General features: G+C 36.3%; 28 protein-coding genes and 2 long non-coding RNA genes across 52 annotated transcripts; 18 read left to right on the forward strand and 12 right to left on the reverse strand.

The window, feature by feature from the left end:
* The first annotated feature begins 5,789 nt into the window (after positions 1–5,789).
* At3g50400 (uncharacterized) lies at positions 5,790–9,562 on the forward strand. 2 transcript variants are annotated; one of them, XM_011197968.3, is made up of 5 exons: positions 5,790–6,134; positions 8,204–8,459; positions 8,529–8,872; positions 8,930–9,141; positions 9,223–9,562. In XM_011197968.3, exons 1-5 carry the CDS (start codon positions 5,874–5,876, stop codon positions 9,485–9,487), a joined length of 1,338 nt encoding a protein of 445 aa, XP_011196270.2. In that variant the 5' UTR covers positions 5,790–5,873; the 3' UTR covers positions 9,488–9,562. The 2 variants fall into 2 exon arrangements, with proteins under 2 accessions (XP_011196270.2, XP_028902221.2); XM_029046388.2 differs by having other exon boundaries at positions 5,799–6,134; positions 8,529–8,866.
* Positions 9,563–13,768: 4,206 nt separating this feature from the next.
* LOC105221202 (MIEF1 upstream open reading frame protein) lies at positions 13,769–14,152 on the forward strand. Its single transcript, XM_011197971.3, has 2 exons — positions 13,769–14,035; positions 14,097–14,152. Exons 1-2 carry the CDS (start codon positions 13,868–13,870, stop codon positions 14,133–14,135), a joined length of 207 nt encoding a protein of 68 aa, XP_011196273.1. The 5' UTR covers positions 13,769–13,867; the 3' UTR covers positions 14,136–14,152.
* A 13-nt stretch (positions 14,153–14,165) lies between these two features.
* On the forward strand, positions 14,166–14,757 carry LOC105221201 (mitochondrial translation release factor in rescue). Its single transcript, XM_011197970.3, has one exon. The coding sequence runs from the start codon at positions 14,166–14,168 to the stop codon at positions 14,640–14,642; it is 477 nt and encodes a 158-aa protein (XP_011196272.1). The 3' UTR covers positions 14,643–14,757.
* On the reverse strand, positions 14,685–16,606 carry LOC105221200 (RING-type E3 ubiquitin-protein ligase PPIL2). The gene is made up of 4 exons (XM_011197969.3): positions 16,449–16,606; positions 15,437–16,388; positions 15,225–15,376; positions 14,685–15,165 (listed from the first exon to the last, which is right to left on the reverse strand). The coding sequence occupies exons 1-4, from the start codon at positions 16,478–16,480 to the stop codon at positions 14,742–14,744; spliced, it is 1,560 nt and encodes a 519-aa protein (XP_011196271.1). The 5' UTR covers positions 16,481–16,606; the 3' UTR covers positions 14,685–14,741.
* Positions 16,607–25,905: 9,299 nt separating this feature from the next.
* On the reverse strand, positions 25,906–50,504 carry LOC114805374 (uncharacterized). 2 transcript variants are annotated; one of them, XR_008472004.1, is made up of 4 exons: positions 50,381–50,504; positions 27,614–27,710; positions 27,444–27,544; positions 25,907–27,245 (listed from the first exon to the last, which is right to left on the reverse strand). It is a non-coding gene; the product is annotated as an uncharacterized LOC114805374 (long non-coding RNA). The 2 variants fall into 2 exon arrangements; XR_003753377.2 differs by having other exon boundaries at positions 25,906–27,245; positions 27,444–27,710.
* LOC105221477 (trypsin alpha) lies at positions 28,125–29,159 on the forward strand. The gene has a single exon (XM_011198508.3). The coding sequence runs from the start codon at positions 28,222–28,224 to the stop codon at positions 29,140–29,142; it is 921 nt and encodes a 306-aa protein (XP_011196810.1). The 5' UTR covers positions 28,125–28,221; the 3' UTR covers positions 29,143–29,159.
* LOC105221203 (uncharacterized) lies at positions 50,165–63,927 on the forward strand. 5 transcript variants are annotated; one of them, XM_029046297.2, is made up of 19 exons: positions 50,165–50,301; positions 52,895–54,017; positions 56,479–56,573; positions 56,675–56,704; positions 57,976–58,090; positions 58,260–58,357; positions 59,027–59,147; positions 59,283–59,433; positions 60,113–60,198; positions 60,256–60,380; positions 60,447–60,676; positions 60,737–62,060; positions 62,130–62,344; positions 62,407–62,445; positions 62,523–62,593; positions 62,879–63,037; positions 63,137–63,453; positions 63,517–63,613; positions 63,669–63,927. In XM_029046297.2, the coding sequence occupies exons 2-19, from the start codon at positions 53,028–53,030 to the stop codon at positions 63,864–63,866; spliced, it is 4,461 nt and encodes a 1,486-aa protein (XP_028902130.2). In that variant the 5' UTR covers positions 50,165–50,301; positions 52,895–53,027; the 3' UTR covers positions 63,867–63,927. The 5 variants fall into 5 exon arrangements, with proteins under 5 accessions (XP_028902130.2, XP_054090793.1, XP_054090792.1 ...); XM_029046295.2 differs by lacking the exon at positions 50,165–50,301 and adding an exon at positions 50,669–50,805; XM_054234816.1 differs by lacking the exon at positions 50,165–50,301 and adding an exon at positions 50,872–51,010.
* A 39-nt stretch (positions 63,928–63,966) lies between these two features.
* LOC105221204 (inhibitor of Bruton tyrosine kinase) lies at positions 63,967–69,120 on the reverse strand. Its single transcript, XM_011197976.3, has 11 exons — positions 68,593–69,120; positions 68,455–68,523; positions 68,196–68,386; positions 67,895–68,109; positions 67,461–67,828; positions 67,278–67,405; positions 67,067–67,210; positions 66,387–66,994; positions 66,169–66,292; positions 65,402–66,104; positions 63,967–65,278 (listed from the first exon to the last, which is right to left on the reverse strand). The coding sequence occupies exons 1-11, from the start codon at positions 68,779–68,781 to the stop codon at positions 64,343–64,345; spliced, it is 3,675 nt and encodes a 1,224-aa protein (XP_011196278.2). The 5' UTR covers positions 68,782–69,120; the 3' UTR covers positions 63,967–64,342.
* A 154-nt stretch (positions 69,121–69,274) lies between these two features.
* On the forward strand, positions 69,275–70,452 carry LOC128922814 (uncharacterized). The gene is made up of 2 exons (XR_008472005.1): positions 69,275–69,774; positions 70,274–70,452. It is a non-coding gene; the product is annotated as an uncharacterized LOC128922814 (long non-coding RNA).
* On the reverse strand, positions 70,152–80,301 carry LOC105221205 (epidermal growth factor receptor substrate 15-like 1). 9 transcript variants are annotated; one of them, XM_029046260.2, is made up of 14 exons: positions 80,141–80,301; positions 79,493–79,622; positions 79,104–79,340; positions 78,130–78,911; positions 77,769–77,940; positions 77,557–77,706; positions 77,405–77,494; positions 77,027–77,089; positions 76,472–76,669; positions 75,950–76,411; positions 75,685–75,876; positions 75,423–75,521; positions 71,506–71,740; positions 70,152–71,391 (listed from the first exon to the last, which is right to left on the reverse strand). In XM_029046260.2, the coding sequence occupies exons 2-14, from the start codon at positions 79,556–79,558 to the stop codon at positions 70,262–70,264; spliced, it is 3,876 nt and encodes a 1,291-aa protein (XP_028902093.2). In that variant the 5' UTR covers positions 79,559–79,622; positions 80,141–80,301; the 3' UTR covers positions 70,152–70,261. The 9 variants fall into 9 exon arrangements, with proteins under 9 accessions (XP_028902093.2, XP_011196284.2, XP_011196282.2 ...); XM_011197982.3 differs by having other exon boundaries at positions 71,506–72,022; positions 80,141–80,300; XM_011197980.3 differs by having other exon boundaries at positions 71,506–72,022; positions 79,493–79,644; positions 80,141–80,260.
* Positions 80,302–80,547: 246 nt separating this feature from the next.
* On the forward strand, positions 80,548–85,996 carry LOC105221207 (histone-lysine N-methyltransferase eggless). The gene is made up of 14 exons (XM_011197988.3): positions 80,548–82,022; positions 82,080–82,215; positions 82,309–82,610; positions 82,672–82,930; positions 82,987–83,110; positions 83,172–83,553; positions 83,622–83,882; positions 83,939–84,445; positions 84,513–84,655; positions 84,727–84,904; positions 84,967–85,083; positions 85,150–85,343; positions 85,417–85,501; positions 85,563–85,996. The coding sequence occupies exons 1-14, from the start codon at positions 80,664–80,666 to the stop codon at positions 85,767–85,769; spliced, it is 4,254 nt and encodes a 1,417-aa protein (XP_011196290.2). The 5' UTR covers positions 80,548–80,663; the 3' UTR covers positions 85,770–85,996.
* Positions 85,748–86,761, reverse strand: LOC105221206 (E3 SUMO-protein ligase NSE2). The gene is made up of 3 exons (XM_011197987.3): positions 86,548–86,761; positions 86,071–86,488; positions 85,748–86,008 (listed from the first exon to the last, which is right to left on the reverse strand). Exons 1-3 carry the CDS (start codon positions 86,633–86,635, stop codon positions 85,882–85,884), a joined length of 633 nt encoding a protein of 210 aa, XP_011196289.2. The 5' UTR covers positions 86,636–86,761; the 3' UTR covers positions 85,748–85,881.
* Positions 86,762–87,040: 279 nt separating this feature from the next.
* LOC105221208 (mediator of RNA polymerase II transcription subunit 29) lies at positions 87,041–88,488 on the forward strand. The gene has a single exon (XM_011197990.3). The coding sequence runs from the start codon at positions 87,176–87,178 to the stop codon at positions 87,806–87,808; it is 633 nt and encodes a 210-aa protein (XP_011196292.1). The 5' UTR covers positions 87,041–87,175; the 3' UTR covers positions 87,809–88,488.
* Positions 88,348–90,106, forward strand: LOC105221210 (glutathione S-transferase 1). 2 transcript variants are annotated; one of them, XM_011197991.3, is made up of 3 exons: positions 88,348–88,488; positions 89,206–89,310; positions 89,385–90,106. In XM_011197991.3, exons 2-3 carry the CDS (start codon positions 89,216–89,218, stop codon positions 89,962–89,964), a joined length of 675 nt encoding a protein of 224 aa, XP_011196293.2. In that variant the 5' UTR covers positions 88,348–88,488; positions 89,206–89,215; the 3' UTR covers positions 89,965–90,106. The 2 variants fall into 2 exon arrangements, with proteins under 2 accessions (XP_011196293.2, XP_011196294.2); XM_011197992.3 differs by lacking the exon at positions 88,348–88,488 and adding an exon at positions 88,942–89,068.
* A 920-nt stretch (positions 90,107–91,026) lies between these two features.
* Positions 91,027–92,481, reverse strand: LOC105221211 (neuralized-like protein 2). Its single transcript, XM_011197993.3, has 3 exons — positions 91,724–92,481; positions 91,349–91,657; positions 91,027–91,269 (listed from the first exon to the last, which is right to left on the reverse strand). The coding sequence occupies exons 1-3, from the start codon at positions 92,313–92,315 to the stop codon at positions 91,154–91,156; spliced, it is 1,017 nt and encodes a 338-aa protein (XP_011196295.1). The 5' UTR covers positions 92,316–92,481; the 3' UTR covers positions 91,027–91,153.
* A 398-nt stretch (positions 92,482–92,879) lies between these two features.
* LOC105221212 (coiled-coil-helix-coiled-coil-helix domain-containing protein 1) lies at positions 92,880–93,588 on the forward strand. Its single transcript, XM_011197995.3, has 2 exons — positions 92,880–93,026; positions 93,128–93,588. Exon 2 carries the CDS (start codon positions 93,137–93,139, stop codon positions 93,506–93,508), a length of 372 nt encoding a protein of 123 aa, XP_011196297.1. The 5' UTR covers positions 92,880–93,026; positions 93,128–93,136; the 3' UTR covers positions 93,509–93,588.
* On the reverse strand, positions 93,420–96,899 carry LOC105221213 (suppressor APC domain-containing protein 2). Of its 3 annotated transcripts, none has more exons than XM_011197997.3 (3): positions 96,220–96,899; positions 94,183–95,259; positions 93,420–94,114 (listed from the first exon to the last, which is right to left on the reverse strand). In XM_011197997.3, exons 2-3 carry the CDS (start codon positions 95,242–95,244, stop codon positions 93,695–93,697), a joined length of 1,482 nt encoding a protein of 493 aa, XP_011196299.2. In that variant the 5' UTR covers positions 95,245–95,259; positions 96,220–96,899; the 3' UTR covers positions 93,420–93,694. The 3 variants fall into 3 exon arrangements, with proteins under 3 accessions (XP_011196299.2, XP_011196298.2, XP_054090136.1); XM_011197996.3 differs by having other exon boundaries at positions 96,178–96,896; XM_054234161.1 differs by lacking the exon at positions 96,220–96,899 and adding an exon at positions 95,940–96,082.
* Positions 96,900–99,118: 2,219 nt separating this feature from the next.
* Positions 99,119–104,845, reverse strand: LOC105221216 (uncharacterized). Its single transcript, XM_011198001.2, has 4 exons — positions 104,705–104,845; positions 100,458–100,741; positions 100,087–100,395; positions 99,119–100,032 (listed from the first exon to the last, which is right to left on the reverse strand). Exons 1-4 carry the CDS (start codon positions 104,723–104,725, stop codon positions 99,411–99,413), a joined length of 1,236 nt encoding a protein of 411 aa, XP_011196303.2. The 5' UTR covers positions 104,726–104,845; the 3' UTR covers positions 99,119–99,410.
* Positions 104,782–132,736, reverse strand: LOC105221214 (ubiquitin carboxyl-terminal hydrolase 31). Of its 3 annotated transcripts, none has more exons than XM_011197999.3 (8): positions 131,575–132,736; positions 116,826–116,894; positions 115,354–115,554; positions 115,145–115,279; positions 114,955–115,083; positions 111,421–113,455; positions 110,264–111,366; positions 104,782–110,196 (listed from the first exon to the last, which is right to left on the reverse strand). In XM_011197999.3, the coding sequence occupies exons 1-8, from the start codon at positions 132,214–132,216 to the stop codon at positions 110,146–110,148; spliced, it is 4,365 nt and encodes a 1,454-aa protein (XP_011196301.2). In that variant the 5' UTR covers positions 132,217–132,736; the 3' UTR covers positions 104,782–110,145. The 3 variants fall into 3 exon arrangements, with proteins under 3 accessions (XP_011196301.2, XP_011196300.2, XP_028893519.2); XM_011197998.3 differs by having other exon boundaries at positions 114,949–115,083; XM_029037686.2 differs by lacking the exon at positions 116,826–116,894 and having other exon boundaries at positions 114,949–115,083.
* LOC105221215 (odorant receptor 49b) lies at positions 106,402–108,354 on the forward strand. The gene is made up of 7 exons (XM_029037687.2): positions 106,402–106,915; positions 107,215–107,353; positions 107,442–107,712; positions 107,771–107,870; positions 107,918–108,019; positions 108,083–108,190; positions 108,253–108,354. Exons 1-7 carry the CDS (start codon positions 106,622–106,624, stop codon positions 108,352–108,354), a joined length of 1,116 nt encoding a protein of 371 aa, XP_028893520.1. The 5' UTR covers positions 106,402–106,621.
* A 738-nt stretch (positions 132,737–133,474) lies between the features above and the next one.
* Positions 133,475–138,415, forward strand: LOC105221217 (monocarboxylate transporter 12). Of its 2 annotated transcripts, none has more exons than XM_011198002.3 (7): positions 133,475–133,630; positions 136,224–136,410; positions 136,474–136,740; positions 136,802–137,008; positions 137,065–137,409; positions 137,466–137,631; positions 137,695–138,415. In XM_011198002.3, the coding sequence occupies exons 2-7, from the start codon at positions 136,330–136,332 to the stop codon at positions 138,063–138,065; spliced, it is 1,437 nt and encodes a 478-aa protein (XP_011196304.2). In that variant the 5' UTR covers positions 133,475–133,630; positions 136,224–136,329; the 3' UTR covers positions 138,066–138,415. The 2 variants fall into 2 exon arrangements, with proteins under 2 accessions (XP_011196304.2, XP_011196306.2); XM_011198004.3 differs by lacking the exon at positions 133,475–133,630 and adding an exon at positions 135,622–135,750.
* Positions 138,416–138,554: 139 nt separating this feature from the next.
* Positions 138,555–139,490, forward strand: LOC105221220 (uncharacterized). Its single transcript, XM_011198009.3, has 2 exons — positions 138,555–138,893; positions 138,963–139,490. The coding sequence occupies exons 1-2, from the start codon at positions 138,852–138,854 to the stop codon at positions 139,374–139,376; spliced, it is 456 nt and encodes a 151-aa protein (XP_011196311.2). The 5' UTR covers positions 138,555–138,851; the 3' UTR covers positions 139,377–139,490.
* On the reverse strand, positions 139,404–139,920 carry LOC105221219 (U6 snRNA-associated Sm-like protein LSm6). The gene is made up of 2 exons (XM_011198008.3): positions 139,729–139,920; positions 139,404–139,659 (listed from the first exon to the last, which is right to left on the reverse strand). Exons 1-2 carry the CDS (start codon positions 139,817–139,819, stop codon positions 139,511–139,513), a joined length of 240 nt encoding a protein of 79 aa, XP_011196310.1. The 5' UTR covers positions 139,820–139,920; the 3' UTR covers positions 139,404–139,510.
* A 510-nt stretch (positions 139,921–140,430) lies between these two features.
* On the reverse strand, positions 140,431–226,819 carry LOC105221225 (uncharacterized). 3 transcript variants are annotated; one of them, XM_054232963.1, is made up of 3 exons: positions 226,524–226,819; positions 140,775–140,857; positions 140,431–140,709 (listed from the first exon to the last, which is right to left on the reverse strand). In XM_054232963.1, exons 2-3 carry the CDS (start codon positions 140,849–140,851, stop codon positions 140,592–140,594), a joined length of 195 nt encoding a protein of 64 aa, XP_054088938.1. In that variant the 5' UTR covers positions 140,852–140,857; positions 226,524–226,819; the 3' UTR covers positions 140,431–140,591. The 3 variants fall into 3 exon arrangements, with proteins under 3 accessions (XP_054088938.1, XP_011196318.1, XP_011196316.1); XM_011198016.3 differs by having other exon boundaries at positions 226,390–226,818; XM_011198014.3 differs by lacking the exon at positions 226,524–226,819 and adding an exon at positions 142,541–142,777 and having other exon boundaries at positions 140,434–140,709.
* LOC105221224 (uncharacterized) lies at positions 145,338–146,736 on the forward strand. Its single transcript, XM_011198013.3, has 3 exons — positions 145,338–145,467; positions 146,137–146,307; positions 146,374–146,736. The coding sequence occupies exons 1-3, from the start codon at positions 145,438–145,440 to the stop codon at positions 146,524–146,526; spliced, it is 354 nt and encodes a 117-aa protein (XP_011196315.1). The 5' UTR covers positions 145,338–145,437; the 3' UTR covers positions 146,527–146,736.
* LOC105221223 (ficolin-1) lies at positions 163,641–164,711 on the forward strand. Its single transcript, XM_011198012.3, has 2 exons — positions 163,641–164,323; positions 164,388–164,711. Exons 1-2 carry the CDS (start codon positions 163,680–163,682, stop codon positions 164,551–164,553), a joined length of 810 nt encoding a protein of 269 aa, XP_011196314.2. The 5' UTR covers positions 163,641–163,679; the 3' UTR covers positions 164,554–164,711.
* LOC128922462 (ficolin-2-like) lies at positions 172,665–173,753 on the forward strand. The gene is made up of 2 exons (XM_054232962.1): positions 172,665–173,367; positions 173,432–173,753. Exons 1-2 carry the CDS (start codon positions 172,724–172,726, stop codon positions 173,580–173,582), a joined length of 795 nt encoding a protein of 264 aa, XP_054088937.1. The 5' UTR covers positions 172,665–172,723; the 3' UTR covers positions 173,583–173,753.
* LOC105221222 (microfibril-associated glycoprotein 4-like) lies at positions 178,307–179,405 on the forward strand. The gene is made up of 2 exons (XM_011198011.3): positions 178,307–178,989; positions 179,053–179,405. Exons 1-2 carry the CDS (start codon positions 178,349–178,351, stop codon positions 179,204–179,206), a joined length of 795 nt encoding a protein of 264 aa, XP_011196313.1. The 5' UTR covers positions 178,307–178,348; the 3' UTR covers positions 179,207–179,405.
* On the forward strand, positions 190,924–205,012 carry LOC105221221 (homeobox protein orthopedia). The gene is made up of 5 exons (XM_011198010.3): positions 190,924–191,441; positions 196,221–196,497; positions 196,937–197,066; positions 203,536–203,623; positions 203,917–205,012. The coding sequence occupies exons 1-5, from the start codon at positions 191,312–191,314 to the stop codon at positions 204,381–204,383; spliced, it is 1,092 nt and encodes a 363-aa protein (XP_011196312.1). The 5' UTR covers positions 190,924–191,311; the 3' UTR covers positions 204,384–205,012.
* Positions 226,820–227,151: 332 nt separating the features above from the next.
* LOC105221226 (actin-2, muscle-specific) lies at positions 227,152–229,903 on the reverse strand. Its single transcript, XM_011198017.3, has 2 exons — positions 229,741–229,903; positions 227,152–228,755 (listed from the first exon to the last, which is right to left on the reverse strand). The coding sequence occupies exons 1-2, from the start codon at positions 229,778–229,780 to the stop codon at positions 227,665–227,667; spliced, it is 1,131 nt and encodes a 376-aa protein (XP_011196319.1). The 5' UTR covers positions 229,781–229,903; the 3' UTR covers positions 227,152–227,664.
* Between the last annotated feature and the right edge of the window lie 17,183 nt (positions 229,904–247,086).

The raw sequence follows: 247,086 nt of genomic DNA on the forward strand, positions 1-247,086 counted from the left end.
GCCTTTTTGTATCGTTAACTAGCTAGCAAGCGATAAGTGGCAAGCGTATGCCGTATTAGCTGAGCTCACATGCATATTCAGTGGTTAGTATATATACATATATATATTTTCATGATTAAATTTCATATTTTTTTATTAAATAGCACAAGCATATTTATAGCGTTATCGCGAGCGCCAAAGCGTGGGCGAGAAGTCACTACGCGCGTCACACTACGTCAATCACAATTGCACGGAAGACGGTCTCCCGCTACGCGCCGCTACTGAGCGATAATTCCACATACAGTAGTGCCACACGCCGCTGTCTCACCACTTGATCAAACAATTTGCATAAAACGGAACGCATGCACTTTGGCTGGCGCCAAAATTTCACTTCACTTTTCACAAAAATCGATATTCTTAAAGTTGGTCGGGTTAGTTGGTCACAAGTTGGTCGTGTCGCCGCCGCCGGCCAATGACCCAGACAGCTGTTGCACAATGGGGGAGCGTGCGAATTTCGCCTTGCTAACTATCACCAACACCATCTACCGTTATGACACGATTACTACGCACACATACATGGCATCTGTATATGTATGGATTCCAACACCGTTAGATGCCAAGCGGATTTTATTTCACGAAGCGCAAACACAACCGACCACTTTGGCGAGCATTCGCCAACTGACTACCAGCGCCGTTGGAATAGGCCGCATAAGTTCGCCAGCCGTCTGGCCGTGGCCTCTGCTGCTCCACATTTTCGCCGCAATCTTTGCAAGTTGTGGCGCTTTGTTTTGATTTTTGATTTTGCCAACTTGTTTGTTTTCGCCACTTTGTTAAGTTGTCATGCCGGAGACCGGCATTTCTGCGGAAATTTAAGAGCGAAGGCGCGACGTTGCGCTATTTTGCATTTGAATAAATTTCCGCCAAGGAAATTTAATTTCCGGCTGCCAGCAGTGTTGAAGCGGCAAGCGTGACGACGTCTACTGACCTCTTGCTGTATGATAGATTGGCATTCCCTGTGTCTGGCTGGCTTTTGTTTGGCGAAATTGAATGGATTGAACATTTCAGTGTGGGAATTCAATTTTACTTTGTTGCTAATTTATTGTATTCAATTCAAAGTCTGATCCATTTTTAGACTACATTATTTCCTGTAGACGCATGTAATATAATGGAATAGGAATAATGGGATTTGCTTGAATTTTCAGTCTTTAAAGGAACTAGGAATGCTCCTAGATTTAGTCACTTTCATGCAGGAAAATTTAAAAACTACAAATTTTGAAAAGGAAATTTTTTGTAAAATAGCTGTTAATGTAACTGTAATTAAATATGTTTTCTTTCTAAAAATAAATTATATATGTATATTAAAAAACAAAAACAAAGATACTCTCAAACAAATTCGTAACTTTTTCGCTTCATTCATGTAAAGAGCAAAGAAGAGCAGCGAAGAGTATTCAAGGTCGTACAGCGCATGTAGCTCACAAATGCAACGCTCTCTCGCATACTCAACTCTCTTTCGCCAATAACTTAAGAGATTGGGAACGATTTGTTTGTTTACTTCGCCGTTTATATCAACAGAAAGACAATAATCAAAATAAAAACCAATTGGAGACACTGATAAAGCAGCGGGTTAATAGACACAGAAGCAAAGACCTTGACACAGAGCACGTGCATCAATAGGCAGTCGAAGGAGGAGGAGGTGGACAAAGTTGATTAAGTGGATGGATGCTTGGTGTCACTTAAGTTAATGCGCTTTCTACTAAATGTATGCTTAATGAGCAATAGTGTATGTATATATGTATGATTACATATGTATCAGTGATTAGCTCATATGTATGGAATATTCATCTTTTATTTAATAAAGCCTGTGGCGGATGCCTACACATGGTAGACTATAAAGGAAATTTCTAATCCAATTAGCTTAAACATAATTCTACAGAGAGATAAAGTATAAAAAGATAAGAAAGTTTTTTCTTCTTATTTTAGAAAGGTAAAAACTTTGTCTTGTCTCTCCTTTTTGATTTAATAACAACAATAATAATTAAATTAATTTCATTATGTAGACTATCATGTTAGAAATTGTTAAAACTATATTATTATGATAGTATATATGCAAATAAAAACACTTCAATGAGTCATAACAACCACAACCCACTCGAATCCACCTCCAAACACATACATACATATGTATCTCATCGATAAGAATATTATTGTCAGTGTCAAACTGAATTGCTGATAAGATTAAACGCGCACGTTTGCCTGTTTAGCGAGCAAAGTTTGAAATTAAATTCCGGACCCACGCGAAGACCCGAATAATAACAACGAACGATGTGAGTGCCATGTAGGAAATACTGAAAATAGTTTTAATTTAAGTTTTTAATACCTTAATAACTTAAACCAAGCTTTTGTTATTAAACTTCAAATTTGGACTTTTAATTTGGACAAAAAAAAACATATAAGGTTTCCACCTGTTAAAAAAAAGACAAATAATTGATAAAATTAAGAAACCTTACAAACCGAGGAGTGTTAAGAAAGTCTGAAATTTCCTCCTGGGTATGCGAATTTACTTAGTAACACTTAGTCAATATCTGCTGAGTCATTTCACTGTCAAGTCTAATGTCACGTCCACATAACCACAAACACAAGCCATCAGTATTATTTCGTATAGTCAGCCATTGTACGTATGTGAATGTGTAGAGTTGTAGCCCAACATATCGATTTAATTCAATAATGACCGATTACAATAATGCACATATGCTTACAAAATATGCGTGACCCTTTTGACAACGTATGCATCTCAAATGAGATTGGTCCTGTCGAGCCTAAACATGTATGTATGTATGTAGGCCGCTTGATTGCCAGCTCAATGCACTTTGTTGTTGCAGATGGTTTTCACTACAAATTAATACATTTTGATGGATATCTTACTATATGGACAAAGAATTTATATGAAATCGTTAATCAAATTCAATTATTTGTCATCTCATTTAAGTTTCTAAAGACAGTTTATTATAAGCAGCATCATAACAAGATAAACTGGAATATAGTTCACGTTATTCAATACCTCTTTTGTTTCATCTCAAGATGCTTACCACAATATGAAGGAAAATATCTGTAAAATGTATGTCCTTTGGACCAAGAATTCATAATCAAGCATTGTTTCTAAATCTTCTGAGATTTCACCAAGACGATGAGTTTTGAGAGATAATAGCAGATAATAAAATGATATCATAAGCGGCTACCATGTAACCCAATCAGGCTGTGAGCTTTTAGTCTACAGCTTTTAAGCAGCAAACAGTTAGCACATGCAGCAACCTACAACTGGGTGACTGAACTGCCGAGAAATATTAAATGAATAAGAACACATAACATATGACATACATACTCTTCAATACAACAACATTCACACAAAATAAAAAAAAAAATAAAAATAATAATCGCAAACAAGTGTTTCGCTTGTTTATAGACTGCGTTATACCCAAGCACCCGCGCTGCCAGCTCAGCAACCATGCAATCACCGGCGTGTTGACCGTCAACAACTGCATCAGCACACTTTGTAACCTCCGCAACCCTATGCCGCCAACACACTATGCACTTAGAAAGAGCCAGCAGCCTAATAGCCCAGCGCTTTCTACTCTCAATTGCCGCAAGTCGTCGCATTCGCAATATCTGTTTATTAGACAATAAGTGAAAAATAAATCAGAGATTTGATTTATTTCACGCTGATTGTTGCGCCCATAAATCCCCGGTCAAATGCAATAAGCCGTGAATAGTTATCCTTTTATGTAGAAAATAGCAACGCATGAGTCAGAGCGCTGAAGAGCTGGAGTGCTGGTGAGCGCAGCAGAAAAATGATTTATCATTGATTTATGTGTTGTGGGCCTTGTGCAGATTTAGTTTTTTTAATCAATTGAAGGATCATAAATTATTATGAAAATGTATGGCATTATAACGGTTATTGCGGCTAATATTACTGTTATATAGCGAAATAATTGAATAATGACGGCAATAAATAATGTAAAATTATGACTATTTTTTTATTGAGAATTTGGAGATTTATTCGATTGTGGCACATTAGGCGAGTGTTTACGCAAAGTATGCCGCCACGAGGTACTTCGTCGCTTGCTTCAGGGTACATTATCTGAGGGTTTTTGGATTGAAATTATATGTTAATTATGAGTAGAAATCATGAGTAGAAAATTTGATATAACCTCTTAATGAATTAATTCGCCTAATTATATATATGTCATATATGTCACATACTTCATATGTGTTACATAAAGTGTTGATTTAACAACACTCGCCGAAGAGCGAATGAGAACGAAATTATTTATAAACTTGGATTTCAACTCAGAACCCGCAAACAGCGAGCAACCGAGTCAGTGTTTTAAAACTACAACTAAGAAATATGGAATGTTTCAACACAGATTTGTTCTAAAAATATTCTGTTTCTTTTTATATAATAAACAAAAGACTTAAAGTCTTTTTATTATTATTTCATATAGTCTTAATATATATTTCCACAAATACAAGTATATGCAGTCATAATGGAGGTATATTGTGCGATTTTTGGGGCAATGCTAAAAATAAAGCACTGTTTTTCTCTGAATACTGAGTTTTCAAAAGACAGCTACGCAAACTGCCATAAATTCTACTAAAATCGAAGCTCTATAAAATTTCTCCATGTAATTAAGTAAAATGCTTTCTGATCTCGAAATCAGTAATATCTGATCAATTTTAGACTTCATTGTTACTCACACTTGTTTGTGCGACTATCTTAACTATTACGTGTATTACGTATCTTAAATACGTACGTATTGCTAAACATATATTATACAAATATAAGTGTTTCTAATTGCTATCAAATTATTAACGCGGAACATATTTTGATACTTTGGCGAAAATATAAGGCAATCCAGTTTAATGATAAGGTATATTAAAAAAGATGAATGAATTTAGTACAAAGTTTATGACTGCATTCGGGAGATTGTAACAACCGATTGGTTCTACTGGAGAATAATACTTGATAATATAATAAATTAATATTTAATAATAACAGATTACGCCCTGAAACTGGCGATATCGGTATATAATGATATTCATATCTAATGATGTAAAAAATGGATCCAAGAATCCCTTGCTCGAATAGTTTTACCAAATGTAAGTCGAATCAGTGTTATCCAACATATCAGTATCTGAATTTTCGGGTGATTAACAAAGGTGATAAGACGGCAATCCCAAGTTCCGTTATTTCCAATGATTTGTGGTCCGCGTTAACTGTTACCACCCACCTAGTACTTTTGTTTGCATCATAAACCTGTCTAAAAATGAAAATTAACAACTACAATAATTCGTCATACCCAACCATCACTTTTATATTGTTGTTTCAAATACTCCTGAGATGACTTTTTATTATTTACTTTGAGAATGATTAAAATTCAATTGACTGCACGAAAGTTTTTATTCAAACTGTAATTAAACGTATAATTTTGGCTCTCAATTTACAACTCTCGCACATGTAACGTAAACATTTTGAGTCTCAATCAAATGTAGCACTCTAGTAAATACAATTATCTCTCACAATGATTAAAAGAGACCAAAGAACATTTCACTACATTATCATACATGCATTTAATCAGTATTCTACACGAAGCACTCGTACATTCAACAAAGGAATGGATCTCCCGAATAAACTGCAAACAATCATTTATATACGCGCTCATTCGTTGCAATCAAGTACCAGCCGAGTTGTGAGGTAAATTATTTCGACATTGAATGTAAAATATTTTAATAAATATCTCACTATATTCGCCGAGCTGGCTCAGTTGTAGTGTGATATTAACTAGGAGCGCGCGTAAAGTTTTAGCGGTGAATTTAGAATTGTGAAATTGTGCGGAAAAATGACGACGACACTCGACGACAGAACTAAAGTGGAGATTGAGTGGCTCAAGTGTACGCTATTTTCGCGACTTTTGGAGAATAAAAATTTCAAGACCGACAATAGAATTGACGGTGACAACGCCGGCAATGTGAAATTGCTTGATGTACAGCTGAAATATATTGGCGTCGAAGAGGCTTTCATGTTGACCACCTGTTATCGGGCCATCATAAAGCTGCAGCAAGGCGATAAAAGTCCCAGCACCACCACACTCATTGTAAAGGTAGGACACGTTGGATGCATGTACCGATTTGTGGATGCAATAAACACCTAAGAGTTTTTGTAGTACAACAACAAATAAATACAGGAAATTGCGACAGGCAAATATTGCGAAAATAACAAAGTTGCATTCAATCTGCTGTTGACATTTGTATGTAAGGCAGTATTTACATGAATTTATCGAATTTTATTGCAAGCTAAATATGAACAAGCGTGTCGGCAATCACATATATTTTTAGAGCTGTTTACATAAGCAATTACATGTAGATATGTATGTATATGTATACTTTGTAATCTTGGGCGTCAGTCTGAAGAGTTCTCATGAGTAAATTGAAAACTTTGCTTATTCATGATTTGACTTAAGTGCCTTTTCAGGCAATCATTATAAATGAAGATGTTTATTAGGTATGGCCTTAAAATAATGGGACACTATTAGACGAAATAAAATCTTATTACATTGTTATTCAAAGATAAAATTAGTGAAAAAATACAGAATAATAAATTGTTTTCTATATTTTTTAAAGAATTCACTCTTTTAATTCCTGGATCAAATATCTATAAAAATCAAGTACGTGGTGTGTTCAAAAAATAACGGGAATTTTCGATTTCTTCTTCTTTTAAAGATTCATTAATGTTGTCGTCTTCAAAATAGTCTCCATTCGATATCATGTACTTATGTCAGTGCTTTTTCCAATCGTTGATGCACTTTTCAAACCCTACTTCAGGGATAGTCTTTAGCTCTCTCTTCTACTCTTGTATAACAACGGCCCTTTAAGTTTCTCCCGTATATCATCGATCGAACCTTAAATGCTATAAACTGTGGTTGTTGAAAATAGTATATGCGATCCAGCTTATAGGCTTATGAATATTAATTGATAAAACTGCGACCAATACTAATAGAAACTTAAAAAAACGATTGAAAAATTATAGTTAGCTTCAAGTGCTTATGAATTGTATAAAGTATGTGGTTTATAGTATGGCACTTATATCTGTGAACAACGTTGATCTTTATGATAAGGTAAATGCACAAGTACCAAAACACTACGGATTTGTACATAACGCCATGTTCACACAGGTTAATTCGCTTGAATTGAAATATTGTCTTGTTGACTTATTTTGAAAGACGCTATCGTTTCGCCTAATGAGTTTATAAAATATAAAAAATTTCAAAATATCTTTTACAGAAATTTTTGCAAAATCGTTTTTGGAAAAGGAGTATCAAACTTGATAACGGTACCGATAAAAGTAAAAGTCTACTTACTTTCACTTTTGGCCATATTTCCGTAAAGGCCTATGTTTGCCTTAGAAAATAGAAAAGCAAATATATTTGTTAGACAATATCAAAATCAACGAGTTGTCTGACTTAAATCTTTCCACACACATGTTTGCGATTATAATGACACTGTTATCTAGAATAGCACACTTTCCATATGTATGAGCTATATACTCTTACACTCTATGAATATGTTTGTCAGAGGCAGCTGTTTTGATACTTTGTTGTTAGGAGAAACTAATCCGTGTTATAAACATTGAAAGAGATAAAGAAATTAGTCAAAACCTTCTATCATAATGAGTTTTAATACAAAGTAGTACGAAGATACACATTTGCTTAGTCGTACATGTATGTCTGTCCTTTGACATGCTTATCTCCTGCTGATAGTATTAATACATAATCTATCACGGAAACAATGTGAGAGTCTAAACTCTCGATTAACTAATGATAAATGGAAGTTTAAATACGAATGGTGGCGCTAATTTGGGTAAAACCCACTAACACGTAGCGCCAACTTTACTGAGCTTTACATTTCAAGTACTGTTTGGATAGTTTTAGATCAATTTCAACCCTTTATATTTAAAACCTCTCTATATCCATCGGTACCGTTTATGGACACAGAGGTGTAATCAGAGTTCATCGATTAGTATGCGATGTCAGGTCTAATGAGAATTTCAAAGGAAGAGGAAAATGTAGAGCATCTGTTAGCGAACCACTTGAACTCTTTGCACGAAATAATATAGTTCATTAAGCTCTGTACGATAGAATTATTTTCCATTAATTGCAAAATCCCATTACAGAAAACGCCAAAGCTGCCGCAAGTGACATTCGACGCCATACAATTCGGTGCACTTTTCAGTAACGAAATCTTAGCATACAACAATATTCTACCCGCATTAGAAGAATTTACCGGACATAGTTTCAATGTGCCACGATTCTACTACGGCGATCTGCAGAGCTGTTCAGCCACAATGGTACTAAAAGATTTTGGCGCCGACAATTTCAGAGTGACCAAGCAGAAAGTCAATCTCTCATTGGAACATGCGCTTGTTGCTTGTAAGAGAAGAAATCGGTTATCACTCTGGAAACAAAATCTGTATACATAAAAAAAATTTATTTTTTTAGTAAAAACGTTGGCCACCTTTCATGGCACCGGTTTCGCTTTGAAACACAAAAACCCCGCTGAGTTCAAACGCTTATCACAGTCGCTGAGGGAACCACGTTACAATGTGGAGGACGTGCATCCGGAATGGAAAATGATAAATATATTTAGCGCTGAACGACTAGAGATTTCCACACGAAAGTATCAGCCACAAATTGAGTCGAGTTTCGTACAGCGTTACCATAAAATGATCCATGAGTTCATATTGTTTGGGCGAAAAATGGTGGCGCCGGTAGAACCGGTAGCAACACTATGTCACGGCGATTATCTGCGCAACAACATAGCCTTCAAATATGCCGACGTAAATGTGAGTAACCCGTAGTGATAAACAACGATATCATCTATATTTTAATATTCCTAACAGGGCGCTGAAGTGCCAATTGATGCGCTCATGTTCGATATGCAAACGGTGCGAGTCTCCTCGCCAATGTTAGATTTCGCCACCTTCTTATCCTTATCCACGTATGAGGCTGTGCGTTACCGGCATTTCGACGAAATATTCAATGAGTACTACACAAATTTGGTCAAAGCATTCAAGGAGAATACTAAAGAGGAACGGATACCTGATTATTTGAGGTATGACATAATATACACTATAGCTACAATGCATAAACCGACAAAAGACCTACAAAATCTTATTCATCATTTCTTTTGCAGCCGTGAATCGCTTCTGCGCGAATATAGGCGTCTCTTGCCTTACAGCATCAGTATCGCGTCGCATTTCCTCATGCAATTGGTGGAGCCGAATGTTGCGGCGGAAGAAATGCTGTTGCGAGAGTTGACTAAGGAGGAAATAAGAGAGGACACTCTGCGACGAGGCGGAGAGGAGGTCGACCGTGAAATAGCTCACCAAATGAAGGAACTCTATGATCTGGTGACGAAACATAATATCGATATATTTAAGGACTTTGATTATGTGTAAACTAAATAACTGTTACTGATTGCCGAAACGCTATAAAAGAAAACTGTGAAATATGACAACTTTGATACAAAATTTTCACTCATTGGAGACATTGTAATTGTAGATCGTTATTTTTATGTTTTGCTAAATACTAAACACTAAATTAACCAAGAAATTCTATTGTGGCAATATGAACGTTTTGTGAGTATAGAAGAGGTGTGTTCAAAAAATAACGGGAATATTCATTTTTTGAAAAAAGTATTTATACATTAATGGTAATTGAATCGTACTTCAACATCATAAAAATAATAATATTATGACAATTGAACTTTTGGACAATTGAAAATTTAAAAATTGCCGTTATTTTTTGAACATTCGTATAAGAGTAGCTTAGCAATGCAATCTGAGATATTTAATGTCGTGTTTGTGTCAGTATATGTCGCGTGATTGATTTTCCAATTTCATACGAAATTTCCACTCTACGACTTGGCAAATGGCTAAAAATTGTAATTGGTCGGACAGTTGACAGTCGCCAGAAGCTATCCGTTAGCGCAGACACGCAAGTGGTTACTAACTATCTGCACAGAGAACAGTGTAGCAAGAGGGTCTAGACCGGAAGCCAGAATAAGATATTACAGTGTTGAGAATATAAAGTAGTCGTTACAACAGTTATTCAATTTAGATATAGGTCGACAGGTGCTGTTTTAAATAAATAAACACACTGTGGACTGAGAGATCAAACAAATGAAAGAATACCAAAATATAAGCTAATTAAAAGAGATACCTTGACAGAAACCATTATTGGAAGGATTAACTTATTAATATTGTACTCGAAAAAGATATTTATAATTTTTTATGTAAGAGTTTGGGAACTCTACTCTTGTAGGGCATCAGAAAAATCTATGGGCCCAGTTCAGAGACTTCTCAGCTGAGAGATATAGGCAATTTATTTTGGTTCGGATTGGAAACAAATAAATGTTTGTACCGAAATTCATATATAAGTAGAAGTATACTCCATTATAACTTAACTGAAAGTATCAAATCGTGACAAAACTTGGTGCATCTTTTTCTGACAGTTTCTTCTATCTTCCTGACACTGACACACTGTGATTAAGTTCAAAGACTTGCTGGAGCAGCACGCAACACGCATGGTGCGAACGATGCAAATGAATATACGCAGTTGCTGACAGCGATACACCATCAACCATCGCGTGACTTTTCGTCACCAAAAAGCGAAAATGATGAAAAATATGTTTTGATTCCAACGAACCTGTCCAACCGGGAAGGAGTGTCTACTATCTTTGGCTGATTAGAATGAAAGCAAGTATGCGATAACTGTTCACTTGCTCGCGTTTCGTCTGCCTTGACACAAACAAATAACACTTGTCATCGCGAACTGTGCGCATGCGCGGCATTCATTACGTAAGAAACACCATCATGACAACCGATATAAGCAAATCAAACGTGAAGTTCGATAAAATGCAACTACAACTTGTTGCACACGCGTTGCAGGTGCCGCACAGTTGCAATAAAACATGTTTGAGCTAAAAGACGAGGTTTTGTGGAATGCAAGTGAGGGGAAATTCAGCAATGCAAAGCTTTGTAATTCTTTTAAGCTCAAGATGTGACTCAGAAATTTTGTGTGCTCTGTTTTGAGATGTTGTTTGAATCAAACAGTTTGCATGCATTCTATATAAAATTTAAAAATAAATTTAAAGAAAAAATTAAGCCAAAAATTAGTAAAAATAAATTTAAAATTACCATATTTTTTCAGTTAGTAAACTAACTTTTTATTTAATGAACTCGCTATTCACTTGAATATCACATTAGGCCTTGGTATCCATTAAAAACAATATACATTTAATTTATATTTATTAGCGATTTTAGCTCATTTATCCGCTTCTTTTCACACGTGACCACTAAGCAAAAATTCCATAAAAAATTAACACTTAAAATATATGTAATACTGAGGCCTCAACGCATAATCGCTGCTCAGCAGGTTTTCGGACTGGTTTCACTTAAATTTGGTTTCCAATTTTATTTAGTAAAAATAAAAAATCTCTCCAATGCACCTGATTGGTTGCTTGCTGTCATTTATTTCAAATTTTTTGTTGTTGCGTGCGTTTTGAATAGCAAACTCTGTCGCACTTTTATTTATTACGCACTAACACATACATACATAGTCACAAGTGGTCAAAAGTTATTAAACGGCTTAAGTGCAACTATTGCTGGCTTGCAATTCGAACATGGCGTTAGTTAGTTAGTAGGCTTGACAATTTGCGCCATTTTGGCGATTTTACGCATTAGCATTCGCTTAAATACATATGTACATTTATGAATGCATGAATTTAACGAGCTTTTGATGTTACGTTAATCGTTTTTTTGTATAAAATGGCTTAAGTCTACTTAAGCTGATGCAATATTTTCAGTTATTTGGAGGAACTTTTTCGGATATGGATGTTGAATTTTACCAAGGTGAAAAATTTGGTATCACATGCTTTAAATTACGTTAAAGTAACTATAATTCCGTACATAACTTTTAGCTAGAAATAAAAAAAATGTACTTTAGCTTAACTCGACTTAAGTTTTTTAACATATTTGGACAAAATGCAGACGAAATTCATATAATTTGTTGCCAGATGAATTTTAAATGTTTTAAGCACTAAAAGCTATAATAGTTTTTTCTGAACCCTTTCAACTGCTAAAATAAGTAAACAGAGAGCTGATCGCAATCAATCAATACTATAATCCGAAGATTTTCTATAAAACATTGACCGATGCATTTTCTTCTAAGCTTTGTCTATTTGCCATATCGTAAATGGAAATGTATGTGGGCGTTGAAAGGCATCCACAGCGCATCCACCCATTAGCCCGTCAACTTAACGCCGCCGACATGTAAATTTACAACTTGTAACCGTCGAAAACTTTCAAGAAACATTTTAATCTCTCGCAAGTACAAACAATTGCCGTAAGCCATTGATCGAATGCCCACAGCATGTATATACATATATGTAGACGCAACATGCCGACTCATGTCGACCAATTAAGCGAAAATGTCCGCAACGGTCATTTGCCACACCAGAAGATGAATTGGCGATAATTGAAGGCATTTATCGATTGCAGCTGCCAGCGCTCAGCAGCGCTCCACCGCGATGGTTGGCAAGTGGCAAAACCTGCAACGCTCAGCGAGCCATTCATTCAGACTTCAGCGAACGCCATCAAAGTGCGCGATTATCGGGTAAACCTCCAGCAGCCGCAGTCAGCCCAGTGGCAATTACCTCAGTGGTAATCTCCGCTGAGCGACTACCGCGGCAGCATTAGCATTACGAAAATACTTGAGGCAACCAATGGTCGTCGCAGTCAACATTCATTGAGGCTGAATGCTGTGACGAGCATTTGTCTCATTAACAAGCGCTGTATCGCCGATCGCTGCTAGAGATTGGCTTTGCGTGCATTTCTATCGCTATGTACTGGCACTTCCTTTCGCGCATTCTGTGGTAGATTACTTTCCAGCGATTATAATCACAACTAATACAAATGGACATATTTCATGCACTTAGCTTCCCATTATCGGTAGGCAAACGCATGTTGGTAGTACGAAGTCACCTGCTTTTGTGAATAGTCCATTTGCAATGCTGTCCAGAATGTCCAATTAAATTGACAAGCAGTGATCTTGTGGCCAACGGAAAGTGATGGCTCTGAGGTCTCCGCTGACCTAATGACTGCGCCGAGTTAAAGACTGTGTAAGTAAAAGATGGTGTGGAGTGCTTAAGCCCATTGAAATGCGGAATTTAAATTTGAATTCCTTTGAGTTTGTAAAGTTTATGAAGTCTCGGCACTGCCAAGTTGTGGTATGTCTTATTGGGGGCATTGTTATGGGTTATTACTTACGTTATAGACAGAACACTTATGACTACATATAGACAATAAAGACGAAGCGATTTCAATGATGACTTTAGAAAAATTCAGGTTGTAAACACACGAGTACATAAAATATAGAGAAGAAAAAAGTTTACGATATCTGCAAAGACTATAGATATCAGAATAGGTTGCCGGAAATTATGGTAAAAAACAGTAATGAGTAATGTATTACAGCAACAACGCAGTGATGAAGGAAGCGGCAAAAACTACTAGTTGGTTAAACCCAGGAAACGTTCTGTAATATCGCGAAGAATTTCAAATGTATAGCCAACATATTAATAAGCACATGCTTTCAAAACTGCATTTGTAGTTTGAGAGCAAATGATATTTTCAGTTATCAGTGCACAGTTTTGGAGACATGTGAAACAGCTGATAGTTCGAAACAGCTGTTTTATTATTCAAGCGAGCATGCAACGCACAGACGTGAATAATTCTTTACGTCTACAAAAACATTAAATAAAACAGGAAAATAACAACGAAATGTTTCAGCCTTCTAAGCAGCAGATACTACGCCTGTACAAGCATCTAATACGTTACGGTAATCAATTGCAACTGACAGACAAAAACTACTTCTTGGGTCGCATACGACGCGAATTCAAGGAGGGTCGTGGCATAAGCGACCCAGTGCAGATCGAGTTCAATTTCAAGGTAAATGAATGTATTACCCACAATTATGACACGGCTAACATGTTTACAAAATTATTTTTAGCGCGGCGAAACGCTTTTGCGTAAGGGACGCATTCTGTAGATTAGGTAGATTAGAGTCTCAACAGTAGCAATGTTGCGAAGACTAATAGGAGTAGTTGCAGCTCGTAACAATGTGCTGCCCACCAATGTTGTCGAAACTGGCACTTGCTATCGCCTTAAAACCACTAACAGCAAGATAGACTATTCAAAGTATCCTAAATTAAATGAGGCCGATTTAGAGGAAGACTTTATGCGTGGCAGTGGACCAGGTGGACAATCGGTGAATAAAACTTCCAACTGTGTTTTCTTGCGACACATACCAACAAACATAACTATTAAATGTCACACGCATCGACTGGCCTCTAAGAACCGCACTGAAGCACGTAAACTTTTACTAGAAAAGTTGGATGCCCATTACAATGGAGAAAATGCTGTGGCGGCACAATTGAAAATTCTTGAATCTAAAAAATCAACGGAACGCAAGCGTAGACAACAGAAATTAAATGAAATGAAAAAGAATTGGAAAGAACGAGAGCAAGCAGTTAGTGACACCGATGAGAAGGCGTGAAACAGTGTTGTTGCTACTTTAGTTAAGGTATAAAAAATTGAGTTAATTTGTTAACTTGTCGTTTATATAGCAATTCTAATCTTATGAATAAAACTAAGTCTACCATGTAGAAAAATCTCCGAATGCTCCTTTACCCACAGATTTGTGCTTCTTTTTTGTGGCATCATGTTTCGCAGTGTTATCTGCACCACTGGCTTTCACCTCCGTTAAGTTCAAATATTTACCAACACCCTGTCGATAGACTTTCAGCGGTTCATTCAAACGTTTCTGTTTCTTGACTTCAGCAGCGGCTTGCTTTTGTTTTTCTATTTCTGCGGCACGCTCCTTTTCCAATTCTTCTAAAGCTTCTTTGAATGGGTCAATAAATACTTGTACAGACTCTATGATTATGTCTTCAATTGGACGATCCTTATTATCCACTTCAATTTTTTCCATTTGTGTTAAAGTATCCATGCCACCAACTAGTTTCCCAAAAACTGTATGTTTCCCATCTAGATGCTTGCAGGAACGATATGTTATAAAGCTGTGAAGGAAGCAATATTTATGGAATATTTCTCTCAAACTAATGTAATCAATACCCACAACTGCGATCCATTTGTATTTGGACCAGAGTTCGCCATTGAGAGCATTCCGCGACCCGAATGAGAGAGGTTGGGTTTGAATTCATCATCGAACTTTTTACCCCAAATCGATGTACCGCCAGTACCAGTTCCAGTTGGATCACCTCCTTGTATCTACAATGTATTCAATAATAGTTAAAATATATTTACTCTAAGTAAGTCATTACAACCAACCATAAAATTTCGTATTGAACGATGAAATTTGGTGTCATTATAATAACCATCATTGCAATGACGTATAAAGTTATCACAAGCACGAGGCACAGCATCACAATACAATTCAAAATTTAAAGGTCCACAATTGGTTTGCAGGCGTACATAACCCTTCTTCTTTACACGTTCATATTTCACTAAATCATCTTCAATTATAGCCGCTTCATGATTATAAACAGGCGCCATGGCAGTGGAAGTGAAACTTGCCGCCACTGCGCCTGTAGAATAATGTGCTGCATTGAATTTATCGGCGGTGCGCTTGGAAGTACTTGGCGCCTCTTCCGGTGGTTGATAGTCTTTCTCCAGTTGTGCTAATGTTTCTCTGGTTTCCAAATTCATTGTTTTTATGCGTTTGGTGGGATCTTTACGTTCCAATTGCTCCTCCTCGGAGAGCACACGCATATTTTTGCGTATATGGAAAAACCGTGAGATGTCAAACTTTTCCAAGTGATGCGGATCTTGTATGGTTATAATATCTTTGCGTTGAAATGGTGAATCATCAATGAGATCTTTCCAATTTTTCGTTTTAATATTCAACTGTTCAATCGCCTCCCATGAGTACACATTGCCGGTTGTGGCAAGTGCAACAATGTGTGAATTTTTTGTAAAAGGTTTGAATAGTGCTGGACAATGATATTCACCATCAGCGTTTTTGTGGAAATTTAACTTTATCAAAACTTTCGCATCTTGTGATTTGCCGGTAATGGGATTTACCTTGAATGTTTTGATAAATGCATGGATCGCCTCCAAACTGAAAACATTGCCATCAACATCACAGTAGGGAGTGTCGAATGGTACCATCGTAATGCAACAATGATCAAAGGGAAGGCGCTTGAATTTGATGTGCTCATTTTCCGCAGACTCCACTTTCTTGCCGCCATAAAGTTCGGACCACTCCGTGTACGTCAGGTACCTATCGTCATATACGACAAATAATTAACTACATTCAAATGATGATAAATGATTAACTTACATTTTATCCTTTTGATGTTGTCTTTTACCCATTTTAGATGTATTTTGTTAAATCGACTTGAAAAATATTTATTTATTTTAATCCAAACAAATCCTGCACTTCTTGTTGTGTTATTGTTTTTACTTTATTTGCTTTTGACATCTGACTTTTAGTCAGGGTTGCCAAAACAAAGCGATTAAAGCAAAGGTTACAGATACAGTGGCTGTAAAACTTTAAGTAGTTTTAAAACGCTTATTTAAAAATTAAATTTAAAAAATCTACTGCTGAGATATAAAAATATTGAAATAAATCTTAGATCTTACTCAATCGTAAATATAAAAAATTAAAATCCAAATTTTGAATATTTTTATAAATTAATGTTATTTATATATTAACAATATTAGTTCAATTTTTATATAAAAATATGTTATTAATATATATACAATGTATTGCAATGTATTTGGCAAAAAAATATTAAACAAAATTACTTTCTGTAGCAAAGAAAAATTCTTCGTTCCCATAAGAGAGATGCAGATTGGCTGCAATGCAACGCATGTCCATTAACTAACGCAACTTGCCACAACGACTCGATCTCAATTACACCGCGGGAATGGTAAAATGAGCACATGAGAATCTGTTGTCCAAAAGAAGGCTAATTTTCAATTACCTTTTGAATGCCCGGAGTGCTCGACGGTGGGCTATGCAACACCGTGCACCTGCGTGCATTCTGTCCACCTGTGAATTCGATTTATATGAATCCTGTTTCCATACAAGCCTCGTTTGTTGTTGTGTTATTTAATGGTGTGGCAAAGCAAATAAGCCAAAGATATAGATATATGTATAAAAGCAATATCAACGCAAAAGCTATAGTCAACAAGAAGCTGATCAGTCGAGAAGAGCAGCAAAACACAAAACCTAAGCTGTTAAGTCACATACCTGCATACAAAGGGAGTGCAAGAAAGTGGTCAGGTCAATAAACACAATATTTTATGAATAATGACCGTATTGCATGCATAGTTATCTTGATCATTTTTAACAAAGTAAACATAATTTTGCAATTGACAGGTGCACAAATGAACCAACGGGTTGAACACACATATATTGAGTTTAGACATATGACAGTAAGTCACAGATACTTAGAAATTCTATGGAGTTATGGACAGCTTAAAGAATAGCTCTAGGTCTGAGAGTTTTGTATTTACAATTAATTACCTTTCTATCTCTATCTCTACCTCCATATCTACTTTCAAAATACTCTTGACCATCAGTCGATAATTTCATCAAACTTCCTAGGAATCTAATCATCATTTCCCCTTTTTTTCCACCTTGAAAGAAGTGTTTGCCATCATGTAGACAACCTAACCACACAACTCTTCACAGCTAATAAACATACGATCGACATCACAAAATTGTAACCAGCTAAGCCGTCACTTTTGTCACATTACAAGTGTGTATTCATATTTTACAAAAAGCGCAGCCTAAGTCAACCCACGTGCCTCACTACTCCTAACCACCAACATCCCTAACAACCACGTGAGTGCTATCTGGCATTGTGAGGTAATTAATTTTTAATTAGTTGCCGCATTTCAAGTGTCGCTGTCGCCTTAATGCATGTTCCATGTCATCTCCGCGGTTCAGTCGCAAAAAGAAAGCTGGGAATCCATCTGGGTAAGCAAAACTTCAGCACTCACTCAGATACTTACATATTCACACCTTTGCTGCGGCTGTAATATGGTTGTTATAAAGATTTGTACATGTTTTCTTAGTCTGGAATCGGACAAGTTATTAGCGGCGCAATAATCAGATTCCATTTCGTGAGTGTTAATCCTTAAAAGATGGTGAAGTGATTGGAAATGTAACAGTGTTCAGCGTTGTTAGTAGCTTTTTGTATGAATTTATTTGTTTATACTTATGCATTTTAATTGTTTTTGGTTTTTAATATGACCAAGTTCCTCAATATGATCATGAAGATCTTCATCGAAGTGAAGAATAGCAATTTTTCGTGCCAACCTATTGACCCGATAATTCCAAAAATTATGTCTATTACTGATCGAGATGAAGTTATTGCTAAGCTGTAATTTGTTATTTTGTTTTGACCTTGTAATACCGACGGGTGGACAATACTTGAACGTATATACATTTGGATCCGATCTAGCCACGTAGACCCGACTGCCGAGGGAACGTATTCATCCATATCCGAACTTTCGCATAGATTTTTCAAAAATCTGCTTGTTTTCCTTATCGATATCAAACCCGCTAATAAAAACCTTAAGCGTTAAAGAGTTATACGAGTAAATACTGGTATTTTATATTAAAAAATTTAATCTGCAGAACAGCATAAAATATCTGAAATACTCTTAATTTAAGACCCCAAAAGTACAACAACACTGCCATCTGTTCGTAAAAAAGAAACGCTTGCACTTTTTTACGCCGCGTCTGACTGGAAATATATTAACTACATGCATTACAACATTCTCTACCTCCGACAAAGCGCCACAAGCATTCGAACAATACCCAAAATCCTCAAGGAACAAGCGATCGGCATGAAGTGTTGTCTGTTGCCTTTAAATAAAGCGCGAGTCACATACGGTATACTTAGGCGCAAATGTGTTGGTTGTAATAGAATATGTCCACTGCCTACGCGCCGCTGTGTCGTTGCGCGCACAGGCTTATGTGGAATTGCGTAGCATGTCATTTCGTTTAATAGGCGCGTTGCAATGCAGAAAATGCCGACGACACTAACGTCGCGACACCCGCGGACGCGCACTTCCACGTCGCAGTGTCGTTGCAACGTGGAGACATCTTCATAAATGCAGCGCGCATGCGCACAATACGTACAACCGCGAACGAGAGAATTAGGTGCGGCTGGCAGCAAAAGTGTCACATGTGCGGAATATTTGAAAGCGCCCGACGACGGCGTGAGTGGCGAATGCGTGGGCGCGCGATTCTTGCGGTCACAACGAATACCGGCCGGAGAATATCCCCGGTGTGCGAACGACATAAATTAATGTCAGTTTAGGTGGTAAGCGGCAAGCGATGTGTGCAAGCGGCTAGCATTGGACGGCCGTTGGTCAAACCGCGCCGGAACAAAGGAGTGCCCGCCAGCTAAGGATACTCAGCGCTCGCGCCTTTAGTTTAGTGAAAACTGGTCAGTAAAGTGAGTTGTTTGCTGAGAACTCGAACTCGTTCACTTTTTCTTAAATGATATTGCCTATACGCGAACGGCTGACATTTGCGTATTAAAAAGCAATTTTTATATTACCATCAAATTGGTATCGATTGCTTTCAGATGTTGCCATTTCTTATTACTCGCTGCCGCGGCATTTCCGCATTCGATCGAGGCAATTAATTGCTCATTAAACTTTGAAGGCTGTGCCACAGCCGCGACCGCAGCAAGCCACGCTGCATTTGAGAGCTGTCAGACAGCACTTAAGAACAACAAGAACGCACGGACGCAGTGAAATGAAATAAATGACAGCGAATATGGTGGCTCGGCAGCTGTGGCAGGTGAGTTCCCCGCCGCATGATTTGCATAACAATTAAGAACTGTTTACAGGTTGCACGCGCAAAAGTGAATGGTTGTTGTTGCCACTACGCGCGCGCCAGCATCCCTAACCGCAACGGCAATCGGCGCACTTTGGCCGCACAAGACAAGTGGCGTTGGCGCACGCGCTGCCATCCCAAACGCCGCGAAGATTAATGATGATCAGACATTGATTAGCATTTTAAGCGGCACTGATTAAATTCGAAACGGCAGATGTGCGCCTATTCAAATGCCTTGCCGCTAATAAATACGCTTACTGTCGCCTTTGCCACAAATGCCGCTAAAAAGCCAAGCCAAGTGCGACGCGTTACGCGCGTTATGCATGGCGCGTATTATACACGCTCGTTGCAGATGCTACCTGCGTGTTCCTATTTTCGACCAGACAGCCCGAGTCCAAATGTAGCTGCAACGAATTTCCGTTCGCTTAATTGGCAAGCGACTGGTTGGCTGCGTAGTGCGCTTATCGTCAACAAGACTGCGTTTGTGGTCCGTGCAACTGTGCAACGTTTCCTGCATTTTATGTGTGTGCTTCTTTCATATTCTCTCTTTATTACCCGTTTCGCTTGTTGTTCAATTAAAGTGCGCGCCTCGAGCTGTAGCGTGGTTTGTAGTGGCGGTTGCGGTGGCGGCAGCACGCGGTTTCGTCTATTCGCCGTTAATTTGCATAAAAGCCGTTTAGTGTTTAAACTTTATTTGAATTGGCAATTGAAGCGTCGCAATCACAATTTGCAATTCTAATTTCCTCTGGTGTCGAATACAACTCTATCTTTGGGCGTGTTTGTGTACGAGTATCTCCGTACATAATACCTGCCAACTGTTGCACAAATTCATGGCAACAATTTATTTTCCATTGCTCGTTGCAAGTTTTTGGCTCGAAGGGAACTAAAGTAATGTGTTACGAATATTTGAAAGCTTGCAAAGCGATTAAATGTAATTTATGATGGAGATACAATTGAAATATTGAATCGAGTTCATTAAGCGGATGAAAAGCAAACACTTGGAAATGGTTTTCGGCAAATGGAATACGAATAATATGTATTTGTACTATGTCAGATGGCATTACTAGACTAGAGTCTAGAATAATGCCAATATATAATTACATTATCCCGCTTCCGGGATGTGAAGTCACCATCCCACGATCCACATTTTCAGGTATATAGTGAGAGCTCCAAATTCTGTAATCTATCCAGATGGCTTCGCTCTCCAAGACATAATGTTGTTCAACTATCCGTAATTCTAAAGTAATACGACTACCATCTCCCGTTCTGACTTCACAGAGACCGAACCTACGAAACCGAAAGAACTGGAGTGAAAAGAAATATACGCATACCGTGGGATAATCCGATATCACCAAAGAGAGTCTGCTCTGACTTGAAATTGTATAAAGAAAGTAAATAACTCTGTGAATGAACAAGGTCAAGGCCTATATCTCCGGTCTCGGCGCACATATCATTCCATCTAAGACGTATGAAGTTGGTAACAGTAAAATATCATTGGCGTGGCGACGCAATTGAGAATCTCTGAATTATCTTTATATAGAGTTAATTGCATATAATTTTAACGAATTCAGCAAAACTGGCTAAATGCCCAAAAACTCATTAGGGTAATCCTGCAACGTTCTGTCTTTTGTGCTATCAATTGACAGCGATCGGGAATGTCAATCAAATACACTGATTAAGCTTCACACTTTAAAAACCCGAATGCAGACCGCAGACGGCAGAGATCATCATTAATAGCGAAAACTAAATAGACAAACAGGCAATCAATGATTGTGAAAATGAATTCAAAATGGAAATACGGTGAATGGTTGATTGTGCGGAGACAAATATGTCGCAATGCCACTTATGCCATGGTCTCGATCCGGACTACGTTGCCCCCAGAGGTTCGAATTGCACGCCGCAAGCCGCAGTGTTGCTTTCTGTCGCATTCTGCCGCATCCATAATCGTAGCAGTCAAGTAAATTAAATTGATCGCGATACGGTAGAAAGCAGAGATGCATAGGCAGAAGCAGAAGCAGCTGCCACCGTCTTGGTTCCGCGGAATTTCAATTGCATGGAAAATGGGCGGCAGCCGAAGACAAGCGATTGCGTAAAGTATTGCCATTTCAATTTGACGGTCATTTGCAAGCAACAGATGCTGCGTTGGCAGGCAGCACCAGCAGCCGCATGAAAGTCAGCTTAATTGGTTGGCTACATTCTGGCTAATGCAAATCTCTGATAGAATATGAACTGGTTCTGGTGGACGTGATTCTCCATCAGTCGGCAGCAGGGTGGTCCACAGACTGAAATGCAAATGCAACGCTGACGACAGGCCAACAACACATATGCACACACGCACATGAGTGGCAGTGTGGCTGTGTGCGCGGTAACAAGGGCATTGACTGGCGGCACACTTTCGGCAGCCACACAGATGTTGACCGCATACGCGTACACGCAGCAACAGGTCAGAAGCCCCGCCGTTCCATGTGGCAAACGGTCATGTTGCGTGCGAGCGTCGCCTGCAACGTCGTAAATGTCGACTTTTATGCATTCACAATTTGTTGTTGTGCTGCACACCACCATTTATTTATTTGTTTTATTCGGCAATTGAATTAAATTAACAACGCCCGCAATGTGGCAACGTTATGCAAATCTCTCCTGGCATGAGTTCATACGGCAGAGGAAAGCCAACCAAAAACAAATGTGTTCCCTTTTTATGTGTGGCACTGCAAGCCTTCAATGGCCCAGGGCCCCAGCATTCACTGCCTATCTGCGTTTGTCCTCAGCACAGCTTCAGACAGCTTTGGCGTTTCTCGCATGTCATTTGTGCTTTAATTTTTTATTGTTCGGGGTTTTCAACTTTGTTGCATATTCAACTGTCCGCTGTCACAGTGCCACAAATCGTCGTGGCAGACCAGTTTCGAACGCCCAAGGAAATCATAAATTAGAATCGATCGTTTGACAAGTGGCTTGAAATATGCATAGCCATGTGTATGTAAATCCTATGTATGTAATGTAAATGTCTTTGTATATAACTAGTTGCTGCAACAGACCCACCGCGTAAACCGCTATCTGTGGTGTGCTGAGACAGCCCAGTATTCGATGGCGTATTTAACAATTGTTGCAAATAGTAATTTTGTCATATTTTCCTTTCGCCTGGAGGTTAGCAAGCGCCAACACATACATTTACATACCGTTATTTTCGGAATTTGGTAAAAGTACAGACAATATTCATAGCTCTGTCAGCCATTTCAGTCGCCTGCGAGTGCGTAAAATGACTGTGGGTTTATGGTTATTCGTTAAATATCCCCTTGCAGGCAATACTTTAATTGGTTGTCAGCAAACAAGAGTTGTCAACGTGAATTTCCGAGTGCTCGATAAATGTTGGAAATGTCAAAATACGAGGATGGAGTATACAGTCATCAGTTCGAGTCAAATCTGATAAAATTCCGTCGAATATGTATATACCACATCCTTAGGTTAGTTAGGTTTCAGGAGATAATCTTCACGGGAAGTGATGTTAAGGATTCTACTATGACAACTAAAGGCGCCAAATCAATGTGATGCCAAGCAGACTCCTAGCCATAGATCCTAAAAAGATCCTTATATATCGCCGATCGTTTCGTCATTCGGAAATTTTCTGTGACTTATCTCTTGCTGCCATTTCTCTGTCTTCGCCATTTCATATTATTCAACCCCTGTCTTGTGAAGGCTCGACTTACTAAATGTTTTCACCTCGCTTTCCTCCACCCAGTACGCGTCCGACAGAATTTTTTAAGAGCCATTCTTTCAGCGGACCTCTGGCGTTCCATAAGTAACCTATCTGTGCCATAAGTAACCTAGCAGGTACTTGTTGTTAACCAACGCTTACCGTACTCCCGTGAGGTCCATTGACTCAGCGCTAGAACGCTAGAGCACTACAAAGCACCGGCTCATTCTTAACCAGATGAAATAGGCCCACGGCCCACGGCATAGGCCCTTTCTTGCGAACTCATCATCGCGACTGCAGTCATAATATCATTGTTTTTCGAAAATGTTAAACAATTATTCTTGCTACTGCTAAATGAGTCACTGACGCATCAAACTTACCTCATATCAACTAATTAGCTCGGCGCATTGTTCGGGAATGAAATTCGAAGAAACCTCTTCCAACTGCATTTAATAACATGAATTCGTTACCTGTTTGACCAGCAAAATAACCCAATCAGATTTTGTTTTTGTAACAAATATGACTCAACCAACGCGACGGGCAACGACTCTGATGGGCATCGTCATTAATTTTGAGGTCAACACTCATAAAATGTCAATATTTAATAACAGAACACAACTCGCAATGAAGTCGAATTCCCAAAAGATTGTCAAGTTGTGCGTACCTGATGTTGAATGTGTTGAACCAGCGTTGTCAGAGCGACGATGTGTCGTTATGAAAGTGACCACGCCATGTTGCCACATCAGAGCACACATTATTTTACTAACTAACTAACTAACCGGCGGCCGCCCGTCAAATCCCATTGGACACCAAACTTATGGTTGGTCGGTTGGTGCACCAACTGGCAACCTGCACGCAAGTAAGTGTCATGCAGCATATGTTGCAACAAGTAGGCATGCATGCAACAAGGCAATAGAAACGCAGCTGCAACTGCTAACCGCTGATGTAACTGATGCTTAACTATCTTAGCTGACGCTGTCTGTGCTGGCTGCCGGTGCGTCTGCTGCTGGTGGTGCTGATGTGCATCTTATTACGATAAGCATCTGCGAAAAAAATATCTCTTCATAAGCAACAACATTTTCGCTTGTTCTACAGATTAAAATATGACCATGTATGCATAAATGCACACATACACTTGTGTATGGTCCAAAGCTTTCGGCCGCACGCCTGCAACGGAACGTGTTATGAAATCTGCAGGCGTCCGGTGTATGTTGAGCTTGCGGTTGCTTTTGCGGCAGCGCGTGTGTCACAGCGTGTAATGTCTAGAATTACTGCAGCCAGCCACATGCGCGCAAAAACAAATTAACATTTGAAGAGCAACTGCAGCATCTAGCGATCGCAGCGTTGCGCATTACAAATTCCATCGAGGCTACCGCTGTTGAAATAATTTTTCACCAATAATTACAGGCTTTACGTGCTACATAGTAATCGCTGTGGTGGTAAATTCCACAGCGTTTCATATTAATTTCTTGCGCTCTTCTTGAATTCTAAGTTGTTAATATTCTTGTAGAATTTGCGGCCATAACGAGACTAATGCAATCTGATTTGTAACTGGCATGCAATGCAGTAAAGTAATCTGTAGTGGATGTCCATTACCTTGTTGCTCCACATTTGGGCGTTTTCATAGTTAACAAGCTTTATGGCAGGTAGGTGGAAGTGTTCTGTTATGGACTTATGGAGGATCTGATTATTATTATTTCCTGCTGACGGGAAACCGATTTAAGAAAAATAGTAATTTTTCGTTGAAAGAAACCAAGACCGAATCACCAATTCATATAAAGGCTTATTGATGTTATCAAGCACCTCTTAAAATAATGAGAACCCTCTTGGGAAACCTCTTCACCTGTTAGATTAATTGAATTGCATATGTATTTCTGTCCGTTCGTATGTCTGACTAAACTTAGAACTGGAAATTTCTTTGTACTACAAATAGGCGAAATCGAAATATTGCCACGCTCAAAAAATTACGTCAATCGAAAAATACAATGATACAAATTGCTAATTAAGCTACAATACATAAGCTTGGTAGGGAGAAACATAGCAAGAAGGGCGTTTAAATTTTTTAAAGTGAGCGTGGTCCCGTGCCCCAAAAGATTTAATGTACATGTCTAACAAACTACTAAAGCTACATCGACTAAACTTAATGCAGTTTGAACTAAATATCGAGTATTTATCCGTGATATCTACAAATCGAATAAACTATTAACCATTAAATGAAAAGAAACTTTCTGCGATTCATTAAATATAGGTAAAGATTTATTAACAAAATCTAAAACACAGTGAATTCTTTAGCTTTAACATCTTTTCTTAAATATTTATCATTACTTCTGACATGCCATGTCTCTCAAGAGTCCCTTACTGGCGCCCATCTGATCCGTATCAAAGTTTATCGCATTTAAATCGCAACAACACGAGTGCACAGCGCTATGCTTACGTGTTATCTTCCAAATCGGCTCTGTCATCAACTGATATTTGACATTTGTGGCGCTCACGTTGTGGCCGCTACTACCATTCCCCGTTCAGTTGAATTGCAGCTCGCATCGCGTATCTTGCCATCTTGTCAATTCGCGCAATGCATGTAAAGTGCATGTTGCAACTGCCACTCTGCCACTCGCTGTGTCACATCAGCACTAATGTCGCGTCGCGTCGCGCCTGCAACGAACGGTGGCAACTTGTAAATGCCAGAAGCACTATGTCCGCCTTACAAAGAAGTGCAAATAATCACACATATACTCGTACACTCTCTCTCTCACATAAGGTGGCGTAAAAGTAGTTAGTTACCCGATGCCAATTTCTAATTGCCAATTGAAAAGTCGAAACTTGTCGACGCTGTGCCCTCTTCGTGAAACACTGATCTCGGCCAGTGGCCAGCGGACATTTCGACTGTCAAATGTCATGTCGCGTTGCACGCTCGTTGCCACGAAATGTCAAGTCACAGGCACACATTCCTAGCGTAGCGCGCATCCGGCAACGATAGCACTCCAATGGATTAACATGTTTCCAGTGATCCACAAAGAATCGTGCGACGGCCGGTGAGTTGCTAAATTAAACGGAATTCTGCGGGTTTATCAATAGGTGGAGCAAACTAATAGAACTGTTGTTGCAACTGTGACTGGCATGTTTGCTGCAAACTTGCGGCTACTGTGCGCGCTGTCGGCAAGCAAATGAAATGCTTATTCTTCTTCCAACTGCAATGCTGTTTTGGCCCGTTTTTGTGTGTTTGGGCAACAACATATTTTCGTTTCTTTTTCGCCATGTATTACAAGTCGAATCGCCAACTGGAAACCGAACTTAATTACAAGCTCATTCGAGCAACTGCCACTGCTGCCGTTGAATGCCGATGTCGTTCGCCCGTTTTCGATTGCTGTCCGACATTTACAGCTAGCACAAGTGCTGTGTTCCAGTGGTTGTTCTTTCCGTTCACTGTAAGCACAGCAGGACACCCGTTTTTTCGCTTTTCAACATCGCTTCTAAGTTGCTGCTTGGTGTCTGTAGTCCCAACGGAGCGCAGCTGGAGCTTTCCATTCGAACGAGTGGTATGTTCGCCTCCAGCATTTTCACTTAATTACGTTTCCTAATTAATTGTTCTGTAAAAGTTGAGCAATAAAATAATTTAATGTTGTTGTTGTAGTATACATACAAATATTATTAATGATTTTTGTGTTATTGTTATTAGTTTTAAAAGTGTGATACCTATGGTGAAATTCGAAAAGAAATGTATGCTCAAAAAAATTATCGATAAAAAGTTATCTTTTCACTGAGTGAAACATCATCTAGAAAATTACCTAATTCAAAGTTCCTAGAGAGTTATGAGAGAGATCCAACAAATACCGAAATATGGCGGTTCCGAATTATTTTCTCCAGCTGGAAGTTTTTGTGAAGACAGCTGGAATAAAATTTTCATAAAATATATCCATCAAGATGGGGGCCTTCTTTTGATAAACTCCACTTCTACCTCTATATCTCTCATAATCCACAATTTCTCTCGTTCTCTCTTCCAAAAAATCGCCGACTTCAGTTTTGAGCTCTTCTTAAGATACGGAATCAGAAGTCTAAAATTATAAAATTGGATAGATAAGGAGATAACATAACATAAACTTTGGAAGTTCTACATCGTAACTAAAGCTTCATGTGCTCACTGAATAAGTTTGGCGAAAACCTGTTTTCCTTGTCTTTATACATCGAGTAGTGTTCGTCGAATATCATATAACATTTATAACAAAACATTGACAAATTGGTTTGTTTAACTCTACTAACGAACATTTCATTAGATTTATGCTCTTGCTAAAACAAACTTATGAATTTATTGAACTCTTGAATTCTTAATAGCAAGCTATTAACCTAATTAAACGCTTTCTCCTCTTTCTTTGCTTAGATTTGCATACGATTGAATACAATCCAAACAGTCCATAAATACAAAAACAAAATCCATAACATATTAATGAGGTGTAACCGAACCGAACTTACAAAGCATATGAAGACAAACCCGTCTAGGTATCTCAGCAAAAGGTCAACAAAACGCGTGTAGCGAAAACTAAGAAACAGTTCTATTTTACAACGAAGATGAAACGGACGTTAGCGCTTCTCGCTCTGCTCGCTTGCTGTGCCTTCGTTCGCTGTGCGACGGATGCTAATAGCGAAGAAGAGGATGCTGGTTTGGAATTTATAGAAGTGGGAAGTGATACAGCCCCACCAGTCGTAACGCTTATTAATCTCACCAATTCTACTATAATCAGCCAGTTGCCCACCAATGGTAACATCTCTAGTTCCAACCTTTTATTGCCCACCGATCATCGTATTGTTGGCGGTCGCCAGATCTCGATCAGCGAAGCACCCTGGCAGGCGGCTGTAATACAGGCAAATACTTTCGTTTGTGGTGGTTCTGTTATCAGCGCATCATGGGTACTAACCGCCGCGCATTGCGTCTACGGGAATGTCAGTAAAAGGCATGCGGTACGCGTAGGCTCTGACAATTTCAAACAAGGCGGTCAGTTGCGCATTATCGATCGCGTCACATATCATGGTAGTTACAATCCTAAATCTTCGGTTAATGATATCGCCTTGTTGCGTACAGGTCGACCATTTAATTTAAATGGAAATGTGCAAGCCGCCCGTCTGCCGACATACGATCACGAGCCAAATTCGTATTTTATCAGTGGCTGGGGTACACTAGCCGAGGGTAGCGCACGTCCCACGAAATATTTGCGTGGAGTTAATGTTTTCCCGGTGACTAAAAGGACGTGTACAACTTCATACCGTGGTGTAAGTCAAGTTACCGATAGACAGTTATGTGCTTATGCGCCAAAACAGGATAGCTGTCAGGGCGATTCGGGTGGCGCTCTGACAAGTCAAGGCACACAGTATGGTATTGTATCCTTTGGTTATGGCTGCGCTCGCTCCAATTTTCCTGGTGTTTACACCAGGGTGTTCAGTTATCGCACCTGGATTATGGCAGTAACGAAATCATTGAAGCCAAATAATTAATGTATTAATGTGCAAGAGTTATACGAGTAATTAGCAAATCAATTGAAATATTTTATAAATAATAAAAAATAAATTATTTAATGTGAAGACTACTTTTTTATTTACTGCAAAGGTAAAAGACAAACTATTTGAGAAATTATTTTTTCCTTGCTTCTGCGATCTAGGTATATTAGTTTACAAATACCAGAAAAGAAACGACCCCTTACAATTTTTGAATGAAGTCGGCGTATTCGTTGAAATACACCAGGAAATAATTGATATTTGATTCCGATTCATGTCATATTGAACCCTTTAAAACTGATCCTGTAACATAGTCCTGTGAAGAGAAGATATGTTCAGCCTTCTAAGAGGAGAAATGAGATCAATTACTAACCGGTGCCTTTTCAATCTAATAATTATAAATCTCCAAATTTATCCTTACAACCAAGGTCTGCAGTCACACAACCACATCGTAATGGTGATAGCCTGAGGCAAGATAGGCGTTAAAAATAAAAATTCTTGTGAAGATCATCATCATTTGAAAGAATAAAAGTTGTTTTTTATTAACCGGCAGTCACAGCCACATAAGCTGTCAACACATTAAGTGCTGCGCCAGAGACAAAATCGCATCTATAACCGTACGCACGTAAAAAGTTATGCGAGAATATGTTTGCGCATTAAATCGCACTCGTCGCACATTTGTGGTGGATAGTGCTCGTTAGCGGACACGACATTGATTTGCAGTAATGAGCTAGAAAATCCCACAATTCCACGCTTCACTTGGCATGCCACAAAAAGCCGCATTGACGATTGGAGGAACGTGGATCACACAGCTGATCGCAGTGGATCGGATCAGGTTGACTCGCTATTAGCTGCTACAGCCATTTTAGCATTGTGGCGCATATTTTTGGCGCGTCTGACCAAATCCATGCATTTATGACGAGTCGACGGGATCGTTACGCTGCATTTGGTTGCGATTTATGCGGCTGTTAAAACTCATTTTGGTTAGGCCGTTGGACAAAGTGGTCGGCGTGAAGTTGTTGCCACGAAAATCACCAAGGCGGGGCGAAACCAGACAATTAGCGGCCGGCTTATAAATTAAATTCATGGCTGTATGCATGCGACAGTTTGTCGAAGGTGTTTGGCGAAAATGAAGCATACGCCTTGTAAACGCAATCCACCGTTCGCATGGCGCTAAAAAGTCGTTAATCGTAGCTGTCAGCCGGCACGATTTGATGGCTGTGGCATTTGCCAGAGTTCTCAATTAACCGAACGAAAACTCTGGTCAATTGCAAATTCTTTTCCATGAGAAATTTAATTAACTGAACGCATTCATTGCCATTGCTGTCTGCCAAACTGTCTGAAAATGTTGCCATTGCATTAAGTGGAAATTCAAAGCGATTGCAAATTGTACTTTCAAGTGCATCAGTAGGTGATTAATACAACAAACATTTCCATTCCTAAGTTAGCAGTGGTTCAATGAATGCTTACAAATTCCCTACTTATTTATGTATGCGAAATAATTTGTTGCAAAAATTCCTTACTCATCCTAATGGGACTATGTTGCCCGAGCTTTGCTTGAAACTTGTTTCTTTCATTTGAATATTTCTGCATTATATTACTCCTTGATCGTTTCGTTAAACTCGTGTGTACCGCTCAACGCCAGCTGTCAAGTGCCTCTTAATGCCAACTTCTACATAAAGACCTCGTCTTCTTACTTCTGCACTTTGTGGAATGAAAGAAAGAAGATAATTCAACAGTTTCAACCGCCACAACTGGATATGTACTTGAAAAGTTTATGCTGATTACATGACTTAAAGGCCCTTAAGTATGAAAACAAATGAATTTAAAGCTTTAATTCCTTTAGTTGGACTAAAAAGTTGTTAAAGCAAAGAAGAGCTAGAATTCAGAGGACCAAGAGAATGATTTTCAATGAAAAGTCTTAAGCGTAAACCTTTTTCGGTTCATTGAAAGATGTTGGGTAGTTAGAGACCTATATATGTGTACATTGATTCTTGATACTCCTTGTCAAAATAATATATTTAAATCAGCATATCAGCTGACAGAAAACTAGAAGTTTTTTATCGATTTCGCTATCTTCCGATAGATAACATTTACAGTGAGTTCTAGATTATGTAATTGTGACAAGCGTTTTGCAACTGTCATTTCTGACAGTTTGTCAGGTTTCAACAACGACTTGCAACGGTATCCAATGTCGATATTCCAATATTCTCCACCCTTCACATTCTCATATTACAACACACACATTAATAAATCAGGCCACCCAAAATGTCAAAGAGCTCCGTCGCCTGCGCCAATTTTCAAAAGGAAATGACATTCTAGCCAAGACAGGCGAACGGACGGGCGAACCGTTTCGCACTAACTGACTGAATAGTTGGTTGAGTGACTGACAAATTGCTGAAATTTCAAATGTTTGTGTTTTTACCGGCCGCCGGGCGCGTGTTGAGCAGATCCCAGCCGGACGGCGGTTGTGGCATGTACTCGTGCACAGTGAGTTCACCAAAATTGCGCTGCCGCCGTTGCATTCACTGTCAGGAGCGATTACTTTTGACAAACTGTGTTGTCAAGCGTGGTTGAGAGCTAGCTCAAAGGCAAAATTACTGCAAGCAAATAAACTATAAGGCAATAAAACAACAAATACACAGTTTCGTAAAAAAAACTATTTTGAATAATGACAACAACGCCGTCGAAGCACAAAATCTGTATATTACAACAAAAACATACATAGTGGCATAACAATAATCCCGTAACCCGAAAAAAGGAATTACAAAAATGCAAAGCTAGAAGCGTGCAACTGCGGACAAGTTGTTATTATGCAGCTACCGGCTGCGTCTGCGATTACGTTTCAACCGAGTTGTATCATGTACGCCTCAAGTACTGCGCGTACATTGCCTGGTGGCAGTGCCTTTGAAAAATGTTGCAAATTAACACGACAACAGACAATGTTTTATGGCTTGAGTGGGAAGCCGCTTGCGCAGACAAATCTTCTGCTGCAATTTGTCATTTGGGTATGTAAATATGTAGAGAAGATGAAGAAAATGCTAGAGATTTTATAGAGAAGAACAACCGACCGACTCCAAGTCCTAGATGGGCACAATTAATTGGTTCTCTAAATCCAACTTTCGACAGCAAGAAACAATCCTTTTTTAGTAAACTAGAGCTTGAGGTACTCCAATCTGTGGGTAATGAATGGATTTCTTGTATTTAGGGTTCTAGATGCAGTCACGCATTGGCTGATGACTGAAAAAACCTAGCGAAGTAACCCTCCAAAAGTTGTCAAAATTCCATACAAGCACGGAACTCCGTGAACGCCCAGAAATTGATTAAAATTGAAGATCGTATTGAACGAAGCGCTTATGGACATTGCAATACATCGTCTCTCAGTTCATTAGAACGTACTCTCCGAATTCGACACCAGCAATTTTTTAACTATTTTGAAGCAAAAGATCAATCGTTCTGCAAAAATGGTATCGAAAAGTTGCATAACCGTTATAATCGGCAGTTGACTCACGATGGCATCTACATATGTTTACCGTTTTACTATTCCCACGAAAACCTATTAAATAATATTAAATATCACTTCTCTAACTGCTCTAACCTTAGCAGCCCAGTTGCCACGCATTATTGTTGATATCCACACATTAACAAACACTACCAGTATCTACACATCCTGTAAGCATACACAGTTTTCTTTAATTCCTTTCAGTTCGCAACAGAATAAACGTGGTCAATCACGTGTTGTAATGTCGGAAATGATTTACAGATCAAGATCAAACATTGAGTAAATTTATGCGATAAGTACTTGCAACAATTGTGTACACGTACGACAACAACATGGAAACTATACAACATTTTGCAAGACCAACAAAAACACATGCAACGGGATACAACAAAAACGACATTAAAACAGAAAAAAATAATAATAATAAATGGGTCACGAACTGGGTATCGATCCGTGGATCGATCGAAACGCCGATATCGGTCCATCGGGCCGGGCAGCGATCGCACGAAACACAATCGTTGGCGTTGATATGTGATCGCAGCAACGGCGATCAGCATTGGTACAAATTAAATGGCACCTCACGCTTGGCATGCCACAAAAAATATGGACACCATACACAAGCAGCGATGTTTATCGCGCTGCACAAAAAATGCTTACACAAAATATTGTACACCCATGTCCAACTGTCCATGCATCTGTCGGGCTGTCTGCTAAGCCGTTGCTGCGGGTATATATTTCGGACGATATCTATTCACAATCTATGTCGTACTTTTGTACTTGTTCGTATGTGCCTTAATCATGCTCATGTTAGCTAAGCGGCGTTAGTATAAGCTGGCCACTTTCTATGGTGATTGCGTGCACTACGATCATTAGGGAAGAGACAGTAAATCTTTGCAAGATACATATGTGTGTTGAAAGTGTGCTGGAAAGACACATTACATCCTTCCACTTGCATGTGGGTCGCAGCAGACGAAGATACGCATTAGAGGATTACCAACTTTTTCCAAGAGTGCTTGAATCAGAACCTTCAAACCTTCTAGATATCTTGAAAAATTAAATATTATATAAATAATATACAAGAGAAGACAGTAGTAATGGGAACATCAAAGTGCTTTGTGGTTTCTTCTAAAGGAACTGGTTTTAATTGTGTCCGTTTGATACTCACAGCAGGCCTACAGTTTTCTCAGCGGACTCTTGTACGACGCCATATAGATGCCTAGCGATCATCTCTGAGCGATCCAACTTTGAGCTGAATTCCAGCGATTCTAAAAGCTTTTCACCTGATTTCCACATAAACTCTTCTGAATGCTTTGAGTGGTCAGTCTACCACTTTCTCAACGAATGATTCCTTGGCTTGAAACAAGACTGATACGCTGAAGCAAAATAAAGACCAACGTTCAAAGCAGCATATTTCAACTCTAATGAACCATTAGTGAAGAATTCTTATTTATTTTGCAGAATCACACATTACAAAATATGTCACATGACCTTACATACTCACATGCATACATCAAACAATCCATTGACATGCAATCCATCAATGAGCTTGCCAATCTTGCTGATTGGTAGACGCACTGTTGTTGTTCAAACCGCTTGACAGTGCAGCTGCATCAAAGTACATAAATACACGTAGTGAGACGCTTATGGAGCCAACATTAAGTTACGTAACTGTTGGAAGTGTGGGCGTGAATGACAGCACATCTACAGACTGGCAAGCATTTCAAAAGTGAAACGTCATCGCTCATAATCGCTGCTCTACATTCCTGCTTAATTAGTCACAAAGCCGACTAAGACTGTTCAGCAGCAACAATAAGCCGTCAAAGCATGAAATGACACGTCACCGCTGAGCTATTGACTGTTGTCTTCGCTTACATGTACCTAACTTTGTTGTCATATAATAGCTGAAGTTGTCAAATTGTCGCACTGCAACTGAAAGCCAGCAACAGCGCACTTCTATGTGATAGCACGCACATTGGCCCCCACTGCGATCTCTCGCCTCGCTGTTCTTCTGGGCAGCGCAACGTGCCTTCACTCAGCTACTTTGTTGACAAACACGACGAGTATGCCTTGTTACAGCGGCTATGCACTCGTATTCTCTGGAGATGCATGTCAAATGCTTCAGCAGTGCATGTCAACCAACCCATTATGGTGAAAATATTTTAACAAATTCTCTTCTTGGAAATCACAAGTGACGTTCACTAACACTCGAACTAATGTTGTACGTTGTCTAATAGTACTAAAGCTTAGCCGATTCTTGTTAGTTGCATGGTCGATTTAATTACACAACGAAATCATGTCTACAACTTTGTCAAAGTATACTCTTGATAAAGCAGACTTTCGTTTGGGTTTAGCAATTGTTTTCCGTTGATGATAACTAAAGGTCTTTCTGGAAGGTTAAAAATATTAACATTATATTTTTAATTGGTTAGCATAGTAAATTTTGATGGTTGTTAGAAAAACAAAAGAATCTGACCTCCTTTGGTATTTCGAAATCATTTTAGATGCACATAGCTTTTGGTATGAAGTTGTTTAGGCACTAGCACACCAAATAGAGGTTATCCCGTTTAAAACTAGGTTAGGTTGGGTCAAGGGGTAGATCTTCGCAACTGTAGAGAGTCTTACTTAGGCGACTGTCCCTTCTAACACCCAAATACTCTTGACAGATCACCAAGATCCCTATGGTTCGACAAAGCGCTTGGACAATATTGTAAAGTTCTTAAGTCGCCTAAACCCAGTCACTTTGCTGGGTTCGCCGAAAATGTGCCTACCGAGGTGTTTTAGCCTAAGCTGGAGAATATTGGACATTGAAGGAGAAAGTGCTTGGATGATTCAACTTCGCCTTCCTTCAAGCATCTTTGGTAGCTAGCGTCTGGTTTGATCCCTAACCTCACCGCATGTGTACATTGGACAATGACCAGTAAGCATACCATGATTGCGGCGAAATGAGTCTTCCTAAGCGACATCAGTCAGAAAGACATCGCTACTGCACAGGTTCTGATTGTTTTCCAGCGTTGAAAACTCAATATGTATGAACCCTGGTTTATACCAATAGTTGTTGAGTTTATATATGAATTCAGCTTTTGACAGTGAGGAAATCGGAAACTTCAAGGTCAAGATTTTTGAAGATATTAGTTCTTATTTGAGAATATTAAAGTTTGCTTTGAGCATGGTATAATCTAAGCTTTGGTTATAAGCTAAGCCACATGCTAACTGGGACAACAAAGTGTTTGCGAAAGTAAATCAGATCTCTCAACAAATCGTCCGTTTAATCTCATCCGCTATTTCTAATATCAAATTCCATTTTAAAGTGTCCGTACTTATAGTATTATCAAATTTATCGGTTATACTTCTAATAAAAATGTGTTACATCGCACATCTGCAGAGACATTGATCCCATGGCATTTGAAGTGGCACTCGAAGTATTCATCGTGGCTGACAATTAACGCGCCATATTCAAGCGGCAAACTTGAAAACAAAAAAAAACAATCCCAAAATCAAATCATGCGCCATAATTAAAACCATTTTTTCCGCTGAATTAAGAAATTCCAACCTTAAGTGGACCGTGCGAGCGTATACAATTTTCACAGCCCCGGTATCGCCCGGCATTCAAACAACCGTTTGATCGATAGATCATCGGAGCAGCGATGGAGTATCGATTTGTACGTCAAGTGTTTGTGGTTTGGTAATTTTCGCGTGTGAACGTACATACATATTGACGCAAAGCGATTTTTGGCGCAACTAATTGTCACATAATCGCATTAATTAAAAGCGAAAAAGTGTCTCTGCTGCCACTTTTCTGCAAAATATGAAACGCACTAGCGTTACTTGTGGCTTTTTGCCGGCAACTTGCCTTTGCGGTTGCACTCAACAAATATAGAAACAACAAACACACTCAATCGGAAACACGCACAAGCGCACAGGCGCACTTTGCTGATCAGTCGGTTGACCATAAATTCACTGGTGGCTGGCTGTGTGCTATTGTATGTCTGTTGTGTTAGCGATTGATATCGTTATTTGTTGCTAATTAGTACTAATCACACAGACAGACACACAGCCAGATCGACAGCCCGTTTGTTCTGCTCACCGCCGATCGGTCGGTGATTGGTAAGTGCGGCTTGTGGTATGCTTTGCAGTAAGCGCGCATGCGCATAATCCTTCCTATTTGCTCTCACGCACCCGCTCACGCATGCCGGCACGCACACACCTCTGCCCATTTATGGCCACCGCCGAAGAGTTGTGTGCATCCGCGGCGCGCAACATGACCATAATAAATTTTGCAGCAGCTGTGCCGATCAGATCCGCAGCCAGTGCAGTGAAGCGCAGCGCTGCAATGTTGCAATGAATGACTTCATAAACGGCATTTCTTCGACGATGCTGCACGCCACCTCTTCATTTAACGCTTCCCCTGGCCTTTAGCCTCAAGCGTTCATATTTCTTTCCAGTATTTCATATATATATTGAATGCACCTATCGCGTCTGCAGACATACATATGTACACATCAGCAACAAATTTATCGGCCGACTGCCGCTCAGGCAAGACTTCACTTCACATTCTTATTCACGATTAGTTTTTTGACTGCGACGACTTTAGTTCAGACTCTGTCATGGCTCTATGCAACAATTTGTTTGCGCCCAAGTTTGGAAGTGCGAAAATCGACTACACTCAAAAAACTTAACGAATCGAAAATGGCAAATGCGTTTTTATCGAATCACTTTTATCCAATCATTTATTACGTTTATCTTTTGATTTGTGTGGAATTTCGCATTTTTTGCGCCACTGCAATCTTTAATTACGCGTCGGTGTTTCTTTCTATAGCGATTTGTGGGTTAAATTTGACGCATTATTTGTAACACCATCAAGCGAAGCGGGGATTTGAAAACGCGCCAATGAGCAAAACCTAGTCTACCAAAGCGTGATTGATAACTCTCGGTAATGAGTTATGATAAAATTTATATTGGAATGCAGTTCAGAGTCTCGGAAAGGAATATAAAGTTGAAAATTAATTAAACGGATTACAATAATTAGGATTAAAGAAGCTTATGACCAGGTAAGTCTAATGTAGCTTAGATCAAAAGGCTGTTATTTTAAACGCTTTTTAATTGGATCTCAAAGGTATTTTCGATAGAATTTCATTTGTTAAACAGTAAAGACCAGTATCTTATTTGCTAGGAAGAGGAGGTTATCTCGGATTGCAAAGCGTCCAGGAAAGCGACCCCGAAATGGTGGCTAAACTCTCAAAATGCAATCAAAATATAAGCTGGTATAGTCTTTTGACCCATGACATGCACTTTTGCAGTAGCTAACTGAGACCTTCAAATGTCCTGAGACAAGACAATATGCACAGAGCGACGAATTCCCCACTTTTTTTCGTCGCTTATGGGGAACCTAAACTAAATCCTGTCCACAGCCTGGTCAAGATCTGAAGTGGTTCATATAAAGAGTTAAAGTAAAAATTGGAACAGACACTCATCCAAATATAACAAGAAAATAGGTCGTTTTATATAAGACTTATTGGCTTTTGGTGCACCCTATACAATCAGTGACAATTTATGTGCATTTATATGCTCCGTCAAACCACTCCCTCAGCTCCAATGAATGCGCTTAGTGTCACCAGCAGCTGAGTGTATGCGTGCAGCGGCTTATCGCGCTGCATTTTAAAACAGAAATATACTAAAGTAGAGCAAATCAACGACTCAAACGAGGAAAATGCCTTTAATTGGCGCATACAAACGCACCATTTCATACACTCATATACAGACAGACGCACAGACAGCCGCAACAACAATAATATTACATTAACGCAGTAGGAGTAAACTAGTGACTTCATTTGCTGCATGAGCCAACACTCTTCAAGTAACGTTATCGATTAGCGACTTGGTGTATACTATACATACGTTTAAGGTGAAATATTATTGCTGATTACCGCACCAAACATAAATTTTACAATGATTGCACCCTACCGAGTCTGCGTCTGACAGTTGCCGGTAAAAGTATTTTTCCAACTAAAAAAACCTAAGCCTGGCGCGCTGCGTCGTCCAATCTCCCACTTGTGCATCGATTGATTGATGTTTTTTCCTGCTTCTTGTTGTTTTTATTGTTGGTATTCCATTTCGGTGTACGCATTCAATTTGCGCACGCCCACACGTTACACTAGCGCCACAAAAGAAGTAGACAACGGCCGTCACTGTGGCAGCTGGCAAGAGCATGCAGCATTTGTCGGTACCGTAGCCGCCAGTGAGTGCCACAAAAGCGCCCGCTGTGGCACTTTGTGTCGATTGTCGTGGACGCACACACACCCCCAACGCCGAGTCCACTGTATGCAGTGGGGCGTGCGTTAGCGTGCCACCCGTCGTCGGCGCACTCTCGCAGCCACACGCATTCCCCAGTACGCTCGGCGTGGAGTTGTTGTGTGTCTACCAGACAGCTGACCGCCTGGCAGGCGTGCAATAATTGCCAATTACGTGGTGCAATGCCCAAAACAGTTGCCAAACGCATACGGTGCATATTTTCTTTAGATACATTCGTTAAGCGACTCTCCGTCACAAGTAACAGCTCTGTAGTTTCGACTTCGTCGTGGCTTTGTCGTAGTTGCGGCGTTCGGTCTCCCGCTACAGTCCAGCCCTACCATATTTGTTCGCATATTCGCATTTAATATTTTCGCTGCGTTTGCGGATTTTTACGCATGCGCGCTGGTTGCGCCAAGTGCCCATGTAGCGCAGCTTATAAATTTCTATCGCGGCAACTGTCTAGATTGGGGCACACAGTACGAGTATGTGCTGTGATGATGGCTGGTGTTGGTGCACGGTTGCAGTTCGCTACACTTGTCTGCCAAAAGCCTCCACTAGATGTCTTCGTTGGCGCTTTGATGAAGTCATTATAAATTATTTGCTAAATAAATAACCAGTTGCACGAAATGTTTATTGAACGCGCTGTTTAATTAAAAAATATTTTTCTAGATCTGAGAGTTTGTAGTACATAATAAAACTTTTCTGCGCCGAAAAATCGAATTGAATCATATTTTGCGCTCCAAATCACACTTTCCATTCCAATTAAATCAGTAGCTCACAACCACGTCAATAATAAATCCGCCCACAACCGTAAGATATGTACATATATATATTTGCCCACAGAACTAGCTGACGATCCTATGCACGGTCTAACTCCCAGCACCGATCCAATGCTTGGCTATCTACCTTTGCAATATGCGTAAAAATAAAAGAAATAATTTAGCGGTGCGATACGCACTCAAACACATTCAGGCATTATCATATGTACCATGCGAGTATGTGCATTTACCGTTAGATATCTGCCGATTTGACTGATCGTGACATTTGGTAGCACTCGCCGCTGTTTGCCCTGCTAATGCTTTTTGGCAGTTTGGCTCATATTTTACTCAAACTGACACATTTCGTTCGCTCACTCATTCGTTAGTGCAATCGTTCGTGCCTTCGTGCGTTCGTTTGCTATGCCGCCATTCAAACATTTTGACTTTTGTTATTCGACCACAGAATTTATGATCGTCATTTATGGTATGAAATGAACGACTTTCGGTGAGTTAAAAAAATATATCTATAATAATAAAGAAATCCAACTAGACAATTAAGATGAAGCTTAACGGATTTTGAGTCATTAAACAATGAAAGGAATATTTAAAAAATGGAATAAACTATGGTGATTAATGTACAAATATTTTTATTTTGCAACGAATGCGTGCGTTAAATGATTTAATGTGGTGTTATTTGCAAACAATTTATTGTTGATTGGAGTATAAAGCCGTTATACTTCTGCTGAGAGGCTAATAAATATGTAGCTTGAAGAACAACGAATGTAACAGTAACATGCGAGGTTGTGTGAACATTAGTGAGAACTTTATTATAGTTCCTCGAGCAGCCGATATATGGAGAGTGGCCCAACCACTCCTCAGGACATGAATCTGAGACCTGATAAAGCCCTGAACTGATAAAGCCCTTCAGATAATTTTAAACCGCTGAAAACTGATAGTACCCTGCCATTGCCGGTTTTCAGTCCTTTTGTTATTGAAACACATAAATTGTTTGATAATTTCGTTCGTATAATTAATTAGTTACAAAAATTATTTGGATAAAGATTTGGAGAACAATATTTTTACTTATTTTCTTTACAATTATTTTCAAGTCATTTGATGAAAAGATATTGGTCAACTTATGGCCTCTCCTACTAACCGAAAATATTTACACCTATAATGTCTAATAGTTCTCAAAACGTTTTATAGATTTTACGAGAACATTTCCTTTAAGAACTAAATATTTGACCTTATTAATCTACATTTTTCAAATCATATGAGGGGGAATCTCGTACTAAACCTACTACAATCAAATTGCGATGCCAGCAATAACAAAACTGTTAATGCACCAACAAGATTAAAATTGTTTTTACGATTTCATTGACTTTCATTGTCATATTATCTCTAAGTATGTACATACTAATATACATATACGTGTGTATAATAAATAAATGTATAAATAATTGAAATGGTTCTACTTATATTTGTATATACTCATATATACTCATGTACATATTCATATATAGTCATAAACTGCAGAAAATAATATGACGAAAATGCCGCGCATGAACACTGAATTGCGTATATGCCATAAGTATATAAATATAACATATAAACCGCTCTACAGTGGATTTGGCTATTAATGAGTGAATGGAAATGCACCTTGTTCTCTATGGAAAAGTATCCACATTTGTGCGTATTTACACTTGCGTGATATACATATGTATTTATATTAGTTTTAATATGTATGTACGAATGAAATTACTAAAAACATATGACACATCTCATTTATTGGAAAAGTCGCTAAGGTGAACCAGTAAACCTGATCAAATGCTCAAATGAACTACTGATTATTAGACCGTCTAAATATGAATAATATTTGTAATAAATATTAATAATTCAAAATTTAATTTCAATATATTTGTATAATAATATCCGTAAGTTTATGTAATCATAAATCCATAGCAAGCTGTCCATCATTCGAACTGAAGAAAATATGTTTATTACAATAATGATGAACAAGTACAAAAGACCCAAGTTCGACTGCAACAGAACATTAATAACTCTCTCTCAATTTTTAGGATACCAGCGGACCCGACAGACGTTGTCCTGCATGATATTTCAAGCTATTAGGATATTAAGCAAAGTATGAAATGAAACACACATAATAAAATAATTGGAATTAATATGTAATTGGATTGAAGATTTGGTACAACGACTGTAGCGGCATTCAATTATAAAACATTTCAAAAAAATTGTTTCCCAAAACAATTTTTATATACCGTTAGGCGGTTTCAATACAGTAATAACAGCGTCATTTAGTTTTGGCCAATATAAAACATCAAAAAAATTTATAAATATAAAATGAATTCAATGCACTATTTAAATTGAACCAAACGCACAATAGCATTCAACTCGGTCCAGCCGGAGGAAGAGTTCACAAGTACTGAAGAATTTTATACATAAAGATAAATGTGTTTAAAATAGACACTTGATCATATCTTGAAGGGCTAGTAGATTGTTAGATTATTTGGATCAACGTCAAATATTTTTGGTACGAAAAATCATAAATCCCGCATATTGTCTTAATAATCCCACTCGTTTATGGCTCTTAACATGAAGTGATTTCCATATCAAGTTAAAGGTCTATCCCACCAATATGCAATATCTACTCATATTTTCAAGGTACAGACCTAGTTCCGCCATAATAGATGGATGAATAAGAGATATGGAAATCACTTCGCCTAGTAATAAATTTGATATACGTATCTATTTAACCTCGTTTTGCCAAGAGTAAAAAGCATAAAAAGTACTGCGAGCGCTTTCCAAAACAATTCAGACTATATTTCATACATTAAAGAAATAAAAATAGCAATCTACTATAAATTTAAAATAAACATCATTTTTCCTGCCGGGCACCTATGTACCGTATATAAATATATAACGTATATAATCCGAGTGTCAGGTGTGCGTGTTGACAAAGTGAATGTTGTGGATTAAGTTTTTTTTCTGTGTTTGTTTCAGTTTTTTTTTATTTGAGCAAAATGCGTTTAGCCTTGCGCGTCGCACTCATTCGTTGCAACTACAGGCTGTGGAACCGGTGCGAAGCACTAGTCGCCGCCACCACCACTCGGCGGCCATTTAAATGAGCCAATCAGCCAACCAGCGTTTGAACACAATTGAACGACACATAATTGCATTTTCATGCGTGGAGCTCACGCGCCGCGTTACACTTACTGCCACAGCGCGTTGATAAAATGCTGTTTTGAATGTTGCCAGCTTCACTGATTGCTAGTACGGGTATGTACGTTCTTGGGCAGTCGTAAATGCGGCATTAAATTCAAATTAACGTAATCCATTTTTTTTGCATGCATGCACTCCACGGCGTATACGTGGCCCCAACAACAGCATATATTGCAATGCGCTTGTGTGTGTGTGCATCACCTACATATATGTGCCAATGCAATTGTTATTTGTTGTATTTTTCTACTTTTTATAGTTTTCGTTTCGCATAAACATCAGCATACGCACACACTCGGCATCTTAAATTGTTAAGGCTTGACTTTTTAATCACTTTCCATAACACAAACACGTGTTCATTGACATGAATTGAGTTGTACGCATGTGCTAAGTTACTGTTAGGCTTTGGTGCTGTGTTGGATCCGCCTTTTCTATGTTCAGCAATTATGGGTAAGGCTACAAGGCCGCGAGTTCTGAGATATCTGCTTGCATTTCAAAATATTTTTGAAGATTTTTTTGTTTGAGTAATTAAACCGTCATATTAAAATTAGTGTCAATTACATATGTATATGTAATGCAAATTATTAAACTTCGAATTCATCTATGAACCTTCATCAGTTTCTCCTTCAATAACATGATGCCGTTATTTTTACAGTGATTTGGCAAACATTTTTACCGAAAACAATAACCAAATTTTATATAAATTCGTGCATCAAAGTATCAAGTGTTTATGCGTTTTTTATTTAAACCCTGAAAACGCAACGGGTAATCCTTTCGAGTGGCACGAATTAACGTATGAGGGCAAAAACCACATTATGACATATCATATCTGCTTAAGGTCGCTACGATATGCTATTGTATTATGTGATATTGCACGATACATAATTAAAACCGCACTCACTTAACTTATGTGAAGCTGTTTGTGAACTCACCTTTTCTTGTGATTTCTGTACAGGCACGCAAATGTTGTAGCAAATCATAATTCAACGCTTACTTGGGTAAAATTACAGACTTGCCATTTGTGCTCTTATTTTTTTAACGTCTCTAGCACAAGTTGCTACACTCTAAATGCCAATCAACTGCTAACATTTCTGTGTATGTATTCTGCTGTATCTAAGGGTACTTAAAAAAGTTTTTTGTTTTTGGAAAAAATTAATTACACCAGACAACATTTTTTTTTTTTATTTTATGCTACGTTGTAGTTAATCAAAGATTTGCTCGAGTGTTCTCTAAAATAAATTTTAATGCAAGGTGAAGTATGCGAAAGATGCAGATCTTGAAACAGAGGTGTGTCTCTATAGTATAGTTCCGTTACAATATTATAAATAAAGATGCCAAATTGCATGTTTGATTAAAATAGACTGTGTTCAGATTGCTCCACTGATCTTAATCTTATTGAGAATCGTTGGACATATATCAGGAAACCAAAAAACAGCATACAAGGTGTGTTCAAAAAATAACGGGAATTTTTCTGAAAAAATATTTATCCGTTGGGCTACATTAAAAATGGCGTCTACAAAATTGTTCCTATTCGATATTATCTACTTATGCAGGTGCTTCTCCCAATCGTCGAAACTCTTCACGAACTAATTTGTAATATCCTAATTTTGTAATATCCTTTAGCTCTTTCAGTGATTTCTTGTATGCTTGTAAAACGGCGGCGCTTTAAGGTTCTCTTTATTTTTGGAAATATGAAAAAGTCACTCGGAATCATGTCTGGCGAATATGGAGGCTGGCGCATCGTTACAGCATTGTTTTTGGCCAAGAATTCAAGAAATAAACAAGGAAGTGTGTGCTTTTAACAGATGAAATCGTCTATTATCAATAAAGCGTGCGAAGAATCGCCAATGTTCATTCCCCTTTAGATATGCCGATTGGGTTATTCAAACACGTGTTCTTTTAGCATTAGAGAGAAATCGTTTCTTTCGGTGTGCTTTAAAAAAAATGAAAATGATAAATAGCGATCTTTTTTCATAACAGCTGGAATGCTTGCTTTCACACACTTTGATTTATCAAAAGAAATAAATTATATTATTTTCAAAGTTAACCATTTTCTTTATGATCTTGGCGGTAATCAAATCACAAATATAAAAACATAAATTAATAAAAGATTTAAAATAAATTAGATTTAATATTTTTTCTAGAATTATGTTGTCCAGTTTAATTACTGATTAACATAGCGCTATCTTATGTAGCTCATTACTTAGCTTTATCTGCCGATACATTGCCATAAATAAAGTACGTACATACAAACATACATATGTACTTATGCCATAATTAACAACTCTAAAACACATAGCCGTTCGATTGTTTTGAAAATCGCTGTTTGTTTGTTATTCTTTCTGCAAATAGACACACACACACAATAAAATCCATCACCCAACCTGCCATTTAGCCGCCAAGCCATTTGAGTTAATGTCCGCATTTGCCACTTGAAATTTAAATTCGAACACTTCAAATAAGTGGCGGAATTCGGTGCGTCAAAAATACAAAAACTCAATAGAACGGCGAGGCGAAACGAATCACACGAATGAGTTGCTGAAATCGACGAAACGCCATAAATGGCATAAACGATGCTAAGATGCGGTGAAACGCGATCAGTTGGGATTAGCAGAATACCAACTGTATTGGCAACAATATCTATTTTTTTTGTATCAATATCTGTATTGGCAACAGTAACTGCATACATACAAACATACAAACATTCGAGCTGACAACATGCGGGTAATAATCATGACCAAAACTATACAAAAGCTATGACTGCACGGATTTCATCTAACAATATCTACTTAAAAGTACGGCTGAAATGTTTTTGTTGCTATTATACCTTTTTTTTGATAGTGCACAAAGTAAATTTGCGTCTTTTGCGTCAAATCAATAAAAAAAAGTTCAACGACATTTGATTTCGCGCGGTTAGCAGCGACGGCAGCGACGGCAACGACCCAAACGTACCAAACACCGTCAGATGCTGTCTGTCTGTCTGTAACAACGCGCATGTGTGTTGGTGTGTGCTTCAAGCCGCCGCTGCGTTGCATTGGGTGAGTGTTGACGCCAAGAGCAGGGCTGAGGCATGCTGACCTTCATTCGACAACTCAACACAGGCATTTCTGGTTTCCTCTTTTGTACTTTGTTTGTTTATCTTTTTTGTTGCTGCTGCTGCTTATTAATTAAGCCTTTTTACATTGTATTCTGAATGTTTTGATATCATGATTATTTTGTGATTTTTATTTTACATATCGCTTTGCTCGCGCAGGTATGTACTTAAGTAAATGCGGAGCACCGAAATTGTTGGCGATTTAGCTCATGGTGCTGCGTGCTTCGAGATCCAGCAGTTAAATAAATATTTTTGTAGGTGTTTTTTCAGCAGCATAAAAACCAAAAGCGAAAGTGTAAATGTGCTGCCTTTCGTTAGCACTGCCCACCAGACCATACCGGAAATCCACACGCAAACACATTAGCGTATGGCGAAACGAACACACACTCTCGCGTAAAAGTGTTGGTGAGCACATATAGGGTGTGTAGACTGCATAGTCGAGTGCTTATCACGATTTTTTTGATTCTTGAAAAGTTATTGGATTCAATTGTTTGCGATCGTACTTGAATTTTTGATCTCATTCGACGGTTATTTCTAGTTTTTTTCAATTAATTAGATCAATTTCCCATAAAATAAATTATATTCATTCACATTCCATACTAAACAAAATTAGTGTGGAAAATTTTCAAATTTACAATTAACTATGGTGAGAAGGCTTCCATTTCCAATACGAAAGCTTTGCCAAATTTACCATTAGTTGACTCCGAGTAAATTATTACACCTTCGGCCTTTATTGTATGTGATTTATATTTTAATTTATAATTGTTTTGGCATACGATTTATGTGTGTCGATGCTGCTGCGCATAGACTGTCTGCATTTTTAAGCACTGATTTATAAATTTGTACTTTTCGGCTGCTAAAAATGTTTACTCTATACGGTAGACATTTCGTTATTCCATAAGAAAAACTGTTCAGTTAATTTAATGGTATTTTTGTTTATTCCAGCAGCCAGTTCATACTAAAATACATAACAACTTTTATGGGACCTTTTTATGAGTTCGAACCATTTTTTTTTGTTTGGCTTGCAAAAAACAAAGGAATGTTTTACGAAGCTTGTGCACTGGTGCAATCAACATTAATTTTGACTCATAAGTAGCGAATACAACAATTAAAAAAGTAAATTGAACCCACACGTGTATGACCTACTGGTAGCTACTTAAAAACTTTTAAAATGGCAGACTATATCATAAAAAATCAAAATTATTCCTCGAAGATCATCGATTTAAGAAAACAAAGCTTATAGAAATTATAAAACTAAATCATGCAATATTTTTTGAAAATTTTGGTATCATTTGGACATGATAAACAAGTAGAGAAACCAATAGATTAATGCCTTTTATGAATTAAATTATATTTTTTTAAGTATTCACTTTAATCCATATTAAATTACATCCCACATAAAAACAAAATTCAAAGCGATTTGCACATGCATATTTTCGAATTCTCGCAACACGTTGCACAGAATAAAATAGTTTTTTTTTTATACTCTCGCAACAAAAGTTGCTAAGTATTATAGTTTTGTCCACATAACCGTTGTTTGTAAGTCCTAAAACTAAACGAGTTAGATATAGGGTTATATATACCAAAGTGATCAGGGTGACGAGTAAAGTTCAAATCCGGATGTCTGTCTGTCCGTCCGTGCAAGCTGTAACTTGAGTAAAAATTGAGATATCTTAATGAAACTTGGAACACGTGTTCCTTGGCACCATAAGAAGGCTAAGTTCGAAGATGGGCGGAATCAGACCACTGCCACGCCCACAAAATGGCGACAACCAAAAACACATAAAGAGCTATAACTAAGCCATAAATAAAGTTATGAAAATAAAATTTTGAACATAGGATCGCATTAGGGAGGGGCACATTTGAATGTAATTTTTTTGGAAAAGTGGGCCTGACCCCGCCCCCAAATAGGTTTTTTTGTATATATCTTGCAAACCAATAAAGCTATATAAACCAAACTTTCTGCAGTCGTTTCTTTTAGCCATTTCCTTATACAGGTAATAAATGAAATATCTCGGATAATAACCACGCCCACCTCCCATACAAAGGTTAGAAACACCAGAAACACCAAATTTTACATAAGAAATGGCAGAAGGAAGCTGCACTGAGATTTTTTTACAAAATGGAAAATGGGCGTGGCGTCGCCCACTTATGGGTCAAAAACCATATCCCAAGAACTACTCGACATATTTCAATGAAATTCGGTATATAATATTTTCTTGAGACCCTGATTACACTGGTGGAATATGGGCGAAATCGGTTCACAACTACGCCTACTTCCCATATAACTCAATTTTGAATCCTTCTGATTCGTTTACTTTATAATGTATACATAAGGAACTGATAAAGAAAGCGAAATAAAACTTTACACAAATATTGTATTTGAGCTGTGACATCACTTGTGGAAAAATTGTCAAAATCGAACCATGACTTTTCAAGGCCCCTGATATCAAACATGAAAAACTTAGTGCCTAAGGGTAATTTTTCACCGGAAATATAGGTAAATCTCTAAATAAATTGCGAGAGTATAAAATGTTCGGTTGCACCCGAACTTAGCCTTTCCTTACTTGTTCAATATTTAGTCATGTGTGCATACCTGTCAATAAATTTATGAGTTAGAAATACGTAGCAGAAACAGCCAACCGCCAGTGGCAGAGCAAACGAGCGTGTCGAGATATAAACAAATTCTAAATTACACAACGTCAAAACCGACAAATTACCAAATGTTAATTTAAGCGCCGCCAAAAACATAAAAAAACGCCTTATCAAAGCAACTCAGTGAACAAGTAAGCAGCGATATAGAAAAGCAAAATTTATAGTTTTAACAATAATTCAACTCAACTGAATTTCAAAAATAGTTACCACAAGAATTTGTGGGAAAAATGCAATGCGTAACTGATACAAATATCTTCGAAGCAACTAAATTATTGGACAACAGATGTTTAATTAGCTGTACACGGCTATTTATAAATTGTTTATTAATTTAGCAAGAAAAAAATCCGGCAATAAGAATTATTACAAGCGACTACAAACTGTTCGTACAATATGCGTCTGTATGTATGTCTGTATGTGTCGATTTTTAAACATTTTTAACAATTTCATAAACAAGCATTGGCACGTAATAGCATTCATTACTCGGAAGTGAACAACCAGATATTCATACATACATACACACATATGTATAGCAAAATATTAATAATACTCACGATGAATGTGTGTAGGTTAAACTTTCGATTTATGAATCAATCTTGTCTAGTGATATTACTTCATTGTATACAAACAAACATACATATGTATGTATGTATGTATATTCGTATGAATGGAATACTTCTGACTTCATTTTTAATCACCATTTGGAGATACAGAAATGCAAAACTTCAAAATATTTCTAATCAAATCGATTTTGCACCAAACAATTTCTTTATATTTTTCGAAATTATTTTCAATTATTTCTAAAACTCGATTTTTGATTTTATTAAGAAAAAAAAACAAAACTATTGATTTAAGAGTTTATGTGCAAATCGAAAAAAAGCTTACATTCTTTGAAAATTATTTTAACTATTCACGGATAATAATTACTAAAAATTCTTCTTCTTCTTCTAACCCGAATATAACTGCTGTTAATATTATAAATTATCCATTTGTTTATACAAACTAATTTCATTCAATTTCATTCAAGAATTCATATTTTATTCAAAGGAAACCCCGAAATGCAGCCGTGAGAAACCCTTAAATTTATAATTGAGTCGCAATAAACGAGTTAGAATTTATTACACGACATTAGTTTTCTTTGTTCCATTTTAAGTATTTACTGTTTTTTAAATTATATGTTTATTTTTTTCTTAATTTCACCTTTATTGAATCGCAAATAGCTAGCACACACACTTGTTCATTCTCGACCCTTCAATACAAATACTAAAATTTATTGAGAAACAAAAATCTTCAAAGCACCCATACGCAGCAAATTTAGAAAACAAAAACAATATATTAAAACCGCCATCAATACGAGAACTTCGCTATGTTTATGTACGTGTATAATGTGAAACAGTTAAAAGCGTTTAACGAAACAATCCAATTTCGCACAGCTCGTATTTTGTTGCTCTAACCGTGTTGACTGCCAGGCAAGTGGTAGTTCACCGACAACCGGACGTTCAGTACGTTTTAATTGCCAGTACGCGCCGGATCCAGCGCAGCAATTCGTTTCGCTACGAATATTTGCTTTAATAATATTATTATCAAAACAACCGTAAACAGCTAAGAACATAGCGCAACAACAACAAGTAATTTTTATTTTCGTTGTGTGTTTTTTAAATCCCCGCGCCAACGCATTTTATACAATTTTGTTTAATTGTTATTCACCTTGCACTCTACATCGCGTGTTAATACGAATAGCGCACAGGCGAAGGCGCATGCGTCCCAATGTTATGCGATTGCTAACGAACGAACGCGACAACGACGTGCACCAATCGTGCATCAACAAACGATTGGCTCCTTGAAGTCTCCGGTCGAGTCGTGTTGGTGTCCAATCGGCTGGCAGCCAGCATCCATCCATTGAGTTCGGCAGTCAGCGTTGCATGCGTGTGGAACGCAAGAAGTTGCAACTTGCATGCGAAGTGCATTTCCACTCGAACGCCAGTGCTGAGCTCACTCGAACTGAGCGTGAAGTATTGCGTGGCGTCTGCATTAGTGAGCGCGTGTGTGCGATTTTATTGAGGGGCCGGAATCACCGTTGCCACCCCAGCCACCGCCGTCATATGCGTTGCTGCTCGGTGGAATTGTGAATTGTGAGTTCGTTTTCACTTTCAGTACGAGTCCGCAAGTTGCGCTGAATACGTGCGCGATTGTGTTTGTTCGGTTTTCGCTTTTTAACTTTTTGGCTTCGTTTTAGGCCTGTGTATACATAAGCAATTAGATGATGTGCGTGCGTTCAATATTGGCGAAAACCTGTTCCTAGACATCCTGCCCAAGGACGGCAGCCGTTACAAACAAGTGCGTACAAAAATTTCGAAAAGCGCGAAGTGAAAATGAAATGTGAAAATGTTATAAAATTATTAAAGAAATGCAATTAACCTTGAAAATTTTCAAATCATACGTTGAAAAGTGATTTTTCTAAAATGAGAAAAGCTGAAAGTTAATTCAAAAAAATTATTGTAATTTTGGTGCTTATTGTTTTAAAAGTCTAAAGATGTTATGTAAATCAAAATTAAACACGTTTTGAACCACAATAAAACCTTTACAAAAATAATTTTTTATTTGCTTTGCCTTCTAAGAATTGTGTATATTTGCGTGGCATAAAATATGAATATTAAAAAAAATCAAAAACGTTGTGAAATATTTTTAACTTGAAAATCAGCTTTAATATTTTGCACAATTGGATTATAAAATAACTGTAATGTCAAGTTGATATCAATTGAGTGGTTCTCTGCTGAGTTGATCTCATTGCAGACGATCAATTTTTTTGAAAATTACAAGTTTTATACGATATTCATTGCGACTTGAACTTTGTACTTCTTAATCTAGAATCCTTAATCTAAAACCCTTTGCTTGTTATTTTCCAGTAGAAAAAGCATATATATAATTGATTTAAGGTTTCTGAGACTACTAGTTAAATTCGGTTAAAATAAAAAAAGCTTTGAAAATAAAATTTTAAATTTAAATTCACTTTTTGAAAAAAGATCTTCAAAACAAAACTAATATACTGTTTTAAGTGATTTTTTAAAATATTTCAAGTTTCACTAAATGAAGGAACTGCCTATAATGCTATAAGACAATTTTTCAACTTGTACGAGTTCAACAAGATTCATGAAAAACAAAATAAAAATAATAAGGGCCTAGGAATTTTGAAACAACATTCTCCGTACGAAATTTATCCGATGCCTTTTGGCAATTTTTGCTGTGCTGAGTATTTCTCGTTTTGAAAAAGTTTACGCCGTTATTTTAGAACTGACGATATTTGTGTTATGGAAAAAGTATTAAAAAAAATTAATAAACAACAACATATACAAAGGTTTTCTGAAAATCCGACTCAGTTGTCATCTCAAAAAACTAATTAGCAAAAAAATCTGTTTCGGCTCCCACATTCAATTTACGATCGCTGTATGTTGACAACTATTCATAAAAACAAATATGTTTGGATTTCTTGAAGATTAAGCAAAGTGACGTAGAAAGTTTAAACTACAAAAAATAACAAATTACATGAGGCGTATCGGTATACGATCTTAAAAAGAAATAATTAATGACGCGCAGTGAATTGTCAATTTTTGGCAGTTCGCATATGACGAAATAGAAATTAAATCTTCAAATGTAACTAGTTGTGCAATAATATTTTCGAAACCGAATATTTTCCAAGCATAGAAGCGTAGCAAAGTTTAATAATACCGTAAACATTTCAAACGAAATACCCTGATCGAGGCACAAATGTACGGTATTCACAAAAAGTCACGTTCGATACGGCTTAATCTTTACTAGTGCCACTTGTAGTGAATTTGTATGAATATTAATTATGTAATGAATTTGGTAACGAATACAATTTTATGCAATGTGAGCGAAGTTTTATTCGAAAAGTCTTTACGCGCTTATTGTGAGCCAGTAACGCCCCTAAAAATTAAATTCAGTGCTATGATGTTCTAAAAAACTTAAATTTCCCAGAAAAAAATAATAACATATTTTAAACGAAAGGAAAACAAAAAAATTAATTAAAAATGATTTTAAAAAGTAATAAATGTACAGACAAAGATTAATCTAGTTTACTACTGATCAATCAATTTATAGTAAAAAAAATAATTGAAATTAAAAAAAATGTTTTATGATAATTTAAAAAAAATGTGTATTTAATTAGATAAAAATAAAAAATGAAATAAATTGTATTCACAGTTCTCAGCATTACACCGATGAGGCCTACTTGATACTAAAAACATATATTCAAAACGATTATTCTAGTGCAAATGTGTTAATAAAATAATAGAGAATACCTTCCTACACTGAGATAAACATTGAAATCTCCAAAATGGACTCTAATCTCAAGAATCAAACCTCTAATGAGAACCCCCGCGGCTCTGTGTCCTCCATTAAATCGCTGGAGGTGCCGCCCACACCAACGCGATCACCCAAGAAGGTTTCATTCTCGGATGACCTGCCTTTCAGTGAAACACCCGCCGCGACGCAAACCAGCACCACCACCACAACCGGTGCAGGTAATGACAGTAGCGAGGCCCACAATCACAACAACAGTGAATTAACAGCGCCCAGCTCTGTTACCGAGGAGGAGCTAACCGCCGTAAATCACGTGCTGCTGCAGGCGGCACAATATCTGGAGCAATTGCACGGCGCTCGAGATCGCCATCCAGAGTCATATAGCCCACCTCCAACGAGCCACAATGAGATCAGCACAAGCAGCAAGCAAATAAATCTTCGGCAGCCACCACAGAAAGTGAAGCGCCTCGACAGAGCTGCTGGCGGCGTTGGTGCAGTGCCAAATGTGAGAGCGCAAGAAATAGATATCAGCGATGAATTTGATAAGGTGCAAGTGCATAAATTACCTAATATCAACGCAACTGCTACAACAACAGTAGCAGCTAACATTGTTAGCGTATCACCTGCTGTGCTTGAATTGGACAACAACATTGAACAAGCGACAACAACGATAGCACAGCAACAACAACTGCACAACCCACTAAGCAAAACACAATCAATAGTGTCTGCAAATGCAGACCCGTCCTCCGCGTCAGCGACAAGGAAAACATTTACCACCTCCCTCAGCAACGTGCAGCTGGCGGAACCAACTACCTCGGCACAATTGGAAGAGATAAGCGAAGAGCAATCTCACGTGGCCCGATACATTGACCGCTACAACCTCAATTTAGATAAGAACTCCAGCGCGATGGAAGTGGAGGCGAGACGTGAAAAACTACGCTGGCTACTCATATCCGAGTGCAGCGCACTGCTCGCCGAGGGCAAGCACACTCGCGAGGCATTCCGGAAATTGGTGCTGGAAAAGGTGAGTTCCACGACTGATAATAGTTGAACTTTATGCAACTCGAACGCCTTGTAGATCTGCTCTACACCTTAATTTGATATCGATTTTTATTGTTTTGCTAAATTAGGTCACATAGATGTTCGTTTTTCGAGGTTTTCTTCAATACAGCGACATGCATGTATGTGTTTTATGAATGTAATCGGCCCAAATTAGCATATAGATATGTATGTACATTTCTACGCATTAATAATGTAAATTTTTGGTTGATATGTGTCACAAAACAACAAAAATGAATGAAATCGAAGAGCAGCCAGTATTGCAGGGATTCAAAACAGTAGAGCCGGTTAATAAATATTTTGGGTTACGCTAAGCGGTGGCTAAATATTTTAAAACAGGTTTCTCATTTTGGCCCTCATTTCAATTTTTGTTTACTTATTTTTAATCACCATAAATTTGATGACAACAAGTATGGCAATCATTAAGCAGTAATAGCGGATTGAGATGAAGATATTTACACCTCAATTTTTATTGATATGTTCAGAATAACAGGAATTTTCGATTCAGCTACAGCTTCAGCTTCGTCTAACGGTCTAGAAAGAAAGTAAAAAGAAAGTAAAAAAAAAATATTTTAACGAAACTCTGACGGCCGATTTATAAAAATTTAGACAAACATTGTATATTAGAGGGTGGGATTGACGTGTATTACTTATTAAATGAAACAAAAGTTCTCCAGCAGACTTTAAAACACAAAAGCTATTTTCACTAATGAAAAGCCTGTCAATACAATCATGCAATTAATCAGCTAGCTTCTTCACGATATTATCTCTAGTATGTAAATTATTTAAAATATTTGCATTAATCGTTGTTTATATTCACCTGTAATCATTTTATTAACAAATATGTAAAATCATTAAACAGTTAAGCATATGCTAAAAGTTCCGTAAAGCTGCTGATTACGTACATTTAAGGGGTATGCCATTTGAGGATAAGTAATGATATATTATGATGCGATGATTATATTCGATGAAATTTTCACTGTGAAAAAAATAAAAGTTATACACGTCAGGTCAGTAGTGCCGCTTCTTTGAGATCTGTTTTCAAATAACAGGCAGGCAGTGTAATTAATGTAAATTATTTAAAATATTTGCATTAATCGTTGTTTATATTCACCTGTAATCATTTTATTAACAAATATGTAAAATCATTAAACAGTTAAGCATATGCTAAAAGTTCCGTAAAGCTGCTGATTACGTACATTTAAGGGGTATGCCATTTGAGGATAAGTAATGATATATTATGATGCGATGATTATATTCGATGAAATTTTCACTGTGAAAAAAATAAAAGTTATACACGTCAGGTCAGTAGTGCCGCTTCTTTGAGATCTGTTTTCAAATAACAGGCAGGCAGTGAAGATTTTATTATTCCACGCAGTTATTCAGCTGTAGAACTCAATCTCAATTACACATTTCCAACAGTCATTCTTTTGATAACTGAGATAAGGAAAAATCGCCCAACAGTCTAATATCGTACTATCTATAGACCTCTAATTCTAAGTAAAAATACTAGTTGCTGGAATGAGAAAAAGACGATCCAAAAAGACCAGTTGGGCATGGGACTCATACTAATTATATACAATAGATTTATAGATTAATTTCACTGGAATGTAGTTTTTCATTTGTTTATAATCATATATCACATGGAGTGAATTAGCAGGAAAACGCATTAACAACCGGCCTTTTGCTGCTTCTAGCATATTTTAGTAACTTGTAACTAGTAATGTGTTTGTCTCATGTGCATAATGAGGAGCTTACATGTAACTTGAATTTGCATTATTCTAACTTTCAATCACTTTTCAGTTAATTGTTGTTTTTATAATGAACTCTTATAAAATACAAATTTATTCGTTTATAAATAGTACTCACATGAATTTCAAATAAAGTTATAAAACGTTAAAAGAAAATTGCAAAATTCTTTAGTACATAGTTAAATGAAAAGTATTTAAACACATTTTTTGTATATATTATAGTATTATAGTATATAGTATTTTGCGTATTATGGTATAATAAATTTAAGATATGATCAAACGAACGTACTTCAGTAGATTTGTTTATGGAAATATTTTTCGGCAGACCCTATGTTCGATTCGCGAAATAGTAGGCGGTATAAAGGTGCACGGACACTTCTATCTGTGCATATTAAGGCGGTTCTAAAATAATCCAAGAACATTTGTACGAGACTCGCATATTACTTTCTATATAGAATTTAGGTATTTTCAATCAGTATTCGGAGAAAATGTAGTTTTTCTTCGCAAATAGTCAACATTGTATTAGTGGAAGTCTGTTGCAAAGGTGTTCGAAATATATTTAGTTCACTGCAACTAATTCTGGAAATAGGTTTAGCGTTATCTAGATCTATTACACTACTATATAAAACAACTTATAAGTAATTTATTTTATTGCATTTTCATTTTTCCCAACAGGAATTCCAACAAAAGTTTTTCCATCTCTTCGATCTCGAAGGCAACGGTTATTTGGTGCAGGATCGTTGGATTGAACATTTGAAAGGTCGTCTAACGTGAGTATAAGAATTTGATAATTTCATACAAATTTTTAAGACTAAACACGTACATATATTGTTATGAGTTAAATTAACTTCAAAACCTTTTTTTCATGCAGTCCTTTGGACTCAACATACGCAGATTCTTGGTAATTATAAACAATTGTGTGCAAGTCGTTGTCATATGTTGTTGTACAAGTGCTGCTTTTGATTTACATATGTTTGGTGTCAAGTATTAACGCGCCTGTAAAAGTTGTGATAAAATAACAACATGAGCGCTACCCTGTGGACAATATATATACATGTGTATTTGTGTCTTTGTGCGCTCTTTCTAGCTTCGGGCACATATTCGTGGCGCAACAATGCTGCGTGCCACACGGCTTCCTCCTACTGCTTACAACAAAAACATAAGTTTCCGTGACCTGTGCATGCGCTCCAGACACCTTTATTCGCTTTGTTGTTGTTTTCAACTTTTAGTTGCTTTATTAATCAACATATGTGTACATGTTCACAAACACTTCCAGTTAGTCGCCTTGATTGAAAGTAAAAAATATTTCAAAATCCGAAAAGCAAGAAGCCTTTGGGTAAAAATGTGAATCCTCAATAGACACTTTTAATATAAGTAAAAAAAATATTGTTCAAACTAACTTCTCATGTCATTATTTTTCAGGATCTCTAATCAAAAATTAATAAACTCAAGCATATCGTTCCAGAATTTATTATTGAATTCTCTCAGTCAGTTTTATTATGGCCTCGATCGACTGATGGCTCGTTTCCTTAGAGTAGATATTTCAGTTTCGATATTGAAAGAAATTCATTAAGAGGGTTTTTTACAGTTATCCACATTGTGATCTTGTGGTTACAAGCAACTGAAATAGTTTTACGAATCTAACGTCGAACCATAATATATTGAGTAGATCTATAGGAGCTTTTACTAGTTTTCGCTATCTCTCTAAACCTGAAACAAGCATCTATACTACTTTATTTTGATTGATGCCTGCATCTTACAAGTTTTCTAAGATGTCGTAGGATCTCAAAACATCATTGTAAAAGGAATAATTCACACAAATCTCAGCACTGGTTGAATCAACTTAAGAAAGACATCTTTAAAAACAATCAAGGCATTGTTCAAAATACAATACTTACTCCTATACATATACATATATTTACGTATAATTAAAAAAAATAAAATAAAAATATGTGTAAGCAATTTCCTCAGAAGAGGATACCCACATGTGCTTTATATAAAAATATTTTTTAAAAGCTAACGTTGCAAATACTGTAGAACATGTAGGACGTCTGCTGCTTACTCATTTGCTAAATTTTGTGTTAAAAGTAAATTGTTTGCTTAAATGGAATACATTATTTACAAACAACCACCTACTCTACTCTAAATACAATGTTTTGCTTCAATTCACAGTGATGATAGACAAATGGATTTCGCCGAACAACTCGAGTCTGTGGCATATGTGATTTGTGGCGAAAATAGTAAGATCACACCGAAAAACTTTACAGAAATTTGGCAAGCGCGTGGTGTAAGTAAATTGATTGCTTGTTATTTTATTATCCACCTGAAGTATCCCACGTGTGCTGTATATGCTCACATTTTTATAGCCCATAATTTACACATTTTTATAACCCATAATTACAAAGCTCAAGGACACCAAAAAAACTATACGACTTACTTCTTTCTTCCGCATACAGATTCTGGATAAATTATACCGTCTGATCGATGTCGATGGCACGAATCTGATATCCACAAATCAAATAATGGAATTCATTTCACACCTGACCAATTCACGGTAAGTATCCCACGGCCACACTTCAGCGAAAGCGTTGGCGCAGACAGAACGCCAGATCCCCATTGCAAGCGAAACAAATATTTAGCGCAACATTTGGCAATGTGCAACACATTTTGACGCTATTACAGCTATTCGCACGAGTGTGCGAATGTGGTGCGTGCTGAACACTTACAAATTGCAAACAAATCGATTAGCACGCCACGCCAAGAGCAAATGCAAATGGAAATGCAAAATCTAATGCAGAAACATTCACTCGCTCGCTTTCGGCTTTCATTTCCATAATGTCAAATAAAAAAAGAGTTGTTCGCTTACATGATCGTGGTAGATGCATTGCGCACTGTGTACTCGTACGAGTGTATGCAAAGGTGTAACTGTAGCATCTGAGGCCGTGAGCGCAATAAGCACACGATTCGCCGCTCCATTAATCAGTCAGCGTCCAATAGCCGCAATCTTTAATTAATCTATAATTTATTACACAAGCTCAACTAACCGAAAATGTTTTCTTCACCTTTACTGACCGCCACTCATGTCTGTCTGCCCAACCATACGCAAATATTTACCTCTAGCACTTGCATACAATTATGTATGTACCTCTGTGAGTGCATCAACTTAACACATCAACAACTTCACTTGCCGCCTCGCATTTTATTTTTCCCATTACGTTCTTAGGCCACGCACCGGTTTTGATAAGAGCTCCCTGGTGCGTCTGGAGCAACTATTTCGCAGCACTGTAGGCAATGAACGGGAGATTCGACGCGAAGAATTCCAGAAGATAGTCACATCGAAAAACGTGAGAAATTAGCAACAACTACCTTGCATTTTTAGACTATACATCTTGAATTTATTTCTTTTTCATTGCCTTTCTTCTTGCTGATGTGAATGGTGTGTTGATTCGTTGGTTGTATGTGAATGTCACTCAACTCAGCCATTCTTTACCGATCGTGTCTTTCAAATTTTCGACAAGGATAACTCCGGTTCGATATCATTGCAAGAGTTCATTGATGCTATACATCAATTCTCCGGCCAGTCAGCGGATGATAAAATACGTTTCCTATTCAAAGTATACGATATCGATGGTAAGTGTGTTTCTCAAATCAAATCTTATTTGGTAGGCGGCCAGAAACAAGTCTGGTGAATCATAGAGCGAAAACGATGAACTTTATTTGAAAATTTACGACCGTAATCAGTTTAGAGTTCAGTAAGTTCTTGTCTGCCATATGTCCGGATTGAGGGTTCTAACCTCAGCAGAGGAATTCTAATATAAAATATTAAACCTCTGACCAAATTTCTGTTAAGAAAAAACTTCTCATAAAATCCATTGGCCCTTCAAAACTTGTTAGATCCTCCATAGGTTAATAATATGAAGTTGAACTCATTAACAGTGTTATTGGAGTTTTCGGGATTTCACTTGGAAACGGCAGTTCAGAATTCTCCACCTTTAATAAGATAATGCCCCACCAATAAAAATACTGGTTTTGTAAGTTAGACCATATTCTATAAATCTAAAAGTCCTAAATCTACTCCTTGAAGACATGTCCTAAATATAAATTTCAATTATGGTTTGGCAATTATAGACTTGAGCTGATATTTTTAACAAAATAAATAATAAATAATATACCGAAGTTTTATCCTTACCTGGAACATCTATTTTAGAGAAAGTATTTCTGAATGAGAGTGCTCAAATCAATGAGTACACGATGAGTTCTATAATATATATTTACATATATTCCTTAAATACATTTATATTGTCCTAAGGTGACGGGCTGATACAGCATAAAGAATTGCATGATGTGATACGCGCCTGCATGGATGAAAATGGTATGGAATTCTCCGAAGAACAAGTAAGGGTTCTAAGTGGTCGTAAATGAATATTTTTTATCAAACGTTTACCTATTTAGATTGAAGATCTGACAACGGCTATGTTTGAAGATGCGGATCCATATAATCGTGGTGAAATCACTTATGAAGCTTTAAAAAATCAAATATGCAAACATGGTGGATTATTAGAGAATCTCAGTATAACGTAAGCCTAAGCTTCACACCTAATAATTATTGACACAATAATTGAAGTAATTCCATTGATATGCAGCATAGATCGTTGGCTTGTGCCCATGACGCAGGAGAATCCGAAACCAAAGTCGAAATGCCCGCGCTTGCGCTGTGGCAAGCCACATCAACTCACTTTGGCCTACATGAAAAACAATCAAGCTTTCGTTTCGTATCTCTACATCTACATTGCCATAAATGTATGCCTCTTCATCTCACGAGCCATTCAATATCGAGCGAGCAATGGTTTTGTGATAATTGCGCGTGCTTGTGGTTAGTCGCAATAGATTCTTAGGTATAAAAATACATTAATTGTCGTTTTTACCTCTGCAGGACAATGTTTGAATTTCAATTGCGCCTGGATATTAGTGCTCATGTTGCGACATTCACTCACATATCTGCGTTCACAGGGTCTTTCGTCGTACTTACCACTGGATAACCACATCTATCTCCACAAACTTACGGGCATTGTCGTGTCAATCCTCAGTCTGCTTCACACCATCGCACATCTTTTTAATTTCTCTATAATTGTGGTGAACGATCCGAAAATCAATGCTGGTCACTACACTATTGGCGAATGGCTGCTAACCGATCGTCCAGGGCTGTTCGGTCTCATTCCGGGCTGTGCCAACCCCACCGGTTTAGCTCTGCTAATCATTCTATTTATAATGTTCATTTGCTCGCAGCCATTCGTACGCCGCAAGGGTTCCTTCGAAGTCTTCTATTGGACTCATCTGCTTTATATACCATTTTGGATTCTGCTACTGTTTCATGGTCCAAATTTCTGGAAATGGTTCTTGGTGCCAGGGCTGGTGTACTTTGTGGAGCGTATATTGCGATTTGTCTGGATGAAAAGTGAACATGGTAAAACCTACATCAGTTCCGGTTTACTTTTACCATCCAAAGTCATACATTTGGTAATCAAACGTCCATTCAACTTCAATTTCCGTCCTGGTGATTATGTCTTTGTTAATATACCGGCTATTGCCAACTATGAATGGCATCCCTTCACAATTAGTTCAGCACCGGAACAAGAGGATTACATGTGGCTGCACATACGCACTGTAGGCGAGTGGACCAATCGTTTGTACCAGTATTTCGAGAAGGAGCAGCAGAAACTGCAAAATGGCGAAATAATACAGCATCGACATGCGATACCCACCGACCTTGTGCGTATTACCAACAAAACCGAAACAAAAACATCCGCAACGCCGCAAATCGATTTCCTTGCACAAAATCTAGCACGTTTACATGGTAAACCCGGTGCGAATGATTCTGTATTAGTACCTAGTAAAGACAAAAGTCCAATGCAAAATGTTCCACTCAAACCCGCGCGACACACACAGCAACCTTCGAAATTGGCCATTGAAAACACCAATGCACGTATGGAGAACGACGGTGGGCCAACAAAACACGCAGATCGTATACGCAGTATTAAGAAAACACTACAACGTACCTTCTCACGCAAAGATGTGCCTGCGAAGAATGAGACGGATGGCCACTGGAATGAAGGTTTTGTAGGCGATCAAGTGGACTCAGCACAAAAGCCACTGGACAAACGTTTACAGAAGTTACACTCACGTAAACCACAGCTCGAAAAGAGTCTCTCGCTACCAGATATAGCCGTCAAGTCTAAAAAGAAGGAACGGCTCAAAGCGTAAGTGTCAAAATATATTATTAAATGTGTCAAGTTTCGACGAGATCTGTATTTTCCACAATTTTCAAGTTTACGAGCGCTCGGTCGTTCGGAATCGGAAAGGTCTTTCGACGAATCACGTGTCCGACGTGCGCGACTCCAGAGCGGAGGTTTAGCCTATTTGAGTCCACAAAATAAGTCGCTTGCACAGAGTTTTCGTTACATGCGCAATAAGCCGACAATAATTGCCTTTAGAACACCGAGTCTAGAAGAATCCGAGCCAGATTTTACAACAACACAAAGAGGTAATGCATTAACCACAAGATTACATTGCACATTTAATAAATGTTCATATTTTACATTACAGGCAGCCAGGATACATACAGAGAACTCGAAGAAGGAAAAGGTAAGGATCAGTCGGAAAAAAATGTCCAAAAATCATTAAAAATATATCTACTTTCGAAATTCTTTATTTTCACCAAGGAAATGGAGTAGACAAGACCACCGGCACGGTAATTGAGGTCTCCGAAGCCACCGTTTCCAAGCCGTTGGAAGTAAGTAGTAGAATCCTTATACATAGACCACCTTGTTAGTAGTTCACTAAAATTTACTAAAGACTAATGAATTCTATATCATTCTTCAAAATATACCAAGCTTAGCTTATTTTCGATATTAAGATTTTTTTACTAATTTTAAATAAGTGACAAAGGTATTAAATCTACAAGTCAATCATATATATGTTCATATGGATATTTAAACAATCACTCTAAATTTCCAATTGGCCATGAATTGTTACACTAACTAAAGTACAAAATCATGTTTCGAATTCCCACCCCAAGGATCCAACATCGCGAACTAAAGTTGGTCGTTTCCGCAGACCGACCTTCTTGCGTTCCCTCTCGACATCCATCAAAAATCACGGTAGCAATGGCAGCCTACCACCACAGGGCCACCATAACTCTGGTAGCAAGGTTACATTAGACGCTGGCGTATTAGAGGTTTGGGATTTGAACACTATTTTACACATATGCTTAACGCATATATGTATGTGAATCGAAGATATTAACAACGGCTTGTTTTTTCCTACTTGTGTAAAGATCTTCATCGATGGACCGTATGGTGCGCCGTCGAGTCATATATTTGGTGCTCAACATGCTGTGCTCATCGGCACTGGTATCGGTGTCACGCCGTTCGCATCTATTTTGCAATCCATAATGCATCGTTACTGGAAGGCTCGACACACCTGTCCACGTTGTCACTATGAGTGGGCTAGTGACATACCGAAAACGGTGATGAATCTGCGTAAAGTGGACTTCTTTTGGATCAACCGCGATCAGCGCTCATTCGAGTGGTTTGTTAATCTATTATCACAGCTGGAAATCGAACAGGCAGAGTTGGGCGGGCCAATGGAGAGGTAATTTTATATTTTGAAAGTGAATTTACTTGAAGATAATAATGTTTTTCATTCTTTATTCAGATTCCTCGATATGCACATGTATATAACTAGTGCACTTCAGCGCACCGATATGAAGGCAGTTGGACTCCAGCTGGCTTTAGATTTACTACATGAAAAGGTTAGCGTTTTACTTTCACTTTGTTTCATCTATAATTGTATTCTCTTGGTTTCAGGGCAAGCGGGATCTCATTACTGGTCTGAAGACACGCACAAATGCCGGTCGTCCGAACTGGGATAAAGTCTTTAAACAGCTGCAGGCGCAGAAGAAGGGCAAGGTGACGGTATTCTACTGTGGTCCACCGCAACTTGGCAAAACACTACGCTATAAATGCGATCAGTATGGCTTTGCATTCCGCAAAGAATGTTTTTAATTTATATGGAAAATATTTTATTTTTTTATATTGTATTATTGTTTTTGTTTTTTTATTATTATTTAAGCTTTTCAGTTATTTCATTAACAACTAAGGGGGTTTTGGTTTCAAAATGTACTTTATTGTAAAGTTAAGTAGCCTTAAATGCCTCATAACGGTACTTTGTTGTGTGTTTAAGAATTTGTTGTAAACTGAAAAGTATATTTAACCTAAAAATGTTTGATTGAAATATTTATTAACTATGTAGTCCTTACATATGTAAATATAAAACGCTGTTTGTCTATAATATAATTGATTAAAATAAAATAAACCTAAAGCTAGGAATAATAGCTTTAATGGTAAAGCTAATAAAAAAACAAAAATAACTATTATATCTAATTATTATGCAAATATAAATGTGCCGGTCTGTACACTGGCTTTTCATTTGCAGTTACCTTTAATCTCACTTTTCCAAACTTCTACGATCCGTTATCGGCTTAATGACGTTGCCAGACGGCAAAATTCATGGTTGTTGGCAGTGACTTTCGTTCGATTGTAATTTGCTCATCCGTTACATTATCAACATTGTAGAATTCACGTAACTCAGCTATTGCCTGTTCTTCTATTTGCGTCAGCGCGAGCGATTTGTTACGCAAGCGCTCGTAGTTATCGCGTTGCTTCCGTTCATCGGCTAAAATGCGTGAAAAACTATTGTCCGGGCTACTGCTACTCACAGTGCTTGCGCCGCCTCGCATCATATTCGCAAACGAACTTGGGTCGGCAATACTGCCTGTGGGCGGGGAAACGGAGTAGGCGCTTGGAGAAGCCTGTGTGACAACACCCCAAGCATTCGGCGGCAAAGCCGGCACGTTAACCGGTTTGCTGTTCGGTGTTGCCGATGCTCGCCATGAAGTAGTCGATTCCGAAGAGAGTCGCTTGCGTTGTTTCTGGGAGAGCTTTTCACGCGAGGGTGGTGTTGTGAAGTCAGCTAAATTCAAGCTGTATCCCTTGTTGGGAGTGACTGCAGTGTGCTCCTCAGCTAAAGACTTTTCAGGCGTTTTTAAAATGTTGTTAGTTGCCACTGAAGCTGTACTCTCTCCATTCGTCTTAGTTAGAGAAACGTATTCAACTTTTGGTGTATCGTCTGCTTTCAACAACTCATTGACTTTGGGCGCAAGATCGACTGGTTGACGTTTCTTTTGTTCTTTTTTATCAGCCACCTTCATCCAAGTTCGTGCCTCGGCTTGGAGTTTTTCCGCAGCCTCTGAAGCTTCTTTTGTCGCCTTTGATTCCTGGGCTACTTTCAGATTTTTTTCATTCACATTTATTGTTTCTAGCATGGAAGATATTGCTTCAAGCTCATATTGACGTTTGGCATTCATGTTATATTTGCCGTCTTTAGACTTTTGCTTGGTCGATTTATTCATAGCATCCTAGGAAAAATAATTAATAAAATAGAGTTAGTAGATATTATTTGTACTTTGGTGTGTTATACAAAAATAATTTGTAGCTTAATATCTTAAGAAACTCCACAGGTTTGATAAAACATTACTCACTTCGTCTTCATCCATACGGTAATTCAGATCGATTCGGAAATCATCCACAAAACTTAATAACAATTCATCATCCACCGCATCTGAATCAGGTGTTATCATACGATAGTCAAATACATCCTTAAATGTTTTTCTATAATGTTCATTTATATACTTCAGCGCTTCGGGTTCGCACACATCCAAACTTTTGTAGTTCAATACTCGTGCTAAATTCTGGCAAATGAACTCCAAGCATCCCAACTTCAATATTTCACAATTATACACGCAAGCAAAATCCAAGAATTCTCCACATTTCCGTATAGTTATCTTGTCCAATATCAACATTTCGCACACCTTACGCAAACTTTCTATAAAGAATTGATCACAGTACACAATCATATTAAATAAGAATGTTTCGGAGAAGTTCTGCTTGCGAAAGTGCTCCACATCAGAGCTGTATAAGAACTCCACAATAGGGCGCATATACTCCGGTGGTATTGTGCTCAAATTGATTGTGCTCTGTTCAGCCCAGGTGTGTGTGAACATCATGTTGAAGTATTCAAGCCGAGCAACTAGTATGCATTTATGCGCGGGTATGACTACGTCGTCACCGCAAATAATGCGCACATCATAAAGTTCGGGAAATTCACTGTGGTAAAGGCGACTGAAACGGTATTTAGATTTATCCGCTAATTGTGGTAGATAGAACGGAGACTTCTGTATAAAACTGTAAAATAAATATTTAGACGTTAATTATAGCCACAATTAGAGATATATGATTAACAACGAACCTTTGCAGAAAATTTGCTAAATTTTGAATTTTGAATTTTTCAACGAATTGTAAAAACAGTTTGCAAATATCGACACGCTCTGTTGGACAATCTGGACCTAAGCTGTGTTGAATGTTATCTAAATCTACAGTAGAAAAGAAAAAATATATAAAATTATGTTAGGAAATGAAAAGATTCATTATAAAATAAAAGTAATATTCAAATTTGTTTGTTCTCACCATCTTCATTTGGAAATTGATTTGTGTATATATATTTTAACATCAATTCGAACATCTTGCCAGTCATTAATTTGAAATTCAGATAGATATGTTCATCTTCATAAGATTGGAGAATATCACGCAAACCAGGCGCTCGAGCGAACACAAAGAATTTGTGCGCGGCATACGTTTCACTGTCAACATGAAACACTACATCATGCACCGTATCGAATTCGTCCATTTCATTGTACAGTTTTTTGAAACTGTATTCTTCATGCGTTAAATTGGGTAATTTGAAATATTTCAAATGTGATTCCTGTAAAACAGCAAACGATGTGAAATCGTCATCACAGAATATATCGACGGCCCGATCAACACTTGCATAGCGTTGCAGCTCAATGCGTATCATGTGTTCTTTAGAGATTTCTGTTCGATTCTGATCACAACTACTCCATATATTAGCCGTTGATGAGGGATGCTTTTGAGTATCGCTTTTTGTCATATAAGTCGGTACTGGAACCTGTTGACATTTGCCTTTATAGACATCGCCTTGCGAAAGTATGAACACTTGATTGGCTTTGTAAAAGATTTTATCGATTTGTGAGATGCGTATATGCGAAAAATTACATCTAAAAGGAGTTTAGAATGCAGACGTTAGTGCGTTGTAATGAATGTACTGTAAAATAGAAATTTGTACAAACCTGTAAAATTGCTGAGTCATTTCATACCAAAGAAATATGACATTTGTTTGCGTAAGCATAAGCAATTTCAAAGCGGTAGCCGTACCTTTACCAGACTTTACGATGTCACCTCCAACAACAGAAATGCTTTTCAAAGCTTCAAAACTACAAATAAGTATTAAATACAGGTTGTTTCAATCAGATGCTCATATGAAATTAAAAATAGTCTTACTTCGGCGGTTTGATTGTACGCATTTTGCCATTGAAGTATAATAAAATATTTGTTTCCTTGGTGTAAACCACAGTCGCGGAGTTATTGCCTTCAACAAAATCAATATTCGTTTTCAATGGTAATTTCAACTGAAAATAATTTAAGTATTATTGCAAGCATTATTTTTAAATTATTTATATTTACTTGTTTTGGTAAGGGTACAGTTTTCACATCAACGTCTATACCCATTTGACCGTGGTTAGTGCCCCATATATAAATGCTTTGTTCTGAGTAGGCGATTGAGTGGAAATCTCTGGCAATTACACGCACCAGCCCAGAAACATTTAAGTCACGCAATGTTATTACTTCTCGAAAAACTGATAATTTGTCACCCGCGTCTCGCACTCCCAATTGTTTATCCTCGTTCAAGCCACAGGCAAATACTGCAGAATTATCTGTTAGCAAAAGCGAATGTTTTCGAGATGCGCTTATGCATATTATACGTTCTCCATAGCTTTTTTTGGGAATCTTCACCTTTTTAGGTGTAGCAAGGCTATGCTCAACACCATTTCCTATTTTGGTATAAGGCAATTTTTAATTAAAATATAATTTCCACAAATTTCAGCATATACATGCACCTAAACGGCCACCCTCTCCATGCCCCACCGCGTAAAGTATTCCTTTTTTATCCAAAAATAAACTGTGGTAAGCGCCGAGAGCAACATTTTCAATTGATATGTGTTCCTTGCGAAAGAAGTCAACCGACTGTGGCGTATTTGTCGGTTCCGAATTTCCCGTTCCCAAATTATAATTTTTATTTGTTCCCCAAACTAATATTTCGTTGCTGCTGGGTCTGCAATTAGAAAAAAAATATGATAATAATGGTCTAAGGCTTTGATGGCATAAGCAACTCCGATACAGGTATATGTTATTACTTACACAGACGCAAAAATAGGAAAATCACGCGCTCGACAAACATTCTGTAAAGCACAACGAGTGTCATCATCCAAAAGTTCTGGACTAGCGCCGTAACGCAAAAGAAGAACGGCACAATCAATACATCCATAATAGATTGCACGATGGAGAGCACTACTTCCAGATTCATAATCACGACTGTTTATGATGGCTCCCTTAATATTCAAAATATAGTTTCGTTACTATACATATGTATGTTTATAAACAAAAAAATCAAGCATACCTGATTAAGCAACCACTCGAGTATGGCATAACGATTAACAGATGCGGCCAAATGCACTGCGGATCGACCCTGGAAGTAAATAAAAAAATCATCGTAAAAACGTAAATAAAAAGTACATATTTCAAACGTTGACTTTACCAGATCATCTACTATATCAGTATAGTTAGCGCAGGTCTTTGCAATATATGCCCCAAGGTATTCGTCTTCAATTGAACGTTTGGTTAACGCTGCAGTAATTCGATTTGCATGCTCAACGTAACGACATTTACGAGTACAATCATATTCATAGTTTTTAGGTGTAAATGTGGATATTTTGGCTGTCGCCATGTCCAATTCCTTTTTATAGCGCTCCAATAAGTTAAATAAAACACGATCTTCCTCAACGCTCCTCAAAAACGTACTGTCTAATTTCGCCACGAGACAAGTTGTTAGTATCTTCGTCTTTTCGTGTATTTTTGCAATATTTTCTAGATAATTTCACAATTTGGCTAAAATTAAAATCTAAACTATATTTGCAAATTTCAGCTGGCTATCGGCGAAATAGTTCTCAACATTTTAGTGGTTGCGCTGGCAGCAGGGTGACTGCAATTACCAAAAATCACGAAATTTGACACAACAATTTAAACGTTGAAAACATTTGATTGTCTAAAATAGCAAACGTTTTTTTAGTCTTTTTTAAATAAATTTCAGAATATTTTATTCTAATAAATTGTGGCTCTTAAGATTTAAGAATAGAATGTTTAAAAATATTTGTGCCACCCTTTATTGCTTATCAAAATTCATTACGGTAACAAAATCAGCTGATGTAGTATAAAAACAACTTCAAACTAGTGGTGTGAACTTTTTTGTCTCTAGAACCGGTTTCTAGTTCAGGTTTTGTTTAAAAATTTGTGACAACATATTTTGAAATGACAGAAGAACAACAAAATTGTTGAACAATGACATGGACTATTTGAACTAAATCGTTAGTCGATTTCATGCCTGTTGTGGTTCCTACCAGTCCTATTTAAATCCTTTCCTTACTTTTGTTGTTCTCCAATTTTGCTTACTATCTCAGTCGTTTCGTTTTTCTCATTATATATTTTCCTCATAAGTTTTAAACATATTGTTTTAGTATGTTTATGTGTGTATAAGCATGCTTTGCATTTTATTATAAATATTAATGTAAATGATAAGTTTTTCGTATAGCTAATCAAAAATAATTTATAAGGTAAATAATACAAATTTAAGTTATGGAATTCTGATATAATTCTTTGTTGAAAATCAAAATATGCGTATTAAAGACTGTACTGTACGAAATGGATTACGTTAGGATTGTATGTGAGTTCCTTATTTTGAAAACAAACATTGACATATTCGTCGCCATCCAATAATCCAAATTCAAAATCCGAAATACAATTTTTAAACGCATGAATAATGATTTCCAGAGACAAATTTTACAAAACTAGTTATATAATATGATACTCAACACAAATACAATTCTATGCAAAAAAAAAGGTGTTTAACAGGTATTTTTAAAGTGTAAAATAATTATTTATGATGTAAATAAAATTATGAGTACAAAATCTGAGCAAAAGCGATCATAAGTGATATATAAATAAGATTTTTATCACCATTAAGTGAATCGTTTAACGGGCCACGCCCATATTCCTAATTATATATGTCTAATTTCCATTTAGTTATGGCGGACTATAGTATTACTATTTCTTTTACAATATATTTATAACAGCGGAATATATAAAGTTATAAATACATTGAAATTAATAATAATTATACAAAGTGGTATGTCGAGTTTTAATATCAATTCTTAATTTTCCAGCATACTGCGTTTAAGCGCCTCCTGCAAGTCCAAATCGAACGTATCGGCTTTGGAGTAGTCGGCAGCGAATTTCTCTGCAACTTTATCGCCATTTTCACCACCCGCACCACCTGCGCCACCCACAGCAAGAGCTACATCCGGATTTGAGACTTTGCTTAGAGTTGTGACATTTTGTACTTTCGTTAACGCCGTTGCTCCTAGTGCATCTGTAGCAAATGCCGAAAAATATTTTGTCTCCTCATTATGAGTTAAATTCTTTGAATTGTTTAAAGCAGTATCAAAATCGTTTGTGAAATTATGACTACTGCTGAACGCATCGAATTTCGCGAAGTTATCATCTTTAGTCTGAGCATTATTTGCCGGTGTTGTTGTCAACTTTGCATCAAAGCTAGCATTTGCGTTGCTGTCTTTTATCTTAAAGAAATCATCTTCGAATGTATTGTCATTAAAGTCGTCAAACACTTTCGATGATTTGGTAATTGCCGAATTTCCTTTAGGATCCACAACTGTTGACTCACTACTTTTTGAAGTGCCAAAGGCATCAAATGCATCCAAATTTGTCTTACTGTCACCAAAGGGATCGAAAATGGTTGTCTTGGACTTGCCAGTGATCGTATTTGTTTTCGTATCACGATTAGAATTGTTATCAAAATTATCATTAAATGCTTCGAAGAAGGAATCATTTTCCTTGGCTGTGGGCTCGTGAGAGCTGCTGCTTTTGAAAGCGTCCTCCAGATCACCCAACGAAGACAGCGGAACTGTTGGTTTTGATTTCGTAGCTCCAAATGCATCGAAATTGTCAAAGTCATCAAATAAACTACCGCCGTCACCACTAGCGACACCTGCTGTTGCATGTGGAATGGGTGTAACGCTATTCGATTTCTTACTTGAGCTACTAATACTACTCCGACCCCCACTACCAAAACCTATGCCCGTCAACCCGCCCGATGTTGAAGACTGTTGGGAAGGTACAGGACTAGGATTCAAATTGAACGCATCGAACTGATCAAGAAAGTCAGCACTCAATGGAGTTGCAGATTTATTGCCAACTGCAAAGGCTTGTGTATTGGTGCTGCTTACTGTAAAACCTGTGGATGAGGCCTTGCCCTTATCATCGTCTAAAACAAAAATGTTTTATATCGTAAAATCATTATCGTATAATTCATAATTGCATTGAATAAAATAAACAGAAAAGAAAAATAATTAATAACTAAAAATCAATAATATATCACCTGAAAAATCGTCCTTAAAAATCTTCTCGGGATCCGTATCTATATCTTCATCATCCGCGAATGGGTCTTTAATACTGAATGGATCCTCATAGCGATAGTCCTTGAAGGGATCATCTGAAAAATCTGTCGGCCCACTAATAATAGATGCTCGGCTTTGACGCACATTTTCTACGGGTGTATCAGCTCCTACCGTTTCGCTCGGTTTACTCACGAACAGAGACGTAACAGCGGACGTCTGTTGCAGCGGTGTGATGGAACGCGTTAAGTTATCAGTGATAGACGAGGACGTTGTAGATGAGTTGTTGGAATTGTTTGCAATTGCCGTTAATGTAGACACTGATGTTGGTGGTGATGAACTTGAAACCGATGCGAATGCAGTGGTGGAGACTGCTGTGACAGTCTTTGTAATTATGGGCATATCGAATGAGCTACTGCTGTTGCTATTTGTACTGTTATGTGACACGAGTGCAGATGTTAATTGTGAAGGGAATGTTATAGGCGGTGGAATGCTCGAGACCTGAAGCCATATTCAAATTCGAAAAACAAATTGATGTTCAATTGCCATTGGATGTGCATGTGGACGAGCGCGTGTGCATTTGAGTAGATGAAATGAAACAAAAGAAACAAAACCAATTCAAAACAAAGAAAAAATTAAATTAAATAAATGAAATTAAATAAAATTAGACATTTTATATAAATGTGTGTACACGTTATACATTACAAAATTAAAAGTTAGCAAATAATCCAAGGTGCAATCAAAATAAACTATAACATAAATACATACAAATTAAATTGAATAAGATGAACTAAAATGAAAATAAATAGTTTATTTAAAACTCCAAAACCATAACATACACAGGAAATTGTTTTTGTATTTACTTACTTTTGTACAGACCTACTTAGCCATTTCTATAACTATGCAGATTTTCAAATGACTACTAAAATATTCAATATGTGAAACAACGCTGTAACATACATCAAAATTCAACTGTATTGATCAAATTTATGATTTAATAAGAAGACCAAGGTGAATCAGAACTTTGCATTAATTACTTTTATTTCTCTCAATATTTGGTGAAATGAAATCATCAATTTTAGTTTTATGCCATTGTAATAGTCATAAGCTATTTCTTTTAATAATTCCATTTTCCTTTTTTTTTTGTTTGTTTTTTATATATTTATGTAGGCATTTTATTATTATTTTCTATGTTTTTAATATGCGGCTATAGTTCGTTTTGTAACATACAATACAATACAATAATAAGTAATGAACGTCTTCAACGCTTAGATAAATCCTTGCTTACACAATCAAGGTATTGTGCAGATGCAATGAAAAATACGGTGTGCTCCTCCATGTATGACCAATGGGATTTAAGGATATACATACATATAGACTTATTTGAATATTTAACATTTACGAATATGCGAAATGATTACTGGTCTTCGTTTTTGTTTTATATACGCATGAGTATTAATTTGTACAGTTTTATTGAAAACACGAGTATATACAAATACATTTTGATGAATATGCAGAGTTCATGCTGCGCTATGAACATCTACATTACTCTTGCAAAAATAAAAAAAAAACATTTCGAAATTTGAAAATCCTTCAAAGACATACGGATTTATACTTTATTTTTTATGTATATACCACTCGTAAAAGAATGCAAAGAAAAAGCTATTGAAAATTATGCAAAACAAACGCAAAAGTGGTGAGTAGTAAGGGTAACAAAGTCTGTAATGAAATAGTACCGTTTAACTATTGACACCCCTCATTGAGCGTAAATTTTCATATTTGAAATTGAGGGATACTTTTATGTATTAAGAAAATTAAATTGAATTTGTTAAATAGAAATACAAAACACAGGGGGATTGGGCCATCAGCTCTATTCAATTTACAAAATTTGCGTATGATTTCGGTAATATGTTTCGAAATTCGAGTTGACAGTCCTATGTCGGTTATACATTTAATCTCGGAATAATGTTTTATGTGTAAACTGATCTCAAAAGACTCAACTGTGACCCAAAGAATATATTAAAATAACATAATGGTGATAATAATTAGCCTTAAAAGTGTGTAGACGAGAGTGTTGGCTCTTATGTTATGTACTATGTACAAGATTTTGTTAAAACATAGCTCTAACATAATATCTCGCTTTCATCTCTCATACCATTATCATGCATGAAAATTTCAAATACAAAAAATTCGCCGAAATTTTGCTTAAAAAGCATAGTTAATACAATTTCGATTGCACATATACTATTAATAATTGAAATATGTTCCATTTCACACTGTATGCTACATATTTTAAAATCTAAATGATATCGGTATAATACTTTGTTTTTAACAGTATTTGTGTATGCTTTCAATGATATAGTGTGAGAGAGGACCTAAAATTTTTTATAGTTATTGTTTCGTTTCAACATTGTAGCATAATAATTTTCACAATACTAGTATTTAACGATTAAAGTTAAGTAGTTTAAAAATCATACTAATTGGTTAGCTGTTAATTTTCAATTAATTAATGAACAATAACGTGATAAATCCTCATTTAACCATGTAATGAAGCATCTTGCCAAAATACAACACAGTTTAATATAAGTAAATATTAGAGTAGTTACTGTTAATGTTATGGTGTTATGCAATGTAATGCTGTTAAGGCAAATAAATGTAACAATTTAAACAAATTTAAACTTTTTGAAGACTCATATGCTCGTTTATTGATTTGCATATAAGCCTGGAATGTTTGATTTTCGTGTTTTTGACAAATCCTTTTCTCTTCAGTACATGGTTAAGGAAAGCGATTCTATCGCATTTGGATAAACACATACTCAATTCTTTATTAACTAGTCGGCATAAGATTGCTAAAAAATATGTAGAGGCCCTTACAACACGTAAACGAAGCATTGAAGCTTTCTCTTTTACCCATTGGATAGCAGTAGTATATTTGGTTAGGTACGTGAACGAGTGTAATATGTTAAGTATTAGTGGGAATATGATAATATTGAATACTATTTTCATTATTCATTTCATAATACAATTTACCTATAGTTGCTTTGGAATTGTTCGATTTTATGCTTTTTTATCATAATTTATATTTAAATTAACTAAGAATATTAACGACTCTTTATCTTATGTTTCTCATTCATTTCCTTCATTTTCTAAGTATAATAGATATATGGATTAATGGGTATGCATTCGTATGTTATGGTTTATCTTTTGTCTTCTTTGTTTTGATAAGAAAAAACACTTATAGTTAAATAACTTTTACTTAATATTTATATAAACGTGATTGATAATATGATGTTCACTGCAAATAGAGTTTCAGAAAATGGAAGCGCACTGTTAGTTTTATCGGTAAGTTGAACACAATGGTGGAAGAATTTACTACAAAAATGAATTAGGAACGCTGGCTTGAAAACAACTTTGCATTGTTTAAATTAACACAACAACTAAGACATTTGCAAGCGAACAATCAAATTAAAAACGATGAAAACAACTTTTTAAGGGGTATATATTCTATCACTGGTGCAGAAGTGTGTAATTAACGACTGCCTCATCACAATTAAATAAAGATAATAAATAGTTTTGCCGTGTGAATTTCGTAATGAGTTGTTCATGCTATAAATCAAAATAAATTGGTAAATTACCTTTTTGTTTCTTTAACTTAAAATTGTACTTCAAATTTTATTGGTTAGCAAATGGTGTTATAAACAAAAAACAAAACTTAACAACAAAATCAGCTACTTAAAATAAACCAAAATTGAATTTTGATAACTATAAAACATGGTGTTATTTATGTTAGGTCTAAGGACAAAAAATGATTTCGGGATTATGTCTAAGGAATATGTTAGTGCCAGTGTGTGGCATGCATGCATTACCAACGATCCCAACGTACTGTAAAATTGTTACCAACCTTATTGTCGAAATCTGCAAAGTCAGCAAAACCACCACCTCCGCTAGATGTATTAGAACCGAATGCGTCCGCAGCTGGTTGAGCAGGTCGTGCCGGTCCCTGCAATATTACATACACATTTATTAATAAGAAAGAGTTCAGTGCAGAAAATTTAAAATCTATTTCAAAAATTATTATTCTATCAAATGAAGACGACGAAGATAACGCTCTAGATTTATTACTAACATAACTTTTATCATTCACAATTTTTCGTCTAACTAACCTGCATTGGGCGAGGTGGTGCTGGACGCGGTGGTGGCACCTTCGATTTCTTTGGTGGCAATGCTGGACTTGGCGACTCAGGCCTCGGTGGTGGTCCAGATTTTTGGGCATTTGGGCTCAACACTTGACCTTGGCCGGTAGGCGCATGTAACGCAGCAAATGGATCACTACCGAAGTCATCTTTACCCGGTTGCTATAATGTTAATAGTTAAATTATAAATATTAAATAACAACAAATTCTACGTTTATTCGAATATTATACTCACCTCAGGCGTTATTGCATTACTAGGTTTATTTGCGCCGAAAGCATCGCCGCCGAACGGATCCTTCGTGGGCTGACCGAAGCCGCTATTGCTCCCGAATCCATCGAATCCGCTATCTCCGAATCCACTTGTAGCCGTAAAGCTGTCATCAAATCCACTGCGACCAATTGTTGCACTGCCGCTATTAGCTGTGAACGGGTCATTGCCAAAGCCATTACTGGCGAATCCGTTTGTAGCTTTCGTTGTTGATTCTACAGTGCTATTTTCGCCAAATGGATCGTCCCCTTTCGGTTCCTCAATTTTCTTTTCGAGTGTTTGGCGCGCCTCATTGAAATCGGGTTCGATTTTCAATTGATACTCGGATACTAACTCAGCGTCTTGATTTGAGATGGCCGCACGACACATCAACAATGCATCAGTCATTTGACGTTGAGTTTCCATCAATTGTGTTACCATCGAGCGTACCTGCGGTGTGTGAAAAATTAATTTATTTTTGAAAATAACAGTATAATTAGTTGGTCATACCGAACTAATTTGTAATTGTGTATTTTGTAAATGTTGTGTTAACTTCTGCAGTTCGCGGTTATTCTGATCGTATTCCTTTTGTAACGCTGACTCCTCGTCCTTTAATTTTTGCAACTCAGATCGTTTTGCATTTAGTTCACCTTCTTGTTCGTTTATAGTTTCCTCTTGTTTTTGACATTGATCACGTATTTTGGTCACCTATAATGAAGTAATGAAGCCTTACATTTTTGGTTTAGGCATAAAAAACTTAAGCAAACTACAAATATACTTTTTCCATACAGTCGTGCCGTAAACAAATACATTTAATTTACTCCAATGTACAAATACATGTTAGATAATGTGGAATGCGTACAAACACTAGTGTCTGTTATAATATTGGGCAATATTTTTTGTGCTAAACAAACATACAATCAAAGTCATAAAAGCAAATTAAATCAATAAAACGGTGACAAGAACAACAGATCATTTAAAGTGTGAGCAACGTGGTAAACAATACCAAATGAACGAAACAATAACAAAAAACAAATCATAGGGAAAATCATAAATCAAACAAACCTGAAATCTTAACTGAGCTATATCTAAAGTCATGTTTTGTAGTACCGTCTGGTAGTCAATGCTCTAATGAGTATGTTTTTGTTAATTTTCAACCAATTTCGAGCAATGATGCGAATGTTTTGGTAGTAAAAGTGGTTGGAGGGTGCAAAGAAATGAGGAGCATAATGCAAGGCACACACGTACGGCGAAGAAAAATAAGATAAATGTGTGCAGCAATTTTTATGTTTTTTTCACATATGAAAGAAATAAAAATTAATAAATTCCAATTTAAATAAAATGTATGTAATTATTAAACTATATGTAATCTTTTTTGAGCAAGCGAGCTTAAAACTTTCAATATAGTAAATGATACATTAAAACTATGCATTCAGCAGTTACCTGTGCTTTCAAGTCATCCAAACGTTTCTGTGCTTCACCACGTTGATTTTCCAACTGTTTTAGAGTTGCTGACAATGTATCTAATTCGCTCTGCAAACAAAAGTATTCTTCAATAGTATTTTTAGTTTTAAATGCATGCACGTATTACTAACCTGTAGGCTACGAACTTCTCCTGATTTAATGCGAATATCTGCTTCTTTCTGTGCGATTTCTGTTTCCAAAGCACGTCGCTCCTTTGCGAGCTCCTCGATTTCCTTAGAAATCATCTCTAGCTCAGGATTAGAATAAGTCGGTTTAGGTTCCTGTTCATGAATTATATACGATAGAAGTAATTAATAAGAAAAAATGTTTGAATTCGGTTTACTTGTGGTTGCAAATCTACACCAGATACGATGCTGCGCATAGACGGTGGTACCATGTTGGCTGTCAGTACTTGAGGTGGCTCGATGCCCTTCTGTTTACGTTCCACCATCCACATAGCCAAAGCGAATTGCTCAAGAGTTAATTTTCCTGACTGGTTTGTGTCACAAAGAGCCCTGTGAAAACACAATAATTGCATGATAAAACATTTGACCTGCTAACTATATATTAATGTTAAATAAGATCGTTTTCACGAGTATTAAATCGAACATTTAAACCGAACCCTTAAAACTTTTTTAAACAAAATGTTAATAATTGCTCAGCTTCTTTAGTTTTACTTAATTCGATTTTCTTTTCATACTCACCAAATGTGTGCTAAACAGTTTTGAGGTACTCCCGATTGTATGAACACATTCTTCACTTCAAGCCCCGATACAAGCCCATCTTTATCTCGATCTGAATCTCTAAATGTTATTTCGAAACGTTTCAGCTCAGCTGGACTAACAACCCAATCAGCACTAGCTGTTACGGAGGGTGGCGCGCCGATGGGTATAAGCGGATCGGTTGATATAAGTGGTTGTGACTGCACACCACTTGCACCGACAGGTGGAACACGTGTCATTGTTGGTATCGCGACAGGCAGCGGTGGTATAGCTGGAGGAGGTGCTATATCTTTGGGAAAGTTAGCCACAAAACCACCATCCCCAAATCCTTCACCACTTGGGGCACGAGGCATCGTTGCAGAATTGCTTGACACAATTGGCGGAGCCGGCTTTGGAGGTGGTCCACCTCCGGAATTTGGCTTGCGCAATTCTGGTGGTAGCACATCCGGCACAGTTCGTTTTTCCAATGTTTGATAAACTAGATGCATAGCAACGATAAATTCATGCTTATCTAGGTTACCGTCTTTGTCCTGATCGGCTAAATCCCAAATTTTTCCTAAAGTATCCATAGGCAGTTTCGAGTCCATAAGCACACCCTTGACTTTGTTACCCGCCAACATTCCGTTCATGGGTTTTAAGGTCTCGAAAAGTTGCTCATATTTCAAACGATCTATAACACTAATAGACCAATCGCCACTTACAATCCCTCCGCTCGCCACTGGAACTGGCTGTATGCGAGGTGGTAAAATTTTTGGGATATCACCCTATAAGAAGAAATAGATGACAATTTAAATATTTTTTGTTAATTTTTCAAAATATATTTGGTAAAATTATAATTAGAAATAAATTAAATTCAAAGTATTTAGTGCTATGATAAACATGCATTTAGTTGTGTAATCCATTAAATAATAATAAATTGTCCTTTTTTGTATAGTATTTAGAAATGTTTTACTTACAACTTTTGGTGGATTCGCTGTTTCTGTATATATATTACTCATATTTATCACTTGACCTGCCTGAGCCAGTGACACGAGTTTTAATGCAACAAAGAAACCAGGTTTATCCAGAAACCCCTTTCCATTAGGATCGGACAAATCCCAAACACGGCTAAGCACAACATCACTAAGTCCAGATTTTTTTAAAAATTTCGCAGCCGTCATCGCTTCTATAGCACCAGAACCCTTTGGGTCAATCTACACATTTACGAAGATTGAAAACAACAATACAAACACAAATTAAACCATTAACACGACAAAAGTATAAGTAAAAATCAATAGGCGTATCCGCTGCACACAGCGGTTGTACGCAACAGAACAAATTATTCCATGTCAACCCTCCTCCGTACCTGTTTGTAATATGCTTCATAAATGGCACCGTGTTTGCCACACAATTTCGCAAAGTCTAAATTCATTATTTAAATCCAGTGTACTCTTTCGCAATCCAACACAACTTCAACGGCAAATTAATCAGGACGACTATGAAGATACGATGATACTTCTGTTCATTCAAGAAGAAAACTTTTCCAAAATTCTCTTATCACAAAATCGATAAACAGAAAAATTCTGACAGTTGTAAATCGATTTTGTCCTAACACACATAACGCACTTATATACCTATATACTTCTATAGAGTTGCTGAAATGGTCCAATTTGAATTGGAATGCGAACAAATTCTAATTGGAATCTAAATGTATAAAATATAATTCGAATTACAATGAAATTAAAATAATATCTGCATTCAAGTCGCTAATATTGCCAATTTAAGCACAATTGTCAATAAAAATTAAGGAAAGTTTATTCATCAAATATATCGAGCTATTTATTTTCAGAAAATTGTTACACATTAATCACAAATTATAATCAGCATTGCAACTCTGACATACACCTCTATTCTACCCTCCGCTATTTTTTGTAATATGTATCAAGTTTTTAAGTTATTTCTATTCTTTTGACCTGTAATTATTCAGTTCATTCAAAGAATTATAAATTCTCACTTCAACTGAACCTCGCATTTAACTTCACTGATGATAGTATTCACTTTTTATTTCAAATTTGACTATTACACTTGGATCATTACTTCACGACAGCATTTTCCAATACATTTTCATAGAGATGAGAGCTGTTGGTCGAGAGTTGGAGTATTCGTTGGAGAATTTTCTGTGACGTTATCGAAATTATTGAGATGAGATTCCTAAATAACTTCAGTACATCTCATCGTTCTTTTATATATTTTTATACTAGTATTATATTTATATAAAAACCTTATATAAAGTATATTTCATATGTAATAAAGGCACTAAAATCAATTTAATTCTGGACTCTTGCAAAACTGCTTTCCATTTTTGACGGTGTATATAACACTTTAGCTACCTTTACTACGGAGTTATGTGGCAACGCTTTGATAACATTTGTTTACACCGCTTTTATTTTTCCCTGAACTTGGTTTTGCTAATAATACAATTTAAAAATATTTCAAAAGTGAAATACTCAAATTAAAAACACAAAAAGACGCTAAAAATGTCTGAATATAGAGAACCAGAACTTGGAAAATCTGGAATAAATGATGCCCTATTAGAAGATGTGACTGAAAATAAAATAGCCATTGAAAAAAATGTTGAAAATCTACATGTGGAAATGGACGAAATCATTCATAAAAATGAGTGTAATTCAATTGAAAATATAAACGATCTTAGTAAAGGAGTAAGTGATAAAGCTATAGAATATAATACACAAGACCAAAACATACAAAAATTGGAAATAGAAGGATCAAGCGAACATGCTGCTACTTGTTCTGAGAAGGGTGGAGATATGGATGTAACAGAAATAACGGAAGAAACAGATGGAGCATCAAAAAATAATGAAATTGTTCGTGTGGAAAAAGAAAATAGGCTAGCTGATCATTTAATTGGCATTTCACCTTCTATGGAAACAAACGATAAACAGTTAGATTCAGAAAAAGTATTAGAAGCTTCATTAAGTGAATCGCTTAAAGTAAAGTGTGATGATCGAATGGAACCTATGGAAGTAGACACTCATAGTTTACCAATATCTGGTAGTCCCAATGCTGTGCTTGAAGATAACGAGGATAGTCAAGAATCACCACTTGTAATTGACGAAAAACCTCCTTCGCCAAATGAAACAAACGTAGAAGTCCCTTTAACTTCTTACGAAGTTAATAACTCCGAACATGAAAAGAGAGTCGAAAATGAATTTAAAGAGGGAGACGTTCAGCCAGCAGCCGCAATTGGATCTAATGAGGCAACTATAGAAAAGAGCAGCAGCAACTCAAACCAAAATGAAAATTTGTCAATTGATCACAACCAGTGTGCACCTGGAAATATCATTGAAATAGATGATGACAATGAAGAAGCAAAAATTGATGACGATCCAGATGTGGAAATAACGGAAACAAGGAGTGCTTCTTATATTCCTGTAATCGAAATAGACGATGATGATGAAGATGAAAATCCGCAAGAAGAGGCACAGAAAGAAAAAGTAATTGATCAGAAATCCACTCCGCCTACCCTTAAAAAAGATGTTGATGCATTACCTCACGAAAATAGTGATAACAGGGTCCTTAAAGATAACGTTGAAGAGAGCACAAGTGTAGAGAACACATTAAATAAAGAATCAGTTGCAGAACCAGATTTATTAAAGGAAACTGAATTACCACCAGAGGCACGCCAATCAGCCGATATAGAACAGATTGAAGTATTTTACAATCAGGAGTGTATCAATCACGATTGTCCTAGAAACCACAAACAGTTTTTCATAGTACCCCAATTCGCTTTGAGCCACTTTAAAGTAAAGAAGAGACGAAGCCAAAAGCAATATGTGTGCGCAGAATGTTATGACTGTGCGCTTGACACATACGAGGTAAGTAAATTGTTTGTTTGTGGGAAAAATATTAAATTGCGTTAAAACATTTTCTAGGAGTACTGTGGTTTATTAAAAGCTAAACAGCCTTTACTTTTGAAAAATATTAATATTCAAGGCCCTGAGTTTGTGGAAATTACAGATAGCAGTGACGATGATGAAGAAACGTCTACAACGCAAGAAATTCAAACAGGTGTGTAAATAGTTAAATAAAAATATAATAAATTTAATTGCAATAAACAAATAACTCGCTGCATTTACTGCTGATTACTATCTTTTTGTTTAGCAAAAGGATCATTTTCCCAAGCGAATTTAGATCTAATAGAAGCCGAACTTGAAAGCTCCATTAAAAAAGTGCTTGAAAATTTGGAAATACAAAATCAGTTAACTTGGTCGAAGACAATTTTGGAGACACGTGCCCGTAGACTGGAAGAGGAGTCTAACCTAAATGATGAATTACTCCGGTCATTACAGAAAAAGGCCGATCAGATGTACAGCACACTTTACCAATGTCCGAAAATAAGATTGCGTCAATTCCAACCATTAGATTTGAATACTAACTTACCATATACGTTCCCTGAGGTCACAGTAAGTTGTAATTTATTCTATTTAGTTCTGACTAATTTTAATAATTATGCTTGTTTCTTAGGCTTGCCCGCCAATGGGGGAAGTATTACGTCTGCCTATCGAAATTAACCAGGTTTATTATGCGGTAAAGAATAAGGCAATAGCCAGTTGGGTGCCTTGTAAAGTGATTGAGCAAGTGGAATCAAATTCACTTTTGGGATCGCTTTCAAAGGTGCCGAATTATAAAGTTAAATTTTTAAAACTGCACTATCAGATGGTGAAAACTGTCTCGGCGAAGCATTTAGCCTACTACGATCCCCCCAAAGTCCGTCTTCCAATAGGTAAATATTACACAATATACTCGTAAACCCTTGCGAATGAACTTTTTGCTCTGAAGGATCTCGTGTAATTGCTTACTTCGATGCCACTTCCTTGTCGCGTGGCAAAGAAAAGATGATGATACAGAGTGCTTTTTATCCAGGAATTATTGCCGAACCTTTAAAGCCGAACAACAAATATCGGTATTTTCTGCAAATATTTATGTTTATTATTTATGGATTTAAAATTTATTTTTTTTTTCAGATATTTAATATTCTACGATGATGGTTACACCCAATATGTTTCGCACAAAGATGTTCGTTTGGTGTGTAATGTTTCTGAATATGTGTGGGAGGACGTACATCCGGCATCTCGAGAATTTATTCAAAAATATCTTACACAATACTCAATCAACCGGCCGATGGTGCAGACACAGAAAGGACAAAGCATGACCACAGAGTCAAATGGCAAGTGGATTTATGCACGAGTTGTAGACATTGATTGCAGCTTAATACAAATGCAATTTGAGGGACCAAAAAGTCATACGGAGTGGATCTATAGAGGATCACTACGTTTGGGACCAGTTTTTAAGGAGTACCAGAAAACTTTACAAAAGGATACGCTTCCTTTACCACGACTGGCCAGGGTAAATATATTACTGTGATTTAGCAACGCTTCGCAGACTGTTTAATGCTTAATGTGTTTTTGTATTAGCGCACTGAACCATTTATACGTTACACTGCTGATGAGGAGGCAACTACAGCGCAACAGGAGCAAGTAAAGGAGCGCGAACGTGAACATGAACGTGTGTCTAGCACCGAGCCACGTGCTGTTGCTAAAAAGAGTGTAAGCCGCTTATCAACAGAATCAACAACATCAAGTAATACGCCATCTCATACGTCGTCATTACCCACAGTGCGCCATTTGAACAACTCCACGATCTATCTTGAAGATGAAAACAAGCCGAAAGGAAAAGTAAGCTGCACTGTTGTATATGTGACACAATCATATTCTATGATTTCTGTTTTTAGGTTGTCTACTATACGGCTAAACGAGATTTGCCACCATTAACATATCGCCCACATAAATGTTCCTCATCGTGTTTATTCAAAATTCCGCATAATCTTAGCGCATACAGCCCATTGTCTAAGCCATTGCTCTCTGGTTGGGAGCGACCTATAATGCGTTTAAAGAACAAAAAAATAGTGTCCTACCGTGGACCGTGTGGTAAAATCATGCGTAACATGGAGGAGGTGCGTCGTTACCTCCGTGCAACAGATAACGCACTTAATGTTGATAATTTCGACTTCCACCATGAGACCAGCTGTTTGGCCGAATATGTAATCGAATCGGCTATTGTACAAAAGCGCGATATATCTTTGGGCCAAGAAAAAATGGCAATACCCTTAGTGAATTATTACGATAATACATTGCCGCCGGAGTGTAAATACGCCGCCCAACGTATACCGACGGATGGTGTCAATCTCAATCTTGATCCTGAATTTTTAGTTGGTTGTGATTGCGACGGAGACTGCTCGGTGGGTAGCTAAATTAAATTAGGCTGTAATTCATAAGAAATTAATCGTTAAACGATTCTCTTTGCAGGATAAAGAAAAATGTTCGTGTTGGCAACTCACTTATGCGGGCGCCAAGTATGGCAACCCAAATACGCCAGTGGCAGAAATCGGTTATCAATATAAGCGCTTATATGAGCACGTTCCAACAGGAATCTACGAATGTAACTCAAGGTCAGTACTCTCTTATTTCTTCACACATGAAGAGTCACAAAGTCATATTTATGTATTCTAATTCTATTTAGGTGTAAATGCAAAGCAAATTGCTTAAACCGTGTAGCACAACAATCTTTAGCAATGAAACTGCAGGTATTCAAAACATCAAACCGTGGTTGGGGCTTACGTTGCATAAACGATGTACCCAGAGGCAGCTTTGTGTGCATATATGCTGGTCACTTGCTAACGGAAGCAAAAGCAAATGAAGTAAGATAACCTGCTTAAACAACTAGAATATAGAAAAATTGTATCAATGTTAATTTCGACAGGGCGGTCTAGATGCTGGTGACGAATACTTCGCAGAATTAGATTATATAGAGGTAGCAGAACAAATAAAAGAAGGGTACGAATCGGATGTTGAACCGCCAGAGATCGAGGAAGAGGAGGTTTGTATATAAACATAATAATGTTTACTCATCAAACGTCACTATTTTATATTCATATATAATTAGGATACATATGCACCAGATCCAGAAGACGATGACGAGTTCACACCAAGTAAATCGTTTTTAACACGTGCTAAAAATAAGGCACAAAAACTCACACGTAGCAGTTCGACTCAAAACACGGACGAAGATTCACAGGAACGTCAAGTAATTAACTTTAATCCCAACGCGGACATGAATGAAGACTCCACACGAGAATCGTAAGATTTTAGCTTTAATATATTTTATTAGGCCAATTATATGCGATAATATTAATATATGCAATTACTTTAGATCTATACGAGCCCTATTTGGAAAGGATGAGGCCTGCTATGTTATGGACGCAAAAACCATAGGAAATCTGGGACGCTATTTTAATGTAACTACAATTTCATCAAACTTATTGCAAACACTTGATGTGACCTATGCTCTATTTACAGCACTCATGTTCTCCCAATCTTTTCGTACAAAACGTTTTTGTCGATACCCATGATTTGAGATTCCCTTGGGTAGCATTCTTCTCCTCCACTAATATTCGGGCTGGTACGGAACTAACTTGGAATTATAATTATGAAGTTGGCGTTGTGCCCGGAAAAGTATTATACTGTCAATGTGGTGCGCCAAATTGTCGTCTCCGTCTTCTTTAAGTATAGAAGTGTAATTTTTATTTTATTTATGTGGAAAAATACAACAAACACGAACGAATTTCTGAAGATGTTTTCTTATTCTATTTGGCAATAACAAGTGAATTAAAGTGAATCAGTCGTCGCTATCGTTGTTGTTTTCACCCTCAGCTATACGTTGTAGATGTAATTTTAGTCCATTGTCCGGTTTTAAATGCGACATGTTGATATACTGATTATTTCCACAGCCAGCAACAGGGCAGCTGAAATATAAAAATAAATTTGGTTCGTATATATCATATCGTAAACGGATTATATTTTATACCGAAGTCTTGGTTTAATTTGTATTGCGTCTTGTATACTCTTCATCTCATATATATGTCCACAGATTGTATTTTTCACAGGATCTACCATTCGTTTTTTTGTTATGGGATCGTATATGTTCACTTGCATGTCCATTTCTACTAAAGCGCCGTCTTTAGTTTTGTTTGATGGTATAGTATCACTACTGGCACTTCTGGATGCTTCCTCCAAACGATTAGCAAATTTTTTATATTCTCGAGTTTTTTTAGCTTGAAATTTTTTCTCAGCTCGATTTACTGCCCCCCGAAAAGCCGACTCAAAAGCTGCGACGCTGCGTTCTTCCATGGCCACTTTCAAAGCGTCTTCGTTACGAATTGCGACTTCTCTAATTTGGCATATTTCCTCCATCAACTGCAAATATTTGCTTGTATCCTTTTCCTCTATAAAGTACTACATTATTATATACAATTTACATTTTTTCGACAACTAAACAGATTACCATTATCCCCATAAGATGCAGCCAATTCATAAGTTTCTAAGAGGCATTGCTGAGCCTTTTCTAGTTCAGACTGAAGAAAGTCACCCATTTAAGTTTAGTACTTTCAAATTTATTAATTATAATATAATTGTACCAAATTATTAAATATATTTCAACCACACACAAATTCAAATCGCGCTACAAAACCAAAACAATCAATCGAGGACATACTAACATGTCTGCACAGCCAATTATATTAAAAGGTAAGCAATAAACAGCGAAACATTTTGGAACTTCTGTATTGCATGATGTGTTTGAAGAAATTGACATGAACACAATTGTTTAATTGAAAAATGAGAATGAATACAAAATTCCCAGCAAAAAATATATAATTTAACTATAAAATTCGTTCATTTAACTTTGAACTCCTTTTTATACGCAGTATGTACAACGGAGGGTACAAAATCGATAACCGATAAGAAATCGGTTACATTTTTATTACACTACTCCATTTATTCTTCCATCCTTAGTATAACAAATTCACAAAACAGATGATAATCAATTGTATACAATTAATAAAGTTTGTGGACAAGTCGTAACAAAAAAATATAATATTTTATTTGAAGGGAGACAATTTGGAAAGTAAACTATGAATCCCAACATGAATATGCACAACATGCAGCAGATGAACATTTCACAAGTCGGTGGGCCAAATCAAATGATGCAGCCTGGGGTTTCGCCAGTTTCCATGATGCAAGCTTCTCCCCAGCAACAGATGCAGGGTCAAATGCAAGCGCAAGTATCGAATGCTGCACAACAACAGCAACAGCAGCAGCAGCAACAACAACAGCAAGCTGAAAAAATGGATAATATCCTAAAGGTCAAGAGTTTACTCTCACCTTTACGCGAGTCGCTTTTTCTTACTTTACGTACTGGAGCCTTTTCATTGCAAGAACACAATTTAGCAGATAATCTTAAACGCGACACAGCATCACATGCTGGGCGATTTGAAAAACATCTCGAAGACTTTTATGCTTATTGCGATCAAATCGAGTTACATTTAAAAACAGCTATTCAATGTATGCAACAGTTATCATCTGCACAACACTATTTGCCGAGTGCAGTGACGCCAGCTCGTATGGAACCATACATGCAAGACAATTCCGGTGGCCCTATGACATACTCTACTTATCTCAACATTGTGCGCGTACATGTGCAATCAGCTAAAGATATCCACGATACTTTAATTAGTGCGGCACAAAACATATCTCAGGCCGATTGATGAATACTCTAAACAAAATATAGTATTGTGCAAGTAAACAAATGACATTGTAAGCTCTGAAAAATTGCATTAGAGTCCATGAAAGAGCCTAACGGAAAGTGTTTGTATGTCCGAAACCCTATACACGTAATTATTAAGTAAAATAAGAATATTATATAAGACGAATATTATTTTTCATTCTGTTCAAAAATTTTGCATACTTTTTTTTGTTGTACAACATAACTATACAAATAAACAAATTAAAATTTCATATAACAAAAAAATGTGTATTTTATATTTATAAGTTCAGTGATAACAATTGGGAGTAGGTAATAAATACTATTGCAATTATTATATATTTCTATACATGACACTTTAATAATATAAATCTAATATTAATGGTACAAAGCTTTTATTATTATTATTGTTTTTTTGTTTTCGATGACATAACGTTAACGTTCTACGCCGGTTGAGTTTCTATCAGCACCTTATTCGCATATATGCATCTGTATGTTATTTGAATGAATGTATATCAGTAATAATATTTTGATCACTCTCAGCGATATTACTTTATATGTCTGGGTTTAGCCGTAACAGAAAAACAGACAACTGAGTTTATGGAAGTTCAGTCTCTTCAGTGCGCTCATTTAGTGAAGATCATCGCAAAACGTAGTTAGCTCAGTGATTTGTTCAAGCAGAGAGTAAGTACTTAAACTATTAATTAATCAAAATTTTCCACAGTTTTTTGTTTTTCTTTCACTCTTTGAATTCGGTTGATTATTGTAGAACAAAGTGAAATGAATAGGTGACTAAAATGAACTTAGAAAACAAAAGGAAATGTGCATTGCTATAATTTGATGGGAGATTAGTTATGCATTTGATTGCTCCAACTTGTTATATACAATATTTTTATCTGTAGTTCATGTGAATGTTTGAATGTTTAGGAAGAACAATATGTCAGCCAAAGTAAATGCTTTGTGCGAAATTATAGTATTTATTCCATTGTAAAATGAATACACTCGTGCACACCTACCTCACTGTTTATCATAGGTGTAATATGACTACATATACATATGTATATATGTATTTATATGATTGTATTCTAATATGTTTACATTCGTGGTTACATATAAAAAGTTTGCATGCACGAGAGCTTTCAAATGTTCAATTTGTTTTAAATTGACTGTTTCACATTGTTTTAAATGTAGTTAAATAATGAGTTAGTGTGCGGTTGATCTTATATAAGTACACCTTAATAACGGTCATCCGTTACAAATTTAAGTAAGTCGTCAAATTCGTAAATTTACTTATTTTTTATTACTAAATATGTATCTATTATTCGTAAATAGCGTAATATTGATGTATTCATATCATTAGTATTGTTATTTAATTTAATACAATTATTTATTTTTTTTTAGAAAATTAACGATGGCAAAACCAGTTTTGTACTATGCTACACTTAGCCCGCCATCGCGTGCTGTTTTATTGACAGCAAATTTACTGGGCCTTGATTTGGAGTTACGGTAAGCATTAAGAGGAATAAATTTAATAAAATATGTTCGTTTATTAATTAAAACAATAACTTTTGTTTCAATAGCCCAGTAAACCTACTAAAAGGCGAACATCTAACGGACGATTTCATTAAAATGAACCCACAACATACCATTCCCACTCTGATTGACGAAGAAAACGTGGTATATGATTCGCATGCCATTTGTGGTTACTTGGTGGATAAGTATGGAGAAGATGACAAATTGTATCCAAAGGATCTGGTAAAACGTGCACAAGTGAATGCACGCCTTCACTTCGATTCTGGACATTTATTTGCACGTTTGCGTTTTCTCTACGAACCGATTTTATATTACGGTTCAACCGATTGCTCTATGGATAAAATCGCCTATATTCAAAAAACATACGAAATCATGGAGGAAATGTTAAAAGAACACCCCTATGTATGTGGCGAGGATTTGACAATTGCCGACCTTTGTTGTGTTGCAACAATAACTTCCGTTGACGATGTCGCCCCAATTGATGAGTTCAAATTTCCAAAATTGTTGGCTTGGTTGAAACGTTTGTCAGAACTACCAAATTACCAGAAAACCAATCAAGACGGTGCTGATGAATTGAAGAAAATATTTAAAGAAATTTTAGCTAACAATCGTACAAAACAAAAGTAGTTAATATTTTTGCTATTATATCACTTTAATTATTATTCATTAGATGTTTCAAAACTCAAAAGCGTTTCTTAACCTAACAAAAGATTAGATTTAAAATAACGAATTACTATTTGTACAATAAATTGTAAAATGTTAATGCTGATGACCGTTGTTTATTATTCACCTCAGTGTCGTTGCTTACCAAATACATACAACTTATTTGAGGAATGTATTATGCTGCTGAAAGAACATACAACGATTTGACAAATATATTTTAATGCACTGAACAATGAATTATTTTTTATTCAAAGGGGTAATTAATATTGAGAAAAATAATATGAAACTTTTTCCTCTTCCGGTTGGACTTTTGATTCGTCAAATGCTCTTTATTTGAACGAAATAATAGAAATTAAATTAATTAAAAAATATAAATACAGGGTGATGTCTTATAAATATATATGATTTTACTCAAAAATTAAAAAGTTACCTTTTAATTAGTACATTGTGATTGATTTTTTGCCATATTTTGATATATAAAATAAATTCATATATATGTGAGTACGATTGTTTGTGTAATGGAAAACAAATATTATATATTTATATATATATATATATATTCATATATGTAACGTGCTGTCCTACAAATCAGCAAAATATAATTGTAATAAACGTTCGCGATAATTTGTATTCGTTTGCGAGAGAATGCGATATTTTTATGTATGCAAAGTTGCCTTTCAAAAGTTCGCAAATAACAATATGTTATGTAAAGAAAAGAAATAGTTTAATATTATTTATTTACTTTAAACAAATACTTAGAATTGCGTAAACTACTACACTGATAATTAATAATTGTGTATAAATATTCTTGTAGGTTAATATTTTTTCTTAAAACTAAGCCCATTTTATATATGGGCGGATTTTATAGGTTTAGGTCACATCATTGGTAACAACAAACAAAACTTTCAATATGTTCAACATCCTTCCTATCTTCACACCTCAATCTCGCAACACACCAAAAAATACATGAATTTGAGAGCGATCCCAGTAAAATATACCAATCTTCTACATTTCTAATTTGTGAGAATAATTCTTACATAACACTTAAAGACTGGCGTAACAAAAAGCTTTTAACAACACTTCACACTGTCCTCATCCTATTTTCATTTGTCGTTTTAGATAATATTTTAAAACGAAATATGCTATTTAGGATCTAGTCATTGCGGCGAAGAAAGCTTTTGAGTCGTTCCGGCAGCGGCAACTTTTCTATATTTTGTCGTTTTGTGTGCAATAGAATTGCATCTCGACAAGCGTTTTGAAGGGACACAACTGAAAAGTAAAATGAGATTAATAGAAAAAAATTATTAGTTTTTTATACTAAATCTCTTTGAAAAATATATATGCTTACTTCCGTAAAGTTGTATAATTCGAATTTGTTTCGTTGTGCCATAAACATCAATGACTACGTGAAGTGGCGATTTGTCCATAGGTATTTCCTTTGTGCATGGACCCTGATCAACTCCATTTATAATAAAGTGCATCTCTCCTTTATCTTTATCAGCTTCAGTAGGCACATATACAACGCCTATACGTGACCCCTTGTCAGTCAGCAAAATACCTGTATTACCATCGCCATTATCAACAGTTGGGCGCAGTAATCGTTTTGGAACCATGCCACGCGAAGTGCGCACATAAATAGAATCTCCCAATATATTACCTAATAGAGATGTAAATATTTAACATTTTACCATTTTCTACATACTTATTTAATAGCAATTCTTACTCCGATATTTTGACTCCGTTTCAATGACAGACACAGGCTCCGTAGCATTCTGAAACACCGAATTTGTTTCGATGACACCACCGCCTGCACCATTTCGATGAGATAAGTAATGAGATTCAAATTTTGAAACGGGATAAATCCAACTGGTTCCTAAGTTAGCCAAATCAGGTAAAGCAAACTGTGGCAAGCCTTCCGACATTGATCCTATCACATCGGGGAGCAATTGTGTCAAACCTAATCTTATGTGACCAGACCAGCCACGTTCATTTTTCTCAATTTCCACAAGAAAAATTTCGCCCGGTTGTAGTGGTTTCTCTGAAAACGTAACTGCATCGGCAAAACTTGTTTTGCGATAAGCAACCGTATTGTCTTCACATAAAATAATGTTGGCGCCATGATATGGATGGAATCGCGCTAATTGTCGTTTGTTATTGGTATTACCGGTAGTTACACTTTCCGTTGAAGCTGCGGTGCTACATTCCGGTGAAGCACACGACGCTGCTGCCTCGGCAGAAGCTGAACCGACTTCCATCTGGGAAGCATCTGGTATAGGTGAAATTTGTCGTGGTATTGTAGTTTCGCTACTCATCATATTAAATTGATATCCGCTTTTAATTATATTAATTATTTTCTCAATATTTACACTATTTTTCCGAATTTTTCATAACTGTAGAATGAAAACAAATATGTTTAAAGCTACGCTTTCGTAGTAATGTCAAACCATTCAAGTCTGTTTTATTGAATGAATGCAGTTCTGCCATATCTTAAATAGTGTATGGTTTTGGCAGCACCTAAAACACAGTGGAGGTAGTAAATGTTATTACGCATTTTCTTTCTGTCTGTTCTGTATTTCGAAGAAAAATAAAATCATTTATATAAATTCTAACATAAGCACTTGAGAGCAATTTGATTTGCACAAAAATCGAGCAGAAGAAATGGAAAAAAATATTATAAAAAAAAATTAACCCGAAAAATTAAATTTGTTTAAAAAATTGTTTACGTTTATATTACTTTGAAAATACATATATATGTATTTACATGTATAACTATGCTGCTTGTTTCTTTATCCATAACACAATCACAATAAATGCTTTACAATATTAGAAAATTATGTTATTAACCGTAATTGTGAAGTAACTCAGCAGAACTCACAACTTTTTTATTTTACTTCACTGTATTTAGCAAATGTCAGCTGTTTTCAACATCGCCTCGGCAGCATTGCTGTGTTCATGTAACCAAAAAATATAAATTGAAACTCAATCAGCTACAAAACACTACATGCTGATATAATAAATACAAAAAGGTATATATTTGATAAGTCTAAACATAAAAATACACTTTTCTGAATGTAGTTTGGGTACTTATCTTCTTAACCAACATAATTTTTATTGTTTGTTGTTTTAGGTTTTCGAAATGCGTGTGCCGACCGCTGTTTTCGCTTATAAAAATCGTGACGCTCGTGCGCCGCAGAAAGAACACACAGTACCATTTCAGGAAATTCTGCCTTTGCGGTTAAAAAATAGAGTGAGCGGCAAGGCAGATTCTTCATCTGATGTAGCATGTTTACAGGAGATGGGTGTCCTCTTCGCGTGCCTCAAAGATAATGAGTTCGTGGAGAAGTACTGCAATAAGGAAATCCAACAATTCCAAAAATGCTATAAATTCTATGCGGATTCCAAGTTCGAAGCAAAGAAAACCGTAAACCAGGGAATAATAACACCTGGCAAAAACCTGAATTACAAACAACTCAACAAGTATATGAGACGGTTCCCCAACCCTCAATAACCATAGTTCTGTAATATGTAATAAATAATGAAGTGATTTAATACAACTTATGCTGCAAGTAATAATCAAGTTTAAAATGAGCGAACTTTTTATGTTATGTGTATATGTACATTATATGCATCTGACCAATTCTTTATTAATATGATCAATATAATTTAGATCAAAATAAGTTAAATTATTTTTAAGTTAAAAAACCACATCCGCCTCTCCCAGCCCTCCAGACGATGAAGGTGACGACTGACCTAGGACAGAAACAAATCCGGAACCTCTGCCTACTAAACCAACCCTTTGCCTTAATTCGTACAACTCCCTCATAAGCGATTGTTTTTCACGCTCTAGCAATGCTATTCGGTCACTCTTTAAGTTAACATCATTAGTAAGGCTATGATTTTGTTGACGCAGGCGATCTACTGGTTGAAATAGTCCTCCACTATTAACATTTCGTTGACTCGTTGTTTTACCTGGAGGCCTAATAGCAAGGTTAAAATGCAAGGGGAATCCTCCACGTTCCCAGCAATCGGCAAGAGCTGTTAAACTTCGATTCACTTCATATACACGAGCACGTTGGAATTCTAGACGTTCCTGCTGTACTTCCGACCATTGTTCCTGCGAAAGTATATATATAAACATTAATCGAATAAAATAATGTGAGTTTTGACTATGCAGTTACTCACAACGTGTCCCATTCGTCCCAAATATTTAATCTTTTCCTGGACGTTGTTTACTTGTTGGAGGTACCAGTCACGAGCCTTCTCCACCGCATCCAAACCCGTTAACAATACTTCGCGTTCCTCTTCGAATTGTTTTAAGCGTTTCAGCATATTATAGTCAATGCCATTCTGCAGTGTATGGCGGCGGGGTTCTCTTCGTTTTGAATTGCCCTTCTTCGGATGTAGGGTTCCGACATTTCCCGTAACGCTATCCGTTGTAGATGAGGACCCACCATCGGCACAACCTCGATATGGAAATTGATTGTACATATATCCCGCATTACGTTTCTCATTTGTCCCCATTTCGTTCAGGAGTATTCCCATTTGCCAATTTTGTAAAGCATGTCGTATCTCCGCCTTGTCCAGCGGTGTAACTGTCGAGCTTGAGACACCAATCTGTGTATTAGCGGATGCGCGTGGCGGTTTCGGTGGCGGTGGTGGTGAATTGTAAACACCAACATCGGTGCTTCGCAATTCCGCTTCCAATTCACAGTCTGGACTTAGCTGTGGCAAACTGAGTGCCCGATGTGCAGTGACAATTTTATGTGGACGCACAGTATGAGTTGTGGTGTTCCCAACCCATGTTGTAGTGCCACGCCCACTACTATCAAGATCTAAAAGTGGCGCAGAGGGTGGTCTGGGCGGTTTTATTGGAGAGACGACATTATGAACCGGTACATCATTACCGCCTGTAGATCCATTGCTCATCGCTGTACTTTGATTGCGTAACAGACATAATTTTAGACCAGCGCAGAAGCGATCAAACGACAAAAGTCCACTTGTGGGAGTAACCTTACGAAGCGACTCAATGACACCATGTGGTAAGCCCTTGCAGCCGTCGTCTTGCCAACCTTTCTCAATGTCTAAAAATCGCACAAATCCTGTGCGCTGGTCGTCCAATATGTCGAAGAGTGTTTTCATTGAGGCAACAAACTGTTTGGGCAATGCGTCCATTGGGCTGCCCGATGTAGAGACACAGCTGTTCGTGTTCATTACATTGAGTTTGCTATTATTCGGTGTGTTCATTATAGCTGGATCATTCTGTTACGACAAAGGAGGAACACAAATGAAATTTATAAATTTGCAAACCGACAAAGATAAATATACAGTTGAACTTCCATAATTCGAACTTCTATAACTCGAAGTTCTCCCTAACTCAAACTCTTGAATTGGCAATAGAAGTAAAATTTCATACACATTATTTTCCGTAACTCGGAAGTCTCTCTAATTCGAAGTTTTTTTTTTGGATTATAGGGATTCAAGTTAGGGAAGTTCAACTGTATTATATAGATATATTTATATATTAATAAAAAAATAAGATTATGCCAGGATTATTTTGAGGTTTAAGTATGTAACGGTCGTTAATATTTGCAGATTTTCCTTTACGAAGTAAACAAGTCCTGTTTTTAATTCGGAAATCTCAGAGTATAGTCAAATTTGTACCAGTTTCAGTTATTCCAAGAATTGGTGTTTTACAATTTTTCAGTTTAGTCGTCCTTTGAACTTGTTTATGATTCTACTCGACCGATGAATGTTCGGAATAACCTTATTCTTAACCTCAAAACCTAAGTTTGATCAACAGAATATAGTTTTTCACTAACAGTGGTATCTCTCGACAAGCGTATTTCTATTATTCACTATATATATATAAATCCTTCAGCATTGCATTATTTCTATAGACAGAGTATAGTATATACATAGTTTTAACCTCTGACACATACATAGATTAACTCTGTTAACCGTAAAAAATAAAACTGTTATCCAATTGCTGGGAAAACGTTCTTTTTTCACGACAGAACATAATTCCGATTTTCAATTCATACAATAATTAAATACTGTAACAATTAATTTAATAGCGTGCGAGTTGCCTTGGTTATCATCGCCACATAAACAATCTAGCCGAGAAGAAGTGTGTACATATTTGAAATGAAAACAAAACAAAAGATTAAAGATACGAACTTGTCTTGTCAAACCGCTTTTTTGTGTTTTGTCGCCACTTACGAGCTATGTAACAAGTTGCGCGCACAATACGAGTACCACATAAAGTGTCCCACAGATCCACGTGCACAATTTTTTATAATATTTCACAGATGTGCATGCGATGTATTTTCAAAATTCAAAACTAAAAACTGTTTGCGATTTTTGTTTACAATTAGAATTCACGAACACCGCAGCATTTGCAATGGATTGCAATCCGTACGCGCCGAGCAGTCAAAATTCACTATGCGCTATGAACTCGCCCAGACTTGTTAATGTTGATGTTCGCGCCGCCGCCGCCGACGACGCTGCTGCTGCTCAGTCTATGCTGTCTGCCGCCGCCATCGTCGTCATAAACAACCAACTCAGAGCATCGGCTGGTGCGATTTACTTTTATTGGCTATGCCACTTTGCCCGCGAAGACTGGTTGCTGGCTCTGGCTGGCTCCGTGCCATTGGCACTCGCAGTGAGCGCGCCTTTAAGGTTCTTAGCTTCCTAATCTATTTTTAAACCGTTCTTGGCTGGATGGCTGTCTGACTGGCTGGCTGGCTGTGTAGAAGAGCGGAAGGAGTCCATAAAGCAAATCACGTCAAAAATGTGCAAAAAATGGCAGACAGTAAAGGCCGACTACGACGGATAGACGACGGTGCGTCACCACAACACAGTTGGCATGCAATAAATGTGCGCGCACGCGTCCAATAAAAGCGACGCGCTTCAAGCTGGTTTGGTATATGTCTGCACGGCTCACCGCACAGTTTGCTCGCGCATCTCAGCTGCACTGATGGAATTTGTTACTGAGTAGTTCTGCATACAATTTGCGGGGTATTGTGTGGCTGTCGCTGGCGCTGCGGCTACCTGTGAGCGCAACCGTATCTAGTTTTTTCCCTCTTCCTAGTTGTTATCATGGCTATGATTTTTTTTTTGTTTTTTTCCTTCCTCACACATACTCCTGCATTGCCTTTACATCACAATTCGTGTGTCGTGCAACGCGCAGCGCATATTTACATATTTTTTGTCTCTTGCGCATCGTGTGCAAGCTGTTGCAGCAGCGCTCTGGGAACTATGCGCGTTGTGCGAAAATGTGATATTGCAGTGCAACTGTAGACATAATGGGAACCGAAGCGCATTGTGCATGGGCTCTACTCTGCGCGGCTCATCTATGCCTCACAGTTATTTGAACAATCTTAATACAAGTATTTACCTTAATGCTGCTTGTCATGCACATATTGAGTGCTCTTGCACAGTTTGTTGCCTACTTGTTGCTTTATTTATAACAGTAATTACAACATTACATTTATTTATGCACGAAGATGTATGAAATTAGTTTCCACAAGCCCGTTTTACATATTCGCTTGTGATCAGAAAGGGCGCGTATTTATATGAAGGCAGTAACTCAATTTATTAGTCAACTTCAACTATATTGTCTTTAGGCTATTTTTCGGAAATGAAATACCAAAATTCAAATTCGGTATAATAAAGTCTTGTGACTGTTTAGTTCTTCTACAGCTAGCTCACATCTAGCGATTTCAAGATCTTTTCCTGCCGATAAGACAGTCTCCACATTTTTTGAAGAAGGTTTTTTGGGTAAAGTCCACTGTATCTCTTGTTTCATGTGTGTACCGGTTTAACCATGCTACCTCGACAGAAACGAAACAAACCAGAAACATCTTCGGATTGCGCTCAAACTGTATTCAATTCTGCTGTGATCTCACGATTGAGCTTGTTGTCCAGAGTAAGTAAACGTGGCACCCGACTCCGTACGGCCTCTTGCACCTTTAATTGGCAGTCTGTCAAGACTAAATCATGAAATTTTGATATTTTACTCTTCGTGGAAGTCTTTTTCGTTACACCTGGCGTGCTCATCCAAAGCCGACCTGTGACAAAGTTGTCGTTAAACTAAACTTTGACGGTTGGAGGAAAAGGAGAAGAGTCACCGTATACGGCATCTAAAAGCGCTTTGATTTCACTGCGCAAATTTCCTTCCAAAAGCAATCGAGTCACCGACCGGGGATATGTCGAATGCGGTGGCTGAAGTATAATTGAAGCCATGTCCAAATATGTAACAAACCAAATGAGATACTGATACAGCGAACTTCTCTGAAGGTAATAAGAAACTTACAAAGAGCTCTATGTAGTCGCACTATGAAGATGTATGTATGTGATTGGCGATGAACCGTTTAGCCGGTTATAGCCGAATCGATGAGAGCGTGCCACTCGTCTCTTTCCTTCACAGTTCGGCGCCAGTTGGAGATCCCAAGTGTAGCCAGGTCGCTCTCTACCTGGTCCCTCCAACGGAGTGGAGGCCTTCCCCTTCCTCGGCTTCCTCCGGCGGGTACTGCATCGAACACTTTCAGGGCTGGAGTGTTTTCGTCCATTCAGACAACATGACCTAGCCAGCGTATCCGCTGTCTTTTTATTCGCTGAAATATGTCAATGTCGTCGTATAGCTCGTACAGCTCATCGTTCCATCGTCTGCGGTTCTCGCCGTTGCCAATGTTCTGAGGACCATAAATCTATGAAGATGTACGAGTGCAAAGTCTATGGACCCACCATTATTTGGGACCTTTAGTTTACCTCGATTGTTCACGATTTAAAATGAAAAACAGTTTTGGTTTACATATACTAGTCGTGTTTATATTTCTATAGTTAATAAGAATATCAGATAAAGATACAGTTATTTAATAATTAATATTTATATTTTAGTATTTAATTACTGCTTAGAATAATGTCCAACTAAAATGGTGTACTTTTTCAAATACTCAAGTTTAGATCAGAATATCCCGAATTCTGTTCATTTAACGGTTGTGAATTGTGGCCACCGTTGTGAACTTTGTGTGATCCATAGCACTAGCTTATAAAGTTTAGAGTAAGAGCTTAAATTAATTAGTCAGTGTTTATGTACTGAATACGTGTTATTTAGTAGCTGCGAAGATAAAATTCTGAAAATTCCTAGTATCTGGAAAATATAAACTTTGTAGTTTGTAAACTAGATAGTTATGGAAAGGAATTTTAGAATGAAAGCTTCACCAATCGCTTTAAATATTAAACTAAGTGTTAAATGCAACGGTCCGCATTTTTGCTTACAAATTAAATTAGAAGGCAGGAAGCACAAGTAAGTCTAATTGGAGATATTTTGAGAATTTCTTTTTTCCAAACAGATAACGTATACGTGTAAGTATTTTGCCACTATAAGTATAGCGTCTCTGCTGAGAGATTTACAAATCTGCTACAGACTTTCTGCGCACATACTTGGCAAAGTAGTCGGGACGCCAGCACTTACAGGAACCGGGAATCAGGAACCAATCGTAGTACAGACGCACTTGGAAGCAACCGATTTCATCGTGACCGTCACAATGTTGATTGTATTCGGGCACATTGGCGCTGCTAGGACTGGTGCCATCGGAGGCGGTGGCTACACCAGCTCGTTTCTGCAGATATTGCTGGTAAGCCTGGAAGTCTTGTACGGATGGTGCTTGCGTGGTCGTTGAAGTCGTCGGCACAGCCTCCTCTGCATTCGGGTAGAAAATTTCAGCGACCAGTAGGCTCACCCAACGCGGTGAGGACAGACAACCGCCGTCCAAGTAATGGCAGCGTGCTTGTATGCAGCGTGTTACTTCGACGGTTTGCGTGAAATAGCCCTCGTACGGTATTTGCACCACGTAACGCCAGAAGCCCTGATAGTTTTTCGCAAACACCGGTGTAGCGTACTCAACCTTGGCCGGACAGGGTGTGGGTGGACCCTCATAACGTATGGGACCAATTTCTTCACGACGTTCTGCTGTTGCTTGTGGTGCGGCCGAGGTATCGCCTTGGATGGCGCGGTATAAAGTACAAAATCTGCAAGTGAATACCATTATTAAGGTTATTCAACTAATTTCGGGATTTACTTACACTCCACCGCCATCGCAAAACTTGCGTGGTTTTCGTTCCTCGGCTGCACGACTGTTTGCACGCTGTTCTTCGTCCAAAGCTGGATCGAAATAACTGAATTCGTGACCCTCATTTCGTGGTTGGCTTTGTGGCTGCGGGGGCGTGGCGCGTTTCGCACGGGCATTATAATGACGATCGATATTGTTGTTCTCCACCGGATCGACTGGTTCGTCGCGTATAATTTGCGTCACCTTGGGCAAAGTGTCGTCGGCCTTAAGCACCGGCAGCGTTTTTGATAAAAACTTCAGCGTCTGATTACGTATCAATTCACTGCAATTACAATGATATTTTATTTTCAATATTACAGCCTATATAAAGCAATAAAAACTTACAATGGATACGGTTCGCCGAGTACATTCTGTCTCATTGGATTTTGTGGAATTTGTCCTTTGTTGAGATCACCGCAAATGTTGTTAACCGAAACAGCTGCCTTTTTATTGCCACCTACATTCTTGCAGTCCACACTGACGTGCGTGTAGGGCGGTGGACGCACTTTTGGCGGTACAGAATTCGGCGATTCAACAAAGGCATAGTATCCCTCGGGCGGTTCCTCGCCATAGTCGTTTGGTGTTTGCGCTGAAGTGTCAACGGCGATTAGCGAGATGCAGAAAATTTTCTGCAAAGTAAAAGAATATAAGCGATCTTATTATTCAGTGTAGTGTTTGTATTAGAGTTAAACTCGAGTTTAAGTGTATTATTTGAGAACTATTAAGTATAAGCATGATTTTAACAGTTATCGAACGATAATTCTAATAGCTATAGTGAGAAGATTTCCAACAAATCCAAATATTCTTCTACAAAAATAAATAAATTTGCTTTTATTAATTGGACTTAAGCTATTTTTGATATAAACACACATGTATTTACTATATTTTTTTTTTAATGTAATTTAAAAGTTCGAGCGATTATAATATTGAGATAGAAAGACCAAATTCGACTATTCGGTACATTGCTCACGGTCTTGAGTGGAATAAAATTACTTTTGAACTACAAGTGAAATGTTTGTGAATACAGTGGACACTTCTCTAACTCGAATCACCATAATCCACAAAAAAACTTCGAGTTAGAGAGACTTCGAGTTGTAGAATTGTTCATTAAAAAATAAAATTTTCCAAAAAGCTTTAAAATATAGATTTATACACAGTTCTAGTTATTTACTTCACAAAAAGTTTTATGGACACGGAAATTTCTATGAAATTTGACTTCTATTGCCAATTCAAGAGTTCGAGTTAAGGATAACTTCGAGTTAAAGATATGGAAGGAAATTTGTATGAAATTTGATTTCTAAAGGCTATTGCCAATTCAAAAGTTCGAGTTATGGAAGTTCCACTCTATATATATATATATCAGTATAATTGCTTGTAGGAGTATGTATGAATGGTTTCATTAATGAAGGTATGCGCTTTTACTTCCAACTCCACTTACACTTAAGACCACTCTCTTTCGAGCAGAACAAAAACAGTAGTCAGGTTGAAAGTAACAAAAAATAAACAAAAAAATTAAAATGAAAAAAAAATAAAATAAAAAGGAAAAACACAGCAACAATGACAATGAAAGTGTTTGAAGTCATCTAAAGAGTTCAGTTTCGTGAAGACTGGAATACTCGCTACTGCTTTGCAATGGAACTTTTTTGGTTTTTTTTTTCTCATGATATTGTCGTCGCGTCTGTCGAACGAAAATAAACACAAACACTAACTTTCGCCAAAAATTAATTGTTGGCGGTTTATTTTATGAGATAAATGACATTTATGGCTGATTACATACATACATATGTATGTGTGTGTGTTTGTTTGTATATAATTTCATTTCACATTAACTGTTGTTTAGTTGCTGAAGTTCACAGCACTACTGTTATGTTGTATGTTATTGCCAATTATGTTGGTGACTTTTGATCAAAGTGAAAAAGTTAAAATGTGACTAATAATGCATAGAAATTACATTTTTGTTGCAACAAGAAATTTATATTATTTTTACTTGCACTTTTTTGCTTCACTTTGAAGAAGGAACTACGTACGTCTTTCCTTATTTATTTATTTATATATTCATTTTGTTATTTTTATTATTGTTGTACAGTTTTGTGATCTCACTGTATTCGTAGTAAACAGAAATAAATGCAACAAAAATGTATATTTTTATTTTTTATTTATTTTAGAAATTTTTACTTTCACATCCCGCCCGCCTTTTTGATATTTACAGTTTTCAGCAGATTCATTAACTCAAATGAACTTTTTCTTTCATTGACAGCCGATTTGTTTACATCTAATTAAAGCTGTGAACCGTACATGATTAATGGAAAATGCTGATAATTAATTATTTACAAAATCGCATAAACGAAGTGATATAATAATTAATTATTATAAAAAATAATAAAATTATAGACAAACATAGTTTGGATGAAATTTGAGATGGTCATGAGATTTAAATAATTTTCACAGAAAACAAATTTCACAGAAATTCAATTCAATCTTAATAATAACTACAAGTTATTCAATTATTAACAAAAACTATTTTTTCATAATACAAATACTTTTCAGCTGAACTGCTTTTTTAAGGAATGCACTTTTGACTACAAACATACAAACATACAAAAAGAAAACTTTCATTTCACTTTAGCTTATTACCGAGAATCCATTAGAGATTTTCTCACATTTTTCAATGGGTAAGTGAAATCAAAAGTGACCCTCGAGTGTTTCAACGACTACCACTTGTACGCCAACTCTCTTCCCCTTTACAACTCTACTTTACTGTGTAGAAACAGTAGCCGCTTTGACCTTTCAAGTGCATGGGCCAGCAAGTGATTACAAGTTGATTTGTTTTACTTTCTTCACGCTACACATAATTACATAGACACTGTAGCTGATTTCTTCCCTTTCATTTCCTAACAACACAGTTAGTTTTACTGTTATTGTTGTTGTTGCGTTGAAGATGACGGGATTTTTGGAAATCAAAATTAAATTTCTTTTAATTCTTTGAATGCGTGCGCCACAACCACCATTTGTGTCATTGGAGTGCACAGGGAGCCGCATGGAGTGGAGCGGCAGGGCGATTCAACGGCATTAAGCGAACTATGCTGCTCTCGGTTTGCATACCAAAACAGCGGAATTGGGTCAGACGTCAACACGCTGATTCTACGGTGCGGCATGCTGAAGCAAAGCACGGTGACTAGCACCTTGATACATCAACGTTTTGTTATTGTTGCTTGTTTCTCAACATTCATCCGCATGCTGGCGCTGAACTAACATGGAAATGTAAATGCTACAAGAGCGTCGAACACACACACGGGTTGAAGAATAGATGGTATTCGAATAAATTTCATTAAAAAAAAAATATAAAAAAATTAATGAAAGTTTTGAAAATAAATCACCCGAGTGCACGAGTTACAGCGGGAGCTGGTGAGAAGCGCTGTTATGAATTTCATGGTTTAGTTAGTGAACTGTTCTTAGCTAAATACAAGCTTTTAGTTATGTATATATGTTTGTGTGCTTACGGTTAACCGCTTGCCAAAATGTCCATAATGAATGAATGACAGCCACTGTTTATTTCGTAATTAATTTGTTTACTTTTCAATGCCGTTGAAGCGCTGTGCGCGGCTGCCAAGGTGTCGGAGATACGCAAAAAGAAAGCAACGGCATGTCGTGACCGACTTTTTAGCAACGACAAAAAAGACGTGGCGCTCATACAAAATCTTACGAATATTTCTGTTTCATACATACATACATATGTACATATCTCGGGCATGTATGAGTATGTGTAGCAGTGCCACTAAACGACACAAACAAACATACACAGGCATGCTGAGTGCCTTAAATATGTATATTAGCGTATCGGTAAAGCAGAGTCAAACATAACTAAGATGAGCGGTGCGTACGCAACAATGTGTGAAGAATCGTTCTAAATACGTACGAGTACATTTCTAAATAACGGGAATCTGACTCGCTTTTTACTATTTGCATTTTGAATTTTCAAGCGCGTTTAAGCTCGCTTCTTTCTCAGTTGTGCCAAGAGTTCTAAGCTATTTATCATTTTAATACCTTAGTAATTATTGAATATGCAAAATTTAACGCTTGGCAAAGACTAGCGGAACTTGCCATTCATACCGCTATGGAAATATGGTAAAGAAAACACGCGAAGAAGAAGAACTCACAGCAAAATGCACGTCTGCAGCAAGTGTCGAAGCTGAACATATGAGCCTCATAAGCAATTTTCTTGTCTCTAGTACTCGAGGTTGCTTAGATTTGGTAGAGTCTTAGAACAAAAGAGTTGAGCAACGAACTTCAGCCAAGAAATTCTGCTCGCATGAAAGTAGAAAAGGCAGAAAGAGTGCAAAGTTAATTATCTTGCACATTTATTGCATTGTTGTTGCTATGCTAAATTACGGGAAAACGGGACAAACAACCAGAACATGTTAGGGAAATCTCAATTACACACACACACACACATACAAACACCTGCAAGCAAATCTGCATGACAAGTGGAAGCTCCAATTCAAGTTACTGCACTTCTAAGCGCCCAAAAACAACAAAAAATATAAAAAAATACTTTTCACCTGTCATAAATGTGTATTAATTTAGTAACCTACCAGCAGTAAACGATAATCCATCACACGAAATTTCCGTATTCTCCGTTATGTGCACTTCAAAAACTTTTCCAATTCTGTTTTTTTTTTAATGTATTTACTTATTTATTTTACTTGAACTCAGTTGCACCTCTCTTGTAGTTGTTTGTTCAACACTTTTCCTTGAATTTCTGAAATCACTTGAGCGTTTACAATTCCGTTTTTATTGCAGAAAGTAGAACAAGTTCCGTCAAAAGCTGCCACTCAACTGAATTATTCATATGAGCGACCTAAACATTGAACCTCTGGATGTGGCGCACAGCACAACACAATAAGAAACCGTTTGTCGAGGCCATGGAATTCCATCTCATCAGCCACTGTTGTGTTGTGCTGGCTTCCAATGTCTCTTCGGCAATGCCAATGCCATGGCGTGTTTCAGGCCGCTTCAAGTTGATCTGCTGGAGTTTTCTTCGCTTGCGCTCACTTCTTTTGGCTTTGAAGAGAAATTCTTGCATTTCTTTGCACTTTCTTCGTTGGTGCTGCGTACGAGTACACATTAACTAAATGCCTACAAACGCTATTGGAATATTTATGTATGTATGTAAATATGTCTCAATGCGGAGCCACTAAGTTTTCGTTCTACAGACAGTGTTGTTTAAAAGTTTGTCGCCAAATTATAATTTTAAACGGAACCTTATGTTTTTTCTACTTTTTAACTAAAATAAAGGAAGCCTACATTTCTTCTCCTATCACCAGCTGATCACTATCAGATTTGGGTAGTCTATAGCCTTTTGGAACATATGTCCCAAAACCCGTCTTATATATATACTTTCGAACGCCTTATATTCTTATATTAATCATTGCCTATGCGTCGTACGAAAACATAACGGAAATTTTCGTTTTTTGAAAAAATATTTACTTACTCGTCTACCTTAATGTTGTCCCCTACAAAATAGTCCTCATTCGATATTATGCACTTATGCCAACGCTTCTTCCACTCCTCGAAAAACTACTCAAACTGGATTTTGGGGATATTCTTGAGCTCTTTGAACGATTTCATCTATGCTTGTAAAACGACGGCCCTTTAAGGTTCTCTTTATTTTGGGAAATAGGAACAAGCAACGAAGTGTGAGCTTTTAATCTCAGAAAAATACATCTAACCTTAGCGGCTGCTACAGGCAATGAATCCAGCTGAAAATTTTACATAATAAAAAAATATTACAAATGGTCTCTCCAAATGTGAATTTTGTAATTCCCGTTATAGGTTACTATAAAGAAGCACCTGTTGAGTATTCTATGTTTGACTTCAAGGTCATGGGTGCTTTGAAACAATGACTGTCACGGGGGTATTGACGCGTGAGTCCTGTTTGAATTGGGTACTATTGGTATTTGCTGAATTAAATTGCATGACTTTGAATTTTTCACTATTACGTATTCTGTTCTTGCAAATGCACATACCTAAAAATATTCTCTTACCTAAGGCACAATTTTGCTTTGCCAATTCAAAACAATGAGAAAAATCGTTGGCTTTCAAGGGATACTTGGTATTCCATATATAAAATATATATTTTATAGTAACTATTAGATCGCTAAAAAAAGTAAGAGTGAAAGTAAGATGAATAGGTCAAATTACAGTACGAGTATTCTTAGTGCGATTATGAGATCAACGAACATGGGGTTATGCAGCCCGTAAATTAAAAAAAAAACTTAAGAACATTTCTCGCAGTGTTGCATGAAAATCGCCATATCATTTAATTGAAGTACGCCCATCTTATTAATGATAATTTCCACCAATTTGTTTGAAGTCAAATTATACCTTGAAGGTCAAACAACCGTTACATATTTTCGTATAAAAACAAATAGCCGATTAGAATAAAGCTAGTTCCTAGTAAGTCTACTTTAAGCACTTACCTAAACTAAGAAGAGAGCAAAGTGAGCAACATGTTCGATGATCTTCAACTGATCCATATGAGTGTGCGAATCTTACGTTTCTGGTCACTGATCTATGAGCACACCTGGCGACGTTATGTTTGTCTGTCGATGACGACGTTTTTGGTTTTCACACAGCTCTACTATATGTTCCGCACCAGTGAAGGCATCGTCTCCATAATAAGGAATTCTTACATGTTGGTTTTATGGTTCAACACCATACTTCGGGCTTACCTTTTGCTGTACGATCGCGAAAAGTACGAAAAGTTGCTGAGCGATTTGGAGAAGTTTAACTTTGACTTGAAGGTGAGTGTGGGTAATTGGTTTGAATTCGTTATTTTTTATTGATATAACGGAATTGCTAAACACGATTATTATGATTAAAAAGGTATGGATGAAAATGAAAGTATCTGTTTTGATCTCTGAAGAAGTTGGGACCGCTAATCGGATTTTAACCCATTCGGTCCCATTGTACTCGCTTGGGTACAGAAAAAATATTTTATTTTTTTACTCAAGCGAATGGGTTCATGTCTGTTATTAAAATTTTTTAAAAACCTGTATTGCTCGGGTATTTATTTTTTACTGTTTTCTCACAATTTCATTAGCAATCAAAGGATTTTTATATACAAGACCTGCTGGCAGAAGTCAACAAGACCGGAAAATACATGGCACAAGGCAATCTCTTTCTGGGGCTGCTCACTTGCTTTGGTTTTGGTTTCTATCCGTTCTTTGTCAACGAAAGAGGTAAGATCCCCCCTTTTTAGGAATGTGAGAGTATTATATAAACATGCAATTAACTCACAAATTCTCTTTTTGTTGTGTTTGTGTAAAGTTTTGCCCTTCGGCAGCATGATTCCGGGCGTGGACGAATACAAAAGTCCATTCTACGAGTTCTGGTATTTCTATCAAATGATAATTACGCCCATGGGCTGTTGCATGTACATTCCCTACACAAGTTTGATCGTCGGTTGTATCATGTTCGGCATTGTGATGTGCAAGGCCTTACAGTTTCGGCTGAAGACGTTGCACCGCGTGAGGCACGATGAACCGCTCATTCGCAAGCATGTTAGAGAGTGCATACGCTATCAACTGTGCATTATAGAGTAATTCAGTGTATTTTCTAAACAAGTGCTTTAAATATATGTATGTATTCTCCTGCAGTTACATCGCACGCGTAAACTCATTGACGACTTATATCTTCCTCTTGGAATTCCTCGCCTTCGGCACACTGTTGTGTGCTCTCCTATTCCTGCTAATCATTGTAAGTGGCTTATGTGGTCGGAAATATTTTATCAATTTGCTTTCTAGGTCGACTCCTCAGCGCAGGCGATTATAGTTTGCGCCTACATTGCCATGATATTTGCACAGATACTGTCACTGTATTGGTATGCGAACGAACTGCGCGAGCAGGTATTTGCTCTATGGCATTTGTTGACATTTTTATTTTATATTGTTAACTTTTTATATGCGCAGAATCTTGCAATCGCTGCTGCGGCCTACGACACAGAATGGTTCACCTTTCCGATACCAGTGCAAAAGTATATTCTCTTGATGATCTTGCGCGCTCAAAAGCCACCAGCGGTAGAATTGCACTTTCTTTCACTACACACATGAGCGTATTATGGAATTGTTTGCATTTTCAGATAATGGTTGGCAATACTCAGCCTATTACTTTGGAGCTTTTCCAGTCCCTACTCAACGCCTCCTATACTTACTTCACTTTGCTGAAACGTGTTTATACTTAAAATTGGAAAAGGTGTGATAAGTAGGTAATTGTCATCTATTAACGGTATACGAAAAACAGTTTTCAAAATTTGGCTTGTATTTTCACTTTTATTTCCAATTCATCTCACCTTAAATAGATTTCATCATTTTTAACAACGTTTACTTTAATTGCATTTCTGATAAATAAAGTTATATGAATACATTAATGTTTAATTATTACTTTTCTCATTTTATAAACAAAGTTTAGTCAAAGTCTTTAATATTCTTTTATGTTAATATATACTTATATGCTTCATTTATATATATATATATGTATATATATTTGATTTTAATTTAAAATCTACGCTGAAGTGTTTACATTTGGTTTTTAGCTTATTGCAAGGTGCTAAGTTACGTATACATAGATATATATATATATATGTATTGGTATATATAATGCTATGTAATAGCTACATATTACTTCGTTTCGTTCGTACATACAGTTGTATTGCATTTATTGCGTCATTTTGTGTAAAATCCATAACAAAAATAAATGAGGCTACTTGAAATTGTAGACTTATTAAACAAATAAAAGTTAAAAATATTTGGTAATTATGATAGCAGAGTTTGACTGCCAAATAATATATACTTGTTACATAAAGGTATACGATTGTTTTTTTTTTTACTTATCTTCAGTTTAAAACGAAATAGTTCAATTGTAGGTATATGAAGAGTTGACGAAATATCAGAAATCACACGTGTGACTTTGAGTTTAAGATGTTCAAAATATAATCAGTTATAATTGAGCTTATCTATAAGTATAGTTGGGAGGTTGTAATCGCAAATATACACACATGTATATATGTATAGCAGCATTTCAAATGCTTTGGTTATGACGCTGTGAGTCACTGCGATAACACTGAAAATCGTCGGAGAGAAAAGGCATTTCATTTTCTAATAGCGGTCGTTCCGTTCGCTAAATCAGAAGACTAAGCAACCATTTCTATATCTATGAATCTATGAACTGTATCGTAATGCTATTGTTTCAATAGTCTTGTACCCGGCTTTACATAATTATTATAATTAATATAAACATATTTTATAAAATTTTGCTTACAGCACTAAATAATATATTGTTACACTCTTCTAATAATTAACATGTTCACGCGTTATTATACACACATATCATGTTTCATTTGCATTTTCATTTTCAAATTCAATCTAACACGCTTCGGCAAAGCCATATGTCAGCTACTTGTTCACCACTTAAGTTTAATTTATACGAGTATACAGCGAACTGGCATTACTGCTGCACAGCTCCTTGCATTTATCGTTTAATTTGTGTAAACTGTAACAACAATCAATAAGCCAACTGCTTGCAATTGCAACGCTTCTCAGCTCGGAATCAACGTCGTATACGAGTATTTATTATATTAATTTCATAACTCTGCACTTTCTTTCAACCTACTCACTACACTGGTACGCAACAATAATGTTTTATAAATTTTCTATTGCTAATTCATTTTTTGCATTTCGCATTTGTTTGCCTCTAAGCGCGCTTTTCAGGCGTCGATACATACGCGACATTCGTTTGTACATAACTAAATGTCAGCTAAAGCCCACATGCATACGTATTGTACATATCAAATGCATATATACAATGTAAATAATTTATATAAATTTGGTCACTATATGCTTAACTGTAAAGTAATTGTAAACTCGCTTAAATCTTACACTTGCGATTTAAGTGCATTCAATGGCATATACCCTTTTGGCATACACCGTCAAATATCCCACTCAAAGTAGGTTACTTGCAGCGAACGAGCGACAGCTTAGTTTTTGGGCGATACCGTTATTAGTTTGTGTGGCGTTACCGGTGAAATCTATAAGTAAAGCAAATGAATATTTTCAATTCAAATTCATTTCGACAACGAATAAAAGCGTACATACCCAAAGCGATCGACTGCCCATGAACGTATCGTCGTCATCTTCGATTAAACTGTGGTGGTGATGATGATGATTCTGCTGATCGATAAATATCAGCGTATCTTTGCTGCAAGTATTGCTCGAATTGCGCAACATCGACGAAAGCGTCTCACTGCATTCGCGCAATTTGCAATTAGAGCTCGTTGAGAACGAGTGCCGTAAATTGAGCCCGTGCATGTGTTGATGATTGTTTGTTTGTGTTCCGCTCTCCAGCGCGGAGACACTCGAACGACTGCCGTTCCATGGCTGATGGCGTGTTAAGTGGAATTCGTGGGCTGTGTGCGCTGCCACTGCAGCGCTAATAATACTGCTACTGTTACTCTTCAGACTGCTCGAGAGCAATACCTCTTTGTAGTTGCTGCTCGCAGTGGCTGATGTTGTGGTGAAGCCGTTGAACTTATTTTGTAGCGTCGATGCGCCATGTATGGACACGGCCAACGAGTGTGGCGATGAATGAGACGACAAGGAAGAACTGGAGGAAGATGTTGAGGAATTCCTAACGCGATTGCCATTAATAGCGGCAGCAATTGGTTTTGTCGCTATGACAGTTGTTGCCGGACTCTTTGGTTTACCATTTACAACCGGTGGCGTAATATTCAACTTTTGTTTGGGCGATTTAGAGTCCTCTTTAGTGTAGCCATTAGTTAATACTTTTGTAGTTGTGATTTCAATTGGCGAATTTGACGCTATGGAAGAAACTACTGGCTCCGCCTTTACATCTGCCACAGTCGTTGTTTTCGGTAGCGTTAACGGCGATTTTTGTGACTTGATCTGCGTAGTTGTATTATTCGTTGAGGGTTCTACTGTTGCCTGTGACGAACTTTCTTCAATTTGGCAGTCTTCGTCCATGGCAAAGATCTGATTTTCGCCAACACTGTTGTTCACCGTTTCTACTGTTTTATTTGGTGTTAGTATACTAGATGTCTTCAAAACGCTGACTTCATTTGTGCCTATAACAGGTATATCTTCGTCAAGCGCAACTGATTCTGAATCAGCAAATTCGAGAGTTTCGATATCGACAGAAATATTTTCATTGTTCACAACCATTGGGCATGTCTCTATTTTCACTGTAAATAAAGTGTATTAGAAAAGAAGCGTAAATTTTATACAAATTGTATTACCTTCAGCAACGATTTCGTTTTCATTTCCAGCTTTCTTTAATTTAGGTATATCAATTGGTTTTTCTTCGGGTTTTTCTGGTAATGGCTCTATTATGGCTGTGGTCGCGATTTCTTCGATGTTCTTTTTATCTTCAGATATATCTTCTTCGATAACTTTTTCCTCCGCAGCACTTATCTTTTCCACAACTGTCATATTGGGTGGTGGTGCAATTCGGGAAACCCAATGATCACCCGAATTCGAACTAGAGCCGGAGCATTCAGCTGCATCTCCGACACGACGCTGATAAAATAACATATAAGCCTCATTATTAATAATCTCCTCCTCGATTGACGTGTCGGGTACTTTAGAGACTCGCTGATCATCAAATTTATACCACTGCCTGTCATATGGATTTTTGCACGCGGCTGTATAGTGACCCGTTTCAAGAGTGTCGCCCTGATGATAGCATACTGCGTACAAATCATAACGGGTTTCTCTGTTATCGCGCGAACTAAGTGTTGAGGAACGCGAATCTCCTGGTCGAGACTTTTTCCATGGATTTGATCGAGAGAGTGGTCCATTATCCATGGCAGCTGCAGCACTAAGACTTGTACGCGGGCCATTCTCTTCTTCCACACCACGCACCAAATGCGGAGACATATCGAATGCATTCAAGGGGAATTTCACCATAGTGGTGAGTTTGGCTGCATTGGCACCCTTTTCGTGATGTTGTCGGAATCGCTTGAAATGCACGACCAAAATGTCGGGTAGTGACCACAGACCAAGTGTCTTCACCACCGGTAAATATTGCTGACAGTGTGGGCAGCGCCAAGCATCTTCGGCGCTTAAGGTTTCCGCTTTGGTATAGTGCTCCAGGCATTGCTCTAAAGTAAGTACGGGCGTGTCATTAGTCGCTTTCAGCTTTCCAACATCGACCAAACGAGCCACACTCTCATCTTCGACCACTGTATCACTCAGATCCACAAAGTATTCGTCTGGCTCAGTCCACTCTAATAAAAGTTTTATATGCGGTGGTCCAGCTTCAGCTGAAAGCACGGATAATGCCAAGTCGATCATCTCCGTTAGCAATGGATGTTCCACATTATGTAAATATGTGTCTGGATCTGCGGACGGATCTTGTAGACGCATCTGAAACATATCACTGATCGGTTTTGCACTCGAGAAAACCTCCGGTTTCAGTAATGGCGTCATTTCGCGTAATAGTCGCTTTTGTAAATCAACATAAGAACAATCTCGGGTTGTTAGCAAGCTGAATGGCATACCGAAACGTTCCACGGAATGTGTCTGTGAGCTATCGCCGTTAGGTGTCTTTTTATTTTCAATATCCGTTTTGCGCTTATGCACATTCGCCACTAACAAGAGTAGTTCATTAGTGGTGTTGGCAGTAGACGAAGAGTTCGTGGTGTTCTTAGCACCATTCGTGGTTGCATTGGCAGTGCTGCCTGTCGAATTATTTTTAATGACCTCCGTTGTTGCAGCATTTTTCTCTGTACTTTGATTGGAATTGGGATTGCTGCTCCGACTCGTGTCACACTTTTCGGTGTCCACTTTAGCCGGTGTTGTTGTACCTGTTAATGACGCAATCTTTGCTTCGGGAACTTCAATGCAGTAGATTGTTTCGATGCCACTTAGCGTTGCCACCGGTTGTGAGTCGTAGAAAACGCGCGTAAAACCCTCTTTGCTGATGTCAACTAATACCATATGTTTGCCCTGTATGCCAGTGTCAGCCTGCAATTGTTCGCGTAAAGCGACAATTGGTGAACCTGTAGGCACACTAATACCGATCTTCACTTGACGCGGGTCCCGTTTCAAATACACGACGGTTACAAAGATCGTCTGCTGCATCAATTGCGGCAGCTGCACCGAAATGCAATGGAACGGATCGAATGTGTTTGACTGCTTTTTACAGCGTGGGCATGTGAGAGACGAACGGAATTGTGCTTGGAATACTGCCTGCACAAACGAATTGTTGCAGCGAATGTGGTTGGCTAAAGTTTCAGCGGCGATAACCTCATCCGGGCGGCCGTATGAGTTCTGGTAAAAAAGAATATACCGAAATGGTTATTATTATAATAATAAATTTGGTAAAGTTAGATGATTTTAAAGAATTGGAATATGTTAATTGCATGTGCAGAATTTAGTGTTACTGTTGGGAACTTTTCTTTTGTGCAGTATATTTTAATATAGAAAGTAAATATTCCTCCATAATCATAACCGGACTTATGTATACGAATACGTTCCCTAAGATCTGTCTTTTCTGTCTCTACATTAATTACTAATTGATATTGATATTTCCCCTTGGGTCTCAGTGCGCATATCTAAATTATTATATAATGTTAAACATGAAGTGAGCTTGTTTTAAAACAGGCAAAATGCCGCTGAAAGATGTTTCTTAATTAATCATTTTCCATAAGTTATGCCACAATGACTGTCCGACGGCAATAGTACCAGCGCTATCAGCGCCGCTGTCGCCTTTTTCAGTTTATCTTATCTAAACAGCCTAAGTAAATTGTATCTTTCCACTTTGCGAAAATAATAATAATTCAAGAGCACGCGTAGAAATACTTACAATTACAGCGCAATCGACTTATGTGTGTATGTATGAATGAACTTGCAAATATAAATGTTTGTATATAAGGTACTTATGCACAAATATATGGACACTCACAAATATTTTTAATAAACATACTTCAGCAATTTGCTTTTGTTTACATAAGCAGCCCCGGGAGTATTGCAACAGAATCTTTTGCTCTTCGCTTCTCTCTCTTCTGCCCATTGCATTTCCACTTGTCGGCTGTTTTTTTTTTGTTTTTTGTTTTTTATAAATGCCCAATTTACGATGAATGTAAATAAGAATTGTAAAATTAACTGCCACATTCTGCTTGGTTGCCATCTATTCGTCGGTCAACCGTCGGTGCATTTGACGAACAACAATAACGTCGCAATTTCTCCGATAATAAAATGCCTTATAAATTTCATGTAAGTATGTATGTAAGTACACGTATATGTTTGTCTATCAACTCACAGGTTCTGTGAAGGTAGCGAAAATCATTGAAGGCACATTTTTTGTGTGTTTTGCAACTACATACACACATAAGTATAATGCAGAAGATAAGGAGCAGTGTCTAGGAAATGCTTGCGTAATGCTTATAAACTTAGCGGTTTGGAAAAACGGGAAATAGTTCACATCTTTCGATACTCTAATAATGAAATTTAAATTAATTTTAATGGAAACCCCTACATGCATAGTTGTTGACAAAAGATATCACGTTCAATAATAAAGAACAATAGAGCTGAGTAATTGTTGTACGCTTGTAGAAAGTTATAAGGCTATAAGTTTTATGCTTTCACAGGAATACTGTATAAAGGTGGTGTATATGCCTTTTAAGACGGAAGCGATTGGCATACAACACTATTCTATCAATATTAGTCTATTTTAAAAACAATTCTAATCTCAATTAAAAACCTATTTTTTATACAGCTTACGTAAAATAAGCTAATAAACTAAATATAGGTAATATAAGCACCTTTACACTTTTATAACGCCGTTTCGTAGCCGTATTGAGGTCCTCGTGCACCTTATCCAGCAGCCAGAATAAAAACTCTTGAGCATCATGTTGTGTTGAGCTACGAAATTGTGAACCATAGCGATCGACAACAGCCTGCAAGTAAAACATTTGCATAAGAAAACGTCTATTTAATTCACACGAGATATAGACTCACCTTAAAGCTCGTGCTGTGATCGCTCTCATTCTTGCATGTCCACAACGCCTTTAGCACATTGGCCAGCTGTTCGGTTAACTCTCCTTTGGTACCAAATTTGCGTGAATTGATTTTGTTGCGTCGCTTTAAATCGGCCTTAAAAACAAATTATTACAGTTTAGATTAGAACACACACACACATAAACACGGCATAATAGGTGACCACTCACCTTGTACTGATCCAAAACGAAATACTCCGCCAGTATGTCGGTGTGACTGAGACATTGCAGCACTGCATTCATGAAACATGTGTTGCCGTGATTTTTGAGCCCCATGACGCCAGGTGTCTGGTCAGCCGGCCACTGGTAGTTGCCGATGGGTGGCACGCGATCGGCTGTTGTGGATATGGACACAGTGGCGTTTTTGTTCGCCTATTCGTCGAATTCGAAGTGGAATGTAGGAAGGAAGTAAGCAAATGAGAAAAGACAATTAGTTAGATTATTTAATAATTTTTATGCTTTTAGCATAAGCTAAACTCAAGAATGAATTGTGCACATGGTGAGCCCATACACTGGATACTTAGTAACTTTGAAACTGGTTTTTGCAATGTTTGTGTATGAAAAACTGGTTGACTTTTACGGGTCAATACTAAGCAATTATGCAAGAATGAATTAACATTTATAGATTTCGAAATGATAAAAATTCGATTTTTTCAATAGCGATTAATGATTCGTAACGAGTTTCGTATGATGTATTGGCTAATACATACTTATATATTATATATGTATATATAGCGTTGGCATAAAAAAAATTCAGCAAAAATGTTTCATGGCAAATGGCGAGGAAAATTTATAGCAAAGCAAGCGAAATGGGGAAATGGAATATTATTCGAAATTGCCGCCAATGAGTTTTTGTTTTTTATTTTTATTTTTTCAATAAAAGCAAGTAAATAAAGCAAGCAACGAATGAACTTATGAACACAAAGTCGAAGCCGAAGACGACGACCTAATCAATAGAACAACGTTTCATCGTCATCGCCATCGCGCAGCGTCAATGTTTGTGGAAATCAATAAAAATGAATTGTAATGCGCATTTGCCGCTGTGCGAGATGAGCTTAGAAAGAAAAATGAATTAAAATGACAATGACAATTTCTATTGAATGCACGCCGAAAAGCGCCAATTATGTTTGCAATTGTGCGACCCGGCATTATTGACGCAGCTGCAGCAGAAACTTTAAGCGGTCCGAGTTAAACTAAAACTAAATGCATTAAGCGTGTATAATTTACGCCAAAGAGCGAAATTGCTGGAAGGCTGCAGTCGAAATTAAACTGAAGCATACATATAAAAAAAGAGCTGAAGTTGAAGCTGAAGCTGAAGCTGAAGAAGAAGAAAAGATGCACATGTTTGTGTATGTGGGCGTTCTAGGCAAAAGGTGAATGTGGTTAAGCTAAGCTGGTGGGCGATGTGCAACTAAGCGATCTTTAGTGGGCGTCAAGTTGAATATGCCAATTGCCAATTTTTGATTGTTTGCGGATGCGCTGAATGCGACCTATGGCTGCTTGATGTTGGCGAAATGTTATTAACGTTTTTGCGTTATTTCTTTACTGTTTTTTTTATATATTTTTTGTTTTTGTATTGTGGCGAAGCGAACAAATGCCATCAAGAGTTTGGGAACGATGAGAAAGCAGATGATGATGTCTACCTTTTTTCTGCGCCAGCAAGCGGTGTAAAAAGGCACTATTCCCGTTGTTTTATGCGCTGAACTTTCTTTCTGCACGTCGTAATTGAAAGGAGCAAAAGAACGAAATAAATTAGGGATATTAAGATGAGCATATTAAATGGGGAAATTAGATTTTTTATTCAATTTTAAATTTGTTCTATGAAAATTTGGCTTTAGTAAGACTCAGCCGCTTGTGAAACACTCACAAAAATAAATGTTCATGAATTAAATAGACATTTATATAAATTTAATATTTTTTATTAATTTTTAAGTGACACATGCTTTATAATAGCTAATACTCAATACTCAGAAACTGTGTATTTATTAGGGATATAGTAAATAAGTTGAAACATACACTATTTATAGTCAAACTGAAATCGGTTATGACGAAGTTTCAGCATGTTTATCAAAGAAATTGTCAAGTTATGACGAATGAGAACATAATAATTCTTCGAGAAAAAAATTGCGTTGGCAAAGTAAAAGTATAATTAACCATAATGAATTTTACCACCGGAATTGAAAAAAAGTATTCATCCATACTACACTAGACTTTCGCTTACGTTGAAGAATCAGCAGTTATATAATACATTTAATGTATTTAATTGAGTCTGTGAAGTTGTGTAAAGTAACTAATAGAACTTTTTAAAACATAAAACACATTATTTGAACCTCCAAAGTAACCTTTGTACTGTCTGTACACGTGTACAAGTGATTCCATTATCAGAATTTAGTTTGGTTTACTTGAAGCGACAAACAATTACCATTTATTGCTTAATAAACTCAATTAGATATAAGGTTTTGTTACACTTAACTGACCATTAAATTATTAAAATGAAAATAATTTGTAAAGGAAGAACATTCAGACGTTTCCTATAAAGAATGTTATCGCTTAGATAACTTGGTTGCACAGTGTACAACAGCACAAATGAGTTTTCGCAATTCATGCTTAGACGTCTGACACACGCAATTCAAATAATTAAAATAGCTGAAGTTCAACTATTGTGACCTCAGTGCTCATTTACACTTAAGGAAATAGAATAAGTCACGTCATATAATAGCCCGACACACACACACAACCGTAGATTATTATGACACAAAATAGCTAACAAGCACAATCACATAACTGTATATATGGAAGCACGATGCACCGGCCAATGCATTTAACTGCCCATTGAACAACCCTCTCCTCCACCCGGAACGCTTTTCTTTTCCCAATTCTGCACTATACCACAATAAAAGCGCCAGCTGCAGCTTCCCCGTTTATTACGCTTTTATTTTACTCTTACCGCTAGTCAGGCGGTGGCTGGCGGGCGGTTAGTGGGTAGTGGCAGTGTTGTTTATTCATAGAGCGGAAAGCTCACCTGTGTAGCGTGTGTATTGATATGTGCTTAGAGGCGCTTATTTATTTATCAATAGATTGGCAACAAGTTGCTATTTCCTCCAGCATATACATACATACCTACATACACATGCACATATTATAGTTAGTGATGAGGGCATGGCGAGTGCAGTTTATGAAAATTCACGCCCATCACCCAACAATCATTCGAGCCAATATTGAGTTTTACTATTATCTACGTTGTTGTTACACACAGCTGAGAGGTTGAGGGCGCTATTGTCACTGGTCGTTATATTCAAGCAAGCAAATGTATGCAAATATATGTACATCCAGTGCATATGCCGGTATGTATGTGTGCTTGTGTGTGTGTTGAATGAACTATTTACAACACGTGGAACACAGTTGATTTTATTATTTTAATGCAACGACTGTTTGTTGGATAATACCTTATTAATAACCACTGCCACTATAATTATAGCACTTGACGAGTCAATTCAAATTTAGACACTATGAATGCCTTCATTAATGCGGTGCTAAATGAAAATTCAATTGTCAGGAAAGAATTGTGATTGGCTTTATATTTATCGGATTACATATGCGGCGTACTTGTAATTGTTAAATTTATAATTAATAACTATTTTAAATGGGAGTAAACAGCACAGAGAGCAGTGCTCAATGCGCAGTGTGTTTGACAATAGCATACTGACGTCACATTAGCGAATATTCAGCTAAATAAGTGTTTATTTATTACTTTACATTCGTAGCATGCCATAAAATCTCCTTCTGATAATAAATGTATAATGATATTTTTCAGGATATGACTTTTGTCACTGTTATAGTGAACTGGTATGATCTTTGTATTTTCTTGAATGGACCAACATAAACATTAATTCTGGTCTTTCTTATTTCTCTCAAATTTTCCCCAACTACTTATCACATCACGTGACTTTAGTTGACTGCGTAGTTTACCTACGTATTAATATGTAGTTTAGTAAATCAATACATTTATAAAATTAGTTATGACCACAGCGAACAACTCTCACCCACGAACGCACAAAATGGAATTTATTCAAATATTTGACAAAAGTATTAAGTGCATTTACATACAAAAGAGCAAAGGAAAACAAGTTAAGAACCACAATGAAAGTGAACCGCTCCTCACCGGAAAGAAGCCAAATCACTGTATTAGCCACAGTAACGATTCGAGTGGGGGCGGTGGGGTGAAAAGCAGGAAGGAAAGCAAACAACGCTGACCCAACAACGGTAGACTCCGCAAAATTGGCAAATGTATTGATATTAGCTGCGCAAACAAATGTAGCGCTCGCTTAGTACATGTGAGTACGTATATATGTACGTGGGGATGTCGAGACTATGGATTTAGTGCAAAAAACATCAAGAATGGGATGTTTGCGAAAGCATGTGGAATTCAAGCGAATTGAGCTTAAACGTTTTAACATACTTAATAACATAATGACGGTGTGATAATTAACATTGGCAATTAGCATACCATAGAAATCGCGTCTAGAAATTGGCTGACAAACAAGTTTGCAAACAAAATCTGCTTTTCGGTGACTATCGTCGATGCTTGGACGACGAATTTATGCCAAAATATTAATATATGCATTCGCACATACATATACATATACACACAGAAGAGGGGTGTTTCAAATAAAGGAAGTGAAAGCAGAACTACACGAAAGGGGAAACGAAACATTTGCTTCATGCAAATTGAGTTAATCTCGTGCGAAAAGAGACGCAAATTCAGACAAGATAGAAGAAGCTTTAAATCTAAACGACCACAAAATGTGTCTGCTTGTACCAACACTTTAAAATATAAAACCGCAAATTTGATAATTACACCTCATGCCCACCTTCAAAACCAAAGAAATTAAATACCAAATATATTAACTTTCGTGATTATTAAAATGCGGATTAACAGCGCAGACATCGTTAATTTAATAATCGACTCCGACGACTACAATTCCCTTATTAGATTTGCGTATAGACGAATTAGTTAGCGCCCAAATTGGCGGCGAAACGCAAGTCAACCACCAACAAAGATCAGCAAAAATGTACGAAAATACGAAGCGCGTCATACTAGACTGTTGTTTGTAGGTACATATGTATGTTCGCCATTAGAAACCACCTGTTCTCTAGCTTGCAGAGGCAGGTTTTTTTTCCAATTGGTGTTTCTTTAAGGAAATTCGGTTCACAATTCTCCGGCGGATATTGGCTGAATAATCTCCAGTGTATTTTGATTTACACAGACGCAGCAACATATAAATTGGGAATGCCTATAGGAACACCAAGTAAAGGAATTGCAGAAAAAGTAGAAATCGAGAGGAATAGTCTTGGTTGTTGTTTTTTTCTTCATTTCATATTATAATGATTAATATACATACATAAACTTTATAAGGATCGCAATCGCGTTCTAATCTAAAAATTATGTAAAATATTTTTTGGAGAGTGTGAGAATATCTGATCGAAAACTCATGCTCATCTGTACTATTTATGGGTTAATAAATAACTCTAGTTCAGAATTTATAAAACACTTTTGTTAGCCTCATGTCATTGAAACCTAGCCAATTCATGAAATTCATAGAAAAACATGTATCTTAACTTTTTGGCAAAAAAGCTCCGAACAATTTAAGTTCTATAATATTCAGAGTTCATTTTATTCCCCATTTAGCTGACTTCCAATTTTGGATTTTGCTAGTTTTCCTTACAGGGTATACTCATTTATGTTTTGTTCAGTTACATGGACGTTGGTTTCTTTAACGTTACCTGTAACTTGAGAGCCAGCAAGCGAACGGGGAGAGATTAATTTTTGCTACTAAGCTCATTTCCCTCTTAATTTCACTCATGCCACGAATATACATACCCATGCATACCTGAGTACATAGCTTTAAGTAAGCAAATCATGAATTTTAGCGCTGAGCAATTAAAGCCTTATTTCCAATATTTGAAGAAGCATTAGAACACATTACACACACACATTATGTACATGAATGTTGCAAGCGTTTTCTTTCACCTCGTTAGTAATAATGGGATTGCAGACATCGGTTCGTCGGTGTTCTTTTTTTCTCGACTGCCCCATTAATTTGAGTAAGCGATATTACTTTAATTAATAAGTTTATTTATAGCACTCTTCGAATTACCAAAAAGAAATGACCGCAAGCATTTAGCGGAGTTCATGTTCACATAGCGACTTCTGCGGGAGTTAAAGCATGCTCAGCGAAAAAAACAAGCAATTTGAAGTAAACAATAACAACACATAAAATAAATAATATCTAAATTAAACGGAATGTGTGTGTGGGGTTGTGAGCTCGCCTGCTGAATGAAACGTAAACAATCGGTGCCACTATGCGAGCGTTGGAAAACTTCGAGGCGTTGCACCCAGCTCTGGTCGGCAATCGGCGCGGTTTCGTTTCACAGTACAATCAACGGCTGACAATCAAAAGTTAGCGAGCCAAGACAGTAGGTATTCTCATATATATACCTATGTATGTATAAACAGAAGTGTGCAGCTTTCTCATGGCGTAGCATACCAGGCCATCCGTCAGTCAATCAACCCAGTACGCCAAGCTCAACTATTATTGCTGGTATTGCAGTTGTTGTTGTTGTTCTTGTCATTTAATAGGCTGAACGTTTCTGCCCAAGACTGAAACTACGCCCAACTCTTATCGCAATTTAGCAATATTGTCACTTGTATCAATTGACAAAAGCAATTTTTTCGAGACATTGCAGTATCAAGCGCTAAGTTGTAGCGAACTCGTGAGTGAGCGACTTCACGACGAAGCGAGTGTAGGTTCTTGGTTCTGTAAATGATGTTTCTGATTTAGGAGGTTTTATTTAGGTGTGAGGTGAGCGGGGTCGAAAACGAGAAAAAATTAAGAAAATATAAACTTTTAATTTTTTTTTATAAAATCATCCCTGTAAAGACTACATACGATTTGAGAATTCTCTTGAAGACTTCAATTTGTGATAAAAAATAATCGAACAAATGTAATTTTTCATATTTTTCTATTCTATATCAAGAATTGAGTTTTGGAAATCACCAGCCAGTGCATTCCACCAGCTTTTTGCTCTGTGAACTCTTGACCTTTTCTCGTCATCTGACCTAACCAAAAAAAAAATTGTGATATTTATTATTTGCTAGAGACCAATGAATGATGAACAAATCGGGAAAATATTTTTTACTTGAATTTGCTTGAAATACGCGCTTACATACATATATTTCTAAATAATTGAGTATGATTGTTGTTCATTTCCATTATTACGATTGTAGGTTACCGGTGTTTTTGTCGAAGTTGTCGTGGTGGTTCGTGTCACTTTTGTCGGCGGCAATTGTTGACGATTTGCTATTGTTGTTATTTTATTAATAATGTTGGCATTGCGCTGTCAAACACATTGCTGTTGCGACTAAATATGACAAATTGGACAAAGTAGTCACATAATATATGTATGTATTTATACACATATATATATTTGTGTGTGCGTGAATGAATGAATGAAGATCGACGACGCAAAAAAAGATTCGGTAGTGTGAAATAGTGAATGCATTTACTCGCATACACAACTGGTGTGACAATGCGTACATGATGTCAACATGTTGTATGAATGAATTCGAACAATAATAACAGCAACAGCAACAATAACATGTTAAATAACCGAATTTTTATAACTACATACATACGTATGTAATTAAAATAAGAAAAAACTAGTAAATTAATCGAAATAATATCAATTAGAGAAGTACTAAAAACCGCAACAATTACAACAATAATTGAAGAATACAATAAACAAATGGTTAGAATGGAATTTTTTTTATCAATTTCTATCATATAGCAAAGTGCTTCAAACCGCTATACAGATACAGACACTGAAGTCATCAGACACCTAATGGAATTTACTTAATAGAATTCCATAAATTGTTTATGTAAATTTATTGAATCAACAGAAAACTGATCATACAATAATGCTTTTAAATGCCCCCGCCATTATTATTTGCGATAACAGGATGATACATACAGACATAGCGATCTGTATGTATATAGATGTGAAATATTTGCAAAGTATTCTTTATCATATTTAGCGAAGTAGCACGAACAGCGAACGTCACGTGCTCGTTTGGTAAAAAAAGTAAAATAAAATAAAGCTAAAGTTTCCCCACCCTTTTTGACTTTATACATAGATAAGTGTCTCCTATCTTTCTATTTTCTACAACAATTAAAGAACTCTTTCTTAATAGCTATTTAAAAAGACGATCCTCAGCCGATTTCTATGTACGTGGCCGTCATATATAGGAATATCATTTGTATCATTTTATTTTGAGCACTAGTGAGGACCTGTCACAATAGAATAGGAAAAATAGGCCAATTTTTTGTTGGTGTATTTTTATATTTAAGAATCTTTCTGGCATAACAATATTTTTGGATTTTTTCTACTAACCCAAAATTGTCATAATTCGAAATCGCTTTACAAATAAAAACACGAAACACTTTGTTTGGCCTAAAACGCCTTTGAAATAACCTCAAACGAAGCAAATAACTGTGGGCCCTCTTTTTCCGATCCACTCTAATGCATACATTATCTCATTAAAAATAAAAGAATTTCCAAGAATTTACAAATAAAGATTAGGTTGCAGTTCTTCAAAGCGAAATTCAAGTGATTGTGACGTATGTACATATCAAATCCTATGATTAGATTAAAGTATTTAAATGTATTAATTTATATTTATTTAGTTAAACATAAAGTAAACACGTGCAAAAATAAATATGAATATTCCTCACGATATAGAATTCTACAATTTAAAAGTAGTTATAATTTTTTAAACTTAAAAAAAACAAAAACAAACACCTAGCTTTTTCTACAAAATATCTTTGAAACGTAAATTTCGAATTTCGAATTTACTTCAGAGATGGTGTGTACGTCTGCACATTCACTCAAACCGCTACAATTGGCATGATTTAAGCTTATTTAAAGTGTGATATTTTAGTCATCTAATCTATTTGCTTAAGCGCTAACCCAGACAAAGCTAATTCACAACAAATACAATCATTGTGTATAGTAGCGAGCAAACAAATACGACTCCGAGCATTGTTCGAAATAAAAAATGTTTGGCAAATGAGAAAAGGTTAGATCTACATATGTACACGCATTCACACAAAGGTATTATATGATGAAAAGAGTTGAGCTGCTAACGTAAGAAATTACGTACATCGCAACCTTGAATGGCGAAATTAACGCTTATCAAAGTGTAAACACACCAACTATGGCCTGATACTCATACCTTTAATGATATCTCTGTGTACACACATACATAGACAACACGACAGTCAAACTGGCCATATTTGCTTGTAAACAGCAGACGACGGGTCGCGCGACCTATTTACACAATTTTATATAATTATATAGATATAATCCGCAGGTTATCAAGAAATTAGTAAAACAATTAAAAATATATTTTTCCATTTTCGAATTATTTTATCATGAACTTAATGAGGTTGCAGTGAACCTTCATGGAATTTATTCTAAAAAAAAAAAAGAAAATTAGGGTTACAGAGTAGACTGATCTCTCTGGTCGGCTTATAACAAAATATGTGTATTCTTTGCAATAAAAATTGTCAAAATTGTTGTTTGCTGTGCGTGTCATGTGTAGGTGGCGCTTGCATCTATCATTTTGCCAAATTGTGATAAGCACGTTGTCATAATCTATCAAGGGCTGTTCTAATCAGTCAAATACAGAGAGTCATTTAAAATTTTATAGACGACAAACAGGTGCAACAATATACTGGGAATTGGTCTCTTTATAGCGCTTTGACTAAACAGCAAAATTATACATTTTATATGGAATCGCAGCTTCGTTAGACGGTGTCATCGCTATAAATTTGCGGACATCTCTGAGCGTACGAATTTTGAACTTTTATGAGAGATTCCTCTGTGAGAATCGAAAATTCGAAAATAGAGCTTTTAGTAAAAGAATTTTCTATAATAATATAATATTTTATTTCGCAGAGTCGTATCAGAAATTCATTTGTCTAATTATTATTATTACAATTATAAAACCATTTTTTATTTCAAAAATTATTATGTAATTATAAACTAATTTTCTCAGAGTTTTATAATTTGCAGAAATTACAAAAATTTCCAGTTCCAAATGGCACCTCATCATTACAATCAACAAGAAAACAATGTTTTCTGCATGTACATTGTTGCTATTTCCGTTTTATGGACATGATTCTCTCATTAAAACTAAATTAAGATAACTAATTTGGGTCTGTATCATATGTATGTACTAAACACTACACAACGTGTACCAACTAGTCTGAGTGCGTATACATTTCTGTTTGTCTGTTAGTAGCTGCGCAATTTATTTTGAATATTTTAGTAGTCGACAATTTATTAGATAAATCTGACACAACAAAGCTGCTAAAAATGTACATTTAAGTGGTGTCAACGTATTCCCATTCCGAGGTTAGTTCAAATCAACAGGTTGCACTGGCCACATCTGTTTAAACACCTCTCACACACAGCACCGTCGCTTGCGTAGCACAGCGAATATCAGTGGCTTCGCTGAATTTCCAAGCGAAATTATCAGACCATTGTACTCCAGTCATAGTTGCCTAAAATAGCTCGCATAAGTTTAGAGTGTGGAAAAATAGAAATTTACGAGTTGCTCGCATCATTGTCATTTGTCGCTACACAAATTATTTACTCGGCATGTGTATTATCTATCTACTATATACGCACACATACATATACAACCACAATCATATTTAAATGAACACATACGAAGCAGTAAAATATTTGCAACTTCCGCACAACAAAAACATTTTCTAAACCACACCACACCGTTCGTGATAATGGTGTTTATAGTTTGTCAAATACTAGGTTATGGGGAGCGACTGAGAGCCGCGCTCTTAAGCGTATCGTTCCGCTATTGTCAATGTGGAGAGAACTCGCAGAAGTTATTTTTCGAAATAGATTACGTTTTTCATGAAAATTTTCAAAATGCTTTGTATTTTCAGAATGCTCTATTTTTTTTTTTTTTGTTAACTATTATTTGACTATTCGAATATTATAATTTATATATAATAGCTTATTTTTTCCCAACGACCTTTTGATCAGCAGGCCGTCACATATATTAATGAATAAAATGGGTTGCAATTCGGTACAAAGAGTACCGTAATTATTAAGTAAATAATTATTTCATACTTCTTCAGACTATAACCACTAATTAAATATAATATAAGCATTTTGTATAGGGTAACTATGCCTCTCGAGACTCTAAGAGATGATCACTGATCTAGTGTTCAAACAATGCTTGCTCTCTCAGCATTTAACGAACTTCATAAAGGCTAACCAAGTTAAGCACATTTAAGCCGAAAACTTGTGCGCCCTTTCTTGTTGGCGCATTCTTTAATTTTACGCCGCTTTTGTTTTTGTAATTTTGCACAAATTTATATGATAGAAATGTTGTACAAAAGCGACACGCCATCAACCTGTACAGTGTCATCTGCACATCTCTACATCCATATGCCATCCGGCCACCAACAACAACAATAGGCAGGCGTACACGTCAGGCATTAGCGATCGTCATTTGCGCAGCCACATCCAGTTGAACATATGTAGAACCGTTCAGGCGGACTCTGCTGCTGTCCACTTTGCGGCAGTCAGTTTTGTTGGCATTTAGATTCATTTCAATTAGTTTGATCTCAATTGATTTTACCTTGAGAATGAATTCAACACAAAATACACAATAATTCGCACATTGCCGCGAATGTTTAGAGCTTTCTAAAAAAGAAAGACTCATACACACAACTTTTTAATTTACACGTGCATACATACATACATACATGTGTACATTGAAATACACAGTTAGTTATGCATATATGTTTCTGTTGTTGTTGTTTCATTGAATCAATTGTATGTGTGCATAAATATAAACACGCTGAAATTCCGCTGGTTAAATTTTGCCAATGAAAATCTAAGCGCACAATATGCGCCAGACAAAAAAGCGAAAAAAGGGGCAGTAAAGAGCGGAAAAGGGTTCTGAGTTTGTGTGTGTGTGTTGGTTTTATGCAAAAATGCGCCGCTAATTTCAACAAGTGTAGATCAACACACACAAATATGCAGAGATTTTATATGATTCTATGAAGGTATGTATGTAAATATATTTAATGTGTAGATGTCGGCCTCAGCGGAATCATGGAGCACAGAGCCAGAGTCACTTGCCGCCACTTGTTCATTCATATGCAAAATCTAAGCTGAGCGCAAAGGAACAAGCGAAATAAATTTCATGCTGACAACAAACAAAGCTTACGGAAGTCAACAACATCATTGCGAAAGTCAGCTAAATCATCATCAGCGTCATTACAACGTCGTACAAATTTGGTTTACATAACTACGTACATATACCTATGTACATATGTATATTCAAATTATTATCATAAATATGTTGGGTTTTTAAGAAACATTCTTCAAGTTTAAGTAAAGTTACATACGAATAGAAGAATACTGTGTAGCAAAGGTACCATGAACCAATTGGTATGCATTTTAGCTAAAGCTGTATTGAAGACTCGCAAAATAGTTTTGAGGGACTTGAAGACCTGCATAAAGTCACAAAGGGCACAAAGGTTTTCTGTTCATCGCGTTATGAAATGCTGAGAAGATAGAATGGTTCTTTGAGTTTCTAAAAAACAACAAAAACAGAAGAGGGTTTAATCGCACAGGAATCTCACGGCAGCAACAAGTCTGAGTTTTATAAGACATATCACAATGGCACAATTAATATTCTTATATCACATACATACATACGTATATTTTAAGAGTATTTCCATAACTAGTTGTATACATATATCTGCGAGATTACTTACAAATTGTATAATTGGAATGAATAATTTTGACCAAGTACAAATATATCTATAACTTATAATACATATCAATAACTTCGCTCCCGCCTGCCTCATTGTTTAATCACCCTCTATGAATAAATCGATCCAGTTTTCCAATCAAAATACATATTACGTAATAACCCACTTATGACGCTGTTTTGGTCTTCTGGCTTTTTTGCGGTAAAGTTGAGAAATTACAGAGAAAATTGCAAAATCATAGCAGAAACATCTGCAGCTGATTCAGTTTGTAAAGCTGCGATCAGCTACGAATTGGCAATTTGGAACACAGTCGAGAGTCGATCGAGAGAGGTGTTGATAATGATTACAATCTCGCGAATGTTTACCATTAAAACGCCCAACATACATACATAAAAACCATATATGTATACGTATGTATTTATAATCTAGAGTACATATATTTATCAGACTGTTCAACGCCACCGTAGGCAGAGAAACATAAAGCAAAAAAGTAATTAACGTCACAACAAGATGATCTCACGAATTCCTACGCTGAGCAGAAAATGTGTGCAGAAAACACACAAAAACCATACTACAATTAATACGATATGAGAAATACAAAAGAAAACAAACACGAAGTAAATAACAGGAATATACTAAATAAAATATTGGCAATTATATTATGAAAATTAAAACACATACATACATACACACAAAAACCCACAAGAAATTAATATGTAAATTGAGCGAAAAATTCAACAAGTGCAACGCGTACAAAAACAAAATATTTTCGACAATCACCATTTGCTTACGTCCCAAAATTTGATTGATTCTCAACCGTCCCCTCCTCGCCCCTTCTCTGGTTAAATTCAATTCGAGTAAAATTTCACATTAATTGCCATGAATAGGCCCAACAATAATACAGAAAGTAAAATACTATGTCCACAAGTACGATTATCAGTCTGTAAATTAACATTTCAATGAATTCAATTGGAAGCGATTCGAAAAAGGCAAAATGAGCATGAAATAATGATATTCGCGAAAATAGCTATAAGTCAAAAACGAATCGTTGACGGCAGACTTGAGGCCGTACTGTGTCAGGCTAGCAGGGAGTGGGGAGTGCACGTGCTGCTCCAAACAAGGACGGACGGTGAGAAGTGCATGAGAATTTTTTTAATTTCATGTGGCCTGCTCACGCCCGAACAACTGCACTGATCTGATAAAGTACACACACACACACACACACACGCACCCATGTGAATACACACCTATGTGAATATGACTTTGGGGGAAATCAAACATTTTGCCAATTCTGTTATTGTTGTGATATTGACATTAGTTATAAATACACGCCGTCGCACAATACATACATACAAACAATGCCACACACTGGCAAGAAAGATACTGATAAAGTAGTCAACAAAATGAAATACTGCTTGTGGAGACACAGCAAATCAATGCAAACAACAACATCACAATACAAATTCTTGTATAAATAGAGAACGGCATTGAAATTATTGTGATGAGGGCAACCTCCGATAGTTCTGCTCCACACCGAAAATCAGCTGGCACAGTGACTCTCCATATTTTGATAAAGCATTAAAGTTGAGCTGAGCATGAATTAGATGAAGTTCGGAACAAAGCAGGCAACAATAACACAACTCTAATATTATCAACAATAAATATCAACAAAAATAACTACAGTTCGAGAATATATAATATAGTATAACGTTCAGCGCGACAACAATGAAAAATCACAACAACTCTTTACTTAACAAAATATAGCCGTCTGCAAAATGCATTACATGCGATACGATTACTTGTAGATTCATACATACATACATAGTATATGTATAAATGCATACAAGTAAAAGCAATGAACTTCGGAATCACTTGTTGTACTTGTTGCGTCCCAGATACGCATATGCTTTGTTGTTTTTGTAATAGTTGATATGAGCATTTTTTTTTTCAAACAATGCAAAAGTGCATAGTAAGTCGAAGGCAGCGATAAAAACATTGTGACAGCTCAGCCGGCAGAAGAAAAGCGAAAGACCATATATGAATGTACCTACCAATGCTCAGAAGGGGATAAAGAGTTTCTATTAAATAAGTTTTTATTTAAATTTAACTTACAAAATGAAAAATTACTTTCAAAAAGTTCTCTTCCATTTGCTAACATTAGCCACTGAAAATTTAACTACACAAAAAAAACAATAAAGTTTAGTAATATAAATAAACAAATTTATTGATTCAAGTTTTTTAAAATTTCGAAAACCAATTCTGCTTTGCAACTGTTTGAAAAGCACTTCGGATTGCATGCTTCGTGGCTTCTTTAGTATTTACGCGCAAGTAGGAGTGAAAGTAAATAGTATTCTCATACGATAGCTGAAATGTTTTCGACGTGAATCATCAAACCAATACTAACAACAACAAATGTAAACAAAACAACCAACCAAGCGCTCAACAAAATACTAACAAAGAGTCTTGTTGCGTTTTAACAAAAGAGAGGTGCTAAGTGACGTGGACATTGTGGGGTTCGATCAGAAATAGTTTTTAAATATTTCCAACTCTACAAATGACACAGGCGATATTGATTGAACTTGTAATATAATTACTATCATAAGCTGCTTATCACCAGCATGGTTAATATGCATTAAAAAATAATCCTTTTGCGAGTTGATGCATACTGTAGTATTTATTAGGAATTTTTGTGTAAAATCCAACTTGAAAAAAATATATGACTTATGCAATTATAATTTACGTACATACCACATCAACATACATTCTTGTTGTTTGTTTAAAGCAACAATCACTTTCAATTTATTTATAATATAACATACACACAGCATTATCAATAAGAATTCAAACAACAACACTACAACACATAATTACTTTATATCTTAATTTGTTTCGTTTTTATATTTTGTATATTTGTTAAAACTTTCAAATTAATTAAATGTTTGTTTGTCGAGACCAACATAACAATGTAATCTGCCTCTTGCAATTGTAAGTGCATTCGTTTTTTAGATGTAAACATTCAGCTGCAACAATGGAGGCGCCAAAGCCTTTTTGCGTCATGTCACTGCTTGACACACATTCCGGAAGGAAAATTCCAACAAAAGCAAATAGCGATTCTTTCAAAATACCAACAGAGAAGAGCTAACAGCAGCGAAATAATAAACAAACACTTTATTGGGCATCCATTGCAATATTGCATCAGACATTCTAAAAACGCGTATGTGTATATTATGGGGGCATACATACATATGTACATATGTATGTTTTATTCCATAAGTGAAGCACCAAATGGACATTTGTTTTGAGACTAAGAGTTCAAACAAATACTTATATCGTATCCACGACTGTCTGATTTGCCCCAACAAACTGGTGAAACAATCTTATTATACAAAATGTAAAAACTAACCCAATTTCAAAAAATATTATTTAAAATAGTTTCATGTTTTAATAATTATTGCACCAATTCAAACTATCGGAATTGTCAAAAACATATAAATGTGGAAAGCATTATTGCACTTACCCCTACATTAATTGACGTGCTGACATGCTGTGCAATACGGTTTAGAAATTTCCTGAAAGATGAGCGTCTTAGAACACGATTTGTATTGGTGGTCCCGCTGTTATTGTTGCTCTCATTTCCACAGGAAACTGGTTTACCATTCACTATTTTCTGTTCGCCAACTTTGCCAATAGCATCTCTTTTGATACTACCGCTCGTATTAGATTCACGTGCGCCACTTACTGCACCACCATTAGTGTCCTTACAAATGGCTTCGTAGCTACTAAGTGAAACGATACTACCGGCGCGCCCACGTCCACCACCAACACAAGACGATATCGCAGAATTGCTGCCACCAGCACTACTACCATTGTCTGCTGTCGAATTGGAAGTTTTGAATTTGCGCGACCACCGGAAAGGATTCCTTGGCATAGAGAAAGCACGCCTAATTTTCTTGGCGGCATTAGTTGCTGCAGTAGTTGTTTGAGATGCAGGCACAATGATCACTGGCGGCGCTGGAGAAGCTTTTGGAAGTTGAACATGTTGTGTTTGCTGTTCTTGATGCGCGTCATTTGTTATATTGGAGTTTTTATTATCAGCAGACACGTTCGTTGATGTAGGCGTAGCGCCCACTTTCCCAGGTATTTCCTCTTTTGTACCCATCTTCGATGTCAAATTACGAAAAATTTATGTGATTTACATAAATGTCTTCTTTTTGTTAAATTTGCACTGCAAATGCGAACAGCATTCCAATTAAGGTATATTTTCAAATACTTTTAGTATTTAATTGACGATATTTTCTATAAATATTTTAATTTTTGCTTTGTTTCGTACTTTTTTGTTTTCGCGTTTTCTTCGTCACTACTTTGCTTTTTTCCACTTCCACCGACAACTTGGAACTTTCCGCTTCGCGATTTCACCCCTCTTCTAGTTTCTATTTTTTTCTTTAATTTCTCGCTTTGTGAGTGCAACACCCAAAACTTCGTATTAATTGCAAATATCAATAGATTGCGCACTTATAGAAGTAATAATTGCATTTGACTTTAGTCGTTTGCTAAAGCAAATGTTTTCACGATAATCTGCAAAACTTTTCTGCCCTCAATTCAATACACAACGATTGGATTTTCGCCCATTTTTTAGAGTTCTCGTCAGTCGCGCACCGAAATCCACAATGAAAGCGAAATAAGCGTAACAAAAAGATTACAGCGCCGCCAAAGATTTTGCGGCGGCGGTAGTTGCCAGATTAATCCATTCAATTAAGAGTTGCATTTTTGTTCAAATGTAGTGAATGCATATAAAGCAACATAAGAGGCTACAAAAATTCCAATAAATATAAATATATTGCTATTTTCAGTTATTAAAAAGTAATAATTTAACAATTTTATTGCAAAAACAAAAGAAATCAAATTAATTAAAAAATGTTTTTTGAAAATTAGGTAACTCTATAGAATTCTTATTAGATTACATATCGTAGAAAATTGATTCAGTTGGGGAAAATCTGACGTGTTCCTAACAGAGTTGCTTCTTGGGAAGTAGTAGAATTTTGTCTAATAAAAAAGTAGCAGATTTATCACTATTGCTGTGAAATTCATACTCTTTTAAGTGTTATGCAGTTTCGGCCTAATACTTTGGGTACACCGTTATTGCCTCTCATGTGTGAGACAATCAATTCTTTATTACTTATATAATTGTATGGAAGGCTATTAGGTTTTCCGAAAAGAAAATTATATGGTCTAAAATTAAACAGTATAGCTTTTGCAGGAAGCTTTCACTAATTAGCCAGCTTAATCGTTTTTGGCAAATTTCATAGTCCTCATATGAGGAAGATTCTTCAAAACATACTATTTTGAAGTTATGCTTATATTTAGCAAAATTTTTCGAGCGATGAGTTTATTTACAAAACAATGACAACGTGCGCTATGCGCCAACATTATAAGATGCCGCAATCTTAAATATGCTTCATTCAGTTCGCAACTGCGAAGCGAAAAGCATTCTTAATAGAAAGTGTTTAAACATTCATATATAATTGAAGAGTTACATTCTTTAGATTTGGAAAAGTGATATTCGGCAGTACAAAGTGAGTTACAATTTTACATAATATTTATTTAAAATGTGTTAATAGTTTGGAAACCCCTGAATTTTTTGATTTTTTGTCTTGGTTGCACCAACGTCTAAATGGAGTTGATATGATAGTTCTCGCTAGGAGAAGATAAATTTACGCTGAATAAACAGTAATTGTATAATAAAGCTTTTTTATCTCTGTGATATTATCTTTAGAGACGGATATACGTTAATAATCACTTGAGACACAGGCTAAAACGCAAAAGCTCGAACGAGTCGGACTAAACTTTTTAATAACACAGTTATCAAAAAAGCCTTTTTGCTTTCACAGTTTTCAGACAAATTTCAGTTTAGTGCTATTTAGTATAGTATTTACAAGGGGAAAACAAAGAATGCATATGCATGTCAAGATTAAACTAATATTATTTTCGAAAAACTATATTCCTACACCAACAACGCAAAATTTTAGAATAAACAAAATCTGTTGAACTGTTCAAATATTACAGTTATTGACATTTACATAACGTACGATTTCCTAATTTCATCACAACTACAGTTGCGTTCATAAAAATAGCAGTATCCATTTAGGTATGCGCAAAACTAAGGGGGTTTCATAAATAAATGTAACTCTACTTTAATATGTCTGTATGTATGTATTTATACAGAGTATTTATTAAGTATTTATTACTACTGTCCTATTTGTGCTTTTTTGCATCCCGTTAAATGGAAAAAACTAGATCTTACTGAACCAATGTGATCTACATTCAATTTCTTGCCCTAAGATCTGACCCCAAAAATTTAAGTAAACAAATATTTTTTTGTCTGCTTGGACTGATTTCGCAAAGTAGAAAACAATTACTTTAATTGGGTGTCACGTACGAATTATCTTCACTTCCCAAAAAAATACCCGATTTTTCTAGTAATAGTATGTATGTTTGTAAGTTTTCTGGGGACAAAGTAAATAAACTTATAACACAGACTATGACTAGTCATTTCAAACTGGTTTTATTTGATTACAGAAAACAGAAATTAAACTTTGCTGATAAGAGTCGTCGTCGTCGTAATATTCAAATCCACTTCAAAACCAGTTTCAACTGGATTACGCACTCGTTCGGACCCGGTCGACTTGTGCAGTCTATCCGTCCACTTGTGCCGCTCCATTCGTCAAAATAATGATGTTTTTATGTTTTTTCATATTTATTTTGAACCGTGCTTAATATACGGTACTTTATTGCAATAATTAATACTGATAACGGTCATCCTACGAAATGTATAAACATACATACATCTGTACCTAGGTGCTAAGCGCAGATTGTGGCCGCGGCATACTATTGCACGTTACCCAGCTCGTTTTCCAAAGGCAGCTGGGATGTTTGATTTATTTATATATTTCAAAGTGTAACAAATAGTGATTAACCGGATTGAAGTGGTTAATCGAGAGTACATGAACTTTCACATAAGTATTGATTACATATTTATATATATATATATATTAAGAGGTAAAGGCCTTGGGTGAGGTAAGTGCTATTATTAAATATTTCAAGAAACTGATAAGGAAATTATTTTCAAACAATTAAACGGATTTTTTTAAATACCGTCCTCCATTCTTATAAGCTATAAGCACTAACTCACCACCGTTAGATGGCGCGCAAATTAGTATATACGATATTTCAGTAATAGAACTAAGAATTCATCTCGCTGATGTGCTACAACATTCTGCAAATTGAATTGTTCCATAAATTAAATACAAATATTTTTTAATTCTGCCAAATTTGGGTTTACTAACTACTAGTATGTATAAATAAAGTATACTCAAATGTCCAATAGAAGCACGAAAAACTATAAACATCAGAAACCCACTGAAGTAAAATAAATAAAATTATTGCGACGTCTGGCAATCCGTGTTTACCTTTTTTTTCTATTTTTGGTATGGCAAAAAGAAAAATAATTAAATGCTATGAAAATGCTACGGAAGCAGTGAGTGTAAACAAAAGAATATTATTGTTTATATTAATTACCAGTGGGGAAAGGTGTAAATTAAAGAGCAGTGATAATATAAAAAATTAAAAAAACAATGGCTTCATACATTACACTTATATTTCATACAGCAAAAAATGTACAACACTTTATATGCATGTATGTACAAGTGTAAATTCAAAAATAAAATATTGCCGCGAGAAGGCTTTCAATTCTTAAAATAGTAAAGTATATACATATGTGTACACTTGTGTAGACTAGATTACATTTACGTCGAATGGTCAAATTAATACACATGTAAATATAATTTGGATAATAATTTAGTCGCAATTTTTTACTCTCACATCCTGTTGTTGAGCGTAGAATTAATTCAATTGTCCAAATAGTCGTTGACGCATACATATGTACATTCACTTGTGCAAATGACATCTTAAATATAGTAGATTAACGATTCATGGGCATTCGCTTCATGTTGCTAAACCTATCACGTATCTTTATATCTTATCTGTGAGACAGATTCGCTTATCGGTTGAGTAAATACAAAAAATTGCAGGGTAAATAGTAATGAAGTGTTTATATCGCCCAATAAGTGATGCTATTTAACTCACCTATGTTTGTTTCCTTCATTTCAGTCGCGGCTCTTATAAATAAAAAATAATTGCAAAACGGTCGAAATAACATTACAGTGTGTCCGTTGCTGAGGAGACTTCTGATTTATAATAATATAAAAATAGTAATATGGAAGCTGCACAGATGAGCACAACTGTGCCGGATGGCGGTCGGGGTTGGGTGATTGTAGCCGCTGTGGCATTGATAAACGTAAGTAAACGATTTGTAGAAAATTATATATTCATAATCATTATTTACTATTTTGTGTTTTAGATGACAAATCAATATATACACTCGGTTTTCGGTTTGCTGTTCGGTGCTAAATTGAAAAGTATGCAGGAGCACACATTCACCGCTGCGCTGATTTTAAATTTAAGCAGTTTGACATTAAATTTTTCCGGTTTATTTATTGGACCGGCTATAAAGACCTTTAAGCAGCGCAATGTGGCAGCGGCTGGGATTTTTTTTGTTTCGTTTGGTTTGTTCCTTTGTGCCTTCGCGACAGAAAGTTGGCATTTCATTGTTGGCTACAGTGTATTTGTGAGTCATTCTTAATATTTACTTCAAATAAATATTTAATAATTTCAAAATTCCTTCGTAGGTTGGACTTGGACTCGGTTTAATAACACCATCCACATTTATGTCTATCAATTCGTATTTTAGTACAAAGCGAGGTCGTGCCGTGGGACTGGCTTTAGCTGGTTCTGGCGTAGGTCAGGTGACTGTACCGCATGTAGTACGCATACTACTAGATTACTACGGTTTTCAAGTCACTGTCCTTGCTATGTCACTATTTTCACTGATTGGCGTAAGTTTGTTGTAAATGTCTTCTTATTTCGCCTTCTAACAATCAATTCATTACAGCTTTTTGGTGCTGCGCTGCTGAAACCACTGGCTCCTCCAATTAGACATAATAATCGACAACATGTACGTCTATTGTTATCAACTGATGATGAGAAAAACAAAACAGTGCCACCACAATTTAAAGTGACCGAAGCTGAGTCCAATAACTTGATGAAAAAAGAAGAAGCAAATGCTCATTTGAGTCCAACTCGTGAGCACTGTTGCCATAACGTCACGCAGCGATTGGTGCAAGCTATGGATTTGGAATTACTCAGAGATACCACTTTCTGGAGCATCATTGTTGGCATGGGTTTAGTATATACATCCACCATTCAGTTCACTATGCTGTTTCCGCATTTCCTGCAGGTTGGTTACTTTGTAGCTACCTTCATTTACACTCTTTAAATTTCTATTATTTTTAGTACTCGGTTGGGCTTTCGACCTTCAATACAGCCACGTGCATGTCTACAGTGGCTGGCGCCGATATCGTATGTCGGCTGTTGTTACCCTGCATCACTGATAAGTTAAAAATACCTTATCGTCTTGTTTTCCTATTGGGCACCGTGGGCTTACTTATTTCACGTGCAGGTAAGGTGTTTGGTTTACTTCGTTACTATGTCGAACAGGAAATAACTTCGATTTCTCATTTAGCGCTTGCCGAATCCATGGACATGACTACAATTATTGTGATGTCGATTTTTACTGGCATGACAAAATCAGCCACAGTGCTGAATAATAATCTAACAATTTCAAGCCATTGTCGACCAGAAAAACTACCAGGTGGCTTGGGTTTGAATATGATCGCCAAAGGTGTACTAGTTATCACCGTTGGTCAACTGCTTGGTTGGATACGTGATTACACACACTCGTATATACTGTGTTTGCATGCGCAAAATATTTTGCTCTTGCTGGTAGTATTGGTTTGGGCTCCCGAACTTATCTGCCGGTACAGGAAGAGTCAAAGGGAAAGACGGGAAGCAGCAGCAGAGAGAGAAGAATATAACAAAATGAGCGTCTGCTGAATATAGGAACTGATCACAGCACGGGAGTTTGACACAGTATTACGTTTTTGGTGTTACGAAAACCATTTTGAATTTAATACTTCGTTACTATATGTGTATATTTATATACAACATTATGTTAATTAAGCCAAATTGTAATTTTATGGAGATTGTTGAAGTCTGCATTGCGGGACTTTATATGTGATATTTTATATTATATTATAAAACTATGCCATTAGCCGTTACTCATACACGTATATCGCAACATATTTATAATTACATATAAGGGTATAAGACTATTTTATATATATTTTAGCTATGGTATTTTTTTTAATTCAAAAATATGAATAAAACTTCTCAATTAAAAAAAATTTTATAAAATATAAATTATAACAAATATTTATGTAATTGATTTGGATTACTGGTTGCGTGCATACATATGTACATATTTATTTGTGTGCCATTTGGGGAGCATAGCTTACAAACAATAAATTTAATCGAAGACATATTATTTTGTACTCCCGCATAACACAATGAAAACGTCATATGGATCGTGTATAGAATACTAATTATGAAAATGTGTACACTCTACGTAGAGCCGGTCAATGTGTGTTGCAAATAATGTGGACAGGTGGGATTGCACGCATATTGTAATGGCTGCGCAATGCATTTTGCAACAATTTTTCGAAAATTTTGCAATAAGATAAATAACAGTATTGAATCCAAAGGTTTCACGTAATCAATTGATTTTTATAACAATCAGTTTAAATCAGTGCTCTGTTAGAGGCAGTTTAATTCAAAAGCAAAATGCCGAAATTCCTACATATTGGCGCGATAGCGTTTGTGGCGGTAAAATTATAAACATAAATTTTAAATGACTCAGAAATAGATTTATTAGAAAATCTTTCGTTTATTTAGTGTTTGCTACTTTTGCAACAACAAAGCGCACAAGCATTACTGCGTGACATTATCGATACCATTGATCTATCAAATTTGGATTTGGCAAATTATGAATACTTTCGGAATTTACCGTCACAGAATCCAAAAACAGCTGGACAGGCGAATCTCTTTCTAGAACATTTCCAGAAGAAGAAGGCGGTATTGGATTATATAGAACACTTGTTTTTAGGTACATCGCCTTTTACACAAAAGAGTGAAATACCATTTAATCCACATTTCGGACGTGCATGGCGTCCATATTTTGAACGTCGCTATGGTAAGCGTGGTGTTAACTTAGTAGATATGCTGGGTCGTGGCTACTCACTGCAACAGTTAAAGCAACAAGGTGCAATTCCGAACGACTTTGGTACACCATATTACCCCACGCGCTAAATTAACATTAAATAGTACAAAACTATGTCCAATTATTTACTACAATTTACTTATTTATTTTAAACTAAGTATTATTAAAGTACAAAACTTATTTTGTTTCGATTTTGCGAAAAATGTAGTTTCATTTAAGACGCTCATACGCGCCGCTTTTGCGTGGAAATATATAGCACATTGTTACCGCGTATAAATGCATCGCCATACTTATTTTTGAGCTGCCCATTTACATACTCCTCGGTTTGATCGAGCGCAATATTCATGTAACCATCCAGACAAGCCAGAACACCTGGAACAAAGACCGGCAGTTGTACAGGATAGCTAAACAAGTGTCCAGTGCAGCATGAAGTTTACTTACCGCGGTAATCCACACCACTATTTAGCTTAACCACCACAGGTCGTCCATGTATCTGATTTATGAATTGCGAGAGTGCTTCTTTCCGTGACATTTTTATTTAAATAAATTTAATTTGCAAACTATTTTTGATAAAATGTGCAAGCACTAGTAAAAACAAATTTGTTTTTTGTTGTAGAATAAAACATTCACCACATTCAGTGCTGCCATATTATGAAGTGGGAAATTTTAACGGCTGCGCTGCCATGCATATTGAAATTTATATTTCAAAAGTTTTTTTTTAAATATTTATTTAATGTTTTTTTATGTTTTTAGATATTTATATGTACTGTAAGTAATATTCATACCTTTTTTATCTCGAAAACTAGGCGTCTGCGGTACCTATTACCCTATATATTTTTGAATCGGGAGGACGTCCTCTTTCCAACGGTGTAAATAGATCGCGGCGCCATAGTATCGGAATTGTGCCCCTTTTGTGATTTCATTAATTATTTGAAAATACTGCTGCTTAGATTTAACTAGATGTAATAAATACCCAACCGTTGCTTTTCGTGGTGAGTTTTATCACCCAGTGATCAGAATAAGAAATACGTGTTTGTGTCAGTGAATTGTGTGAAGACTACTCCATAAATTAGTGCTGTAATGTGTATAAATCAGACTACTTGCTAAAAAAATAATTAAAATTATGTCGTGTCTTGAAAAAAAAAACAGAAAAAGTGATTAATTTTTTATGTGGATTCATTAATTTATATCATAGGTTTATTTGAGTGTAATGCAACAGTGAAGTAAAATTAAAATGGAACAAACTTATGACATTTAAATAACTTAAAATTATTATTAAGAACTAATAAAGTTGGTAAAATTGACTAATGTATGCCTTCCAGAGGAGTGTAAGTCTTGTATTGATACAAATCCGGACCACCGTAGCCATAAAGTAGTTTTCCACGTCCGTTCTCGTCATAGTAGGGATAACGGTATTTGGGACTGTAATATATATACATTTTATTTGTTAAATTTTTTTTTAACTATTTTGTGTTGAAATTGCTTACCGCTCAAAGTACTGGAAATTGGGAGCACGCGGCTGCACAGTGGCGGAACCAAATTGCCATGTACAAACTATAAACATAAGCAGCTAAAAAGGGAAATAAGAAGTGCAATGAAAAAAGGGAAATTTATAGAAATGAAAGTAATAAACTGTTAAACATATTTTTTTTATATAATATATATTTGAAGATTAGCGCATTTGTTAAATCATTTCATGACATTAAATCACTTCATTTTAATGTCATGAAAAATTATGTAGTAAATATTATAATATCCATGTATACATATGTACATATGTATGTTTTGTATGTGTGTACATATAATAAAGGTTATTAAAGCCATATTTCTGAATCTCTAATATTCAAAGAAAAAGTTAAAGTGCACTAAACCGTGAGAAGGTGAAGTTGTTTAAAATAAGAGACAATTCAGTTAACAAACACAGATGAACATAGAGACATTCATACAGCCATGCATCCATGTATACATGTATATATATGCTTGCATATGTGAGATTTTGGAAATTATGAAAAAAATGTTTCACTATTATTTTCAAGGTTCATTGCGAAGTGGTGTAATTTCAATGCTCATGCAGACTCATAAATAACATAAAAACAGTTGCGAACATAAAAATAGTGCCATAATAGAAAGAGCATATTGCTTTGGCAATTTTACCTAATGTTACCTTTAATTTACATACATACGTATATGAAGTGGGTAAATATGTATAAAGAAATTTTTTGAAAAATCTTGAGAGAAAATTCTGCTTTCTTTTGGTCAAAGGAATTGTTCCGAGCCAAAATTCCATATATTCCATATACATTCGCGCTTCATATTCCATATACAATTTATTATATTTATAAAATACATACGCTCTCATCAACAATAGCTACCGAGCTAAATTACTACAACTTTTTTTTGGTAAATTGAATTTGATAAACGCCTTCGACAGCTGCACACATTTCTATGCCCTCCGCTGTATGCTTAGATTAATTTGTGTGCACTTTGTGTTGGCCTAAAAAACTGTCAACCACCTAAGCTGGCCGCAGCCTTTTGGGTTGTTTAAAAATAATTCGTGATTCGGCACTCAATAGCGGCTTTGCGTGGAGCCCCTTCAAGCCACAGCGAAACTTGGAGAAACACAAAGCTTTATGTTGGCTTTTTCCAACCAACAAAATTGGAATTCCAAACGCATCGCAAAGCAACGCCTCAAACAAAAACAGTTTTCGAAAGTGACAATTGGCAGTAGAGGCCGCAGCACGTATTTATTTACACATTTACCATGGCGAACGCATAGTTTGCTCACTTACTATTTTTTACTATTTTTGTTTGGCTATTGTTGGTTAGTATCGTACATACATACATATGTACATAGATGGCGGTGCACTGCGGGTCTGCTGCGGTTCGCTATGGCTATGCCAATTTAAGCGCACAAACAAGCTCGGCTCAGTGTGTGCTTTCGAATGTGGAAATTATGTCAAAAATGAAAACACAGCAGTTCGGCTAAAAGGCGCGAGATTTTTCGAATACCTTTCCATTAAAAACACATTAAACTGAGTTATGCGTCTATGCATATGTTACTATGTTATGCTATGCCATGCTATGTTATGGGATGCTATGCAACAATTGCGCCGATCGCTGACCTACTTAACATCCGCCCATTTCACTCCCAACCCTATGCATAAATATGAAATCACGCAGCTTTTTTTTCGAGATATGCGAGTTTGCTTGCGCCCATTTTAGGGCTAATTGCCACATTTCACACTGCACTTACATGCAACAAAATTGCCACCAATTTCGCCATTTCTGGAAAACGTCTTTAACAATTTTGAAAATTATGCCTCACTTCCGCCTTAATCGGTGGTAATTTCGTTCTTTCGTTCGCACTCTTGGTTTTCGGTGTCGCGTCTGGAACTCGCTTTGTTGGTTTGGCAGTGTCTTCCTGCACGTCAGGTTGGTTACTAAATTTGTCGCCGCCGTTGTTATGTTGGTTAGTAGTATGAGCCCCAAGTAGCTAACTGGTTGATTGTGCCGAGCTTATTTAGTTTGAAGAGAGATGCATGTGGAAATGTGAAGAAAACAAAGAGAAGGTTAAGGTGAGAGCGAAACTCAGCGAATAGCTCTTTGAAAGCTACGCGATCAGTTATACTTGAAATTTCGACTTTTTATTTTTCCATACGTTAGGTTTATGAATATGAAGGAATTATAAATAAAAGTGTAGATTAGTGGGGCTTTGATATATACGGACAAAGCAGTAAAGAATCAACAAGACATCGTATATGATATAACTATCTTCTTAATGATGGCTATAAATGAAGACCGTTCCAGACAAAAGGTTTGCATTACAAAGTAGACAGCTGAACCAGCATATTATACTCCAAAGAACTTCATAACAAGAAATGAATTCGGATAATGGGAAGACCACCTATATGCCTTTGAAATCAGACTAAATTATGCATTTGGAGCAGCTGAAGACATTTGGTTAACTGCTACGGAAAGTAAAAATCTCAAGTAAATCTTTCCCAGCTTTTGCTCAAACATTTTGTGATCATCAACATGAGTGAAATGAAAGTGAAAGTGCGGCTCTCTTGCGTGCACAAATCATGAGTATTGCGCAAAATGGCCATGGCCCAAAATCAAAATCTCCCACTTCCATACACTTCTTCACTTACTACGAGGTCATATTTGAAATTTTGCAACCAAGTCAATATGAATAAAAATAACTGAATGCTCATCATTGAGATGCATGTCAGTTAAAGAGCGAAATACCGAGTGTGAGCTGTAACAGAGAGCATGCGAAATAAGCTTGTTAAACGTGCAGGAAATCAGGTTTTTTACATCGAAGCCCTTTTCGGTAAAGAGGCCAGCAAGTGGCTCCAAATATAAGACTTGAAGCGCAAACTCAAATTTGAACTAAAAAATAACACAAAAATAGTGCGTTTGCTAGTAGTGGTACAACAACAGTTGGAGAGTGGAAGACTTTGTTCGTTTTGTATGTTGAAAATCGTGAAAAAAGATCCATTATAATGCATTATGCAATCGACAAAGCAAAGTGGCCAGATTCAGGTGATTTGTTTTATTTTGTCTAAATATTTCTGAGTTGGCACATTGTTGTCAACATTTGGAATTTGCGTGACGGAAAGCAAACAGACCATTTTGAGCCGAGTTGAGTAAGATGACTCATCATCAAATACGAGTCAGAAAAAAGTTCGTAATCGTTCTGGAATCGTTCGAAATATATTTTCTTGTCAGATTAAAACTTTAAATACACATCATCGAAAGTGTAAGACTGGTACAAATTATTCTAAAAATATTTTCAGTTTATTCGAGATCTTGAAAAAGTGAATTTACAAGTTGTCTTAGGTCCTAAAATTGTTGAAGTAGTCCCTTGACATTTTATATGCATTTTTTCTTAATTAAAGTAGTAAATAATTTTTTTATTTCATTTTGAAAAGCAACCTTGTACCACAGTCCGTTATTGTATAGGAAAATAGACTACTCATCAAAAGCGTGCTGCTAGTCATTTTCAGTTTGAAAAACATTATGCATTGACAGATATCACAATAATAAAGTATTTTTACAACGTGTATGAATGTGTGCTCTCAGGGTCTCCATTAGACGCGAGTTAATGCAATGCGAGGACACACGCTGCTCATTAGCGGGTCAAAACCTAAAGTGTAACAAGTCGGCGACCAAGCTTTTGATGTTATTAAAGGCATTTTTAAATGCGTCGATTGAACTTGAAAATATACACTTACATACATATACATAAAGAGTTTAAAGCTGTAAAAACAACAAAAAGATTGCATTGTTTTGGTAACTGAAAAATGAAATTATATCTTGAGCTTAACCCAAATTATGAGTGCTTACTAGGAACTGAGCAATTACTAAATGCTTCCTATTGCAAATCTTTTGCTTTGCCATATAAGCTTAGAAAAATAATAGAAAATAAGCTTAGAAAAATAATATGTAAGTGAGTAAGTCAACAATGAGCGTTACTTTCCAACGGAGGAGAGAGAGCGCACAAGCGTTACAGCCCATCAACTAAATAAACAAATCAGACAAATAAGCTAAATAAACATTAAAACAAGTTTGCAACAATTGTTGTTGGTTTTGTGGCGCTGATATGAGTAGCTGAGCTCAAAGTTGGTCTGCGCATGTGTAACAGGTGCTCCCGGCAGCTAATCTCAAGTCGAGTTTTACAAAAGATATTCATTGAGCAATATTTATAACCAGTGCAAACATTTGAATTTTTTACTGTAATGCTCTTGGAAAGCCAATCTGAATCTGATCACAATATGAAACTGTGTTGTATTCAGAGTTAAAGCTGTGTTCAATATGTCTGTCTGTTTATTACAACTATGCCGTTTATATTTTTATGTATGTCTGTGTGTGTTGTGTATTTTTTTATGGACGTTATCTTCTAAATTTTCGCTCAAAATTCGATTTTCGCACAAATATGCCACAAGCGTTGTTTACTGTTGTTGTTACAACTCTTATGTGTGAGCGCGCATATTTCCTAAATTCGAAGTTGGTCGAATGCTTAAAATAGTAATTTTCATTGGCTTATTAGTTGGCGTTTGGTGTTGGCGCAGAATGGAGTTTTGAGCGATCAAATTGCGAAAAGTGTTTCAAGTTTTTTGATTTTTTTTACGGTATAATTGAGTTGAAATGTTAATAAATCGTTTTAAGTTTGTGCTTGTAAGTTTTTTTGGTTTACTAAAAATATTACATACACTTACATATGTAAAACAAAGATAGTGAAATGTATGTATCTTTGTGAAAAAATATAAATTAAACAGCTGATCTGAAGCCAAACGAAAGACTTAAACGACAAACTTGATTTTTACTCGTTCAGCAAACGCATCGAGTGGACTGTGATGCCGTTTTTCAACTTAAAATCTGCTATCAATTTTTTCAGAAAATACTTCCAAGTGTCTAAATTAAAGTGTTGTGCATCAAATCATTGCTCGGACTGTGCAAAAGTTCGCCGGTTATTTAAGTGCCAACGTCCCTTTCGCAAAAGCTCATGCTCTTGACGAACAAACTCAACTAAGCCTTCAATGGAGCTTGAATATGGATAAGCTGAGGAAACCCGCTGCAAATTTGACTAAATAGAGTACAGAGCAGTTGACTCTAACTTTAAGTGGCAACGTCCCTTATCAAAAGCTCTTCAAAAGCACAAAAGCTCTTGGCGGCAAATTTGACTAAATATATGATAGAATTCGTCCCTAACTAAATATAAGTCGTCTTGTTTATTCTACAGTAACTCTTTGTAGCAAAAAATTACTCATACGCCATAGCCCAGTTTAATAGAAATTGAGCCACTGCAAAGTAATAATGACTCAATTTATTCCATCGCTCTTTCAGGTCACAATTGCTATATTGCTCGCCATCTTGCCGCGCAGTGAAGCTTTCGTAACGCGCCTAATAACGGAGACTCTGCAGAATAATGTAGCTGGTGAGCCCATAACGCATGTGCGCACCGAATGGGATTTCGATCCGGAAGTGAGCCAGAAACGACGCGCGCTCTTCTATGAGGTAAATAGATTTTATTTAATGGAGATATAAGGAATATATTTATATGTGTATTCAATCACTTCACAGACCCATGGTTATCGTGCTGCCAAATTTATCGAACGCATCGGCTTGGGACTCGATGGCCATGAAGAGGAACGACGGGCGGAGCAGCAGGCACGCGATGTTGGGCGTCTCAATGGTGAACATAACATCAACTTTCCGCCAGAACCGCATGCGTAGTGTGCGCATGGAAGGAAGGAAGGAATGATGGGGGAGGTGGAAGTTTTGTATCTAATACAGAAATTTAATATTAAATAGCAACTCGTTAAGCGTTAATCATTAAGTTAAATAAAAAAGTGAAGAAGTCAGTAAATCCAGTCTGCGAGTAGCTGAATTCTTGAATGTCACTCGAATGCGACTGAATACGCAGGCAAAGAATACAGTCGCTTTTGCAAACATACATACATACATATATGTGTTCAGTTGTATGTATAAACAGTCATGCAATCACAAACAATTTGTGGGGGAGGCTGTGGTAATGTGGGACATTGTCATCATTTTAATTTGCAACGATTAATTTTCAATTGTGCTACTACATGTTGTTGCTGCCGTTGCTGTCGTTGTTGTTGTTGTTGTTGTTGTTGTTGTTGGCATTACATATAATGTGCTTCACAAGGATTTGCATAATTTGTCATTGGCGGTGGATAAATAGCAAAATCGCTCTGTGCAGACGTGGCGAGCGGGGTAAGAGGGTGAAGTAGGGTGAAGGAGTGGAGGGGTATGCTGCAGCGGAGATGATTAAAATCTCGTACGCATTTAATAAACGTTATTAGCGCATTGTTAAGCTCATTCCAACAACATTGGTTTTGTTGTTGTTGTTGTTGTTGTTCATATTGTTGTTGTTGTTGTAGCAGTTGGCTGCCAGCTACCGTCACGCTGCATAAGGCACTCAGCGCGTAGTTACATTATTTGCTTTGCTCTTCTTTTGGTTGACTGTTTGTTCTCTTGTAAGCGCGCACAAGTGCACACATACGCACGCACACATACAAACATACATTCATATACACATACATATATACATTAGTATAATTGTCTACTCGTTCATAGTGATGTGCAAATAATTTCATGTTTTTATTGTTGGCATTTGCCCGTCGCGAGAGTGTGAGAGAGTGAGGCAGAGAAGAGAGATGGAGGGGGCGTTTGCGTTACGCCAAAGTAGTAACGGTACCTACAATTGCCGTAATTACATTTCGCTGTAAACAATGCACTTGATAATTTCATAATACGGCGCATAATTTGAGCCAATTTTCTACTTACATAATCAGGACATTCACCAAAGCGAGCGGTGAATGGTGAACGGGAATCGGTGAGCGGCGAGCGGTGAGTAATGTGCATCGGCTTGCGAAGAAGCGCATTGCATATTTGCAGTGCAGTGGCTTTGCCGCTTTTGTTGCATATTTTTAGGCAGCAATGCAAAACGAATGCGTTGATCAACATAAAGCGCGGTATATTCGCATGGGACCAGGCCTATGCGGTGAAATCTTAACTCTCACACACTAAGTAATATACATACATCTATCAGGTATTTGCAGTTGTTTGTGTGAGTGTAAACTGTTGTATTTGAGTTTTTTATTTAATTTAAATTGTGACGATTTATTAGAAGTGAGGTTGTATTCGACAACTTGTATCATTCATCAGGTCAAAAACTGTCTCACAAGCAGCAAAAACAATAATAATAACCGAAAAGTTATAAAAATTATATCCGAAATCCTTATCGGCGTTATATTAAAGACTCACGCATACTCTTATGGATCGATTTAATCCATTTTGTTTGATGGTTTGCTTGTAGGTGACGTCTTTTCAGAAAATCATACATCAAAATCGCATTCCAACTACCAAATCACTGCAGCCTATTTCAAGCAGAGACTTCTTTAATCAAAGAAAACCTACTCTATTTTACAAAGAAGGTGCTAAGGACAAGAAATATATGTATATATGTATTTCATTAGTTAGCCAGGCGGCCTTGAGATTGCTAAAGCCTCTTAGAGTTTCATCGAAGATAGTGAAATAATGCCTTGAGCTATTAATCGGACTATCTGACATTTCACGATACACCTGCAATGTGTTCAATGTGTCCAGGGAAATTCAAGGAAACTGTGAAGCGGATGACAACGGTAATATTTAACTGACAAATATGTCATATACATAGACGAGTCTCGGTGGAAACAATCCACGACTTGCTCAATAAGCGGACAAACGTGACCTGAATGAAATAGGTGTATTGAGATTCAAAAGGTCCGACTTAAGAACTCTAGTAGGAGTATGAACAAGACACTGTCTAATTGGCATTCGAGGGACACCGTATAATGACTACTGTAGAAGCGGCCAAAAAGTGAAGAGGAGGAGACTGTAGAAGATCTTATATGTGATTGCATGGCATTGCACAGGAAAAGAAAGACAAGGACCGGTTACTATTTTCTGGACGATGTCTCCGAAATAGCAAAACTTATTAGTGTGACAGAATTCTAGTCCCGGCGGTGTTACAATGGGCCACCTAAAGGCCTAAGAGCGTCGTATGTCACATACTTTACCTACCTATCTACGATGAGAGCTTTTCAAAAACTAAAAAAGATATTATCTTCTAACCATTATGACTGGATTTCTACAAGCAATTACATGTAATTTTAGAATTTTCTGAATTAAATTGCACTCAATTCTACAACAACAACTCCTAACTACTTTATTTGTAAAATATTATTAAAATTAAATGTTCAATTTATTTGCATTTGTGTCGAAAATAAATGCATCAGCCGACGGCATATCATTAATGTATTGAGTAAACGCCAATGGGCGATGGAAATTTCATTATGTCGCCGAATCATGCCTGATAAAACGCAGCCAACGCCGGCAAATGGCTATAAATCAACGCAAAATACATATATAAATAAATAGATAAACGTGTGTATATCATACACATGTACATACATATATGTGTGTTGTTGCTTGCAAATTATTTATCATTGTCTTTTGTGGGATGAGAGCTGATTACTTTAATATCTGCATAAGTACATAGTAAATACATAAATATGCGAGTACTTGTATGCATGTGAGTGTGTGTTTGGCGCAATAATTGCGATAACACCATAAAATTGTTTAATAAATTGTTAATATAACATCGTTAATAATAAATGTGTTGTGCAAATGACAACAAATATAAAAAAGCTACAACACACACACACTAACTTATGTATTTACTAAGTATGTATGTGTGTATGTGTTTGTCATTGTGTGTTTGTTTAACGTGGGAATTTTCGCTTGCTGCACAACCGGTCACAACGCTGTTGTGGTTTATGACACTAATTTAATATAACCGACCTCCAAATGAAATTGTTAAAGAAATCATACAATGAATTTAATCAAACAACATTTGCGCGTGTGGATATACTGCGTTGTTGTAATTGTACATGCATTTGTACTTATATATTCAGGCATAAAAGTACCCAAACTGATTGTTGTTGTTTTAAAAATTGAAATTTTCACGAAGGTTACTGGTCTCGTAAACACGTGGTACCTGGGAATCGCCAGATATTATTATGAGAAGTTTTTGCATGCCACGGATACACTCGGAAATGAAAAAATGCCCGGGATTTGAACCTATAACTCTCTGGGTGTACTGGGGGTGGGTCACGTACTAGAAAACTTTTCAATGTATGTATGTTATTGGCGTTCAACCGTTTAGCCGGTTATAGCCGAATCGATGAGAGCGCGCCACTCTTCTCTTTCCTTCGCAGTTCGGCGCCAGTTTCAGATTCCAAGTGTAACCAGGTCGCTCTCCACCTGGTCCCTTCAATGGAGTGGAGGCCTTCCCCTTCCTCGGCTTCCTTCGGCGGGTACTGCATCGAACACTTTCAGGGCTGGGATGTTTTCTTCCATTCGAACAACACGACCTAGTCAGCGTAGCGGCTGTCTTTTTATTCGCTGAACTATGTCAATGTCGTCGTATAACTCGTACAGCTCATCTTCCATCGTCTGCGGTATTCTCGAAAACTCCTAGTATCGTCTCATCTGATGGTGACATCGTCCAAGCTTCTGCACCGTAAAGCAGGACGGGAATGATAAGCGACTTGTAGAGCTTGATTTTGGTTCGTCGAGAGAGGACTTTACTGTCCAAAGTAGCACCTGTTGGCAAGAGTGATTCTGCGCTGGATTTCGAGGCTGACATTGTTGGTGTTGTTGATACTGGTTCCCAGGTATACGAAATTATCTACGACTTCGAAGTTATGACTGTCAACAGTGACGAAAATTTTTCAATCCCAGTTGGAAAATACATCATTTCATATTAAATATACATATTTTTATACTCTACAACCGAAAACCTATAAAGAGTCATATTAAGTCATATTTAAAGTTATAATTTTTCATGAAAACGAATCGAATATGAGGATCTCAATGTTTATGGCTATATCGGTAAATCTCACAGATATTCGAAAGAAATTCAAAATAGATGTGCTCCTTATAAACGGGCAAAACCAGGTTAATGCTTTCAGCCCCCATATAACTGATAAGCAGATTTTCAATCTTCTAGTGGTCTTCATACCGTATAAGTCGGTTAAAACGTGAGTTATCATAGAAAAGTAAGTGAACATAAAATCTTTAATATAATGAAAGGTAAAAATTTTCTGAAATAGGTTAGGAATTTCCGCAGTTTCCATATACTCTATATAATGATTACCCTTATTCTAGTTGACTTAACGGTTAGCAGTAACATACATAAGCTTGCTCTGAAAGACCTTACCGGAGCTTACCGGGTACCCATTTAACATAGTGTAATGTCTGCCAACCACAATTATATGGGTTATTTTATTATCACGCCGCGACGTTGATTGGTTTCGATTGCCATCGATTAACTCTGCTCTGTTGCTCTGCGATTAACAATTGTCGGCTGTTGGTTGTCGTTAGTGTTGGCTTTATGTAGTAGTTCATTATCGCTTCATTAAAGCAAACTTATTGACTCTATCGACTCGCTGTGCGCGTCCACTTAACTGCACGAGATTACAGCGCACGAATGTTAAATGCCACAAATTTCAATGATATTACATATACTCTTACATACACAACCACATGTACGTATATGCAAATATAATGATTGCCTGATAATATGGTGCGTATTATCTTTTTAAAGCCCCCAACAAGTGTGCTTGTCATATATATATATATATATATATGTGTACATATGTATAAATGATGTAAATTTGTAGTATTGGACAGCTTATGAGCAATCACGCGTCAATTTTCGACACTTTATTCATAATAAAATTTATTACACTCAAATAGCACGTGGCTAATTGCGCTACAAAATCAATCGCTGACGTTAATAACAACAACCACAGCTCATACATATTTGTATACAAACATTCATATATTTAGAATTGTCAAAATAATGCAATAAATTCAGTGTTAACACTGAAGTACCAATTGAGTTGCTCATTTGAAGGATATACATTCACACACACACACACAAACTCAACTACAAATACATACAAGTGTGTGAGTGTGTGTGTGTGTGCCTGTATTGATGCAAGTGATATTTTGTGTTGAGTGCTGACATGAATTGCTATTCAAGGAGATTATCAATCGAATAAATGTCCGAAATTGTGGTGATAAACGATTCACTCACACACACACACACACACACACACACACACACACACACACACACACACACACACACACACACATCTATATTCATACAATCAAAAGTCAGTTGCCAGCACACCTGTGTGGCCAGCTGATAATAAATGTGAGCCGCGTTAAATGTGTGGTTAATGCGGCGATATTGAAGCCTTTTTCTATCCTTTTCTCATATGTAAATGTGTGCATGCCGTTTGTGGGGGAGGGGTGCGTCAGTGATATCGCTTGCTTAATGTGGTAAATTCTCGACAAATTGATAATGTAATCAAAATGTTAATGAAGGTGTGCTATGTGTATGTATAATGCAGCAACAATTTTATTGAAAGAATAACGCTGCAATTAATTGGAAAAGCGCTTGTTCGCCGATGTGATCGATTTATGATAAATTTGTACGAGTACACAAATAATGCCATAATTCGATTGACGTGTGACATGAAAGCAAAGAAAATAGTAGTTGATAATAAATGTGTTAGCGAATATAGATATACATACATGATAAAAAAACATATATGTGGAGCATATGGAGATTATAGTACACAACTCAGTGTTATAACGCAGATTTTGGAGTTTTGCATATCTCCATTTGGCGGCTTCTTTTCAATATTAGCTAATTTGGTAGGGTTCACCTCAAAGCAAGAATAGAAGGGTTATTTCAAATGGTATTCAATAATTTTTCAAAAAAAAAAAAATGGGTGCATATCTGGTCATACAGATTCGGTATCTTCTAATCTTAAGAATCCAAGTTATTTCATCATGGTTTGGAAAAACGTATTCTTACAAAACATTCACCGAATGTTATAATTGAAAAAAGTCTTCACGAGTTGTTTCTTTCAATTACGTTAAAAATTAAATTTTCCTGTTTGATTCTATATTTTTTCTTCGTCAGTGATCAATTTTATATTTCTTGAAGATTATTTATGTTAACTTTTTCTTGCTTTGGAATCCGGTTAGTATCTTACGGATATAACAGGTACTGTTGGAACTATATTTCGACAATCTGGAAACATTTTTGTGCAGTTCCTGTGAGTAGAGCTTGCCTGATATGAGCCCTTATCTTTGGATTTTGAGCGTCTCAACACATTTTAGTTGTCGCCTAGCTATTCGCGAGGTTCCGATCTCTGTAAATCGTAACTGCAGCACTATGGAAATCGACAATAGTTGATTGAGAACTTGAAAACATTTTTAATTCAAAGAAGAGCGTCTCTACAGAGACCTATAATAGGTATTAACTGAAGGGGAATGTAGAAAATATTTTTATTAAAAAGAGTACAAGAAAATTTTGGTTAGACGCCCAAGAACTGTCATTATATCATATTTCTTGCAGAAATTATAGCAATAAGAATGTCTTCTACAAATTTGACTTTGATATAAGACAACTCGATTAAAAAAAATTGTCAAAACATTTAGACGAGATGCGGATGTTAGATTATTAAAAATATTAAATACAACCCTGCGTATTACAAATTCATAAATCTATTTATCGCTTCATTTCAACGTTATTGTAACAGACTAGTTATAACGGTTATCACTTTCAGTTTTGCTCTTCGCTTTGACCAGTCATCTTGGTTGGGGTTGGCTTTAGAAAAAGCTCAGTAGACCGTGTTGCTTGTTTTGGCTCTTCATTTTGCTCTGTCTGTTAAGGGCGAAGCAAAGTGACCGCAGTGTGAGACTCCAGCGAAATGAGGTTAAGGTGTGCACAATCGAATGCAACACTCCAAACAAGACCAACAACAACAAAAACACTATTACTAACAGCCATTATAACCAAGGAAGCAACAACGCGAACATGAAGAGCAACAGTGCGCGAGAACACGACGGATTAGTTGAGATGCAGCAGAGAAGAATCGCTTGTCGCCCGAAATTGTGCGGATCTCGTTACTTTGTTTATATGTTTTTCGCCATCGAGTGACTTTTTTCTCGATTTTTACAACGACAAATGACGCTTAAATTGCGAAAAATAACTTAACCTCGGGGCAACTTGGGTGGTTGTGGCGAAACTCGATGGATGCCGGTGGTTAAATGGCGGTGTGAGTGTGGGTAGGCGGGTGTCTGTGTTGACACAACTTGGCAACCAGGCCATGAAAGGGAGCACACATAAGAGCTCATACATACAAATATTGATAAGTATAGAGACGGTTGACCTTGTGGGTGTGGAAGCTGGTCGAGAGAGAAAGAGAGAGAGAGACGGTAGAGCAAAGCGATGGACTTGTTTTCTTATTTCCAGCATTAATAAAAGGAAACCCACAAAAGAAACGACAGTTCAGGCGACGAACAGTGCTCAGATGCGGAGGTTGAGCGATTGATGGTCGGCGGACTTGGGTGGGTGGAAAAAATGTAATCCTCCAATTCCGGGTAGCGACATTTGACTGACAAAATAATTAATTTTATTCGAGTTTCGAGTTAAATGTTGACACAGTCACTGAATGAAATGAACGTTGCCGAGGACGACGTCGCTGCCGCTGCTGCTGCGGCTGCAAATGTTGTTGTTGGGGTGTAGCCAGCAATGGCGGCGTGAGTGTGTGAGTAGTGGTTGCACGAGCGTGTGGCAGGATTATTTTTTGCATTTGCTCTTTTTACTACCTTTTAACGGTTCGTTTTTTGTGTGCCTGTCAGTCGAAAATACGCGTTCAGCATTCGCAATTAAATCCTCTCCACGAAATTCTACGCAAACACAATCAAATAAAAGTGTGAAATGCGCAACCAAAAGCTGTGAAAGGGGCTCTGGGTCGCATGGGTGCCATGACAGAGGTAAGAGAGAGTTGGGCGATGAGGCTGAGGAGGGTACGTATTTAGGCTGCGTGTAGTTAACGACTGGCGGAATGTTCGGTTTGAGCGTGCATTGCGTCGCTGGTCACGCCCACTTAGCAACAAGGAGTGTTGTAATTAGTTTTGCAAAGTATCAGTGCCTTGCATCCACACGCCTCACAATCCTCATCTGTGGCAAAAACAGCAGACTTTCTTGCTTGTGCCCATCGCCGCTTTGCTTGTTGTTTGCGCAATGGCTGAGTCTCGGCTGAATTCGATATAATTTTTGTAGTTTGACTTCGTATTTCTTTTTGTTAACTTTGGATTTGCTTCTTTATTGAATTTTTTTTTCATTTGTTTGTTGATTTTTGGTATTTGGCGTGATTAGTATTCGCAGGAGACACAACTGAGACGGATATGAGGTTATTAGATATATAACTGTATGTGCTCACAGACGGGTGAACTGTAAAAGAATTGCTAGAGTGAGAATTTGGTTGCAGACATTCGGATACGTATCTAACGTGGGTGGGTGATTGATGAGAATTTTTAGGTGCTATGGGACGTTATATTCTTTCTATAAATGATCGAAGAGTGTCTGCAAAGATTTTTTAAAATATTAAATTAAGTTAAGTTAAAATGTTTAATATTTCTCGCATATTTGAAAATGTTGCCTACATTTCGGCGCGCAGATAATTAATACACAAATTATTTTATGTAATATTATTAAATTTTAAGAATTTCTGGATCACCCTCTTTATTTGCAAATCGAAAGACTACTCGCATATTCCTTGTAGGAAATGTTTAAGGTCTTACCTTTCACAAAAAGATCGAAAATATATGTTTATTATAAAATATAATACAGTTGAACTTAAATAACTGGAACTACTTTAACTCGAAGTTCTGCATAACTCAAACTCTTGAATTGGCAATAGAATTCAAATTTCATACAAATTACCTTCCGTAACTTGGATGTCTCTCTAACTCGAAGATTTTTTGTGGATTATGGTGATTCGAGTTAGAGAAGTTCAACTGTAATTTAAGTCCTACATACGGAAAATGCACTGAAAATGTGTACGCCATGACTTTTATGGGCGAGAACTTTGTGCTCAAAGAACTATATCCTCATGTAATAACTTTCCTGCAGGGTCTCATTGTCCTAATCCAGTTGCCTGGGAATCGAAAAATACACAAAGAAAATGAATTTCGATACTTCGCTCAACGCTCGACGGTTTCTATTTCAACTTTTTCTCTGTTTGTATGTACTACTCTATCGGGATTTTTCTCTGCCTTTGCTGTTTTGCCAATAAATTACTTTGTAATCAAGTGAATTGAAGAGGAAAACTAGAGTGTAGAATGAGTGTAGGAAATGGGCGGCTGCATCGCCGCAGAGGAAATGACAAAACGAAGTCGGTATGGAATTAATTTGGAAAACATTCACTTTTATTGAAATTTTATTGCTTGCTCTTCGGTTTTCGCCGAAGAAGCATGAAAGTGAATGACAAATAGCAGGCAATTGAAATAAAAAAAACTCATATTTGTAGAAATTCATATATTAGAATATTTGATTGCGCATTTCCCCGAGACTGATAAACGATGGCACTGAGCTGGTGATATGTTGTGGCGAAAATGATCTGTGCGTTATATTAGATTATTGAGTAGGAAAACGATATTACAATTTATATACAAATAAGGAAAACATATTTGGTAGTAAAAGGAATTTCATAATTGTTTTTGATCTCGTAAAGTCTAGAGGAAAAAATTTGTTTTTCCGTTATTTTTTGAAAAAGTACCGAACAGTTGAATAGATAACCAAAGGTTTAATTGGCACGGAATGAAACAATTATTTATGGCTCTTTGATGAAATCTTATACTTTCTTAAATCTTAGAAATTTTGAATGTATATTATAAATTACTAGTGCTAGATTTAATTTAAGCGAAAAACCACATTTTTTCCATGGTGTGCCTCAATAAATCTCTTATGTTTCAATCCATTTTGCGAGTTCATAGCACCGATAAGAACGTTATACACTCAATTCCATTGTTATTCTTCTTATTTCTTGTTGTTTGCAGTTGACTCAAACACTGCTAGCTACAATCTACTTTCTTTTCCATTAACATTTATGCTGAAAATTTTCAGCTAATATACTTGCAAGCCACTATTAGCCAACAACTTGTGTTGCCAGTCATTTTAATCCATTTGCTGGAATTCCATTATGAATTCATAACGTTAGGCTAATCATCTTTATAGAAAAAGTCAGATTTTCAAATAAAATCTATTCTGTAAATGTAGTTCGCTTTATTATTCGACCATAATTACCTCAGAGATTAATTTTAAAATGAAATAATTATTAGAGATTTTTAGTTAAAATCTAGTGAGAAAAGTTTTTGCTTAATCAGTCTTTTGTCGAAAGCTTTTAAAGCTTAATATACATTTCTATGAACTTTTAAAGCTTTCATCATACGGCATGCTAACTGGTGTTATAGTAAATATAATTTCGTTTAAAAAAATGTTTCGGATAGTTCTGCAAATCTAAAGAAATATCAGAGTAAACAAAATATACTCAACAATCGTGGAAGCCTCTCAGTCCGAGCACACCCTAACGCACGTATAATGAAAGCTCTTAAGGTTAATGCATTGGCGCAAGTTTAGAGTCTTTATTAAATGCATATGGAATAATATATGAGTAAAAGTGGCAATAATGGCAACGACGCACCGAGTCACCGCCATCGCCACCGCCAATGCCACTTATCAACTAAGTGCTTTGCACCCGCATTTAGTGAAGTGCATGAAACATATAAGAAATGTGAAACAAATAAAAAAAAAATAAATAAAAATGTGAAAATGCAAAATGTCAACAAGCTCAATAATGAATTTAATGCATTTCCGTGCTGTTTATGACTTTTAGGAATGACCCTTTGAAGGAAAACGATATTATTGTTGCTCATAGGCAAAGTCTCCACCAGCGCACAGGCAACCATTCGATGGTAAGCATGAGAGAGCAGCGGGTCAAAGGCAATAACCTGCTTTATTTTCATGTATACGTTGGGAATTTAATACGTTTTAAAACAGCAATTAAATTGCTAATACAAAGAAATACTGTGTGTGCGTATGTATGTATAAATGTAAAAAGCTGTATGAATTTCCTGCAAGTGATGGCTTTTGTCCTTCTGACGTAATTACTATTTATATTATGATTTGCATTTCTCCTTTTTTTGCATTTACATAAACACAGTTATGTGTGTGAGTCAGCTCGCATTCGCATTGTTAACAAGACTTTAATGAAATATAATATCATATTTTATTTTACGAAAGTAATTCTTCAAGCACAGCACGCCACCAGCTGTGCTACGCCTGGCTCTCCACACACACACACACACACAAACAAATCGAGTCTTGCTTTGCAAGGACCAACACTGGCAGCCATATAATCCTTCCCTCCACCTCTTGTCTCCATCACAGCTCTGTGCTTTTGTCAACCGTCAAGCACTTGAGAATCTGTTCACAACTTTTATTTTATTAGGTTCGCATTAAAAGCCAAATGTTGCTGTGTGTGTGGGGTCCCGTTGCTCACCACAGCAGCGGGGCGCCTTAATATTTAACCACATTTAGCATATCCTTATTTAGGGTAATTACTTGTGCAATTTTCATTGTTGTCGGCAAAAGTTAACGATATCATCATCAAAATCAGTTGCAGCAGCGGCGGCTAAAAACAGATAAGACGACGGCAAGAGCAAGAGTCACGTCAACTAAATTGTGCTGCATGCACCGGCTGGTGTTGTTATGCTGTTGACAGCGTCGTTAGGGCAAAGATTCTAGACAGTAATGCAGTCAATTGAAAATCATGTTTTTTATCGAGCTATCGGATTTGAAATAGGTTTAAAGAAACCTCGTCTGGCGACCTCTAAAAGCATTAACATTTTTGGGTTCTTGAAACCACGACTTACCACTTTTGTAGTCTTTCAAATTCACTGTTTCGTCCATTTACTTAAGAAATATTAAATTGGATTACTATTGCTTTACTAGCGGTTACTTGATAACTAGTAATCTAGAACAATTATGAAAGGTATGTGACCAAGAACTTGGAAATGCGGCAATACTGCAGTAATGTTCAGTAAATTAAAAAAATATTTCTGCCAAAATATTATGTTATTAAAATATTTATTGAGCTTTCATTAAGCCAAACTCAAATACAATTTTAATTTTAGTTATAAAAGCCAATAATTGGATGCTCATGGGTGATATGGACCTTCACAAAAATACATAAAAGTAGGTATTAAAGTGAGTGATGCACCCAATGCTGCTATATAAAACAGAAAGAAACAAGTAGGGCGGTGTGAGCTGCGGTTGGAAACCGGAAATGGAATTCTAACTTTGAATAGAGATATGAGACAGATAACGGGTGATTTTTTTGAGGTTAGGATTTTCATGCATTAGTATTTGACAGATCACGTGGGATTTCAGACATGGTGTCAAAGAGAAAGATGCTCAGTATGCTTTGACATTTCATCATGAATAGACTTACTAACGAGCTAACGTCGAATTTTCAGTGAATGGGCCCTAGAAAAGTTGGCAGAAAATCCGCTTTTTTATCGACAAATTTTGTTCAGCGATGAGGCTCATTTCTGGTTGAATGGCTACGTAAATAAGCAAAATTGCCGCATTTGGGGTGAAGAGCAACCAGAAGCCGTTCAAGAACTGCCCATGCATCCCGAAAAATGCACTGTTTGGTGTGGTTTGTACGCTGGTGGAATCATTGGACCGTATTTTTTCAAAGATGCTGTTGGACGCAACGTTACGGTGAATGGCGATCGCTATCGTTCGATGCTAACAAACTTTTTGTTGCCAAAAATGGAAGAACTGAACTTGGTTGACATGTGGTTTCAACAAGATGGCGCTACATGCCACACAGCTCGCGATTCTATGGCCATTTTGAGGGAAAACTTCGGAGAACAATTCATCTCAAGAAATGGACCCGTAAGTTGGCCACCAAGATCATGCGATTTAACGCCTTTAGACTATTTTTTGTGGGGCTACGTCAAGTCTAAAGTCTACAGAAATAAGCCAGCAACTATTCCAGCTTTGGAAGACAACATTTCCGAAGAAATTCGGGCTATTCCGGCCGAAATGCTCGAAAAAGTTGCCCAAAATTGGACTTTCCGAATGGACCACCTAAGACGCAGCCGCGGTCAACATTTAAATGAAATTATCTTCAAAAAGTAAATGTCATGAACCAATCTAACGTTTCAAATAAAGAACCGATGAGATTTTGCAAATTTTATGCGTTTTTTTTTTAAAAAAAGTTATCAAGCTCTTAAAAAATCACCCTTTATAAGAGATTGTTCGGGAGGCTTTCTTGGAGATTTATGTTATTTTTGTTCTCTTTATGCTCACTATAAGATGTGTAATGAATCTTGAATCAAAATATTGATTTAAAGAGGGATTGGAGAGAATATTTTATAATTTTGTCCAGAATAAGATTCGGCCAATTATCTTATGATATTTCCGTTAGAGTACAAGATATTGATTAAAAAGTCGTTTATAACTGAAAAAATATTCCCAGGTTTGGGATCTGATATCGCCAATACTTATTTAAAATCGGTTTGTTCGGCATGAGTTCCTCTTGAATGTAGACAGAGAGTTTAAATCTTTTAGATGTTTATTCCGATAAATGAACAAAGTTCAAATACTCTTTGAGCAAGATGCTACGTGAGTTCAAAAACATCTCTCTCTCTCTCTCTCTCTCTTCCACTGCAAGTGGGTTCCAATGTGGTTGTCGCTGTTAAAGTAAATCCAAACCAAAGTAGAAAATTTCGCAATTTCATATGCATGCAAATGCGAGTTGGGGCCTATGAAGAGCGAGGAGTCGACTTCCACACACACACACACACCACATGCAACATGCGCCAAAGTCAGCTCGTATCCTACTAGCATGCTTATGCATGAACCCATAGCCGCTATATGCCAGTGCGCTTGTGCGCTTGTCTGTCGGCATGCATATGAGTGTTCATTACGAAACTTGTTCAAAAATTTCATTAAAATCGGCTGCCATTGTTGATTTTTTAACCCGAAAAAATTACAAAAATGAAAACTGCATAATGCCATAGTAATAAAATGTAATGAGTGCCCACTTCACACCCGACCAAAGGACGCGGCAACGGGACTGCCATGCTGGCCGCTACTCGAGCACATATGCACTTGCGACTCACTCTAGAGATCTCTCTCTGTGTGCGTCTGAAAGTTGTGCGGGTTTTCGGCCATATCGTGGGTAGGGAGTCAGCGGGAGATGCCACAACTGTGATCTGACTGACGCGAATTGAAGCGGCTTATCAGCTTTCAAGCTAGCTGCCAGCAACAACGAACTGCGCCTGATGAAAAGGAAATGTTACAACAATAATAACAATAATGGCAACAGCAACAACAGTAACGAGCGAGTGAATATGAAAAAAATTATTGTAATATAGCGTGGAAAATTGCATTCAAATGATGCTCGAGCGCAGAGCGACACACACATCCGCACACATGAAGCAACGCCAAGTAATTGGTGTAAATGTATGCATGCAGCGAGTGGAGGTGAGCGAAATTTCCTTTATTTGCCAACGAAATAAAATTTTAAGCTGAAAAAAGGAAAATGCATACATTTATGAAAAATCTGACTCGCGTTCGACACGAAAGTAAAAAAAAATAAAAATCGAAATTTCATTGCATGGCGTTGCTTGTTTCTGGGCGCTGCACCGTTTGAACCGTTTTTGCAGCGAATGAAACAAATTAAACCCCCCACAGTCTAGGTGTTCGTTGTGGATTCGTGCGGCCGCAGCTTTGTGGCGAGTGCAATTTTTATTTGACTTTGGCATTTCGTCGCTGCAACGTTTTGTTTTTTTTTTACATCGCATGCCGTTTTTTTTTCAAATATTTTTTTGTGGAATTTCATTTTTGTTGTCGTTTTTTCGGCGCTAAATGCAATAAACGTATGCGCCTAAAAGCACACAATGCCCAACCCCTACCTACAAATACATACATATGTGGTTTGATTGTATTTGGAATAGCGGAATTATTTTGGTTTTTCCATTTTTATTTGTCCTTGCCTGAACGCGAATTAAAACTTTGTCTGCCAATCTCGGTTTGAGCTTTGTTCTGCCTGCTCGATTTTTATTTTATGTAGTTATTCAAACGTTTTTTATCATCGTCGCATTGCATATTTGAGGGCGTTGCAAGTCCCATACACCTACTCCCATACACACAGAGAGAGAAAGGCCAAATAATAGACATTTTTGTTTATTTGAGTAGCACAAATTGCCCAAAATGAAAAGCTCGACAATAAGTGAATGAGCGTTGAATGCAACGATGCAATAGAAAAATTGAAAATTTCATTTCGAACAAATTGCCTATAATTGTGCCACATAGCCAGCCAACGTGTGTGTGTGAGCTAAACTAAGCAAAAAGTGCTCAATGTTGAAACTTTTTGAAATTGATTTTTGACACCGCAGGGTTGAAGCACAATAAATATTGAACGAGTCAAGTTGGCTGGCCTTTGTTTGTGCGAATTAATATATACGCGTCTGTAGCGAAAATGTGGCAAACCGCAGATTATCTCTCTCAACAAGTTTATGAATTATGACATCTGCCGCATTTCTTGATTTGCTTGCCGAAAAGATTTCTGTTTATACATTCATTTCGGACCATTTTCAGCTAATAATAAGAGCTTTACAATATTACCACGTTGAAGAATACAATACGAGAATACAAATAATAATAAATAGTTCTACGAGTATCTTCGTTTAGCGAAAAGCTTTTAGTCTAATAAGGAATTTGCTTTGTTAGAGCTTTTACCTGCTGAACGGTTTGAGGTATTGTCGCATATTCTGTCACACGATTCCACTATTCCACATTCCACATTCTTGGAATTTTGTACACATCTACATGCATACATATATATAGGCTGTAAATAAAAATATGCACATCCAGAATTACAAATATGAATTTAAAGCGAATCACCACTGTATCACCATGTAGAACAATGCCCTATTAATGACACTCTTAATTTGAATAATGGCCAATAAATATTCTTAAAATCAATTAATGAAATATAAAAGAACTACAAAGACTATACAGTTCTTGGAAAAGAAAATTAATAAATAAATTAATAAAAAAACAGTTTCCGCATTTCTTATCACACCTTTGTTTATACTGCCGCCTATCTGTCTGTTATTTAAAAATAAACCCCAGACATCCTGACATTTTTTATGATTTATAAGCTTCATATACATATATGTATGAGCCAAAATTTTTATACTCTCACAACATGTTGCAAAGAGAGTATATTAGTTTTGTTCACCTAACGGATTTGTTCACTTTAAAATGTATATGTTAAGTATCGGTGAAGATTTCGGAAACAACAATTGTGCATAGATACTTTGTTTCTAGTGTAGTATAGCCTGTATAAAAATCACTGAAATAGGACCACAAAAAAAATCGAAAATATATAATCTTGTATAGAAATTTAAAGGAGATGTGTTCGTTCTCACATTGGTCGTCTGTGTCAAAAATGGACAGAATCAGGTCAATATTTCCTCTAGCCCAAATATAACACATATTCGGATATTCAAACTTTCGGTGGACTTTATTCCGAAAATGTGGGTCAAATGGTGTGTTCTCTTAATAAAATGAAATAAATAAGTTGCGAAAGTCTATAATGTTTGGTTCACCCGAACTTAGCCCTTCCTTACTTGTTTTTCTTTATATTTCATAATATTCTTTATAAATTATATATTAAAACTTCATTAATGTAATTAGTAGGGCATGAGAGATTAAAAATTGAGATAATATAAAATGTTTGGGTATATACGATGTAGCGAATTATATACTTATTAGGAAAAAGCGAGAGTGTGGGATTTTTGAGAGTTTCTGTATAAATATAGATTCGCTAACAATCGAGCGCCAGTGCAAATAAGCATACGAAATGGTCACTTCATTGGTATTGTTGGTGAAGGCTACGCTGTTGGTGGTCTTCTTGGCTACCGCTTCGGCGTATATATTGAACGAGGAGTCCAGTACGAGACCTCTACCTTCCAACTGTGTGGAGGCAGTGCGCTTTGCAGGTTCAGAGGCCAAAAGCGGTATTTACCAAATTCGCTTACCATTAAAAGGTTGGGAGGATCGACCCTTCTACGTTTACTGTTTACTCGATGGCAATGGTGGTGACCCCAGATTGGTGGTGCAGCGTAGACAGAACGAACACATCAACTTCAATCGCAACTGGAATGATTACAAAGTTGGCTTCGGAAACTTGAACACCAATTTCTTCATTGGCCTGGACAAACTGCATGCGCTCACACAAGTGCAACTTAATGAGCTACAAATCGAATTGCATGATTTCAACGATACCGTTAAGTACGCCCACTACGATAGTTTCGCGGTGGGGGGTGAAAACGAAAAATACGCATTGAATATTTTGGGAAAATATTCTGGCAGTGCAGGTGATTCCTTGATAGGTATTCACGATGGCCAAAAGTTCAGTACATACGACCAGGATAACGATAATTCCACTTTGAATTGTGCGGAGGATTACAAAGCTGGCTGGTGGTACAACGACTGCTACGACAGGTAAAATTCAATTCGCAAATTTCTAAAGGTTTTTTTGCCTACATATTATTCCTGTCTTCTTTAGTAATCTAAATGGTGAGTATCTTAATAACAACAATAAATCAAATGGGAAAGGCGTCATCTGGAACAAATGGCACGGCAACAATTATTCGTTGAAATATGCTCACATGGCCATACGACCAAGAGATAGTGCTGACATATGTGTACAAAGATGTGGAGATAGTAAATGAAGACTAATTCAAAAGTCGTAATTCATTTCGTTTAACATTCAACAGAAATGAAATTAAATAATTAATATACATATAAACTATTCGTTGATCATTTGTGCCTTTGTGTTTTTGTAGTAGATCTGCGAATATTCTCGAAATAAATCAGAACATCAAATGCATATTCGTGTTTTTCTTTCGAACTATTTGTAGGTAGCATATATCTTTAATTCTCTTTCATAAGCAGCTTTTCTTAAGTTTGTAGATTTTATGATTGTTATACTCCCACAACGCACGAGATATAATAGTTTCGTTTATCTAAAGGTTATTTCTAACACCTGCAGCTAATCAATCAAGGTAGACCCAACTTTGTGATTAGGATAAGGAGATGTGTTGCATTCGGGATTAAAATCAGAAGGCGTATTTTCCCGTAAATATTGTACTCCGTTGCCCCTTGGGTAAAATCCGGCAACATTTTTGTTCTCCCGCAACATGTTGCACATACATAACGGTTGTTTGTAACATCTAAAACTAAATGAGTGAGAAATAGGTTTTTATTCGGAGGTGCTGACTATAGGAAAGTTGATATTGTAGATGGGCGAATCCACATAATTACTTTGGTCGAAAGCAATCAATTGCTGTATGAACGAAAAGTTTGGATAAAAAATTTTAATAATGATAAAACCACCGATTTCAATGAAATTCGGCATATAATAATATGGGCGAAATCGGTACACAACCACGCCTACTCCCCATAGAAGTCAATTTTGAATTCCATCTGATTCGTTCACTTTATAATATATACAATAGGAACCAATTAAGCTAGCGGAATAAAACTTTACACAAATACTGTATTTGAGCTGTGACATCACTTGTGGAAAAATTCTTTACTTGTATTACTCATTATTTATTTTCATATTAATGCCTTATTTATGGATATTAACATGAACAAAACTTATCTTGAAATATCCACCAATTATTTAAAATACATATACTATATCCGTACACTCTCAATCGCACAAATCAACTACTCAATATGCCCATCGAAGCCAACAACGACTCACTGCTCCCCTCACAGTCTGTTCAGTCAAACAATCCGAATACGTGAATTTGCTCATTTTGTTTCATAGGCATTACTGGCATCGTCGATGGGCGTGCGGCATGCGGCAGGCTACATATTTACAAACACGTCGACACTGGCGGGCATAATAAATGTTCCAAAATTTGCTAAACGGAAATTCAAGACACAAGTTGAGTGAAGGATATTTGTATGCGGTGTGTGCGGTTGCGGGACCAGCAGTCATACGCTGACGCAACAGCTCGTCAGAGGGATGCGCAACAGTTATTCAGTGGGCATGCCGATAGAGTAGGAGAAGGGCGCCCAAATCATCGCACAACTGGCTGAGCGTCTGAGCGCCTTTATGGGCAGAAACTATTATAACTAGCTGCCAGTTGCAGCAATGCTGTTTACTAATAAACTCTTTGCAATATTAGATTATAAAGCAAAAATCCAGCAAGCGCTCTTCTGAAGTATGCTGGGATGTTGGCATTTGATGACGAGGTGAGTGGAGTATGGAAATGTGGCAAATATTAATGAATTTTATTGAACACCGCAGTGAAGGAATGAACTGCAAAGTTATGCGTGTCTAGTGGGAATTGATATTACAAGTTATTGGGTCATTTGCTGATGTGCTTAAGATTAATTTCGCTTGCTGCTTGCTCGTCGGTGGGGTTCGTAAGTATTTGAAGGGTATGTGAAGAAAGTTTCTTACTCTAGTTGCCGTTAATTTGACTATATATCTATAGGGTTGTATGGGTACTTTTGAAACTATCGTTATGACATATTTTATTATATTTGCGGTTACAATAAGCTACTCAAATCACTTGTAATCGTTTTGGCTTTTGTTATGTTTTTTTGCTTTGCAGATTGTGCCATGTTATGATGAATCTGAGTAGGAGATAATAAGTGTTCACTCAAACCATAAAAAATAAAATAAAAAGAAACATTAAAATTTGGCCCAAATATAGTAATGCTAGAAATTAAAGGGAACTAACAACCATTGAACGTATTGATAGTTTTGTAAAGACTTAGAAAGACTGCTTTATAAAAAGGAGAAAATATAGGATACCATCAGATCATCAGATATATAAATGGGACTGGCTTCAGAGCACCGAAACAAGATAACAGAGGTGGGAAAGTATCCATAGTGGAGTATTAGTAGAACTAAATACCAGTATAACTTGAAAGCACTCCTGTTTGAAAAATATGGTAGAAGTCTGTTTGCTCCTTAATTTAAAGAATATTGGATATATATATATATGAAGAACTAATACTCAAAAATCTTTTAAATGTCTTTAATAATAAGTAATATTGCTGTGGCAACTCTGATGCGACTTCTGGCAAAGCGTGACTATGACTTTATACCGAAAATATCGGTTAATTTGTATATAAAATATCTTAATGAAACAAGCTGAGTATCTTTTTCCTGATAACCATGAGAACTGGTGCTAAAAATGCATAAAATCGTTTCAGTACTTCTCCTAGCCATAATTTATTAATTATCTCTAAAAGGTAAAAGGTGATTTTCCAATTTGATATCGAATAAATAACATCCTCTGTTCTATTTATTTACGATTACGATGATATATGTATATGGATATGTACACGAGTGCTTTGATTAAATATTTATGAACTCCACGTGGTAAACTTGATAAGATCTTCGGAATTTTAAATCCATATACTGTACTTCGATTATAGCATCATGTACATATATGCATTTCAAGGAAATTTAATAGAAGTGTCCAGGTGTTGGAGGCTGAATGAAGGTGACCAATAATCTTAGTAGATGCTATCACATTTCACAAAAGTCTCGTGGAAATTCACACACATTTTCAATAACAAAGTATGCATATGAGTCCACACTTGCAAATATTTCATACACATACTCATAAGATAAGTAAATTATGGCTAGGCCACACATAAAGCCAAGACTATACATTTAGCCACTTCTTAATACAGTCCAAAAATGAAAGAAATCGGATAATAATCACGCCCACCTCCCATACAAAGGTTAGGTTGAAAATTACTAAAAGTGGGTTAACTCACTAACGAAAAACGTCAGAAACACTAAATTTCACATAAGAAATGGCAGATGGAAGCCGCACTCAGATTTTTTTACAAAATGGAAAATGGGCGTGGCGTCGTCCACTTGTGGGTCAAAAACCATATCTCAGGAACTACTCGACCGATTTCAATGAAACTTGGTTGGTAATAGTTTCCTTATATCCCAATGATATGTTGTGAAAATAGGCCAAATCGTTTCACAACCACGCCTACTTCCTATATACCAGAACTTTGAAGACGATCTGGATCGTTTACTTTTCAATATATAAAGTAAGCACTAGTGAAGATATCGGTGCAGAACTTTGCACAAATACTATGTTTATAGTGTGGTAGCCCCATTCTAAAAATCGCCGAAATCGGACCATAGCTTCAGCTTCTACATACACATGCGAATATGTTTACATATACATACACATGTGAATATCCCACCAACCAATAATGCGCAACCATACAATTATACATATGTATGCGTACACATTTTTCCGAAGTCGTATAAGAACTATAACTTCAAAAAATTTGATTTTATTGAAATAAATAAAAAATTTACTGCCTCGGGTGAGGCTCGAACCCACAACCTCAAGAAATTTGAAAATTTTAATTTTATTGAAATAAATAAAAAATTTAATGCCCCGGGTGGGGCTCGAACCCACAACCTCAAGAAATTTGAAAATTTTAATTTTATTGAAATAAATAAAAAAATTAATGCCCCGGGTGGGGCTCGAACCCACATCCTCAAGAAATTTGAAAATTTTAATTTTATTGAAATAAATAAAAAAATTAATGCCCCGGGTGAGGCTCGAACCCACAACCTTAAGAATATTAAAAAATTTAATTTTATTGAAGTAATTAAAAAAATTAATGCCCCGGGTGAGGCTCGAACCCACAACCTTAAGAAATTTGAAAAATTTATGTTTATTGAAATAAATAAAAAATTTAACGCCCCGGGTGAGGCTCGAACCCACAACCTTAAGAAATTTGAAAAATTTAATTTTATTGAAATAAAATACATACACATGTGAATATGTCACCAACCAAAAGACTTTCGATTTGCAAAGAAAGTAAATGAAGACTGCCTGATGATGATGACTCAGTTATCCATGCTTGACTTGACCTAGAGAGACTTGAGAACTGTCACATAAAAGATGCGTTTAATGGGACTTGCATGTATTTGATTACCGAACGCATGACTTGACTTGAAAGTCTGTTGAATGTAGAACTCTAAGTTACGTTGACATTTGAACTGCTCTCCCTCTCTCACTGCTTCTATTTTCATTCTCATTATGACACTATTCCTGTGTTGCCTGAATATTTTCGGTTAAAATTAAATATGTTAAAATTCTAATCTTTAATATTTATAAATCTTCAAATAAAGGAAAAATAAGATAATTCAGAGGAAAATACCTTTTTCACAACAATTATTTTTTAATGTGTTTAATAAAAAAATCTTTTATTTTATTTATAACGCAAATACTAGTTTAACTTTAAATGCAATAAACAAATCAAATCAAATATGTAGGTACGATATGAGGGTAATTTTTGCAACAGAAACATAACTATTGCGATTCTCTGCAAGAATTTGTGGTGATCTGCTCAGAAAAAAAAATATTTTGCGAATTTATGTAATGAAAAATTGATTGTAAATGTTCAAATACAATTTGAATAAATTGAAAAATTGATGGCCGGCTGCGCGACGCTACATTGCGTTGTTGGTAGAAAATCGGCTTGTTGTAAATATGTATGAATATGTATGAGCATACAAACTTATCGAAATACATTTTTGGCGCTTGTTGTTTTTGTAGAACATTGCTTTTGAAGTTTGTGTGTTTGTTCAATGACATATAAACATGTTCATTCATGTACATGTATGTATGTTTATGCATATTGTTGCTGTTGCGCAACAATTATCGCAACTGTTCCGAACTCGCATAAGAAGTATAACTTCAATAAATTGCGAGAGTATAAAATGTTCGGTTACACCCGAACTTATCCCTTCCTTACTTGTTTGAAATTGATTTTTGACACCGCAGGGTTGTAGCACACTAAATATTGAACGAGTCAAGTATGCTGGCCTTTGTTTGTGCGAATTAATATATACGCGTCTGTAGCGAAAATGTGGCAAACCGCAGATTATGTATCTCTCTCAACAAGTTTATGAATTATGACATCTGCCGCATTTCTTCATTTGCTTGCCGAAAAGATTTATATTTATACATTTATTTCGGACTATTTTCAGCAAATAAAAAGAGCTTTGCAATAATAATACAATACGAGAATACAAATAATAATAAATAGTTCTACAAACATCTTCGTATAGCGAAAAGCTTTTAGGCTAATAAGGAATCCGCTATATTTGAGCTTTTAGCTGCTGAACGGTTTGAGGTATTGTCGCATATTCTGTCACACGATTCCACACTTTTCCACACGTTTCTGTCATGTAGGGAGGCATGGACCATTAATTTTTGGCAATAGTGACAGCTGCAGCAGCTTATGTAGGGAGATCCATAGATCGTGAGTTAGTTAGTTAGTAGTAGTTAACCAGAATCTACCTTATACCAGCAGCGATTGACCGGCCCTATATGTATTTAAATAAAAATATATTTCATGCGAGTGAAAATTTGAAGAAAAATGTCAAATAATAAAAAGGTTCAAACATCTTATAACTTTTGCATATAATAGAAATAATTCTTGGAATTTTGTACACATCTACACGCATACATATTATATATATAGGCTTTAAATAAAAATATGCACATCCAGATCTATACATATGAATATAAAGTGAATCACCACTGTACCACCATGTAGAACAATGCCCTATTAATGACATTCTTAATTTGAATAATGGCCAATAAATATTTTTAAAATTAATTCATGAAATATAAAAGAACAACAAAGACGGTACAATTCTTGGAAAAGAAAATTAATAAAAAAAAACAGTTTCCGCATTTCCTATAACACTTTTGTTTATACTGCCGCATATCTGTCTGTTATTTAAAAATAAACCCCACACATCTCGAAGTTTTATATAAATTATAAGCTTCAAATATATGAGCCAAAATGTTTATACTCTCACAACATGTTGCAAAGAGAGTATATTAGTTTTGTTCACCTAACGGATTCGTTCACTTTCCAATGTGTATGTTAAGTATCGGTGAAGATTTCGGAATCGAAAATTGCGCATAGATATTTTGTAGTGTCCGACCGATACTAAAATTTTGGCCGATGCCGATGCCGATTAATCGGCCAGTTGGCAAAGAATCGGCCGATGCCGATGCCGATGCCGATTCTTTCATCAACAACATTATTTAGTAAAATAGTATAGTAACAAAATAAAAACAAAGACAAATAACATCACAAAATAGGTAAACAACTCAATTCATATGTAAATATGAAGTTGTTTAGTGATTTAATTAATATTCAAAACTAAATAAATTATTATTATAAGATGTGTGTTGATAGAACAAATAAGTTATTCGCGATTTCTCAAAGTGAATCTGCAATCAGCAATATAGCTGTTTTCCTTTAAGGGGATATACCGGTGTGACATTTTCAAAAAATCGATTTTTTATTTTTTGCTTATTCGAAAGTTTATAATTTCAAAAATATCCTGTGAAAGGTAAGGTCGTATCTTGAATAGTTTTTGAATGGCAGCGTTCTAAAGAGCAATCGCTCACATGTATGAGCCGCTATAGTCGAAACTTAAAACGCGTTTTTCTCGAAACGACTTTTCACAAATCAACAGATCAACCTCAAATTTAAACTGAATGTTCTTGAATATATTTACTATACAATGACCTACGATCTTTTTGATTTGTTGAAAATTGTCAATTTGGCATTTAAAAAACGACCATTTTTTAACTAAATAATCGAAATTTTTTTCAGAACTACGCCATTTTGTTAATATTTGATATCTTTTAATAATCGTAGGTCATTGTATAAGGAAAATATATAACTTCAATAACCTTCTTAAATTTTTGTGTATCAGTTACTCATTCGGCCGGAATTATGTCAGCAGTTGGGGAACTATTTTTTTAAATTAATTTAATAATTTTCATGGGTTACCCCTTAAGGACAAATATGAGCATTAAGGCCAATATTCGAAAATAGTAGGTCGTAGTAGTAAAACGAATCCGTTATTTTCAAAGAGATGACTTTTGTCATTTATATCTCACATTGTGAAAGGCGGCAAATAGTGATAGTGACTCAGTAGAAACTTCGGAAGCTTGTTTGAGAGGTTCTTTTCCATGCACCTTATTATAGTCCAGGCCAGCACCAAGTGATTATTACGTGACCCTGTCTATAGCAAACTTTTAAAAATAAATTAACCTAATTAAGAATGCTTTTATAATAGTGACTTTATGACATTATCTTCAAAATCTCAACAACTTTAAACAAAACTGTACATATTTGACATAAATCGAATGTTTCTAGCAGTGCTAAATAAAACCTTTCATTAATCCAAAATTGTTGAATTTCTTTATGATGATTTCTCCATGATGAATTGTTAGTTTAGGAATTCAAATTTTATGCTCTAAAGAAATCAAAAAAGAAAAAAAAAAATGTATTTTAGCATAATCCGAAAGAAGTAGAAAGAATCGGCTAAGAATCGGCCAAATATGAGATGTGTTCGTTCTCACATTGGTCGTCTGTGTCAAAAATGGACAAAATCAGGTCAATATTTCCTCTAGTCCAAATATAACACATATTCGGATTTTCAAAATTTCGGTGGACTTTATCCCGAAAATGTGGTCAAATTGTGCGTTCTCTTAATAAAATTTAATAAATAAGTTGCGAAAGTCTTTAATGTTTGGTTCACCCGAACTTAGCCCTTCCTTACTTGTTTTTCTTTATATTTCATAATATTCTTTATAAATTATATATTAAATCTTCATTAATGTAATTAGTAGGGCATGAGAGATTAAAAATTGAGATAATATAAAATGTTTGGGTATATACGATGTAGAGAATTATATACTTATTAGGAAAAAGCGAGAGTGTGGGATTTTTGAGAGTTCCTGTATAAATATAGATTCGCTAACAGTCGAGCGCCAGTGCAAATAAGCATACGAAATGGTCACTTCATTGGTATTGTTGGTGAAGGCTACGCTGTTGGTGGTCTTCTTGGCTACCGCTTCGGCGTATATATTGAACGAGGAGTTCAGTACGAGACCTCTACCTTCCAACTGTGTGGAGGCAATGTGCTTTGCAGGTTCAGAGGCCAAAAGCGGCATTTACCAAATTCGCTTACCATTAAAAGGTTGGGAGGATCGACCCTTCTACGTTTACTGTTTACTCGATGGCAATGGTGGTGACCCCAGATTGGTGGTGCACCGTAGACAGAGCGGACACATCGACTTCAATCGCAACTGGAATGATTATAAAGTTGGCTTCGGAAACTTGGAGACAAATTTCTGGATTGGTTTGGACAAACTGCATGCTCTCACACAAGTGCAACTTAATGAGCTACAAATCGAATTGCATGATTTCAACGATACCGTTAAGTACGCCCACTACGATAGTTTCGCGGTAGGCGGGGAAAACGAAAAATACGCATTGAATATTTTGGGAAAATATTCTGGCAGTGCAAGTGATTCCTTGATAGGTACTCACGATGGCCAAAAGTTCAGTACATACGACCAGGATAACGATAATTCCACTTTGAATTGTGCGGAGGATTACAAAGCTGGCTGGTGGTACAACGACTGCTACGACAGGTAAAATTCAATTCGCAAATTTCTAAAGGTTTTTTTGCCTACATATTATTCCTGTCTTCTTTAGTAATCTAAATGGTGAGTATCTTAATAACAACAATAAATCAAATGGGAAAGGCATCATCTGGAGAAAATGGCGCGGCGGCAATTATTCGTTGAAATATGCTCACATGGCCATAAGACCAAGAGATAGAGATGACATAAGTGTACAGTGTTGAGATAATAAATGAAGACTAATTCAAAAGTCGTAATTCATTTCGTTTAACATTCAACAGAAATGAAATTAAATAATTAATATACATATAAACTATTCGTTGATCATTTGTGCCTTTGTGTTTTTGTAGTAGATCTGCGAATGTTCTCGAAATAAATCAGAATATATAAATCAGCATATTCGTGTTTTTCTTTCGAACTATTTGTAGGTAGAATATATCTTTAATTCTCTTTCATAAGCTTATAATCATAAGCTTTTCTTAAGTTTGTAGATTTTATGATTGTTATACTCCCACAACGCACGAGATATAATAGTTTCGTTTATCTAAAGGTTATTTCTAACACCTGCAGCTAATCAATCAAGGTAGACCCGACTTTGTGATTAGGATAAGGAGATGTGTTGCATTCGGGATCTCTTTCTATCGTCTAAACAAGCGATAACTGAAGTAAAAACTGGATATCTAATATAAGGAATGAGAGGACCTCAGTGATTTTGATTGAAATTAAACATTAAATTCAGAAGACGTATTTTCCCTCTCTCAACAAGTTTATGAATTATGACATCTGCCGCATTTCTTGATTTGCTTGCCGAAAAGATTTCTATTTTTACATTTATTTCGGACCATTTTCAGCTAATAATAAGAGCTTTACAATATTACCACGTTGAAGAATACAATACGAGAATACAAATAATAATAAATAGTTCTACGAGTATCTGCCATGTAAGGAAGCATGGACCATAATTTTTATACTCTCGCAACAAAAGTTGCTACGAGAGTATTATAGTTTTGTTCACATAACGGTTGTTTGTAACACCTAAAACTAAAAGAGTTAGATATAGAGTCATATAAACCAAAGTGATCAGGGTGACGAGTAGATTTGAAATCCGGATGTCTGTCCGTCCGTCCGTCTGTCCGTCTGTCCGTCTGTGCAAGCTGTAACTTGAGTAAAAATTAAGATATCTTGACGAAACTTGGCACAAATATTCCTTGGCACCATAAGAAGATCAAGTTCGAAAATGGGCGGAATAGGACCATTGCCACGCCCACAAAATGGCGAAAAGCAAAAACACATAAAGTGTCATAACTAAGCCATAAATGAAGTTATAAAAGTAAAATTTGGAATAAAGGATTGCATTAGGATATTATTTGGATGTAATTTTTTTGGTGAAGTGGGCGTGGCCCCACCCACAAATCGGTTATTTGTATTTAACTCGCAAACCAATAAAGCTATATAAACCAAACTTTCTGCAGTCGGTTCTCTTACGTACCCCACCACACACCATGAAACTAGTTGAAATCGGATAATAACCACGCTCACCTCCCATACAAAGGTTAGGTTGAAAATTACTAAAAGTGGGTTAACTCACTAACGAAAAACGTCAGAAACACTAAATTTTGCAGAAGAAATAGCAGAAAAGAGCTGTACTCAGATTTTTTTACAAAATGGAAAATGGGCGTGGCATCGCCCACTTATGGGTCAAAAACCATATCTCAGGAACTACTCGACCGATTCGAATGAAATTCGGTATATAATATTTTCTTGACACCCTGATAACACGGACAAAAAATGGGCGAAATCGCTTCACAACCACTACTACTTTCCTTATAACTAAATTTTGAAATCCATCTTATTCCTTCACTTTATAATGTAAACATAAGGAACCAATGAAGATAGCGGAATAAAACTTTACACAAATAGTGCATATCATCTCTGGCTTCACTTGTGAAAAAATTGTCGAAAACGGACTATAACTTTTCAAGGCCCCAGATATCGAACATGTTGAACTCAGCGCCTAAGGGTAAATTTTAACCGAAAATTTGGGTAAATCTCTCAGATAATTTAATGTAATTCATAGGAAATATAGTGTTCTGTTAAAAAAAAATATTAAAATCTCCATATACCTAATTATTGGTTTTTCAAAAATACGGTGGGCTTTATTCCGCATATATGTATTGGTTAATATTAGAATTACCTCAGCCCTCATATAGTATATATTACGATTTTCGTTATTCTATTAAACTTTATGCCCAATTTATGGGTTAATTTGTATGTCATCTTAATAAAATTTCTTCAATAAATTGCGAGAGTATAAAATGTTCGGTTCCACCCGAACTTAGCCTTTTCTTACTTGTTAGCAATAGTGACAGTTGCAATAGCTTATGTAGGGAGATCCATAGATCGTGAGATAGTTAGTAGTAGTTAACTTGAGTAAGACTAAGATATCAATCAATTCTTCAGAATCTACCTTATAACTTAGCAACAGCAGCGCTTGACCGGGTCCTCCCTTTGTATGGGAGGTGGGCGTGGTTATTATCCGATTTCTTTCATTTTTGGACTGTATTAAGAAGTGGCTAAAAAAACCGACTGCAGAAAGTTTGGTTTATATAGCTCTACTGGTTTCCGAGATATGTACAAAAAACCTATTTGGGGGCCGGGCCACGCCCACTTCCCCAAAAAAATTACATCCAAATATGCACCTTCATAGTGCGATCCTTCATACCAAATTTTATTTCCATAGCTTTATTTACCTACGTAGACAGTCAAGCTGCAATCAAGGCAACAACCTCGGTTTGCATTTCGGCCAAAAGTGTTTTGGATACCAGGGTGGCAGTGGAGAGGGCTGCTAGGAACACTTGTCTTCACTTCTACTGGGTGCCAGGGCATAAAGGCATTGAAGGCAACGAGATTGTTGACGAAATTGCCAAGAGGGGCGTAAAACTGTCTTCCGGAAACGCGACCGACATTGGCAAACCCATGCACTGTCTGTACGATGATCTGGACAGGGGCATGAAAAGGAGAATCCTAACACGGTGGACAAATATACCAAGGTGTAAAACCGCTAAAGCCATGTGTAAAGCCGTAGACCAGAAATACACCAAACTCATTCTGTCACTCGATAGAAGGGACTGCAGGAGCTTGGTGGGAATACTCACAGGTGGCGGCACATGCCTACAAAATGGGACTTACGGATCGGGAAGACTGCAGGAAATGTCAAGAGCAAGGTGCAATAGAAACAATGAAGCATCTTCTGTGCTCCTGCCCTGCATTGTCAAGACAACGACTTCGCTACTTGGGGGCCTCACGGACGGACGGACGGACAGTCAGACATTCGGATTTGAACTCCACTCTTCACCCTGATCACTTTGGTATATATAACCCTATATCTAACTCGTTTAGTTTTGGGTGTTACAAACAACCGTTATGTGAACAAAACTATAATTCTCTCTAGCAACTTTGTTGCGAGAGTATAAATATACTTCAGTGTAGATTAATGTGAAAATTTGAAAAAAATTTCAAGTAATAAAAAAATTATACAATTTTATAACTTTTGCATGAATTTGAAATAATTCTTAGAATTTTGTACTCATCTACACGCAGATGCAGAATTATAAATTTTAAAGTGAATCACCACTGTACCACCACGTACAGCAACGCCCCATTAATGACATTCTTAATTTGAATAATGGCTAATAAATATTTTTAAAATTAATTTATGAAATATAAAAGAACAACAAAGACGGTACAATTCTTGGAAAAGAAAATTAATAAATAAACTGTTTTCTAGTTTTATTATCACACCTTTGTTTATATATCTGTCTGGTTTTATACTCTCGCAACAAAAGTTGCTAAGAGAGTATATTAGTTTTGTTCACGTAACGGTTCTTTTGTAAGTCATAAAACTAAACGAGTTAGATACAGAGTTATATATACCAAAATGATGAGGATGACGAAATCCGTCTGTCTGTCCGTCAGAGCTATAACTAAGCCATAAATAAAAGGATTACACTAGAAAGGGGCCTATTTTAAAGTAATTTTTTTTAGAAAGTGCAAAGTAAAAGTTTTTTGTACATCTCATCTCATAAACTACTAAATATATATCAACCAACCTCTCTAGGATCGCTTCTTTTAGCCGATTCCCAGTCTAAAAATCTAAGGAAATCAGATAACCACGCTTACCTCTCACACAAAAGTTATGTTGAACATGACTCGAACATGAGGACCTTGAAGATTGCGGCTAATTTTTTATTGAAAATATCGGTAAATCTCTCAGATATTCTAAATAAATTCAAAGGAGATGTGTTCCTTCTAACAGTGTTCGTCTGTGCCAAAAATGGGCAAAAACAAGTCAATAAATCATCTAGCCTTCATATGCCTCATATTCGCATTTTCAAACTTTCGGTGGACTTTATACCGTATACTATATAGTTAGATGTCTTAGCAGAATTAACTGAACGTAATATCTTTGATAGAATGTAGCTTGGTGGCGAAAGTAGTTGAAATAAGACCAGGAATTACTTCGTCCTTATTTTTGGTTGGATTATTGGTTTTCAGTGGACTTCATTCCGAATATATGGGTCAGATTGTGTATTCTCTTAATAAAAATATATGAATAAAGAGAGTATATAATGCTCGGTTCACCCGAACTTAGCCCTTCCTTACTTGTTTTTCTTTATATTTCATAATATTCTTTATAAGTTATATATTAAATCTTCATTAAGGTAATTAGCAGAGCATGAGAGATTAAAAATTGAGATAATATAAAATGTTTGGGCATATGCGAGTTTGTGTATACCTTAGTTGTTTATATTTCACATAATTAAAACAAAGAGTAAACGTTTCTCATATTTGCCAACAATCAAAATACGAACACTTGCGTGAATTATATATGTACTTATTAGAAGAGGTAAGAGTGAATAGAATTTTTGAGAGTTCTTGTATAAATATAGATTCGCTAACAGTCGAGTGTCAGTGCAAAAAAGCATACGAGATGGTCGTTTCGTACATGTTGGTGAAGGCTACGCTGTTGCTGCTCTACTTGGCCACCGCTTTGGCGTACATATTGAACGATGGGTCCAATACGAGATCTCTACCTTCCAACTGTGTGGAGGCAGTGCGCTTTGCAGGTTCGAACGCTAAAAGCGACATCTACCAAATACGCTTACCGTTAAAGGGTTGGGAAGATCGACCCTTCTACGTTTACTGTTTACTCGATGGCAATGGTGGTGAGCCCTGGTTGTTGGTGCACCGTAGACAGAGCGGACACATCGACTTCAATCGCAACTGGAATGATTATAAAGTTGGCTTCGGAAACTTGGAGACAAATTTCTGGATTGGTCTGGATAAACTGCATGCGCTCACACAAGTGCAACTCAATGAGCTACAAATCGAATTGCATGATTTCAAGGATACCGTTAAGTACGCCCACTATGATAGTTTCGCGGTAGGCGGGGAAAACGAAAAATACGCTTTGAATATTTTGGGAAAATATTCTGGAAGTGCAGGCGATTCCTTGCTCGGATATCATGATGGCCAAAAGTTCAGTACATACGACCAGGATAACGATAATACGACTGCGAATTGTGCGGAGTATTTCAAAGGTGGCTGGTGGTACAATAGGTGCCTCTTTGGGTAAAATGCAATTCGAAAGTTTTGTAAAGTGTTTTGTCTAAATATTATTCCTGTCTTCTTTAGTAACCTAAATGGCGATTATCTGAACAGCACTCAGACATCAAATTGGAGAGGTATCATCTGGGATTCATGGCACGGTCATTTTTATTCGTTGAAATATACGCACATGGCTATAAGGCCAAGATATAGTGCTGACATAAGTGTAGAAAGATGTTGAAATGATAAATGAAGACTAATTCAAAAGTCGTAACTCATTTCGTTTAACATTTAACAGAAATTAAATGAAATAATTAATAAACAAATAAATTATTCGTTGATCATGTTGCTGATGTTTGGCTGAAAGAGATATATTCTTTCTACTTCTGTTTTTAGCAGATCCGAGAGTGTTCTCGAAATAAATCAAAAAATCAAATGCATGTTCGTATTTTACTTTCAAACTATTCGTATATATCTTTCTTTCTCTCTCTGTCTCTCTCTTTTTCTTCAGCAGCTTTTCTTAAGTATGTAGATTTCATGAATTTTATACTCTCGAAATATGATGGACAGGCTATGATAGTTTTGTTCACCTATACCTAGGAGAACGAGACTAGTTGAATTCCGGATATCTGCCTATCTGATTGTACATCTAAACAAGCAAGCGATAACTGAAGTGAAAATTTAAATTCTTTTCCTGCCATTGAACTTTATGTATTGAGACAGTATCAAATGTACAACCGTGCTTAACACTTCTTCACTTACTCATTCTTTATTTTCATATTAATGCCTTATTTCTGGATATTAAAATTAACAAAACTTATCTTGAAATATTCATCAATTATTTAAAATACAATAATACAATAAACATACAATATCAATCGCACAAATCAACTACTCAATATGCCCAACGACCCTCCGCTCCCCTCACAGTCTGTTCAGTCAAACAGTCCGAATACGTGAATTTGCTCATTTTGGTCCACAGGCATTGCTGCCATCGTCGATGGGCGTGCGGCATGTGACAGGCTACATATTTACAAACACGTCGACACCGGCGGGCATAATAAATGTTCCAATATGCTAAACCGAAATTCAAGACACAAGTTGAGCGAAGGATATTTGTATGCGGTGTGTGCGGTTGCGGGACCTGCAGTCATACGCTGACGCAACAGCTCGTCAAAGGGATGCGCAACAGTTATTCAGATACTCCGATAGAGTAGGAGAAGGGCGCCCAAATCATCGCACAACTGGCTGAGCGTCTGAGTGGTTTATGGGCAGAAACTATTGTAACTAGCTGCCAGTTGCAGCAATGCTGTTTACTAATAAACTCTTTGCTATATTAGATTATAAAGCAAAAATCCAGCAAACGCTCTTCTGAAGTATGCTGGGGTGCTGGCGTTTGATGACGAGGTGAGTGGGGTATGGAAATTGTGGCAAATATTAATGAATTTTATTGAACACCGCAGTGAAGGAATGAACTGCAAAGTTATGCGTGTCTAGTGGGAATGGATATTACAAGTTATTGGGTTATTTGCTGATGTGCTTAAGATTAATTTCGCTTGCTGCTTACTCGTCGGTGGGGTTCGTAAGTATTTGAAGGGTAGATATGTGAAGAAAGTTTCTTAATCTAGTTGCCGTTAATTTGACTATATATCTATAGGGTTGTATGGGTACTTTGAAACTATCGTTATGACATATTTTATTATATTTGCGGTTACAATGAGCTACTTGTAATCGCTTTAGTTTTTTTTATCCCATAGTTTTATTGCTTTGTCGATTGTGCCATGTTATGAAGAATCTGAGTAGGATGTAATAGTGTTCACTCAAACCATAAAAAAATAAAATAAAAAGAAACATTAAAATTTGGCCCAAATATGGGAATGTAAGAAACAAAAGGGATCTAACAGCCACTATAAGAAATGTTTGATAGTTTTGTAAAGACTTAGAAAGACTGCTTTATAAAAAGGAGAAAATATAGGATACCATCAGATCATCAGATATATAAATTGGAATGGCTTCGGAGCAAACAAGATCACAGAGGTTGGAAAGTATCAATAGTGGAGTATTAGTAGAACTAAATACCAGTATAACTTGAAAGCAATCCTGTTTGAAAAATATGGTAGAAGTCTGTTTGCTCCTTAATTTAAAGAATATTGGATATAACTAATATATAGATATAAGAATAATATATAAGAACTCATAGTCAAAAATCTTTTAAATGTCTTTAATAATAAGTAATATTGCTGTGGCAACTCTGATGCGACTTCTGGCAAAGCGTGACTATGACTTTATACGGAAAATATCAGTTAATTTGTATATAAAATATCTTTATGAAACAAGCTGAGTATCTTTTTCCTGATAACCGTGAGAACTGGTGCTAAAAATGCATAAAATCGTTTCAGTACTTCTCCTAGCCATAATTTATTAATTATCTCTAAAAGGATATTCTATTTATTTACGATTACGATGATATATGTATATGGATATGTACACGAGTGCTTTGATTAAATATTTATGAACTCCAAACTTGATAAGATCTTCGGAATTTTAAATCCATATACTGTACTTCGATTGTAACATCATGTACATATATGCATTTCAAGGAAATTTAATAGAAGTGCCCAGGTGTTGGAAGCTGAATGGAGGCGACCAATAATCTTAGTAGATGCTATCACATTTCACAAAAGTGAGTGTCGTGGAAATCGACACACTTTTTCAATAAAAAACTATGCATATGAGTCCACACTTGCAAATATTCCATACACATACTATACCTTATTCAAATATTTTACATGTGTGATAAAGCCAAGACTATACAAAATCTTAGGCTAATCTGGAGTAAATTGACACCCAAGTGTGAGCAAAGAGTAAGCTGATGATGGCTTTATTGGTGAAAATTGTTTTATTTGAAATGAGCAGCAAGGACAGAGGCACCACTACAAAAGACATTGATGCTAATCGCTTGCACCACATTCATATGTGTGTGTGTCCATGTGTGTTCGAAACAATGCAACGAAATCAGAATGAAGAGATTTCCGACACAAACTTAAGGCTGATAAGCGTCAACTCAATGCATGCAAATGACTGCAAATGACCAGAAATGCGAACAAATGTGCTCGAGCGCCTGGAAGATTAGTACGGCAAATTAGCAAGAGGACTAAAGCCAAACTGCCGAAAGCCGACGCATTTCACTGGTAATTTACGCACATGCGAACATGCATGAAGAGTGTGAAGAAATCGGAAATGCAGTAGCAACTGCCAACTGGGCACGACTCCAACGGCTTGTGGACTTCTGTGGAAAGGCATTCACACTGCCATAGTCTTCATGTGAGTGGGCGTGCCATGTGACCGATAATGAATGAGTCGGTGGTGAGCACTTGGGTTAGGTGAATGCATGTGTGGCCGTTCGACTCATTTGTCACCTTTCGGACACACACACACACACATACAATTGTATATGCGGAATACTTAACATTTGTATGTATGAAGATGTGTGTGTGTGCTTGGCCACTTGAGTTACATAAAAATTGTGCACCGCAGACAATGCGACTCCTTGACCAGCCAAAATGGCAAACAAATAAGACATTGAACGTGAAAGAAAATAGGAAAAATGTATAATAATGTCGGACAACAATGCCAGCGAGAAGATATGTGAGCTCGGCTTTGTGTGCAGCATAAAAACGGAAAGTATGTGGGAGGAGAAGGGCAGCGAAAGTAAGTAAGGCTACTTTCAAAGAGTGTAAGGCAAAAAAAAAAAAACAAACACAATAATGCAAATAACACTGCCGGGATCATAGGACAACATTTGAAAGAGATTTGCATTTGAAAGTGTCACCGCAAAGAAAGTGAAATAAATTCCAAACAACCGCACAATGGCGACTGCTTTTTTGCCAGTTTCCGAGCAATGCAACAACTCGACGATGCACAGTGTTTCGTTTATGAAAACGACTGACTAAATTTTTTAATTTGCACATATTATTTTTGGCAAACTTCCTAAATATTAAAGTCATTTTAGGTTTGAATCTAACTTAATCGAGCTTCAATTTTGTTCGGAGTTGAAGTGACTTTTATTTAAAAAAAAAAATTTTAAAAGTAGTATAGTATTTTTTTCACGTCGGTCTCACCTACGGTGTAATGGGAGCAAGTAGGAACATCACCTACTATTCTCTTGCAATTTGCTTCTGGATGAATGGCTCACTACCACCTGTTCTGACGCGAGATACTTCCGATCCAAAGTAAATTGCAAGAGGTCAAACGAACAGTTCAAGTAGGTCAATCTTTCCCTATTCATAGGAGTTCTAACTTGTCACTGTCTTATCGGGTTTCACCCGGTCAAACTGAAAATTTTACCGAACCTAACTGCAGGATCTGCTTGGAGGAGGATGAGGTACAATTTTCCCAACATTTGCCTTTAGAGTGCACCGCCTTTGATAGATCTCGGATATAGAAGTATGTAATAAACCTCTGCAGATTTGTGATAGGTTCTAGGCGTTTTGTCGATTCTTAAATTTAAGTGGCGGTCAATTTTTTTTGGCATCACAAAGGACTGCCCTTAATAATCTAAGTGTGTTTGCTTTTAGGTAATAACCATCGAACCTAACCTATAGTAGTTTTTTTTTTTTAATTAAAAGTGCGAAATACGATAGGATTTTAAAAGAAATCTGTTAAAAGGAAGCGAAAGAAATCGATAGATGCTCGACAACAGTTAAATATGTATTTTTATCGAAGGAAAATGTTGGCAGCCGAACTAGGCCGAAACCAAAGTGAACGGATAACTGTCTCCAGTAGCAGCATATTTCATTTTTATTGAATAGTGCATTTTAAGTGTTCTCAAATCTCTCTTGAACCCCAATTTAATACTGTTTTCATATATTCAGGAAATATTTTATAATTCATCGTTAATCTTACGTTAAAAAACTGGGCATAAGAGTAAGGTATTTAATGAGATATACTTGCCATATTCAATGAAAGGGTCAAAACTTGAAGAATCGCCCATATTTATATTAACATCTAGGAGCTATACTCAAATATAATCTAGTATAGCGTAAATGAATTGATATACAAACTGAGTTTGAAATTTACCAGAAAAAAGTGTAAAATGATCCACTGTGACCCGTTTTGAAATGTGTGAAATTAAGCAGTTAGTTTGTAACACTTCAATATGCTCATATTCACATATTTTAACACACCTATATATGCATATGTATAGGTGTGAAAGTGTTCACACGTAAGTAGCTATTTCGCCAGTGACCATCTGACAATTGTTGGATATTTTTTGAGGCGTAGCTTCTGTAGACACGCCGGCGACTACTGTTTTCACAGATTACAATGTGTGGGCGGCGATTTAGGCCGATAAGAACAAAGCAATTTTCTCACTAATAAAACACTTTACTAAGAAGCGTGTCGGCAATTTCGAGAAAAAATTCAGATCACGGAAATTATTATTTTTTCTCACTGTCCAGCTAGTCAATGAATACAAACAAAAAGTTTAAATATACTTATGAAATAAAATATTTAAATATTAACACATTTTAATTACCAAATTTAATGAATGATCCAATCTAATATATTCCAATGCTTAAATGATTACAAAAACATCTACATTTTATGTGATTTTAAACATAATTAAATCATCTAAAACATATGTGCAGTATCTATTCACATTTACCCCCTCCATCCTCTGATGTGTACACATTCAACAGACGACAAGAATAGTTAGCGCACATAACATCTACTCCTACACCCAATTACGAGGTTAAATTACTACAATCTGTTTACTAATCCAAAAGAAGCGAAACGAGATTTGCGTCGGTGTGAGCACGTCTTCCAGCACCGTGCGCAACTGAGAGATGGTATGCTGTTGATATGGGATAGAGGGGGGCTGACTGGTGGGCAGCCGCAGCATACCTGTAGAGCAGTCTGTGTTTTGTGGTAGCATGAAGGTGAGGCAGACGACGACAATAACCTATCCGTTTCTAGCTGAGTGTGCGTGTGCTTAGCACTGTGGAGGTGTTGAGGTAATATTTCCATCCAATGAGAATGTAGCAGCAAGAGCGCATGCTCCCTGAGTCGATGACGTCACGGCGACTATTAAGACCGATGAGAGCGAGTAATGCTGGTTGCTACACTCTTTGAATATTAACTAAAAAAATGACGAAGTGTGAAAATTACAAAAACTAAACACATTTCAAATTAATTCAATATTGTAGCAAATAATCTGAAGTGTTTCAATGAAGTTAAGAACAAATGTTTTATAATTTAAGTGAATAGCGGAGAATTCGGTTGTGACGGATCATCAGATAGCCATATTATTGTGGTTATCTTTAGGAATTTTTAATTTGATTCGATTTGATTTTGTAGCAGAGAGTTCTAATGTTCCTGTTTATGGTTGAATATAGTTTTGAGACAACTAAAGCTGTTTCCCTTAGTTTTATTTAATTTACTTTTTTAATAAAACTTTCTAGATTTTTCGAGCCTTAATCAGGAACTTGTTATAGCAGATCGTCTTTAATTGAAGCACATATTTAAAAAAAACATACAATTTTCATAAGTGTTGTATAAAATGATTGACTCCTATTTTCTCTTTATTAAGGATTTAGAACTTTTTGTGTAATGTATTATTACTTAGAGGTGGAAAGATGATGCCTGGAGAGCTACGTGTGTTAACTGTGAGTTAAAGCTTTAACTTGGCTAGTTGGAGTGATCTTAATAGTTTTTGAACGCGTCTGTGAAATTGACAGAAAAAAATAGAAATTATCTTTATATCGATTTTGACATAACACTTACGGGGTGAGGTGGGTTTCAAAGATTGAAATTAAGGTAATTTTTTTACACTAGATTTACGGACACGAAATCCGTAATTTTGAATTTTATGTTAAAATCCGATTTTGTTGTAAATTATTTATCAAATTTAATATAAAATTTTAAAATTTTTATTCACTGTTATCTTCCATATATATTATGTAAACTCCACCTTGGCTGTACCTATGTTTCTGTTTCTATGTTAAGAAATTTTAAGCATTAAATCGCAAACCCATTAAATTGACTTTCGGTCCTTAACTAGATAATGTATTAACTAGATAATATATTAACTAGTATTCTAAATCATGTGCACCTATACGAAAAATTTAGTTTTGAGATAATCGCGCTTAAAGTTTTACATGCAGACTGACGATGGTCATGGGCGGAATTTCCAAATTTCTTATCTTTAGAATTTCACTCGGATCGATTTGATATTTTTGGATAATAATATTTTTAAAATTTTAAAACCCATTTTGAGAAGGAAATTGAATGTTAGTTTTTCGAAATGACAGTATTTTTATTTAATATTACTCGATGTTTCAGTTATTATTACCTCTATAATGTAAGTTTGAATTTAGCGGTGAATATTTGTTTCAGCTCATTTCATGATTTTCCCGAAATATATATATAATTTGATAGAACTCTGTCATTACCGAACTATTAGTGAATTTTATTTTGCAGTTCCGTTTATAATTTGACTTAATAGGCGACCGAATACCTTTACCTTGCTGACAGGTGATTTAACTATGTAACGTAGGTATTTGACTTGCAAGTGTATGGTTATATAAAGTGAGGTTTCGAAAACCCTTTCAAATGCAAATGCTAATGTGTACCGCTACTGATTCTTATGTAATTACCTGCCGACATTTGCATAAATGCCTGAAATATGTGCAATACGCGATTGCGGTAATCCAATGCACAAACAATTCTTTGAAGAGCCGCACAGCGAATGGCCATTGTTGGAGCACACACACAGCACAGAACAATGCAGGCGTTGCTCAATACGGTTGCAAAATATTGGTAATTTCTTGAAATTCACAATTTAGTAAGATTGACGCCGGGCTACCTTGGGCTACTTGTGCAAGTATTTGCGCGGCGCAATTTCTTGTGAAAACCACAACGCTTTGCTTTGTATTAATTAAGGACTCGAACTAAACTGCACAAGGATTATATGGCCGAGTTGTCCACACAATACCCAAGCAGTGAGTGTGTGGAAAGGACAATAGCTTGCTGCCATTCTCCATTGTTGCATGTTCACTTGCTGCTTTTTGCTTTCACACACAAACACACACACATCCATACAAAGTTGCAGTTGTAGATAGTTGTTCGTACGCCTTAGCACACCCGAAGGCATTCGCTATCTTTGAAACTGCGGCTCTGCGACTCTGCGGCACTCTTACCTGTCATTATATCGCTAATAGCTGCTAATGATTTTAAATCTAATGTAGGCCGCTTTTGTTCTTAAGTAGTTTTTCACAAATTTATGCAAAATCATTACTTTCGTTACTAGCGGCAGCAATCGAGCGCATAGACTTCTCAATATCTCTATATGTATCTGTGTGTGTGTATGTGTGTGCGTCTTGTTCTAGGATTGCGTTACGCCATTGTGCAGCTGGCGACTCTGGTCCCGACACCCGCTTCAATGCATTTGCATTAGTTTTAGGACGCTCGGGATGATTTGCATTTTTTGGCCTTTTAAAGCCGCTTTAATTGGTATCATCAAATTTGTCGATGGCGTTCGACAGCGCGGCATATTTTTGTAATGTTTTCGGTTTTTTTGCTATGGCCAATTGAGTTTTCGTGTATTTAAGTATGCCTAACAAGGTTAATGATATGGAGGGTTGCCTATCAAATTACCTCAAACAAGACATCAAGATGGCCGTAATTAGCCTTTTAAAGTACACTTTTATCAATTCTCATGCAGGCACGGTACCATTTTGGGAAATAATAAGAGAGTTGCTGAAAATGGAGGAAGTAAAATCTCCTTTATAGAAATGCATTTAATTACCGGAATTATAGATGAAAGTTATATTTTAACTAAATACACTTATAGCCCTTAATAAAGTTCAGATTTTGTTTACATCAGTTTCAACTCGTTTGATAAACTGAAATGATTTTAGGGGAGTGATTTTTAGCAGTGAAAAATATTGATCTTAGATATTTAGGTTAAAGTGCAGATCCCTGTGCCATATGATATCCCACTTGGACAGCAAAAGCTAGTTCTTTTGTGATGCCGCAAACTCCTCAAGAGACGACAAAGCGCTTTGAGCCTTTTACGAATTTATGCAGGCAACTAATTTGTAATCGGAACAGTTCAACTGGCTCTCCGAAGTTCGTCCTGCCAAGATGTTTCAGCCGCAGTCTAGCGAAAGCTGGACAATAAAGGAGAAAGTGTCTCGATGTCTCAATCTCCCTTCTTCCATGCAACTTTGGCTTTTTACAACTGTCATTTAGGCCCATTCGTCAGTATCCATTACGGCGAGCTGAACTGTACTAAGAGCAAATAGATATTTAAATATTTTGAATCAAGAGTCGTATATTTGAAATTTGGTTTTTTCAGAAAACGATCCTGAAACTGGTGTTTCATTTTCTATAGCGGGAGGACAGATGTAACTGCTGAATCGCAGCAGTAACTGTATAATCAAGATATACTCTTTGTATCCGTTAAATAAACAAACTTTTACAAACGATTACACTCGAAGTAATACTATCCCCTAAATGAAGTTCCGGAAACAAAGTAAAATATGCAATTTTGCGTAATTTTCAAATAAAATAAAACAATCAAACAAAAAAATATATTTCCTACCTTAATAAAAACACAGCAGGGGACCCTTTCAGCGCTTATTGTGCGTGTAGACACTTAATTTTCGCAAATGGCTAATTATAGTAAAGCGTTTCACTAATCCTTGGTAACTGCGTCTCATTTCGGATGCATTGATCCGCTTTACCAGGTCGCAACTATGTAAATATTCGTAAGCGAATTACTCCGCTTACCGCACCTGTAACACGCCAGATTAGATGAGGTGCTCCTTTGTATGCGTTAAAGATTCTAACGCACACACACACGCACTCTTGGACCAATTCGCGTCCACACACACACACAATTCTGCTAATCGCAGGCGACGCGTAGTCTTTGTCTGAGCTCATCGAGCGTTGCTGTTCGTTGTCGCCGATTTAGTTAATCCTTTGTTTTGATAGGAGCTGCTCAAAGTATTGTGCCTTTAATAAAGATCACAATTTCGTGGTTTCGGTAGTTGTGGATTTGGTGTACAAGTGAGTCTCAATGTATACTCTTAAAGGCGATGTGGAGAGATTGTTAGCGCATTGCCCTTTAGCTGGTAAAACCAAATTATCAGTCTAATAAAGTGATGAACTAAGATTAACCAAGTAGGTTTAGAGAGTTTATTTTGTTATCCATTGACCCACGACAGGCAGCGTCGAACCTTAGGGAGTGCTGTAGATATTATAAAGTTTATCTTAATTATTTTAATCATTAACAAATATCAAGAAAGCCCACCAAAGGCTCGATCGAAACCCCATTAAAACATCGAATTTCTTTGAGAGAAAGTCTATCTAGAAAGTGCAAACTGGATGAGAAGTAATTCCTTTTGTATTTAGTTCTTTCAGAAATTATGGAAGGTTTCGGTTTCGGTGATGGTTTCTTTTAGTCCAAGTATGAAATTCTTAAAAATATACATATATGCTTCTCAGAAGTCTAAACATTCGTTGCTACAAGTTCTCTTAGTATTTTGGGGCGCTCTTCATCGACTAAATCTTTTCAACTTAAGATTTTTCGCAATTTCTCACTTCTTAAACTACGAGACCCACATGAGCAGACTCGAGTACATAAAGAAAAGTATGGTTTTCTTGTAAATTAATGAAATTTGTAAGATTAATTAAGGTTTAAGCTATCAGTGAACACATGTCAAAAGTTTTTACAGTTCATTTAGACATTTGAGAAGAAAGTCGAATGCAGTGTTCAAAGATATAGAGTGATTCTTGTGGTTGAAACGGCTGAAAATATTTTCTTAAATAGTTTAGATGAACTACTGGGTGCGTTTCGGTTATGTAGATCCTATAGTTGTTGGAACGGGTTGCGGCATGTTAATATGATTTTATGATTTTTCGGTGAATTCAGACAAATAAAAAGCTTTATAAATCGCCAATAAGGGGAGGAGTGTGCGGTTAGCCTAAAGAGGCAAGAAATCATATTTTTCTTACTGAATTAATAAGTAAATCTAAAGAAATTGTATCCTATACGTCATTCCAAACAAAGTGAAAGGGAAATGTATATATTTAGGATGATTGCATCGTTCTATAGAGAAGACAGTGAACAAATAAAAAATCTATAAGGATAGCTGGTTCACCATGAGTAAATAAGGAACTGCTTTTGCAAAAGGTTTTTATTTGTTCCCCAAAGCTAACTAAGTTCTTTTAAATTATTCCCTAATATATCGTAGTTCAGATTAGTTTAATAGTAATGTTATTTTTATTAATTTTTGCTCATATTCCATCCACTCACACATGTTCCATTAAGTAGAGAGAATACCAAATTGTAAGAACCCCCTTGTAACTAACTTAATTCGTTAGATATTAGAGATTGTGAAGTGAAATCAAGTTAATTTTCGTTATGCACACCAAATAATGAGAGAAAAAAACGCAAGTGAGAGCACACAGAGCGCTTTGTAAATTTGTAATTGTAGCGAGTGATTGATAACGCATTGGCTTTATCACCATGGAAAATAAGTCAAAAGCCAATTCAACAATTTGTTTTTCCAGAATGCGTACATTTGTAATTGTTGTTGTCTGTTGTTTGTGTGTTTTCTCATTTTCCCGCACGAGCGCAATGGCGTTGATGCTTCTCTTGACTGGGTGTGAGTTGCTTGGTGAGCGCTGTATGTGTGTGTGTGTGCGAGAGTGTGGTAACACCCCTTAATGTGTCTTAGCGCCTACCTGCAAACCCATTGCACATAATGGCCAAGAACCGGAAAACTACCCTACGCTCGCTGCAGCACGCAAGTGCGAAAGAGATAACGCGCTGCAGGGTGCTTTGCTTGTCTCAGCACATTTCACAGGACAACTCACTGTCAACGGTTGGCAACGCATCGCAGGACCTCTACACCGTGGCCGCCGTGATGCCGTTTCATTCAGACACTTGCCGCCAGCCCGCTCGGTCGAGTCGACACATTCAATTTGGCAGCACTCAAATAGCAAAGTCCAGGCGGTTGTTGTGTCAGTCGGTGGTTGTTGGTCGTAACATCAATTATATGTGGTGCGCGCGGGAAATGTGATTTTCACAAAAGCAACGTGTGTATAACGGCAGTGTGCAACTAACTAATTGTGAATAATCTATGTTGATGAAAATACAAACAAGCCTATATCTTATTGTTTACAAAGTGCAATTAACAAACTTAATTATTGTTAGTAAATTTATTACTAAACGTGAAAGAACCTCGGTGAACCAAGCGATCGGTTACTAATATCTAACGGAGTTGAGAATTGTGCAAAGTTTTAGTGTCAAGTTGAGAAGCAGAAATACTTTTCGAAAATGATGTCCACCACAACGTCACATCCCATCATGGCTCCCGTTATGCGTCCGGTTCAGGAAGGACCCGTCTCAAGACCACGCGCTGTCTACAGCATCGATCAAATTTTGGGTACACAAACGAAGCGAAGAGGTGAGTTTATAGAATTTTTTATATTATTTTTTATAATATAAAATGAAATTTATTGTTTCTTTTATAATTAAAAACAACTTGAGTTTCTTTCAATAATTCTTGAAAATGTTCGGATAATTCTCTGCAAAAATTATGGTAAGGTATGTAGCTGGAAGCTATATGCTCCAGTGATATGCACTTTTCCTTCCGATTGCCGTCGCTTTACTTTTTTATAATTTACAGCGAGATCAATATAATGATCGCTCTGGGTAAACTTGTTGGTAATAAAATGTGGGCACAGCTTAGTAAGCTGCTTTTTGTTAAGCTTCCGAATATCTCAAGAAAGCGACTGTTTCTTGATATTATACTTATTTACTCTTACTGCTTCATCTATTAAAACTGAGGTCCTAGGAAATGGCTAAAGTCTATATGCTTATCTAATTTATGTTAAATAATTATCAAGTATCCATAGCCTAAGTTTCATTTATAAGACTCTGCAATTAACTAAATTATGAGTTTGTTAATTTTGATTAGTTTGAACGAGTTCTAGTTTGAAGCTTTTACGGACAAACTAGTTTTACTTTAACTTTAACTAAAAACAGTTTTGAGCATATTTATATCAAAAAGGAGATATTAGACTGCTTTTATAGCAATATTTATAATCCCTTTTAGAAAAGTTTCCTGGAAATATGGACCTTGGTTGGAGCAGCAAATTAGGTATTTTTGTTGACCAAATATTAAATGTCAAAGAATCGAGTTTATGGGCAATATTGGCATTTAGTACTGATTAAATAATATGCTTAGTCAATAGTTTCTTACTTGTCTACTGTTTTTAGCTCGCCTTAATGATGTTTTTAGTGTTTTTTGATAAAATTCTCAGAACAATAGTCAATTTTGTTTCAGAAAAATTACTAATTTAGATAAAAATCTTAATTTCTTAAGCGCTGCTTCATTGTGAAGACGTGGCTAAAAAGCTTTAACTCCAGTTTGTAGCGCAGGATGAACCTGACATTAGGAGCAATATCTTGTTCTGCCTTACTTGATACCAGAAATCTGCGTCATAGCTAAGATTTAAGCGCAAACGCCTCAGAAGAATGTAAACAGCGCAATTAAATTTCAAATCTCATTTTGGCAATAATATTGTAAAACTCAAGCTGTTACAATCGAGCGATCTGCGAGTTGTCATAAGATCAATGCGTTCTAATAAAGACTCACGTACATACCCACAAACAAATAAAACGAGTTGACGACCCTCGGAAAGTGTGTTCAATGGCATAACGTGTAATCAAATTTTAATGAGCCTCAAATTAATAATTTTTCACAACTCAACGATATGTCTGCGACGGCAGAGTTGCCGTGTACGCACAGCGGGATACCGGAGAGCGAAAAAGGACGAGAAATGTGTATTTATATAGAGACTGTATGATTGCAAATTCTGCTGCTTGAATTCAGCACAACGAGGCTTCAATGAAAACATATTCAATCCTGACTCTCCTATAGTTGTTATATTTCATTCATTCTAGCTAGTGAGTGGCAATTTCGTAGGCATCAAATTACTTATCATCGAATTAAATACGGGGGTAAATATCAACAAAATACCAGCCTAGATGGGCGTGTGAGTAAGCGAAACACAAAATAGAAAAGTAAAACATTTCTTAATTTTATGCCAATCGTTGTACGTGTTGTTGTAATTGAATTGCAATTTCACGCAATTACTATGTTGTTGTTGTAGGCTTTAACTCAACATCAAACTAGTATTGCCATTTGTTTGGTCACAAGTGCCCGCTGCTCGGAGCGACGTCATTGCATTGCGCTGCCGAACGCCAAACGCCGATGTCCCGCGGTGACATTATACGATTTTCGTATTCCCGACACAACGAGGCACACATAAATATTTAGCCCGAAGCAAATTTGTAACTGAAACATTACATTACGCTTATTATTAGTAGGGATGTCTGCGGCGTGGTGGGTCGAGTGAAATTTATTGTTGCGCTGAGAAATTCGCAAAAAATCTGTTCGAACGCCTTAAAGTATACATTACATGCTATAATTAGTTGCAGCACCCATGCGTTGAACCACAGGAAGCCTATCAAGGTGATTTGAGTACGCCCATTAGATATTCTGATTTTCAGATATTTATGCGGATAATAAAATTTTTTCAATAATTGCACGAAATATTGATTTTCAAATGCTTTAAATTTCAAACAGTTTCAAAGCTCTCTTTAGCTTTCGGATGTCATAAAATCTTACTGTTATATTCTACAATCGATCTAGCTGAGATTTACAGACAGCTTTTCTGAACTTTTATTTGTTTTTAAGCTTTAATTTTCGTAAACTTTTACACTTCGTGAGTACCTCAACTCCTATAAAATAAAATTTTGTAAACTCATCTAACGTATACCCACAATTTCAGTCAAATGCACCCACTAATACTACGTTATGCGATAATATTTACAACAACAACAGTCTCTGCTATTAAAGGCAATGGCATGGCCGCTTTTACTCAGCTCAAAATGGTTCCATAAAATTTGCATAAAATCAAAAGGACTTGACGCTAACGCCGCCATGAGTCAAATAATGTGTGTTTAAGCTTATACATACGTACATATACATATATACACAGTATATATGTGAGATGCCGCCAGTTTTAATATAACCTCACTTACGTGTTGCTGTTTTCGTTGTATGTTGGAGTTGAAACAGCCAAAGGTGCCAAAATATTTGCACACACTGCGGTTTTTCCTCGAGTGTGATATTGCTGGCAACCGCACACACACTCATGCTCATAAAAGCTAGCTTTATTCAGGAGAGTTTGTTTACACATACATACATCATGCAATATACATATGTATACTGAGTGGCTTATCTGTAAATATTTAGCCAAATTGATGGCATTTTGTTTAGTAATCTGCTCCATTGATTGAGCCACAACGCTGAGTGCTGAGTAGGTGTAGTGAATGCTTTGATGGTGTTTGTGAACAGTTATTTATGGCACTAAGCTGATCCATTTCATGGTCAACCATATCAATAATTGAGTTAATGGCGACTCATGCGAAGGTATGACATGTGGTTTACACTCAATACCTGCATTTTCAATTTGCATGCTAAAGAGGAAACTGTGGCTGTGGCACGTAACTGTTGTTGAATATTCGATTGATCAGTCGCCAGCAATGGGCAACAGCATATTTCGATGCTTTATGAAAGACCAAAAAGGGGCTTTTAGTGGATTATTTTTGAAAATGGGACAGCAAGTGCAATTACGAGTGCATTTTGAGGCAGAAAATATTAAACTGTACTTAAAAGAAATTATACTTTTTAATAAAATTTCCAACATGAGTATTATTAAAATACAGCAATTAAAGGTAAAAATAGTGTTACGTGGTTGTGTCTTGCTAATATTGATTACTTTACGAATATTTATAGCATATCTTCAGGCGTTCAGTTAATCGCTTAATTTTCTTTGGAGCATTGTGTTTTCGAATGAATTTATGACTCATTTTGACATTAAAAGAAAACATATATTGCTTCAATTATCAAATTTTATTAAAAATAAATATTTTTTATGATTTATTGGATATCCTTGAATTCTTTTTGAGACTCTAAAGTAAATGCTGTCAAGTCGAATGAAATCTAATTCGCACTCAAGTCGAATTTTCAATTTGGTGAATGCTGCCAGCGCAGGAAATTGCTGCTTAAACCCTGGCGAACACACACACTCGTACATACATAGAAGGCATGGAAAACACACATGAAGCTTCTATACAAACACACAGCACATACATACACACTTGGCTAAGTGGTAGCCAAAATACTTAAATACACTCTTGAATGGGCTTTTTCTCTTTCAAATCAAATTCAATTGAAACTCAATGGAAATGTGGCAGCAAACGCTACGCTTTAATTCTTTTTATTGAATTGAATTTGCAATTTTTTAACCCATTGTTTGCACACTTGGCAATTGTGTGTGTTTACCGAAAAAATTCTTTTGATTTATTGATTTTGAAATTTGCACCGATAAGCGGTAAATATATATGTATACGAGTATGTGCGCTCGAAAATGCGAATTGAGCGGCGCATTCAAGCAAAGAAGTGCACAATTGGCGAAAAATCCAAACAAACAAACACACACACAAACACATGGAAGAACATTTGTAGTTGTTTGTGTGTGTTTTGGATTTTGTTGTATGGCAAAGTCATGCAGAATGCTTGTTGTTGCTATTGTTTGGAAATTATTTCGTGAAGTATTTGAAGAAGAAATTTTCAATTGTTTAACGGTGCTGAGAAGTCGGTTTGAATTGGTTTGTTTATAGTCGAGTCGACTCGGCTTCGGCATGGAATGGGCGGAAAAGTGGGTTGGTGCGAGACTGTGCGTAAGCAAAAGTAAGCGGCTATTGAATGTGCTTAAAAAGCAATGAGAAACGCTAATGTTTAGTCGACTAGCTATTTAAACTGTTTTTAATGCTATTAATATGAATTATGTAAGCGCAACCACCCCGAAAAGGTGTGCAATGAATTAAGTAAGTCTGCATGCATGCGTGTGTATGGCATACAGTGAAGCCTTGTTGAATACAAATATTGAAGACAGAACATGAATTATTATTATTTTTTCTTATATTTTTTTTTTATTTTATATATTTTTTTATTTTATATTTTTATTTTATACTTTCATATTTTTTATTCTATTTTTTAATAATTTTTTATATTATTTTTAATTTTTTACTATTTTGTTTTTAATAAATTATATTTTTCACATAGTTTGATTATTTTTTAATTCCAAAATTTTCATTTTTAACTTTTCAGATTCCGCCGAATCCTTGAATAGCCATCAAATACATATTCTACATAACAACAACAATAATATGAATAATCATAATCTTAGCAACCACTCTAGTAGTAGTAACAACAACAATATGAATAACATGAATTCGCTGCATCACAGTCATCATATGGCTCAACGTGAAGAATCACCAACAAACATGGATAACGGTCTCGATGTGGATAATGATGATGAATTGTCGAATAGTCTGAATAGCGGACACGATTTGGGCGACATGGAGCGACCGCGTAAGGTTCGAAGGTAAGCATTGTACAACATCATTTCGAAAATATATTTTTCTAGAATCTTCATATTGCTTTCAAAGCAGCATTTAGCCTTTTTTTAGAAGCTGTGCCCCTTGAAATTGTTTTTCTTCTGCTTCGTTAAAATTGTTTCCATTGACTTTACTAAATTGTTCAAAAAAAGCGAACTAACTTCAAAGGTTTATTTCTATACTTTTTATTGGCAAATTAAAATCCGCTTAAAGATCTCTAAATAATAAACTCGAATACCGTTGTATGCGAATTGCATGAGGTGAAAAGAAATCGCATTAAATTTAGCTTCCGCGCGTCTTACCAAAGCGGCCGCTTTGATACATTCAGACACAAATTCTTTCATTTCTACAATGACTTCATTTATTCGAGTCCTAACTACAATTACAACAATAATATTAAATTATTTTCTTTTGATTTCATTGCAGATCGCGCACAACATTCACAACATTTCAGTTGCATCAATTGGAGCGCGCCTTCGAGAAGACACAATATCCGGATGTCTTCACAAGGGAAGATCTGGCGATGCGCTTGGATTTGAGCGAAGCACGTGTACAGGTAAATAGACGATGAATTGTGATTTTATTAGCTATTACAAGCCACACATACATACATAGAAGTAGATGATGAAATTGACTGCAGCTTGAGAATTGTTATCTGATTTCGTAATTATTTACGGATTAGCGCATTTTAGCAACAAACAATGGCAGCTGCTGCACGCTGCTGCTTTTTATAAGCCTCTACTCTACATATGTGTGTTTGTAGAATTTATTTGTATCTTATTTTCGTACTGATGTTCCCATGGCGATTGTTGCAATAAAGCACTTTTGATATCACTTATAATGGTTGCATTAATGGGTGCTGAATTGTCTGATCACGTGAGTCAATTTGATTGTAAGTGGATGATGAGATGCTTGCAAGAGGGCAAGCATTAGTTTTGGTGGCGATAACTGATAGTTAAATATGTTTTTGGTGTTGTTGGTATTAGTTTTTCGTTTTTGGAAAGATTGCATGAGAGACTTTTTTTGTAATATCGAAATAAGTGGTGAAGGAAAGAAATTATGAGTGCTCTGTGATTTTGAGCTTCTAATAGTGAAGTAACAATTTTATTAGCCTCCAGCTGCTGGAACTTAGTCGTTAACAGTCTATTTTAAACATATTTTTGCGTGAAGAGACTGCTTAGTGTGTTCAAAAAATAACGGGAATTTTTTGAAAAAAAAAATCATTCGTTCACATTAATAAATATAATAAAAATAATTTGACAATTGCATTTTTGGAATTAAAAAATTCCCGTTATTTATATTTATACTACAAAGAATTGCTGCTCTATATTATCCAGTTTCGAGTACCAACCTAGCCCAAAAACTAGTTTAAACAAAGTTTTGGGTCAATCAAAAAAGGTTTAGGGGTTGCGCAAGGAGCTTGAAATCCTGAAAAATTAAGAATTTTTGCCATTTTTGTGTCTCAGACTTCCATATTTCAAAGCCACACTATCTGGTTTCCATACCGTAATAAGATCTGCTTTTATTACCTTCCCAAAATTACCACAATCTTAAAAATCGGTCGATTGATGATAGAGTAAATTTAAATTTAAAAATTCCCGTTATTTATATTTATACTACAAAGAATTGCTGCTCTATATTATCCAGTTTCGAGTACCAACTTAAAGCAACATTCATGAGATATTTAAAGAATTTTTATGAAAATATTATAATACAGCATTCAGAGCACACACATATGAAATTAAAAGCCAGTTAATCGCTTGCCACAATGCGAATTACAAATTGACGGCATAATTATTGGCTCTCAATTCAGCAATTACTTTTGTTTTGCAGTTATTTTCACAATTCAATTTCCAGATTAACGGGTTAATTAGCAACAATTAAGCGCATATAAGCTGGTGTGGGTGTGAAAGAGTGGGAAACACTGTCAAGTAGCGCACTTAACTGTACATACATATATCCATAGAAGCACCAGTCAATTATGTTGCTAATTATGCAAATTACAATGGCAACAATTGCAACAATCAAGCGTAACGAATACAAATGTTGCACTGCCGCATACAACACTGAATGCAAGCCTGTTTATATATATATATGTGTGTGTGTGTGTGAATGAGAATGAGTTGAGTATTGAAGTAAGTAGCAGTTCAACTGTTAATTCAAATGTCGGATTGAGCATTGTGCATCATTGTGGCGATTTGTTGAGTCTTTAGCTGTAATAGGGAGCGTTTGCGCGCCGTTGCCATACAACTGCACATGTGTGTGTTTGTGTGTGTTTCTCTCCCGTAATTTGCATAAGAATACCAGTCAAGTAGCGACTTACAGTTGTTGTTGTCGACTCAAACGATTACATGCTGCACGCGCCGTCCGCTATGCAGCATATCGACGTTTCTCCAAAGCAAAGCTGTTGATAGCTTTCGCTTTTTTTGCGCTGATGAGAATTTAATTTACTGGCAACTTGGTGTGTTTTGCTTTGATTTCATTTGTAGTGGTTGCTGGTGGCACGAATTCGGTGTGTGTTTGTGCCGCATTAGTAAATAGCGTTAAAACACTTTAAATCGTTTTGTGTGTACACAAAACATTTGCAGTCAACGGGTACTGGGGTGGTGCCTTAAAACTATCCCAGATGCGCCTGCATGTATGCTACGCTTACTCAAATGTTGTACAAATCGTTTATGTTGAGTGTCAGGGAGTTCGAGGGGTGTCTCTTTCCTTGCTTTTACACACCTTCATTAGTGCTGCAATGAGTTGTTAAAAGCGATTTTACATTCGATTGCATTTGGGTATTAGTGAACGGTGTCATTGATTTGTTTGATGAAAGGTTTTTGATCGAGTTTTAGGCAATAAAAAGGTCGCGGCGTTTATATCGCCATATTTTTGGTGGAGGTTAAGGGCGCTGATTGACATGTGAAATCGATTTTTATGCGCATAAAATTATAGATTTATTTTTCAATGAACGAAAACATAAATAAATTGTATCAAACATTTATTTTTTCAAATTTTTCCTGAAATTTTTACTCAAAAACCTTAAAAAAAATTTACCATTTCACATAATATACTACTTTTATCAGAGGGATCATAGTCCAATTTTTCCATGTGATATCATCCAAATCAACACTCAACTTCTATTAATCGGTCAGCTCAGCTTCAAACAGTTTTTAGCGACGCAAACAGTTGGGCATGAGTCGCAAGCTTCATTGAAGTGCCATTAAGGGCATTTTTAAATTGGCTATTGAGTGTTTGTTGTTATTGTTTTTACACTAATTTGACCCAACAAGCGCACAGATTAAACATAAACAGCGAGTGTCTGAGCATACGCCACAGCACCACCCTTCGCTGATGATGATGATCAATCAGCGCAATCTCCTTTCCCCTAATGACATGACAATAATGACGGCAATAAAAAACACATAACAACAAAGTGCGATAACGGTGTATTGAACAATTTGTGTACGAAATTAACAAAAACGGATTTAGTGCTATTACAAAAACAAAAAAACAAACCAAGAGATTTATCAGGTACACATGCCTACATACATATGTAAGTATATGTTTACATGTGTTGTTGTACTCGTGTCTGATACCTTTTTGAAAAGCTTGCTGTACATCCTCAACTCGCTCTTGTTGAGATTATAATACGTTTGAGGACTTATGTAGCTAGAAAAAATTATGATATATATATTTGATTGGGTGTGTGCTCGTCTGGTTTTTGTTGGAACAAATCCGTTTGTTAGCTAAATTGGTCATTGATAGTATCAATTTTGTGAAAAAAAATTAAAAATCGCATATAATACTCGTACACGCTCACACCCGCGCGCACTTCAATTGCTTTTACATAACCCGCACATACACACACACATACTTGTAATATGGACACTGAACGTATGAGGATAAATGAGCGTGTTGTAGCATTTTTAAATACACCGATTAGTAGTCACTAAATCGCTAACAAGTACCGCACTTTTTATATGCATACATACATACACACATAAACGTATATACATATTAACATATGTGCATGCTGTTGTTGTTTGGCTGTCTGTCATCGAATCAAGCCTGATGAGCCTTCAACGGGTTTGTAGCATACATAGATACATATGTATATCCTCAACTGTGTGCGTGTGTGTGTGCTTTCTAAAGGGCACATGGACTTGGCACGGACAACATGTTGGCATGAAGATGGCAATTATTTTCGGATTTAATGCACTTGGAAGGACACGAGCGCCGACTGACTGGTTGCCGGCAAATTGAGTGAGAAAAAATTAAATCGACAACAATTTTGTTTTTTTTTTTATAAAAGCATGCTTGTATGTATGTGTGTGTGTAGAATTGAGACAATCGCATTGGTCACACACATGAAGACCGGAGTATGTGAGGATTTGCGCTTGTAACTGACTGGTAACTAGTTTAGTATCGGGTAATTTATATAGATTTTCGTCGTTTCTGCTTTGAGAGGGTTGTTGTGCAACAAAAAAAGCATATGTTCATTTGTATTAAAATATAATAGCTATTGATAAGCTCATTGATTTACATTGGCATTAAAAGTGACGGCGGAATTATTTGTACAAATATGCTTGGTGAGGACTTTAGGTGATATGGATATGAGCAAATATGGCTCGATTGGAACAAAAAAAAATAATAAAAATAAATATTAAAATTAAATATTAATAAAATTTTAATAATGAAATAATTTCTATAAAATGAAATGAAGAAAGGCTGCGACTTCAAACATATACAGCTTTTCAGGCGCCCTCGATTTCCAACGAGTTGATGCTATATGCAGTAACTGTAGCTCATTCATGGCTGCATTTTATCGTCCTAAACACATTCGTCTTGCAACATTAGCAAATGAAGGCATGCATAAAATGCCACAGCTGACATAATTACCCGGAAGCATGTCTACACATCCGACTATTCTCTGGGCATAAATGAATAAAGCAAAGCATTTAGCACAATTATGTTTCTCGTTTCATCTCAGTGCCAGAAAATGATACAAATATTAACTTGCCATTACAGCAGTCTTAACAATTAAAAGACTCCTTATATACACACCCACGTGACGAGTCAAAATGACTTACACACATACTTGAGCGCCAGAGTGAGCCCTAAGAACAGCTAGAATGTTGCTCATTGTCAACGAACCCATTTTCATCATTACAATAATCATCTTTGCACATATCTGCCACACTCTGCTCTGCCTCTCCACTCTCGCCACCCTCCATTTGGCCAGCATTGTCGTCTAGAAATAGCTGCATTTAGGGCAATTATTGCCAGGAAATCATTACTAATTTTATTCTCGCATTGCTGCGCCGCCATTGTTGGGCGAACAGTCGACGCAGCTGCCGACGTTCGCTTGTCGTCTGTCCTCAGGGAGGCGTAGCGCTTATTGAAATTAAACCTTAAATACCCGTATACCGGCTGAAAGCTTCAATATTCGCACTTGGCTGGGCATTGTGTTTAAAATTTCATCGGTTTACATGTCTTCTGCTCCCCCTTTTTGCGAGTTCATCAACTTCTTGTCAATTTGAAATTTTCCGACTTTGTTGAACTTTGCAACACATCCTCGTTGTTTTCGCCTCTCTGACCTGACCTGCCATTGAGGTGCTGATCGCTGCCGTTTTGCGGTCCTTGGCTTTGTGCAAATTTGCTTACAAACAATTAATTTTCTTAATACCCCACCGCAACAAGCGTTTAGCAAAGCAACCCACACACACACAGCCAGCCACACACTCGCCGCAGACACGCCCCAGCCACAGGACAAGGCTTGCGTACAGTGCATCAAAAGAATCTGGGCACTTAAGCATTTATCTATTTAAGTCGCTGGATCCAAGTGTGAGTGTGGTGAGCGTTCGGCGCTGAGAAAATTGCTCTCTGTCAGCAGCATGCATGTTAACGGAAATGTTTTCCATGCACGCCCACACCGAATCCAAAATTCGACTGTCAACAGAAGTTCGATAAAAGCTTTGAGCTAGAAGGACATTTGCGAATAATTTCGTGCGTTCTCGGATGTGAGTTAAGGTGATGGATGTAAATGGATGCATTCATTTAACTATATATGAAGTACTTAAATTTAAATTTTGGAACTTGATTTAGGCAAATAAGACGGCTAAGATTCTTACTTATTTGAGTTTGTGAGACAGATATGTTAAGTATGAGTGAGTCTAGGTTCGATACGAATCGATCGAAGTCTCAGCTTGAACTCAAGGCCTTGAAGCTCGAGATCTCATAAAGTTTTAGGAAAAATAAAAGGACATTGGTAAAACCCGCTCTTCTTCCTCTTTTGCTCTCACATACGCTTTGTATGTATGTACAGTGATAATTTGTTGTTGTTAAATTGGACGCACTCGGCATAAACACGATTGCAAATTGCATTTAATAATTGTTTGTGAGTCTCAACAAGGTACGAGCCCCTAAAGGTGGTAAGAGCTGGATGGTCATTTGGTAGTCTTTCACCTTTCGCTCATAATTCTTGTTGTTGCTGTTTCTTTATAATTTGCCAAAATGGATTGCTGCTTCACCATAGGCAACTGTCTGAACACCTGATGTGGCAACTCTGGCGGTTAGAGTTGCATGCAACCTGGGCTGTGGCATCAACCGCGCACTTTCTTCTCAGTCAGCTTAATTTGAGAGTCGGGGTCGGTTATGCGAAAATGCGTTTGACTCCGTTGGGGTTAATGCAGGGTTGTTGGCTGAAGACAAGCAGAGGAGCTGCTGACTTCCGATTGGATTCTATTGTAATGCTAGGTAATACTGCTGCCCCAGCTAACCTCACCAAGGCGTGAAAAGAAGGTTGAATGGCGTTGGCGGCAAAGTGGTCAGGCGTGCGAATATGCGCCCTTGTCGGCTTGCTTTAGAGCAGATGTGGAATATTCATTAGTTGGAGGGCTGTTGCTATTTAAATTCGACAAGGCAATTACATAAATAATGCAGTTAATAATTGCGAGTTTTTAGTTAATGAAATGAATATTCGTTTTTTTACTTTTGACTATTTAAATTAATAAAATTATTTTCTTGTTCATTTTCAGGTGTGGTTTCAAAATCGTCGTGCCAAGTGGCGAAAGCGCGAAAAGTTTATGAATCAGGATAAAAACGGATATTTGCTACCCGATCAAGGTTGGTATTTCATAATTATTTTTATTAAATCAACATAATTCCTTAGTAGTTTCTGCTTAACTTTCATATTTGTCATTAATCATGGAAAACCGTTTCCTAAGTATAATTTATAAAAAAATTTACGCTAATGTTATTTTAATTACGCTTGCAATTAACAAGTACTTAAGTCATGACTTTTAATATTTACCTTTCGAAATTTCTGTATTAATTCAATTATCGCCTTTTGAGTTTCGCACGCAATTCCGTATTTTGACAACTACTAATGAACACACTTCTCTTTCTTGCATTTCCAGGTCTGCCTGATTTTCCACTCGGCCTACCGATTCCACACGGCATACCCGGCCATCCGGCCACATTGCCACCCGAGTTCTGGCCCCCACATTTTGCCTTACACCAACACTTCAACCCCGCACTGTTGCCACCCAGCCTTGTGCCGCACTACAAATTGCCCAACTTCCACACACTCCTCTCGCAGTACATGGGTCTGAGCAATTTGAATGGCATCTTCGCTGCTGGCTATCCACAGAACCTGTCACTACACTCGGCGGCGCAAGTGAGTCCACCATGCAGCAATAGTCCGCGTGACAGTCCACCCAGCCAGCCGCAGGTAGGGCTTGTCTCGTTGGTGCCCACCTCGCTAGTGGCGGGCGGCGTAACCTACACATCTTCGGCTGCGGCCTCGCCCAAAAGCCCGTTGGCGCCAAGTGTGGCGAGCAGCGCCTCGACGCCCGTCTCAGTGGTGACCAAAAGTGAGGACTGAACTTTGCTCTGAAGCAGCTGCGGTCATTTGGTGGTGGTCACGGTTTAGTGGCAGATCGTTATTTGTTTCACGCTGCACATACTTAAGTAGATCTGTATAGTTACGTGAACAGACATTATCAGAGAAATATTAATTTGTAAATAAATAAAATTATAAATAATTTATATGCAGCATGTAGGAGTTTGTAGCTTTTAATTTTCGAAAGTCGAAGTGAAAGTGATAAAGACTGGGGCGCGTGTGAGCAAAATTATGCCCATACTTAATGTGTGTGGGTTAGAAAATATCTCTTGAGAGCGAATTTATATATTTGTAAACAACTTTTTGTAATTATAATCCCATAATTATATTCTCATATGTGATTGATTTCATTTATGGCATGTTTGATAAGCTCCATTAAGGAAGGCAACAAATAAATAATTATTTAAAATTATAAATAAATAAATCAAATAAGTTATCTTATGTGATTTGCTTCGGAAATTCGTTAGTTTGTGGTTTTTGTGAACCTTATGTTGTATATTTTAAAATAACCAAGGAATGAGAATCAATAAAGTAGTGTTAAATTATAAGAAATATGATGAAATGATTAAGAGAGTAAACTTATTGTACATTAAATATTATTATAGAAAAGAGTAAATAATATGGATACTGAATAAAATAAAATGAAAACTTTACACAGTAATACACATTTCTTTTATATTTCCTCTGTTGCGAAGCCGCCCTTTCAATGATTGAGGTTCCAAAAGTCTTGCTGATTCAGTGGTTCTTTCCGTATAAAATTTTTGTATTCTAGATGTTTTAGATTTCATGTTACCCAAATCATCAAATACTCAGACTCAGTTCGAGTATTAATATGTTTTTTAGAGTACTAGTAAAAGATACAATCAAAATAGAACGATGTGGGCCACTTTATACATTTCTACTTCCAAAGATCTCAGACTGTTCCTAGTTTCTGACCACTCCGTAGACATTAATCTTTTACATTGAAGATTATATAAAACAAATTATTCGAGTCGCAATCTGAAGTGTAAAATGGAACAGTTTAGAGACAAATCTACGATGATTACAATGGAATGAAGCTTATTACTTCAGATAACTTATAATTTCACTTTATGGAACTACTCATTATCTCTATTAAGGCATCGCTATCATCGGCAAAAAACACGAACTCTTGTAAACGTATCTGAATGGAGCTTTTTATGAAAAATGTCTCGTCGGATAATGTTGAAGTTGTTGAGATTTGGTGTCCAAATCGATATATTTTCAAAAGCAATATTTGTATGTAAGTGTTTAGGATTTAACTTGTAGTTTTAAAGGAATTGTTTTTGGGATCTTTCTCAGATACTATTCTTCGATTGAAATTAGCATCTGTTTTCTCGCAATTTATTTCAATTTGCTGATTTTTCAGATAACATTAATACATGTATATTTTTTAGAACAAACTCAAGAGCAGTGTTCATTATATCTCATTATTATCTATCAAATATGTCTTTCAAGGTATTTGAACTATATAGAGAATAGACCTTTTGAGACGTCTTTAACACAAGTACCCAGTTTGTGAAACGATTTCTGAGTTGTTGCAGGGCTTATATGCCACAAAGCACTCTCATCTGTCGCTGCTCTCTTCTTGTGTTAAGAGAACTGAATGAAGTTATACGACTAAATCTTATAAGTATAGATATATTTTCGGTTAATAACGAGAAATATTAAAAATGAGCCAATTTATTACAGAAATCAGTGAAGCACTGCGAAATTACACTTCAATATGGCTCACCAGGTATAAAAATGTGCGAAAGACGTGTGAAGCGTAAAGTTTAAAATTCAATGTTGCAACTTCCATATGAGAAATGCTTGAAAAGGAGAGCACAAAGCAGACGGAAACCAGTATGTAGGACTCACGCAGCGTTAAATACAATGCTGTCTTATTTAATTGTTGAACAGCAGAATTATTAAATATTCGTCGATAATGATGGCAGCCACTCTTGCTGGCTCAAGCGCACAGCTGGAGAATGTGCGATACGCAAAGGATATAAAATAAGGAAATGTGAAAGTTACAAGTATCGCAAGTATTTCTACTTCATACATATTTATGCGTTGTAATTACGTAAAGGATTAAGTATTTCTGGGAAAAATTGATTCAAAATGCAGCTTAAAGAATCAATAGGTAAAAGTAGCAACGCTGGGTAACTGAAGCGAAAGGACGAAAATTGCGTTACAATATTTGAAGAGGTTTAGAAGTTATCTTTAAAATGCTTTTGTGATGAGGATGAGGTGAAAGGGAATTAAATTAGTAATCTTCATTAAAAATTGGATATCAGCAGAGATGTGCAGTCTATAAAGCCCCAATTTTTCATATTGTAGATATTTATTTTAATATTTAGAAGAGTTCTAAAAATATAGGATCCACATAAATTTGTTAGTATGGTAGACATATTCGTACATAAATGTTTTGATTTGTATATGAGGGAACTCGGAGTTATATTAGAGAGTGTGTGGTTTCTTAACTATCGAAACAATGAGTATAATGAATGAGAGTATAATCACATAACGGTTGTTTGTAACACCTAAAAATAAAAGAGTTGGATATATACTACGTTTATGCTTCATTTCTACTCGGTTATATTCTACATGGGTAAAGCCTATAAGCATAAACGGCAAATACTCTACTCGAGGTAAATTCTGAATTGAATTAAATTGAGGGCTGCCAGGTATTATAAATTTTGATAGAATTTTTGGTAAATAATTAAATTTTTAGCGAAAAATTGGCATTACGGGAACCCTGTATATGCAATTTGTCAAAACAATATACACCGGCACAAAAAATCAGCTGATTTGACGTTCAACTTAACTCTAAATCCGTTTATGCATCCGAGTTAACTCGTCTACATACGTAAAGAAAATATGTATATTCTATCCGAGGAGATCATTTAACTCGTGGTGAAAAAGTGTTTATGCATGTGGGTTGTAATAGAGTTATATATGTATTCCAAAGGGATCAGGGTAACGAGTTGACGGATGTCTGTCTGTCCGTTCGTCTGTGCAAGCGATAATTTGAGTAAAAATTAAGATATCTTGATAAAACTTGGCCATGTTCCTTGGCATCATAGTTGGTTGGTATCGAAATTGAGCGAAATTGGACCTTTCCCATACAAAGGATATGTTGAAAATTAAAAATAGTGCGTTAACTCTCTAACGAAAAACACCAGAAACACTGAATTTTACAAAAGAAATGGCAGAAGACAGCTGCACTCAGATTAAAAATAAATAGAAAAGGCGCGCAGCATCGCCCACTTATGGGTCAAAACCCATATCTAATGAATTGCTCGGGCGAAATCGGTTCACAACCACGTCTACTTCCCATATACTCAATTTTGAATTCACTTGTGGAAAATTTGTCGAAATTGCACTATAATTTTTCAATTCCCCGGATATCGAGCATGAAGAACTCTATAGAACTAAATTGCGAGAGTATAAAATGTTCGGTTGCACCGGAACTTAGAAAGAACAAAAATAAAGAGAACCTTAAATGACCGTCGTTTTACATTCTCCTATATTCGTAGAGCCAAAGGCTATCCCAAAAATCAAGTTTGAGAAGTGTTTCGACGATTGGAAGAAGCGCTGGCACAAGTGCATAATATCAAATGGGGATTACTCTGAAGCATTAATTTAGTCGGAAAAATAAACCGTCAAAAAATTAAAATTTCTGTTATTTTTATATACTTCGTATATAAGACTTTCTCCCTAAAAGGTTTTTTTTATATATGAGACATCACCTACCATAAAGTTTTATTAAAATAGTTTTGATCTCGTATACCACAGAGTCTTTTCTTAAGAGTAACAAAATAAATTTAATATTCCTACTCTTGAGCGCATTCATTTCTATGCACGCCCTCGGCAGCAGTGCTCAGATTAACACAATCATCGCTTAAGTGTGATCACGTGTTGATATTTGAGTCACGTCATATTACAGTTAATTCAAATATTAACACTCGCCAAAATGTATTTGTACACCCGACGATGAGTATTCGTAAGCGTATTTGCTGTTCGTATGAATTGTCGATGGAGTCATTTTGATGACATTCCGAATGCAAGGATTGTATGGGACATGCGTGTGTGTGTGTGTGTGAGTGTATGTTTTCGCCAACTGATTTCATTTATTCTGCTGTAGAAAACGCAATTTTCGCTAAGATGACAAAATTAAATTCCATAAGCAAATAATCAAGTGAGTGAGCGCGACTTGCTCTTGCACGAAGTCTAGATGGCGACGTTTTGGCAAAATGGCAAAAGGAGCAGCAGCGGCATTCAAATATCCTTTAGCGGTCGCAAAGTAGCGGAAGTTGTAAAGGCCACAATTGTATACACAAAACTTCGATTGGCTACATGAACTTGCAAAGCGTTTATGCACACACACACACACTCACACTCGCGCTCCTATGCAATCGGCGAGGCGGTGAGTGGTGGAACTGGAGCTGTTGGATATACGTGTATGCATCTGCTGCCCATTGCACCATCTGCGCGGGGTAGAGTGCGCCGGCATACGAAGGTAATGCCGAAAATTCAATAAGTTCAAGTAGCTCAGCGTTTTATTTGAAGAATCGGCACTCTAGTGGCTGTCATGCCACAGGCGCTGCAGGAGGTCGAAAAGCAACAGAATTGCAGAGTAACGCGCTCCCGAATGTTCGTGCGAATGTGAGTTATTGGTTATTGGACGCACATTTGCGTGCAAGCACTCTCACGTGTGTGTGTGTGTGTATTAGAGGTGATGTAATAAACGAATGCGCTCTGCGGGCTACAAATATATGAAATTTATCAAGTGGCCTCAAATGTGCTCACACTCAATAATGCACTCACTTCCTTCTTGTCAAAAGCTGCACGGAATTGGAAGAAGGGTTGCCGCTGCCCTGTCTGCACACATACTCTTATACTCGTACAACGTGGATTTGTTAGATTCTTTCTTCACTTTTTGTAACAGAAGGTGTATTTGCGGCACTTGAAGAGGCTTCCTTCATTATTTAGTGCGTTCTTTGCCATATTTTCGATTATTAAAATGTGTAATCAACATTGAAATTCACGTCAAGTGGCTCAGTCGGCATTCATGTGTCACAATACTTATACTATTGCGCTCATTTCCGCGAACAGTAGCGTAGTTGTTGTGATTGGTGGTGGGGGTAATATTAATTTCATTCAATTACAATACTAATTCTCAAAATTTTGCGATTATTTTAGTTTTCATAAGGATTCACTTTTATTTTCAAGTGCCATACAGGTTTTTGAAGATAGATAGAACCCACTTTCCAAGCCCAGTTTCTACAACCTGTGTCTTGGTGGAAACATATATTTGATAGAAGTTAAGCCAATATGTTTTTTTCCGCTTCGCAGGCGATCTCTCATTTGAAAATTGTCGATATCGGAGTATAACTTTTCAAGTCCTCGAATATCGAACATGATTATCCCATTACATATGGACCAAACATTGGTAAATCTCTCAGATACTTTATAGAAATTCTGAAAGAATATTTTTCTTCTAATAATGTTGCTCTGTGCCAAAAGTGGGCAAAATCGGGACATATCTTCGCCTAGCTCCTCCATACCTTATATTAGACATTTCAATATTATATCGTATATATCGGTTAGTATGTGAGATATCTTACCAAATTAAGTGAATGTAACTTGGTGGTGAAAATTAGTGAAATCAGTTCATGAATTATCCCCGCCCCAAGTGTATATTAGGATTTACGTTCTTTAGTGGACTTTATGTCGAATATATGGCCAAATTTTGTGTTCTTAATTTGCATAGTAAATTGGGAGTGTATAAAATGCCCTTAGTCCTTCCTTACTTGTTTCTCCTTAGTCTCTATGCCTAGTATATACATTATATATCTATTACTATACTCAATGATCCCATTATTCTCAAATATGCCAACGCCTATGCGCTCGTGTACAATGGAACTGCATGAGGGCACTTGAGCGCATTAAAATTGAATCATAACTCTCGCATGTATGAGCACATTCGTAAAGCATAAAGGGTAGTACGAATGAATAATGTATCAAATTAAATGAAATTTGTATTTAATATGAAAAATGAAATTTTTAATAACTCACAATCTACAGCATGAACATGAATAATCGCCATTTAATTTCCTTGTTTTTACTCATTACAAAATGCGGATGAAATCTTTATTCGTTTCAAGGCAGTGACTGCATTGATGACTGCAGAGCAAAGCAAAATAATTTGAAATCTTCGCTGTCTTTTCACAATTCTCGCATGAATTTTCGCTGAATACTGCGGTAATTAAACAAGTTAAATCCGCTCAAAAGGTGCTTACAGCAGATTTCATTCATTTCGTAACGTTTCGCTCATTACTTGTGTAATGTGTGTCTGTTGTATAGAATATTTACTTGTGTCTGGTATTTGTAAATGTACTCGTTTTCCGTTGCGCTGTTCGTCCTACTTGGCTGTGTGAAGGCGCGTTAAGTGGGAACTCACTTAAAAATTATTTAATTCATCAAAAAGTTGTCAACGAAATAATTACGGGCTTGTTTCATCATTTGAATGAAACATTCATTACGAAAGAGGATACGTTTTGCAATGAGAATGCGCAGCGAATAATACCGTTATGGTGGAAGGCTTGAGAGAAACATCAATGGTCGGTAGCATGAATACGTCATTGCACAAGCTTCTCTATTGAGTACTTACTATATATTTATGAATATACTTATATATATATGTATATTCAATGTATGGCGAAAAATTAGTTTATAGGAAATGGAAAATCACAGTCAAATCTCTTGCTATAAAACTTGCCGAAGAGAGACTGTAAATGATCCATCATAAGATATCTCGAATTTTAATGAGCTGTGGAACATATTATAACTTAGAATCATAGAATGACTTTCATCAGTGAACGACTGGAACGATATACTTAATTGTATTTATAGATCCACAAAAGGAATGAATCTTCTGGATGTTCCAAAAAGTTTTATTTTCAATCAAAAGACGGATGTTTAGAGATCGTTTGGAGCTGAGAAAGGTAATAAATAAACGATGTTTAGTTTTTCTAAGAAAATATGATCAGAGCTGATTCACATTTCATTGAAAAATTGGACGGATAATAGATTAATAATAAAATATATACTTAATACAAGAGCCATAAGAATGCTTGGTAGGATAAATAATGGAAATATGTTTTGACTAATATTAGTCTCATAAATATAGTTAAAAGCGCTTTGTACTTAAGAAATACTGTTTTTTCTTAAGCAAATTACTAAAATGAAATCAATTGAAAGAAACCACTCCATATTTATGCAGGCGTATATGATAGATAATTACAGCCTACTTTTAAGAGCAACGATACAAATCTCGCCGCCGAATAACAATACCAACAAGCAATTTAAAAAACCGTTGGCAATTTGTTTGCCTATTAGAGAGGCAGTGGCATATCGAATGTCATTTCCTCAGCGAGTAGAGAAAAAGTAGAAAGTGAAACCGATTATTATTGCTTAAACGATACAAATTGCCAGTCAACCAGACAAGGAAAACATTGCCGTCAATTGTTGAAGCACCGCAGAACTCAATCCGAAATTGCAACAATTTCTAAAGTGGCTTAAAATAACAACTTAAACACACTCATGGACGCATAGCAGAAGACGCTCAAGTAAAAGAGACAAATGCCGATTTCCGTTTGAGACAACGGAGCATGTGAGAGGAGGGTAGTTGAGACGTGGCGCAATGCGGCGCTGTTCTGTAAGCTGATACTTTGACAGTGTGCACCTTTTCCAAAACAAAACAAAATCAAAAGATGCCGATCCGTGCCGTTTGCTACCTTTCGCGATCGCTAACAACTCAAGCGGCTGTCTGCAAGCATTTCGTTATTGTTGTTGTAAATGAAATGGAAAAAATGGGTGTGGATTGCATTGCAGTAGTCTGTGGTGAGCGTCGCTTCGAAAATCTCCACAAATCGCTGCGTTGCTTTTATTTGTTGTTATTGCAGCAGCTGATCGAGATCAAGAGACACATTTGATACTTTTCCTTGGACCGCTGCCATAGTTGCCGGTTCTGTCATTTTATTGGCTGTAAATAATTCGCAATTCTTATCTGCAACATTAAGCTGGACATGTGATTAAAAAAATAGCAATGTCCTTTGGTGACCGCTTCTCTGAGTCGCTTCGTAATGGTGTGGTGGTGTGTTGCGGATTTTACGCTAAATGAACTAATAATTGCTAAAGTGGCATTTCTGCTAGATTTAATTTCGTGATAATAAGGGTTTCAAGTCAGAAAAGGAAAAAAAATAGGAATTTGAGCACAATTTGGTTTAATTTTCTTCGTTTTATTGAAGAATGATTGATCCAAAAGGCATACCTACCTAGAGGTTTTATATAAGGCTAGCTCTCAATTTAATGAATAAAGTGATGTTAATCTATCACATTAACGGAAAATGTTTCACTTATCAAATTTTATAAGAAGTAAGGAAGAATGAATTCGGGTGTATTTTAATATTTCTGATCGAAATATATGGCTTAAAGTCTTTCGGAATCTATTAAATCTGCAATATTATCTTCCGGTAAAGCTATTGATAGATTTAGCTTAATTTAGAGAGACATTTCCCACATATTCGAAGTCTAATTTTTATGTTTTCTACATTATTTTGGAAGACGTCCTTTGCTTCGAAGAATTCATCATATGAAGTATGGTATCTCTTAGTGGAAGTTGTTGAAGTGCAACTTTCCCACCGAATGTGATTGTCGTAACTCCAAGACTTAATTTGGTGTAGTATGAGTTGGAGAGTTGGTCGAAAATTGGGATTCTCGACTGGAATTTTTTCAAGCTAGCCGATGTGGCCACTTGTCGAGAGGAATTCTTATGTATCTGTAGAATCAGAAATATTATATATTAAAGACAGAATGGATGGTATTTTATGAGCATGGAATCAATCTCTTTCCCGAAGGATGGCAAAATGGTTTTGGATCAAATGGATAATTTATAATTTCATTTATAAATAATTTAAAGTTCTACACAATAAAAAAATACCCATACCCATAAAGCATTTTTGAAAATGCATATGGATTCGGTTTTCAGTATCCCATTCATGTTTCTGGTTTTAAGAAAATTCTACAAATATAGGAATAGCCATAAAAATTCACTAATTATTTCCGCGCACATCCGGCACGAACACGAGACGCATTTCCCAAAAACAGCGCCTAATTTATGCAATCATTTGCATCAACAGATTTTCACTTATTGCAATTTTCAACAAATAAAATTACAATCCACTGTGAAAGTAGAGCAACAAAGAGCATAACAAAATTCGACAAATCCGAGAATTTTATGTACGAGTATGTACGAATATGCATTTAGAAGAAGTGAAAATAGTACAAAACATTAACAAAACCAATTGTCAGCGGGCAATTCGGGTCGCCGGAAATTCGCATTTATTTTAATCGGCGCATAAAAGGTGGCAACCATTCGACATCTTCGAGCGTCGCGCCCCACTTTCACAGCCTCTCACCCACTTCGCACTCTCTGCACCACAACTTGTCGCAACGTCTTCGCGCCACATTCCCCACCTCTGCTGCGGTTCGTCGCATTCAATGAAATGAAATTAATTTGCCACATTAAAAGCGCAACGAATGGAATAAACGAAGCGGCCGCGTAAGCCATGGGGGTGGGGGGCAAATAAATGTAATAAAATGAATTGAAATGAAATTCATTGCTCAAACTTTGCAATTTTCTGTGCGCTTCCTATTTCCGGCCGAGGACAATGAGGCGCGCAACCGCCACCATCACCGCTAGCACTCCTCACCTCCTCTTCGGCACTTGAGCAAATCAAATTGGCTGCTGTTTGCAGGCGGCAAGTGAGTGTCACAGCAATTTGCAATTGTCATTTTCTCCGATTTTCTTTAATTCCCAGCTCATTTGGTGATTTTCCTTCGGCGTTCGCGTATATGTATGTATTCCGTTGGCTTTTTATTGATTTCACAATGGAACTGGTGACAACATTTTTTTGTAACACCAAAGCGATTGAGAAGAGCGTAAAAAGGAGCGGAAGCAAATGCTGCCAAGCGCGCGAGAAGACAAAAAGTTGCGCCGACGTCATTCTTCGGTTCTCGGCCCTTTCGACTTTGCTGCTTCTTCATTGTCATTGGCGTTGGTAATCGCACATTGTTGTTGCTGTTGTTGTTCGGTTGATTTCCAAAAGAGTGCGGAGCAAACGATTAGCAGGCACTTATTTTGGTTAAGAGGCCAATTGAGTTTATTAAATCAAGCGAGATAATTGCCGTCGAAGGCAGCGACTGAGCCGCGGAAGGGGACAGCAAGCATGGGAAGCGTATTTCAGGGGGGAAAATATCAAAAATTTGCAATAAGTGCGCGTCTCAAAATGCTAATAGATGTGGAGTGAGGAAAATACAAGTGATGCTAATATGTGAAAAGGAAATGAATAGAAAAGTGGAAGAAGAAAGATTAGATTTATGAAGAGGGGAAAGTGAAAATGCAAATGTCAGTTGTTAACTGTATTTTGACAGGTATGATTACATATCATTTATATATATATATATATATTTGGTTTGATAGTTATTTCTTAATTCGTCAGATAAGATGACAGATGACACATAAATGTCAATCGGACAAAACAAACGCCGATTTCTTCAACATATATACAGTAATATTAGAGGTCCATAAAGTAGTTCTACAATTTTTTCAGAAAGATTATTTCGAGATCATGGAACTACCTCCGAATAGCTGGCGGCTTGTCGATTTTCGTTTGGTAAAAGTTCACACTTCGTTGCTGGTTCGTGAATTCGTGTCCAAAAACAATACTGTAACGTTGCTCCAGCCTCCATGTAAGAACTTTAAAGGGCCGTCGTTTTATAAGCATAGATGAAATGGAGTTTGAGAAGTGCTTCGAGAGCGGAAGATGGGTACTTAAAGAAAAAACGAAAATTACCGTTATTTTTTTAACGCATCTTGTAGAACTTCTGACTAGGTTTATAAAACAAAATCTCTTTATTTGCGTAGTAGATGCTTACTACTTATAGGGTGAGCAAAAGGATGTATTGCTGTTCTCTTCACTGGTTTCAATTTAGAATTAGAAGGCATTTTTAACTATAATATAAATCAATAAAATAATTATTTAAACAAAAAAGTATCAGTTCATATTTAATTGCTGCTAAATATAGTAGAAAATTGTAAAAATTCTATAATTATAACGACAATGCGAATTTATGGAAATGAAATTCTCAGCCTTGACAACGCGACATAACAACCATAGATTCCATAGACAGCGGAATGCTTATAATAAATAAAACTGGCGACAATGGTAACTGGCAATAAAAGCAATTAATTTACATTAGCAACATAAGTCTTGCTGCAACACCTGTCAGGCGGCCGGGCGAATGTGCGAGCTCGGTAATTAAATCAATAAACTTGATAGTGCAACACAGACTGAAGCAACAATGCACGCGATGTCGCAACTACAACAGCAAATCGTTCGAGCGCAAGGCTTGCCAACAACGGAAAAGGACTCAAGGCAGGGGCGGCGAGCGAGTTGTAAGGTGTTGAAGTGATATGCGACCAAAGCGAACCAGCGCTAACGGTAGGCCTTGCTCAGGAGCAAAGGTGTGTGTATGTGTGTGTGTGTGCTCCTCTATGTAAATATTTATACAGAAACTATATCCTTGGGAACTAGTCTATCAACAGAGTCATCTACATATGAGTGCATGTGTGTGTGTGTTGTTGCTTGCGTGTGGATGTTTCCGCCCCAAAATGACAGTATTTAAATGCAAACAAATTGAGACAAAGTTACGGAAATTAAATTAAAATCAAATGCGAGCAAGCAAGCACTCACACACATACACAGACACTAATTTCAATGCACACATAGGAACGTCGAGTATTACGTACCGCTATGAATGTTCACATTCAACAAAATAGGGTTGCAGGCTATGTCGAAAAGGTATGCGTGGCATATATGAAGATACATATATACATATGACTATTTGTTGTATTTGCTGTTATTTGTATGACTAAGTGACATGACAGCCAGGTGCGATATGCTCACTGTGCCATTGAGTCTGATAGCTACTTTGCATGCTTGTTTACTTCCGAAACTATGTGGAATTATGACCCCGAATTTTCAAGCAAACACCAACCTGCCCGTATCATAGTTAATTGCAAACAACAAAAATAAATAAATAACAGGAAAATGATTTACTTAATGCCGTTAAGTGCATTCAAAACAGCTGTTAGAATTCACAGTTTGTGTGCGCGAAAAACTACTTAGAAACTCCTAACAAAATGGAATTGTGTCATTTAATTCCAATAGTGATAATTTGAAATTACACCCTGCTCCTTGAAATATATTTGGCTTGGATTTTAAGCAACTTGTTGTGTGGAACTAAGATCTGGTATCTCATGGAAAATTATGAAGCATTTGTTGTATTGAGCCATTCACACAGGAGTAAAGAATGTGCTATCTCTCAAAAAAAAAACTTTCTTTCACGCTCTCCAAAATGTTTTTACAACATTTCTAATGATTCTGTATTTCTGTTAGCATAAATAGTAGATAGATCCATGACAGATTCGCTAGATTTAGATTAGAGGTCTCAAATAAGCACCAGTTGTCGTATCTCTTGTTAAATTTGACTTGTGTAACAAAAGAGGAAGCTATTTCTAATATTTACGCTGAAGAGTGCCGAAAAAATTTTATACGATTTCAGCTCATAATCTTGTTGATGACTTTTATGAGAAGATTTTTCATATTAGAAAATTACTTTGAGCTCTCATTATCCTTGATCATTGATTTTTAAATACACAGGATATGATTTCGTAATATTTTTATAATATATTTTTCCAAACCAGCAATAATGTGTTTGTCGGAAATTTGATAGATTTTTACGATACAAAAAAATGTGAAAATAATTTCTAAATATCATAAATATGTCAAACGAATCGGGGATATGAAAACTATGTATTTTATGGATAAAAGTTTACCAAATACATATATTGGTCAGTAGAGCCTTAAAGGAAACTTAAGTGCTGCTTTACAGGCTTCAAAAAATCGATTTTTTTGTTTTGTTTTAAATCTCTTCCAAAACTATCCAAGAATATGTCTTTAAAATTCCAGAGGCCAATTCGACATATTTTCGAAGTTAGAGCAGTTTTAGTGGCCGAGCGTCGAACAGGTGCGAATGCTTAGGCAGACTTTAAAGCGCGTTTTCTCGAGTTTTCATTAAGTGTTAGAAAACGGTGCCGGCGCTAGCAAAAAGAATATATGTCCGATCGAAAAAACAACCAAAGTGATCTAGCTTCAGTATTAAATTATATTCTATTTGAACTAAAAATGTTCGACAAAAGTATTATTTAAACTACTTGTTTTGCAACTTAAAGTCAATTTTTTCTTAGAAATGTGATTTTTTTTCAAACTTCGAAAAAATTTGGAATATTATAACTTCTTCGGTATTTTTTTAGTTCATAAAGAAAATTAACTTATAAAAATTAAAAAAAAAATTTGGTTCGACTGTTTCAGATGCATCGCACGACCTCCATCACAGACACCGATTTATAAGTGCAGACTCCAGGCGCTCCAGAAAAATACTTACAACCTTAAAAAATTTCAATATTTTTTAATAATAAATATTGTTTTTTAAGTTTTAATATAGTAAAGTTTTTTCGGCTTCTAAAGCAGACTACTGCCTTAAACTATAGAATATATAGTCAATAGACCATTTCACACTAAATAAATATACGAGTATAATACTAAAGTGGGAGTTTTGAGAAAGTGAAGATTGTGTGTTTGTAGAAAAAATAGTCTTAAAAAATTTATAAAATACAGTCTCCTTATTAAATATAGTCATAATTGTTAAGATATTTTACTTATTTTTTATGAATTTTACTAAATATGAATGCAGAATGCAAAATTTGGGTAAGTGTAAGGCTAAAGTAAGAGTTTCCGAAAATATTTCACTAAAGTATGTCAACCCTATTAGTTTAAAATTGATAATATAATCCATGTCACTGCTAACTTCATTGTACTTGACAATCTATGTATTACATTTATTCGACAGTTTCATAGAGAGCACACATGCCTATAGACCTCAAATAGACCTCTAAAAACACAAATGTAAAATTCAATTTGGTTAGAGTCGCTGTTTTTTATGCTTAAATGTTTCTATGCTCATTTTCCTATGCACCGGTACTATTCATATGTAAATTTCACCACATTTATAGCGGCAAATCGCTGATGGATTATGAGTTTTAAATTGTGCGGCGGTTAATAATATGCTTATCTCGGTATCACAGCAATAATTAGCAATTGTGGATGAGTGCAATATGGTTGTATGAAAATGATACTTTTGGTGTCTGAATAGAAACGGCTACTGGAAGGGTGTAATCTGATAATTGTTGCAAGAGGTTTAAATTGTGAGTTTTTGAAGCATACGCGGTGAATTGAATTGACAATAAACATATTTAATGCTAATGAATCTTTAATTTCATAGTAATATTTGAGAATATGAAATATGAAAAATTGGGCTAATTTGATTTAAGTGGTTTTTAAGAAGAGAGAAAGTGGAAAATGTGTCAGTAAAGTGAAATTCTAATGCTTAACTTATATTCTAGGGATTGCTATTTGATTGCACAGCACCTTAAGTTGCGTAGTTTACTAGACTCAGTCATTTTCTACATGTGAAATCATATTTAAGAATACCTATTCAATTCGATTCATAAACATATAGCACATGAAGCGTACCAATTGTGCGAAATATCTCACTTCAAAGCCATTAGCATTCACACACTTTACCCGTACGAGTAAGCATTGCCATGACAATTGATTCTCTGCTTATGGAATATCTTCTACATTTCAATGGGCTCGAAGAGGCACTCACGTGTGAGAAAGCCAAAAACTCATTTGCCTTTAAATTAGTAGCATAATGCGGCTATTTAGAGGTTACTTAAATGCTCATTAATGAGCTGCTTCAAGCAGCAAATACACCAGCAACCAACAACCAACAACCAGCAACAAATACACATGACACAAAGGTGAGTTCGTGTGTGTGTGCGTGTCGGCAAGGTGTTGCACGAAGTGACAAATGTAACGCTTCTCACAGCATTTTTCCTTTGATTTCTTACCTTTTCACTGAACATACCTTTACAGCACTTACGGTACTTTCGCCGCTCACACACACGCACAATGTAGGGATTTATTTGGTCGCAATTATAGATATTTATGTGAAGCAGCTCGGTAAGCTGCATACAAACAACAAATTACACGGCTGATTTAATTTTTAAATGTTCGCTAATTTGCCAAAAATAGTATCCTTTCAATGCATGCTTTGTTGTGTCTTTTGTGTTTTTTGTTGTTGCTTTCTACTTTCGTCCTTGAAGTGTGGAACACTTTCAAGCCTGCCGCTTGTTTACGCACAATTTCCATTTCGTTAGCGTGCGCATGTCCCGACCACTTGCGTTAATACCCACCACCCGAGTGTGCTACAGCCGTTGCAGTCGGTGACTTCACCCACAGCATACATACATACATACGTACATACATATGTTTAAGCATAGCTCAGCACTGCGAGCGTATTTGCGGCTTTGTGCTGGCTATTTTACTAGCATGAGCACTCATTTGTTGTTCTTATTTGTTGGCTCTTTCAAGTGAGACACACTTGAATGTTTTTATTAAATGGAAATAAATTTCGAGTGCGCTTGAGAATTACTTGGATTTCTCTGTTTTCCAAGCCTACTATGGTTAGCTACGTTCATACATTCATTCATACAAACGAACGTATGTGCCATGAGTACTTGAATCGTTCTGAACGCCTCGACACAATGCTCCTTTGTCAAATATTTGTATACTGTTATCCTCATTTGGTCGGTAATGGATCCTCTTAAGCACGAATTTAACACTTCGCTGACTCTAAGTCACAGCGGAAATATATTATTTTAGAAATTAATTTGTTTAAAAAGTATGGACTTTATGAGCTCTCGAATATGTGCTAAAAGTACCTTGATATTTCTATGTCAACCTGAAATTTATCTATAAACTGTGACATCAGTGTGTAATTTTGAGAAATATTACAGTGTCGTGAGTCCTACTGAGACCAAAATTTGGTCCACTTCGGAAACTCAACTTTCATCGTTCTTTATCTCTTCAAATATGTGTGAGAACCTTTCCGAAACAGAATTTTCAACATATACATAACATATATAGTTAGATAAAGTCTATTTTTCGAAGGCGAATATTGAAGCTGGAGGATGGAGTCATATGTAGAAGTTCACGTAAGTGAGGAAAGTTTCTGACTGTCATCCACTTGGGAGTGGCCAGTAACGATTCTTTTGCGTATGGTTCAAGCAGCTCACGACCACCGGTCTTAGACTAAGTATCCTCTGGGGAGCCAACAGACATCCGTTTAAGGCGATCTAAAGTGAGAAGTCGAAACCCGCTTATGCGGTTGTGCATTGGGTTTGGGAAGCAACAGCCTCGAGATGCGTGGCGCGCTGTTGTGGACTCGGCTATAACCACGTAAGCGGTGTCTACGCCAGTCAAGAAGAAGAAAAAGAATATTGGAGCACAGTCCGACCTAACCTAAGCAATGATTTCGAAAGTTGTTGTTATTATAGACCCTATTTAGAAGCAAAAGTGAAAGATCAGAGTGTAAGATAGAGTCTTATTATATGGTCTATTATTATAAATACTCATAAGGAAATTGATCGAAAACTTTGGAAGTTACAAAGACGAGGAATTGTAGGCAATTTTGAATAACATTTGTAAGAGTGGTTTCGATATTTAACACTGAATTCTGATTAGAAACCTCGTACTAACTTTTATTTGACTAAAATTGAACATGTAGTCCAATCACACATAGCCTTAAAAAAATTTGAATTAAGCTAGATCTGAAAAATTTTGAAAATGAAGAATGAAGGATTTTTAAAATATTAAAGTTGTTTAAGAGTTTATCAAATCTGCAAAAAATATATAAACGTGCCTCAAATAAGATAGATTTATTATATTTTTTTCATTAGAAAAAAAAAAGATTTATGTATTCATAACCATATATTTATAAAAAATTGTATGCATATGAGGCTTCATACTACCTATCCGAATATTCCATAATTCTACATCATCAAACACCACCCATCGAAAAAATAATAATCGCCGGCAAGGCTCTTTCCACTTTATCGATTAGAATCAATTAGTTGGCGATTATCTTAATTTTATTATTTTTCATGCTGTGCCGGCTTTGTTGTTGGTTCTTCTTGCTTTTGTTGTTGTTGTTGTTGTCGTTATTATTCAAACAAATTTGCACATAAATTGCATAAATTGCAATCAATTTTTAACCCCTGCAAAAAGTTAGCACCGTTATGCAAACGACACAGCAATCATCCCTTTTCGATGCGGCTCCAAGGGTGACGACGGGATCTCTTTTGTGTTGTTGTAACAGCGCATTGCAATGTGCTATTTGGCTGCAACGCGTAGGCAGTGAATTTTAATTTTCAACGCAAATTGTGAACGCTTCGTTACGCTTGTCAAAAATCGGAATCATTCAAATTAAAGGCGAATTAACTCGTTTTTTTCGTACAATCATTGGAATTACAAGTGTATGTGTGTGAGAGGCGAGTGATTTTAGACCAAATATTTATTTGAATATAATTTGCCAAATATTTCTTTGTTCTATTGACACTCGATTTTGGTTTATTAGCTCAAAGAAGGTAACTTGTATACTTTCCCAAATCGCTTTGATGACTAATATAATGAAGTCGAAAAATCGATGAATGAAAATTTTTGAAAATACCAACTCATGCAAAGTTTTATTTCAATAAACTTTTAATGAGTCCCATTTTTTATACTCTCGTAACAAATGTTTGTAACACCCAAAACTAAACGAGTTACGAGTAACGACCATAGGAAGGTTTCGAAAATGAGCAAAATCGGACCACTGCCACGCCCACAAAATGGCGAAAACCGAAATCACATAAAGTGCCATAACTAAGCCATAAATAAAGCTATGGAAATAAAATTTGGTATGAAGGATCGCACTATGAAGGGGCATATTTGGATGTAATGTATAGAGCTATATAAACCAAACTTGCTGCAGTCGTTTTTTTAGCCACTTCCTAATACGGTCCAAAAATGAAAGAAATCAGATCATAACCACGCCCACCTCCCATGCAAAAGTTGGGTTGAAAATTACAAAAAGTGGGTTAACTCACTAACGAAAAACGTCAGAAACACTAAATTTCACATAAGAAATGGCAGATGAAAGCTGCACTCAGATTTCTTTACAAAATGGAAAATGGGCGTGGCGTCGCCCACTTATGGGTCAAAAACCATATCTCAGGAACTACTCAACAGATTTCAATGAAACTTGGTTTATAATAGTTTCCTTACATCCAAAGTCAAATCGCTTCACAACCACGTCTACTTCCTATATACCAGAACTTTGAAGACGATCTGAATCGTTTACATTACAATATATAAAGTAAGCACTAGTGAAGATATCGGTGCAGAACTTTGAACCATTCTAAAAATCGCCAAAATCGGACCATATGTTTTCATATATCGAACATGAGGACCTCGGTGCTTCTAACCTAATATTATGGTTTCCAACTTTCAATGGACTTTATATAATATATATGACGAATATGTGGGTCAAAGTGTGTATTATATAATATTAATTAAGTTAAATAAATAAATTGCGAGAGTATAAAATGTTCGGTTACACCCGAACTTAGCCCTTCCTTACTTGTTAATAATCAAATTTAATATAACTCATTATACCAGATTTTATGCGGGTGTGACTTTACATTTCATTAAACAATTATAACGGGACATTTTTTTGCATTGCATCCAAAAGAGATGAGTTTAATTGTGAAAAATTAATGAAATCATAAAACACACAAAAATCATGAAGAAGAAGGGTGGATTCTTTCTGTAACAACCCAGCAGTGAAACACCAAACTAGTCAAGAAAGATAACTAAAGATAAAGTCAGAGTTTCTTGATTAGAACTGGTCTTTTCAGAAATCATCTGGGTTTCATCAATTTCGATGATTGGAAGAAGTGCCTGGTATAAGCCAGCCAAATAATAAATACTAAAAAAATAACAAATTCCCATTATTTTTTGAACACACCTCAATATATCTCAAATAAAAAAATTTCAGAGAATATAAATTTTTCTATACAATTATGCATGAGTTTCATATTTGTATGCGATTGGTTTCTTTCTAGTAATACATAAAAATACTTATTCTTAGTATGGTAGTATAAAAGTAGACGAGTCAGTTAAGCGGTTCGCTGTAGTTCCAAAGTAGTGAACAACTAGTTTATTTCACTGGGAAGCTACAAGCACGAATACAAGTGTGCATATGTATGTATTTGTGTGTGTCAGCAGTACACCCGCCAATTTGGCTAGTTGGCACTTGAGCATTCAAGCGACAATCACTTCATCGATGGTAATTGATGTGAAAACAATGGAGAGTCTGATTTCTAAAAATTCACTTCAAGCCTTTTGAGTTGTGTGCTGAGACGTGCAGCCGCATACGTATGCGTAGATATGAATATAAATATGTGTGTGTGGACACTGTAATGACGTGGAAAGCTTTGTCGAATATTCAAGGCGACGGGTACTAATTGACCATATGCCTGAATAATAAGGACGTGGGGAGTCCACATGATACATACAAACGCCTAAATTTATGTTAAATTTGGGGGCTTATATGAAATTATTGACAGATTTATGATTTAATATTATATATTTGTATATATGAAATGATTCTGAAAAATAATTAACCATTTACGTACTTAAGTAATATTTTCATTATGCAAACTACATTTAAATTAAGATTTATCAATTTTTTTCTATTTTCACTCGCTGAAAGTTTTGAATTTCTTTTGAGTTATCGCAGAAATTTGTCAAACCAAATCACAACCAGAAACTAATTGCAAATGGCATTTACAACACCTGGCAGGTGGCCAAAAACCTCCTTTACAAGAACAAAATGCCTTAACCTCGATTGAGTTGAATGAGCGACATTCCTCTCGCGTTTAACACGTCATTTAGTTGATAATTTGTATCGCACAAATGCGCTTTTGACGAAATAATGCACATATGCATATTCTTCAGATTGTTTTCTTTTTAGCCAAATGCATCTGCTGATAAATCGTCTTGGGCTAACACTTACAAATTGCCACAGTGAAAGCAACAAACATGCGCTAACAAATTACGATGCATGCTCATTCAACAAAATGCAGTGAGCAAAATGAATTAACGACCTTTTAATATTCGAGGAAGAGTGCTTAAATGCACCGAAAATATTGCGGTAATTTTATTTGAGTATAACTATATGTACATGATTATAGTTTTGTAATGTATGACGTTCGACTCAAAAATGAATGCTATCTAAATATAGAGAAAAATATTTATTATATATTTGAATAATAGAAAAATACTTTCATACATATATGAATATGTACTGCTAAGCAATAAATGTGAGCGACGAAGCCGCAGAATTGATAAGTAATTAAAATATTGGCAGACGAAAAATAATAAATGAGTCTAGCATCTATGTATGTACTAAGTAGCTTTGTGTCTTTTGGGTCAAGGAAAGTGGGTAATGTCTTGATGCTGACGCGTGGTCTCTTTAAAAAATTAGCCGCTGACTGTAAGATCTAAGTGTTTCAAGGTCTTTTTTGTTAAATACTTTTTTCGTACAGTTTTTAGTTTAGGGTGAAATATGGGTCACTGATGGTAAATAGCTTTTAAGGGGTTTCGTGGAATTAAAAAAATCGTTTTTTTGTTTTTTGGCTTATTATTTCTCCAACATCTCAAGAATATTGTCCTAAGTTTTCAAGTCAACTACTCAACCGATCTTGATAAAATTTTGAACAGGTATTTCAGATACAATTTACTCGTGCTTGAACGAAGAATTTTACTTTTTTTCAATTACAACTATTTAAAAAAAAAAACAAAATGTCAAGTAAATTTGAACGAAATTTTTATTTTTTTTTTGGAAAAATTTCTGCCAAAATTCCAATATTCACTTTTTTTGTCTTTCCTTCGTTCAAGCACGAGATTATGTCTTACCTAAAACACTTATTTTTGTTTTTTTTTTTCATTTTGGATGATCCTGTCAGGAGTTATACTGACAACGCGGAAGCATCTTTTTTCACCCATGTAACCCCTTAAAGCATTTTCGACTTGGACATTTTTTGCGAAAGGAAAGCTTTTGAAAATTTTTAATCTGTTCTGAAATAACTGCTTATTTATGCTGGTGAGAACTAAATGTTTTAAAGCCAGTAAACATAAAGTAGGGTAAATATAATTCGATAGATTCCGATCTGATTGAAGTAAACTTTAAGATTACCGTAGACAACTTCTCTTGTAGAGAACATACCTTGACTGGCATTGTTCTACGACCGAGTGTGTGTCTGATATGGGAAGGATCACAAAAATCAGTCAGACCCCTCAATAACTCATCGAACGTCATCTGGGAATCCATAATTGGCCCTAAAGATTTTTATAAAATACAATTTAGTTATTTTTCTATATCGACAAATTCACTATACAAGTTGTTTTTGTAATTTAATAAAAAAAAAATCAAATAATATTCGATTACAATTTCTTAACTAGATATTTAGTGAATGATTTATTGTTCATATTGCCAGATTATATGAAATATAAGAGGGAAATGTATTAAATAAAAATATCTTCTGTTATAAAGTATCCCAGAAGCTATTTCCAAACAATTTGCTTTTAAATTTCAATTCCGTTTCGAATATTATTGGAATTTGTATTGATTACCGAAAAACTGTTCATGCGTGCTCTGATATATGCTAGCAATACTTCGTGATCAAAATAGCGTCTAATAATAACAAATGATATCGAAACAAAAATATGTATGTATACGCGCATATTTGTGTGTGGAAATTCGAGAAATTCGAGTACACAACGCAATACCAACTGCGGAACAATAAATTTAAAATATATAAATATGTGCTTCTACATTTATGTATGCATACCTTTCTATGTAAATCCTTTGCTTTTCAACTCTCGGCCGATCGAAGCGCGAGCAACGAGCACATATATGAACCCGAACCGATTAGGCGAGGTAAAAATAAATAATCATGTCATTTCCATAAATACTTGTACGTACCGCAGCAAATACCAGCAGCCCCCAATACAAAAGCTGCTAACCCCAATAACTGTGTGGTGTTTCTGCTAACGCAATCCCATTGATGTATGTACGCAAGAGAGCTTTTCCGACGTTGGCCTCGCTGGCACCTGCTGGCCGTGTTACGAGCACCAGCTACTCGATTGTGTTCCAACGCAACGTTTTGGCTTCCAAAAATAGCCAACCGCTAAGCAATATTTTTACTCGGATCTATAGTATATATACAAATTTTATATTCGTACAAGATTACCAAACAATGCCCGAAGCTGTTATGCAACACTACGAAAGCTCGTTTATTATGAAAAAGCGAGTGGAGGGGGAGGTGGGTGTGGGCGGGATGCGTGGAGCTTGCGCATGGAAATATGATCGGTGCTTTCGAAACAATTGTGGGGGTGGTGGAAGAGTGGAGGGATCCAAATATTTTCAATGATTCCATTGCTATCAATGCTTCTTTTTGGCGCTACAAAAATAAAGACAACAACATGAATGAATGGACAATTGGAGAGAGCCAACCCCATATGTGATGAGTGCTGTGCCTGATCCCTCGGTCCCTCAACCCCCCCTTTGTTGTTTGACCATAACTCTGCTATAAAGTCATTGATATGGAAAATTAAGTCTAAAAAAGTCGTTTTATTTATAAATAATTATAAATTGTTTTAATTTAATTACATAAGAAATCATTACATTATTTTACATGTGGCAAAAATACCCTTAAAACAATAATGCGTTCATTATGCTTTCATAAAACTATAAGCAAAATCAACAGTTAATCGAAATGAAACGAAACATATTTAGAAACGGTAAAGTTGTTAAATGACGAACATAAAACATAAATCTGGTTCATTTGTTGTTGGTTGTTGTTTTGTTGTTTTTACATCATGTGAGTTGTTCAGTCCGTTTTTTGAATTTGCGATCTGGAACCAGTTAACCATTGGTTGGTATTGACAACATTTATGCAAATAAATAAATAAACGAATGGGCGGGCATCTCTGAAGGCATGTTGTTGTTGTTATAGCTAATGTGGTGATAGTGCATCATAAGACACAATATTGCGTAGAACAATGCAATAGCCACATCAGCGCGAACACGTAAAAGCGTATTACTAGCTGGTAGAAGTAACTGCTTAGAAGCACTTGCGGTGGACAATGCCGGGGCCGGATTCGTCGTATTCTTCCTTGGAGATCCACATCTGTTGGAAGGTGGAGAGGGAAGCCAAGATGGAACCACCGATCCATACGGAGTATTTGCGCTCTGGTGGGGCAATGATCTTGATCTTGATGGTGGATGGGGCCAAGGCGGTGATTTCCTTTTGCATACGATCAGCAATACCTGGGTACATGGTGGTGCCACCAGACATGACAATGTTGGCGTACAAGTCCTTACGGATATCAACATCGCACTTCATGATTGAGTTGTAGACGGTTTCGTGGATACCGCTGGATTCCATACCCAAGAATGAAGGTTGGAAGAGGGATTCTGGGCAACGGAAACGTTCATTACCGATGGTGATCACTTGACCATCGGGAAGTTCATAAGACTTCTCCAGGGAGGTGGAGGCAGCGGCGGTAGCCATTTCTTGTTCGAAGTCCAAAGCGACATAGCACAATTTCTCCTTAATATCACGGACGATTTCACGCTCAGCGGTGGTGGTGAAAGAGTAGCCACGTTCAGTCAAGATCTTCATCAAGTAGTCGGTCAAATCGCGACCAGCCAAATCCAAACGGAGGATGGCATGGGGCAAGGCATAACCTTCATAGATTGGGACGGTGTGGGAGACACCATCACCAGAATCCAAAACGATACCGGTGGTACGACCGGAAGCGTACAGGGAGAGGACAGCCTGGATGGCGACATACATGGCTGGGGAGTTGAAGGTTTCAAACATGATTTGGGTCATCTTCTCACGGTTAGCCTTTGGGTTCAATGGGGCTTCAGTCAACAAGACTGGGTGCTCCTCTGGGGCTACACGCAATTCATTGTAGAAAGTGTGATGCCAGATCTTTTCCATATCATCCCAGTTGGTGATGATACCGTGCTCAATGGGGTACTTGAGGGTCAAGATACCTCTCTTGGATTGAGCTTCATCACCGACGTACGAGTCCTTTTGTCCCATACCAACCATCACACCTTGATGGCGTGGGCGACCTACAATTGAGGGGAAGACGGCACGGGGCGCATCATCACCGGCGAAACCGGCCTTGCACATGCCGGAGCCTAAAAAATGAAAAATACAAACCGACCGTTAGTAAGAGTTTCACCATGCTTTCGCCAAATGTTGTTTGTCGTAGGAAAACGGGCTACGGGAAACGAAGTAACGTGCGGTAGAAGTGAACGTGACAGCGCCTCAAAACTAAGCCCCTATGTCATAGGGACTAACATGAAAGTGGCCTCAAAATGTAGTAATCTAACCTCACAAAATGTATTTTTAAAAAATACGCGTTCCGAAATCTTTCTATTTGGGAAAATACAAATCTATATTTAATCGCCCTACATTTAATACTGTTTTTTGAAGTTCTTAGTTATGCTATTATTGTTCTGATTAATAAATGTGTCATCTGTTTGCAATTCGCTAAGTGCTGTTATTTTTAGTAACAAATGTGAAATTTTTTAACTAATTCAATGTATTAATTTTTTAAATATTTAATCTTTTCAATTATCTAAATTTTGATTTCATTCAAATATATATTTAGCGTTACTCAAATTATATAGAACATCTGCTTTACTAACACTTTATTCGATGCTTTGCTTTGCCTCCTTTTGCCTGCCATTCTTTGCTACAACTTGTTGGTATTATTACCACATTTCAATGAAGTTTAATGGAGAACTGGTATAGTTCAACTAAAATAAAGCACGATCCCACAGTGGGGGTCTCACTGAACACACTATGCAATGCTGGTCAATGCCAACGCCCTATTTGTTTTGTGACTAGTTATTTCTGTGACTATGTTTTGTCCTAAATCACTGGAGATTTGATAAATATTTTTTTGTGATTGCTCTTTCTGCTTGTCCTTTTCGATTTCATACTACTGCTGATAAGTTCACTTTTCACTACACCATTCTCGTATCTTCGCCTCCTGCCGTCGTAAATCCTTCAAACTGTAGTCCAATTGTTTGTGCTTTGGTGCTGGTGGATTGGGTAGATTCACCCAACCAATCAACCAACAACAGTGTGCACAGCTAATATCCATTGTTAACGCACCATTATCAACGACCAAAGCAGCAACCTCATCGTCACACATTTTGTTTGAGTTTTGTGTTTAAAAAACCACGAGCAAGAAGAAATAATCAAATAATATGGCAAATGTGTACGCTTTGGAACACTACTCACTGACTAAAGTGCCTTGGCTACTACCAGTCGGTTTTATACCAATCAACATAAAATTACACTTTTCATCTTCGTCGTTTAGGAAATCCAAAAAAGTTCTTCGGCAACATCGATCGTTAGTCGCCCCGCGCCGCCAACACCCGCCGCAACTCAGCATACACGATACACCGCCGCACACCGCCACACACACACAGGTGCTTTGCCTTAGCAGCAACACCAACACCAACGAATGACGCGAGGAATACGCTGTGTTTACGATTTTTCAACGCCACTAAAAATAGACGGATCACACCGCGCTCACCGTCATCGGCGGCACACAAACACATGTACGCCTTGGTAGCTGTGATGCTGGATGGCAAACGAAGTGCGCGCACCCGAGCGAGTTAGCAATACCGATCGTGCTCCTGCGCACTATGGCACCCCCACTCGGCACGGTACATGTTTTTCGTTCGTGTGTGTGTGGGTGTCCAGGTATGTATTGGCTTGTTGGCGAAGCTATTGTGCCGTCACGATTACTTCGTGTGTATGTGCGCTCGCTTGCCGTTCGTTCGTTGTCGTTCGGCATGATCGCGTATGATTGTGGGAGAGTGTGTGCATATTTCATGGTAATTGGTTCGGCTCTCCACTGAAGGCGCTCCAAAAGCGCCGTATAAGGCAAGGCAGCCGCGTCAACGCTACAACGCCTGACGCTTTGCGCGCTCAAGATTGGAGGAGGGTGCTGCCGTGCGGTACGACGTTGGTATATTTTTTTAGTTAACAAATTTATTCTCAATCTAAAATTTGTGAAAACATTTTTTTGTTTTCTTTAATTTTTCCACATTCATGGCATACTCTGTTTATGTGGTGGGGGGCATGTGAGGGCATTCTAACGTAGTGGCTATCTCGCTTTCGCTCGCGTACGCCAGCGGCGCGCATAGTGTCATATCGCTAGCGCTTTGTCGCTTTTCAAACCAAACAAAAATATTTTCAATATTCTATTTTCGAACATTTAATTTTTCAAAAATCTTTAAAAAATACATATTTTCTGGTTGTGGTGTTGCTCTCACGTTGCGTATGAGCATTTCTCTCGTTCGACCGTTGTAGCCCCCACGCACAGGCGTCGTCTAAATTTGCATTTGTATGGCGTAGCAAATTGCTGTTCATACATATGTATCATTATGTTGGAATTTTACGCGTATTTTCATATATATATATCAAAAAAAGACAAAAAACCATTTATATACATATACATATATATGTACATATATGTGTTGCAGAGGCAAGGTGGTCAGCGCTTATTTTGTTGATTTTATGATATTTATTGGCGCCTTTTTCTGTATTGTACATTTCTATTTTTGGTAATTTTCATGTTGCCACCCTCTGCGCATTTGATGTTGCCACCTCGACTTTTTGTGTTGTTTGCTATTAGGCTTTTGTATATATTTTTATGTGCTTTAATAAAAAATGTTCTGTTTTGGAATCATATACCATCTACATATGTAAACGCACATCCATACATTGGCCCAGTTGTTTACATGGCCATCTACTGTTGCAGCAACATGTTGAATGTCGCACTTCAATTCTCAGGACAATAAGTTCTCTTGATTTCCTTTAAGTGCCAGCATTTTGGGACAAACCAAAAAAATTCCTGGAATTTTAGTTCAATAAAATATAGTTGGATGCATATGTTTGAGTGGCTATATTTATATATATGTGCGTATATAAATCCACCAACACATACAGTCTCATGTTCATACATATATAAATGCTTGAAATAACATAAATAGATATACATATATCTTCTATATATAACACTTGTACATGGTGTGTAAGTATTTTTGGATTGCTAAGTGGGGCATGTTTACATACTTTTGCTGATTTTGATTCTGTAATCGAGCAAATGGAATGATTCCAGTAGTTTTATGTACAATGAAGTGTTGCATTCTCGAACTATTTATGCTTGCATGCGTTATAATTAAAATGATCAGCCCTAAATGTGGAACTAGTTCAGCTTTAAATGGCCACATATATACATACATGCAGGGGGCACTTAGTGTTTGGTAAATTTGAAATGTATACTACATTCCAAAATTTCAATTATTTTTATCTTATTGTGGCATTTTTTAGTATGAAACTCCTTCTAGGTAATACCAAAAAGTACAAAAAGTTGCTTTATGACACAAAAAACTTATGAAAAGAAAAATTAGCTGGAAACCTGTTGATCTATCTCCCAACTTCGAAGAGTTCTCAATATTGCATTTACGCGTTCATCATGCTTACTTAGCTACGGAGTTCTAGATAAACTGTACTTTCATGTCGTTCACCTATAAAGATTTGCTTAACTCAGTTTTTCCGAGCTTTCATTGTTATAGCGTAAATCTAATCATAATTTTGTAGATAGTTTCGAAATAAGCCATGACAATATCTGAAAGTTTTACAAAGCTTTATATGGTAGTATTGCATTACATTTAAATGCTCTCCCTCGACACATTTCAATGCACCCAAAATCACATACGTATATTTCAATTTATATCCGCATAAACGCATGCAATTGTTTACCGATTGACCTGCTTAATTCTAAAAGTCTCTGGAAAGAATCTGTATAAATATAGAATTTATTGGCTTCTAGTGTAGAAAATTGAGCATGAAAGCTTCTCCAGCATGTCTATAATACATACAAATACTCTCAGTATAGTGAAAATTTTCTATTTATTATAGCCGAGGCGTAATGTGTTAAATAAGGTGTGGCTAAGTGATTGCTTTCCTTTCTTTTCTTTTGTTATTAGCAATATTGTTTTTCCGTCAATTTAAAATTCATTAGCACACTTGAGTGTTTTATATATAAGTACATGTATGATTATGTAATGTAATGAGATAATGTTATCATCCCTAAAAGAAATCTATCCTGAAAATATACGTATTAACCCAAAAATTAAAGAATATAATCTGATTTATTGAAGGAGAGCATTTTTAGAGCTAAAAGAAAAATGTTTTGTTTCTCCAGCATTACAGAACTTTTAAAGAACTAAATCTCTCCGTTTGTGAAAAGCACATATCTGATACTTTAATCCTTAAATCATTTGTATATCCCCTTTTTCTGCACCATAATGGATTCTAATGGTATTTCATTCAGCGGCATTTATTTTAGAGTGTAGAAAAAGTTCCTATCTGAGAACCCTTATTATAATTCGGTTTCTAAACATGTGCTGAACTCGTCTTCAATTAAAATTGTTAATGTGTCAGTGATCGGAGAAATTCGCTGATTTATATATTATATATTCGAATACTGCTTTTATGTATAACTAAGAGTATCTCTATAATCTCTTGACGCTCTTAAATATCAGCCTTATAAACAACATCTTGTGCGGTTCTTTACTCAAAAAAACTTGGTGTAATGTGCAAATCAAGGAATTACTACTCATCCTGCTTCTTATTATGCGAGTATCTCAAAAACGTTCATCGTTCTGAACCGAAGAGAAGAAAGACCATGTAGGATTCAGCCTGTTCACGCGAATTCGAAAAATGAGGGGATTTCGGGAATTTTCGTATTTTGAAAAAAAAAAAAATCGTCTTTATTAATGTTGTCGCTTCAAAACAGTACCCATTCGATATCATGCACTTAGTGGTTCTTCCAATCATCGAAACACTTCTAAAACTCGATTTTTGACAATTAGACTTGTAGACAATTTGAAATTAAAAAATTCCCGTTATTTTTTGAAATTAAAAACGTGAAAGACAAGTAGGCTTTCCTATTTACTTTTGCATTGAATCAACATCTATGGATATAATGATGTTGCAATTGTTTATCAAACTAAATATATGATTTTGGTTCGACGAACTAATATATAGAAACCATGAAGACGTCTTCTATTAAAATTTCATAATATTTGAGAGTTATTTTTCCAAATTCAACCTGCTTTTGAAAGATCCCTTACAAGGTCCGCTCCAGTTCTAGGCAGAAAGTGTGAAATGAGTGAATAATCTGTTAATGATCTAATCGTGAAACAGCGAACAGGACCAACATAATACATATGAACAAGTATTCCGTATAGATTTGGATTTTGTCTGTATCTTAAGAGTCATCCCTCTGGGCTTGACAACATTTTTCCGAATGCTTCTTCAAATTAGATACCCACTCAGTTCAAATAACATTCACAATATCGACAAATTTTTCTATTATATATAGAGCATTAGATAAGACTCTATGCTGGTGCTTCGGTGATTAAAAGTCAAATGCATTTTTATTTATCATTTGTGCTTTGTGCAACCCTTACAAGTTGCCGATTAATGTATTATTTTCCATGACTTATACGCCGATTCTCAAATTAAACGCAGTTGCCCTATATTTTATCATCACTTTCGTCTATACATGTTCAGTTGTCGATAGAAATGGTTTGATCAAAATTGATCTTATATGTATATATCATAAATTCAAGAACCATACTATTTAAAATAATCTAAATTTCCTATAAACTCCAAATTTTTGACCATGAAGAGATTTTTTAAAGTCCTTAATACTTTTAACTATTTACTGGTAATAAGACCTAATGATCACATTTGATGAAGATATAAAGTACTTTTCAGCTGCTTCAAACTCTGCTATCAGCATTTTTCTTTAGAATTCCACTTTGTGGTGGATTAAGCATAATGAAAGGGTGCTAACTACTCCAATTGAATGCTCTTGTTTTTGTTATTGTCATTACTAGCTTATTGTAACCAAATGCCTACCATACGAGTATAAACATAGGACTCCCCCTATTCATAGGAGTAATGCGCTGTTTATTTACGTTACGAAGTAGCTGACCGTTGCCTCGCTGATTAGTGCGATGCAGGATTTCCATTGTGCTGTGTGGATTGAGGTTCAACGCCTGGACCAGCGAATGTTCGATTAAGCGCCTTTAATTGAATTTTCATTCGGTTCAATTTGTTTGAACTGCTGATTGTTTTGTGTTGTTGTGGGGATTTGTGGTCGCCTGCCACCGATTTGGCGCAGGACTGTGATTATTTGGAACTAGTGAAAATATTTGCACAAGCACGGGACATTTAAAAGGGAAATCCAATAAATTTGGGAAATGAGATTTTATGGGAAATTCAAACTAATTTTCTATGTTCGTGGCCCCTTAGGTTATGTGCGTGTTAAAGGGAAATTTTTAAGTTGTAGATAATTATTCAAGGAAATAAATTATTTGAAAAATAATAGAAATTTAAATTTCGAATTTCGTATTGGAAAATCATATTTTCATAAATGAAAAATTATTTTTTATTTTTATCGCCTTTTCTGGCTTTCTTTGGTTCAGAAAAGGTTGGAGCTTAAAAATTTCCACAAGCTTTTTTCGATATTGCCCTACCCTAGTAATATCGAATAGCGTTTGGATTTTACTTCTATATTTTTTTATTTATTTTTTACTTTTCCCTCTACAGTTATTAGAATTTTCTACAGATATGATATAAAATACATCTTCCATATACTATATACGGAAGTACAATCGGAGATTGGTCATGCCTCTTCAGAAAGGCATTAATAGAAAAAACTTTAAATTAACATTTGAAATAATTGAGATTTCGAATTCGATTTCCATTTTCGAATTCAAATTCGATTTCTATTTTAGACTTAAATTAATAAAAATTAAAATTAAAATTAAAAATTTTGATTTCGAATTCAATTTCCATTTCCGAACAATTAAATTTTCTCAGTTGATTTTCAGCAAAATGAGTCATTATTCGTAAATCGTACAAAAATCAGCGTTCTCACCGCCAATTAGCAACAATTGAGTTGTTTAATCCCTTGCGCAGGCTGCACGAAATCTGATGCTCATTCACACCAGCACACAGACACATGCGCGTGCGTAAACCGTTCACACAATTGGTGATGAAGTGCGCCAAATAAAGTAAATGGCAACTTAATAAAAATTCCTCGAAACCAGCGGTGAATTGATGAAAGCCACGTCACCATGGCAAAGAGGGTGGATGAAAGGATGAACGCTGGAGCGAAGGGAACGACATGAAATAAAATAAACGCACAAAGCGAAAAACCGATGGGTGTGTGTGTGTGGGAGTCCTTTCTAACCGAACGACAGCATCACAGAGGCGCAACAACAGCAAAAAACAAGGCCAATGTCGTGCTAAGTCAACTGGCAAAAGAGCAAAACATCATCAACCCACGCACATTTCATCCTGTAAAGCGTGGAATTTATTCATTTTGGTTGGGTTAATGTGATCCATTTTATTTTGTTTGCTTAAGTACGCGTGCTAATGTCCTTGCCGTGTTCGTCGGTATGCTGTGGCTGTGGCGGTGGCCATGGCGGTGACAGCGAGCGCCGTGTTTTATATAATACGCATTTGAGAGGCGATGCTGTGTTGTTGTAGTTGCTGTTTTTGTTTTGGGGGGCGTCAGCGTCAACAGTGGCGACATCGCTCAATTGCCGCACGTGCTCTAACAAAATATATCCTTGACTATGTTTTCCTACAGTTGGCTTATTAAAAATCTAACAAATTGCAATGTAAGGACCATTCATGCGAGACTTGGTGTATGCGCGTGTGTGTGTGTGAGGTTGTAACATTATTGTTATGCGTATGTGGACTTTGCTGTTTATGCACATAAGGGACTTGTGTTTATTCTGGTGATTTTATTAAATTCTGATTTAGCAATTTTGTCAATTTTCTCGAGACCAGTAAAGCAATGAGCTTCCTCATTATTATTATTATTACAATCTATGTAAAAGTGCTCACTATGTAGAGGTGTGTATGTGTGTGTTTATGCGCCTGTTTAGAGGGTTCAGTGTGCAATAAACATTCTGTCGTCGATCAAATGGCTAAATGACTTCGGGCTTTGTTTATTCGCAAACGTCTGCCACAATTACTTTTACGTGTGACTAAATCATTGCAAATTGTTCAATTGGATATTTATGCTACAAAGTAAGGTTTCAAAGAAGATTTCACAATGCTGAATCGTATAATCTAGTTTTAAGTTTAATCAACTGATTGCAGGTATTATTCTACTAAATCCCTAGATAATTTCTCCACAAAATGTCAAACTACGTAATTCACCCTTAAATAGAAAATTATAGCTTATAACTCTAGTTAACTGGCTCAGTTTATTTTCATTTGTCCCATGTGTGCCTTGATGTTAACTAACATATGGAGGTCCATTCCAATTAATTTTTACTACAAGCTTTTTTATAGCAGAAGTACCCCAGAATGTTTTAATTTTTTCTCTACAGAGAGTTATAGCAAGTATCTCAGAAAGAAAAATCGTCATAAGTTATTCTGATAAGTATAGAACCTATGAATTGCGCGGTAGTAACCCTGAAAATAATTATTAGCTTATTTAGTCATAATTTGTTTGTAAACAATGTCATAATTTGTTTGTAAAAATAGAGAGGAAAGTCATGAATTAATATATAAATATATGTAGGTACATATTGATCAGTATTATGCAACTTTAAGTTAAATAATATACTTAATTTATTAAGAAAAAACAATAAAAACAAGTGGACTTTACATTCCTGAGGGGGAAATTACTAAAACTTTTAAGAGACAATTTCAATTCTTCGATTCTTGCTTCCTTATTTTAAATATTTATTTGAATAAACAATAGATCTTGTGTCATGTAGTATTCTATCATTTTGGATTTTTTCTGTAATGAGCTGTTCTACATTTACCAAAGTAGCTCGCACATTCCTATTTTGCAGTAAAATGATCATCGCGCTAAGGATGCTAAGGGAGTTTGTAAAATTTTAAACGCGCCTAAGATGTATTAAAAAATCTACATATGTTTTACAGTCCCCCGTTATTACCATGACTCATACAGAAGGTGGCAAGATCCATCCTTTAGGAAGTTATTTATATACACTTATCACATTTATAAAATTGGTAAATTTGTCGAAGTCGTCAAATTTAATTTTTAGAAAATTTTAATCAACAATTCTTAATATTAAACAAGAAGATGGATTAATTAACTTAGTTTTGTTTTTAGAGTGGTAAATGAGATGTGGACTTGGTCTCCAAAATATTAGGTATTGGGTTAGATTTAAAATGTATGTTTGTATGTAAATGGTGTAGAAACCGTTTAGCCGGTTATAGCCGAATCGAACATAGCGCTCTATTTCTCTCTTTCCCTCGCAGTTCGGCGCCAGTTGGAGATCCGAAGTGTAACCAGGTCGCTCCAACGGAGTGGAGGCCTTCCTCTCCCGCCACTTCCACCAGCGGGTACTGCATCGAATACTGTCAGAGCTGGGGCACTTTCGTCCATTCGAACAACATGACCCAGCCAGCGTAGCCGCTGTCTTTTTATTCGCTGAACTATGTATGTCAATGTCGTCGCATAACTCATACAGCTCAACGTTCCATCGTCTGCGGTATTCGCCGTTGCCAATGTTCTCAGGACCATAAATCTTGCGCAAAACCTTTCTCTCGAAAACTCCTAGTGCCGTCTCATCGGATGTTGACATCGTCCACGCTTCTGCACCGTAAAGTAGGACGGGAATGATGAGAGACTTGTAGAGTTTGGTTTTTGTTCGTCGAGAGAGGACTTTACTTTTCAATTGCCTACTTAGTTCATAGTAGCACCTGTTGGCAAGAGTGATTCTGCGTTGGATTTCCAGGCTGACATTGTTATTGCTGTTAATACTGGTTCCCAGGTAGACGAAATTATCTATAACTTCAAATTTATGACTAATTTGATTGTAAGATTTTTCTAAATTGGCTATAATTTTCGATTATTTAGGTTTCTAAATACCAAAACCGTATTGTAGTACCAACAGAGCATATTTAAACAAGGGAAAAAACACAATATAGGAGCGTTTTAATAAAAGTAATTACTGTTCTATGAGTTATAATATGGTTTAGTTAACGGTGGATTTGTGAAATTGTTCTAACAAGATTTATAAAAAATGTAGATACGAGTTTCCTACTCATACATCCTTGAAATTATCAATGTACAGGGCCTTTATCGGATAAGATGAAATGATCAATCATCACCGGTGAAATGTGTCAATATGTATGTGAAGATAATTACTTCTAGGGCAGTGATGAAATCTTTGGGGTTAATAACTCCAACAAAGAAGAAGAATATATTATACTGGTATACTATTAAAAATCTATGAGTGTATATTAACGGTAAATATATGAGTAGAATGTGAAAAATATAAATTTTGTATTCCTATGAATATGACATTGTTCTACATATGTTCCTTCATATAGTGTATTATGTTTCAAACTAACATATATTACTTAAGAGTTTATTACAAACAATGCACGTAACTAATAAAATTTAAATTTGTAATTAAATTAATCCAACTGCATGCCATCATTCGTTACGTCACACGCATAGCGAAATTCCTCAACTGCGTACTAATTAGGTAAAAATGGAAATGCAAAAAAGGTGTCATGCGTTGTAGTACACAGCACGAGAGCTATTCTTAACGAGACCTAATTTTATAACATTTCATCGATTTCTAAAAACTGAACTAACACCAACAGCGTAGGAATTTTCACAGATTGACGGAAACATCTGATGGCTAAATGATCATATTCGAAATGTTTTTGGTATGACAAATACGCGACTGCTGTACACTTTACGCTTTAGAAAATTTATATTTAAAAAAAAATTAAACACTATTTGTGTGTGTAAAGGCGAAAAAGGTGCACAAAAATAACGTACAATAATAAAGATAAATATCATATAGGTGTATATATTTTTTAATATACATATATATGTATATAAACATATATGAATGAATTAATAGCGCTATATATGAACATAAGCTAAAGGTAATCGTGCCAACAACTTCGTAAAGAATTGTCAACATCGTATTATAGCAGTAAATATTTTTACATTATATCTGTATATATATTTATGTAATTATACATAAATTCATATAGCCAAAAGCGTAGCGTCAAATAAACCACTGCGCTGCCATTGTTGAATAAAAAATAAAAAAAATATATATTTTTTCATATTCATATTTTCCACTAAATACAATCCAAGGGAAAAGGAAAACTTATCAAAAAAACTAAATTTAACATATTGAAATGAAAATATCTACAATATACGAAAAACAATCCGTACATACATATACATATATATATAATGTGATCTATGTATGTATGTACATATAAGTGTTCTCGTGTGAGTTTGCTACACAAATTCCAATTCTCTTTGATGCCAAATTTTCAAATTTTCACTATTACCGCGCTCGCTAATGAAAGCCGAGTTGCATTGCTGTTGGCCGAACATTTTCTACAAAAATTCAGAAATTATTTAAAAATATTCTCCAACAAACAATATGTGTATGTATGTATGTATGTATATCCAACATATTAATATACACATAAACCTACATAATAGTCTTTTTTTCGTTTTTCGGTGTAGATACACACATATAAACCTAATACTGATACTCCGATATTTTTATGTTTTGCTCTTAGAGTGTATAGTATACACATGTCTATGTATATTTGTAGGTTATATCCATTGCTCATAAAATTAAACAGCGGACTTGTATGGTGCGCGTCGAAAATATTTACAGTTTTTTTTTGAAAAAAAAAGTTTTGTTTTTCAGAGCAATGAGATGCTGTTTAACGGCTGGCTCACCGTATTTACAAAATTTTGGTCTAAAGCTGCACGTTAGTGGTGTCACAAGAGCGCTTGATGGTTGGAGATTTGACAAATGTATCATTAATTTACATATTTTAGTTATGAGTGAAGATCTTGTATGTACATATGTGAGTTAAATAATTTGGTGAAAAATATTTCAAATAACTTTGGGGCTTATCGAAGTAATTTGCTTTGCTTTGTTATTGCTACTTAAGTTTCTGCAACCATGATGAGCGTGTATACATTCACTGCTTAAAAAATATCACCGAAAAACACTTAATCTACATGTGTGTAGATATGTGCATGCCATGAATGGTGTGCGGCCTTCGTAGCACCGCCACAACCACCGCCGCAACATTCACTTCCGCTGGCCGCTCGACGATCGCTCAGTGGTTTTTCGCGCTGTTATTTTTAGGCGTCACTTTCGTGCGTATAGTTGCCAAAAAAATTTTGGATCACTACACAACCGTGCGCCTAGCCGTCAGCTTCCTGTTGTTTTTCGGCCAACACACAGCGGCGGCATCTACTTGCGCTCCCACCAACCGTACACTTGGAGTGGCTGGCTGTCATTCGTAAGAAGTGAGCGGCGACAGTGCGACAACTCGACGAAATTCAAACTTAAATTTCACCGCTGTGTGGATTTTCCGCATTTCCTTTTTCATCGAAGTCAGAAGTTGAGTTTGCCGTTTTGCATTTCATTTCATTCACTTTCACGCCTCTTTTGCAAGCTCCTCACTTTCGGTTTCATTCGCTGCGGTCGGTCGGCTGCGTTGTCTGTGTGCAGTTAGCTGTTATTTTTACAGTTTTTTTTGCCTTTTTCGTTTGTTTACACGCGTGCAATCTTTACATTTTCAAGTTCAACGCATTTTTTGCATTTGTCATGCAGCCACTTTCCTCGCCATTTCCCATTGCGTGCGCGCTGCCTTGGCTCAGTGCGCCCTCACATGTTGCTCGGTGTACTCGTGTGTGAGTGTGTGTGCATTTCAGTTTGCGGTTAAAAATAGCCACCGACTGAGCGAGTGAGTGAGTGAGTGTGTGAGGTGGGGGAGCAACTCTTTGATTTTGATGCAGTGCAGATGTGCTCCGCTGCTTTAGTTCTCTACTTGGCCATAGATTGGCTGCGCGCGAGGATTAGCTCCTTATATGGCGTTAATATATTTTTATGCTGCCACCAGATAAGTTGCTTGCGCCGTTACTCGCCATGATGAGTCAACAATTTTAATTTATTTACACTACAGACAAACCAAAGGCAAAATAAAAGCAGAAGAGAAAATCATGTAAAGCTTTGTTGCGGTTGTGTGACTGTGTGTGTGTGTTTCTTTACTGTGTCTGCTGCAAAGGCATCCGTCTTGTGGCGGGCGGCACGGTGGCACGGTGGAATTGTTTTCATTTTCAATAATGACGCTGTGCACTTTAAATTTACGATGTATTTTTAGTCAACAGTCAGTCAGTCACACATATGTATATACCTATGTGTGTGTGTGTGTACAAATTAAATTGTAAAAGTTTTATTCATTGGGGAGCATTCCTTTGTGTCTTCATGTGCAGCAGAGATTCATTCAGATTTGAGGAATTCAAAAATTTTGTAAATGCATAAGTAAATTAATTTAATGGCAACGAACGGCGGCAGGTGATGACGAACAAGTGATGCTGCAACTGTACACACTTACACACTCACATACATTATATATGTAAATACATACATATATTGATGTGCATATGAATAGTATATCATCACTTAGATGCTTGTGCAGTAATTTATTTTTTTGTTCTAACCTAATAGTACAGAAGCTCTGTGTTTATAGGTGTGCGTACATTCATATATATTTAAAACATATTTAAAAACTTATATTTTTCAAGCAGTTTCGATTATAAGACATTCGCTGATCTCTCAAAATGGTCAAGTGTATGTAGTATTCTCATTTGCGCGTGATCTCTTCAGAATTAATGCATCTCGAACTATATAATGGAAGTCGAAGAAAACATTGGGTATTCTCTTGATTTTCGACCGGCTGACCGACCGCTTTTGACTGAGCTATTTTGGATTTGGTTTGGTATTTCATAAATTAAACCTTCACTAAAATGTGTTGAGACGATATATCTTGTGATAGGTGTTTATGGTTTATTTAAGGATTTTCAGGCATAGGTTCTATAATTATTGTTGGCGGGCGAACGACTCGAACGAAGTATGTTGTTTATGATCTCTTGCACCTCGGTGAATTTGTGGGATAAAGAAGATTCTATAAAATAGTATTACCATATTCACAATAACTTTATAGCAAAAATACCAAGTTTCAAGCAACTCATTTCAAGTTTGAAATTATTAATGAAACAATTTTCTACTATTGAAACCACAATTTTTAATTATTCCTTTTTAAATTTTTTCTTAACATTTTTTTTATATTTTTTTAGATCAATAGACAAATTAGCAATTACTTTTTGGTCATCAGGTTATTAAATGTATATTTGTATATTTTTTAAATTTTTTTTAAAATTTTCAGTCAATAACATATTTTTAATTTTATGTATTAACTAATTTGAGCGATGTTATATTGTTTTAAGAGTGTTTCGATCGCCCTTTGTTAAGAATGCCTGCAAAGATCCGAATGGGTAGCGATTCGTATTAATTCCTAATATAATTATAACAAACATATATACTTTACAGTAACAAATAATATAGACCAATCATGTCAAATTTGATATGAGATGGGTCTACAGCCTTTGTATATTTTCTTTTTCTCAAATATTACTGATTGAATTTTAACTTGATAAAATAGTTTTTCTAAATTTCTTTTCGTTTTCTAGATTCTTTAAATATTTATTTGCTACCTTTCATGTGCTCGTAGCTGTATAAAGACTCTCCGTAAATGATTTCAATCTGTAATCTGTAAATATATTCGAGTATTTTTTAGAACAGCTTCTGATGGAAATATGGAAATAGAAGGATTATATTTAAGCATAAATCAAATTCAATACTAAAACGAAAAAATTAACTCTTTAAAAATGGAATTATGCAGCTTTCACACTTCCTGCTTCAATGTATTATTTTTTAAAAACAAAAAAAATTATCAATTTTACCTATGTCTATTTTACTTATCCATCGTTAATCGTAGTTAAATTTGGAATAAGCTTTCACTCGAAATTCGTTTGTGAACTTTTCATTTTTCATAAAGCTCCTACATATAGAAATCACAGTCAATTCTCATAGCTTTATTATTGATTTATTTATTGGATTTGTCTTTTGTGCTTCGCAGTCAAAACTCTTACCCACTGTAGTCAACAAGAACTGCAACTAACGAACGCTAGATGGCGCCCGTAAACTAGCTACTATGAAAACCGGAAGAGTGGAGGAATACAACGTACAAATTTTCTGAGTAAAAGTGTTGCTGCTTCTTGAAATTTTACTCTGCCTATTTCGCTATTTCGTTTATGCTGCAAGGTAAATTTTGAATTTCAAAACAACTGGGAAACACACTAATAGTATACTTAGGGTTTCAGTTCAATTCGCGCGTCCGATACGCCACAGCCACAATAATAGCAATTTGTAAGTAATTTCTCTGAATAGGGTAGATAAGCATCGCCCGGCACTCAACAGCATAACGATGTGAACACCAAACGCAGAGTAAAGCAATGTGCGCACACAATGATACACCTTCATACATACAGTATATAAATATATAAATAAAGGGATGGCTGTTGAAGGGCGAATAAAAATGTAAAGTCGACCAGAGTATTGATATTTAACGATATTGTAACGAAACAGCAATAAATGGAGTACAAGGCAAGAGGCTGCTGCTATTGGAGGGGTGCCAAAGGACATGCTCCTATATGACTATATGCGCATACATATACACAAAAGAGGTGGAAAGTGAAACGTATAATGCTCGGTAATTATCAGCAAGGTAAATTCATTTTTTTCACCCTTTTGACTTCTTAGATTTTTTTGTTGTAATAGAAATACATATATGTAGTGTTTTGAGATTTCATGATCTCGTAAAAACAATTTGTCATAAAAAATGTTGTGTGGCCACATAGTCATATATGTATATATGTAATTTAATCAAGATTAGCAGAAAGGAATTTAAGTGGTTTGTAATTTTCACAGTCTATATTGCTTCTGAAACGTTTTTATACGGATATATACTTATATATATTTATTTCGCTATATTAGAAACGTAATGTGACATTTCCTGCTGCCCTAATAAGAGCAATAATTCATAGGCCAAGTAATAGTTCATTCATTTAAGTGCTGACCGTTGATTTCGCGGATGTGATAACGGCAGTCGAAGCGAGTATACGGCGGACCCACCGTCGCTAATTATAGGGAATTAAAAGTAAATATGGAAACCTGTATAAAACTTGCGCTTCGATCACCAGAGCTTTACTGGAGATTTCTTACAGTATGTTTAATGAAGAGTTTTTTAGAGGCACCTAACTTGTAATTCAAAAAAAGTAATTCACAGTAAAAACTAAGGAATAATAGATTGGTTTTATTAGTTCGAAAATAATTTGACATTTCGTGTTTACAAAGAATTTCAGGTCAGAGCTCAAATGGGCTTTGCAGCAGTGCTTTATGAGAGCTACAATGCTACAAATTTTTCCCGCATAAATGTCAATTTTCTTGCTAATAACTATAGTTGTTTAGTTGTATGCAAACCAATTATTTTCATTCTTTATTTACGCGATTCTTCTACCGAACAAGATATTTCTATTTTAATATTTTTTTTTGGATTTTTTATTTAATTTTTAGAATTATTTTAATTGCAACTAGTTGTATTTGTGTTTTTTCTTCACTCCTTCACTTTCACTTTCCGCCGCCCCCAACCACCACTGGTCTGGTCGCTGTTCATGCACAATAAATTGATTAGCATTTAATAGCTTCATAATTGCGGTGTCCTTTATCGTCATGTTCGCTCAATCTAATTATCCTGTATTACGTTTTTGTTTATCATTCATTTGCGGTTATAATTGCATTTAATTTTAGCGTGTCAACAGTTTTTTGTTTCACCTTCACTTGCAAGTCATTTAATTTGCCATTTGCCGTTTGCTGTTGTTGCCGCTTTGTATTTGTAGTAGCAACTATGCATTAAGAGATTTATTTCAGCGATAAAACACTAATTGGGTTATTCGTTGTAGTTTGTTTATTTGAAATTTAGTCATTTTAATTGAACCCGAGTTGGCGGTATAACGGTAAATACTAGAATATTTCATATATATTTTGTAAAAATATATTTTAATTTCGTTCATGTTCGAGAAAGTTATAATTAATACTGGCGTATTGATTAAGGCGTGATGGATTTCACTATATTAAATCATCTTCGATGTAATGTAATGCATAAATGTTTCGGATAATAACCAATCTGCAAGATCCTAATTTTTCAAAAGATGATCCTTGATTATGGAATAAGCTGGTGCCCCACTATCCTCATGCCTCTCCGCGTTGGATCAGTACTTGTGCGACTGCGAGCTCATTCTGGCCTAAGGTGAATGGCAGGAAATCCACTGAGCTGTATGCCCTTTGTAAGATTTAGCTCGCCGTTGTAATAAAAGTCCTTACTAAATATCCTAATGGATGCAAATTGCCAAAGTTGCATAGAATAAGGAGAGTTTGAGACATCAAGACACTTCCTCCTGGACAAAGAAAGCTTTCGCAAGACTGCGGCTGAAACATCTTGGTAAGACCAATTTCGGAGAACCAGTTGAACTGTCCCGATTACAAATTAGTTACCAGTACAAATTCGTAAAAGGCTCAAAGCGCTTTGCCGTTACTTGATTGTCTTGGGCATCCATTTTAAGGAGTTTGCGGTATCACAAAGAACTGGCTTTAGCTGACCAAATGGGTTCTCCAGTAGCACAGGGATCAACTCTTAAATCTAACCTAATCTTAGAAAGCTTTGAGCATCACAAGTTCTTGAAATCCACTTGATAAATGAACAATATTTCGAATACTGGTAACCTTTAATGTTAAAACATGGGAAAAGGTTTTCTCTTCTTCTTTTTCTAAATCAACAGTGTTTATAATAAAATATACACAGCAACACATTTTCCCACCCGATTAGAACTTTCCAACTTGCTTTCGTAATCACTTAATTAACCTCCACTCACTCATTTCCAATTTGTTAATTCGCTGCTCATAAACGAATTTAATGACGTGCCTGGCGAGGCGGATGCAACAATCAAATGAACGAGATAAAATTGATTTACTGTATTTTAGATTTAGATATGTATGAATGTGTTGCAATTTGCACTGCGGATATACATATTTATGGTATTTATAACTGAACTCCACACACTCGAGCATCCAACGCCCGTTCGTTTTGTTCGTTCGTTGGTTTGTGCGATAACCGCACTGTCTCCTGCATGCATTTCCACTTCCATTTTCAATTTCGTTTTACTTCCGTTTCAATTTACTAACACAATTTCGTTTGGCTAGATTTTCTATTTCGGCATTTTTTATTTCGTTTATTGCGAATTTAATTGAGTTGATTGGTTTTGGTTTTAGCCGCCGATGTGAAAAGTGTTGTGCAGGCGAGGGCTTGGATTGAGTAAAGTGACCACTGTGCATTGGGTCTGAAATTCGTTTGGGGGTTGACCTACTTTTATTTACTATTTTAAGCTGAAAACTTTAATAATCCATTTTTGAA

Source organism: Zeugodacus cucurbitae, chromosome 6 (genome assembly GCF_028554725.1).
Source record: "Zeugodacus cucurbitae isolate PBARC_wt_2022May chromosome 6, idZeuCucr1.2, whole genome shotgun sequence".
Lineage (NCBI taxonomy): Eukaryota > Metazoa > Arthropoda > Insecta > Diptera > Tephritidae > Zeugodacus > Zeugodacus cucurbitae.

Bases quoted from the DNA above. Each gene is read 5' to 3' on its own strand.
- LOC105221202 (XM_011197971.3), top strand. From the start codon at position 13,868: ATGTTTCAGCCTTCTAAGCAGCAGATACTACGCCTGTACAAGCATCTA. The intron at 14,036-14,096 runs GTAAATGAATGT...AATTATTTTTAG, and splicing joins AGATCGAGTTCAATTTCAAG to CGCGGCGAAACGCTTTTGCG.
- LOC105221224 (XM_011198013.3), top strand. From the start codon at position 145,438: ATGTTAATAAATCGTTTTAAGTTTGTGCTT. The intron at 145,468-146,136 runs GTAAGTTTTTTT...TCGCTCTTTCAG, and splicing joins ATCGTTTTAAGTTTGTGCTT to GTCACAATTGCTATATTGCT. The intron at 146,308-146,373 runs GTAAATAGATTT...ATCACTTCACAG, and splicing joins GACGCGCGCTCTTCTATGAG to ACCCATGGTTATCGTGCTGC.
- LOC105221223 (XM_011198012.3), top strand. From the start codon at position 163,680: ATGGTCACTTCATTGGTATTGTTGGTGAAGGCTACGCTGTTGGTGGTC. The intron at 164,324-164,387 runs GTAAAATTCAAT...TGTCTTCTTTAG, and splicing joins TACAACGACTGCTACGACAG to TAATCTAAATGGTGAGTATC.
- LOC105221217 (XM_011198002.3), top strand. From the start codon at position 136,330: ATGGAAGCTGCACAGATGAGCACAACTGTGCCGGATGGCGGTCGGGGT. The intron at 136,411-136,473 runs GTAAGTAAACGA...TTTGTGTTTTAG, and splicing joins CCGCTGTGGCATTGATAAAC to ATGACAAATCAATATATACA. The intron at 137,009-137,064 runs GTAAGTTTGTTG...AATTCATTACAG, and splicing joins CACTATTTTCACTGATTGGC to CTTTTTGGTGCTGCGCTGCT.
- LOC105221222 (XM_011198011.3), top strand. From the start codon at position 178,349: ATGGTCGTTTCGTACATGTTGGTGAAGGCTACGCTGTTGCTGCTCTAC. The intron at 178,990-179,052 runs GTAAAATGCAAT...TGTCTTCTTTAG, and splicing joins TACAATAGGTGCCTCTTTGG to TAACCTAAATGGCGATTATC.
- LOC105221201 (XM_011197970.3), top strand. From the start codon at position 14,166: ATGTTGCGAAGACTAATAGGAGTAGTTGCAGCTCGTAACAATGTGCTG.
- LOC105221203 (XM_029046297.2), top strand. From the start codon at position 53,028: ATGGACTCTAATCTCAAGAATCAAACCTCTAATGAGAACCCCCGCGGC. The intron at 62,345-62,406 runs GTAATGCATTAA...TTTACATTACAG, and splicing joins TTTTACAACAACACAAAGAG to GCAGCCAGGATACATACAGA. The intron at 63,038-63,136 runs GTTTGGGATTTG...ACTTGTGTAAAG, and splicing joins TAGACGCTGGCGTATTAGAG to ATCTTCATCGATGGACCGTA.
- LOC105221211 (XM_011197993.3), bottom strand. From the start codon at position 92,315: ATGATGAGTAGCGAAACTACAATACCACGACAAATTTCACCTATACCA. The intron at 91,658-91,723 runs GTAAGAATTGCT...CATCTCTATTAG, and splicing joins AACGGAGTCAAAATATCGGA to GTAATATATTGGGAGATTCT. The intron at 91,270-91,348 runs GTAAGCATATAT...TTTACTTTTCAG, and splicing joins AATTATACAACTTTACGGAA to TTGTGTCCCTTCAAAACGCT.
- LOC105221208 (XM_011197990.3), top strand. From the start codon at position 87,176: ATGAATCCCAACATGAATATGCACAACATGCAGCAGATGAACATTTCA.
- LOC105221200 (XM_011197969.3), bottom strand. From the start codon at position 16,480: ATGGGTAAAAGACAACATCAAAAGGATAAAAT. The intron at 16,389-16,448 runs GTAAGTTAATCA...ATATGACGATAG, and splicing joins CAACATCAAAAGGATAAAAT to GTACCTGACGTACACGGAGT. The intron at 15,166-15,224 runs GTGGGTATTGAT...CTTCCTTCACAG, and splicing joins AATACAAATGGATCGCAGTT to CTTTATAACATATCGTTCCT.
- LOC105221477 (XM_011198508.3), top strand. From the start codon at position 28,222: ATGAAACGGACGTTAGCGCTTCTCGCTCTGCTCGCTTGCTGTGCCTTC.
- LOC105221225 (XM_011198014.3), bottom strand. From the start codon at position 142,570: ATGGCGAAATTGGTGGCAATTTTGTTGCAT. The intron at 140,858-142,540 runs GTAAGTGCAGTG...TTCCCTTTTTAG, and splicing joins TGGTGGCAATTTTGTTGCAT to CTGCTTATGTTTATAGTTTG. The intron at 140,710-140,774 runs GTAAGCAATTTC...TATATATTACAG, and splicing joins AATTTCCAGTACTTTGAGCG to TCCCAAATACCGTTATCCCT.
- LOC105221219 (XM_011198008.3), bottom strand. From the start codon at position 139,819: ATGTCACGGAAAGAAGCACTCTCGCAATTCATAAATCAGATACATGGA. The intron at 139,660-139,728 runs GTAAGTAAACTT...TCTTTGTTCCAG, and splicing joins TAGTGGTGTGGATTACCGCG to GTGTTCTGGCTTGTCTGGAT.
- LOC105221216 (XM_011198001.2), bottom strand. From the start codon at position 104,725: ATGGATTATCGTTTACTGCTG. The intron at 100,396-100,457 runs GTAAGTTTTTAT...TTGTAATTGCAG, and splicing joins CTCGGCGAACCGTATCCATT to TGAATTGATACGTAATCAGA. The intron at 100,033-100,086 runs GTAAGTAAATCC...ATTCACTTGCAG, and splicing joins TTTTGCGATGGCGGTGGAGT to ATTTTGTACTTTATACCGCG.
- At3g50400 (XM_011197968.3), top strand. From the start codon at position 5,874: ATGACGACGACACTCGACGACAGAACTAAAGTGGAGATTGAGTGGCTC. The intron at 8,460-8,528 runs GTAAGAGAAGAA...TTATTTTTTTAG, and splicing joins GGAACATGCGCTTGTTGCTT to TAAAAACGTTGGCCACCTTT. The intron at 8,873-8,929 runs GTGAGTAACCCG...TATTCCTAACAG, and splicing joins TCAAATATGCCGACGTAAAT to GGCGCTGAAGTGCCAATTGA.
- LOC105221212 (XM_011197995.3), top strand. From the start codon at position 93,137: ATGCGTGTGCCGACCGCTGTTTTCGCTTATAAAAATCGTGACGCTCGT.
- LOC105221221 (XM_011198010.3), top strand. From the start codon at position 191,312: ATGATGTCCACCACAACGTCACATCCCATCATGGCTCCCGTTATGCGT. The intron at 191,442-196,220 runs GTGAGTTTATAG...TTAACTTTTCAG, and splicing joins TACACAAACGAAGCGAAGAG to ATTCCGCCGAATCCTTGAAT. The intron at 203,624-203,916 runs GTTGGTATTTCA...TTGCATTTCCAG, and splicing joins ATATTTGCTACCCGATCAAG to GTCTGCCTGATTTTCCACTC.
- LOC105221204 (XM_011197976.3), bottom strand. From the start codon at position 68,781: ATGGCGACAGCCAAAATATCCACATTTACACCTAAAAACTATGAATAT. The intron at 66,995-67,066 runs GTTTGTACAAAT...AACTCCTTTTAG, and splicing joins ATGACTCAGCAATTTTACAG to ATGTAATTTTTCGCATATAC. The intron at 65,279-65,401 runs GTGAGTAATGTT...TATTTTTCCTAG, and splicing joins ACCGTATGGATGAAGACGAA to GATGCTATGAATAAATCGAC.
- LOC105221226 (XM_011198017.3), bottom strand. From the start codon at position 229,780: ATGTGTGACGATGAGGTTGCTGCTTTGGTCGTTGATAATG. The intron at 228,756-229,740 runs GTGCGTTAACAA...TTCATTTTTTAG, and splicing joins TGCTTTGGTCGTTGATAATG to GCTCCGGCATGTGCAAGGCC.
- LOC105221207 (XM_011197988.3), top strand. From the start codon at position 80,664: ATGTCTGAATATAGAGAACCAGAACTTGGAAAATCTGGAATAAATGAT. The intron at 82,023-82,079 runs GTAAGTAAATTG...AACATTTTCTAG, and splicing joins GTGCGCTTGACACATACGAG to GAGTACTGTGGTTTATTAAA. The intron at 82,611-82,671 runs GTAAGTTGTAAT...CTTGTTTCTTAG, and splicing joins ATACGTTCCCTGAGGTCACA to GCTTGCCCGCCAATGGGGGA.
- LOC128922462 (XM_054232962.1), top strand. From the start codon at position 172,724: ATGGTCACTTCATTGGTATTGTTGGTGAAGGCTACGCTGTTGGTGGTC. The intron at 173,368-173,431 runs GTAAAATTCAAT...TGTCTTCTTTAG, and splicing joins TACAACGACTGCTACGACAG to TAATCTAAATGGTGAGTATC.
- LOC105221205 (XM_011197982.3), bottom strand. From the start codon at position 79,558: ATGAATTTAGACTTTGCGAAATTGTGTGGCAAACACGGTGCCATTTAT. The intron at 77,495-77,556 runs GTTAGTAATACG...TTTTGTTTGCAG, and splicing joins GAGAAGTTCGTAGCCTACAG to AGCGAATTAGATACATTGTC. The intron at 75,877-75,949 runs GTGAGTATAATA...TTAACATTATAG, and splicing joins GTAATGCAATAACGCCTGAG to CAACCGGGTAAAGATGACTT.
- LOC105221220 (XM_011198009.3), top strand. From the start codon at position 138,852: ATGCCGAAATTCCTACATATTGGCGCGATAGCGTTTGTGGCG. The intron at 138,894-138,962 runs GTAAAATTATAA...TCGTTTATTTAG, and splicing joins GCGCGATAGCGTTTGTGGCG to TGTTTGCTACTTTTGCAACA.
- LOC105221215 (XM_029037687.2), top strand. From the start codon at position 106,622: ATGTTCGATGATCTTCAACTGATCCATATGAGTGTGCGAATCTTACGT. The intron at 107,713-107,770 runs GTAATTCAGTGT...ATTCTCCTGCAG, and splicing joins TATCAACTGTGCATTATAGA to TTACATCGCACGCGTAAACT. The intron at 108,020-108,082 runs GTATTTGCTCTA...TTATATGCGCAG, and splicing joins CGAACGAACTGCGCGAGCAG to AATCTTGCAATCGCTGCTGC.
- LOC105221210 (XM_011197991.3), top strand. From the start codon at position 89,216: ATGGCAAAACCAGTTTTGTACTATGCTACACTTAGCCCGCCATCGCGT. The intron at 89,311-89,384 runs GTAAGCATTAAG...TTGTTTCAATAG, and splicing joins GGCCTTGATTTGGAGTTACG to CCCAGTAAACCTACTAAAAG.
- LOC105221206 (XM_011197987.3), bottom strand. From the start codon at position 86,635: ATGGGTGACTTTCTTCAGTCTGAACTAGAAAAGGCTCAGCAATGCCTC. The intron at 86,489-86,547 runs GTAATCTGTTTA...AGTACTTTATAG, and splicing joins TGCATCTTATGGGGATAATG to AGGAAAAGGATACAAGCAAA. The intron at 86,009-86,070 runs GTATAAAATATA...TTTATATTTCAG, and splicing joins CAAATTAAACCAAGACTTCG to CTGCCCTGTTGCTGGCTGTG.
- LOC105221214 (XM_011197998.3), bottom strand. From the start codon at position 132,216: ATGGGTACAAAAGAGGAAATACCTGGGAAAGTGGGCGCTACGCCTACA. The intron at 115,555-116,825 runs GTAGACATCATC...TTCGACGAATAG, and splicing joins CTTGCTGGCGCAGAAAAAAG to GCGAACAAAAACGCCACTGT. The intron at 115,084-115,144 runs GTGAGTCTATAT...TTTTACTTGCAG, and splicing joins ATCACAGCACGAGCTTTAAG to GCTGTTGTCGATCGCTATGG.
- LOC105221213 (XM_011197997.3), bottom strand. From the start codon at position 95,244: ATGAACACACCGAATAATAGCAAACTCAATGTAATGAACACGAACAGC. The intron at 94,115-94,182 runs GTGAGTAACTGC...ATACTTTCGCAG, and splicing joins TGGGACGAATGGGACACGTT to GAACAATGGTCGGAAGTACA.